The 266,443-nt window shown below is 40.2% G+C and overlaps 4 protein-coding genes and 1 non-coding gene across 11 annotated transcripts; 3 read left to right on the top strand and 2 right to left on the bottom strand.

Annotated features, from left to right (window-relative positions):
• Positions 1-23,788: 23,788 nt before the first annotated feature.
• Positions 23,789-138,699, top strand: Pisd (phosphatidylserine decarboxylase). 5 transcript variants are annotated; one of them, XM_077796037.1, is made up of 10 exons: positions 23,817-23,875; positions 25,004-25,073; positions 34,771-34,850; positions 67,709-67,973; positions 69,673-69,838; positions 78,954-79,190; positions 79,445-79,583; positions 79,815-79,961; positions 80,244-80,404; positions 81,116-82,301. In XM_077796037.1, exons 4-10 carry the CDS (start codon positions 67,921-67,923, stop codon positions 81,338-81,340), a joined length of 1,128 nt encoding a protein of 375 aa, XP_077652163.1. In that variant the 5' UTR covers positions 23,817-23,875; positions 25,004-25,073; positions 34,771-34,850; positions 67,709-67,920; the 3' UTR covers positions 81,341-82,301. The 5 variants fall into 5 exon arrangements, with proteins under 5 accessions (XP_077652164.1, XP_026264686.1, XP_077652163.1 ...); XM_077796036.1 differs by lacking the exons at positions 23,817-23,875; positions 25,004-25,073 and adding an exon at positions 63,244-63,368 and having other exon boundaries at positions 34,803-34,850; XM_077796038.1 differs by lacking the exons at positions 25,004-25,073; positions 67,709-67,973; positions 69,673-69,838; positions 81,116-82,301 and adding exons at positions 38,517-38,692; positions 138,612-138,699 and having other exon boundaries at positions 23,789-23,875.
• On the bottom strand, positions 82,439-164,030 carry Sfi1 (SFI1 centrin binding protein). Its single transcript, XM_026408899.2, has 34 exons — positions 163,893-164,030; positions 159,111-159,624; positions 153,156-153,281; positions 143,529-143,702; positions 139,728-139,799; positions 136,455-136,565; positions 134,357-134,451; positions 127,559-127,676; positions 124,872-124,974; positions 117,587-117,743; positions 116,028-116,189; positions 113,971-114,041; positions 112,930-113,022; positions 111,614-111,711; positions 109,750-109,816; positions 105,142-105,272; positions 96,320-96,401; positions 95,846-96,024; positions 94,974-95,049; positions 94,364-94,459; positions 93,851-93,927; positions 92,792-92,894; positions 91,459-91,555; positions 88,128-88,288; positions 87,632-87,706; positions 87,105-87,179; positions 86,816-86,992; positions 86,484-86,743; positions 85,606-85,710; positions 85,256-85,445; positions 83,774-83,912; positions 83,595-83,673; positions 82,692-82,803; positions 82,439-82,611 (listed from the first exon to the last, which is right to left on the bottom strand). Exons 3-34 carry the CDS (start codon positions 153,251-153,253, stop codon positions 82,507-82,509), a joined length of 3,738 nt encoding a protein of 1,245 aa, XP_026264684.2. The 5' UTR covers positions 153,254-153,281; positions 159,111-159,624; positions 163,893-164,030; the 3' UTR covers positions 82,439-82,506.
• LOC113196859 (small nucleolar RNA SNORA26) lies at positions 105,696-105,814 on the top strand. The gene has a single exon (XR_003302614.1). It is a non-coding gene; the product is annotated as a small nucleolar RNA SNORA26 (small nucleolar RNA).
• A 127-nt stretch (positions 164,031-164,157) lies between the features above and the next one.
• Eif4enif1 (eukaryotic translation initiation factor 4E nuclear import factor 1) lies at positions 164,158-214,284 on the top strand. Of its 3 annotated transcripts, none has more exons than XM_077796820.1 (19): positions 164,158-164,287; positions 165,211-165,333; positions 177,929-178,002; positions 181,062-181,189; positions 184,513-184,799; positions 185,060-185,261; positions 189,045-189,220; positions 195,763-195,898; positions 196,099-196,278; positions 197,221-197,453; positions 200,719-200,790; positions 201,239-201,422; positions 202,804-202,883; positions 203,220-203,362; positions 206,892-206,976; positions 208,694-208,826; positions 211,212-211,556; positions 212,674-212,838; positions 213,508-214,284. In XM_077796820.1, the coding sequence occupies exons 2-19, from the start codon at positions 165,238-165,240 to the stop codon at positions 213,747-213,749; spliced, it is 2,961 nt and encodes a 986-aa protein (XP_077652946.1). In that variant the 5' UTR covers positions 164,158-164,287; positions 165,211-165,237; the 3' UTR covers positions 213,750-214,284. The 3 variants fall into 3 exon arrangements, with proteins under 3 accessions (XP_077652946.1, XP_077652948.1, XP_077652947.1); XM_077796822.1 differs by having other exon boundaries at positions 164,159-164,287; positions 203,223-203,362; XM_077796821.1 differs by lacking the exon at positions 164,158-164,287 and adding an exon at positions 164,476-164,577.
• Positions 214,285-217,533: 3,249 nt separating this feature from the next.
• Drg1 (developmentally regulated GTP binding protein 1) lies at positions 217,534-244,037 on the bottom strand. Its single transcript, XM_026408916.2, has 9 exons — positions 243,888-244,037; positions 242,863-242,986; positions 240,333-240,508; positions 234,613-234,682; positions 227,397-227,566; positions 224,975-225,105; positions 221,341-221,508; positions 220,968-221,090; positions 217,534-217,902 (listed from the first exon to the last, which is right to left on the bottom strand). The coding sequence occupies exons 1-9, from the start codon at positions 243,927-243,929 to the stop codon at positions 217,803-217,805; spliced, it is 1,104 nt and encodes a 367-aa protein (XP_026264701.1). The 5' UTR covers positions 243,930-244,037; the 3' UTR covers positions 217,534-217,802.
• Between the last annotated feature and the right edge of the window lie 22,406 nt (positions 244,038-266,443).

Below are 266,443 nucleotides of genomic sequence, written 5' to 3'. Positions count from 1 at the left end.
AAATAATATTTTTGTCAAGACTGATCAATTTACATAATTGTGGCCTTGTAAGATTATAGGGAGCTGAAAAATTTGTATTGCCTGATAGGATCATGTGATGTAGCACAACACATTACTCATGGGTTTGTGTGTTGCTGGTGCAAACAAACCTGTGTTGCCAGTCATATAACATCATATACAGTTATGTACAGGACAAGTTTAATAATAAATGACTATATTGTTACTAGTTCATTTACTTTATGCTATTATTAAAGCATGCTAAAAAGAAAGCATATTATAGAATGTATGTTAACATGAACAGTAACCTCATCCATTTCATTCAATGCAATCCACATTGAGTGATTGACCTGTACCATAAAGGTTTTACATAAGTACACAACAAAGAAATCACTTGATGATATTTCTCTAACATGTCTCTGTCAGTAACCAATGCATGATTGTATGCGGTAGGGGTCCGGTAAATAATTCTGAATAATTGAATGGTTGCTGCATAGACCTGCCCAAGATCTCATTTCCCCACCAGCTCTTTGAATATTTGAAGACCATTTAATCGATTCTACCTTTCAATTATACTTCAAGGGACCTAGGTGCTGTTGGCTGCCCAGCCTGTGACTATTGAACTGAGCACTTTCTGGTATCTAGTTCCATGCAGCTTCAGGGGCACATACCCACTGCTGGCTTCCCACCATCTGATTGGCTGTAGCTCTTTGGAATTGGCATCAAGTTGTAGTCACCTACCCTCAGGTATATGTGAGAATGGTGAAGGTGGAGGCTTGCATTGGTAGGAGTCCTTTTAGGAATTTATCTCCCCCTTTTTTTTTTTTTTTTGCATTTTTAATCTCAGATTCTTGGAGATGGTGAAATGTTGTATAGGGGGGAAAATCCTAAATATTGTACTATCTCATGGATTTGATACCTTTGTGTTTTTCCTGTACTGATGGTAAAACACAATTTCACACTTGTCCAAACTACCCCTTAGATCCCTCCATGGTTTTCCTCTAACCCCTTGACAAAGAGTAGCATTTATTGAGCCCTGATCAAATGCCAAACATTTTTGTTTATTATATCCTTGAATCTTCACAAAAATTTATGCTGTAGGTGGTGGTTTTATCCCCATTCTGTAGATGTAGAAACAGGCTTATGAAAGATTCAGTAAGACACCTATGTAGTTAATTGGTAGGGCCAGAGCCTGTATTAGTCCTGAAGAGTTAGATATCTCAGCCCACCCTTCTCTCCAAGCCCCACCTCTTCTCTCCATCACTCCCAATTTCATTTTTTTTTTTAAAGAGAGAGTGAGAGAGGAGAGAGAGAGAGAGAGAAATTTTTTTTAATATTTATTTTTTAGCTCTCGGCGGACACAACATCTTTGTTGGTATGTGGTGCTGAGGATCGAACGTGGGCCGCACGCATGCCAGGCGAGTGCACTACCGCTTGAGCCACATCCCCAGCCCACTCCCAATTTCTTTTAGTTCCTCAAATCCTCTATGCTGTCTTTTTGCTGGAAGCTCTTGCACTAAAACTGTCTGTCCTCTTAGCTGGAAATATTCTTTCTCCCATACCTTCATTTCTCCAACAGACTAGATCTGTCATATTTCTCTAGTCTCTTTCCTGTGGATTCCAAACCACACTTGCTGTTAGACACCCCTCTTATGTTTTTCCTCACTCAATGAGGAAACATATATGAACTGCCCACTCAATGAACTGCCTGCTCACTTGTCAGGAAACCCCACTAACCTGTGAGCTTTGAGAGGCCATAATCTCCGCAGTCTCATCCCTGGCCACTTGCATAGCCCTGGCACATGGGTTCCCAGTCATTGAACAGATCACCTGGGTACCTCTCAGGCCAGTTCCTTGGAAAAGCATGGTCATGTTAGGGAGACACATGGGTCAAGAGCTGATGGAGCAAAGACGATTTTTATGATATGGGAGAAGTGCTATAGGTACAGGTGAAAGATTTTTTGGAAGAAATGCAAAAGTTGCAGAAAAAAGAGAACAAATAACAAGCACTCATCCACCACCTAGAATTAACAAGGGAGACATTTTTCACTGGACTCCAGCCAAGTTTAAAAGAAATCAGATTATCACCAAGTCCCAATAAACTACCAACCCCTGTAGGGTCTTCTTGCTCCCTAAGTTCAGCCTCTATTTGCCCCTCAATGCCCTATCTGTCCTTTGACTCTCTTTCCATAAACAAGTTTTTAGCCTCTTGCTTATGGTAACACTTTGGATCTTAAATGGACCAAGGCCCACACTTTGAAGGCTTATTCCCCAGCCCATGTACTATTGGGAGGTGGAGGAATCTTTAGTAAGTCAGACCTAGTGCTAGTAAATTAGATCATTGGGGCATGTCCTTGAAGGGGATATTAAAACCCTGGCATTTCCTGGCCAACATGAGGTAACAGACCTACTCTGTCACATGCTCATACCATGATGTATTATGTTGTCACAGGCTCAAAGTAACAGAATCATTTTCTCTTGCTAAATTGATTATCTCAGATCTTTTATCACAGGAAAAAGCTGAGGAAAAAGCTAAGTAACAGTTATTTGTCAATTTTATTTATTTGTGGTACCAGGGATTGAACCCAGGGTCTTTACCACTAAGTTACTTTCCTAGCCCTTTTTATTTTTAATTTCATGACAGGATCTCACTAAATAGCCCAAGCTGGCCTTGAATTTGTTATCTTCCTGCTTCAGCTTCCTGAGTTGGAATTATAGGACTGTGCCACTGTGCCCAGTTTGATTTTATTTTTGAGATTTACCCAGATTAATATACATTAATCCAGTTCCTTTCTTTTCAACACCGTAAAGTAGACCATTCTAGAAATATGATTGGAGAATTTCTTCACTGATGGGTTCAAAAAATCATGGTGCAGTTTATGGGACGAAGAGCCTGAATTGTTAGAGATTCTGTTTCAAGAAAGCAAAGGAGAGCTGGACAGGGTGTACACCTGTAATCCCAGCAGCTCAAGAGGCTGAGGCAGAAGGATCCTGAATTCAAAGCCAGCCTCAGCAATTTAGTGAAGCCCTAGGCAACTCAGCAAGCCCCTGTCTTTAAATAAAACAAAATATGGCCAGGGATGTGGGTCAGTGGTTAAGTGCCCCTGGGTTCAATCCCCAGTATCCAAAAAAAAAAAAAAAAGAAGAAGAAAGGAAGGAAGGGAAAAAAGAGAAAGAAAGCAAAAACAAAAGAGAAAATGTTCTTTCCAAGAACTGGCCATCACAAAGTGTTAATAAGATTTTTTACAGGGCTGGGGTTGTGGCACAGTGACAGATGGGGGGGCTTGGTGGTACATGCCTGTAATCATAGTGGCTCAAGAGGCTGAGGGCGAACTAAGGAGGATCCCAAGTTCAAAGACAGCCTCAGCAATGGCAAGGCACTAAGCAACTCATTGAGACCATGTCTCTAAATAAAATACAAACTAGGGATGGGGATGTGCTCCTGAGTTCAATCCCCAGTGCCCCCTCCCCCCAAAAATACAGATTCTTGACAAGACAAAAATCAAGATTGAAATAAAAATGAGCAAGATCAAAAAATGTTAAAGAATGCCTTTATAAAGAAAAACCATAAAAATATAAACTTTGATTTTTTCTTACATTATGCATACAAAATCTTAATTAGAAGTACATTCCTTATGTGTACTAGTGAGCCATTGTTGCAACACCATTGCATAATAAATTCAACAAATCCCAAATTCAGTGGAGGAGGACAATGTGCATTTATTCTCTTGCTCATGGATCTGTAGATTGACTAAGCATTGCTTCAAGTGTCTCATCTTCCTTACACCAACAGTTTTTCAGGAAAGCCAAATCACAACACCCAAACTCATTTAACGCCTCCCCTCATTCCTAAATGCTGCATTGACCCAAGCAAGTCACGCAGCCAAGCTCACTATTAACCAGGCAGGGAAAACTATTCTCCCCATCCTATCATGGAGGAACTGCAAACCTACATGGCAAAGAACAAGGATTTAATACAGATAGGACATTAAGAATTGGGACAAATGATAATAATTAAATCTACCATAAAGTGTTAAGTTTAAAAACACAATGAAAAGACAGAAGTAGCCAAAAAATCTGCTCTACCTGACATGTTATTTTAGGAGCAACACAATTCTTAGGCTATCCTTTTAAAAATCTTTGCTAATAAGTCTAGCAGTTTTTCTGGCCCCAGCCTCAAAGATACAGAAATTGAAATCTCAGCAGCATCCTTTGGGATTTCTTTCAGGAACTGATTGGTACAAATCACTCAGATGATTAAGACTTTTTATTCACTTCTTTTTTTTTTTTTGGGACTGGGAATAAAACCCAGGGGCACTCTACCACTGAGCCATATCCCCAGGCTGGTTTTGAACTCTTGATCCTCCTGCTTCAGCGTCCTAATCTGCTGGGATTAGAGGAGTGTGACACTGAGCCCAGTCTGATTCACTTTCTTGCGACATAATAAGCCAAACTTGTATGTGCCAAATGGTGTTATATGACTTTAGTATTAATACCTCCCCCATTACTTAGGATTATTATTACAGAATTTTTTTGTTATTGTGCTTTGTGATATTATGATATATATTTTTGGTTTATGTCCATGCTTCCTGGCTGTTAACTCCTTCACCAGGGCAGACCACAGAAACTAGAATTTCTCTTTCCCAAAATCTGTAATAAAAAACTAATATTTCCTGTGTTCTACCTTGAAGTTGGTCATAAAGAAATTCTATGACCAGGCATGGTGGTACTTGCCTGTAATCCCAGCAGCTTAATGGACTGAGGCAGGAGGATCACAAATTCAAGTGCAGCCTCAGCAACTTAGGCCCTGTCTCAAAATAAAAAATGCAAAGGGCTGGGAATGGGGCTGGAGTTGTAGCTCAATGGTCGAGCATTTGCCTAGATACTGGGTTTGATCCTCAGCACCACATACAAATAAATAAAAAAACAAACAAAGGTACTGTGACCATCTACAACTAAAAAAAAAAAAACTTTTTTAAAGGTGGAGGTTGGGGATGTGGCTCAGTGGCAAATAAAAATGCCACTTTTATTTGGGTTCAATTCCTGGTAACGAAGAAAGGGATCTACCTTTTTTTTTTTCTGGGAATTGAACCAGTAGTGCCATACCACTGAGCTATATCCCCAGACTTTTTTATCTTTTATTTTAAGACAGGGTCTTACTAAATTGCTGAGGCTAGTACTTTTAATTAAGATTTTTGTATGCATAATGTAAGAAAAAAATCAAAGTTTATATTTTTATGATTTTTCTTGCAATCCCACTGCCACCACCTCCCCAATACCCAGGATTACAGGCTTGTACTACTGTACCTAGCTCTGATCTTTTTCTAATAATAGAGGATAATAACCCTGTTTTAGAAGAGGTCCTGCACCATAACTGGGAAGAAGGAATGCTGAAAGATCTGGATAGGCCTTGCTGGGTGTCTCTACTCAGTCTATTAGCATGAGTTCATACCCTTTTTGTCCAATCACATTTCAATTGGACATGATTTCAATCATGTCTCTGCAATGAAGTCTCCATAAAAATCCAAAAGGAGGGCCTGGATGCAATCACAAGCACCAAAAAAAAAAAAAAAAAAAAAAAGGCAGGGTTTGGAGAGAACTTCTAGATATCTGAACATATAGAAACTTTCAGGAAGGTGAGAAAGATTCATCCATGTGCCAGGAAGGTGGCACACTTTATCTCATGTATCTCTTCATCTGGCCGACTAGTCATATTCTTTAAAATATCCTTTTTAATAAACCAGTTAATGTAAGTATAATATTTTCTCGAGTTGTATGGGCTGGCCTAATAAATCAAACCTGAGGAGGGGATCATGGGAACCCCAATTTGTTTTTCTGCTTGTTTTGAAACAGAGTCTTGCCATGTTCCCCAGACAGGCCCCCAAACTTCTGGGCTCAAGTGATCCTCTTCTCTCAGCATTCTGAGTAGCTGGGACTACTCAACTGGGAACTCTATTTGGTCGGAAGTTTCAGGGGCCCCGACTTACAACTGGATTTGATGTAGGGGCAGTCTTGGGGATTGAGTCCTCAATATGGGGAATCTGATGCTACCTCCAGGAAAATAGTGTCAGAATTGAATTAGAGGATACCTGGCTGGTGTCTGCTGCTACAGAACCAATGACTTAGTGTGTGTGTGTGTGAAAACCCACACACAATATTTTTTCAGAAGTGATTTGTGCTGTGAGCCTATAGTAGGAGAAACCAAACTTGAGTTCGTTTTTTCTACACACACTTTAATACTCCCATTGTTCCAGTATTCTTAGGAAGGCATTAGAGTCATGAAAAGTCAGCATAGAAAACTTTGGGTAACTTTAGTGTAAGAGAAGCCTGGGAATCAGATCGCCGTATCCAGTCTAGCCATTTCATAAGCAGGAACTTCAAATACAGAACTTCATTTACAGGAACTTCAAAAAGTCATGCAAACTCTCCTTATCTTTAAAATGAAAGGCTTGGACAAGAGGAATCTATGGTCTGCCCACTTCCCTTTTGCTTGCTACCAAACAAACTCTACACAGGAAACAGAATGCTTCCCCCCCAAAAAAAGCAGAGATGGAACCCAGGGCTTTATGCATAATAGGCAACTGATTTACCACTGAACTACTTCTCCAGTGCCAAAATTATATATATATATATATATATATATATATATATATATATATATATATATATATATATATATATATTTTAGAGAGAGATTTTTTTAATATTTGTTTTTCAGTCTTCTGTGGACACAACATCTTTATTTTATTTTTATGTGGTGCTGAGGATCGAACCCAGCGCCCCTCGCATGCCAGGCAAGCGTGTTACTGCTTGAGCCACATCCCCAGCCCCAAAATGATATTTTTTTAAAGATATTTTTTTTTGGTTGTAGATGGACACAATACCTTTATTTTATTTATTTATTTTTATGTGGTGCTGAGGATCAATACCAGTTCCTCACACATGGGAGGAAAGTGCTCTGCCACTGAGCCACAACCCCAGCCCCAAAATATTTAATTTTTTTTCTTTAGTTGTAGATGAACACAATATCTTTATTTATTTTTATGTGGTGCTGAGGATTGAACCCAGTGCCTCACACGTGCAAGGCAAGTGCTCTACCATTGGGCTACAGCCCCAGTCCCCAAAATGATATTTTTTAATTGAACTTTTTTTTTTTTGGAGATAATTGTAAATTCCTATGCAGTTGTAAGACCTATTACAAAGAGATCCTTGTGTACCATTTATCCAGCTTCTCACCCAGTGGGAGGATCTTGCAAAACTATACATTATCACAACCATAATACTGTATCAAAATACTGTGTCAAGTACATTCCTATCACCAGAATCTAAAAGGATTCCTTTATAATCCCTTTGTAGCCCCACCAACCTCTCTCTTACTCCTACCTCTCCTTAAACTCTGGCAACCACTAATCTTTTCTCTATTTCCACTATAATTTTGTCATTGAAAGAATGTTATACAGTTCATGTAACATATAACCTTTATGGACTGGCTTTTTTGCTCAGCATAATTCCCTGGAGATTCCCTCCAGCTTCAAGTACATTGTCTTACTCATTAGGAATATGGGTGTTTGACTTATCCAACTGCTAATTTTTTCTTTTTATTGACATAATAATTGTACATATTTATGGGGTACAGAGTGATAATTCAATATATGTACATACAATGTATAATAATCAAATGAGTAATTAACTCCCCCCCAAACTCTAACCATTTATTTATTTGTTTGTTTCTTTGTTTTTTGGTGGGGGGTTACCTGGGATTGAACTCAGGAGCACTTGACCACTGAGCCACATCCCCAGTCCTATTTCATATTTAATTTAGAGACAGAGTCTCATTGAGTTGCTTAGTATCTCACCTTTGCTGAGGCTGGCTTTGAACTCACAATGCCCCTGTTTCAGCTTCCTGAGTTGTTGGGATTACAGACATGTCCCACCGCACCTGGCTCTAACACTAATGATGTCCATGTTTTGGGAACTTTCATATTCTTTTCTAAGTTTTAGTTTTGCTTGTTTTGGTGCTAAAGATCAAACCTGTGATCTTACACGTTGTAGGCCAGTGTTCTACCACTGAGTTTCACCCCTAGTCCTTGTAATTATTTTAAAATATATCATAGGGGGCTGGGGTTGTGGCTCAGCAGTAGAACTGACAATTTGGCAATTGTGAATAGTACTGCCATAATGTGGGAGTTCAGCCAGGCATGGTGGTGTAATCCCAGTGGTTTGAGAGGCTGAAGCAGGAGGATCATGAGTTTAAAGTCAGCCTCAGCAACTTAAAAGACCCTAAACAATTTAGTGAGACTCTGTTTCAAAATAAAAGCTAAAAAGGACTGGGAATGTAGCTAAGTGGTTAAGCATCCCTGGGTTCAATCCTTGGAATTAAAAAAATAAAAATAAAAGACAGTGGAATTTACATAACAGAAAATTCACCATTTTCTGAAAGAATTAAAACTTTTTATTTTACCATATTTAAAAATAGGTTTTATTCTGATAAAATGTAATATTTTCCACTTCAATATTTTCTAAGTATACAATTTAGTAGCATTAAGTACATTTGTATGTCATGCAACCCTCACCACTACTTCCAAAATTTTTTCATCAGTCCAAAGAAAATCTCTACAACCATTAAATAATAAGCAATAACTTCCATTCACCATTCCTCCAGCCCTTGAAGTACACCATTCTATTTTCTGTCTCTATGTATTTGCTATTAGTGGAATTAGTATTTGATATTAGTGGAATCATATACTATTTGTTCTTTATGTCTGGCTTATTTCACCTGGCATGTCTGCAAAGTTCATCCTAATTGCAGCATTACATTTCTTTTAAGGCTAAGTAATATTCATATATATATATATATATATATATATATATATATACACATATACATATATATTGTAATATTCATATTATATACAGTGTGACCTTGAACAGTTGGTTCATATCTCAGAGCCTGTTTCTCCTACTGTTAAAATGGGAAACATTAGTAACTTTTTGAGAGACACAACAAAAATGTGATATATATGTGTTTGTAAATATATATAAAAGAAAAAAGATCATATATGAATGCAGCAAGAAGTTGACCATCTGCAAGTCAGGTAGAGAGACCTCAGAAGAAACCAATCCTGTTAACATTTTGACTTGGCCTTTTAGCTCCTAGAACTTCAAGAATATAAGCTTCTGTTGTTTAGCAGCTCAGTCTGTGTATTTTGTTATGCCATACCCCTTATGAAAGGCCTGGCCAAGACTTAGACACTTTCAAAACCCAGGCTTCTCTTATCCCAATTTATCGTGAGTGGTGTGTAATCCCCGTCACTCAGGCCTAACTTAACCAACAGGCACAGTAAGAAAAGTTCTGTGGGCCATGGTATCTCTAGAGGCCCACAACAATGTTTAATTTCTTAAGAAAAATAATAATTATGAAAATAATTATTTTGACCTGGGTTTAAAAATATGAATTCATAGTTATTTAGAATATAATAGGCATGGGGCTGGGGATGTGGCTCAAGCAGTAGCGCGCTCGCCTGGCATGCGTGCGGCCCGGGTTCGATCCTCAGCACCACATACAAACAAAGATGTTGTGTCTGCCGAGAACTGAAAAATAAACATTAAAAAAAAATTCTCTCTCTCTCTCTCTCTCTCTCTCTCTCTCTCTCTCTCTCTCCCTCTCTCCCTCCCTCCCTCCCTCCCTCCCTCTCCTCTTTCTTTAAAAAAAAAATGTTAAAATATAATAGGCAAAAACACAGGAGTGAGTTTAGCCTGAATGCTCACATTTGGGCTCCCTAGGCATGCATGAGTTTCAAAGTGAGTGGCAGGCCCCTCAACACCATAATCCATTATCAAAAACTGAAAGCAGCTGGTTGGATTTTTAAACTTTCTACACAAAGAAACACCTCTGGTCCCAGTTTACTGCAAAGAAATCAGTTTTCCCCAATCTAGCTACAGAAAGCACTGGGAGCAGCCTGGCTTCCAAAATAAAGGCCCAGCATGCTGGTCTCAAGGATTAATTCATGCTGAAAATTCACAGTCATTTCCACTCCTGCTGGTGCCACTTTTTTTCCCAAACCATAATGCAGCTCTTTCATCTGTCACCACCACTCAAGGTTTGCAAAAATGCTTTGAAAATTCAAAGTTGAGTCACAGGGTTGATCTCACTCTGCATCTTAAATCCTAGGACAATTCTGCCCCCTAGTGACAATAGAGAAATCTCAGAAGAAATTAATGTCCAGTAGCCATTATAATTCACCTTTTAAATTATGCTGCATCATTTCATCCTCACAATTCCATGAGGTAAGTGAAGTCTGAATGTAAAGATAAGTCATGGGGGAATCAGAGTAATTAAGTCATCTAACCAGGGTCACATAACTAGTTAGTAGAGAGCTGGTTTCAAGCCCTGGGCTGGAAATGCAAAAGTTACTATGGTTTGGATCTGAAATGTCCCCCAAAGACCTATGTATTAAAGTATTGATCCCCAGTCAAGGGCACTATTGAGAGGTGGTAAAATCATTAAGAGGTGGGGACTAGTAGAAGGAAGTTAGTTCAATGGCTGGGAAGGCCCTTGAAGTGGATATTGGGGCCCTTCCCAACCTTTCCTCTTCCTCACTTCTCTCTCTCTCTCTCTCTCTCTCTCTACCAGGAATTGAACTCAGGGGCACTCAACCACTGAGCCACATCCCTAGCCCTATTTTGTATTTTATTACAGACAGGGTCTCACTGGGTTGCTTAGCTCCTCACAGTTGCTGAAGCTGGCTTTGAAGTTGCAATCCTGCTGTCTCAGGCTCCCAAACTGCTGGGATTAGAGGTATGTGCCACTACACCCAGCCCTCTTCCTCACTTTTTGCTTCCTGGCCACCATGAGTTGAATAAGCCTCTTCTGCTATGCACTCCTGCCATGATGTGCTGTCTCCCCAGGCTCAAAAACAGGTCAACCAGCCATGGACTGAAACCTCCAAAACACAGCCAAAATAAACCTTTCATTGTAGCTGATTATCCTCAGGTATTTTGTCATGATGACACAAAGCTGAGTAACACATAGGGAATCCTGTTTACCTGGACTTTACATTCTTGAGACTGGAGGCTCAGAGGGGTGAGAATCATAACAATGTTCCTCCAGGTTTTTCCATTTAGACAAAGCAGAACTTTTGCAGAGTTTGAATAATCAGCAGCAACTTCAGGTTATCTGCATTTTAAAATTTGGTGCAGTACCGAGGATTGAGCCCTTGAGTGCTTTACCACTGAGCTACAATCCCAAATCTTTTTACTTTTTTATTTTGAGATAAGGTCTCACTAAATTGCCCAGGCTGGCCTCAAACTTGTGATCCTCTGGGCTCAACCTCCCAAGTAGGTGAGAGTATAGGCATGTACCACCTTATCCAGTCTGTCTGAACTTCTTATTAGAGCCAGAGATAGTGTTTAGACTGTGATGATTATTGTTTCTAAATTTCATTTAAGATATCACATTCCTTTAAGGAGGATACATTTTCCATGTAGAGAAATTATTTGATTTTGATGTTTCATTCATAGCTCTTTGGGATCATGTAAAATAATCTATCATATTAAATTTTCAATTAAGGGTGTATGAAGTATATTAACAACTTTGTCAGAAAGGTATGCCTGCTATTGATGATTTTTCTGCTCACTTCACTCATACACCGACAGCCTCCCTGAAAGAAACGCACTGGGGGCTAGGGTTGTGGCTCAACACTTGCCTAACATGCCCTGGGTTTGATGACCACCACTTAAAAAAAAAAAAAAGGCATTGAGTTCCTTGCCCACTTGGACATAAACATGAACACTCAGCTGGGCACAGTGGTTTACACCTGTAATTCCAACTACTACTTGGGAGGCCAAGACAGAAGGACTGCAAGTTTAAGATCCATCAGATATTTAGCAAGGCCCTCAGCAACTTAGTGAGACAGCAACCATTTCTAAAAAAATAAAAGGCTGGGGAATGTAGCTCAGTGGTAAAGCATCCCTTTCACGTTCAACCCCCAGTATCAAAACAACAGCTATAATAATTCAGTTAGCCATTTCTTTTCCTATAAGCTTGGAAAAATAGGCTTTCTTCCATCCAATCACATGACAGTAACCAGCACAGTTCGTGATGCTTGGAGGTGTTACTGATGTCAGTGGAAGGACTCAAATTTGGTTCTCGTTGTCTAGTAGTCCTCCAGGAGTTGCCTTTGGTGTAATTTTTTCACTTTGGCTGTATCATGCAAAGTGTACATATGTATTTCTGATAAATCTACTACTATGGTTTATCAGCTGCTCCTCTGTTCCTGTGCCATAAAGACAGCTTTTCCTGAGTGAATGGAGATGGCCAATTAAGATCCTGGAATACTATTCAGCCATAAGAAGGAATAAATGGCTGGAGATATAGCTTAGTTGGCAGAGTGCTTGCTAGCAATTTTTGTTGTTGTTGTTCAATCCTTAACACCACAAAAAAAAATGAAATAATGCTGAGGATGGAGATGTAATTCAGTGTACAGCAGGGCTTAGCAGGCACAAGGCCCTGGGTTTGATCCATAGAACTCCCCCTGAACAGAATGAAATCCTGTCATTTGCCATTTGCCATAACATGGGTGAAACTGGGGATCATTAAGTGAAATAAGCTGTACACAAAATGCAAGTATCCATGATCTCACACATATGCAGAATATAAAATAGTTGATCTGGTAGAAGTTGAGAGTAGAATGGTGGTTACCAGAGCTAAGGAGATTGGGGGAGAAGTTGATCAATGGGAACTAGATTATAGTTAGATAGTACTAAGAAGTTCTGGTATGTGGTTGCACTATAATAGGGTAATAATATATAATGATAATGTACTATGTATTTCAGAAAGCTAAATGTTTTTACCATGAAGAAATGATAAATGGGGGCTGTGTGGCAGCTCAGTGGTAGAGTGCTTGCCTAGCATGTGTGAGGCACTGGATTTGATCCTTATCACCACATAAAAATAAATAAGGATATTATACCTATTTACAATTAAACTTAAAAAAAGAAATGACAAATGTGTAAGGAAATAATTATATTTAACATGATTTAAACACTACATGATATATATATATATGTACCAAAATATCACATGATACCCCATAAATATGTACAATTTTCATGTTTTGATTTATCAATTAAAAGAATGTTAATGTAAAAATATTTAAAGATGCAGATAGGAAAAAAAAGATGCTGGGATGAACTCTGACCTACTGACTACAGGTTTATCTGCTCACAGATCATGCGTCGCATTTAGGTCTGCAGCTTTGAGAAAATTTGCATAACCTTCTCTATGAGGCTGGGAGCTAGAAGTGAGGTCCAGTGAATGTACTTGGTGAATGTAAACGCAGCTTACTATGGGCATGATTGTTTCTATCACTACATTTACTTTTTCTTTACTTCTTCCCTTCCCTCTGCTCTTTCTCTTAGTCCCTCTCCCTTCTGACCATTAAGTGGATACAATCTAGAATTTATTGTTTGACAATTTGATGGAACAAGATCCTCAAATCAGGGCTGGGGATGTGGCTCAAGCGGTAGCGCGCTTGCCTGGCATGCTTGCGGCCTGGGTTCGATCCTCAGCACCACATACAAACAAAGATGTTGTGTCTGCCGAGAACTAAAATAAATAAATAAATAAATATTTTTTAAAAAGATCCTCAAATCAGGCATATATTTCCTTAAAATCACCAAATTGTATAGCTGGAGGGGGGCCTTAAAGACATGAACACACAAACCCAACATATACATATACACTCTTGAATAAATAGAGACATATGTGTGTGTATTCTTTTAAGAAGGTTAGAATATATATACTGCATACATGCATATATATTTATGCATACATACATATACATGATACATATGTGTTTGCATATATATAAAACATATATAAAACATTTTAATCCTTTTACTTTTATTTATTTATTTATTTATTTATTATTGTTGGTTGTTCAAAACATTACATAGTTCTTGACATATCATATTTCACACTTTGATTCAAGTGGGTTATGAACTCCCATTTTTACCCCGTATACAGATTGCAGAATCACATCAGTTACACTTCCATTGATTTACATATTGCCATACTAGTGTCTGTTGTATTCTGCTGCCTTTCCTATCCTCTACTATCCCCCCTCCCCTCCCCTCCCCTCCCCTCTTCTCTCTCTACCCCCTCTACTGTAATTCATTTCTCCCCCTTGTATTATTTTTCCCTTTCCCCTCACTTCCTCTTGTATGTAATTTTGTATAACCCTGAGAGTCTCCTTCCATTTCCATGCAATTTCCCTTTTCTCTCCCTTTCCCTCCTACCTCATGTCTCTGTTTAATGTTAATCTTTTCTTCCTGCTCTTCCTCCCTGCTCTGTTCTTAGTTGCTCTCATTATATCAAAGAAGACATTTGGCATTTTTTTTTTTAGGGATTGGCTGGCTTCACTTAGCATAATCTGCTCTAATGCCATCCATTTCCCTCCAAATTCTATGATTTTGTCATTTTTTAATTCAGAGTAATACTCCATTGTGTATAAATGCCACATTTTTTTATCCATTCATCTATTGAAGGGCATCTAGGTTGGTTCCACAGTCTTGCTATTGTGAATTGTGCTGCTATGAACATCGATGTAGCAGTGTCCCTGTAGCATGCTCTTTTTAGGTCTTTAGGGAATTACTTTTATTTATTAATTGATTGTTTTTTATATGGTATGGGGATTGAGCTCAGGGGTACTCTACTACTGTGTGCCCAGCCCTTTTTTTATTTTATTTCGAAACAAGTTCTCTCTAAATTGCTCAAGCTGGCCTCAAACTTTCCATTTTTCTGTTCAGCCTCCCAAATAGCTGGGATTCCAGGTGATATTAATGAATTTTTTAAAAATGCAATAGATAAAGTATTTGAAGTTAAAATGCATCCCTTAAAATAACAAAATTAATAAACCACTATGAAGAATGAATGGGGGAAAGACTACAAAAAATTCACCAGTGTTGAATAAGAATACGAATACATTACTAAATATCATGCCATCTTAAATAAAAAAGAGAGAGAATATTATGAACAAGTTTGTGCCAGTTGAAATTTTTGATAAAATAGACAAATTCCTATAAAAAAACTTTTTTTTAACAGTACTGGATATTGAATCACTGATCTATATCCCTTCCCCAGCACTTTTTATTTTTATTTACTTATGTATTTTTGGTACCAGGGATTGAACTCAGAGACACTTAACACTGAGGCACATCCCTAGCCCTTTTTTTTTATATTTATTTAGAGACAGAGTCTCGTTAAGTTGCATAGAGCCTTGTTAAGTCGCTGAGGCTGGCTTTAACCTAAGGATCCTCCTGCCTCAGCCTCCCAGCTACTGGGATTACAGGCGTGTGCCACTGTGCCCAGCCAGTCCTTTTTATTTTGAGGCAGGGTCTTGCTTAGGTCCTCACTAAGTTGCTGAGGCTGGACTTAAACTTGTGATCTTCCTGCTTCAGACTCCTGAGTCACTGGGATTACAGGTGTGTGTCCTGGGCCTAGATCCAATTCATTTATGATGACAAGAACCAGATAAGGGCATGACAAAACAACAACAAACAATAATACAATCTCACAAAGTAGATGCAAAAATTCTGAATAAAAATTAGCAAATTGGGGGCTGGGGATGTGGCTCAAGCGGTAGCACGCTCGCCTGGCATGCGTGCGGCCCGGGTTCGATCCTCAGTACCACATACCAACAAAGATGTTATGTCCACCGAGAACTAAAAAATAAATATTAAAAATTCTCTCTCTCTCTCTCTCTCTCCTCTCTCACTGTCTCTTTAAAAAAAGATTAGCAAATTGAATCTAGTAATATGTATGATGAACAGTGAACGATTGATTTAACAAATAAAAATCGAGCAGTGGACACTAGATAGCCACAGGCCAAAAAAAAAAAAAAAAACTGGATCCTCACCTCACACCATATACACAAGTCAGAATGGATCCAAGACTCGCATATAAGAACTAAAACTATAAAACTTTTAGAAGAAAACATAGATGTAAATCTTCATGGCTTTGGTAAATGATTCTTAGATATGACATCAAAAGCACAAGCAACACAAGAAAAATTAGATCCACTGAACTTCATCAAAATTAAACACTTTGGTGCTTCAAAGGACACCATCATGAAGATGAAAAGACACATCACAGAAGAAAATGTTTGCAAATTTTCATCTTAAAAGGGAAAACTCAACAGAAAAAAAACAAATAACCCGATTCAAAAATGGGCAAAGGACTTTAGGATAGATATTTCTTTGAGGAAGACATGCAAATGACCAAGAAGCACATGAAAAGATGCTCAACATTATTAGTCATCAAAAAATGCAAACAGAAATCACAGATACCTGTTATGGTTTAGATGTGAGGTACCCCCCAAAAGTTCACATATGAGACAACGCAAGAAGGTTCAAAAGAGAAATGATTGGGTTGTGAGACTCTTAATCCAATCAGTGATTAATCCCCTAATAAGGATTAACTCAGTGGTAATTGAAGTGGTAGGATGTGGTTGGAGGAGGTAGGAATTGGAGGTGTGGCTTTGGGGTACATATTTGTATCTGGCAAGTGGAGACTTTTTTTCTCTGCTTTCTGATCATCATGTGAGCTGTTTCCCTCTGCCACACTCTTCTGCTGAAGTAGGACAGAAGAGGCTGGACACCTGAGGAATTTTCAGGAAACAGGTCTATTGACTGATTTCAGTCCAGAGAGGGCTTTTGCCTAAAACATTCTCTGGAGGAAGAATTTGGAAATTCTTTGAACTTTATATCTAGTAGGAGGAAGGTTTACATGACAGGTACTATTCAGATTAGACAGAGTTGTTTTTTTTTTTCCCCTGCAAACCTGGCATTTACAAAAACTACCAACTACCATGTCCTTCTGTAGAAGTTTTTGCTGATAAAAAGCTTTCTTACAGCCTAAGAAGAACTTACATGACACAGTTTTTTTAAATATCTTTATTTTTATGTGTTGCTGAGGATTGAACCTGGTGTCTCACGCATGGTAGGTAAGCGCTCTACTTCTGAGCCACAACCCCAGCCCCACATAACACAAATATGATGGGGGTTTCTGCTTAATCATGGTAAGGTTCTTCTGAATGGAGGTCTCCCTTGGCCTGCTTCACCATCATGATGTTCTGCCTCACCTCAAGCCCTGAAGAATGGAGCTGGCCTTCTACGGACAGACCTCTGAAACTGTGAGCCCTCAAATAAACTCTTCCTCCTCTACAGTTTACAGCACTGTGTCCTTTAGTCACAGTGGCTAAAAAGCTGACTAAAACAATACCACTTCACATTCATAAGAATAAATATTACTCTTTTTTTTGATACTTGGAATTGAACTCAAGGGCACTTTATCAATGACCTATACCTTTAGCTCTTTTTGTTATTTTGAGAAAGGGTCTCCTTAAATTGCCAAGGCTAACCTTGAACTTTCAATCCTCCTGTCTAACCTACCCAGGTGGCTTGGGTTTGGGTTTGGGGTTACAGATATGTGTCAACCGTGGCAACCATACCCAGCTGGATATTACTTTTTTTTTTTTTTGGTACCATGGATTGTATCCAGGGACACTTAACTGGTGAGTCACATCCCCAGCCCTTTATATATAACTTTTTTATCTTGAAGCAAGGTCTCATTAAGTTGCTTAGGGCCTTGCTAAATTGATGAGGCTGGCTTTGAACTCACAATACTCCTGCTTCAGGGTCCTAAGCCACTGGGATTATAGGCATGCACCACCACTCCCAGCTGAATATTAACTTTTTTTAAAAATTTTTTTTTTAATATTTATTTTTTAGTTTTCGGCGGACACAACATCTTTGTTTGTATGTGGTGCTGAGGATCGAACCCGGGCCGCACGCATGCCAGGCGAGCGCGATACCGCTTGAGCCACATTGCCAGCCCCGAATATTAACTTTTTTAAAACCCAGAAAATAACAAATGTTGGTCTGGAGTCACAGATCAGTGGTAGAGCACTTGCCTACCATGTGTGAGGCACTGGGTTCAATTCTCAGCACTGCATATAAATAAATAAAAAGGTCCATCAACAACTAAAAAAAATTTAAAAAATAGCAAATGTTGATAAGGACATGGTAAAAATGGAAAATTTTTGTGTGGCTGGTAGGAATGTAAAATGATGTTACCACTTTGAAAAACAATCTGGCAGTTCCTCAAACAATTAAATGTACAGTCATCCTTATACAATCCAGCAATTCCATTCCTAGAAATGAAAATACATGTTCATAAAGAACTTGTATATGAATGTTTACAGCAGCTATACTCATAATTGTTAAAAGATGGAAACAAGCCCAAACCATCAACTGATGAATGAACAAACAAAATGTCCATATCATTGAAAATTATTTGACTATAAAAAGGAATGAAGTATTGATATATAATATAACATAGATAAACCCTGAAAACATTTCACTAAGTAAAAAGCCAATTACAAGAACCCACATATTATGTGATTTCATTCATATGAAAATTTAGGGGCTAGGGTTGTGGCTCAGTGGTAGAGCATTTGCCTAGCACATATGAAGCACTGGGTTAGATCCCCAGCACCACACACAAAAAAACTAAATAAACGAATTAAAAGTATTGTGTCCATCTACAACTAAAAATATTAACAAAAGAAAATTTAGAATAGGGAAATCCATAGGGACAGAAAGTAGATAAGTAATTTCTTAGGGATTGGGAGAAGGGAATAAAAAGAGCTGGGGATATGGCTCAGTGGTAGAGTGCCCCTGGGTTCAATCTTAGTACCACAAAAAAATAAACAAACAAATAAATAAAAATAAAAATGTCTGGGAATGTAGCTTTCTAGTAAAGTACCCCTGGTTCAATCTCCAATATGAAATATATACATACAGGTTTTATTTTGGGGGTGATAAAAATGTCTAAGACGGTGTTGCTATTGCATATATCTTTGTATAAATGAAAAACTATTGAATTTACACTTAACATGGTTGAACTGTATGGTATGTGAATGGTATCTCAATAAAGCTTTTACCACATTAGCAGAATTAAAAGAAAAAATAATAAAAATATGCTTAATTGATGCCAAAAATACATTTGATAAACACTCATGATAGAAACCTTATAAAAAGAAAGAAAGATATAACATGGATAAAGAAAGAAAGAAACATTATGCATTATAGGAGCAGGAGGAAACCTTTTAATCAGAAAAAGAGAGTCTTCTATAAATATCTATACCAAAGAGCAGATTAGGGGCTGTGGTTGTGGCTCAGAGGTAGAGCACTCACCTAGCATGCGTGAGGCACCGGGTTTGATCCTCAGCACCACATAAAATGAAGATATTGTGTCTACCTAAAAGTAAATAAATAAATATTAAAAAAAACAAAGAGCAGATTAGATACAAACTCAAATACAAATATCAAGTGTATTTCTATATTCCAGCAACAAATGAATAGAAACAATAAAAAATTTCAACAGATTTACTGAGTTCACATATCATATAATTCACTTGTTTCAAAGGATTTTTACAGTATACTCACAGATTTATGCAACCATCAGCACAGTTTTAGAACATTTTTTATCTCCTCATCCAAAGAAATACCACACCCTTTAGCTATGAACTCTATCCTCTATTCCCCACCTCCAATTTAAGCAATTAACTAATCTACTTTTGTCTCTGCAGATTTCCCTATTATGGATATTTCACACACATGGAGTATTGTAGTAGTGGTCTTTTGTAAGTGGCTTTTTTACTTAGCATAATGTCTTCAAGGTTCATCATTGTTACAATATGTATCAATACTTCATTTCTTTTCTAGCCCAATAATATTCCACAGTATCAGTTGATAGCTTCTTTCTACCTTTTGGCTTTCATGAATAATGCTGCTACAAACATCTGTGTTCATGTTTTTGTTTAGGTGAATGTTTTTATTCCCTCTGGCACATATCTAGGAATGGAATTGCTGGGCTGAAACTTCATACTCTGTATCTAATCATTTAAGGAACTGCCAGATTATTTTCCAAAGTGGTTATACCATTTTACATTTCCATCAGCAATACATGAAGATTCTGATTTCTTAACATCCTTGCCAATACTTGTTATCAATCTATTAAAATCATGGTAATATGTACATATCATAAATTTGTCATTTTAACATTTTCTTTTTGGTACTGGGGGTTGAGCCCAGAGCCTCAGGCATGCTAGGCAAGCACTCTGTCACTGAGCTACATCACCAGTTCTTTTTATTTTGAGACAAAGTCTCGATAAATTGCCAAGGCTAGCCTTGAACTTGTAATCCTTCTGCTTCAGCCTCCCAAGTTGCTAGAATTATAGGTGTGCACCACAACACCTGGCTAGTATAATGTTTTTTTTTTCAGTTTTGTTCATATTGTAGCATGTATTTAGTACTTTATTCTTTTTTATAGCCAAATAATATTTCATTGTCTGAACATACCCATTTTGGTTGTCAGGGTTATTTGAGGTAGGGTTTCATTGTTACCCCAGCTTGTCTAGAACTCTCTGGGATCAAACAATCCTTCCACCTCAACCTCTCAAGTAGCTGGACTACTGGTGTGCACTGTTGAGCCTGGCTGTGATATACCACAGGTTATTCATTTGTGCATCTATTTATTCACTTTTTTGTTACTATGTAAAAGTATCCACTTAATTTCCTTCTTCTAATTCTTTTGTGCATAATAGGAATGAGACTGCCAGATCATATGGTAGATTCTGAGGAACCACCAAACTGTTTTCCACAATAACTGGATCATTTTACATTCCCACCAGCAATATACAAGGGTTTAAATTTTTCCATATTCTTGCCAATGTCTGTTATTTTCCATTTAAAAATATCCCATCCTAAGGGTGTAAGGAGCATCTCATTGTGATTTTGATTTTGCTTTGCATTTCCCTAATGACTAGTGATGTTTAGTATTTTTGTGTGTGCTTATTGACCATCTGAATATCTTTGGAGAAATATTCAAGTCATTGCCCATATTTAAATTAAGTTGTTTATTTTTTGTTATTGAGTTTTGGTAATTCTTCATATATTCTGGATATTATACCCTTACTAGATACATAATCTGCAAATATTTTCTAGTATTCTATGAGTTACCTTTTTACTCTCTGGATAGTGACTCTTGATGTACAGGGTTTTTGTTTTGTTTTGTTTTTTTCTTATTTTGGTATTGGAGACTGAACTCAGGGGCTATATCCCCAACCCTTTTTATTTTTTATTTTGTGACAGGGTCTCAATGAATTGCTTAGGGCCCCACTAAATTGCTGAGACTGGCCTCAAACTTGCAAGTCTCCTGCCTCAGCCTCACATGACACTGGGAATACAGACATGAGCCACTGAATTTGGCTGCATAAAAATTTTAAAGTTCAATTATCTTTTTGTTGTTATTGCTTGTGTTTTTGGAAATCATTGCCAAATTCAGAGTCATGAATATTTCCAGTATGTTTTCTTCTAAGAGTTTTCTACATTTTCATCTTAAGTTTAAATCTTTTACTGAATTTGAATTAATTTTAGCATATACTGTGAGGTAAAGGTCCACTTCACACTTTTCCATGTGGATATCCAGCTTTCCCAAAATCATTTCATTTTTTAAAATTTTTTAGTTGTCAATGGACCTTTATATATTTTTATTTTTATTCTAATTTGTTATATATGGCAGCAGAATGCATTACAGTTCATATTACACATATAGAGCACAATTTTTCATATCTCTGGTGGTAAACAAAGTATATTCACACTATTCGTGTCTTCATACGTGAACTTAGGGTAATGATGTCCATCTCATTCCACAGTCTTTCCTACCTCCATGCCCTATCCCTTCTCCTCCTACCCATTTGCCCTATCTAGAGTTTGTCTTATCCTCTCTTGCTCCCCCTCCCAACCCCACTATGAATCCTTTTGACCCAGCTATCCCACTCCTTGGTTTATACCCAAAGGACTTAAAAACAGCATACTACAGGGACACAGCCACATCAATGTTTATTGTAGCACAATTCACAATAGCTGAACTGTGGAACCAACCTAGATGTCCTTCAGTAGATGAATGGATAAAGAAAATGTGATACACACACACACACACACACACACACACATACATACATACATACAATGGAATATTACTCAGCAATAAAAGAGAATAAAATCATGGAATTTGCAGGTAAATGGATGGAGTTGGAGAATACAATGCTAAGTGAAGTTAGCCAATCGCAAAAAAACAAATGTCAAATGTTTTCTCTGATATATTTTATTTATTTATATGAGGTGCTGAGAAAGGAACCCAGGGCCTCACACATGCTAGGCAAGCACTCTACAACTGAGTCATAACACCAGCCCCAAGCATTTCATTTTGAAATAACTTTTCCCAACTTTTGAATTACTACTTTCAATTGGACAGTAAAACCCCTTCCTTCCTTCCTTCCTTCCTTCCTTCCTTCCTCCCTCCCTCCTTTCCTTCTTTTTGAAAACCAAAACCAAACCAAAACCTACAATACCCAAACCTAAAGCCTAATAGGTTCCCTGGTTATGAGCTAGTTGAACTTAAATAACTACAGAGAAATAACTGCAAGCACCACATAGTATCACCCTTCTCCAGTGTCAAATGTTTGGTGAAGGGGTTGCACACCTGTAATCCCAGCAATTTGGGGGGCTGAGGCAGGTGGATTGCAGGTTTGAGGCCAGCCTCACAATTTAGCGAGGCCCTAAGCAATTTAGCAAGAGATCATGTCTCAAAATATAATAATAATAATAATAATAATAATAATAACAACAACAACATAAAAAGGGATGTAATTCAGTGGCAAAGCACTCCTGGGTTCAATCCCTAGTACAAGTGAAGTACTGGTGAAGGTAAAAGTGATTAGTAACAGCAAAAGGAAATTCAGGGCTGCAGTCAGGGCAAAGGGCTTTTTTAAATTTTATTTTTATTTTGTATTGGTTGTTCACAACATTACAAAGCTCTTGACATATCATATTTCATACATTAGATTGCAGTGGGTTATGAACTCCCAATTTTATCCCAAATGCAGATTGCAGAATCACGTCGGCAAAGAATATTTAGAACACGGGTTTTGGAATCAGAGACACATTCACATTTGGCTTTTTTACTTCATAGCCTCTGAGCACGTGCCGGTTCTGTGCCCTTCAGTATGTTGCTTAACCTCCCAGGTACTTCATCAGGTACTTCATCTTATAATGGTGATACTGCCTAAGGGATAGCTGCAGATCTCTAAGTCGGTGCTTATTAAAAAGCGGCAGGTACAATTAAAAATTCGCATTTCCCTTAAAACTGAAAAGAGCAGAACAAGCATCATCACATCAAGTACCTAGATTGACGACTTGTTGCATTTCTGGGTGATCCAATACCACTTGCGTCTAGTCTCCCTGGCAGCACCACGGTGGGACGTAAGAAAGATATGACCGAATGCACCCAAAATGCTCCCAACAGTACCTGGCACTTAATGGTAGCTGAATCGTGGATGCCCGGTTTCCCTATATGTGAGTTACATCAGATGATACAACTTTTTCGGACCTTGGGTGCCTCTGATTTTCCAGAGACAAACGAAAATGCACAACAGAGGGAGGAAAGAGGTTTGAGATCAATACGCCCAGGGTCACCTCTATTGCTCACACTCGCCCTACCAGGCTCCGGAGATTCCGGAATTCGGGTGGCTGGAGGAGGTGGGGGTGTAGCCACAAGGCCGGGTTTAGTTGATTCCGCTCTAGGCCTTCGTGTTTCTCATTGGTCCTCTGAACTAGAGATCCGTGACGTCATGCGAGTGCGCCCAGGCGTGTGAAGGGGCGTGGTCTCCTGAGAAGGAGGAGAAAAGATGGCGGCGGCCGTGGGGCGGCGGTGCCTACGGTTACTGAGCGGAGTCCCGTCTTGGCGGAGCAGGTACAGTAGCGCAGGGAGAGTTCTTTGGAGCCGAGGCAGACCTGGACCAAGCGAGGGTCGGGAGAGCGGAGTCGTTTCTTTACCGTGGGTTTTCCTTGAGATGGGTTCGAGTGAAGCCGGAGCCACCTTCACATGGAGCTGGGGGCAGAAGAAATTACCACTGCATAGGGCTGTCAGGATTTAATTGGAACGCCCTCGCTTTGCCCTTCCCAGCTAGGTGGAAGTGTATAAGATTCAACAAAATAGATGGAATACGTTGCTTGCCCGTCTTCAGAATTGAGACAGAGCCTACGGCTTTTTCTTAGATGTTCATGTTCCTAGAAGGGCGGTGGGATGTGGGATGAGCACTGGACTGGGATGTGACTTTCACTTCGGATTCTTTGTCTCTGAAGCGAGAGGGTTAAATTTGGACATCTCAAAATAATTTTATGAGATTGTGGTCTTGATTATCCCGGCGACCCCTAGCTATTAGGTTTTTAGAGATGGAAGAAACCTGAAAGGTCCTATGAATCCTGCTAGTTCTTTTTGGAATTGACGAGATTGAGTTCTTGAGAAAAGGAATGATTTGCTCAAGTTCACCCAGCCAGTCAGTAGCAGACCCAGGACTCCAACCCAGGTACCTGTTTCTCAGTATTTCCCTTAGGCTGCAGGGCAGTTGTTGCATAGAAATAGCTTGGAAGTATTTGAACTCTCAGAAAATGGATTAAAATGTTGGTAACTGTGGCTCAGGAGTCAACTACTCAAGGTTTGAGAGATAGACCATATTTTTAAATTTCCAGTGAGTTAATTTTGTTAGTGTTGACCAAAGCTTATGCAGCAACAGGAAGGGACTTATTGAAGTTTGGGAGAGTAAATGTATACTAGATTTGGTTTGAGAGGGAACAGAAACCATAACTGGCCTTGCTATAAAAGTTTTTTTGTTCCACCATTAACTATTCAGAAATGATGTAGTTTTCTCAGGAGGAGGCTCTGCAACAGTGGTGGTAACTGTTAAGATTTGTACAGGAAGTTCTGTAGGTTTTTCAATAATATCACCAGGTATGCTTTTTTTTTTTTTTTTTTAAGAGAGAGAGAGAGAGAGAGAGAGAGAGAGAGAGAGAGAGAGAATTTTCAATATTTATTTTTTAGTTCTTGGCGGACACAACATCTTTGTTGGTATGTGGTGCTGAGGATCGAACCCGGGCCGCACGCATGCCAGGTGAGCGCGCTACCGCTTGAGCCACATCCCCAGCCCACCAGGTATGCTTTTTAAATGAGTCAGCCATCAATTCATCTACAGGAATTAGAAATATTTTTAAAAATCACACTCCTAAATTTAAAAAGAAAATGATAGTGGGTAGGATGCCTCACTCAACATCATTAAGAAATTAGCTATCCTTAGTACTAGTGTAGGTAGATAAGACTGATTTAGGTGCAGTGAGTGGGAAGGATGATTATTTGCCTACAATAAGAACTCTTAAATTTCAAGGATTTTATATATCCAAGATAGAAACTACATTGACATACATATACAAACTCTAAAAGATAACATTTCCTTGAGATTTTATTTTTTTCTTTTTGGTATTGGGGCTTAAACCCAGGAGCAGTTTACCACTGAGCCATGTCCCAAGCCCTTTTTATTTTGCGAGGAGATCTTGATAAGTTACTGAGGCTGGCCTTAGAGCTCATGATCCTCCCACCTCAGCTTCCTAAGTTGCTAGGATTACAGGCGTGTGCCACCAGGCCCAGCTATATCCATTAGTTTTCAGTAAAGTGGTAAGTATCTGCTTGTGAGAAACACAGATGAAAGCCTCATAGTGGAGGAAAGTTTGTCAGTAAATGGATGTGATATGATAGCACAGAGAAAGCAACATTTTGGGTGATAATTTAGGGCAATGTTTCTTAATCTCATTTGATAAAAGAATGGGTTGGATGTTTATTAGAAATAGAGTTTCCCAAATATGTTGCTGTCTTACTACCAGTTTCATATTCAGTAGGTTGGAGTGCTGTCAACTATAGTTTTTACAAGTATCTCAGGTAATTCTTAGGTTCAGGCAAGTCTGGAAAATAGTACCTAAGGAATGGTTGCTTAGTAAGACTTACATTCACAAATATTTATGGCATACCTATCACAAACCACAGTGCCAGCAACCTTGGGACAGGGAGGGGAAAGTGAGGAAATGAAGAATTAAAAGATATGTTTAAAATAGGCTTTAAGGGCTAGGATTGTGGCTCAGTGGTAGAGCGATTGCCTAGCACATGTGAGGCACTGAGTTCGATCTTCAGCACCACATAAAAATAAATAAATAAAGGCATTGTGTCCATCTACAACTAAAAAAAAAAAATTTTTTTTTTTTAAATAGGCTTTAGACCAGGCACGGTATAATCCCAGCAGCTTGGGAGGCTGAGGCAGGAGGATCGAAAGTTCAAAGCCAGCCTCAGCAATTTAGCGAGGCACTAAGCAACTCAGACCCTGTCTGTGAATAAAATATACAGACACTAAACAAATAAGTGAGTACATACAGAATTGGTCTGGGAATGTGGCTTAATGGTCAAGTGCCCCTGATTCAATCCCCAGTCCCCCCCCCCCCCAAAAAAAAAGTGTTGGGGGGCTTAGGTTCAAAGAACTTTACAATTTAGTAGATATTTACCAGATATTCTAATTGAAGATAGAATGTGGGATAAAACCCTGCTAGTTCAGTTTTATAAAAACTTTCATAGCTTTTGAAAGCAGCAGAGATAGATGTAAGAACTGTGGTTAAGGGCTGGGGATGTGGCTCAAGCGGTAGTGCGCTCGCCTGGCATGCGTGCGGCCTGGGTTCGATCCTCAGCACCACATACAAAGATGTTGTGTCCACCGAAAACTAAAAAATAAATATTAAAATTCTTTCTCTCAAAAAAAAAAAAAAAAAAGAACTGTGGTTAAAGTGTTACCACCAGGGAGGGAATGTTAAAAATATTTTACAATAATGACATGGTGGAGAGACCAGTCAGGGTGGACCCTGGTCATAAATACTTGAAATGGGCATTCCAGTATGTGCCAGCTCACTATCAACTCTTAACTCTTTTGTTAATAATTTTATTAATTTTGTGTGTGTGTGTGTTGCTGAGGATCAAACCCAGTACCTCACACATGCTAAGGAAGCTGCTCAACCCCAGCCCTCAACTCTAACTTTTCATAATAATATGTAAGTTGATAATATGTGGGGCTGGGGATGTGGCTCTAGCCGTAGCGTGCTTGCCTGGCATGCGTGCGGCCCGGGTTCGATTCTCAGCACCACATACAAAGATGTTGTGTCTGCCAAAAACTGAAAAATAAATATCAAAAATTCTCTCTTAAAAAAAAAAAAAAAAGATAATATGTAATCTGCCCCACCTGCCATCATGTAAGTAGATGGCAGTCTCTGGGCTCAGGGTTTTACATGTTTATCTTACTTCTGATGAGAGGGATCCTATTTTTATAGGTAGAGAAATTGAGGCTTAAGGCTACACAGAAAATTAGTGGCAGTGCTAGGATTTGAGCCACAGTCAGAATTGAGTGCCTCGTGATGGAGTTTAATCACCTGCTTGCAAGATGCCCTCATGAGTTTACCATGTAGAAGAGACATTAAATTGAACCTATACATTCACTTCTCTTGGGCTTAATCTCATTGCTGTGAAGTCAGGTGAGAAAACAAACACCTGCCTTTGTGAAGGGATACAGACACTAAACAAATAAGTGAGTACATAAGTAGTGAAAAGGACTATAAAAAAATAAAATAGGTTAATTAAGGGGTTAGAGAGTGCTCCAAAGGGGCAAGTCTTTGAGTGTACTGTGGTCAGGGAAAAAAGGAGGAAGCATTTAAGCAGAGAACAGATTGATAAGGAGTAAGCCACATAGGAGAGGTGTGTACCCAGTTGAATAAACAGCAAGTTCAAAGGTACACAGAAGTGCACATGTGTGTATGAAGAGTAACAAGAGTGTATGATTGTAATCCCAGGGACTCTGGAGGCTGTGGCAAGGAGTATCACAAGTTTGAGGCCAGTCTCAGCAACTTAGTGAGACCACCAGCTAAAATTAAAAAAAAAGAAAAAGGCTGGGGATGTAGCTCAGTGGTAGAGCACTCCTGGGTTCAATTCTCAGTACTGGGGAAAAAAAAAGGAGGAATGAATGAGAAGAAGGACAGGAGATCAGAAGATCTGAGAGGCTAGCAAGATGGAAAATGTAGTTAGGCATAGTGGCTCATGCTATAATCCCAGTGTCTGGGGAGGCTGAGATAGGAGGATCATGAGTTCAAAGTCAGCCTCAGTAACTGTGAGGAGCTAAGCAACCCAGTGAGACCCTGTCTCTAAATAAAATACAAAAGAGGGCTGGGGATGTGGCTCAGTGGTTGAGTGTCCCTGAGTTCAATACCCAGTACCAAAAAAAAAAAAAAGAGGAGGATGTGGTCTTATTTTCTCTTTGGAAAAGCTCTCTCTGGCTACTTTGTGGCAAATAGGATATGGAGGGCCAAGAGTAAAAGCAGGGAGATCTGGTATTACAGTCATTTAAGTGAGAGATGAGGTGGCTTGGGCTAGAGTGAGAGTGGTGGTAGGGATGAGAAATGAGAAATGGGTAGATTAAGAGATACTTTCAGGGTAGTTTTCATGCTTTGCTAGTGGATTCAATATGGATGGTGAGAAAGAACGAACTTAAAAATGTGTCTTTAGAGACTGGGGGTATAGCTCAATGGTAGAGACTTGCCTAGTATACAATGGGCTCTGGGTTTGATCCCTAGAACCTAAAAATAAAATAAGATAAAATAAAAATCTTAGGGTTTTGCTGGGTGCAGTGGTGCACACCTGTCATTCCAGCGGCTCTGGAGGCTGAGGCAGGAGGATTAAAAGTTCAAAGCCAGCCTCAGCAAAAGTGAAACCCTGTCTCTAAATAAAATGCAAAATAGGGCTGGGGATGTGGCTCAGTGGTTGAGTGCCCCTGAGTTCAATCCCTGGCACCAAAAAAAAGAAAAAAAAAAAAACTTGGGTTATTGCTGGGGCTGTGGCTCAGCGGTAGCACACTTGCCTGGCATGTGTGAGGCACTGAGTTCAATTCTCAGCACTGCATATAAATAAATAAAAAATAAATAAAGGTCTATCAACAACTGAAAGAAAAAATTAAAAAATAAAATCTTAGGGTTTTGACCTGAGCTTCTGGGTGAGTGATGATTATACCATTTTCTGAATGATAGATTAATTATAGTAATGTTAGTAGTGTAACAAAGAAACCCAATATTATCCTCAGTAGCTTAACATAGTAGACGTTTATTTTTTGCTCTTATAAATCTTGGGTGGTCCTGATTGGTGAGGCACTTGTTCTATAAGCAGCACTCCTGGGACAAAATCCCCTGCCATATTTTCTTCCTTTCTTCCCTCCCTCCCTCCCTCTCTCTCTCCTCTCTCCCCTCTCCCTTTCCTCCCTCCCTCCCTCCCTCCCTCCCTCCCTCTCTCCCTCTCTCCTCTCTCCATTCTTCTTCCTTCCTGAAGTTGAATCCAGGAGCATGTAACCACTGAGCCACATCTCCAGCCCTTTATTTTTTTTTATTTTGAGACAGATTCTAACTTAGCCTCACTAAGTTGCTGAGGCTGGCTTTGAACTTGCAGACCTCCTGCCTCAGCCACCAAGTTGTTGGGATTACAGGTGTGCACCACCATGCCTTGCTCTCCTGCCATCTTTCTTTTTTTTTTGCGCTAAGGATTGAATCCAGGGGACTTGACCACTGAGCCACATTCCAGCCCTATTTTGTATTATATTTAGAGACAGAGTCTCACTGAGTTGCTTAGCACCTCACTAAGTTGCTGAGGCTGGCTTTGTACTTTTGATCCTCCTGTCTCAGCCTCCTTACCTGCTGGGATTACAGGTGTGTGCAGCTGTGCCTGGCTTCTCCTGCCATCTTAACATGTGGCTCCCCAACATCTGTATGTTTGTCTGCAACAATCAGGATAAAAGCAGAAAGCCTAGAGGTATAGTTGTCTGTAGTCCCAGCTACTCTGGAGATAGTGGCAGGAGGATTGCTTGAGCCTGAAAATCCTAATGGTTCTCACAGTTTGCTGGAAAGGAGGCTGGGAAATGAAGAGGAAACAGATTTGATAAACATCTGGCTTGTCTCTGCCACAGAGAACTTTGGGTGAGGAGTAGGTTGAAGATTTGTTAGAGAAGGTCTGGCATTCTGTTTAGGATGAAATCAGTTTGAAATGACTCCAAGTGGGAATGTTGGGTAGCCTGTTGGAAATAACAGACCTGGAAGTCCCCGGAGGAATAGTGGGGGAAGTCATCCATGTAGGAAACCAGAGGGACCAGAAAGGTAGGAGGAAAACTCATGATCCCAGGAGTCAAATGAAGGTTGAATTTAAAGGAGAGTAAGATCAACTGTGTTATGCTTCTGAGCAATCAAGTAAGGTGAGACCCAAGATGTATGCATTGGGGCTGGGGATGTGGCTCAAGCGGTAGCATGCTCGCCTTGCATGCGCGGGGCACTAGGTTCGATCGTCAGCACCCATAGAAATAAAATGAGGATGTTGTGTCCACCGGAAACTGAAAAATAAATATTAAAAACAAAAAAGATGTATGCATTGGTATTGGCAAAATGGAGGTGTTAGGCGATTATTAGTGATTGATTGATTGATTGGTACCTGAGATTAAATCCAGAGACTCTTTACCACTGAGCTGCATCCCCACATCCTGAGCCCTTTTTAAAAAACTTTTTATTTTGAGTCGGTATCTTGCTAAGTTGCTTAGGGCCGGGCTGAATTGCTGAGGCTGGCTCTCAGGATCCTCGTGCCTCAGCCTCTGGATCCTCTGGGATTACAGGCATTGCGCCATTGTGCCTGGCTCTGTTGGTGATCTTGACAAGAGGTGAGATGATAGGAACAAAAGCCTGATTGAGTAGGATTAAGAGAAGATGGGAGGCAAGGAAGTGATACAGTGAATACAGGTAGCTCTTTCAAGAACTTGTAATGGCGAGAAGAAAAGTGAGATGGAAACTAGAGAAAGAAGCATGGTGGACAGTGTTTATGTAATTTGGAGAAATAAAGCATTTATTATATAAAATGAAAACAGGGACAATCCAGTAATAAGTAACAAGTTGATATAATGGGACATTTGCCAGACATTTGTTCCAGGAGCTAGGACTGAGCAGTGTATAAGAAAGCTGAACATTTCATTCTCAGGCAAGTTCCTGAGGGGGAAGATGCATATACAAACCACCTGAGGGCTGGGCAGCCAGTCATAGTGGATAAGTGATTCTCTGTAATTTATAGAACACAGCTATTTTCCTGTAGTCATTTTTTTTGGTACTGGGGATTGAACCCAGGAATGCTTTTTTATAGCTCCAGCTATATCTCCAGCCCTTTTTATTTTATTTTTTTATTTTGAGGCAGGGTGTCACTAAGTTGTTTAGGGCCTTGCTAAATTGCTGAGGCTGACCTCAAACTGGTGATCATCCTGTCTCAGCCTCCCAAGTCACTGAGATCATAGGCATGGGCCATGCCAGTGTTCAACAACCCTTTAGTCTGTTTTTATACTTCCAGTCTAATTCTGTTTGGAAAACAGGACTTTTAAAGTCCTTCTTTTGTAGTGAAAGTATCCATTCTAAGAGATGAGCACTGGTCAGTGCTGGGATAACTTTCATATTCTCAAATGCATCCTTTTTGGTATTAATAGCTGTTGTGTCTGGTCTTGGGGGTGGTGATTATCATGGCAAAAATCTTTTTCCCCATGCAAACCTCATTTGCCTAGAGAATGAATATAATATTTGTTACATTAGTCACAGTATCATGATGTGAGAGTGAGGGTGTTTTTTTAAAAAATATTTTTAAAATCTTCAAAGGGCCTTTATTCTGTTTGTTTATTTATTTATATGCAGTGCCAAGAATTGAACTCAGTGCCTCACTCATGCTAAGCAAATACTCTACTACTGAGCTATGACCCCAGCCCAAGGGTCTTTTCTTTCTTTTTTTTTTTTAAATATTTATTCACAATACCTTTATTTCACTCATTTATTTTTTACATGGTGCTGAGGATCGAACCTAGGGTCCCATGCGTGCGAGACGAGCGCTCTACTGCTGAGCCACAACCCCAGCCCCCAAGGGTGTTTTCAAGTGAAGAAAATTTCATGTGGAAAAAATAAAAGTACCTAAATCTGATACAGTTTATAGGATACCTATATGATATAACTAAATATCCATGAACATAAATATTATAGTATAATTGTATATTATAAATGTAGTTCTATTTTTCACAAATATCAATTTAGATATTTATAATAGAGTGAATTATTTCTACCATAAGGGCTCCAAGGAAAAAAGAAAAAGAAACATTTACTAACAAGAATATAGTTTACTTACTTTTACATTTCAGGTCAGTATTTAGAAAACTAAAGTATTACCTGAATTGAGATTTTTGATGTTTGAGCTTGGTATGGTGACATACACCTCTGATTTCAGACTACTCATCAGGCTGAGGCAAGAGGATCACAAATTCAAGGCCAGCCTTCACAACTTTGTGAGACCCTGTTTCAAAAATTAAAAGAAAGGGCTTGGGATGTAGTTCAGTGGTAGAGCACCCCTGGGTTTCTAGTATGGCAAAAAATAGATAGATAGACAGACGAAAAGATCGGGGATATAATCCAGCTTGTCTAGCACGGGTGAGAACCTGGGTTCACTTCCTCGTATTGCAAATGAAGAAGAAGAAGGAGGAGAAAGAAAGAGAGGGGGTATTTATGAAACAAAGAAGAATAAACAACTGAATAAAAATAAATTTTCTTCAATCTTAAAGCTGTGAAAATAATTGATAAGTTTTTTCTCAGTATTTTTGAAACCTAGCCACTCTGTCAATAAAACTCTTTTGGCAAAGCAGCCACAAAAGATAATTCAAAAAATTTTAAACCAGTTGAACCAGCCAGACTTGACATAGATTAGATTATTCAATGTGGTTTTCTTTTTGCCACTCTTTTTTCTCCAGTATAAACATTTAAAATCATTAAAATTTCATGGGCTAGGGTTGTGGTTTAGTGGTAGAGTGCTTTTTTAGGATGCGCTAGGCACTGGGTTTGATCCTTATCACCACATGAAAATAAGTAAATAAAATAAAGGTTGTGTCTATCTACAATTAAAAAAAATTCAGCCACCAGAAATATTAGAATCTTAGAGATTAAGGGTTCAGGTGTTTGTAGATCTATGTACAGTTCTTCTTATGTCATACAGAAACACATGGCTTTGTGTAAAAATGCTGGTATTCTTCCTTATCATGATCTTATGCTTAATTAATGGGGAAAAAGATTTTTTTATTGTGAAAGTTTCAGATTACAGAAAATTATAAAAATAATACACAGAGGGGCTGGGGATGTGGCTCAAGCGGTAGTGCGCTCGCCTGACATGCTTGCGGCCAGGGTTCGATCTTCAGCACTACATACAAACAATGATGCTGTGTCCACTGATAACTAAAAAATAAATATTAAAATTCTCTCAAAAAAAAAATAATACATAGAAATCCCAAATGTTGTCACTGTGCCTGGCAGACTTGACTGGGGTTGTGGCTCAGTGGTAGAGCACTTGCCGAGCACATGTGAGACACTGGGTTCAATCCTTAGCACCACATAAAAATAAAATAAAAGTTTTGTGTCCACCTACAACTAAAAAAATAAAAATAAATGTTAAAAAAAGAAATCCCAAATGTCCTTTATTCAAATTCTGCAAATGTTGACCATATTTGTTTTATTTTTCTTGTATGTGTATTTTTATATATATTTTCTTAAACACTTGAAAGCACCTTGCAGACTTGACAGCTCTTTTTTTTTTTTTTTTTTTTTTTTTTTTTCTGGTACCAGGGATTGAACCCAGGGGTGCTTTAACCACTAAGCAACATCCTCAACCCTTTTTATATTTTATTTTGTGTATTTGCGGGGGCAGTACCGGGGATTGAACTCAGGAGCACTCAACCACTGAGCTACATCTCCAGCCTTATTTTGTATTTTATTTAGAGACAGGGTCTAACCAAATTGCTTAGCACTTTACTCTTGCTGAGACTGGCTTTAAACCCATGATCCTCCTGCCTCAGCCTCCTGAGCTGCTAGGATTACAGGTGTGTGTCACTGTGCCTGGCAGACTTGACAGCTCTTTACCTATAAATTATGTTAGCTTTTTTCCTACAAGGGTTTTCTTTTATGTGATTATAGTGCATTTGTCAAAAACCAAGAAATTAACTGGTACAGTACTGTTATTTGGTCTGTAAACTGTATGCACATGTTGCCGCGGTTGATGTTATTACTAATTTTATTTTATTTATTTTTATTTTTTTTTAATATTTTTAAGATGTAGTTGGACACAACACCTTTATTTCACTTTTTTATTTGTATATGGTGATGAGGATTGAACCCAGGGTCGAGGCGAGCACTCTACCCCTGAGCCACAACCCCAGCCCTACTAATTTTATTTTTAATTGATTAATTGATTGATTAATTTTTGGGTACTGGGGATTGAATTCAGGGACACTCTACTATGGGATACATCCCCAGTTCTTTCCTTTGGTACTGGTAATTGAATCCAGGGGTGTTTAACCACTGAGCCACATTCCCAGCCCCCTTTTTTGTATTTTATTTAGAGACAGGGTCTCACTGAGTTTCTTATGGCCTTCCTAAGTTGCTGAGGTTGGCTTTGAATTCGAAATCCTCCTGCCTCGGTCTCTTAAATCACTAGGATTATAGCCGTGTGCCAATATGCTCATCCCTGCAGTCCTTTTTATTTTTTATTTTGAAACTGAGTCTTGCTAAGTTGTGGAGGCTAACCTTGAACTTGTGATTCTCCTGTCTCAGCCTCCTTAGTAGCTGGGGTTACAGTTGTGTGCCACAGTGCTCAGCTAATTTTAAGAAAAATATTTAATGTTAATTTTCGTTTGATTATAGCTTCTGTCACTGTGGAAACACTTCCCTGAGCCATTACCTACAGTCCTTATGGAAGTTGCCCCTTCGAGCTTTTAACACAGGTAAGGAACATTTGGAAATTGTGCCAGTCTTCTCTGTGTCTCAGTGTGCTCAAATTGGAATAAATATAGGGTTATTGTTAGCATTAAATAGTCTGTGAAGTATGTAGCATTCCTGGCACTTAGTCATCACCAAAGCATTGCCTTTTTTACTTCATTATTGTTGTTAGCAGCATAATACTCTATGACTGTACCATTTGTAATTGGACATTTGTTTCTAGTCTTTTTCTACCACAGATAATCCTATAGTAATACATCTTTGTGTATCATCAGGATAAATTTCTAGAGGTCAGATTGCTCAGTCAAGAGGTTTGTGTATTTTACATTTTGGTATTTAGGCCAATTGTTCTTCAAAGAGAGTTTTATTGTTCCTGGTTCACACTTATAAGCAAGCATTGGCACCCAGCAGAAAGCATTTAGTAGAGTATGACAAGTCAATCAAAGCTGCCAGCTCAGTGTGGAGGGTACAATAGTTTTCTTGTCCCAAGCAATTCAGAAAAAGAAAAACAGGTATTTTCTTGCTTTTTAATTTTTTTTTTTTAGTCAAAGATGGACACAATACCTTTATTTAATTTATTTATTTTTATGTGGTGCTGAGGATTAAATCCAGTGCTTTACACATGCAGGCAAGCGCTACAACCCCCCCAGTTCTTTTTTTTTTTTTTTTTTTTTGGTAGAGCTGGGGATTGAACCCAGGGTCTTGTGAGTGCTGGGCAAACACTTTACCAACTGAGCTATATCCCCAGCCCCCTATTTTTTTTTTTTTAAATATTTTTCCAAATATGTGGCTTGTAATTTCTTTTTTATTTATTTATTTATTTATTTATTTATTTTTGAGAGAGAGAGAGAGAGAGAATTTTTTTAATATTTATTTTTTAGTTCTCGGTGGACACAACATCTTTGTTTGTATGTGGTGCTGAGGATCAAACACGGGCCGCATGCATGCCAGGCGAGCGCGCTACAGCTTGAGCCACATCCCCAGCCCCGCCCCCTATTTTCTTGCTTTTTGACAAGTCTTTTCTTCAGAGGTACAATATTTAGTTGCTTTGCTTATAGGTTTATCTCTCTTACAATAGCAGATTTTCCTCCTCCTTTTTCTTTTTTTGTACCAGTGATTAAAACTAGAGGCACTTAACCGATTAGCCACATCCTCAAGTCCTTTTTATTTTTTATTTTGAGACAGGGTCATGCTAAATTGCTTAGGGCCTCTCTGTGTTGCTGAGGCCAGCTTTGAACTTAGAATCCTCCTGCCTCAGTCTCCCAAGCCACTGGGATTATAGGCATGCACCACTGTGCCTAGCTTCCTTTTTTTTTTTTTTTTTAAGACAAAATCATATTCCATTGTGTATTGAAATAAAACAGCTATTGAGACATAATTCATATATCATATGCCCTTTTAAATGTATAATTCAGTGGTATTTTCAGACTTATATGAACATCACCACTTGCCCATTTCCCCGCACCCATAAAAGACCTTTATCTGTTAAGCTGCGGTGCCCCATTTCTCCCTACTCCCAGACTTTGGTAAGCACTAGCCTACTTTATGTCTACAAATTTGCCTATTCTGGACATTTCACATAAACAGAATCATACAGATTACAGCCATTTTGTTTCATGGCACAGGGGATGCTCTTGGGTGCCCTATTATTATTGTTATGCCCTGTTACACCCAGGGGTGCTCAATTATTGAGCTACGTCCCCAATCCTTAGTTTTTTATTTTGAGACAGGGTCTAAGTTACCTAGGCTGGCCTTGAACTTGCAATCCCCTTATCTCAGCCTCCTAAATTGCTGGGATTAGAGGCATGTGCCAGATTAAAACTTGGATTCTCCTGCCTCAGCCTCCCAAGTTGTTGGGATTGTGCTCAATTTAGTATGCAGCCTTGTATGGCTGGTTTCTTTCACATGTTTTTAAGGTTCATACTGTAGCTGTATCATTACTTCATTTCTTTTTATTTGTAAATGGAATATCATTTACAATATCATGGCCATTCCACGTTTTATTTCTCTGTTCCAATCAATTGAAGGGCATTTGTTTTGTTTTTGTTTTTTCATTTTGCTATTATGAATAGTGGTGCTAAATGAACATTTATGTACAGTTTTTTTAAAAATTAGTTGTTGATGGACCTTTATTTTATTTATTTGTATGTGGTGCTGAGAATTGAACCCTCATGCATGCTAGGCAAGCGTGCTACCAGTGAGCCACAACCTCAGCCCAGGTACAAGTTTTTTTACGATTGTATTTTGTTTTCGGTTTTGTTGGGCATACATCTAAGAGTGGACTTATTGGGCCATATGGTAACTTTTTTTGTTTGTTTTTTTTTTTTTGCTGTGCTGGGGATTGAACTGGAAACTTTATGTTTAACATTTTGAGAAACTGCAAACTGGTTTTCAAAGTGGCTGTCCCTTTTTACATTCACTCCAGCAGTGTTTGAGGGTTCTAGTTTCTCCACATCTTTTCCAATATTTATCTTTTTTATCATAGCTATCTTGGTGTGAAGTGTATCTTGTGTTTTTATTTGTATTTCCCTGACTGCTAGTGATGTTATCTTGGTTTGCTAGGGCTGTTGTAGCAGAGTGCTGCAAACAGCAGAAATATATTGTCTTGCATTTGTAGAAGCTAAAAGTCTTAAGATTAAACGTCAACAGGGTTGCTTCCTTGTGGGCTGTAAGGGAGAATCCGTTCCATGCATCTCACCTAACTTATGATTTGCTGACTGTTTTCAACGTTCCTTGCTTATAGATCACTCTGATCTCTTCCTTCATCTTTATTCTCCCTGTGTACATGTCTTTTTTCAAATTTCCCCACCATGTGAGGATACCATTCATATTTGATTCAGACCTACCCTGACAACCTTACTTGTAACTTCATAACCTCTATAAAGACCCTTTCTCCAACATTACATTCTGAGCTTTTAGGGGATAAGGACTTTAGCATATAAATTTTGGTGAGTCACAATTCAACCCTAAACAGATGTTGGACATATTTTCTTGTGCTTATTGACCATTCATGAATCTTTGGTGAAATGCCTGTTTAAATCCTGTATACATTTTTAAACTGGGTTGTATTTTTTTATGTATGTGGTGCTGGGCATCAAATCCAGGACCTGGTACATGCTAGGAAAGTACTTTACACTGGGTTACTTCCCCAACCCCAGGTTATTCATTTTTTTTTTTTTTATTATTGAATTGTAAGAACTTATGAGATTTTATATTTCACAATACCAGTGCCTGATCAGAATTGGGCCTATCTTGTAAAAGGAAGCTCTAGAGCCCTGGGTAAGAGTCTTAGACCTACTGGAAGCCAGCTCAGCAACCTTGATTAGTTTCTGGATCTCTTTGAGATTCTGTGTTTTTTGTCTTAAATTCTGTGACTGTAGTGGGAGTGAAGGTGCATTGTTGTTCCACAGAAACAATGCCTGTCTTTTTCTTTTACCAATTGATATACTTTAGAGACAGAAGACTCTCAATATTGATGCAGGGTTGCACCTACCTGTCAGATATCTTATGAGTTCAGTTATCTTTACTGTGTGAGGCCTTCTGAAATGCATTGACTTTTCCTGGCTCTCTGGTGTGTGCTGGGTTTGCATGACTTTTTCCTATTCCTGTTTCCTAGTCTCAAAATTTTTTTCTGTTTCTCTCTTTTTTTTTTTTTTTTTTTGTTGTTACAGATACCAGAAAAGTTCACACTGCCACTGCCCGAACCTTATTCCGGTTGCGCCCCTTGCCTATTCTGTTAGCAACAGGAAGTGGTTATGTAGGGTACCGGCAGTATGAAAAATATAGGGAGCGAGAGCTTGAGAAGCTGGGACTGGAGATTCCACCCAAACTTGCCGGTAACTGGGAGGTAGGAATAAGGTGGGACCACCTACAGGTCTCATCCAGCACAGCTGTCTGTTGCTTTCTAAATTGCCCCAAAGTTGAAATATTTGAATAAGTCAAATTTGCTTTCTTGGAGCTCATGACTCCAGTGGGTTTTGGCCAAATATAGGAGTCATACCTTTGGTCTCATGTCCGGTTTCTCTTTAGTTTCTGCCCTACTCCTGCTGTCTTCAAGGGCCAAGTAGAAATTTTTTGCTGTTGAAATCCTCAATGTTTATGTCTTACATTGGTGCTGACATCCTGACTATTCTACTGTTTTTGCACTTCTTGGTCTGAGGAGGGTGGACTTTTGTGATGTGGATTAGTTCTCAGGAACCAGACTGAAATAATCAGATTCCATTATTATTGCTCAGAATGCTCTCCACCAATCATACTCGAATAACAGGAACAATCTGCACTGTTGTTGAACCTTGTGTCCTATATAATGAACTGTCTTATTCATCTCTGCTTTATGAACAGACACTCTAATATTGAAATTTAGCATAAAGGTGGAAGTTTAAAAACTGCCTTCTTGCCAGATGCAGTGGTGCATGCCTGTAATCCCAGTGGCTCGGGAGGCTGAGGCAGGAACTTTGCGAGTTCAAAACCAGTCTCAGCCAAAGTGAGGCATTAAGTAACTGAATGAGACACTATTTCTAAAAAAAATCAAAATAGGCCTGGGGATATAGCTCAGTGGTTGAAATGCCCCTGAGTTCAATCCTCAGTACTCCCCAACCCCACCAAAAAAATTGCCTTCTCTGCATCCTTAATTTAACAAAAGAAAAATCTAAAATATCAAAGAACCAATAATAGGTCCCAATAACGCAGACAAAAGAGGGAGTAAAAATTGAAGCTTTCTGGTATTTGAAAGGGAATAGTGCATTTGGATCTTCTCTTGAACCACTTCATATTGTTGTTCCAGCTCCATTGAATCCAGTCAAATAGGACCTACAGCAACAGGGTGTCAGAATCCTGATGCCAAGTCCCAGTCAGTATCCTTTGTAGCTATGTGAAATTGAACATGTCACTTTCTGTCTGGTTCTCTTTGTCTTTAACTATAAAAAAGCAGATTGTATTGGAACATGACTCTGAGGTGCCTTCCAGCTTCAACACAGGTTCTCTTGAAATCGTTTTTAATCAGGTATGGTGGCATATGCTTGTAATCCCAGACTTGGGAAGTTGAAGCAGGAGGATTGCAAATTTGAATCCAGCCTCAGCAATTTAGAAGACCCCCACCAACTTAGTGAAACCCTGTCTCAAAATAAAAAAAATAAAAGGTCTAGGGATTCTCAGTGGTAAAAGGCCCCTGGGTTCAAGCCCCAGTACCAACTCCCTGCCAAAAAAAATGGAAGTTTTGTTGCCATTTGTATTGCATGCTATACAGTAGACTTCCTCCCAAAATTCTCTTTTGGATTTTGGTTTTGAATATTTTTCTCCAATAGAATTCAGTATAAGAATTTTACTTGTGTTGTGTTGTGTTTTGTAGGGAAGAGATACCCATGGGCACTTAACTACTGAGCTACCTCCCAGCTTTTTATCTGAGACATGGTTTTAGCAAGTTGCTTAGTGCCTTGCTAAGTTGCTGAGGCTGATCTCAAACTTGTGATCTTCCTGCCTCAGTCTTTAAGTCACTGGGATTACAGGCATACACCACCACATCCGGCTCACTTATGTTTTGAATCCTGTGAAACTGACTTAGTCAGCTGGCCATTCAGATTCATATTGTAGCAGTTACATTAGGAGATATCTGTCTGTAGTTCTCCCCTTTGCCCATGTGCCTATACCATTGGTCTGTTCATATAACCTTGGACTTTATAATAATTACCTCAGATCAAAAAAAAAAAAGTTTTCTGGTAGTATATCACAGAAACCTTTTTATAAAGGTAATTTTGACATATGTGAGTCATACTTTCAAAATGTGCTGCTTTGTCTCCTACGATCTTGGCAGTTTCCTTCTTAAGTATATCATTCTCCATTAAACTAATAAAGTAAATGTAATGTAAACATGGGTAGTACAATACTGTGATTGTCTGACACCATGCAAATGTCAGACCCAAGCTGGTCTCTTTGACCACAGACATTTGTTATGTAGACTCTTCCTGTAATGAGCTTGTGTATTTTCAGGAAATTCCCATTCATTTCAAAGGTATTCCAAGAAAATTTAAATTTGGAAGAAATCTGCTTCCAAAAATCATAAGAGCCCAGTACCAATAGTTTTTAGCATTTACTCTTTGTATAATTGGGACTGCTGCCATACTAATTTGATATGCACAAAATGATTATTTGTAAAAAGGGCAGGGTGAATTATCTCATAAGGTCTAGGGCTGGACAGTGACAGGAGACTCTGGAGTGGAGTGGCATCATGCAGTGTGAGGTCTCAAACCCATCTATTGTTAAAGAACTGGGCTTAAGTTAGATATTGTTCCTTTGTTTGAGTAACATGGTCATAGGACCACTCCTGGATTTTTTTTTTTTTTTTTTAGAGAGAGAGAGAATTTTTAATATTTATTTTTTAGTTCTCGGCGGACACAACATCTTTGTTGGTATGTGGTGCTGAGGATCGAACCTGGGCCGCACGCATGCCAGACGAGCGCGCTACCGCCTGAGCCACATTCCCAGCCCCACTCCTGGATTTTTTAAGTAAGACTCAGGCTTTTCATTTTGGAAAGAGGAAATGGTCTGGACTCAGAGTTGACTTTATAAGATTTTAGGAGAGGCAGCAGGTTGAGAAGGAGAAACCTTAATTGGCAGTTGTGAGTTGAGTCGTAGTCCCTTCCCCACTCCATCTAATCACTGTCATTGCAAATGAAAAATAGATTTTCCAGATCTGACTGACCATCAGTCATTGGGGAATTTTAAAAATAATGAGTTCTATAATTTCACCCCTGGAGGTTTAGAAAAGGTAAACAAGCCTCTAAATCTGTGGTGTGGGGTGTGTGTGTGTGTGTGTGTGTGTGTGTGTGTTTTGTGTATGTATTGTGGTATTAGGGATTAAACCTACTGAGCTCAACCTCACCCCCCTTTTTTGAGACAGGACCTTGATAAATTGCTGAGGCTGGCCTCAAATTTGTGATTCTGCCTCAGCATCCCTAATTGCTAGGATTACAGGAGTGTGCCACTCCATCTGGCTTAATTTTTGTTTTGAATGAAATAGTTTTTAAAATTGTAAAGTACTCATATAAAAATTTAAATAGTAGAGAAGAGATTATTTACTAATGCCATTCTCATTCTCCAGAGCAAGCAAGCATTTTTAATATTTCTTACATATCTCTCTGTAAAACCTCTCCTTTTTTTAATTTAAAGTTGATTTGATTTTTAAAAAATGATCTTTACTGAGCTAGGGATGTAAAAAGTCAGTGATCCAGCACTTGCCTAGCATGATTAAGGCCCTGAGTTCAATCTCTAGCACTATAAGAAAAAGAAAAATTATGAAGACATTTTTTTAGTTTGAAACTGGGTCTTGCTAGATTGCCCAGACTGGCCTTGAATTTGCCATCATCCAGTCTTAGTATTCTGAGTGTCTGGGATTTCAGGCATGCTATCATGCTGTGCCTAAATATATCGTTTTTGATAAACGTATATAACTGTAGAGCCACTGCCACTGCCACATTCAAGATATTTGCCCCTTTTCGAAAAAATCAGTGTCTCTGCACATGGGTTCAGACAACCACTGAACCACTTTCTGTCACAATACATTTGTCTTTTAACAATTTTATATATATGAAATCATACAGTAAACTCTTTTATACATGGTTTATTTCACTGAGAATAATGTTTTGGAGATCCATGTTATTGCATGTATTGGGTTTTCATTCCTTGGTGCTGGGTAGTATGGGTGCTTCTTGACTTTTGATGAAATTGCATCTTGATAAAGTTGTCAAAAATTTTAAAAAATGCATTTATTATACCTAATCTATTGAACATCATAGTTTAGCAACACAGTACACTATAGATTATCAGTTGTTTACTTGTGATTTCATGGCTGACTGGGACATGCAATTTGATGCCACTGCCCAGCATCCTGAGAGAGTATTTTAATACATATTGTTAGGCCAGGAAAAGATGATTGTTCAAAATATGAAGTATGGGGCTGGGGTTATGGCTCAGTGGTAGAGCACTCGCCTAGCATGTGCGAGGCCCTGGGTTTGATCCTCAGCACCACATAAAAGTAAATAAATAAAATAAAGGTATTGTGTCCAGCTACAACTAAAAATTAAATATTTTAAAAAATATGAAGTATGTTTTTCAATGAATGTGTCAGTAACACTTTTGCACCATTGTAAAGTCAGAGCATCAAAATGTGGGACTGTCTGTATTCTGTTTGTCAGATACACCGTAAATTTTTTTTTTGAGACGGTCTCACTAAGTTGTGTAGCACCTCATTAAATGCTGAGGCTGGCCTTGAACTACTTGTTATCCTCCTGCATCTGCCTCCTGAATTGCTGGGATTACAGGTGTGCACTACTCTGCCTGGCTACTACAAGTTATTTTTAATCCTCCATGTTGGGGGGATACTTAGTTTAATTGCAACTTTTGCCTATTATATATACAGTAAATTTAGTGTGAACATTTGTGTATAAGTCTTGAAAATTTGTTAAATTTGTTTAGTTTCTCTTACGTTGCCTAAAGAAAAATTACTGGGTCATAATATAAGTGTGTATTTAACTTTATAAGAAATTGCCAAATTGTGGAAGTAGTTGTACCATTTTGCATTCCCATTTCAATATATTTGAATTCTGTGTTCTTGCTAGTCTAATTAACTTACTAGTTATGTTAGATTTTTAGTAGAAATTTCATTGTACATACTCTGTTTTTCATTGAAAGTCTCAAGTTGTTTTATGACTTCCGTTTTTCTATTTATGATCATGTTTTCCATTAAATTTTTGAACATATCATGGCTATTTATATAGCTCTCTCATACATCCTTTTCTCCTAATGTCACTGTCTTCTGTCATTTCTGGGTCTGTTTTTATTGCTCTCCTCCCCCCACCACCCCACCACAGTGCTGGGGATTAAGCCTAGGGCCTTGTACATGCTAGATAAGCACTCTACCACTAAGCCACATCCACCAGCCCTACTAATTTGTCACTCCCCCCACCCTTGGTTATCAGTCACATTTTCTTCTTTCTTCTAATACCTAATCATTTTGATTCAGTGATTTAAATTGTGAGGTTTTTATTTTTGTGTGCTTTTTACTGAAAGTTCGGTCCTTGTCCCTGATGCCAATCCAATAATGAGGACACAGTTTTGAGAAAAAGGGAAAAGAAGGTTTATTGCTTTCTAGCAGAGGACAATCACAGGGGACTCCTGTCCCAAAGGCTATGATTCTGCCCATCAGCAGGAACAGGGAGCTTTTATAGAGGTGATTCAAAGAAAATGAGATTAGGGAGGAGAGATCAGGGAGAAGAAGATTGGGAAAAAGAAAAAAAAAATGTAAGTTTCAAAGCCACAAGGAATATAGTCAAAGCATCCAGTAAACCCCTCTTACATTCTGAGTTTTGTTGTTTTCCTTCAGGGTGTTGGACTTTATTCTGACAGGCAGTTAATTTATTTGTGTATCATTTTGATCCTTTTAAAGCTTCATTAGGACAGATTTAGAGTAATCTTTACTTTGGTCTAGTTTGGCCCTACTACTGAGGACCCTTCTTGCATCTCTACTAAGTGAGCATTCAGTGAGGACTTTCCATTCCGATTGGTTGAAATGTAGATGTTTTCTGGTCCTGTGTGAGCTTGGGAGAGTGTAAGGTTTAGTGCTCTAAGAATTTTTTTTCAACATTGTGGAATTTAACTGTATATACACAACTTAGTTTTCATCAAGATGTTGCCAAAAGGTCAGTCCTTAACCCTGATGCCAATCCAATAACAAGGACATGATTTTGAGAAAAGTTACATTTAAAAAACCATTGTTTTGGGCTGAGGTCGTGGCTCAGTGGTAGAGCACTTGCCTAGCAAGTGCAAGGCCCTGGATTCGATCCTCAGCACCACGTATAAATAAATAAAATAAAAGTATTGTGTCCAATTTCAACTAAAAATTAAAAAAAAAAAAACATTGTTTTTCCTTTTAAATGTCCATGTAGGACTATGCTCTTAGGCTATGCTCTCCTGCCAGGTGTTAAAGACCAAGTTGGTCAAAACTGACCTTGTTCCTATCTATTCTTAAGAGTCAGCTGAGATTCCTCAGAGATCACTCATGGGCACTTGTACAAAGTCTCCTGGTTCTTTTAGCATTTTTCTATCAGTGGTGCCACTTGTCAGAATAGGTCAGGTTTGACTGACCATATGTGGCTTCTCTTGGAAGTATCAAGGACATTTCCCTCTTCAATGATCCTCCTCTTTGCAGAATGTGCTCTGGTTGGCTTCCTGTTCTCTAGGGTCCTCTCCATCTCCCTGATAAGTAGATCGGGTGACTCAACTAGAGTTGCAGGGCCGAGAGAGGACTGCCGTCATTCTTTGGGTCCTGGCTGACTGTAGAGGGCAAGGGCCAAAATGTCAGCTGCTTTTTCCTTGGTCCTTTCATTTCTTGACTTTGGTCTCCAAGTTTTTGTTTTTAAACACCCAGCAAGCCAGTTTCAACAGGCTTAAAGAGGGAATGACTTCAATATCTATAATTTTACATTATCCCTTTTATTTAATTGGGGTCAGTGTTAGTGCTGGAAGTCAGTATTGTATAGTATCATATAGTGTCTGTCCTGTAGGTGATGGCTTATTATCTCAAATTAACCAGTTTCTTTCTTTCTTTCTTTTTTTTTTTTTAAGAAGCAGTACCTTTGCAAAACACTAACAGGCAACAGTTATAAAGTTTACAAGGAAAATGCAAAATGAAGAGCAAAAACATATTCAGTTTGTGTAATAGCTATGAACAAAGAGAAAAATCTTTACTTAGTTATACATTATATCCCCTGTTTGAAATCAAAATAATCTTTACAACAAAAAAATCAGTCTTTTGAACACAACTTTAAATGAGCTGAAGTCTAGCTTATTTTGGAGCCATTCTAACATGGAGTAAGGAGGGAGGCAGAGCCTTATTTCAGGTAAGGGAGAGGGGCTTTTCACAATTAATACAATACAGCATTACACCTGAAATTTGAATTACAGACAAGCTAAGTTCAGAGAGCTTTTAACTTTTTTTTTGTGGAAAAAGTGGCAGAATGGTTCCATGTTTTACAGTGTCACCTTTAAACAGATCAGGCTTTCCTTAATACCTTCCAAAAATACATTTAAATTTCAATTCCAGTGTGAAGAGTAACACAAAATTGAATATATAACTTATTGACATCAGGTTACTTTATCCAGGTATAAAACATCAAATGACATGAACAAATACCAACCAAATTTGTTATTTTTATTGGAGACCTTTGCTACACATAATTTTAGTTTGGAGAACAGCCTGGCTCTCCTAAGTTTTACATTTATCTTAAGTTGAATTTTTAAAGTACAATTTAGAATCTGGAGTGTACAATAATAATAGTCACAGGTCTGCATGGGTTGATAAAAATCTAAGAATAGCCTTAAATCTCTTATACATTTAAGAAACAGTGTTCATCATCAGAAATTGACTTTAGGAAACAGTGTTCATCATCAGAAATTGACTTTAGGAAACAGTGTTCATCATAAGAAATTGACTTAATCAAAGCAAACAGGTATAAGACAGGTCTTCAAATGACAGTGTGGCCCTTCTATGTCAGATACAATGTAAAAAAGAGCACTTATTGGTTATCTTGCCAGTAGCATTACATAAACTTTCATTTTATAAACATTTACATAACTCTTAGACAAGGCTTAGAAAGAGAGTTCTCAGATACATACGTATACCTAGTCACCTATATTTAGAGTGTCAACTATATTGTTATAACCTAAATAACAGTTGTTTGTTTAACCAGTTACAAAGTAATCATTTAAGACTTTAAAACAGGTACAAATTCTAATTACTAACAAATGTAAGAAAATTATCTCAGTAGATAAGAGCATATCAATGTTTCAAGCTTTGCTTCATATCAGTACATTAAAGTTCAAGTAACTTTGTGCTTATTATAGCCAATTTAATCATAAACACAAATTTTTTGAGATTTACCTTCCACAAACCTTCTGTGACATACTTAGACATTCACAACTTTACATCCTTAGTTTTGTATTCTTTCATCTTGGAATTTAGCCCCAGAATATTACTTTACTCAGATAAAATACTTTCTCATCCAGAAACATTTCTTTTGCCTTCTGATTTTCCATACTAAAATATATTTTTTATACCTATAACTTTCTTTTATCTTTTCAAGTTTTGGATCCTTTCTTAAATTCACATTCTGAAACAGACCTTATGAATGTTATCTGTGCATTTAATTTACACAAGTTATTTTATCCCAGGAAAGGGTTGGACAATCCAACATATACAAAAAACAAACAAACAAACAAAAACCCTATACTTTTTTCTCCCAGGTTGCATTCAAGGTGTTGGAGCACAGGAAATTTTTGAGCCTGACCTGTCTCCATTATCATTATCACAGTGCCATCAACTTTAAGTGAGTTCCCCACTGTTATTTGTATCCAGAGGCTCCTTTGTGGCCTTTTTTCTTACACTAGGCATATTGACATGCAATGGAGGTGACTCTTTCTATCCTTTTCTTTAGATTTCCTTGAGATCTTTTTGCAGCAGCTGCCTACAAACACAGGTTGTTCTATTTTCTGTCTTTTTCTTTTCTGTGTGCAATTATTTATTCTGCCAATCTCCCCAGGCATTTAGTTTGATGGGATACTATTATAGCAAGAATTGCTTTGTCCCAGTGGTGAATATTCCCTGGCCAATTGGGGTCTCCTGTCAGATCTTAAAAAGAGAGACCATTTCTGTCCCCAGGTCATAAATTGATAGTGCTGGAACCTACTGTCACATCCTTTGTGGACAATAGCCTTCACTTCCCAGGAGCAAAAGAGGCTGGAAGGCAGGGCAGAGTCCAGGTTCTCTTTGGCCATTTTTCTACAGCCCAAGCAGCTTTTGGGTTTTTTTTTTTTTTCTTCCCCCAGTTTAGGGCTAGTGTCCTTGACACAGTGAGATGATTGCAGCTGCCTGGGGCCAGGCTGAGAAACAGTGCTGGGACTGCTAGCACTGGGTTTAAAATAGTTAATCCTTTCTTTTGGTGTCCTGCTGTCCTTGCACATCAGAGGCAGTGCCTTTTGACACCTTCAGCTTTGTTTTTGATGGTTCAGATCCCTTATCATGCAAATGCATAAATGTGGTACATACAGAATCTATTTCATATGCTTTAACCCTTACAAACCAATTTCAGAGATTGTATAATAATCCAGAGAAACCCTTTTCCTCTTAGAAAGGCTTATTTCTATAGGTGGCCCATGCAGCCAAGATCTGTCTCCTCAAGAGACTAGCAGTAAGTTCAATGCAGCATGGCCCATATCTTAAAGGGCCAGTAACTGACCAAAAAAAAAAAAAAAAAAAACAGACAAGAGGATCATCCATATCAGGGCCGACAGATGGGAACCTTTAAAACAGACAGACCTTGCACATACAAATTTCTTCCACTCACTTTACCCTTTTGCAGACCAACTACAACTGCAAGATTATATTATATTGTAGAAATCTGCTTGAAAGCCACATCATTACAGTACAACATTATCTTAGGCAGACTTACAGGTGGCCCTTTCTTCAACTCATTTTACTTCTGACAGACCAACTCCAATTGCAAGATTGTACATAAAAGAAACAGAGACAACTCCCAAACTATGGCCAACAGATGGGAACCTTTAAATTGACCAGCCAAGATCTTTCCTAAGAGACTACCCATAGAATCAGTGTAGTACTGGCCATGTCTTAAAAGGGGCAGTAGCAGATACAAACAAAACAGACAACCAGAGGGGATTCCCAAACCATGGCCAACAGACAGGAACCTTTAAAACAGACAGACCAGACAGGGGAAAATCCCAAGTTCCAAACTCTCACTTAACAGTGACTTCTACACCTGTGGCACCATGGATGTCCCCACAAAGGGGAACCAGATGTGTAGAATCAAGGGTTTCTATGTGCACACGGGGAAGCATACTCAGGGGCTAAAGTTGTCACGACTTTCCTGAGTTCAGTTTCCTTTTTCTCAAAGTCGAGCAACTGATGGAGCAACTTGTGCAGTTCAGGAAGAGAAGGTGGGAGTTCCCCGAAGCAGAAAGAGCTTTGGCAGCTGCTAGGGAACCTTTACCCTTTTGCAGAACAACTACAAGGTTGGTCCTTCAGTCCCTCCCTTTACTCACAGAAACAGCTCCTCTGGTTCTGTCCAAGGCAGACTCACACCGTTTCCAAATTTCTCCAGTGTCAGCTCTCAACAAACTCACCAGCCATCTTGTATCCTCAGCATGGAAGTGGGGTTCCATGGAGAGCCAGACCTGCCCAAGAAAGCAGGAGCAGGGGCTGCTCTCGGATACAATCTAGGTCGCCAGATTTGTTGCTGAAATCTCTGTTTTTGTTCCTGATGCCAATCCATTAACGAGGACATGATTTTGAGAAAATTGAAAAAGAAGGTTTATTGCTTTGCTAGCAATAAACATTGTTAGCAATAAATATTGCTTTGTTAGGGAACTCCTATCTTGAGAGGCTGTGATTCTGCCCGTCTGCAGGATCAGGGAGCTTTTTATAGAGGTGATTCAGAGAAAATGAGGTTGCGGAGAGAGATCAGGAAGGAGAAGATCAGGAAAAAGATCGGGTAGGAGAATGTCATGGAGATGAAGGTTGGGAACAAGAAAAAAAACTAAGTTTCAAAGTCACAAGGGATAGTCAAAGCATCAAGTGAATCCCTGTTACAAGGAGACTCAGGAACTCCCCTTGAAAATTTATGGATATTACTTTCTCCACATAACTCCCTCCTTTCTGATCTCTACATTAAATAATCTAGCTCTTTATTGGTGTGAAGTCACCTGGGTTTTATTACTGACATGCAGGAATCATTTTAGCAGGAACTCATGGGAGAACCTGTATTATGTATTGGGAATGATTGCTTATAGAAACTGTTACCACCCAGTTAAATATCATTTGCCCCCATGTCTTATAGTCATAATACACCATGTTGGCCTCCTGATCTGTGCTTTGAATTCCTGTAGGCCAAGGTTGAATTATGCATGCTTCAGGCTTCCAGAAAGTCCTTTATCAAACCTTGGTTTGTTGATGATAGTGTCTCCTTGTTTATTGGACAAAAGGCAAAAAGATGCTAGGAGGACAGGGAAGACATGCTTTGTGCCCAGAGGACACATTAACATGAAACCTGGGATTGGAAGGCCATGAAAGTGATGACTGATAATCCCTGGAGAGTAAAGTTAGAGGTGAAAAACATGGGGACCACTCTCCCTTACTTCACTTCTGTTGCCCACTGTTAGTCTTTATTACCTCTGTTTTATGAGCATAGGTGTCTCTTTGTCCATTTGTCCCTCTATTTCTTCCTTCTTCTCATTACCTTCTCCTGTCACTTTGCCATTTGTTCTGACTAATGGCATTCTCTCTTGCCCTCCATAGAAACATTTTCCAAAATATTTTGGTGAAGTATACCCATCAGAGTTTTGGGGATACTTCTTTCTCTTTGCCAGTGCCATCTCTTCATTTCAACACCCCATCCTAATCCCCTTGGTAAGATATACTGTCATAGCTCTAGCTGTTGTAGCCAAATAATACAGACTAGGTGGCTTAAACAACAGAAATTTATTTTCTTACAGTTTGGAGGCTGGCAGTTCAAGATCAGGGTGCTAGCATAGTTGTGCTCCAGTAAGAGCACCTTCCTGGCTTACAGATTGTTGCTTCCTATGTCCTCTCATGGTTGAGGGCAGGGTTTGGGGGAGGGGGCACCCTCAGTCTCTCTGGTGTCTCTCTTCTTTTAAAGGCACTTAATTCCATCTTGAGAACCCTACCCTTACAGCGTCATTAAACCCTTAGAGGCCCCATTTTTAAGTGTACAATTCAGCAACATTAAATACAGTCAGTGTTTTTGTAGCCATTACCACTACTCACTTCTAGGATTTTTTCGTCATCCTAATCAGAAATTCTGTACCCACTAAATAATACTACCCATTCTGCCCTATCCCAGTCCCTGGTAAGTATTGTTCTACTTTGAGTCACTATGAACTTGCCTATTTTAGGTACCTCATATAAGTGAATCATAAAATATTTTTCCCTTTGCTTCTGGCTTCTTTCACTTAGTATAATATTTTCAAGGTTCATCCTTGTTCATCTGTGGATAAGCTTGTATCAGAATTCCATTTCTTTTTCTGGTTGAACAGTATTCTGTTGTATGTATATACCACATTTGATTTATCTGTTCATCTGGATATTAATGAATTGGTAGTAGTTAATGGATTTGGCTTATTTCTGAGTATGGTGAATGATTCTTCTGTGAAACTGCTTAAGTCCCTGCTTTCAATTCTTTTGAGTTGGGGCTGGGGATGTGGCTCAAGCGGTAGCGCGCTCACCTGGCATGCGTGCGGCCCGGGTTCGATCCTCAGCACCACATACCAACAAGAATGTTGTGTCCGCCGAGAACTAGAAAATAAATATTGAAAATTCTCTCTCTCTCTCTCTCTCTCTCTCTCCCCTCTCTCTTTAAAAAAAAAAAAAAAAAAAAAAAAAAAATTCTTTTGAGTTAATACTAAAAGTGGAATTGCTAGATTATATGATAATTCTGTTTAACTTGTCAAGGAACTGCAGAACTTTTCCAAGCATCTGTACCATTTTACATTCCTACCAGCAATGCACAAACTTCCAGTTTTCTGTAAGCTAACCAGTTTTTGGTAATAGTTATCTTTAGAGATATGAAGTGGTATCTAATTGTTCTTTATTTTCATTTTCCTCATACTCATTGGCTATTTATTTATAGTAGCTCCCCTCTTTTTTAACTTTCTGAAATTGTACCTGCAGTCAACTGTGGTCTACAATTAAACAAACAATTCCAGAAATAAACAATTCATGTTTTTAATAACTTTCACTAGAATATATCAATATAATTGTTCTATTTTGTTATTAGTATTGCTGGTAATCTCTTTTACTTTTCCTAACTTAAAAGTTAAACTTTTATCATAGGTATGCAGGTATAAGAAAAAACATTGTCAGGGTATGTTGGTGCATACCTGTAATCACAGCTACTTGGCAGGCTGAGGCAGGAGGATCACAAGTTTGAGGCCAACTTTGGCAACTTAGAGCCTGTCTCAAATAGAATTAAAAAGGGCTGGAGGGCTGGGATTGTGGCTCAGCGGTAAAGCACTCGCCTAGCATGTGTGAGGCCCTGGGTTCAATCCTTAGCACCACATAAAAATAAATAAATAAATAAAGAGATTGTGTCCACTACAACTAAAAATAAATAAAAAGTTTAAAAAGTTGGGGGGGGTGCTGGAGATGTATCTCAGTGGTGAACTGCCCCCCAGTGTACTCCCTAGTACTGTAAGAAAGAAAACAGAACAACTTGGTATATATAAGGTTTGATACTCCCCTTGGTTTTAGACATTGTTGGGGGAGGGTCTTGGATAAAGGGGCACCTCGTAACTTCTTCAGAGAAATGTCTATTCAAGTCCTTTGCACATTTTAAAATTGGATTTTTAATGTTGAGTTATAGGAATTATTTATATGTTCTGGATGTCCATCCCTTAACAAATACATGGTTTGCAGATATTTCTTCCATTCTGTGGGTTGTCTTTCACTCTCTTGATAATATCCTTGGGTGCATGAAGGTTTTAAATTTTGTTGAAGTTCAGTTTTTGTGTCTTTTCTTTTGTTGCCTATGCTTTGGTGTCACCTATATTTTCTTCTAAGAGTTTTATAGTGTAAGATCTTATGTTTAGGACTTTGATCCATTTTGAGCTAATTTTGAATATGGTGTAAGGGAACGGCCCAACTTCTGCATGTAGATGTCCAATTTTCTCATCACCATTTGTTTTAAGATTGTCGTTTCTCCATTGACTGGTTTCAGTGCCCTTGTGGAAATCAACCTCTGTGTTAGTAAGTTTTTTTGTTGCTGTGACCAAAATACCCAACAGATACAAATTAGAGGAGGAAAAGTTTATTTTGGCATATAGTTCCAGAGGTTTAGTCCATGGTTGGCTGAGGCCATTGCTTTGAGCCCAAGATAAGGTGACTCATCATGCCGGAAGGGTGTGGTAGAGGAAAGCTGCTCAGGATGTGGCTGTTAAGAAGTCGACAGAGCAAAGTGGGAAGGAGCCATAGGGAAGATGAACCCTTCCAGGGCACATCCTCAGTGACCCACCTCCTCCAGCCATGCCCCACCTGCATACAGTTATCTAGTCAGTCCATTCAAATTAGGATAGACTGATTAGGTTACAGCTTTCATAATCTAATCATTTCACCTTAGACTATTTCTGCATGAACATAGGAGCTTTTGAGGAACACCTGATATCCAAACCATAACAACCTCATTCTCTTTTATATATATTTTGGGTGGGTACTGGGTATTGAATTTAGGGCACTCGACCACTGAGCCACATCCCCAGCCATATTTTGTATTTTTTTTAAATTTAGAGACAGTCTCACTGATCACTGAGTTGCTTACCGCCTCTCCATTGGCTGAAGCTGGCTTTGAACTCGTGATCCTCCTGCTTCATCCTCCTGAGCCACTGGGATTACAGGCATGTGCCACCACATCAGGCTCTCTTTCATATTTATTTGTTTTTGTTACCAGGGATTGAACCCAAAGGCACTTAACGCTGAACCACATCCCAGCTCTTTTTAATTTTTAGTTTGAGACAGGGTCTCTCTAAGTTTCAAGGCCCAAGTTGCTGAAGCTGGCTTTGACCTTGTGATTCTCCTGCCTCAGCCTCCATACCACTATACCTGGTTTGTTCTCTTTTAAATGAAAAAGATGTTATAACAGTGTGACAGAATGTTGAGAAAGAGAGTGCCGCAAACTGCCCGGCCCCCAAACTGCCCGGCCCCGGGGCCGGCTGAGTCCCGCTCCTGCTGCCGAGCACTGCCTGCGGCACCCCTGCTGAGCGATTCCCTGCTGAGCTGTCAGTGCACGCGGGCTTGCAATCTTGCAACCCGGTTGGGCACAAAAACACAAGCCAGTCAAACTGAGACAAAGTTTTATTTAGAGAGAGGCCGTGTGCGTCCCCTAACAGGTGGGTCCCCCACGTGTGTGTTCTACCTGAGCCGGGGGGGCTTCCACTTCCCCCGGAACACCCTCCTACCATCCTTTTCCAGCCAATGGGAACTCTCCCATTACAAGAGTGACATGAGTAACCTGAGTCCTGAAATGGGCCCAGCTAAACAGCATGAGTCCAATTACCATATGAATGTGAATTGCTGGCTGGCAGTCATTAAATCCAAAGGTGCCTATATCAATATTTTTGCTGTGGCTCCTAACAGAGAGGACAGTTTTATGATTCCCACCTCTTCTGTGATTAGTTAATCATGAATTTTATTTTTCATGTGTTAATTTCCTGTCTTTGTCTTTAATTTTAAATGGATACAGCTATTTTTAAATCTTGCCTTTTTTTCTGTATACATGTTGCACTATAGGATTATTTTACCATACTGCATAACTTGTGTGTGTGTGTGTGTGTGTGTGTGTGTGTGTGTGTGTGTGTGTGTGTGTGTAATATATATATTGTTTTTAGCCTTACTGGGGATTGAACCCAGGATGCGCTACCAGTAAGTCACATCCCCAGCTCTTTATATTTTTGATTTTAGGACAAGATCTCACAAAGTTGCCATGGCTTACCTTGAACTTGCAGGCCTCCTGCCTTAGTCTTCTGGGTTGCTGGGATAATAGGCCTGCATCACTGTAATTGGTCTGTATTTATAATACTTTAAAGTGGTTCTACCATCACAAGTCAGTTCTGTTGTACTGGTGCATTTTTCCACGATGAATAATGTTGCAGAGCACTTCTTTGTACATAAGACCTTTTCTTCATGGAGAGTGCCTAGGTACAGAATTGTCCCATGACACTTTTTTATAGTTTTCAGCATGCATTTGGCTGCTAAAGTAATGATGCTGGTCTGGATGATAACCAGTGCACGCCTATAATCCCAGCAGTTTAGGAAGCGGAGGCAGGAGGATCACGAATTCAAAGCCAGCCTCAGCAACTTAGCCGAGACCCTGCCTCTAAATAAAAGGCCTGAGGATATGGCTCAGTGGTCTGATTCCTGGTACTAAAAATAATAATAATCGTAATAATGTCTGTGTAGTTGGTATTGTTTTATACTATGTGAACCATACTGGATATTTGCAAAACACAAGTTGTCATAGATGAGCATGATTTCCTTTCTTGAATTTGCTTGTTCATTTACCACATCTTTGAGTTCCTTCCATGTATCAGACCCTGTTGAGATGTTGGGGATCCACTCATAAACAGAATCAGTGCTTTTCTTATTAGTGGGTGAGACACAAGAAACAGACTCATAGGTACGTCAAATGGTTGAAATGCCTTGAGGAAAACTTAAAACAGGTAAAGGGCACAGATTCCCCAGGCTGAGGTACGGATGATGCTACTTATTGAAGCTTTCAGGGAAGAAACACCTTGAGTGGAGAGCCAACAGTTTGCATTGATGGATTGGATGGAGAGAGAAGGAGAGAAATGGAAAATGATTCAAGCTTGAGTAGGTGGAAGAGTGGAGTAGCTAATTATTGAAAGCTGTGTAGGAAATGGAGAGCATTAAGGGTCTAGTTCCTTCATACAGTTCCTGTTTTGCTTGTCTTTAAATATGAATTCCACTTAAACATTTTTACATGTTTATTCTGTTTATATTGGCTCATTTACGAAGTGTCATTTGTAAATTTTTGCCCATATATCTGATTTATATTATAGTCTTTTTTCCCCTTAGATATCTTTGAATATTAAAGTCATTTTGAGCTTTATTTTAGTTAATGCTTTAGATCCATAATTTTTAGCTTTTGGAGTTTTGAGCATCTCTTTAAGAGTTGGACAAAAATTGTGGACTCTCTTCCTTCCAAAAAAAAAAAAAAAGTGCCCGAAGAAAATTTGGCTTATAATTTTAGGGGCCTCAGATCCCTCAAACTCATGTATATCCCAGTTAAGAATCATTAGTTTAGATGAAACTTAAATAAATGCTTTTTAAACCAAGGTTTTTGTTTTTGTTTTTTACAAATTCATGTGACTAGATGAAATCATGCTTAGAAGTTGCTCCTTGATCTTCTCAGTGTGTTAGTCAGCTTTCCATCACTGTGGCAAATGCCTGAGAAAATTTATAAGAGAAAAGGTTTATTTTGGCTCATAGTTTTAAAAGTTCCATTTTATGGTCAGTTGAATCCATTGCTTTGTGGCCTCTGATGTGGTGCCAGGTGGCAATAGCTGAGAGCACTTGGCAGAGCACTTGGCTCACCTCATGGTCATGGAGTAAAAGGAAGAGAAAAGGGCCTGGGTTCCCGCTATATCCCTTAAGGGGCATGTCCCTAAGGACGTAAAGACCTCCCACTAGTCCCCACATCTTGAAGGCTTCATCATTTCCCCGTAGCATTATACTTGGGACTAAACCTAATTTACCACATGGACCTTAGGGGGTCAGTTATTTACATTATAGCAGTCAGCGTGTTCCTTTTAGTTCCTTCTAGTTCAGTCTTTGACTTAGCCTGGTAGCATCCATCAGTGGGCAGAGGTGATTTTCTGAAGGGCATTGAGGAACCTCTTGAGAGAGGACTTCAAGGACTACTGAGAAGTTGTATAGAGGAGATTCTTCCAGGAGTTTCTTTGCAGGAATTCATGATGCCCTGAAACTATCCTGGATTCATTACTGAAGTAAACAAGTTCCTTTGGGTTACACAGGATTGACTGCCTTTTGGCCCTTGGCTCAGGTAGGAGGGCCATTGGCACAGGTGTGCTTGCAGCAGGCTGTGTTCTACATTTATGTGGTAGTTGTGATTTCAGATATACTATACCTTTGTCCCCCAAAGTCATGAAAATATCTAGCAACTAAATGGAATATTACCTGTTGCCTCTTTTTCTCAAGTTGACAAATTTGTTTTACTTTTTTTTTTTAAGATTATAGCCCAATTTGTTTTTTTTTTGTTTTGTTTTGTTTTGTTTTTGGTACTGGGAATTAAACCCAGAAGTGCTGAACCACTGAGCCATAGTCCCAGCTCTTTTTTAATTTTTTTATTTTGAGACATCTTTTTTTTAAAGCATACTTTTTTTTAACCTTTTATTTATTTATTTTTATGTGGTGCTGAGGAGCGAACCCAGTGCCTCATGTTCTAGGCAAGCACTCTGTTATTGATTCACACACAACCCCAGCCCTGAGACATCTTCTTAATAAGTTGTTTGGGCTAGCTTTGAACTTGTGATCCTCCTGCCTCACGCGGGAGCCACTGGGATTCCAGTTGTGCACCACCACACCTAGCTGTGCCCCTGCTTTTGGTTACAAAATATATAACTGAAATATCCAACTTACCTATGGGTTTGGTTCTTGTTTACATTCTGGTAGTCGGGACCTGAACTGGATTCTGAGAAAGGATAGGGCAGATACCTGTGGTGGGGAGTGAGGGAGCATGCAGGGCTTCCCTGCATCTCTTGGGGCAGCTTTATCATTTCCTAGCCATGGTCTTCATAGCTAGCCAGTGGGCATTTTTCTACTTTCCCTGTCTGTCTCCACCCTTTGCTTCCAGTGCCTCATGGCATTTGTTGGACACTTCCCCTACTTCATGCAATTATATGGGGCAAAGATGAGTTTTCCATGGGGCAGAGACTTGGCAGTAGGAGTGGCCATCCAGACTTTCCAGCAGGTGAGGGATTCTTTGAACCCACCCTACATTCTTTGGGCCTGAGCTGTGCCTAGTCAGAGGCAGCCCTGAGTTACTTTGTGTTGCCTCTGCCCTGTGAACCTCAGTGTCAGGCAAGGATGCCCCTCGCCCCCAAATTATTATTTACTATTAGGAATTGAACCCGGGGTACTTTACCATTAAGCTACATCCCAGCCCCTCATTTTTCCCCCCACATTTTAAATTGGTACATTATAGTTGCACATAATGGAATTTGTTGTCACATATTCAAACATATAGACAATATAATGAAATAATTTCATCAACTATATTCCCCAATATTTCCCCTTTATATCCCCAGCTCCTTAAGGGAGGACTCTTAATCCTTGGGTGCTGGCAGGCCGGAGGCAAGGGACTGCATTTCTGAAATACATCTCTGCCTGGGTAGTCACAGAGCAGACTCTCCTATATTACCAGTTTGGAAGACAGAGGAGCCTGGCTGCAGGCACAGACCTTGCCCAGCTTGCATCTCCTTCTGTAAAGGCAGGGTGGCCTCTTGGTCTGAATGGGGCTGAAAGCCTTGTTTCTAGAAGATTGTGAATTCTTCCTTCCTTGCCATTCAGTCTATGTGTTATTTTCACAAATACTCTGAGACAGAAATTTGAGCCAGATCTTGTAACTTGTAGGGAATGAAGACTTTTCACTGGATTAAAGATGGCAAGTGTTGGATAAGGGGAAAGGGACACTTTATCCCTCAAAAATCTTGATTGAAAACTTTACATTAGACTGAATAATAATCAAAATGGAAAAGAGAATTGTGCTTTTACCATAAAGATGATTTGTGTGTGTGTTTCTTCTTTGCTCTATAAAATGGGGGGTGGGGGAATTCTCAGGTTCTTCTGTCACCAGTTGTGGCCATGGTCATCACAGGAATAAAGTAGCAAATGCTGTGAGCCTGAATTTAAGCACTTGAATGAGGCGCTCAGGCTATCACTCCCATGGGTTTCTGCAGATAAAGTACAAAGGAGGGGCCCATTTAGAGTGTCCTGAGACCAGGGTTATATTAAGACATGACTGTTAGCGGTTTAGGGCTTGGTGTCTGCATCTGTAGTTCTAGGCTGAAGCAGGTGGATCATTTGGGCTCTGGAGTTCAGGCCAATCTGACGTAACATAGGGAGACCCCATTCCAAAAACAAAAAATGAAAGTTTAGAGTCCATGAGAAATGTTCAGTGGCAATTATGTGCTGCCTTAAAAAGGGTAAACAGAAAAACTTCCTAAGTGTTTTTTTAATTAGAAGGGTATAAGGTTTGGAGTTCTTATGTAACATTATGTGTCAGGTGTGTTGGTTGGGTGCACAGCAGTGCAATGTGGTGAGTCCTGGGATTTCCTGTTAACCTCTAGGTGACCTGAGTTCTACACAGGATAAAATCTGGTGACAAACTCCCTTTGATCCCATTTCAGAGTTGGGAGACATCCTTCTTCAGTGACTACTTGATCAAAGAACAGAAGCACCTGTGGTGGGAAAGCTGGGCTGATGGGAATGGGGTGAGGGGACTTTGGAGAAGAAAAGAGTGAGAATGCTCTCTGCCACCAGATAGAAGTCACATCCCAGTTCCATGGGTCTTTACAATCTCCAAGCCTTGCTGGCCCTGGAGATGACTTAAGAAAGATGTGAGGTACTTCATTTGCAAAGCCAGCCCCAATTGGCAACTGACCTCTCCTTTCAGCCATGAGGGGTTGGGCATTCAGGGCTTAATGAATCTGGGTTGAGTGGCTAGTAAATGAACAGTTTATAGTTTAGTCCTAAGTTCTTGTACTTATGGCAACCACAGTGGTACTGTGGGGTACATTGAGAACAGGTCCCAAGTGTCCTGCCTCCCCTCAGATCAGGAGAATTCCCATGTACACATTGTGGTCTTGGGTTTTCTGATATGTAATTTAGACTTTTTTTCTGTGGTTTAAACAAAGTCTTTCATCTTTTAAAATTATAAACACTTTTAAATGGAGTAGAAAAGTTGAGAGAATAAGTTACCTGCATATGTAACCACCTCGATTGAACAGTTGTAAATGTTTTATTAGTTTATCTCCATATGTATATATTTGATTTTTCTCTGAAGTTTCTGAAAGTACATAACAGACTTTCTGAAAAAGTAAAGTACATTGTAGACATGAACCTCACTGCTAAATACTTTTAACATGCATCTGAGTGTGCAAACGAGGCAAAAATTTTAGTTGTTCATTTTTTTGGCATGGTTGTAGGGTTTTATGGGGAAGTCCTAGGCACTGGGAAAGCAGCTATGTAGATGACAAGCCTCAGTCAGCAAATAACTTGGCTGACTGACAACACTTACTCATGCATTAGACCTACTTCCTTATTTCTAGCCTCAGTTTAGAATAATAAAAAAGGGTATGCCTGGGTGCCTATAATCCTAGCTACTCATGAGGCTAAGGCAGGAATATGGCAAGTTTGAAGTCAGCTTTGGCAATTTAGTGAGACCTTGTCTCAAAATAAAATAAAAAGAGGGGCTAGCAATAAAATTTCAGTGATAGAATAATTGCTGCACATGACCCTGGATTTAATCCCCAGTACCTCAAAAAAAAAAAAAAAAAAGAAAAGAAAAGAAAGTATGCTGCAGTATTTTAGTTTAGTTAATGAAAAGGAGTAAAGACAGATCAGCCATCCATCTTAAGTAGTAAGATAAGATGCTGGGAAGTGCCTTGAAGGTCTCAAGGACATTCAAGGTGTGGGAAAGTAAACTTGCCAGGGAATTTTTGTGTTTTTTTTTTCCCCCCAGAAATTCATTTGTTAACTATTTTTGAAATCCAGTTCTCCTTCCAGTCCCCCACCTGGATCCCTATTGGCTTGAGCACAGAATACTCCTCTGTTCCATGGTGTATGTGACCATGAACAATATTGGACACGTTCTGCACATGTTAAATTTTATATAAATATTATAGCTTTATTATTCTCATCTGCTTTTAAAAAAAGCTGCTATTAACTCCTGCATACAGTTGTTAAATGAGAATATGTTTGTAAATACCTAGTCCTGCATAGGCAGAGAGTAGAGATTTTATAGGTCCATTTTACTTCATACCTGATAAGTGTTGAGAAAACATACACATTTAAATGGGCAGATAGTCAACCCCCAGTCAAGTGGTGCTATGGAAAGCTTTCTACTAGGCTTGCTCAGCCTAAAATCACTTTTTCTTTATCCCCCCGAAGGCCCCCTGAATGGGCCCTCAAGGAACTGCTGGAGGGGTTTTGTATAGGCCAGGAGACATCCTAGATGTTGTACAGTCTAGTGGGGCTGCCAGGAAACTGGAAGAGCATTGTGAAGGACCGGGATAATATTTATTCTTGTCTGGGCTCCTACCTGGAATCTGGGAGACTGATGACCTACCTTCCTGTGGCTCCTTGTTCTAGCCTCAGATACCATCACTAGTGTTCCTGGGAGGGCCTCTCCTGGTACCCAAGGAATGAGAATTAGCTGAGAGCACCTGCCAGTCCCTCAGCCACCTTTAGCCCCTGGCACAGGGCAATGAGTACAAAAATTAATCTAGCAGGGGCCTAGCAGAGAGTATCACCCCCTACCCCTCAACCCACCTTTCTTTTTTTTTTTTTTTTAAATATTTATTTTTTAGGTGTAGTTGGACACAGTGCCTTTATTTTATTTACTTATTTTTATGTGGTGCTGAGGATCGAACCCAGGGCCTCGCACATGCTAGGTGAGTGCTCTTACCACTGAGCTACAACCCCAGCCCCTCAACCCTGCCTTTCATTTGCATGTGCTGGCAACCAAATGGCCCTGGAGTTTGCAAAGCCCTCCAGTGGCGCTAGATGGCAGTCATGCTTAGAAGAGTCCAAGAGGGTGGAAAGAGTGGAAATTAGGGACTCAGTGGTCTCAAGGACCTTCAAGGTATGGGAAAGTAAACTTGCCAGGGAATTTTTGTGTTTTTTTGCCCCCAGAAATTCAATTGTTATCTATTGTTTGAAATCCATACGTTATTTCCCTACTGAAAAGATAGGTGGTGGGGGTCTAGTTGGAAAATGGGGAGGGCTGATCTCTGAGCAGCTTGGTAGGTTGGCTTATTGGTTTTCTAAATATCTTAGAGGCATAGACTGGTTGAAAAGGTACACTCATGGATACAGTACATCCCAGTTGGCTTTTCTACAGGGGAGAGACTGCTCAGCACAAAGAGTGTCAGTCATGCTCAGAGGTTTCAATCCACAGACCTTTTCCTTGTCTGACTTGGGCTTGGTTCCATTTTGTACATAGGGAACCTGAGCTTTCTGGCCTGCAAGTACTAGAGGATTTGGGGAGTCAGAATGGTCTTGTAGGATCTTTCCAGTCCTGGAATTTGGTTGTGCTTGGATCCTGTCAGTATCTTTCTGTGCCTAATTCCTTTTTATCCCATTTCATATGATATTTGCCTGGAGCTCAGAGGTGAGAAGGGCCCTGGGTCTCAGAAAATGTTGGTATTATATAGTGGAATCTGCTGTGGGCACAGGCCAGGGAAACAGGAGAGACAGCCTGTGTGTAAGGTATTTACCAGCTCTATACCAAAACCTCAAGCTCCTTAGGGCTAGAACTGTGTTATGCTCACCCTGCCTCCCAATTCCTATTGTTGCTTTGTAGATGCAGAATATTAAGGAGGTCCTTCTGAGTTTGACCCCCTGCATGTCTTTCCTACTTCTGCTGTAGCCCAGGTCTGTAGCTTATGCAGGACTTGGTCAGGTTGAATCTAGGTGAGGAGGACAGATAGGTGGAGTTATGTCTGTACACTGTCATTGTGTCCTGTTCCAGGCACCCTTGTCCCATCCATCCCGTCTCTCCACAAACCCTGTAGGTGTTCTCACCTTGTTGTGCACCTTAGTTGTTTTAGAAATGAAATTCTCAGTGGTCAAAAGGGGCTGGCGTTGTAGCCCACAGTGAAAATACCGAGTCCTGTCAGGCCATCTAGCCATTATTGAGATAGCTGCACAGACACAAATGAGACTAGTGTGGTTGAATGGTGATCTCCACAGACTTTCCCATCCCCTAAAAATTTTTAAGCTGGTTCATTCCATCTTGTGTCAGCTAAGTTCATGCTGGGTGTCCTGTGGATATGGGGGTAGTTGGTCTGCTGACACTGTGCTCTGCACACTAGGGTCCTCAGATCCATTGGGGTAGATGAACAACATCCCACAGATATACATCCCACCAGGGAAAAGCCCTGTGGGTCTTCTGAGCTGCCAGTGGGTGGACCTTTCTCAGACATCTCTATCCCTTTTTGGATCTGGGTGTTTTGTCCAGCAGGGGTGTGCAGGCCTGAAGGACTAGAGGAGAAGTAGGGACAGCTGTGGATCTTCAGGATCAGATGTGGGAAGAAATGGACTTTTACATTTTCTGCGGAACTTCCAGGGTTAGAAAGGGTGGCTGGAAGTGGCTTTCTGGTCAGTCAAGTGAAAAAGCTGATCCTCCATGAGGTCAGTATGTAGGATCTCTGCCTAGCGAGGTTGTGAGATAAGTGGTAAGGGAAGCAGCACGTTAGGAGGCCAACCGTAGGCTTAGGACAGAGTCTTCTGGGGCTAGGAGTTATCCTCTGGGGCCACCATCCCAGTCCCACCCTCTTAGGCCAACGTGAGAGGGAGCGTGAGAGGGAGTGATGACTGACTAGACAATGACTGACCGGACTCAGCAGGGCTGTGCCTCCTGCCCGCCTCTTCCCCTTCTCCCCAGGTTGCAGCTCCTCCTCTTAAAGGGGCCCATAGAACTCCTTGGGCCCTGGCTGAAACTTGGAGGGAGTGACGCTTTAACAGTGTCTGGTGTCACTCCTCTTGTGCCCGCCCCCTGACAGGCCAAGTAGCTGGAACTTGAGCCCCGCCCGCCGTGAGGCTTCTGAGTGGAGCTGGAGCCAGTCAGAGGCCAGAGCCTGGATGCCGGAGCATTGCCCACCTGCCGGTGAGCCCACAGGAGCTACAGGTGACTGCAGGTGACCAGCCCTGGAAGCCATAAGTGACTGGCAGCAGTGAGCAGTGTCTCAGGGAATTTTCCTACCCTGTCCTGACTAACTCTGATGACTGCTTCCTACCCGGGGTGGGAGTGCCCTTCTAGCACTTTCGGGGCTGCCAGTTGGCTCTAGTTGCTGTGAAAGATGGGGCCCCGTAGGCCTGAGGACCCCGTCCAGATAGTCTTGATCAAGTTGTGGCCTTTCCTGTCCCCCAGGCAGGTCACGGGGCCCAGGCTGCATGAGCTCACTTCCTCCACATCCTGTGTTATCTCCTGCCTGTAGCTGCAGGGTGGGTAGTAAGGGAAATGCTGGGAACTGTTTTCCAGTGCCTGGTGCCCTAGCATATTTCCTCAGTTCTGCCTCCTAGGGCTGGGGCACTGGGTACCTGAGGAAGAGGGAAGCTGCCCTGTTCCTCAGAAAGGCCCATAGGTGTTGAGGCTTGTCACTGTGTCACCATCCAAGGGCTAGAGAGAGGGTGTTGTGTTGCCTTTTTTCAGAGCCTTTTTCCTTACAGGTTCCTTAGGTGTTTCTTTTCTTTGGGAAATTAAAGAAGATCCCACTTCTACTCCTTCCCCTTCCTTGATCCCCCTGGGCCACTGACACTTATAACAGGTGCCTCTGGGCCCCTCTGTTTGCCCCCTCTTCTCTTGCTCTTGGCTTTCCAAAATGTCTCACCCTTTTGTCAAGGGAGAATACATTTTCCCATCCCCTATGCTTGTGAAGTTCTGTCCACATCTAGCCCTGAAATGTGAGGGAGGAGGGCGTGGCTACCTCACTGGACACAACTGCCAGATGAACTGGGGAAGAAGTGGTACCAGGCCTCCAGAGTAAGGGAGTGTACAGAAAGTAGATGGGTAGATATATGGTAGATAGGTCATTTGGAGCACTGGAGGTTTGTCCTGAGGCTTTAGGAAGGAATGACCCTAGCCCCAGGGAGATTTCCACCAGGGAGCAGGAGCCAGTTCTCAGGATGTCTCTGGCCAGAAGGCTGAAGCTGCAAAGCCCCATGTGGTCAGGGAGAGCTTTGGGAAGGTGGTTGACTGGCATTCCCATTCCCCTCACTGCCTGCCCTTCCAACCCAGGCTTCAAATTGGAATCCACCAAGGTCTGAGCTAACCAGGTCAGGAACAGCTGTGCACACCTAAATCACCCAGGTTCACACATGTGCACATTTCCACATAATGCCTATACTCTCCCATCCATGCCCACAGTAACTGATAACTGGCCTAGGCCATTCAGCCAGCTTCGGTTGGAATGTTCCATTCCACTAGGGAGTGGGGAGGCAGTGAGGTGATAGTGCTGCTCAGGTATATGCCCTCAGGATAGTATGTCCTCCACCTACTCCCACATGGTTGTATTAATCATGCTTCCTATCCCTTTTGGGCTTCCCTTTCTGAACTGCTCTAAGCCCCTGCTTGCCCTTTATCAACGTTTGACCTCCTAGAGTGCAGATTTGCCTTTCAGGAGCTACAGTCGAACTATCAAGAAGCCTGGGAACAAGGGTAGGAGTGAGGGCTTCTGAGCAGTTGTTCTAGTCCATGGTTGCAGCTGTGCTGTGAATCTCAAGGGAAGTAGGTGAAAGATACTTTCCTTCCCATTTCTGAGATGAAGAAACTGAGACCCAGAGAGCACTTGTGACTTGTCCTGCTTTCTGCAGCTCTTGGGGTGAATTTGGGGGCAGGGGGCAGGCAGGATTACACTGACCAGATTGTGGCCTACCACAAAGCCCTCTGAGTTCTCACATTCTAGGTGACTGGCCTTTAGGCCATATAATACCTTTAAAAGTTCCACTCATCACAGTCAGAAACTCACCTCCACAGAAAAGTGCTTGACTCTCAAAAGGGAGGGAAGGTGTCAGCACTTCCCTATCTCAGGGCTCCTTCCTTGCGCAGTTCCTCATCTAGGGTCTGAGCACTCAGGGGCCAGGGAGGGTGAAATCTCTGGCTTGGGGCCCAAAGGTTGTTCCAGGTAGAGGGCAAGTGGGACTCTTAAATGGGGAGCTGGAAACACTGCTGGCCAAAAAGTTGCTCTGCTTTGGGAAGTGGGAAGGCAGTAATAATTTGGAAAGACAGTACCTGTTTGTTGGGGGACAAATAAGTTTATTCTGCTCCCTTTGGGAACTTTCAGATGAAGGAACTCTAATACCCTGGTCTGAGTGTACCATTTTAGAAGAAGAAGTAGAATAGTGATAAAGATAAGGACCTTCTGCCTGTCCCTTCCCTGGTGGTGGGCCAGTGCAGATTTGGTGTCTGGATTCTAAGGCAGCTTTTAGAGTCCCTACAGGGAAGAATGTCTCTCCTCATGCTGTTCTCCTTGAGCTTCCTCCTCTGTAGCAAGAGGAACCTGGGCCTGCCCCACTTCAGTGTGCCATCCAGCCTGACCAGACTCCTGGCTTTGTAGGTCTCCAGTCTAAAGTATCCTGGAAGGAAGGCCTGACTGGTCCTCCAGAGCTGTAGAGAATGAAATGGAAGGTTCCCACAGGAGTCAGAACTTGTGGACTTTGACCAGGTTTAATTTTCATGCTTGTGCCTTTCTGACACATTCTGTGCTGTCATGGTTAGGATACCATATGATAGGTCAGTGAGGGAAAACTTGGCAGGAGGCTGAGACTTCTGGGTCTTCTCCTTTTCTCCCATCCCACAAGATTACACTTGCCTCCCCATGAATCCTGGGTGTGCTCAGCTCCTCTGCTCCTAGTCTGTACTTTATAGAGCAGGGAAAGAGCCACCTCTGTAGATCTAGGTACCAGTCTCATGCCAACTGCCCATCCTCTCCTTGGGCCTGTTTCCCTGTCCAGTTTGAAGCCTGTGGGCCAGGGAGGATACTTGTGTGCCCAGTTCCATGGCAGAATAGTTGAAGTGACTTTACCATTGTGGATGGGAATGTTATTGGGAGGCTCACATGAGCCTGAGACAGAAACAGGATGTCCATGGAACCCTGGGCCTGGTGCTTAGGACAAGATGGGGCTCCCAGGTTTGTGTTGATCTGGTGCTAGCATCTCTCCAAGGAGGAGGCTCAGGTACACTGTTTGCTGGGTGAGGCCTGGCCCAGCCTACAGTAAGCTGTCCTTCCCACTCAAGAGTGGGTCTGGGAGAGAAAGGCACCTTTGGAGAGGGGGTGAGATTGGACCAGGCCTCGCCATTTGTTTTATCAGGAGGAGAAACCCATTCTATGTCCAGACCTTAGTTGCCTTGTTGTTCCACCTCCCAGAGGACACTAGCTTACCAGAGGCTTTTGTGGGCAGGTGTCAGGGATGGAATTTTTATGTGTCTGGCTGAGGTGGGTTTGTTAGGGCAGCACATGTTCATCCTTGTGTGGATAGGGTGACACCTGAGTTGGGGCCTTTCCTCTTTAAGTGTTACAGTGTGTTGGCCATGCCAGCTGGCCCTTGCTTGGGTCTATTCTCTGCTTTAGGCAGGAGCTCTTGAGGCCTGCATTCTTCCATTCAAAGATGGTGACAGGAGCCTGTTTCCTTCCAGGGCTGTGGTTGAGACTGGAGCTGAAAAGATGTGGGTTCCCAGTCAGCCCATGTCAGCCCATGTCAGCCCACCTCGGACTACCTCCCTGGGACTTTGAGCACCTTGATTGCCCTGAGCTGAGATGGCAACAGCTGTGGAATGTTTGTTCTTCTAGTCCTGTTATCTGTGTAGTGGGAAGGGTTTTCTCAGGTGAGGTATGTCCTGCAGATAGTCAGGGAGGGGCCTGGCCAAAGTGCTTTTCTGAAGCAAAGATGGAAAAAGCAGAGTGGTATGGGCTTCAGTCCTGGCCACTTTCCAGCCCCAGGTTGGTTTTCCCTGAAGCCCACCCAGGTACACAGTTTTTGAGGAGGCTTGGATAGGGTCACAGCCAGGTATGGGGGCTCTGAGACTAAGAAGGGTGAGGAGATAGCCAGAGCAGACTCACGCTTAGGTTGTTACCATGGTGCTTTGTCTGCTTGCCTGATCCTCTTGCTCCTCAGACGCTACTTTGTAACCTGAATCAAAAATGGGTCAGGTCCTGGTGAGGGAGGAGACTCTGCCTTGAGCTCGGGGCTCAGATTCCCACCTGTACTCTTGGGGCCTAGAAGCCCTGGCAGCCTCCGGTCCCCTGTCTGCCATGGTTCACTGGAGCATGAAGCCCCAGGGCCTTGCATACATGCTGCCCTCCTGGCAGAGCTAAGGGAGTGGGTGAGCTGGGCAGACTGGCTTAGCCCAAGGCAGGAGGGACCAGACAGGTGGCCATACCCTGTGGGACTGAGTGGGCTGAGTGCAGGGGCTTCTGCTCTGGGCAGAAGCCTGAGCAGGTGTGACAAGTGCTTGTCTGTTTGCAATAGCTCTGACCCTCTAACCTGTGCTCTGTGAGCCACCGAGACTGAACCAAGTGGCGAAGCTACACCACCAGCCAGCAGTGCCCCTGGAGCAGTGACAGCACAGGAGATTCTCTGGCGTGGGGGGAAGGGGAGGAAGGAGGAAAAACAAAGGCGAGTGAACGAGCAAGCGAGCGAGCGCGGAGAGCCTTGCACCGCCCTCCCTGTGCCTGCCCACGATGTGTCAGTCAGAGGCGCGGCGAGGACCAGAGCTCCGAGCAGCAGCGAAATGGTGAGATGCTGTCCAACGCGTCCTAACCCCACTGTTCCCCGCCACAACCTCCGGAAGGTCAGAGTTCATGTCCAACGGCCCCGAAGTGGAGGTGGCAGCAGGGGGCCCCGGGGCCAGCCCCCACAGCTGGAGGGACCCAGCGAGGGGGGCCTGAGCGCACTGAGTAAGAGAGCTCGCTTCAGGTACCTGCGGTTAGGGTTGCAAGGAGAGCTCAGAGGTGGGTGGGGTGGGGGTGGGGATCAGTCACCTGGCTTTGGAACTAGTGTCTTGGTCTTTATTCAGAGATGCCTGAGAGAAGGGGCTTTCCTGTAGCTCTTCCAGGATTGGTCTCTGCTCTTCTGCAGTGAGCAGGGCGGGGGAACCCTGTGGGAGAGCAGTGATTTGTTTGTCTTTGCTTGGCCCCTTCTACCTCCCTAGACTTTTAAAAAGCATAATGGAAAAAACTGTCCACAGTGGAATGGGAGAGAGAGAGAAAGCAGGGCATCAGGTGAGCTGTGGGGATACAGTTGCCTGCAGAGACTGGAGCCCTGCCTTCTATCATCTCTGATTGAACTAAGGGGCCTTCCCCTTGGCTTAGGTCTCCATTTGTCCTGCTCTTATTCTCAGCTGAGACACCTCTTTGTTCTTGGTTTGCTTAGCACCTGGGTGACAGAGAATGCAGCTTCTCTTGGAGAGTACACAGTCAGAGATGGCAACCTTAGATTGTCTATTGAATGCAGTCCTTTTGCAGATGAGGAAACCAAGGCCTGGGATTATTTTGAGTGGGTAGCAGTGTGGTCTCCTGATAGCTACACTGCAGCCTCAGAAGTATTTTCCGGGGCCTAGGTATGTGACAAAGGGACTTCGTTGCAACTAAGGAGATCAGGGTTCTGGTGGAAGAGCCCATTCCAGCCACTGCAACCCCTGCAAAGCTGAGCCTGTGCCAAATTTGTGCTGGTGGTACACTGGGGAGTGTGTATGTACCAGCTCAGATTTGCTGAAAGGAGGAACCTGTATCTTGTGTGTGGCTCTAGTAGGAAGGTGGCTTGAGAGCTTGGGGTGAGGTTCTCCCTATAAAGCTGTATATGGGTTTTGGAGAACCTAACCTGCTGGAGAAAGACTATGCAGGCTGATGGAGCTACAACTTTAGATCTTGGCTGGCCCAGTCCTTTCAATTTACCAGATAAGGAAACAAGAGGCCTGGAGCCATGAAGAGATTTTTCCCAGGTCCTGTAATGGGCAAAAGACTCATGAACAGTCACCTAGATGACCAGGTCAAAGCACTATGCACTGCTATGCTGATTAACTCTGTCCTTCTGGTCCTTGTGTGGGCAGAGCTGTGCCTGAGTCCCATGCTTATTGGCCATGGGAAGCTGGCAAATATGAGGCAGGCCTTGTACCTCCCTTCCCCATTTTTGCCCCAAAGGTTCTTTCTGGAGCCATTTCCAATTTCAGATACTCAATCTTCTCAGATACCCAGGAATTGGGTCTAACCCTCCTCCATCCTATAGCTTCCCAATCCTAGTCCTCAGCTAGCTGTCAGGTGGGAAAGACTGGGAAATATGTCTGTTATACGGTGGTATCCAGGTCCCCAAGGGGATACTGCAGTGCTTATTGGACTCTGGTGCTCCATGGAGAGGCAGTGATCAAGGCGGGGGGGTCGTTCCTGGGTCCCTCTGAGACCCCAGCTTCTGACTCTGCATGGACATGTGCCCTGCAGGTTGCACTTCCCCCAGCTGGCCCTGCGAAGGAGGCTAGGCCAGCTGAGCTGCATGTCCAGACCTGCTTTGAAACTGCGCTCCTGGCCCTTGACTGTTCTCTACTACCTCCTGCCCTTTGGTGCTCTCAGGCCACTCAGCCGGGTGGGATGGAGGCCTGTGAGCAGGGTAAGTGTGCACAGGCCTCTGTGGCCCAACCCCTACCCCTAGGCAGGCCTGAGGTTGGGGTACAAGAGAAAACAAGGGGACCGGTTGTCAGAAGTAGAGGCATGGCTGTACCCTTTGGGGGTATGGTATGGGAAATTTCGTAGGGAAGACAAAGGCAACTTTTGAGAAGGCCAGGTTAACCAGTGGCCATGTGTACTGTAGTAAGGTGACTGAACACTCATTGTCCACTGCCTGCTATCCTTGCTTGCCTCACTGGTGCTATTAGGGAGCTCTGGTTCTGGGCAGTCAGAAATTAGCGTCTCTGACTTTCAAGCTTATAAGCAATTTTTAGGAAGAATCCAGATAAATTTCTGGATATCAGAGGGTAGTTCAGGAAGGCTGGAGCCTGTTTGGGCCCATTAGTGGGAGGACACACTTGAAGGCTGTGCAAGTCAAGTGCCTGCCCTGCACAGGACTCTTTAATGGGTACCTGGAGGGCTCTCTTGCTTCCTGGCAGACCAGCCCCAAGGAGGAGTCCCTGTTCCTGGGCCATTGATAACTTGGGGGTGGGCATCATGAAAATTTGAGGGTGTTGCAGTACACTGGACATTAGACCAGGCTCCAACCTGTTCCTGAGAATAGCCTGGCATTACAGCAACCCAGGGTCAGGCATTACAACCATTACAACCTAGTCACTCCAGGTGGCTAGGCATCACTTGGAAGGGGAAAGAATAATGCTCAGGGAACTAGTAATTCACTACTTCATAAAGGTATTAAAAGTTGGTAAAACTGATTTTTACACCTTAGGAAGTTGCTGCCTGGTTGCATCCAGATAAGTAGTAGCAGCAGTCAGAAGCAGTTTCCCCTGGGGCAGTGGCCCCTTAGGTTTAGTGGCCCTGCAGGAGGGCTCTGGGGCCCCATTGTGTGGGACTGGCTCCAAAAAGTGATTCCCCTCTGCCTCCTGGGAGACCACAGGTAGGCAGCTCTGTGGACTTGCCGCAAACTGCCCGGCCCCGGGCCGGCTGAGTCCCGCTCCTGCTGCCGAGCACTGCCTGCGGCACCCCTGCTGAGCGATCCCCTGCTGAGCTGTCAGTGCACGCGGGCTTGCAATCTTGCAACCCGGTTGGGCACAAAAACACAAGCCAGTCAAACTGAGACAAAGTTTTATTTAGAGAGAGGCCGTGTGCGTTCCCTAACAGGTGGGTCCGCCACGTGTGTGTCTACCTGAGCCGGGGGGTTTCCACTTCCCCCGGAACACCCTCCTACCATCCTTTTCCAACCAATGGGAACTCTCCCATTACAAGAGTGACATGAGTAACCTGAGTCCTGAAATTGGGCCCAGCTGGACAGCATGAGTCCAATTACCATATGAATGTGAATTGCTGGCTAGCAGTCAATAAAATCCAAAGGTGCCTGTATCAATATTTTTGCTGTGGCTCCTAACATCTGCCCCCTACTGTTTAAATAAACAACAGGCAAATGTGGCTAGGGACCGTGCCTGTTAGGTATGTCCAATTCACATATGGTTCTTACCCGTCATGGGAAAACTGACCTTATTGCGTCAGTCTCCTGGCTTAGGTTGATACCACTGTAACCGAATCATACCCGTCACTGACTACCGGTCCAGTATATAGCCATACCTGTGTAATAGGCCTATGCACCAGTGGGGGGGTGAGGTTCTTGCCTCACCTCTGTTGGCCCCCAAATTTAACCTTGGTGCCAGTGGGGGGGTGAGGTTCTTGCCTCACCTCTGTTGGCCCCCAAATTTAGACCATCACTAGCAGAAGGGAGAAAGACGCAGAATTGCCACGACACCAAGCCAATTGAAGGCTCCTATGGAAACACTGGTGACACATCGGCTAAGATATTTAGCACTACCAGTTCGCTGTATCAACAAATAGAACACAATGCATACAGGTGATACATAGTCCAGACAAGTTGTGTAAGCAGTTCAAAGTGGAGGAGTCTATCAATATGTCCATTTCCTCCCAAGGTAAATTAAGTCCTTGATTGAGCAGTTCAAATTGGAGGAGTCTATCAATATGTCCATTTCCTCCCAAATTAAATTAAGTCCTTGATTGAGCAGTCTTATTGAGTTATTTTGATTGATGTATCAATTTATATAGTTTATAGTGATAGCTATCATAAAAGTTGTAGTTTGGTCTTAGTCTTCACCGGCACTGGGATGGAGATGGGAATTATGGCCATGTTGCTAAAGAGACATTATCCTGAACAGAATTATGAAATATAATGAAAAGGAAAGGTGAAAGTAAACAAACATATCTGTTAACCACCTTTAAAAACAAAATTTAATAACAGCTGTTTACCTAAAGTAAATTAAACCATATAAGTCACGTGACTAAATTTTTTTTTTTTTTTTTTGAATACTTGTATCTATATATACATGAGCGCTCCTTATAAATGAAATATGGACATACACACATACAACACAAAACAGCATACATAACATAGAACATATAAGACAATAGTAAATAAAGGCCTTGTAGCTATAGCTAGGTGAAATCTCCATTGCAATGTTTAAAAACTTTACAGTTAAAAAAAATAAATAAATAAATAAAACACAGTCAAAAAAATAAAACTGATCAGAAAAACATTAACCTAGGTTTGTATGAGCTTAAAAAATAAGGTAAAATAAAATAAAATAAAATAGAACTTTATGATGTGGGAAAAATGCAAATAATAAAATAGATATTGAAAAAGGCACCGTGGTAAATCACTGTCGCAGATGCAAGAATAGCCAGGCTGGAACTCTGGATATCAGCTGTTATGGATTTGAGTCAAATCATCTTCTTTTTCTGTAGAAATTGTTTTAGTTAATCTCTCTGGAATCCAAATTGGTTGCTGTTCCTCCTGTGGAAAAACACAGACGGAGCCCCGACTCCAGACTATTACTGGGTCCGGACCTTTCCATTGTCCTGTTAGAATATCTTTCCAAAGTACCTTAGGCTTATGTACATTTTTCGGATACATATGTCTTTCCGCAGCACTAAGTCCTGATGAATCCAAATTTAGAAAGTTTAGAGTAAAAAGGGTTATTTTAAGTTTATCTTTGGGGGATATATACCCCTTACTAATTCCCTCCCTTTGCTTTAATAAGTACATTTTTATAGTTTGATGAGCTCTTTCAACTATGCCTTGTCCCTGTGGGTTGTATGGGATTCCTGTTATATGAGTAATGCCAAATGATGAGCAAAATTGTTTAAAAGACTTGGAGATGTAACCAGGACCATTATCGGTTTTTAATTGTTTAGGAACACCCACAGTGGCAAAATTTTGTAAGCAATGAGCTATAACATCTTTAGTTTTTTCTCCGGGATGAAGGGAGCCCATCAAAAATCCAGAAGAAGTATCAACTGTAACATGTAAATATTTTAATTTTCCAAATTCTGGCAAGTGTGTGACGTCCATCTGCCAAATATGGTTAGGTATCAGTCCTCTAGGATTGACTCCAAGATTAACTTGTGGCAAAAATGTCACACAATTTTGACATTGTTTTATTATATGTCTGGCTTGTTCTTTAGTTATTTTAAAACGTTTTTGTAAAGTATTAGCATTGACATGGAACCTTTTATGAAAATTTATAGCTTCTTCTATTGTGGAGAAAATATGTATGTCATGTGTAGATTTATCTGCTAGTTCATTACCCAAACTAAGGGCTCCAGGCAATCCTGTATGTGCTCTGATATGTCCTATAAAGAATGGATCCTTTCTATCCCAGATTAGACTTTGTATAGCAGAGAACAAAGAGAAAACAGTAGAGGAAGGAGAAATCCTACCAGCATCTTCAAGAGATACGATAGCATTAACTACATACTGACTATCAGAAAATAAATTAAATGTAGAATCTTTGAACATCATAAAAGCTTGCAATACTGCATTGAGCTCTACCTTTTGAGCTGATTGTTTGGGTACTAAAAATGTAAAAGTTTGATCAGGAGTAACTACTGCTGCTGTACCATTATTTGACCCATCAGTGAATATATTTGGAGCATTTATGATAGGGGTTTTTCTTGTCATTTTTGGAAAAACTACAGGATGCTTAGACCAAAAGGACAACAAAGGATTAGATGGCAAGTGATTATCAAATGCAACACTAGATTTACACATGATTATTGCCCAAGTATTTAACTCATTAGCTAACTCATCAATTTGATCCATAGTATATGGAGTAATAATTTTATTGGGAGAAATCCCAAACACTCCTTTTGCTGCTTTTATTCCTTTGAGTATTAATTGCCCTACAGCCTCAGGATATCTAGTAAGAATAGTATTAGGAGAATAAGATAAATGTATCCATAATAATGGACCTTCTTGCCAAAATACCCCTGTAGGAATATTTTTTGTCGGTAATACAATAAATAATAAAGGCAAACTTATATCAATTCTATCCAAATGCATATTTTCCATATATGTTTCAATGATTTTTAATGCCTTTCTAGCTTCAGGCGTTAACATGCGGGGTGAATTTGGATCTGATGGACCTTTTAAAATATCAAATAAAGGTCCTAATTCTCCTGTTGGTATGCCTAGATAAGGCCTTATCCAATTTATATCTCCCAATAACTTTTGAAAGTCATTAAGTGATTTGAGTTGATCTACTCGTATTTGAATTTTTGGTGGACGGACCATGGTTGAGGATAATAGAACTCCTAAATAATTAATTGGAAGATTTAATTGTACTTTATCTATTGCTATTTCTAGATTATAATTTTTTAATAAGTTTGTAAGCGTGGCATAACATTCTAGCAATGTGTTTTTATCTTTATGTGCCATTAACACATCATCCATATAGTGAAATATCTGTAGTTCAGGGTTTTGATTTCTAAGTGGCTGGATTGCTTTATCAACATAAATTTGGCACAAAGTTGGGCTGTTAGCCATCCCTTGAGGGAGTACTTTCCATTCATATCTCTGATCAGGACCTTCATGATTCAGTGCAGGGATAGTAAATGCAAAATGTGGACTATCCTCGGGGTGAATTGGAATTGAGAAGAAACAATCCTTAATATCTATAGCTAGAACATGCCACGTTTTTGGTAAAGCAGACAGTTGGGGAATCCCTGATTGAGCAGGTCCCATAATAACCATCTCATTATTAATGGCTCTTAAATCTTGTAATAATCTCCATTTACCAGATTTCTTTTTAATAACAAAAATGGGAGTATTATGGGGAGATACGGAAGGTTGTATATGTCCTTCCGCTAATTGCTGTTTGACCAGATCATGGGCTACTTGTATCTTTTCTTTAGTTAGGGGCCACTGAGGAACCCACACTGGTCTTTCTGATTTCCAAGTAATTTTGATTGTCTCAGTGGCCCTTTTTGAAAACCCAATCCATGTTTATCTATCTCTTGATCTACTTGAATTGGTGCTGTTATATCTTGTTCTTGATCTCTTAATCTCTTTTCTTTTTTAAAGCCTTGTTTTGCCCTAGTAGTGGGCGCGTTAGGATTGACGTTATTTGTTAATGTCAATCCTAATTGATCTAGGACGTCTCGTCCCCATAAATTTATGGGGAGATGGTCCAATACATAGGGCTGTATAGTTCCTTCACATCCTTCAGGATCCCTCCAATCTAATACCATTGCACTTCTATGGGGATTAGTTGCCACTCCTAGGCCTCTAAGCGTTTGGGTCGCTTGCTGTAATGGCCAATGCTTAGGCCATTCCTGGCGAGATATGATGCTGAGGTCAGCGCCTGTGTCCAGCAGTCCATTAAAATCATGCCCTTGAATATTTAATTTTAGCATAGGGCGAGAATCTAAATTTAAAGATAGCATAGCCCAATCTACACCTGTGGAGCCTAATCCCTTGGAACCTCTTTCTACATTACAACTGGAAAATTTATCATGTAGGCTTGGTATTATTAATAACTGTGCTATTCTATCTCCTGATGAAATTACTGATATACCTCTTGGAGAACTAGCTATGATTTTTATTTCACCCTCATAATCGGGATCAATTACCCCAGGACTTATCATAAGTCCTTTAAGTGTAGAAGAACTGCGTCCTAATAATAAGCCTACTGTTCCCTGGGGAAGAGGTCCTTTTACTCCTGTGGGAATGATTTGAACTCCCATCTCTGGAGTTAATACTGCTCTGGCAGAGGCACAGATGTCCAACCCTGCGCTCCCTCTAGTCTGTCTGATGAGGGATCTGATGGATAATGCGTCCTGGGCACCACCTTGATGGTGCTGCTGGGTTCCTCCATTGCCCCGTATATTTGTGGTTTTGGGCCCCGGGGCATTGGGCCCTCCAATTCGTTTTTTGACAACGGGGCCTGATGCCTTTCTCCACGATATCGTGGGTAGACACTTGGTCTTTGTCCATTTTTTGATAACGGAATACCCTCTATGGTGGTTTGAGAATGGCATTCATTAGCCCAATGTCTTCCTCTATGGCATCGTGGGCAAATACCCGGGATTCTACTCTTTTGATACCTAGCTTTGTTAAACCCTCCTCCTATGGGGCAATTTCTTTTAAAATGCCCTTCTTGATTGCAATTATAGCATGTTTTTGGCTTGGTACTTAAAGCCTGTTTTACTTCAGCTGCCATGACTTGTCCTTGTTCATTAATGTCTCTACATAATTTAATATATGTGTTTAAATCTTCCTGTTTCCACGGTCTAATGACCTCTTTGCAGCAACGATTTGCTTGATCGTAAGCCAGCTGTTTTATAAATGGCATTGCCTGTTCTGTATTTTCAAATGTCTCAGAGGCTGCTTCAATAAGTCTAGCTACAAAGTCAGCGTAGGGCTCATTAACTCCTTGTATTATCTTAGATAGTTGACCTTGAAAATCCCCTTGTCCCTTCAAAGTTTTCCATGCCTTAATTGCATTTATAGCGATCTGAGCGTATACGCCAGGATCATATCTGAGCTGATGCATCTGCTCTTGAAAATCTTCTTTTCCCAGTAACATCTTCAGGTCTCGTTCAGGGTAACCTGCTTCTGCATTTCGCCTAGCTGTCTCCTTGCAAAATTCTTCATTGGCAATTTTCCATAATAAATACTGTCCTCTATTTAGCACAGAATTACACACGTTAGCCCAATCTGCTGGTGTTAAATTCCAGCCGGTAATAGATTCGACCATACTGACTGTGAAGGGAGCGGCCGGGCCGTAGGCTGCTACAGCTTCCTTTAATTGCTTTATTATTTTGAAATCTAAGGCACGGTAAACTCGTTCTTTTTCTTCTCCCTGCTCAACTACAGGGCATGCTAGTTTTTGGGGTCCTGCCTCAGGATTCCGTTCATCATCTATGGAGGCAGGTAAAGCTGTTGGTTGAACTATGCCCTCTGGTGGTGGAACGGAGTTAGTAGCAGCCTCCCTATCTGATGACCGTTTTTTCCCTGAGCTTGCCTTGTTCAAATTTTCTTCTATCTGACTAGCTTGAGAGACCTTTTGTTTTGCTTGACCTAATATGTTTTCTGCCATGGCCTGGACCTCTAACAATTTACTTAACAGTTTTTCGGTTTGTTTTTTACTAGATTCTAATCTACTATAAAGGTAACGTAACCCAATAAGATAGGATAGAAGAAAGCCAAAACAGAATGAAACAGAAACGGAGAGGAGGAAAATGATTATGTCAATTTTCTCTCTCTCAGGGCCGAATAACTTCAAACCTTGAGCTAGCCATTTATCCCAACTGGTCTGGAAAAATTGTAAGGCTAGAGAGCCTGAAATAAGAGCAGAATAAATCAAAACAGAAATACCCATTCTGTCGCCTTTCCTTAGGGGCGAGCGATATTACTCACCTTTAAGTTTTGGGCGTTCCCAGTACAGGGCCACCAAAATGCCGCAAACTGCCCGGCCCCGGGCCGGCTGAGTCCCGCTCCTGCTGCCGAGCACTGCCTGCGGCACCCCTGCTGAGCGATCCCCTGCTGAGCTGTCAGTGCACGCGGGCTTGCAATCTTGCAACCCGGTTGGGCACAAAAACACAAGCCAGTCAAACTGAGACAAAGTTTTATTTAGAGAGAGGCCGTGTGCGTTCCCTAACAGGTGGGTCCGCCACGTGTGTGTCTACCTGAGCCGGGGGGTTTCCACTTCCCCCGGAACACCCTCCTACCATCCTTTTCCAACCAATGGGAACTCTCCCATTACAAGAGTGACATGAGTAACCTGAGTCCTGAAATTGGGCCCAGCTGGACAGCATGAGTCCAATTACCATATGAATGTGAATTGCTGGCTAGCAGTCAATAAAATCCAAAGGTGCCTGTATCAATATTTTTGCTGTGGCTCCTAACATGGACTGGCTTAGGCACAGAATGCTTCTGATGCAAGGTCTGCCGTCAGGCCCAGTGGAGCCCAGCAGGACAGGCCATCTTGAGTGCTGGCTAGGCCTGAAGGGCATCTCGGGACACTATGATATTGATATAGTACATGCATCTGAAAATGTCCTCTTTTCCTTTTAAGAAAGAGGATATACACTTTGGGCTATAGATCTGTCTGTGCTTCTGGGAATCTTTTACTCCTTTCTCAAGTGGTCTGCAGTGTAGGCAATGACCCCAGCCAAAGTCAAATGCCTATTGCCTCCTGCCAGTCTTCTCCAGACTATTACCAGGATTCCTATCTCCCATTTTCTCTTCCTTTCCTGTTTTTTGGGGATGGGGTACTGGAGATTGAACCTAAGGGTGCTTAACTGCTGAGCCACGTCCCTGCCAGCCCTTTTTATTTTGAGATTGGATCTAAGTTGTTTAGGGCATCTCTTAAGTTGCTGAAGCTGGCTTCAAACTTAGGACCCTCCTGCCTCAGCATCCAGAGTTACTGGGATTATAGGCATGAGCCATCCACTCCTGGCACCACCTCTCACTTTTAAGAAGTGAGACTATGTGGACCAGTCTACTTTTCTGGGACGAAGACAGTTACTCTTTGACCTGTGCAAAGTGATTAAAGTGACCTGAGCTCTGTACATCCTGTCTTCAGTCTGTGAGAATATTTGACAAGTGCAGTCTGGTTCCTAGTGACACAGCCACATCATAACAATCAGCCCCAGGCAACTAGGCCTCCCTAGGTAGCCTCTGTTGGTTCAAGTTCTCTCCTGTGGTTGGGGGATGATGACAGTACTAGGGCTTTTTGGAGTATGGTCAACTCAGCCCCCTACCCTGTGGCCTGCAGGTGGCCCTGTACAAGTCAGTGCCAACACGTTTGCTGTCACGGGCCTGGGGTCGCCTCAACCAGGTGGAGCTGCCGCACTGGCTGCGCAGGCCTGTCTATAGCCTGTACATCTGGACCTTCGGGGTGAACATGAAGGAGGCTGCTGTGGAGGACTTGCACCACTACCGCAACCTCAGTGAATTCTTCCGGCGCAAGCTGAAGCCACAGGCCCGGCCTGTCTCTGGGCTGCACAGTGTGGTGAGGTTTAACTCATACCTCCTCCTCCTCCTTTAGGAAATGGTATCTATATCTATGGAAACCAGGTGCAGCAGCCCCCACTGGCTGTGGCCTCTGTGTGGCTTTCCCAGACTCTGTCCCACCTGCCGTATAAAGTTTATTTGTCCTGCATATCCAGAGGGTGGAGCTATGGGTGTTTGACACAAGATGAGGTGGGTGTCAACTAGGGGGAGCACTCTCCCCTTCCAGCAGCAAACCTCTCCTGGTCCCTCCAGATCAGCCCATCGGATGGGAAGATCCTCAACTTCGGGCAGGTGAAGAACTGTGAGGTGGAGCAGGTGAAGGGGGTCACTTATTCCTTGGAGTCATTCCTGGGCCCTCGCACCTACATGGAAGACCTGCCTTTCCCACCAGGTGGGTTACTGCACTGTTGGGGCTGGAGCAGACACCAGAGGCTAAGGAAAGGCTTGGGAGACTGTGGGGTGGGCATGCTGGCACATTGGATCAGGAATCCCTCTGACCAAAGCCTTGAGGCTCTTGGAGTCCATGTCCAGGCTGCACATAGGCTGTGCTGGATTCTCATGAGCTGGGTGGCACCTGGAGCTGGTATTAGAGCCTGACCCTCTTTTCTGCCCTACCCCACAGCCTCTTCATGTGACTCCTTCAGGAACCAGCTGGTTACCCGGGAAGGGAATGAACTCTACCACTGTGTCATATACCTGGCCCCTGGGGACTACCACTGCTTCCACTCCCCCACTGACTGGACTGTCTCCCATCGGCGCCACTTCCCAGGTAGACACAGGACTGGCCTTTGGGTTGGAGCTGCCTCTGTGGGCTTCATGCTGAGGTCTTCACTTTCTTAATGTTAGGGGACTAGGCTCCAGGCTGGGGTTATCTAGACCAGGGGTTAAACACTTAAGGTTGGCTGGGTATGGGCAGGGGACTTTGGAAAACCGGTCTGCATTTGGAATGACATCAGGGCAACAGGCCCATTAGTCCCTTTGGGTCTCAGGCCATCCTGGGGTAGACATACCAGGCTCTGGGGAAGGACTATCATGTTCCCTATCCCCACAGGCTCCCTGATGTCAGTGAACCCTGGCATGGCTCGATGGATCAAAGAGCTCTTCTGCCATAACGAACGGGTAGTTTTGACAGGAGACTGGAAACATGGCTTCTTCTCGCTGACAGCTGTGGGGGCCACCAACGTGGGCTCCATTCGCATCTACTTTGACAGGGTAAGCAGAGCCCAGGCCATGCCAAAGTCCACAGGCTGCACTTCTTGAATTCACTTGCTCCATCTGCTGTGCAGCCAGATCCACTGGGCCTGTAAATTTTAGGAGGGCCTTACTTGTACGAGAGCTAAAACCAGGCCTGGCTATACTGAGCATCCACTCTGAGGGGCATCCCTATCAGTTAAGACCTCCTTCTCTCCTTCCCTCCCACCCACTTTGCTGCCACTCATTCCTCTGGAAGTGGCTGGGGAGGAGAGAGGAAATTAACCTTTCTGCCTGGCCCTTTACTTTTACTGGGAACCATGGTTGAAGTGTGAGGAAGGAACAGGAATGAGTCATGCCAACTGAGGGTTGAGCATGTAGGCAGAGCTGGCCTGAATGAAGAAAGAATTTGGTGCCCACCTGCCCAGGGCTTGCCTTTTTGGGTGTGCCCGACTCCCCACCACTGGCTGCTGACCTTGTACCATTCCAACTGGGAGAAAAGTCAGATCTGATTTCTCCATGTCCCTCTTAGCCACAGTTCATAGCAGGTGCCAGGACTTTGGTGTGATCTGGTTGGACTAAGCTCCCCAACCCCGAGATATTGTCCCCATCACCCTTCTTGAACTGGGCTGGATGGTGGTGAGAATGAGCAACAGGATTCCAAACACAGGCAGGAGTGGTACCCCTTGCTTCTGGGCCCCCTTCAATCCCTGCTCCATTACTCCTCCCCAGGACCTGCACACAAACAGCCCAAGGTACAGCAAGGGGTCCTACAACGACTTCAGCTTTGTGACGCACACCAACAAAGAGGGAGTCCCCATGCGCAAGGGTGAGCATCTGGGCGAATTCAACTTGGGCTCCACCATTGTGCTCATCTTCGAGGCCCCCAAGGACTTCAATTTCAGGCTGAAAGCAGGGCAGAAGATCCGTTTTGGGGAGGCATTGGGCTCCCTCTAGGTCTTCCTTCTGCCTACAACTGCCAATGCATCTAAGGGAACTAAGGGTCTTTTATAGAAGCCCCCAGGGGTGTCTAGGCAAGGGAATCACCTCAGGTGTGTGTGGGAAGGTCGATCCAGTAGAACCTGGATGATTTGCTACTGCCTGTCCCAGAGGTGCAGACAAAAGATTCTGAATCCTCACGAGGCAGCCAGAACCAGTCATGCCTGCGACCTACACTTCAGAGAGAAAAAGTATAGGTGTGGATAACCTCACAATCACATTTGGATCTTTTTTAAATGTTGTATAAACTGGAGATTCTTCTCTCCTGGTTGGTCTTGGATATTGTTAGGCGATGCTAAGTGCGAACATGCCCTCTAACCTCCCCATAACTGGAGAGTTTTGTTGGACCCTTTGGCTTTTTCTGGTCTTGTGCCTCTTGTCCCTTTACCTCCCATAGTGCACAGAATGAGCTGCCTCTTTGGCTAGGATTGTGGACCCTCCCTCCCTCCCAGAGCAGGCCACACAGACTTCATGACAACTACTTTCTGTTCCCAAAATTGCCTCACCCAGCTTGATGGAAAAGCAAAATCTTTCTTTGCATTTGGGGCTTGACTGCATTGCTCTGGAATCTTGCCAGGATCTTCTGAGGATGGTAACTATGACACGGACCTTTGTAGGCCCTGAGGAATGACCTTCCAGAGCTTCCTTGCAGCAGGCAAGGCCAGTTACTGTCCCACCTGGTGGCTAGGCTGAATGGGGCAGGCAGGAGGGGTAGAAGCCTAGTTTGAGCTGGCATCACTGTTTCCAGATCCAGCTCTACATGAAGTATGGGAAATTGCTGTTGTTCCAAGGACTGTGTCGGAGGCTAAAAGTGTATGGTGGGTCAGTACTAGAAAACCTGTCCCAGGTGACAGGTATGTAGGCCTTGAGCAGTGGTGGGGACAGTCAGGTTACCTGTTGATCCTGTGAATTTCTCCTCCAGGGGAAGTCATTGAATTTTTTCAACTGTATCAGTAGCACAGTATTTTTGTATGAAAAGTGGGAGACTTCTGAACAGTAATTCATTTAATTGCAAGACATTTTGAAATAAAAAGCTTAAAAACTCATTGTAGCTTTGCATTGTTCCTGGAGGCGGCTTGAGGCCTCCCCTGCAGCAGGGCTCCTGTCTTCCTGGGGTGAGCCCACTAGCACAGAGCCTGCCGCAGGGCCTGGATGCGCTCAACGCAGGTATTGATGTGTTGGCGCTGGGCCTGGAGCTCCTTGTCCAGCTGCTGGATCTGTAGTTCTATCTGGGGGTAGGGAGAAAGAGGCCCAGCTGAGAGGGAGCACAGTCTGGGGGACTGTCCCTGGAGATGGTCTAGGGTCTCACCTCTTCTAGTTCTTTCTGCACTCGTTGCTCTTCATCCTGGTCCTCAGGCCTGGGCTCTTCCTGGCTCAGCTCCAGCCACCTACGCAGGCTACTTGCTTGTCGCTGGCAGGACCTGATGGGGACACCCTGCCCGCTTGGGTCTTTTTTCTCTTGGGTTCTGGAGATTGAACCCAGGGGTACTCTACCAACTGAGCTACCTTTTTTTTTTTGGAGACGGGGTCTCACTATTGGTGTGACACCGACGCTGGCCTCAAACTTGTAACCCTCCTGCCTCAGCCTCCCAAATAGCTGGGATTACAAGAGTGCACCACCACTCTTGGCTCGAGTTTGGATTCTTGGCAGTCTTCTGATGTGAGGATGGGTTGGAGGGAGAAACTTCTGGAAAGGCTCCCTTCTCTGAGCTGCAGGCCCTGGCTTGGGAGGCCAACACTTTTTTTCTCTCCCAGCCTTCTATGACCTTCCATGACCTTCTATAGCAAACAGCAACTCTTCCTATTCCTCTTTCCCAGTGATGAGCTATGAACAAGGGGACCAGTCTGTTTTCCTCACATTTCTTAAACTGCTGCATATTGACAATCCCCAAACCATTATGGGCAGATGAGACCCAGGCCTACCCGTCCTCTGATACCTTATCAGCTTTACAATCACATCCCCCTAGAGAAGAAAGCCAGAACCCAACCAGGACCTGTGTCCCACAGCAAGGCCATCTTGGGTTTTCCCAAGCAGGACTAATTGGGGGAAATGTGCTACAGCGAGACACGTTCCTGGTAACACACACTGGTTTGGCCCCTACCACACATTTGTGGGTCCTGGCATCTGGCTGGCAGGAAATGGAACCTTCTGCCTTCCCAGGCCACACCTTTTCTTAAGGACAGGTCCAAGGGTACATCCCCCAGGCCTCACCAAAGGTTCTGTTTGGTGTTCTGGTAGTGCTGTAATTGCTGCTGGATCCCTTCCAGTTCAGTCTCAAGGTTGTTGTGGCCTGTGACAACAGAATGAGCTTTCCATCTTCTCTCTGGGACCACGACAGGTGGCCACTCCAAGGTGAGTGCCCATAGCCCTGGCAGGCCCCTGGTACTCACCTGCACTTCCAGAACCAAGCCCAGGCCCAGCCTTGATGCCTGTGAAGTCCCCAGGCAGGAGCAGATGGGAATCAGGGCCACTGGCCAGAGATGGGGGACCCTGGGGCTTAAGCCCAGTGTTGGTGGGCTGTTTTAACACCTGTAAAGGAAAGGAGGATGCTGACAGTAAATCCTCTTCTCCCTGTCTCACTCACTACCTGCTGCCCACTCTACCCCACGGGAGTCAGGGTGCCTAGGCCCTGTCCCTTTCCCTGCCTGCTGGACCTGACATAATTGGTCAACCTCCACACCTTTACAGTGCCACCCCCCTGCATGAGAAGCTTCTTAGCACTATCAGCAGCAGACATTTCAAGCCTGGCTTGGCCTTCTATCCCCACCTTGCTCTGAACTTCTGACCTTGCTAAACTTGGATTTCAGTAACAACAGTGGTTACAGGCAATTGTTCTCCCTGTTTCACCCACACCTGCCTCTACTCTCTCCCATGAAGAGTAGAAGAGTAGACATGCACCTTCTATCATTGCCAGTCATGGAAGACCACCCTCTGAACCGCCCCCACCCCCAGCCACAGGGTTGTGACACACCACAGGGTTGTGACACACAAGAAGTGGCTCTATCCCCACCCTGCGCCTTTTGGGCACCAGCTTCTTGGGTGGCCTGACCCTGAGACTGTCACTTCTACTATACCCTCTGGTGCTCTCAGTCCTAGCTACTTGTGTCAAGGTTCTCTACATAAGCCTTCTGCCCCACTCTATGCTCTCTCAGTGGTTCCCAGGGTTCACCTTCAACCTCTGCTGAGGACTTCCAATCTAGATTTCAGTCCCTGACCTCTTTCCCGAAGGCCAGACAATCTAGCTTTCTCTCAAATTTGACAGGGTAAAAAGGGACTCTTGGTGCTTCACCTGAAACCAAGCCCCATCCTATTTTTCTTCTTTTAGAACTCATCCCTCCCCTAGTTAACTCAGGCCAGAAACCTATATCATCCTCCCCTCCCTTCTCACATCCACCAAAGCAGGTCCTGTCTAGACCCACATTTTCATCCCCACAGTGTTTGGCCTCAGCATCCAGGCCACTGCAACCTGGATCACATAGCTCCTAGTAGCCCAAATACATAGCACCAAAAGGAACCCAGGTTAAAAAAACTTCTTCCTCTTCCCAAATTCCAAACTTTCCAGTATGACCAGCCTGACCCATAGGATCTGTGGTCACTCTATGGGTCTGTACACAAGATTCTTTTGGTTGTCCTGTTGTGAGAACAGAAGCTTCTGAAGAATAGGGACCTTGGCAGGCTATTGGCTGCTGTATTCCTTGGATCTGAAGTACAGAGGTACCAACATTTGGTAAATAAATGGAACCTCCCCATGTCCTTCCATACCAGCGTGTTCCAAAAACAACAAATACAGCTGTAGCTATAGCACAAGGGCACCAGGAAGAGAACCAAAGACTAGACCAAAGAATGGGAGGATGGTCTGGTGGTGGACTCACCCTGGTCAATGCTTCCACCCGATAGGGCATGAAGGGGGAAGGAGGCAGTAGTTGTTCTGGACTGGGACTTGCCACAGTGGGAAGCTTTGAGCAAGGGGCACAAGGCAGGACCCCAGGAAGGAAAGGCCTCATCAGGGAAGGGTGTGCAGGCTGAGCCCCATCTTGGCACTGTTCCTGAGACTTCTCAGGCCTAAGCAGAGAGAAGACAGGAAGCTGATAAGGCCATGGAATCTTTCTTAGTTTCTCTGAAGATCAGGAAGGAGAGGGGGCTACCTAACATAGGACCTCCAAAACACAGGCCCCAGATGAAGGTGTAGCTGCTCTGAGTGGCCCATAACCACATAACGTACCCTTGCCCCCTGAGGGGGACACACCCCCAAGATCTCTGGCTCTGCATGGGCTCCAGCAAGAAGTGTGGGCGTCGGGGTTGCTTCCTCCCCAAGCGGGCAGTATGGCTGGAAAGAAACATGGGTCTGTACCTTGGGCAAATGGGGGCTGCCAGGGGTCTGAGGTCTCAGGGGGAGGGGGAACCAACCTCTCCAGTGTTACAGGGGAGACTGAAGGTTACATAAGACAAGGCTCTGGCCTGAGGTCAGTAAGTATGTGTGGTGACCCTGGGCCTGATAAAATTCTGTATTTTCTATGAATCCCCATGCTTCGTGCTTCACCTGCACTTCTTTTGGCTTGTGCAGGAATTCTGGTGTCATGGGTGCTCTTCCACATCATAGGAGGTATAGCCTCTGACACTGAGGCTGTCAGTGTGGAGCAGAGAAGAAGGCAGAGCAGAGATGCACTCCACCTACTCAAGATCAAGGCTCTTAGGTAGCACTGGTCACTCTGGGAGATGACAACTGCCTTAGGAGCAGTGTAGGTATAGGGTTTGGGGATACCATCCAGGGAAATGGCCAAGGGGCAGGTGCCAGTCACAAAAAAGGGTTTCTGATGGAACCAATTTCCCCACTATAAAAGAGGGGAGATTAGCAGGCCTGGTACCAGGGGAAGGGACACCCATTTATTGAGGGAAAAAAGAAGGGTCTAGAAGCCTCTGTTTTCTCTCCCATGCTCTGGGAGGGATGGGATCATGATGGAAGGGAGGGGAGCTCAGCTACGACAAGGTCATTACTGGCTCATCCCTTACCCTCCCAGGGCCCAGTTTCCTCCCTCCTGTACATCCCAGCTTTTGCTCAAGGTAGACATGAGAAGGAAGAGGTATGGGTAGGACACTCACAGCTCCAGGAGGTGGGGCTCCCTGACAGCCAGCGGTAGGCTGCCCAGGACTCCCTGAGGTTGAGGAGTTGGCGGCCTCTTCGTCTCCAGGAAGGTATCCCCAGCCCCAATAGCAATGTGATCAAGAGGGGAACCCTCAAAAGTCACTCTCCTGCTGGTTATGATGGGCACAGGAGGTCGAGACTCCTTGCCCGAGGCCAGGGCCTTCTGTTTCCAGAGCTCAGCACAGTGGCAGACTGCACGGTGAAGACTGTGAGCTGCCTGCAACACAGCTTCTCATTAGTTTCTACTGTCCCCTCTCCACTGTTCAGAAGAAGGGAGCCCTACACCTACCTGGACCTGCTGCTGGGCTTGCAGCTGCTGCCGGGAGGCCTTCATGCTGGCTGTGAAACGCAGGAGCCGTGTGGCACCCTCTTGGAGGAGCTGCTGGTGGTAGGCCTGTACTGCCCGCTCTAGCCGCACCTTCTTCCTCCTCCTTTCCAGCACAAAGCCCAGCCATGCAGCCCAAGTCTTCAGGGAGGGCAACAGGTGAGGACCAGGCCTCCCTCTTAGGGCTCTCCCATGACCCAGGCAACTTCCCCCCACCCATGGCAGGAATGGCAATATGAAGAACCCCAGTTACCTTTGCCTGTAGGGAGAAGGACCAGAACCATAGGGCTCGTGCTGTACTTTGCTGTTCCTGTCTCCTGGCCACCAGCTATGGTCCAGAAAAACTGGGTTATTCAAAGGGGCCACTCTGACCACATGGCCCTGCTTTCACTTTGCCTTGCTCATCACTGTGTAACCAAGGCTTCCACCAGGAAGAGCCCAACCCTGGGCCTGACTGTGAGGCACTCAACACACTCATGTTTGTAGATCAATGAATGATTCTAGGGAAGAAGGAAAGTGAAGGGCTCTCAGAGGGGAAAATGGCAGCAGCACATCTAGCTTGTGGAAGAATAGTAGAGGGAGGCACTGGGTTTGACCTTCAGCACCACAAAATAAATAAATAAGTGAAAAATAAAGGTTATTGTGTCTACCTACAACTAAAACAAGTAAGAAAAAATGCTTTTCACATTAATTTTTGGATATTACACCCATGTGTTTAATATGACAATTAGAGATGTGGACTGAGAGGGATGCAGGAAGAGGTATTGTGTTGCCTCCCACCTGCTGTCTCCACCAGCAGAAGCAGGCCTTGCTGAGTCTCTGCACCAGGAGCTGGGCGCCCTGCATCTGCAAAAACTGGGGAGAGAACAAGTATACACGGAGTCAAGTATCCCACACCCTGGGTTCTGGCCCGAGGCAACTGTCCTCCCATTGCCAGGATTCCTAGGTGATCCAAAAGGACTCCTGTATAGGCAGAGAATGTCCAGATAAATTGGTAGGGCCCTCATCGAGGACAAGCCAAGGTCAGGGTGAACCAGGCTTCTCTCCTGAGCCATATTCCTCCCAAGGGAGACCCAATTCTAAGGCTAACTACCCTGAGCCACCACTAAATGCCCAGGCAGGCTCTTGCCGTCTTATTACCACAGGATCCCAAATAACCCAGCACCCAGGCAGCTGCCTTGAGTTTTGTCCAGAGTCCCTCCTTGAGAGGTGGTCCTGCCTGGCAGCCATCCCATTGCCTGCCACATGGGGGAAACTTAGACAGCTGCTGCCTCACCTTTTTCCTGACACACCCCAGATAGTACACCTTCCACCACGCCATCCCCTTTAACAGCAGCTGCCGTTGGTGATGCTGGGCTGCTCTCTCCAGCTGGGCTCTCTGCTGGGCTGCCCTCTGACTGCAATCCCGCCATTTCTGAAACCAGGTTTGGAGATATCCTAGGGCAGATGCAAACCAGAGTTTGACTGTTTGTAGAATTTTTTAAAGTCACAATGCAGTGGGGAGGTTTGGGGACCAAAGAATGTGATATGGGATAGTCAGGATGTCCAGCCGTCTGTGAGTAAAACTACAACATGCACCATGGTCACTCTATAAGGATAATTATGACTACCTTCAGTGACTCTGAGCACTGGAATTAGACTTGTTTATTGCACCTTGCAAGGGTACACCTGCCATAGATTATACTCCACCTCAGAGAGTCACATGCAAGGTAATACCAGGTACTTGGAAGGAGACCCTTAGTCTGAAGAATAAGGGAGCCTCCTGATGGAGTGCAAGCAGACTTGTTTCATCAGATAAAACCAAGTTTCATTCAAGTCATCCTGAGCCATGACCAGATAGGTCTGCCAGCATGTCCTGACTTCCTACACTCTGGGCAAGGCCCACATCCTGCATTTTATTTTTGTCACCAGATTCTCCCTTTGGTGAAAATTTCATGAGCCCCCGAAGAAGTTTTTTTTCAAGACAACAAGAAAAGGGTTGACACTGGGGCACTGATGATACATAGGTGGTTAGCCCGTCAGGACCCACTGCAGCAAGCAGGGAAGGAAGCCATCACAAGTTGGAAGCCAACTGTACTATGCACTGATAATCTTGGGAGGATGTCTTTTATTTGCCCATGTATCCATATAATTTCAATGAATTCCCTTTAAGTGATAACCATGGAGGAAGGTTCAATATCCCCATTTTACAAAGAGCCAGGGTCATGCCTGAGATCACTGAGCCAGATTATGACTCCTAGCCTGCACCACTTCTTTTTTTAAGAGATGGAATTTTGCTGTGTTTCCCAAGCTGGCCCCAAACTCCTGAGCTTGAGCCATCATCTTGCTTCCACCTCCCAAGTAGCTGAGACTATAGACACATACCATTGCACTTGGGTAAGTCTGCCCTTATAAGGACTCCACTTAATGTGTCTTGTATCTTCTCCTTAGTCCCTCCTCCCCGGCATCCAGAAAAGATATGCATGAGACTCAGACCTTAATCTAAACCAAGAAATTGTTTCCCAAGTATTTATAGTGCACCAACCAATCACTTCTTGGCCTTGGCTAAGATCAAGTGTACTGGCACGAACTACATGCAGTGTCTTGTTGCTTAGCCTCCCAAATCCCTTGTGCCATCTGTAATGGACATGGTAAACCCAGGGCCTACTATGTGCCACCACCCCCTTCTAAAGAAAGTCCTGCAGAGAAGCAGCTTCAGGCTGTACCTGGAACCTATCTCATCTAATTTTCCAGCATGGCCAGAAATGGATACCTGACCTACAGTAGCTGACCCAAACTGCATCAGGTGTACAAACAGAAATGAAAATTAAAAAGTGGGCTTTGCATCTTCAACATACATCAGTCAGGACCCAACCAAAGTGGATAAACGTTTGTCCTGTAGCAAATTCTATTAAAGTCAAATTAATAACTTGGCTGATTTTTGCTACAGTCCAATTTAAACCATTTTTGATTGTTTTCACTTCTGTATTTTCATCTATTCTAACCACAGGTTCTCCCCTTTAGAGTGTCAGATTTCCCTCTCCACTATGGACCCAACTGTGTTAGAAGATAAGTCCCCATAGGTCTTTTCTGTGTCTGCACATCTTCTGCACAGAGGCAACGATTTCTATCCTGCACTATCAAGGGTATTTATACAGCATGAGTGGGATTTCCTGCTCAATGGGACATAGCAAGTCTCTAGTTCTTGAACATATAAGGATCCAACTACATAAGAAAGCAAGGGCTCTTACCAACACAGGGGTTGACTTGATGAGCAGCTGCACTCAGGAGGGTCTTTTCCATCAAAACACACCCCCTGCCAGTATAGTGGCTTATAATACTAGCAACTCAAGGGTTGACACAGGATTCCAAGTTTGAGGCCAGCCTCAACAATTTAGTCAGACCCTAAGCAGCATAGTGAGACTCTTTCTTTTAAAAAAAAAAAAAAAAAAAAAAAGGAAAGATGTGGGAGGCTGGAGATGTAGCTCAGTGACAAAGTATCCCTGGTTTAAATCCCCAGTACCAAAAACAAAAAACCTACACCCCCTTAGCTGGGTTCAGTGGCACATACCTGTAATTCTGGCACTCAGGAGGCTGAGTGCGGAGGATCACAAGTTCAAAATCAGCCTGAGCAAGACAGTCTCAAAAAAAAAAACAGGGATGGGATTGTGGCTCAGTGGTACAGCATTTGCGAGGCACTAGGTTTGATCCTAAGGACCACATAAAAAATAAATAAAATAAAGGTACTGTGCCCTTAATAGAAAATATTAAACGAGGGGCTGGGGCTGGGGCTCAGTGGTAGAGCGTTTGTCTAGCATGTGTGAGGCCCTGGGTTTGCATCTCAGCACCACATACAAATAAATAAATAAAGGTCCATCGATAACTAATAAAAATATTTTTTAAAAAAGAAAAGAAAATATTAAACGAACAGGGCTGGTGATATAATCCCTGGGTTCAATCCTCTGTAACATACACATACACACACACTCCCTGATATTTACCACTCTTCCATTCCAGCTTCATTTTTTAATTTCCTCATGGATCACAAGCCTTGGCCTTCCATTTTTACACAAGCTTGTGAATCCATTGGGAAGGGAATTTTATAATATACTGGATTGACTAGCACCCTCACACCTCAAAGATTCATGTCCTTCAAGGTCATGAATTAATAAAGTAATGTCACACTAGAGCAGGGTGGGTCCTAAATCCAATATGTGTGCTGGGGATGAAGCTCAGTGGTAGACCACTTGCCCAGTACGTGTAAGGCCCTGTGTTCAATCCCTAACACTGAAGAAAAAAAAATCAATATGCCTGGTGTCCTTATGAGACCCAGAGACACAGGAAGAAAACATCAAGTGAAGATGGAGGATGAGAATGAAGTGATGTATCTACATGAACACCAGGGATGGCTGGCAGCCAGCAGAAACTAGAAAACTCAAGGAAGGATCCTCTCCAGACCCTTTGAAGGGAGTAAGTCCTCCCGACATCTTGATTTCTAGCCTCCAACACTGAAAGAATACATTCTTGTGGTTGAAGCTTCCCAGTTGTAGGGAGTAAATGGAACCCAAGACAGTTCTGCATCTTTCACACTCCTTTTGATACTTCTTGCTTTCAGGATCCCCACTTACCCTTATCTAGCACCTTCCGGGCCTCTCTGAGGATATCTGCCTCCTGTTGTCGGTAATATATTTGCACTGACGCTACCTCCCGCCACTGGACCAGGATCTACAGGCAGGCAAAGAACATAGATCACTGTATGTCCTGACTTCTAAGGACTGGTGAGGTCTATGATGGTAGCTCCTGGTGAGGTGAAGCCAAATGGTTGATGTTTGGCTCTGACACACTTCTAAGAAGCACCCGCCATCCATCCATACACCATCCATATAGACCCAGGACACAGCCTCAGGCCCCTCTCAGGCCCTCAGAGGTGCTGGGACTTTTCTAGAGGGTTTAAACTATACCACGCTACAGAGAAATAAAGTAGTTACACATTACATGAGCTTTAATTATATTATTATTTGTTAATCAGATCATATACAGTATATGCACTCTTTCCTATTAGAGATACATACAAAATCACAATAACAAAATACATTGAAAAGTCAGGCAGGAGAAGCCTGAGGCCTTTTTCACATTCATGATCTCCATTTCCACCAAAATCATCTCCCTTCCAAGCTTGGAATCTTAGCTTGGATCTCGTTTCCTCCTTCCAGAGCAGGGGATGGCTTTAGAGTTTAGATGGCTTTAGTCTGAGAACAGACTGGCCCTTGACCAAATATAATTGCTTCTCTTTCACAGAAGCTTCAGTTCCAAGACTGGCCTGTATCTGCTTTATTCTAAAAAACATCTGGGGCTCAGGGATTCCATTTGTTTGAGCTCCCTCTCTTCTGTAACACGTTTTCTTCCCAATGTCCTGCCAATGTCCCCATTCCCAGAGCTTGGGACCAGCGCTACCATATGATATTTTTCCATACCCATTCCAGATCAAAGAAACAGGTGTGGTTTGGAGTCATTTCCCACTGAAAATGATCAAGGACCTTATAATCCCTGGATACTCATGCTTTCCAGAAAGCCTCTGTGGTCATAAGACCTATAAGGATGATAGGCAGAAGCCAGCATCCTTTTCTGACAGTTCAGGAGACTGACTTCCACAGTTTCTCCTAGTGGAAACTTCCATGTGTGTGGAAAACACAGATAAAAACTAGTTCACTTACTATGTGCCATGTTTTTACTGTAATGGGCATTGATTCATACTTTTAGTAAAAAAAAAACAAACAACAACAACAACAAAAAAAAAAACACCTGCAGACATGGATGTATGTCTGTGTGCTAGAGGAAGGTTATCTATTTTTTGGGTGTCTTACCCAGTGTTAATCTTCAGCACCAGTCCCTACCCAACACCCTGGCTGAAACATGGTCCCTAAGTCCCCTGGATAACCAGCTTGCCACCCTGTACCTCACCTTGGAACACATGGTCTTTCTGTAGTGTGCACTTGCTTGCAGGACTTTTCTGGCCTCATCCACACAGGCCACTGTGTTCTCTCTCCAACGACATAACACCCACCTGCAAGTACATGGCCAGGCCAGGGCAGAACCTCAGTATGGAGGGACATGGGAAGCCTCTGTGAATTGTTCCTCATTCTCTCCCCATACCTGAGTTAGTATTCTCCATGCCTCTGAGTATCTGCTTCACTGACACCCAAATTTATGCTCATGTCTACATCCAACAAACAAATGCTAGGCACCTGTTCTGTGCTAGACATAAGGTGAGTAGCCAATACCCAGTAGTGCACAACACCACATCTTTAGAAGTTTAAATGATAAGATGAATATGGAGCTCTAACTAGGTGATAACAATACAGGCAATTCTCAGGATAATAAGTTCAGAGAGATAGGGAAGATGGGGAAGGACAACTAAAATCCAGCATGTACTTGCTGTGGAGTTAGTGAAGGATTACCTAGTGTGAACCCCAGAAGAGTAATGGAGATGTTTAAAGTTCACAAGGTCCTTAGCCCACATGCCACGTAGAAAAGCATGTGCTGAACATATACAAAGGAAGGAAAAGAGAGAGGGGAATAAGAAAGGCCTAATAGAAAAGAGTGAGTTCAGAGCTTAACCAAGAAGGAATGGAGGGTGGGCCATAAGTGCCCTTCAAAGATGAGCAATGCAGATAGTCTCAGAGGGCTGGGAGGTGACTCTTCAGAGTCAACTGTGAAGGAACCATTTGGGAACTGACAGGAAAGGGGATCACTGCAGGCTCCAGGGAAATGGTGCCCTGAGAGATTTTGCAGGCATCCAGGAGAGGTCTGCTTTTCAAGGTCCTACTCTGACGATAGCAGGAGTTTAAAACACACTGAATGAAACAGTAAACACAGTGCATTGCTGTGGAAAAGCCAGAACCACAATTTGAGCAATAAGAGACAACCATCCTCTGCTTGGCCCAAGGCAGGAATCTATAGTGTCTGGCTCTGATCCTTCTTGCTGAGCCTGAGCCCCCACAAGACCCTCAGGAGACTCACCCCAGCAGCTGCCTGTTGTGCTGGCTCTCCCTGGCTGCCACCTCCTGTAGGATGCTCTGCACTCTGCCCTGGTAAGCCTGAAAGAGACAAAAAGGACTGGAGGCCACTCCTGGGCCCACACTGCCCCTTATTCCAGGTAGGCGTTAAAGGTGCATTTATAATAGGGGGCCCAGAGCACTCACAAAGGGTGAGGACAGGCTGAAGGACGCTATTCCAAGGCCAGCAGATACCCCAGACTGCCCAACTAGGCCCTGCCCTAATAGGTCAAACCCCTGGACTCCTAGAGATGAGCCTGTTTTCGTATAAGGCCATGTACTTGTTTTCACTTTGCCCAGTAAGAACTGACAGATCCTGTGGCTCTGAGACCCATTGTCTTGGGCACCTACACTGTTTGAGGCTTGTTGAATTATTCTGGGGAAGGACAGGAAAAACAAGGGGAAAAAAAAAAACAGTTTCCAGAAACATCCCCTGCCCCTACAACAAGGTGATCTGGAGGAAAGAAGTGGCTCCTACCAGCCACTTCTGCAGCGCCCTGTGCAGGGTAGCACGCCGGCCATGCAGGTCTGCTTGCATCAGCTTCTGCTGCTCAGTGGCACGAAGGGCCAGGCACTGTGGACAAAGGAAAAAGCAGCCACCTGGGCTAAGAGACGAGGTGGGGGACAGTTTCAGTTCTGCTGCCATCTTATACTCCATTTGTTTGAGCTTGCATAAAGCACATAACCTCACTAAGCCTCAGTTTCCTCATCTGTAAATATGTGCTTCGAAGGGGTTTTGTGAGGACCAAATGAGGCAGGTCCCTAACTTATAACGGTCAATCATTGTTATCTTAAACATTTTATACACCCAATAGGGTCCCGATAAAGGGTTAGATTAGGAATTTAGATTCAGGAAATTCACATGTGATCAGCCTAGTACCTAAAAGAACAAGAAGTTCCTGAGCTAATCATCGCATAAAAGTGAACTGACATTGCCTCATCTGCTGCCTGCCCTCCTCCCCTAGCTCAGAGACAGGTGGCTTCCAAGGCACTGCCAAGGAGCCCATCTGTCCACTCTGAGTCATGATGATACACAGCTCCACCTGTCCAAAAGCCACTCTTGGGTGGTACCCGTGCCAAAGCCTTACCTCCCTCCACCTGTTCCAGGCCCAACGCAAGAGCCGTACATGGTAGAACTCCACAGCCAGTGCCCTGCCCAACCTCCTGCAAGATGACAGGTGGATATCAGCCATGCAGCCCAGATCCAGGTGGGGGCCTCCTGATGGGCTCCCCTTCACAGACTCTGGCCCCTACTTAGTGGTTAAGCTTTGGGGGGAGTCAAGGCCCTCTATAAAGAGCTGCCAAAGGGACTTGGGCTCTCTTCCAGAAAAATTCACATGTAATCAAATTTTTGTACACAACTTCATGGGCCTGAAGTAGCACTAGGGCCTATTCCTTTGTAGGTATGCTAAAGCCCTGTCCACTCCTGAGAAGGTGCCTGAATGTGGCCAGAATGTGAGAGGTAATAAGATTCTTAGAACACACTAGTGGATACAGAAAGGTACCAAAGCAGGAAAACCTCTGCAGTGGACATGGGCTGCCTACACTGTCCATCCCCCACAGCTACATGGTATGGTAAAAATTACTGCCCACTAGCCTTAGCCACTAGGTTCTGGCCAGTTATCCTCAAATAGGCTATCAGTCTATTCGCTGGCCATAGTCACTTCAAATGGGCTCCATTAGTAAGCAAAATAATGAATAGGATCTCCCAGATCCACAGAACACTTCTGTTCCCCAACTGAGATCCTACCGCTGGGAACACCATGATCCTCAAGGAACACCCCAAGATCCTCTCCCTATAGTCCGAGTTTTATTTAGACTATTTCAGGTTGAATTTCTGGAACTTACAACCGGTCTAGGTTAACACAGGCCTCTAGGCAGGCACTTGGAGACAACCTTGGTGCTATGGTCCAAACTGGCCTGGGTAGAAAGGACTTCTGATACAGAACTGATCACTCACTCTTTTCTGAGCCCTTGGGCACTCTCCCTCCATGTGTGGAAAACATTCCTCAGTTGTCCATGGTGGTGGTGGGCACAGGCCATTGCTTGCCACTCTTGCTCTTGGTGACGTGCTGCTACCTGCTGGTGCCAGGTGGACCAGGACCTATGCAGAAGTTGTCGCTCTGCATGGAGGATGGCCTGAGGGACAACAGGAGGAAGAGAACAAAACAAGGCAGATAGGAGACTCCATAAGTCATGAATAATGACCAAAGGAAAAAAAATGGATTTTTAGGTGTCCTGGCCCAGAAGCTATCTATAAACTCTACTGACAACAGACACAGCTGGCCAGAACCTTCCTGGCTTATAAGTAACAGGAAGGAATGCTATAGTATAGGCCTGAGTTCTGTGCAACTTCCTGAAGAGGGAACACAGTGAGAGCAGGATTTAAAACAAGTCCTAATCCTTTAGGAACCTCCTCAAGGAGAGGTCTTACCATTCTCTCTGCCAAGCGGTTTTCTCGATGCTGAAACATCTTCTGCCACCAGACAGAAAAAACTTGCTTCTCTAATGTCTCCCTAAAAATAAAAAATGAAAACTGAATAGTAGTTAGACACATTAAAAAAAAATCCACAGGACTACAAGTTTCAAATACTCAAGATTTGCCCTTGATAGTTCTAATGAGGAAAAAAGGAAAGAAAATGGGAAGGAATGCAGACAATAATATCACCCATAAAAAAACTCCAAACTCCAACATTTCCCCAGGTATTTCTGGCATCAGAAGCAGAGATTTGAGATCCAGAATGCTAAAGAAGCTGGAATTTAGGATCAGGCTATTGGAAAAGTGGGTGTTGAGCAAAAGAAAATACCCAGAATTTTACTGAGGTACTTCCAGGTCCTCAGATGAGGGCACACTCTCTGAGGCCCAGCAGACAGTAGTTTTGCAGATCTAAGGGCCATATAAGGATACCAGAGGTTGGACAAGAATGGCCTAGCGAGAGTGGAGAGAACAAAAACAAAAGCTGAGATCGTTTCTACTTCACTTGTACAATAAATATGCTAAAGATTAAAGGGAAATGATAAAAATGAAAACTTAAATCTACATGAAGAAACAAGAACAGTAGAAATGAAAAGTATAAGGGTAAATATAAGAGAATATTTTTTTCTTAATTTTTAGAAATATTTCATGATTATTAAAAGCCAAAAAATATGGTTTTGTGGGGTAAAAACTATGCATTGTAGATGTTAAATACATGACAAAAAATATCAAGGATGGGAAGAAAATGGAACTTTACTGTTTTTATATTTTATATTTAATATAAAATGGTGTAGAACTGTAATAAGTGAAGGATGCACACTGTTATCTCTAGAACAATGATTTAAAAACTACAATGGCAACAATAATGCATCAATAAAAATGTATCAATTGAAAAAAATACAAATAAAAGTGAAAAAAAACCTACAATGATACTAAGCTAAAAAAAATCAGGAAGTAAAATGGAATACTAAAAATTTTTAAATGTCCTCTATACAAGGCAAAAAGGGGGGGAAAAATAGACTTTAGTCCACCCATACTATGGTTACATGAAATATAAATGAACTAAACATTCTAACTATAAGGCAGAGATTGTCAGACTGGATTACAAAAATTAAGAAGCAATTAGATGATCAAGAAGTACATGAAAAAATGCTCACCATCTCTAGCAGTCAGAGAAATGCAAATCAAAACCACCCTAAGATACCATCTCACTCCAGTAAGATTGGCAGCCATTATGAAGTCAAACAACAACAAGTGCTGGGGAGGATGTGGGGAAAAGGGTTCACTTGTACATTGCTGGTGGGACTGCAAATTGGTGTGGCCAATTTGGAAAGCAGTATGGAGATTCCTTAGAAAGCTGGGAATGGAACCACCATTCGACTCAGCTATTCCCCTTCTTGGACTATTCCCTAAAGACCTTAAAAGAGCATACTATAGGGATACTGCTACAACGATGTTCATAGCGGCACAATTCACAATAGCTAGACTGTGGAACCAACCTAGATGCCCTTCAATAGATGAATGGATTAAAAAATGTGGCATTTATACACAATGGAGTATTACTCTGCACTAAAAAATGACAAAATCATGGAATTCGCAGGGAAATGGATGGCACTAGAGCAGATTATGCTAAGTGAAGCTAGCCAATCCCTAAAAAACAAATGCCAAATATCATCTTCGATATAAGGAGAGCAACTAAGAACAGAATAGAGAGGAAGAGCATAAGAAGATCACCATTAAACAGGGACGAGAGGGAGGAGGGAAAGAGAGTGAGAAGGGAAATTGCATGGTAAAGGAAGGAGACCCCCATCGTTATACAAAATTACATATAAGAGGATGTGAGGGGAAAGGGGAAAAAAAAACAAGAGAGAGAAAAGAATTACAGTAGATGGGGTAGAGAGAGAAGATGGGAGGGGAGGGGGGATAGTAGAGGATAGGAAGGGCAGCAGAATACAACAGACACTAGTTTGGCAGTATGTAAAAAAGTGGATGTGTAACCGATGTGAATCTGCAATATGTATACGGGATAAAAATGGGAGTTCATAATCTGCTTGAATCAAATGTATGAAAAATGTCAAGAGCTTTGTAATGTTTTGAACAACTAATAATAAAAAAAATTAAAAAGAAGCAATTAGATGTTGTTTATAGGAGATATGCTTTATTAAATATGAAGACAGATAAACTGGAAGTACAAAAATGGAAAATCATAAAAACAGTAAACATAAAAAAGCAGGTGAGATTATATAAATATAATATAAAAGGCAGACTTTTACAAAAACAAATATTACCAAAACTAAAGAAGTTCATGTCAAAATAATAACAGGGACAATTCATCAGGAATATATAACTATCTTAAATGTACATACACAGATAACAGATTTTCCAAACACATCAAGCAAAACTGACAGTATTACTGAAAGAAACAGATAAACCTGTAAACAAATAAAATATGTAAGGGCAGAAAATTTGAAAATGAATTTTAACCTATTTGACTTAAAATATTTAAGACCATTATACCCATGAATTGGGTATAAACTTTTTTTTTTTGATACTGGGAAGTTAATCCAGAGGCACTTAACCACTGAACCATATTCCCAACCTGTGGGAGGCCAACCTTATGGGTGACTGAGTTACACTCCCCAGTGGTGCTGAGGCGCTCAGTCACAGAAATGGGTGTGTCTTGCTACAGCCCCATGGGTGAAGCTATGCTCACCTGTTCCTTTGTAATATAACCCCTTGCCTTGTTTAGGATAGAATCTTCCATGGAAGTGCCTTGTGTGTGTCCCCTTCTCTTACTGTGCCCTTGGGTGTGGCCTACCCAGGTGTCAGTCAACCTGCTGACAGTGGACATCATGAAGACAGACTCAGCCCCCTGAAACCTGACCCCTTGCCTCATTTGAATAGCTTCTCCTCAATAAAAGGGGTCAGCACGTGCTCTGGCTCCCTCTCTTTCTGCAGAACCTTAAGGTCAGAGGAGCCGTCACAGCGACCCCAAAGAAAAAGGTATTTGTGTCTCTTGTGTGGTTATTTCGTTCAGACCAATTAGCCCAGTTTAACTAGAGTGACCCCTGAGCCTTTTAGTCACGAGACCAGAAACCCGGCACCAACCCTTTTTTGTATTTTAGTTAGAGACAGGGTCTCACTCAGTTGCTTAGTCACTAAAATAGACACACACACACACACACACACACACACACACTCTGTGTCTCTCTCTCTCTCTCTCTCTCTCTCTCTCTCTCTCTCTATATATATATATATATATATATATATATATATATATATGCCATAAAATAAATGTCAATAGAGTTAAGAAATTGAAGTTATATGAGGTATAGTCTCTGGTCACAGGGAATTAAACTAGAAATTTAGAACAATAATATGTAAGGAAAATTCCCAATTATTTGGGCATTAAGCAACATACTTCAACAAAACCATGGTCAAGGAAGAAATCACAAAGGAAATGAAAATGTACTTTTAATTGAATAATAATGAAAACATAACACATTAGAATTTACGGGATGAAGCTAAAAGTAGAAGTAAATCTTTTTTTTTTTTTAAAGATTCATTTTTTTTTAAAGAGAGAGTGAGAGAGGAGAGAGAGAGATAGAGAGAATTTTTAATATTTATTTTTTAGTTCTCGGCGGACACAACATCTTTGTTGGTATGTGGTGCTGAGGATCGAACCCGGGCCGCACGCATGCCAGGCGAGCGCGCTACTGCTTGAGCCACATCCCCAGCCCCTAGAAATAAATCTTATAGTTCAGAATGGTTATATTTGAAAAGAAACATTTAAAATCAGTTGATGATCTGAACTTCTACTTAAAACAAGGTAGAAAAAGAAATGCAAATTAAACCAAAAGAGTAGAAAGAAGGAAACTATTAAAAAGCTGGGGTTGTGGCTCAGTGGTAGAGCGCTCGCCTAGCACATGCGAGGCCCTGGGTTAGATCCTTAGCACCACATAAAAATAAAGAAAGAAACACCAATTAAAAAAAAAAAGAATATTAAAAAAAAGCTAAAACTATGTAACAAAAAATAAGAAACAAAAGCCAAAAGTTGCGATTAAAAAAAAAAAACCTGATAAGTCCCTAGAAAAATTATTTAAGAAGAACAAGAAACACTAATTACAAAGATCAAGAATGACAAAGATTCTATCTACACTGAAGGACACAAAAGGCATTACTAAGAACAGCTTTATACCAATATATTTGACAACTTAGATGAAATGAAAATTATCTTGAAAAGTTTTACAAAACTGAAACAAAATGAAATAGGAACTCTTTGTGGCTCCATTTCTATTCACAAAATTAAATTTGTAATTGAAAACCTTTCTAGGGCTGGGGTGTAGCTCAGTGGTAGAGCACTTTGCCTAGCATGTGTGAAACACTGGGTTTGATTCTCAACACCGCATATAAATAAAGAAAAATAAAGGTTCACTGATAACTTAAAAAAGAAAAAAAGAGAAAACCTTTCTATAAGGAAAACTCTCAGCCCAAATAATTTAACTAGCAAATTCCATTAAAAATTTAAAGAAAAAACACTATTGATCTTACACAGTCAGAAAATAAACATTACCAAAAAATGCAAATCTCTATGTAAAAATCCTTAACAAAATAGTAGTAAGTCAAAATCATAATTATACTGGAGATCCTAGGCAGTGCAACAAGAACAGCAGCAGCAAAGAAGGCACACAGTTTAGAAAGAATTAAACAAAGTTATTTTCATCTGTATACAACATGATTGTTTATGCAATTATTAGAAAAGAGAAACTACTAAAACTAATAAGTGAATTTATAAAGGTCATAGAATAAAAGGTATCAATTATTTTTCTATACACTAGGAGCAGACAATTAGAAAATGAATTTTAAAAATAATTCCATTTACACTAGCATTTAAAACTAAGTTATTTAGGAATAAACTTAATAAAAAAAATAAAATAAAATCTCTATACAGCAGGAATGGTGGCACAGTCCTGTAATCCTAGGAGCTTGGGAGACTGAGGCAGAAGGATTCCAAGTTCAAAGCCAGCCTCAGTAACTTAGTGAGGCCCTAAAAAACTGTTCCAAAATAAAATAAAAAGGGCTGGGGATGTGGCTCAGTTGTTAAGCACCCCTGAGTTCAATCTCTGGCTTAAAAAAAAAAAAAAACCCTCTATGCATAAGTGTTGGAGAGATGTTGGGGAAAAAGGTAAACTTATACATTGCTGGTGGGACTGCAAATTGGTGCAATCACTTTGGAAAGCAGTGTGGAGATTCCTTAGAAAACTTGGAATGGAACCACCATTTGACCCAGCTATCCCACTCCTTGGTCTATACCCAAAGGACTTAAAATCAGCATACTATATTGACATAGCCATACCAATGTGTTTATAGCAGCGGAATTCACAATAGATAAACTGTGGAACCAACCTAGATGTCTATTAATAGATCAATGGATAAAAAAAACTGTGCTATACACACATAATGGAATATTACTCAGTATTAAAAGAAAAGAAAATTAAGGCATTTGCAGTTAAATGGATGGAGTTGGAGAATATTATGCTAAGTGAAGTAAGCCAATCCAAAAAAACTGAAGGCCTAATGTTTTCTCTGATTAGTGGATGCTAATCTATGATGGGGGGAGGGGCATGGGAAGAATGGAGGAACTTTGGATTGGGCAAAGGGGAGTGTGGGGAAGGTTATGGGGGTAGGAAATATGGTGGAATGAGATGGACATCATTACCCTAGGCACATGTATGATTGCACAAATGGTGTGTCTCTACATTGTGTACAGAGAATTGAAATGTTGCATTCCATTTGTGTATGATGAATTCAAATGCATTCTGCTGTCATGTACAACTAAGTAGAACAATAACAACAACAACAAACTATTGGGAATAATTAAGGAAAACTTATGTCAAAGGAGAAATGTAGGCAGATGCAGTGACTGAGGCAGGAGAACTGGAGATTCAAGGTCAGCCTCAGTAATTTAGCAAGACTCCAAACAACTCAGTGACAACCTGTCTTTAAATAAAATACAAAATAGGGTTGGGTATATGGTTCAGTGGTTGAGTGCTCTTGAGTTCATTCCCTGGTACTCCCCGGCACCACCCCCCAAGGAGAAATGTATCAGATTCAGTAAAATCACAAACAAAATCCCAAAAGGATTATTTATAGAAACTGGCAAACTGATACAATTTACATGGGAATGCATATAGACTGAGAATACACAAAACAGCCTTGAAATTTCAAGAATAAAATTGAAGGACTTGCCATGTGGTTTCAAAAAATATGAAGATACAGTAGTCAAGAGAGTATGATAATGACATAAGGATAAACAAACAGATAAGTACAACAGAAAAGAAAGTTCAGAAATAGATGAAAATTTATGTTGCAATTCAGTAGCAAAAAAAAAAACCTATAAAAATATCTTGATGGAATGCTGATTATCCACGTGCATAATTTGTGAAAATGCATCAAACCACTTGAAATCTGTGCCTTTCAGTGTATATAAATTTTGTATCAATTTTTATAAAAGGTAAGCTAGTTTTGTCTCACTCTCAGTGTACTTTACTGAAAGACTAATAGATCATAATTTTAGTTATAATTCATGAGATTCTAAATTCTATCTGTATTCCTAAGACATACCTAACAAAAGATAAATATTTTTTTGAAACTTATTTGCTAAACTTCAAACCAATGCTATAAACATTTATCTACCCTGGCAGTTACAGGTCAAACTAATTATGAGGGCTAGAGGGGTTGTTTCTATTTTGTGCTGATCACTCTGCTTGTATTTTACATATATTATTCCATTTAGTTTTCATGACAAACTATGAGACAGGGACTAGTATCAAACCATCTCCACTTTTTATTTGAGGACACTGAGACTCGAGTATGAATGACTGCCGAGGGTCACAGGTGGCAGAGCAAAGGTCTGAACTCAGGCCTGATTGACTACTTGCTAGTCAGACTCCCAAATCCTCAGCTCCCTCACAAACCAGGAAGGCAAGTACCTGAAAATTTAAGTTTTCTAAAAAGTCCAACCACCAAGAACTGTACAAAACCTAGATCAGGCCTTAACTGTCCTTCAAGTCTCCTGGCTACTCCCTGCCTCCAATTCACTCTCCAGCCTTGGTCTCCAGTAATAGCTCTAACATCACCCAAGCCTGCTCCCCAGCAAAATTCCTTTTAGAGGTTCCTCTTGACCATTTGGAAAGTACCCTAAAAAATTTGGTCCCCATAGCATGTAAAATACAAAAAAGCAAGAGAACCAAGTATAACAAATTATTAGTACTAATGCCATTTCTCAAATGGATCTTATACCATTCTGGTACCAATACAGGAACTAGGTAAAGGTGAATCCACTCTATCTACAAGATAAGGGTAGAGACAAGACTTGTCCTCTTTCAGTTTTTATTCCCATGGCCACTCCCTAAAAACATTCCTTTGGCCTTTGTACTCAGGAGCCCCATAGTTCTGGGGGATCCTTTCAAACTAGCTCCTGGAATCCACCAAACTCAAGATCACCACCCAACTTTCCCATTGAGCGTACACCCTGTCACCTCTCCATTCTAAGATGATGTACACCGTACTCAGGGTAATCTCCAAAACTGTCACCTGCCCAAATATCTGTCCATCATGTGTCTATAGGACCAGTCCAATCCACAGTTTGGCCTTTCTCATTTTGTAACTCCAGTCATTGATCTTCACCCTCCTAATTCACAGGAAGCCTTCCCGAAGTACTTTCATGTTCCCCAGTCACCTTAACACCAATTCTCAGCTCTAGAATTTGTGGTCTGACATAATTTGGACTGATCTATTCTCTTATTTTTCAATTGTTACTTATGTATCAGCCTTAAAAGCTCCTACAAAGTCATCAGAAAGACCTTTCTCTTGATCAAGTGGAAATTACCTGGACTTTGGAATACATGTGGATTTAAAACCTTATCTCTGATTGTGTCATTTATCATTCTGAACCTGTTCTTTCAGGGCTACTATGAGAAGGAAATTAATGAAAATAAGACGTCATAAGTGGAATGAGCTTATATATGTTTTTTTCTTTCTTCCATCATATAATGCCCACACAGTGGCTGACACACAGTTAGCAATTAATGATTTCTTCATTATATTCCACCAACATGCAGTGAGGACCTGCTACAGGTAACTTTGTCCCTGTGGTGCTAAAAAGATGTAGCTCTGTTCCTTGGCCATTCCAATTTTGTTGATGACTATAATGTCAGACTTCAAAAAGCCAGCTTGCAGAACAGGAACTAAATATTTCAGGGAAATTATACTCAAGAATGCCTGCCAAGCAATGCAAGGTCCCACCACACTCTGATCCAGAAAGCTAATGGGAGACTTTTTTTTTTTTTTTTTAAAGAGAGAGTGAGATAATTTTAAAATATTTATTTATTTTTTTAGTTTTCGGTGGACACATCTTTTGTTTGTATGTGGTGCTGAGGATCGAACCCGGGCCGCACACATGCCAGGCGAGCGCGCTACCGCTTGAGCCACATCCCCAGCCCTAATGGGAGACTTTAATCAAACTCTCAGCAGCATGAAAGGAGGATAGGAACATAAAACACAGGCTATTTTTTAAAGCACTTGCAAAAGTTTTCTCAGTGGAGATACTGGCTGTCTATTCCTGCTACAAAAAATCAATAAGCTCACATTACTGAAAATTCAGGAAAAACCAGTGGCTTGGGGGTTGGGAGGCTTAGAAGCAAAGCAAATGGGCTGTGTGGTCAACATAGTTAGATGTGAGTGCCCAACCTGGTGCAGAGAAGAGTTGTAGGGTATACCTGTGAAAACGTGCTGCTCTTGTGTTGAGGATACTTTCCTGCTGGTGCCGTCTCCAGAGTCTACTCCATATGTGGAAGACAGTAGGCAGAATTCTCTGTTGGAAATGACTGTCAGATCTGGCCTGCAGGAGCTAACATAAAATAATAAATGTCTTTTGCTTTGCTTTCTCTCCACCCCCACAACAAATGACCTTCTATGTCATATTCTTGAAAGATTCCTTCCTATACCATAAAATTGAGAAAAAGTTAAAAATCATGTTTGATATCTGCCAATAAGCTAGATAGAAAAGTAAAATATGACAGCTGAAATCTATTCACTTCTTTAATGACACATGGCCTGAGCATCTCTTCATATATATAAACACAAATATATATATACACACACACATATATATTTAGATAAATATGCATATATACATATACACATGTGTGCATATTCATGTATATATTTCCCCTAATGTTTAAGAGATTTTCACACCCATTACCTGTTTTATTGTCTGTCAGCATTTAACTCAAATGTGTATGGATTTTTTGAGCCTTAAAAATGTCATTAGGTGCCCTTTTAAGGTTGATGCAGTGCTATAAGAGGCTAACACTGAAGGGTAAAGGAAACCTTTATAAAACACAGAGAAGAGGCTACAAAAGTCTTTGAATACTGCCTGCAGTTACAGCTAAAAGAAAGAAAAAAGATGTCATTAGGCCAAGCATGTTGCAGGCCTATAATCCCAGTAACTCTGGAAGCTGAGACAGGATGATTGCAAGTTTGAGGCCAGCCTCAGCAAAGTGAGGCCCTAAGCAACTTAGTGAAACCATGCTTCAAAATTTAAAAAAAAAAAAAAAAAAATTAAAAAAGGGCTGAGGATATAGCTCAGTAAAGTGCCTCTGGGTTTAATACCTTAAAAAAAACAATCAACCAGGCTGGGGTTGTGGCTCAGTGGTAGAGTGCTGGCCTAGCATGCATGAGGCACTGGGTTCAATCCTCAGAACCACATGAATGTAAAATAAAGATACTATGTCCACCTAAAACTAAAAAATAAATATTAAAAAACAAACAAAAAAAATCAACCAACCAACAAAAGCCCTTTGCCATATTTGTTTTAAATATACATACTTCTTTCTAACCCTATAGTATGTCTTAACTTTTCTGTATTATATATTTGTCATACAGATTCTTTTTTTTGGGGGGGGGGAGGGGGGATTGAACCCAGTGGCACTTAACCACTGGGGCACTTTTTATATTTTATTTAGAGACAGGGTCTCATTGAGTTGCTTCTTTAACATTTCATGTAATTAGGAAAGGCTATCATTTCACTGATATATCAGTAGCAAAACAGACACTGACTTAAGAATCTGTATGTATCCAAGATCCAAAATTTTGGGGGAGAAAGACATATGAATGTAGAGGAGGCCATTAAAATATGGCTTCAAATTCTTTGATCCTCCTTCATTGAGAGAATTGGCCTATGTTCCCTCTCTTTGATTCTGGGTGGGATATTGACTGCTTTTTCCACTTTAACCACAAGAGCACAGTGAAAGTGACACCAGGTAACTCCTGGGCTACATGAAGGGCCACACATCTTCTGTCTTGTTTACTGGAACACTTAATTTTGAAGCCCTGATATCTGATAATCCTGAGACCACCATGCTGTGAGGAAGTTCATGTGTGGTCTTGCACCATGGCCATAAACAGACACTCTCTGGTTAACACTCCCAGTTGAGCCCAGTGTTTGAGTCATTTCAATCAATGAACCAGAGGCATGTGAAGAAACTTGTATATGATTCTTAACTCTTGCCATTTGAATCTTCCCAGTTGAGGCTCCAGTAATCATGGAGCAGTAACCAGCCATTCTTATTATGTCTTTTTTCAATTTATGAGCATTAGAATCCTTAAGCATAACAAAATGGTGCTTGTTATATGCCACAGAGTTTGGGGGAACTTTTTTTAGTGATAATCAGAACATTGTGCATATGTGTGTGTGTGTGTGTGTGTGTGTGTGTGTGTGTGTGAATACATGGGTACACATACTCCTACCCACACAGAGGAAAGATCAGATTTATTCACCAAATGTCATTATAACAGGCAAGCTTATGAGTTCTTTATTTTTCCTCTTTGTGCACTTTTAAAACTTTCTATTGTGTTGATACATTGCTTTTATTTTTACTTTTTATTATGATATTTTGAAACATAAACAAAAGTAGAACCAAAAGTTTAATGAATCCCCAGGAACCTGTCTTCCAACTTCAACAATTAACATTTTGCCTTTCTGTATGTACTACTTTCTAAAAAGAAAAAAAACCCACAATAAATAATATTTTTATCTTTTCCTAAAATAGAACAAATGTGCTTGTGGGATATATAAACTATGGCATTCAGATTGTTAGCTAAAGGTTTTTAAAGGCAATCAAACAGTGCTCTTACTACTTTTTGGACCTGTCTTCAAACTCTGCCTTCAAAAGCAGGGCAAGTTAGAACAGTAAGAGAGGAAAGAATGCTGACCCTTGACTTTCTACCTGTGCTTGGCCCCAGGGTCAAGGAAAGATCCTATTCTGGAAAGGAAATAAAGAGACCATTTGATTTCTACCTGGAATAAACCCAATCTTTCCACCTTGGCACTCAAGTCATTTTCTAAAAGGCCTAGAGACATTCTATTGACCTTTCATTAAATACACTTAAGAGAATAAATGGCAATGTCTTTCAGAAACAGCCACATAATCCAAAGAGATATCAAAGAGTGCAGTAACTCTAAGCATTTTCTATGTGTGGAAGGCAAGGTAACACAAAACAAAACAATCTATGTCCTGGATTAGTACCATCCAAACTCCCAGAAAAAAAGAGGATACTTAGGAAAAAGTCTTACATGATCAATGGCACTTCATGCATTATTTGTGCATTCATTTATCCACACATTAGCACATATTCTACGCAGAACACTGTGGTCAAGATGAGAGACATACTATATCTCCAAGGAGCTAACAGGCTGGCAGGAGAGAGGGGCCAGAAACAACTGTGCAATGATAAACTACACAAGTTGGTGGGGTTGGGAATGTGGAAGAGAGGGTAACACCTGACCTAGAAGGATAGTGAGGCACAGAGAACTACAGGTATAGTGAGAGGCAAGCATGTGCACAGGTCATTCGGGAATGAATGGCAACTCAATTGGCCAGAGTGCAGCTGTGAAGGAAGACTGGTAATGCAAAGGAGAGACAGAAATAGAGAAAAGCTTGTATGCCTTGCTAAAAACTGTATTCTATCCCAAAACCATGGGGAGCCAGCCAAAAACTTGAGATTCACATGTGAGACTAGCAGCAGATGGAGATGGGGGTGGGGAGGGCAATACAAAAATAACTGTGAAGAGTTTGGTTTGTGTCTTCCTCTGATTCACTGCCAAGGTCAGCCAAAGGGGTCTTTTTGAGGAGGGGGTAAGAAGCATTTAAACCCAGGGGCACTTAACCATTGAGCCACATCCAGCCCTTGATGTATTTTTTACTTTTGAGACAAGGTCTCACTACATTTTTTAGGGTCTCACTATGTTGCTGAGGCTGACCTTGAATTTGCAATCTTCCTACCTCAGCCTCCAAAAATTGGTGGGATTACAGGCAAGTGCCAGGTTGTGCCTGCCTAAGAAGGGCCCTTTTCATGCAGGTATTATTAACTAAACAAACATCCCCGAGTCTGAATGTAAACTTGAAATCCTTCTCATGAGATTCAGTATTCCAAACAGCTACTCCTAATCATTAGACCCAGCACTGAGATCACACTCACATGCCACATTGGCACTAATTTGTAAGTCTGTGAGAACAAGAATTCTGCCTCCTTTGTATCATAATTGTATCTTCAGTACTTTGCAGTGTCGGAGGCACTTTTTTTTTTCCTACAAAAAGTATTTCCTGCCAGGTGTGGTGGTACATGCCTATAATCCTAGCAACTCGGAAGGCTGAGGCAGGAGGATCTCAAGTTCAAGGACATCCTCAGGAACTTAGCAAGACCCTGTCTCAAAATAAAAAATAAAAAGGTCTGTGGATATAGCTTAGTGGGAAAACACCCCTGTATTCAATCTTCAGTACCCAGTACTGCAAAAAAAAAAAAAAGTTGCTTTTTTTTTTTTTTTTTTTTTTAGTATTAGGGATGGAATTGGTAAAGATGAAGATGTAAATGGCTCACAAGAGCTCACTGATTTTTAAGAAAAACCTGCATTTTTGTAGTAGATGAAGGAATGGAGTTATGTAACAATAATGGAGTTATGGAGCCGGGCGCGGTGGTGCACACTTGTAATCCCAGTGGCTCGGGAGGCTGAGGCACGAGGATCATGAGTTCAAAGGCAGCCTCAGCAACAGCGAGGCACTATGTAACTCAGCTTGAGACCTTGTCTCCAAATAAAATACCAAATAGGGCTGGGGATGTGGCTCTGTGATTGAGTGCCCCTGAGTTCAATTCCCAGTACCAAAAAAATAAAAAATAAAACAAAACAATGGTGGAAACTGAAGGAAATACCTTTGAGCTTTTTACATCACTTTCTCCTCCAAATCATAACAAGATTTCAAGGTGTAAGCATTTTCCAAACCCAAGAATGTAAGAGTAGAGCTATTTGCTATTAAAGTACTCCATACCTGCTTGTATCTTTTCTTCTGCATATACTGTAACCATAATTTTATATACTTGCGCAGCAATGTTACCCTGAAATCAAACACAGAATACCAAGGTACTATCAATTCATACTTTTGGATTTCAGGTTTTTAAAATTCTGTTTTATTTTTAAGTCAGGTGAATCCAGGTACAGTTAGTTCTTGGGAGGTATAAATGCACACTACAAATTTACTAGTTTCATTCCAGAAGAGAAGGACATAAGAACCAGACACCTAACATGAAACCTGTCAACTCTGATTGGATTCTTGCTTAAAAATGCTCCAAGCCTAGTGTTATAGTTTAAATGTGGTGTCCCCCAAAAGCTCATATGTGAGATAATACAAGAAGGTTTTGAGGAGAACCTTCTTCAATCTTATTTGAACTCATGATCCTCCTGCCTCAGGTCCTAAGAGTCTTAACTTAATCAGTTAATTAATCCCTGGTGGAGTTAATTGAGTGGTAATTAGAGGCAAGTAGGGTGTGGCTGGAGGAAGTGGTTCACTGGGGGTAGGGTTATGGGCTACATATCTTGTATCTGGAGAGTAGAGTTTCACTATGCTTCCTGATCACCATGATGTGAGCTGCTTCCCTCTGCTACACTCTCCCGCCATGATGTTCAGCTTCACCTCGAGCCCTGAGGAATGCAGCTGGCCTTCTATGGACTAACACCTCTGAAACCATGGGCCCTCAAACTTTTCTTCCTTTACAGTTGTTCTGGTCAGATCTTTTAGTCACAGCAGCAAAAAAGCTGACTAAAACACCTGGGAATATAGTTCAATGGCGCAGTGTCTGCTCAGCATGTATAAGGACATGAGTTTGATCCCTAGCAACAAGAATAAATAATTTAAAATGCTCCAGAACTGGACCTATAACTATGCAAATTATTGTGAGGAAGGTAGGGAGAGAAAGGGAAGAAAAAGATATTGAACATAGCAAACATTTCTGACAGTAAGAAAGTTAATAATGGCTACCTCTGAGGAATTAAGAATTAAAAGTTACAGGAAGGGGAACAAGCAACTTTTTTTGGTACTAGGGATTGAACCCAGGGGCATTTAACCACCAACCCAAATTTCCAGCCCCCCCACCTTTTTTTTTTTTTTTTTTTTTTACAGTTGTTGATGGATCTTTATTTCATTTATTTATTTGTTTTTATATGTTGTGCTGAAAATCAAACCCGGTGCCTCACACATGCTAGGCAAGTGCTCTACCACTGAGCCATAACCCCAGTCCTTTTTTTTTTTTTTTAATATTTCATTTAGAGACAGGGTCTTGCTGAGTTGCTAAGTGCCTCAATAAGTTGCTAAGGCTGGCTTTGAACTTGTGTTCCTCTTGCCTCAGCCTCCCAAACTGCTGGGAATACAGGTGTGAGCTTGTAATTTTACATTTCTATAGTTCCTTCTACACATTCTGAATTTTCCTCACAAATATGGTACTTTTATTTATTTTTATATTTATTTAACTGAATGACTAGCTCTAGAATACTGAGGACTCCCTGTACCTTCAAGACTGAGCCACAAACAGCTACTGGCCTGACTCTTTAACACTACCAGTACATAAATTCCAAGACGTGAACATCATAATGCCTGAAAGACTAAGGCAGTAAGCAACCAGGCACATACCTCAAACTATGAGGGCCAAGGCCCAGTACAAAATATCTCTATTCTACTTCTCACTTGATCAGCCAAAAGCAACATGAAAATTCAGGAATCACTGGTTTACAACATGGCCTTTGCCCTTAAAAGGTCTGTCTATAGCACTAACTTACAACAGGGTGAGTGATCACTCCTGGAAAACTGTTAAGAATCATAAGATGTCTGTGAGAGGCGGAAGTTGAAACCAGAGTCCTACCTGTAGTGACCCCAGGCTGCAAGCAGTAAGGAATGCTGCTCTTTTTCCTCCTTTTGCTCAATCTGAGACTGCCAGAGGTTCCAGAATCTGCGTAGCAGCTAAGGTAAAACAGGGGAAAAATGAAAGTTTACTACAGTGAAAAGTAAAAATGATCACTCTTTATCTATTAGTGAGTGAATCCTTACTACAATAAACCCCTGAGTTCCCCCTAAACAGGTATTACCTAAATGTGGAACAGCAAACACACATGAGCTTTCAAAATAATTATGGTTGAGCTATGGAGCTGTCCTTGACCAATGTAAAAGTCAAAGGGGTGGTTCTTTCAGTCTGTGGAAATTTGGATGAAGGAGTTTTTCCTAGTCATGGCTTCATGGAAGGTGAAACCATTTTAAAGTCACTTTAGAAATTAAAACTAATTTGGGGCAGGGAAAGTGGCTCAAATGGTAGTGCGCTCGCCTGGCATGTGTGAGGCACTGGGTTAGATCCTCAGCACCACATAAAAAAATAAAATATTGTGTCCACCTAAAACTAAAAATAAATATTTTTTAAAAAAGAAATTAAAACTAATTTATCACATATTACTACCTATAAGTAGTATTGCAAAAATGTTTTAATTTCCAATGATTCAAGCCCTTAGGCCCAACTTTTAGTTTATAGAAAGTTGTTAGAATAAAATGACTTCAAAAGGAAGCAATCAACAGCCAGGTACCATGGCACATGCCTGTAATCCCAGCAACTCAGGAGGCTGAGGCGGGAGAATCCTAAATTCAAGGCCAGCCTCAGCAATTTAGTGAAGTTCTGTCTCAAATTAAAAAATATAAAGGGCTAGGGATTGGGGATATAGCTCAGTTGGTACAGTGCTTGCCTCTCATGCACAAGGCCTAGGTTTAATCCCCAGCACCATGACACCACCACCACCAAAATAAAAGAGGGCTAGGGAAATGATCAGTTAAAATGAGAATAAGGAATGCTTTACAAAATAACTGGACAATATTTTTTAAAAGCCAGTCATTTTTAAGAAAAAGTATACATTATGCTAAGTGAAATAAGCCAGTCACAAAAGTTAATGCAGATACTGAATGATACAGACATTAAGATTTGAAGTCTAAGGGCTGGGGTTGTAGCTCAGTGATAAAGCACTTGCCTACCATGCACAAAGCCCTAGGCTTAATCCAGCACTGGGGGGAAAAAAGACTTTTGGAGTCTAAAATCTGGAAAAATCTCTTGGCACATATGTTAAAGGGGTATGGCAGGGGTGGGGGGGAGGATAAATTAACTATCAGAAGGGTTCCCTTGATATAGAAGATAACCCTCACCATGATGTCATGCTGCCGGTAAGCAAGATTCCTTCTTATTCGCTGGAGGCGGGCACAGGTCACATTGTCTTTTAAGGCTCTAAAGCAAAAATACTATGCAAAAAAGAAAGGACACAAGTGATTACACAGAATCAGTAAAGTCTTAGAAATAAGCATAGACAAAGGAAGCCAGTCCCAGAATCAGGGTGCAAAAAGCTCTGCAAGTGCTACTCAGGATTGCTCCATTTCCCTGAGAGTTTCCTTGCTTTGAAATTCAACAGACAGCCTAATACAAGCCAGCCTGCACTGCAGGAACTCAGTAGTATTGGTTAGCCCACTGCCTACTGCCTCATCTCCGACCAGGAAGATCCCCAAGACCCACATGAGAATTTCAGAGATAAAGATCAAACATCAGCTTTTCTCTCTCAAAGGAAAAAAGATATATATTTTTTTTTGTCTATGGTAGTATTTTGTTTGTTTTTATGCCACATAAGGGTCAGTTCTTACATTTATATAATTATAAATATAATTTTGCTAGAGTGGGGTAGAAGGACTCCTTGGAGAGAAGGGGGCTTGGGGTAAGGGCAGGATATCCAGTTCTTGCTCACATCACTGGCCTACACCTTGGGATTTTGTTTTCTGTGACAGAAGAGAAGTTAAGGGTTTTAATTATGTGTTCTATGAAAACTGAAGGGCTTCTTAAAGTCTCTGAAGACCACTTCATGTGGTAAGGGTGGGAGAGAGGAACTGGGTACCACAGAAACTCACTACCCAGATCTTGCTTCAAGCTCAGCATTGCATCTGTTACAGGTTAGTCTTCTGCCACTAAAGAAGGATCAGATCATATAAAAACCCCCAGGACTAGACCACTGAATCCCTCTGACCCTATACCATTACCTTCTTGATCCAAAATGCAAACAGGGATACCCACAATGAAAAAAAATGGTTTCATGACTAAAGCTAAGCTAGTGGGAAACTGGTTGCACTCGGTAAGCCAAAGTTAGTTAGGGTCCCTGGGTGGAGACTTCAGAGCAGAACCATACCAGGCTGCTTTGCTCTTACCAGCAGGCTGCGCCGGTGGTACCCTTCTGCTGCTTCACACTGAGCAGCTTCTTCTGCACACAGCAGCACGTCTGCCAAGAAGTTAAGGCCTCTAGTCTCAACAAGGCTCATACCCTACACATCCACCTAAAAGGTCATGACTGCAGGGGTAATAAGCCTACCAGGTGGGATAATATCCACCTCTGTCTTCTAATGACCCAAGAAAACAGTAGAAAAGGGGAATCATATGAGTTCTTTATCAAACAGCTGGCCTTGCTACCTTCCCCCTTGGATGCCCACTTGATAAGAGGCAAAATGTACCAGAGATAAATTACCACTGATTTTGGTAAACATTTCAAAATCACCACAGCAGAAGCAGAACCTGCTCCTTCTCTGATTTTTTTTTTTTTTTTTTTTTTTTTTTTTAGATTTAGGTGGACAGAATCTCCTTATTTTATTTTTATGTGTTGCTGAGGATCAAATCCAGTGCCCAATGCATGCTAGGCGAGCACTCTATCACTGAGCCACAACCCCAGTCCCCTCCTTCTCTGTATTCTGTTTTGGTGTAAAGATCCAGTTAGATGTTTGAGCTAAAAACCTTGGAGCTATTTTCAAAGCTTTTCTCCTCCCACTCCCCCAATCTACTCAGCTGCCGCACCCATCTGCTCTCCTCCTAGGTCTCTCCTCTCCATTCCCTGCCATTCTGCCCCAGCAGTTCATGTGACTTGTCCCTCATATAACTGGTTAAATGTGACTCTTCACAACACTGATTTCCTTGGGCTAGCTAGCATTTCTCCTCCAATCCAGAACTGTCCTTCCTAAAGCCCAATCTAACTATCACTTGTCTTCATGAAAACCTTCATAGGCTACCCATGGCCATTGGAAAAAACACAATTTCCTGGGCACTGCACACTAGAGGTCTACAGCCTGGTTCCTCAGCACTGTCCCGCTCACAACTCACTACAGATTCTTGAATGCTCTTCCTCACCTGTAAGCCATATAAATGCCATTTCCTTCCACCTGAAATGCCCTTTTCTCAACTATTCTACTAGAAGACCAAGAACTGATACAAATCTTTGACAGCACTTATCTTACCATATTGTCCAGACCCATTTTCATGTCTATTTTCCCTAATAAACAATGAACTACTGTAAGTCTTAGAGTTTTCCCATATCCAAGCACTTATGCACAAGTTTAAAACAAAGCTAGACTTTGATGAACAAACAAATGTGTGGATGAACATCCAAAGTATTGAAAATTCTCATATTGGGCACACACTATGGTGGGAATAGTGATTAAGAACATGTGCACAGGAGTAAAAATCTAGGTTCTGCCAAAGACTTACCATACTATGAAAATCACTTAGCTTCCCTGAATATGTTTCCTAACCTATAAATGGAGATGGTGATACCTACACCATAGGATTGCTAAAAGGATTGAGAAGATAATGCATAATGCTCCACAAAGCAAAAGCTAAATACATGGAAACTATGCTCATAAAAATGGTGTCATCAAGAAATACACAGCTATGGCTACTTCTACCATCTAATGGCTAGAAAAAAGCAATGAGCAAGGTGTGATGGCACATACTTGTAATCCCAGCAACTCAGGAGGCTGAGGCAGGAAGATGGCAAGCTCAAAGCCAACCTCAGCAACTTACCAAGTCCCTAAGCAACTTAGTGGGACTCCATTTCAAAATAAGAAATAAAAAGGTTAAATAGTTGGGAACGTAGCTCAGTGGTTAAGTGCCTGTGGGTTCAATTCCCAGCAACCACCATCATCATCAACTAAAGAAAAAAAGCAGTGAAATGATAACAGAAAAAAATAATAGGACAATAGGATTACCTGGGCTGGGGGGGGGTGGCTATAAAAAGGGAAGCAAACAGGATTGGTAACAATGTTCTATTTGTTTGTATGTATAGTCCCAGTTTTAAAAGTTTTTAAAAGGTCAACAGAGATAAAACTGGCTTAAATTGTTTGGTAGATACTTTCGCCTTACATGTATACACATGGTGCTGAGCTCAGGCTGGTCTGGCTGAGGTGGCAGGCAGGCAGGCCTGAGTGGCTGAAAAGGATACAGTGTTTCCAGTGTGTGAAGGCCCTTCTCAGGGCCATCCTCTTGGCCAGTTCCTCCACCAGGGCCTGGTGGGCATACAAATTCTGCCTCTGCTCCCAGGCCCACTGCCAGTCACAGAAGTATATCTGGAGCACAGTGACATGGTAGAATTGCTCTGCCATTTCTGCAACAGAGAAATAACATAGGTGCTGCTCTTCCCAGATGTGATATGAGCTGAAAGTATCTGTAAGATGAACTGAAACCTGCTACTAGCAGAAAGCAAGGATTTAAGGCTGCTCCTATAAAGAATCCTTTAAGTTTTTTTAGGCTGGAGGTATAGTTCAGTGGTTCAGCACCAAAAATAAAAAAGCTCGTTAAACACTAGGAATCTCTGAACTATCTCTGCTCTCTCCAAGGAAAGAAAAAGGTCTCTGATTTTAGGGAAGAAGAATCAATAAAATCTACTCAAGCACTGAGGCTTCTCATTAGCTACTGATGTATAGGAATGATGCTTTTAAAGAGGACTTTGTTTTACTTTTGCCACTACACAGATTCCTCCAGGATAGAAATCAGGGACCTAGTCAATGACACATAACTTTGGTCACCACGTTGGGAAAAGTTTTCAGCCAGGCTGATCCTAGTCAAACTCCTTTTACACTAATCACGCAATGGCCTAATAAGCTGAAGCCCAGGAACTGGAAAGCAGTCTGTCCCGATATTCAAGTGTCATAGTTGGAAGCAGAAAGATGGCAAGTTCAAAGCTAACCTCAGCAACTTAGCATTAGTCTGTAGCTCATCATGCTAAACACACTCCACCTTCCAGCACTAACTATTCCAGTGCTCATCTATCATTATTTTCAAATGACATGGTAAAACCTTCCCAGAGACAGGGCTGGCAGCCTACATTTTTGCAGGGAGGCTTGGGTGAAAGCAGGAGAGCCTAACCCAGTGTCCAGCACAGTGCTTGACTTACTTCTATGTAAACTCCATGAATAAGTACAAAAAGTGTACTAGTGATCACATTTCGATATGTTATTTCTTCTAAAATTAATTGGTGAAATAAACCATAAAAATAGTATCCAAAAAACTCAACATCATAACTCACACACATTTGTACAACTGAGAACATACAAAAATAATCCAAGAATCTATCAACAGAATGAATGACTAAGCAAATTAAGGTAAGTTATTCTATAATTAAAAAAAATAACATTCATGATGAATAAAGACATGGAACCATGTCAAAAAAAAGCACAATACAAAATTGTAGGTACATCATATTAATCCCAATATTAATAACACTATTTGAAATAAAATACATGTATTAATCACAATAATTAAAACCACATATGAATAAAGTATATGCACAGAAGGTCAAAAGGAAATAAATGTGAATTGAGAATGATGTATTTTTGTCCTTGATCTTCTTTCACCAAAATTTGTAGAACATAGTTATATTTCTTTTTCGTAAAGAATCAATGGCAGCAGGAAGTAGAGTGATCACATTTCGATGTATTATTACTTCTAAAACTAATTGGTGACCAGACTCTCTATTTTGAGAGCCTGGGGCTCCCTACTTACTGTTCTGCTGTCTCTTCACTCTGCGCATAAGTAGGTATTCAATCCAGGCCTTCAGTGATGTCCGTTTTTGCCAGCACTGATGGTGTCGCACTGCAGAGACCATCTTCTGACTCTCCCTCTGGCAATGAAGAAGCTGTTTCCGCCACCTTGACCAAGTCTGAAAACCAGACAAAAGAAAACAATCAAAGGAGAGACTGACCTGGGCAAGGTGATGCATGCCTATAACCTCAACAAGCTGTAGGCAGAAGAATCTCAAGTTCCAGGCCAGCTTGTGCAACTTAGCAAAATCCTGTCTCAATAAAAAAATTAAAATGGCTGGAGATACAGCTTAGTGGTAGAACACTTGCCTAGCAAGTGCAATGCCCTGAGTTCAATCCCCAGTACTGAAAGAGAGAGGGTGTTGGGGACAGTGGGGAAGTACAGATGATTTGGGGTGGGGGACACAACACAAAATAGAAACACATTGGAAAGGCTAAAATTAGAAACAAGGAAGTGACAATCCCTTAGCAGGATCATAAGTTATGGTAATTTGGGGTGAAAGGTCTTTATTTACTTATTTTTATTATTTATTTTTTTTTGGTACCAGGTGTGCTTAACAACTGAGCCACATCCCTAGCCCTTTTTTGGGGGGTGGGAGTGGGGAGAGTGTCTCACTAAGCTGCTTAGGGCCTTGCTAAGTTGCTGAGGCTAGTAAAACTTGTGATCCTCCTATCTCAGCCCCATGTATCACTAGCATTAAATGCATGAACCACCATGTCTGGCTGAAAGTGTTTAGGGGACAGACAGATGACAATGGTGGAAACACAAAGTTAAGAGAATAATTTATAAAAATGAGCCCACTGTGCTGACCCCCATATGCTTTCTTTGCCAAAAAGCAATTCACCTGCAGCCCTGCCTAGCCTAAGTGGACAGGATAAGTCAAATTCCTCAGCAAACTGAGGCAGGTACAAAGGTCAGGCAGTCAGTATAGGTAATGAAAGATGGGGGTCAAGAGAGTGACAACTAGTTATCAAACAGAAAACAGTGGGTTGTTAATGGTCAACCTTCGAGATCTTGGCACTCTGAGTTGCTAACAATTAACCTCCATGCTGCTGCTCCCAGTCACGTATACAGGGAAGAAAGAGAAGACAACAACTAAAGAGGGGGATTCTGGGGTCTATAAGAAGCAAGTCGCACCCCCTCCCACAGACACCCAGCTCTGGGGACCTTCTCTTCAGAGATATCTGTCTCTATCCCTCCCATTTCTTTTCTTCTTTTTTTTTTTTAGAGAATTTTTAATATTTATTTTTTAGTTTTTGGCGGACATAACATCTTTGTTTGTATGTGGTGCTGAGGATCGAACCCGGGCCGCACATATGCCAGGCGAGCGCGCTACTGCTTGAGCCATATCCCCAGCCCCCTCCCATTTCTTAAATAAAACTTGCTCTCTATGCTTGCTTCAGTGTCTCTCGGGTGTTGAGACAACACTGGGGTCCAAGAACCGGTTCCCAGTCTATACTGGACCAGTATCAAAAGGATCTTTCAGAAATGCATTCTGGCTGCACATGGTGGCATATACCTGTAATCCCAGTGACTCAGGAGGCTGAGGAATACTGCAAGTTTGAGGCCAACCTCAGCAACTCAGGGAGACCCTCAGTAACTTAGTATTCAGTGGTAAAAGCAATAATTTAATAAATTATTCTCTTGATCCTCAGCCACTCCCCCACCAAACATTGTTTCCAGAAAGTTACTATTTGTGAATTTAAAAAAAAAAAAAAAGTCAGGCATGGTGGCATGTATACAAAGATTGCTTGAGCCCAGGAGCTTAGACCAGCCTAGACAACATAACAAGACCCCATCTCAACACACAAAAACACCAAAAAAACAAACGAAACAGAATAATAAAAATCAACAAGCAGACAAGCAGCAGGTATAATCCAAGGGGTGATAAAATTAACTAACTTTATCTTCCCTGGTGTATTCCTCTATATGAACATAACAGCCAGCATGTTTCTGTTGTTTTTTTGCTCTGGTTATCACATCACTTAAATCTCCTATAACAATGAACTTTTTCTCTTTTATGCCACTTATCTATTAGAGAAACCAATTCATTTATCCTATAAAATGTCCCATATATTGAATTTGAATTACTCTCTCCTTAAATATCTTTTAACTTGTTCTTCTGACCCCTAGATTTCCTACAAAGTGTTAGGTTTGTGTTGGGCTTGTTTGGAGTCATGTTCAATTCTGGCACAAAAACACTTCATGAATGTGGATGGGTATTCCCAATTACACTGTATCATAAGGCACATGTTTCTAGCTGTCACCTTGTAGCAATGCTGAGGTTCTTCAGGCTTCAGAAGGTCTGAGGTCTCCATTATGTTTCCCAACATCCTTTCACCTGCAACCTAGATCTGCATCCCCATGAGGAGTGGCAAAACAGGAGTTTTCTATTTCTAATATGCCTGCTACATTTATTAAATGGAATTTTATAAAGAAGTTGTCTAACTAACCATTTAGTTTCTTGGTTAATATAGATTGTACAAGAAAGGTGGGATATATGCTTAAATCCCATGTTTTCAATATTTCAATTCAAATAGTATTTCAAAGTTGCCATAGTGGTATATTTGTTGCTCAATTTTACCTTTTGGGGGGCTGGAGGGGACCAGTGATTGAACTCAGGGGTGCTTAACCACTGAGCCACATTTCCAGCCCCCTTTTTAATATTACTTTTTTTTAGTTGCAGATGGACACAATACCTTTATTTTTATGTGGTGCTAAGGCTAAAACCCAGTGCCTCATACGTGCTAAGCAAGCACCCTACCACTGAGCAACAACCCCAGCCCCCAGCCCTTTTTTAGTTTATTTATTTATTTTTATGTGGTGCTGAGGATCAAACCTGGCGCCTCGCACGTGCTAGGTGAGTGCTCTATCACTGAGCCACAACCCCAGCCCCATTTTTTTTAAGAGAGAGAGAAAGAGAATTTTTTTTAATATTTATTTTTTAGTTTTTTGGTGGACACAACATCTTTATTTTATTTTTATGTGGTGCTGAGGATCCAACCCAGCGCCCCTTGCATGTCAGGTGAGCGCATCACCACTTGAGCCACATCCTCAGTCCCCATTTTTATTATTTTATTTAGAGACAGGGTTTCACTGAGTTGCTTAGGACCTTGCTAAGTTGCTGAGGCTGGCTTTGAACTTGTGATCTTCCTGCCTTAGCCTCCCAAGCTGCTGTGATTATAGGCATGGGCCACCACATCAATTTCACTTTTTCATAGCTGTTCCACATCTGGGATGATGGGACACAATGGGTTAATTTTGTTGCCTTCATTAACTTTCAAAGAGTTGAGTTAATGCCCTAATGACTCAAAATAACGATGAATTTTTTTAAAAAATCATTTTGAATGCATGAATTTTAGGATATATTTCTCAATCCATTGCAGGCATTTTTTTTTTTTTAATGTCCCAATTTTTCTTAAACTCATGGGCTTCAAATTGGCTCTCATTGGCTCCTGAATCCTTCCAACACAACCTTACTTAAGCTTTTGTTAATTTCCTCTTTTTTTTTTTTTTGTACCAGGGATTAACTCAAGGGCACTCAACCACTGAGCCACATCCCCAGCCCTATTTTGTATTTTATTTAGAGACAGGGTCTCACTGAGTTGCTTAGCACCTCACTTTTGCTGAGGCTGGCTTTGAACTCGCAATCTTCCTGCCTTAGCCTCTGGAGTTGCTATATTATAGGCGTGAGCCACCACGCCTAGCTGATAACATACTATATCCAAGCTTTATTTTTTCTATTTCCTGCCTGAGACTTAGAATCATCTATTTCTCAAATAGCCCTTGTGCCTTTTAGCAGGAAATAGAGGCCACAACTTGGGCACTGAAGATACTAAATGCTACACTCTTGCCACTGTTTCTAAGTCTTTTCAGTAAAAACATTTACAAATACTTTTTAAAGATAAAATAAAACCATGGGGGGGCTGGGGTTGTGGCTCCAAGGAAGAGTGCTTGTCTAGCATATATGAGGACGCACTGGGTTTGATTCTCAACACTACATATAAATAAATGAATAAAATAAAGGTCCATCAACATCTTAAAAAAATTTTAAAAAATGAAACCATGGGTCCAAACTGATATTTGTATTTCCCAATTACAGATTATAGGGCTCTTTATTTAATTTATTTTATCCCTGTATCTTTTCTTTTGCACTAAAAATTCTGAGTCCTAATGACAGTGTCATAGTTATTTGCTTCATCTCCTGATGTGGCTATAATAGTTTCAACATAACAATTCCAAGCCTGCTAATAACAATAAGAACACTGAATACATTTTCAGATTGCTTAGCAGTCTTTTTTGCTTCCTCAGAATCCATTCTAATAGGAATGAACAGGCAAACTATGTACCATGATTATTTTCTGCCACAAACTCCATGTTTGCTTTATTTTTGCTTTTCAATTATGTAAAATGTTTAAATGTTAAAACTACGTAACAAAGTTAATTCAGGAGGTACTCTTCCTTCTCCTATATGTAACTTTTTTTTTTTTTTTTTTTTTTTTTTTTTGGTACTGGGATTGAAGCCAGGGGTGCATTAACACTAAGTACTCAGCCCTTTTTAAATTTTATTTTGAGACAGTGTTTCAATAAATTGCTCAGGGCCTTGCTAAATTGCTGAGGCTGGCTTTGAACTTGCAATCTTCTGCCTTATCCTCCCAGGTCACTGGGATTACAGGAAAGTACCACCATGCCCAAGTTCTAAGTAACCATGATGACTGTCCTAGCCTAGTTTATAGAGATGTTGTTAAGGATTAAGAAAAATGATTTAAGGGTAAGTGCTTGGTAAAAACCATGTAATATTTATAGACACAAGGCAGTATTACATATAATCCACACAATGAAGTCCACTCTTAGAGACTCACCCAGTTTTTTAGTCTATGTCAACAAAGTTCCTTGATTACTCACATTTTTCACTTGCTGACTCAAAATGAGTTTTTCCCTCCAGTACTATGAACCAAACACTGGGGCACTTTACCACAAAGCTATACCCCCAGATCTTTATATATACATATGTGAGGATGTGTATAAATATATATATATATATATATATATATACATATATATATACATAATATATATATACATAATATATGTATACACATATATGTATAGTTTTTTCAAAAAATTTTTGGGTAGATGGACACAATATCTTTATTTATTTTTCTGTGGCACTCAGGGTCAAACCCAGTGCCTCATACATGTAAGGTAAGCAGTCAACCACTGGGCTACAAGCCCAGCCCATATATATTTTTTTTTCTTTTTTAATTTTGAGGCAGGGTCTTGCCAAGTTGCCCAAGCTTCCCTTGAACTTGGTATCCTCCTGCCTATGTCTCCTTAGTCATTGGGATTACAGGCACAAATCACCATGAATGACCTCAGAATGACTTTTGACAGTTTATATAAAGTTAAATTCAACCTCAAACCCAATCTTAACATCTTATCACTAAAAATATTCAATCAATTCTGTAATTGCAAACTTTGAAGACTACTGCAAATGTTCTGAACAAAGTAGGATGAGCAGACTGAGTTTATGGCCTCTCAAAGTGGGTATCTGAAAGGAACACTCAATACAGTTGCCCATCAATGACAGAAAATCAGTCTCATTATGCTCCTTTGTTTACAACAATGTTCCATTTGTCAGTTCCATCTCCCTCCTGAGATTATAGCATGATGGTTCAGAGAATGGCTTGCAATTTAATTTGGGTTAAATCCTGGTTAATTTAATTTGGGTTAAATCCTTTGTTATGTATATGACACTGATTCAAGTTATTTAATCTGCTTAGTTTTTTCAGTAATAACACAGGGTTTAAGGAAAAAGAATTTTGAAAATCAACTGAGATAATGATGTAAAGCACTCAATCCAGGGCCTTGCTCAAATAAGATCACAACAAAAGTTATTGTGGATTAGGGTTTAGATCAGTGGTAGAGTACTTGTGCATATGTGAGGACTTAGGTTCAATCCCTGGCACTCCAGGAATAAAATAAAAATAAAAAGTTATTGTTGCTGCGGCTACTATAATTATTACTGGCAAGAGCTGTATCTCTTTATTCCTTGCAATTGTCTTGAAAGATATTAGGAGGGCTGGGGTTGTGGCTCATCGGTAGAGCGCTCGCCTCGAAAGTGCGAGACTCTGGGTTCGATCCTCAGCACCACATAAAAATAAATAAGTGAAAAAAGGTATTTTGTCCAACTACAACTAAAAAATAAATATTAAAAAAAAAGATATTAGGAATTCATGGGTCAGCAAGCTTTTCCTTAAAAGGTCTTTGTAAGGTACATGGTTTCTGCTGCAATTACTCAAGTCTTGTCTGTTCTTGTAGCCTCAAAGTATACACATGATACATGAAATAATGGGTGTAGTGGCATTCCAATAAATCTTTATTTACAAAATCAGAAAGCAGGCCAAATTTGGCTTATCTAGATGACTGTATATACTACCTCCTCCCCCCCATATGCTGGGGATTGAACCAACAGCCCCCACATGCTAAGTATGTGCTCTGCCACTTAACTACACACACAGTCTTGTATATGCTATTCGGCGCGTCATCTGTATATACTTGTACAGACTATGCAATATGTTGTCAGATTAAAAAGATACTGCTCCTACATTTAGTAACAGATATATTTTTTCCCACTTCCTGTTCTATTTTCTATAACTGACTTGGCAACCTTAAAAAATACCCAGCAGATATAAAAAAGTGATAAATTCAGAGACACCAAATGTAATAAAAAGTTTTACCACACCATAGTTTAGGTACAATTCTTAGTCCTTTATAATTGACCAAAACCTAGTGACTGCCCAAAAAGAAACCCCTGAGACAAACAAAAATGAAAAGGAACATGAATTTCTTTTTGGCTTAATTTCTTTTCTGCCTGCATTACTTTCCAATTAGCTGTAGAAAAACTGTAATGAGGAAATAAGTGTACACTGCTGTTTCTTTAAATAGTTTGTAACTAATTCATAAACCCCCTTCAGTTCCATATTTACCAGAAACTCTCAAAAAAAATGGGCATCACACCTGGGACAAGCCTCTGTGTGTTTCTAAGAGCAGTACTTTTCTGTTGAAAAGCTCAGCCTTCCATACTACTTCTGCTACCCACCCTCTCCTCAGCCCCCGGAGCTGACCTCCCAGCAACGGGCGACAGCAGAATGGCTTCCTATTGGAAGTCTTACCCTGCCCTTTCTGTGTATGAGGCTTAACAACACAGAAAGAGGACACCAAAACCCAAGTTTGCTGAACTCACCTGTAGCTGGAGGCACAAGGCCCTGTGCTTTATAGCTGTGGCATGAAGAACCTGGCTCATGTAGGCCTGTCCTAGGTGCCATCTCCACTTGCTCCACCACACCCTGGAAGAGCAAATTGAAGACAGAAGTGAGAAAAAAAAAACACCCAGAAAAGAGAAAGGCCATTATAGACTAGGCCACTCACTCTCAGCTCAAGTACCTTCCCTTCGTAGTGCCATCTCTAAACTAATGCCTGCTAGATCCACTACCAAAACAAAACAAAACAAAAAAACCCACAATAACAATAATTAAGAAACATTCTAGAGTTGCCCATGTGGAAACTGATGATACCTAAAATCATATCCAACTTTAGGCACTACAGACTTCCTCTGGCCTACACAGTTTATTTTCTAAAACCTTGAATTATTGCCAACATTTTTAAAATGAGGATCCAGGTACAGTGGCACATGGCTGAAACCCCAGTGACTCAGGAGGCAGAGGAGGCAGGAGGATGGCAGTTTGAGGACAGCCTCGGCAACTTAGAGAGAACCTGATTTAAAATTAAAAAAAAGCTGGACGTGGTGGAGCACACCTAAAATCCCAGAGATTTGGGAGGCAGAGGTAGAAGGATTATAAGTATGAGGCCCACCTCAGCAACTCAGTGAGGCTATAAGCAACTTAACAAGACCCCGTCTCAAAATAAAAAGCAAAACAGGGTAGGGATGTGGATCAGTGCTTAAGCACCCCTGGGTTCAATCCCTAGCATGCATGCATGAATTAATTAATGAGCTGAGGTGTGTGGCTCAGTGGTAGAATACCCCTGGATTTAATCTATAGTACTGCAACAAATAAATGAATAAAACAAAAATTGAAAAAAATTCAGAAGATTTTACTGAATAAGTTGCACAAAAAAAATGGCGTTTAGATTTCTAGTCTTCCTGGATCCCATCCCTTCCTACTGCTCGCCAGGTTTTCATTTCAGGATTGGGTTTTTTCCTACCTTTTTTTGGTGGTCCTAGGGATTGAACACAGGGCCTCATGCATGCTAGGCCAGCACTCTACCAATTGAACACATTGCCAGCCCCTCCTTATTTTCTAATTTGCAGAAGGAAAACAGTCTTTGAGAAATTGAGAGTTTGCAACCTCTGCTTTACAGAAACAAATTGCTGGCCTGATCACTCTACCCACAAAGACCTCTCCTTTCTCCTAAACAAGATCATGCTAATGAATATTTATGACAAAATCGCTAGCTAATTCATTTTTAGGAATTTAAAAAATTATAAGGGTATGGAGAAGCAGGGAGGCATGAACCAAAATTGATTTCCATGCATGTATAAGTTTGTCTGGATGAATCAAAATACTATGCAAAGCCATAAAGCTCTAATTAAAAAAAAAATCTGGGCTGGAGCTGGCTCATCCCTTCTTTTTATCTACCTTATTCTACTTCATAATTATTACTTCAAACAGCAAGTTTTGTAGCATGATTTTTTCCTTCTGTATACATACAAATACATATTTATACATATTCCTTCTTAACTACATATAAATAAATAAAATAAAGGTCTATCAAACTATATATATAGTTATAGTTGATAGATAAATATATATATAGTTATAGTTATAGTTGATAAATAAATAAAATAAAGGTCTATCAACTATAACTGTATATATTTAAGTTATGTCAAAAAAAAAAACTTTAAGGAATTACAAGTTCCCTGAACATAGCCCCAGCACCAGTATAGTCCCAGAACATTTTAAGCCCTCAATAAATATACATTAAGTAAATAAATTGATTGTATAAAATATATTCTCCATAGATTCAAGTAGAACTGCATACTATTTCAAAATACTGAATAAATTTAAAATAAATTATGATATTATTATGTTATTTCTATTTAAATAATTTTTTTATGTCCACTGCTAACTACTTTAAAAATATTACTTTATTTATTCTCAATGGCAACCTTGAAAGACACTCAATGCCAAGTAGGCCTATTTCACAGGCAAGGAATCAGAGACTTGGAGAAGTGAAGTGACCCAATAATATATGCTGGAACAGGGTTACAAATCCAAGTCAGAGTAGTTGCAAAGCTATCCATGCTATATTTAGTGCCCAGTTTTTCTGGGCAGATGCTGAGCTTTTAGTATACTGCCATTCAGGACCCAAAGAACCATCAGAGACAATATATAGGGGAATTAGTCTCAAGATAAAGTAGCTCATTGGTACACATATCACAACTACTTCATGTTCTTCCAGTGTGTCCAAAATGCTGATGTGATGCAATGAAGAGCAGTAGTTAAAGCAAGGGTGGGTGAGCCCTAGTTTTACCAATTACAACTTATATGAGTTCGGACAAGTTACTCAACCTTCCTGAGTCTTATAGTTTATGATGAGAATTAAATGAGATACTTTACCTTAAAAAATTAACATACATACTAACTTAACACAGGGTTTCTTTAAATTATTTTTTAAGGTCATCATTAAACAACATCTGTTGAACATAGGGTTTATAACAGAGTAATATACTCAATAAGTATTTATTGTGATTATAAGGAATCATGTGATTAATCTTTATAGTTGAACAAGTTATCAATACATATTTATTAGGCATAAGCTGTATTCAAAACATTTTTTAAGGCGGGTTAAAGAAGCATGTTGAGGTAAATATAATGGCTGTTAATCTGTAGGGTAATTGAGAATACTTACCGTAAAATACTCTGCTGCCTAAACTCCAGAGCAGTGGTCTGCATCTGCAATTTGGTCCTACGAACAACCACATAGATCAACCAGGACTTCCAGGCTTGTCGCATCTTTTGCTTTGCATCTAGACACAGAGATGTTTTTTATGTTTTATTTTATTTTTGGTGCTGAGGATTGAACCCAGAGGCACTTAACCAGGGGTGAGCCATATCTTTACTCCCTTTTTTTTGAGACAGGGCCTTGCAAAATTGCTTAGGACCTCACTAAATTGCTGAGGCTGGTCTAGAACATGCAAACCTCTTGTCTCAGCCTTCCGAGTGACTGGGATTACAGGTGTGCATCACCACACTCAGCGAGAGATAGATGTTTTTTAAAGGGCTGACAGAAGATGCATTACTCTGGGTTACAATGAAAGCTCAAAGGTGCTCTGTACTCATCCAGTCTTTGAATAGTTAAATCCCTACAGCCTTCAGGTGCCCCCTGCTGGAAATGTTGTGAAGTGGTACAAAATTAAAAGGACTCGAAACAAAAACAAAGATGGCAAGTACAAAGCATTTACAGGAAAACCAACATACTGAACTGTTCAGAAATCCTTCACTCTAAAATTTCTTATTTTAAATAAATATATTTTCTATAGTATTTATAGATGTAATGATGTGAATAAACAGGCAGCAAAAAAAGGGAGCGCCACAGGGATGTGAAAAGATGGGTAGGAGTTATAATTGTTTAAGTTGGGTAATGGATACATGAAAGTTTATTATTTAAATCTTTCCTTAATATAAAGAAGGAAAAAAAATCATGCTACAAAACTTGCTATTTGAAGTAGAATAAGCTAGACAAAAAGAAGGGATGGGCCAGAGATACTAGCACAAAGCTCTAGTCCCAGTTACTAAGGAGGCTGAGCAAGAGGATTCTTTGCATCCAGGAGATTTAGGCCAGCCTAGGCAACATAGCAAGACTCCATCTTATTTAAAAGAAAGAAAAAAAAAAAAAAAACAGAAGAAGAAGGTTTTATCTGTTTGGGAAACAGAGTATAAAGGACAATTAATGATCATGAAGGAAAGACAAATTTATTACAAATAGGAGATGCAAGGGCTCACAGTTCTCCTAGTAAATTCCACTTCCATTATGAAAACCATCACTAATGAAGTAAATTTTTTTTTGCTTTATGGAACATAATGGAGAAAATAAAATTACTAGTTTTTGAACATTCTCCAAAATGTGGCCAGGAATACTAAAGATATATTGTATATTTCAAATCAAAATATGAAGGAGATTTTAACATCTCTCTTCCTTGTGCTCATCCCAGACCTCAGGATTCAGCATACTTGGGGTAATGAGGACTAGTATGGTACTGAGGTCTAGAGTCTGGGCTCAAGTAAGATAAGCAGGATTTCTTAAAATTTTATTTGGGGGGTGGTGTCCTGGGGATTGAAAGTGCCCAGTAGCACTCTACCACTGAGCTATATCCTCAGCTCTTTCTACTTTTTATTTGAGAAAGAGTCTCACTAAGTTCCTTAGGACCTTGCTAAGTTGATAAGGTGGGCCTTGAACTTTCCATCTTCCTGCAACAGATTCCCAAACTGCTGGAATACAGGTGTGCACCACTGTGCCCAACTAAAGATGGGTTTCATTACTGATTTTTTTCAATACTGATTTTTTTCATTTATAGGCTAAGTAACCTATAAATGTTCCTCATCTGTAAAATGATGTTCTCTTACAGGTATGTCTATAAATCATACATGAGATAATTCATGAAAAATGTATCTATTTTCTAGACATATAACACAGGAATCTGCATTAACTGTCTCTGCCATGATTTGGATATATGTGACAATGTGACCATAATTCTCCTTAAGGCCTGAAAGTACTTGTAAACTTTTTACACAATAGTGAATAGTACTTCAGATATCTACGGACATGGCCTGAAAGAACACATAAGTCAGAAATAATTTTTTTCTCTTAAAAATTCAAGTGACTTTTCCCTTCTGTTCCACAATACATAGATAACATTTATGAGACAGGACATATTCTGGGCCACAAATCAAACCTTAAAATTAAAAGGACTGAAATCATACTGTATCTTATTCTCTAATTCATAATGGAATAAATTAGAAATTCTTAACAAAAGGATACGATACCCAAATATTAGGAAATTAAGCATTCTTTTAAATAATCTATGGGGCCTACGCCTCTTCCCAGCAACTTGGTGGCTGAGGCAAGAGGGTTACAGATCCAGGCCAGTCTGGGCAACTCAGTGAGATTGTGTCTCAAAATAAAAACTAAAAAAGACTGGGAATATAGGACAATAGTAGAGTGCCTCTGGGATCAATCCCCAGTACAAAAAAAGGAGGAAAAAAAAAAAAAAAGGAAAAATCATAAGTGGAATTAGAATTTTTTTTAACTGAATGAAAACAGAAATATAACATTAAATTTTGCATGATGCAGTTAAAACACTTTAAGGGAACTTTATTTGTAGCACTAAATGCTTATCTTAGAAAAAAAATGTAATGTCTTAAATCAATAACCTCAATTTACATTCTAAGAAACTAGAAAAAGAAGACCAAATTAAAACCAAAGCTTACATGAGTATATGATATGTCAAAATACATTCTACTGTCACGTTTAACTAAAAAGAACAAATAAAAAAATCATAATGGTCAAAAATAAAGACTGAAGACATAAATTACCAACATCAAGAATTAAAAAAAGGGTTTGACTATAGATTCTGTAACACACTGAAGTTATTATAATGAAATATTCCATGCCCATAAATTTGATAACATATTTGAAAAACATATTCCTTGAAAACTCACTCAAAAAATAACCAAAATAACCTAACATGTATTTATAAACTTGAACTCAAAGTTTAATATCCTTCAACAAAGAAAATGCCAGGACTAGAGGATTTCATCAGATAATTTTACTGAAAATTTAAGGAACAAATAAAACCAATTCTGCAAATCTCTGTCAGAAAATAGATGAGGCTGAAATACTTTCCAAAACATTTTGTGAGGCCTGTATTACCCAGCATTAACCAAAACCAGACAAAAACATATGACAAAAGAAAACAACAGAGTAACATCCCACATGAACACAGAAGCAAAAATCTTCAAAGAAATCTGAAATAGTGGCACATTTCTATAATCCCAGCGGCCTGGGAGGCTGAGACAGGAGGATTCCTAGTTCAAAGCCAGTCTCAAGTCTCAGCAACTTAGCAAGGCCCTAAACAACTTTGTGAGATATTATTCCAAAATAAAAAATAAAAAGGGATATTGATATGGCTCAATGGTTAAGTGCCCCCTGGGTTTAATGCCTGGTACCAAAAAAAAAAAAAAAAAAAAAAATTAGAAATTGAACCCAGTAAGATATAAAGAGTAAAAGTACTCTGAGTTGATTCAAAAAATCAAAAATCACTCTAAATAATTCATCATAGTATTGAACTAAAAAAAGAATAGAACTGAGCACTACCTGTAATCACAGCTTCCTAGGGAGGCTGAAGCAAAAGGATTACTTGAGCCCAAGAGTTTAAATTCAGAAACATAGTAAGATCTGTGTCTCTAAAAAAAAGATATATTATCATGGCAATTGATACAGAAAAACTATCAAGTCAGCAAAAAATACTTAGAACAAGGGAGCTTCCTTCACCTGATGAAGAACATCTACAAAAACCTATCATAGGGCTGGGGATGTGGCTCAAGCGGTAGCGCGCTCGCCTGGCATGCGTGCGGCCCGGGTTCGATCCTCAGCACCACATACCAACGAAGATGTTGTGTCCGCCGAGAACTAAAAAATAAATATTAAAAAAAAATTCTCTCTCTCTCTCTCTCTCCTCTCTCACTCTCTCTTAAAAAAAAAAAAAAAAAAAAAAAAAACCTATCATAATACTTAATGGTTAAAGACTGAATAATTTTCCCTTAAAATCAGGAACAAGTTATCCTCCTGTCTCAAACCTCTTCCCAGTAGCTGCACTAGAGTTATGCACCACTATACCCAGACTAGAATACATACATTTTTTTAAAACCCTGAAAATTGAACAAGAACTCAAACAACCCAATTTAAAAGAACAAAAACCTGGGCATGGTAGCACATGTCTAGTACCAGAGGTTCAGGAACCTGAGCCAGGAGGATCTAAAGTTCAAAGCCAGCCTCAGCAATTTAGCAAGACCTTGTCTCAAAATACAAAAATAAAAAGGGCTAGAGATGTGGCTCAAGAGTTAAGCACTGCTGGGTTCAATCCCCAGTACCAAAGAAAAGATTTTTATTTTTTCTATTTTTTTGGAGTTGTAGATGGACAGCATGCCTTTATTTTTATGCAGTGCTAAGCGTTGAACCCAGTGCCTCACATGTTCTAGGCAAGACCTCTGATACTGAGCTACAGCCCCAGCCCAGAATAAAAGATCTTGAACAGACACTTCACCAAAAGAGAGATATTGCAAATAAGAACATAAGCAAAGGAAAAGATACTCAACATCATTACTCATTAAGGAAATTCAAACTAAAGCCACAATGTGACATCTGTACTGACCTATCAATACAGTTAAAAATTTTTTTCAGATAGCAACAGTAAGAGCTAGTGAGGATATAGAAGAAGTAGAATCTTCAAAAATTGCTGATGGAAATACAAATGGTACCATCACTTTGGTAAAATACAATTATGGCATCTGCCAGTAAATGGATGGAACTGGAGACTATCAAGCTAAGTGAAATAAGCCAATCTCAAAAAACCAAAAGTTCTGATATGGGGATGCCGATTCACAATAGGGGCAGGGAGGGAGAAGAGGAGGTTCACCAGATTGGACAGGCAGTATGGGAGGAAAGGAGGGAGGATGAGAATGAGAAAGATAGTAGAATGAAGTTATACTTCAAGTATATATAATATGTCCAAATACATTCTACTGTCATGTATAACTAAAATAATGATAAAAATAAATACATAAAAATAAATAAATAAGTAAAACAGGCCTGGAGCTGGGCATGATGTTACAAGCCTATAATTCTATCTACCTGGGAGGCCTCACAAAAGGATTAAAAATTCAAGCCTAGTCTAGACAATTTGGTGAAACCATATCTCAATTTTTTTTTTTAAAAAGGGCTAAATGTGTACATCAGTGGTATATTATTGTGAGTTCTATCTTCAGTACCACCTAAAAAAAAAGGAAAAAACAAAAACCTGATACTTTGGTTTCTCTTCAGATCACATAAATCTTTCACCTTTTGAAATGGGCTTGAAAATGGTTGGGCACAGTGGCAGATACCTGTAATCCCAGCTGGTATAAATAAGTTGCTGAGGCTGACCTCAAACTTGTGATTCTCCTGCCTCAGCCTCCTGAGTAACTAGGATTATACGAAAGTGCCAACATGCCTAGACCAAATGAACTATTATGCAAGAGAGTGATATGATATTTTCTGTGTCTTACCATGCTTTAGTTATGCACACAATGAGAAGAGGGAGAAAATAAGTGCAAGGAAATGACTGAAAAGATACACATAACATTCTGTAGAAAAGATGAGGATTACTCTCAGGCAGTGGCAAAGAAAAAAGACTACAAGTGACACCACAGAGGACTATCATACAATATTAGATAACTGATGATTTGAGGCATAAGAAATGAACAGGCTATTCCTAAAAAAGGCTTCTCACTTAGGAAAAGTAGAAAGAAAAGCAAGTCTACACGGTAAGGGAGTTGACAAGTACTTGTGACATGCAGGGTGAGTTTGAAGTACATGCAGGAGAGTCATATGGAATGCATATAAGGCAGTAGCTAATGAAGGTTACATAATCATTTTGAAACCCTGTGCCTTTTTCCCTTGGACTCTTCAGATGGGTTTCTGTGTAGAGAATCAGATGTAACTGCGTTACTATTACTGTCCTTGATGGAGTCTGCCTGCAAACGGGATATTCTGTCAAGGTATAGATAGTTAACAGCGGACATGCTTGAAAACGAGGTGTCTGCTGTCCTTGGGAGGGCCTACTTGCAAACGAGAGTCTCCTTCAAGGTTTAGATAAGGTAACAGCGGACATGCTTGAAAACGAGGTGTCTGCTGTACTTGGGAGGACTTGCCTGCAAACGGGACATTCTGCCAAGTGGGCTAGGAGGGCGCTGAGAAAAATTTTATTATCTGTTCTTAACAAAGAGCAGAGCTCAACATAGTCCGGGCCGAGAATAGATTAGCCATGAGAAGCGGGTCACTTCTGATTAGAAAGTAAAACTTCTGTATGCTATGTTTAATTAGCTGAAAGACCTGATTTATTGATGTTGGAAGGCTGCCTTCTTTGTTCACAATACTATAAAAAGATTGCTTGTACACAATAAAGGACTTTTTTTCTGCTGCTGCTTCGCTTGCTCTGCTTCTTCTTTCTTTTCCCATGCTGACCTGCAAGTGAATTACTGCAACATTTCTGGACTCTACTTATGGAGGAACCAGAAAAGAAGCAGCACTCAACTAATCACTGGATCACTAAGAAGCAACCTGGGCAAAACAGTTCAGAAATGAGCAGTATATGGCTCTTCTCAAATATCTGGCAAATTGATACATGGCAGCCAAATAGACTGCAGCCCCAAGTGCCAGGACACACAAATTCTCATTAAATGAGTCTTAAGTGTATAAACCATGCCATATGGAGAAAATCAGAGATGTGATCATATACCCCAGAGATTATGCATTCTGAAAAATGTGAAATGGAATCTTCCCTTTAATCTTGAGTTATTCTTGCTTCCAGACAATCTGTTTATCCCTCTCAAGAGCTCCTGTGAAAGTAAATGTGGGCATCTACTTTACACATGTGGTTCCTTTTCTCACCATGATCCGAGGCTCTAATGTACTTGTTCTTCATCTCCTGCTGCTGATGCACATAGATCTTCCAGTACTGGAACATTAGGTTGTACAAGTAATATCTGAGGAATCAGAAAAACAAATGATATATGGCATTGATTCTTTTTCTTTCTTTCTTTCTTTTTTGGTACTGAAACCAGAGGAGATTTAGAAGTAAGCTACATCCCCAGCCCTTTTTATTTTAATTTTAAGACAGATTGCCCAGCATTATGTAAAATTGTGGATGTGTAACCACGTGATTCTGCAATCTGCATTTGGGGTAAAATTGGGAGTTCATAACCCACTTCAATCTAATGTATGAAATATGATATGTCAAGAGCTTTGTAATGTTGTGAACAACCAATAAAAAAAAATTAAAAAAAAAAAAAAAAAAGACAGATTGCCCAGATTGGCCTTGAACTTGAGATTCCCTTGAAACAGCCTCCCAAGTTGCTGGGATCACAGGTATGAAACACTGCACTGGTATGCAACACTAATGGCTTTTTAAGACAAAACAACTCTTAATCCAACACACCCATCTGTTCTATACTCAGAACATGGAATATAGAACAAAAAACCTATCAGCACCTAAGCAAAAATTCCATTTCCTATAATCACAGAGAAATTTATCCTCCTTGAAAATAGGAGGATAAATTATATAGAGAAAGATTCAGTCTCTATACCTTAAAATGTCACTGAAGAAGAAAAGCTTGACTTCTCCGAGAATAACTTCACTTTCAACATGCACAAAGCCATGACATTTGGAAGGACACTCATATCATTCTAATCATCCACACTGAAAAACATTACTTCTCCTTGTCACTGCAATATGGTCAATGGAGCTTTTTCCTTTTTCTTCTCCTTTATATAGACATCACACATCTTAACACTTTTATCCCTCCATAATTTCACTACCCCAATTCTAAAGCTTGATTTCAAATTTAAGTGTAGGCTTTTAGAACTACTGAAAATCAATCTCTCTCTCTCTCTCTCTCTCTCTTTCTCTCTCAGTACCAGGGATTAAACACAGGGGCACTCAACCACTGAGCCACATACCCAGCCCATTTTATATTTTATTTAGTGTAGGGTATTTTTAAGTTGGCTAAGGCCTCACTAACTTGCTAAGACTGACTTTGACCTTTAAGCCTCTTGCCTCAGCTTCCCAAGCTACTGGCATTACAGGCATGCACCACCATGCCAGGACCTCAATGGATCTATTTTTAATCTGAAATAGTCAGAAGTCCTATCCCAACTAAAAGTGACTATAATGACAGTCAATATCATCTTAAAGACATAACGTATATATACTTTTTTAAAAAAGAAAAGATCTAAAAAAATGTGTATTTGATCTAATTCACAAGTTTTACTTTATCCCCTTCATCTCAGGGAATGTGAATGTGAACATCAAGGATTAAGAATGTTTACTGGCTGGGATATGGCTCAGTTGGTAGAGTGCTTTCCTTGCATGCACAAGGCCCTGTGTTCAATCCCCAACACAACAACAACAACAAAAAATGTTTACTTTCTATTTCCATTTTCCTTTTTTTTTCTTAATGTTCTATATTGGGCATATATTTTCTCCCATAATCAACATGAATTACAACAATATTTTTTAAATAACAGAATACTCTCAGAAATTATACAGAAGTGAGAATCAGTGAGAAACCCCATTCAAATCATTAGCATGACCAATATACAATGGTTATTAGGAGTGTGTATGCATATGTATATACACATGCAAGTGCACGCATACATGCTTGGGTTTAATTTAGGACTTCAAATTGCTTACTCTAAAAATGATTTGAAGAAAACCAGAAAGCAATCTAACTTTACTCCTTTTGACCAAAAACATGCCAAAAGGAATCTGACAATATGTCAAATCTATATATTAAAATGTGTAAAATTGGGGGCTGAGGTTGTGGCTCAGCAGCAGAGCACTCACTGAGCACGTGCAAGGCCCTGGGTTCAATCCTCAGCACCACATAAAAATAAATTAATCAAATGAAAGTATTGCATCCAACTACAACTAAAAATAAATTTTTAAAAAAAATGTGTAAAACTGAAGTAATGTGACACAAAATCTGACCTGTAGTGACAGTCAGCTCGAACACAGAGTTTCCATTCTCGATGCAAAACCCACCACTCTTCTTTCCATTCTTCAAAGACTTTCCGTAGTAGTCTCTGCTCATAGTAAAACCTTGGGCCATGAAAAACATGAGAGAGTTAGACAAGATGAAGTTGGAGCTAGCATGTATTCCAAAATCAGTTTCTTATTACTCTAGCCTTCTTAAAGAAGAGTAAACACCAAAATAAATTAAAAATAGACATTTAACTTTTTCAAATAAAAAACTTAAAACTACTTAAGCAAGAAATGAAGATTAAAAACTTATAGATCTTACTGATTAAAGATGCTAAAGTAAAATTAAAATCTTAATTTTAATAAATGAATTTGAGAATTATTTCAAATTAATTCATCAGACTAAAAAAATATTTTTTGTTCCCACAATGTGGTAATTACAATTCATTTATATGCTAAGGAGATTAATGTTTTAAAACAAGAAAATGCCTAATGGTATCCCCAATATTTAACAGGAACATAGGTGACAAAGTAAATGAAACCTGTTCAAGGGAGTTATAAAAACATAAGAGAGGTAAGAGAAAATGAAGAGAGGGAAAAGGTAATAAGAAAACAAATAAGGGCTGGGGATGCGGCTCAAGCGGTAGCGCGCTCGCCTGGCATGCGCGCGGCCGGGGTTCGATCCTCAGCACCACATACAAAACAAAGATGTTGTGTCCGCTGATGATTAAAAAATAAATATTAAAAAATTCTCTCTCTCTCCCCCCCCCTCACTCTCTTTAAAAAAATAATAAAGAGTCAAGATTCTTATTAAAAAAATAATAAAATAAAACTTAGGAACCACCTGCACATGGTACAATGAACACAACCATCTACCTTCTTCCCTTCCCAAAACACCACTAAAATAATAGCAAATACATTTAAAAAGGCAGATACTCACAGAAAATAGGACAGAAGATGACAGATAAGATGTCAACAAAGTTTATGTAATTAATGAAAAAGTAGGTAGGCAAGTGGCAACTGAGTTACCAAATCAGAAAAGGCAGAGAACTGAAATGTCATAGGACTAAGAGGCACCTGGAAGGAAGGAGCCAGGATTATATGAAGAGAGGATTATAACAGAAGTTGTTAGGTTCCTAGGTCTTGTTCACCCAAGTCAAGACTCAGTTTCTCTCTGGAGAGGCTGAACCAGAGAAGCACCAGATTCTAGACTACTAGGCAAAGCTCTGGAGACATTCCCTAAACTGAGAGTTGACATAATAAACAATGAAACTCTACTCCCTTTCCCTGCGTGCAGCCATGCTCCCACTTAAGTCCATCCCATATCAGCAGGAATTCAGAGGATTCATCTACTCTGGGGAAAACTGATCTTAATCTAGGAAAAAGGCCTTCAGAGATGCTGACAGTTGAAAGTTCCCCAGTGAAATCTCCTAAATTCTGCCTCCAAAGCCTGAGGAAACCCTGGATTTATAAGTACAAACACATAAAACCAATTAGCTTTTTAAAATCTCTTAAATATGAACATACTTAGAGAACAAATATTTCCATTCTCTCATTTAAGTTTCAGAAATTGAGGCCCATATCCAGGTGTGGTGGTATAGGCCTGTAATCTCATTAATTCTGAAAGCTGAGGCAAGAGGATTTCAAGTTTGAGGCCTGCATCAGCAACTTATGGAGGCCCTAAACAATTTAGCAAGACCCCATTTCAAAAAATAATAATAATAAAAATTTAAAAACACAAATTGAGGCCCAAAACTATACCTTATCCTCAGATCAGACAATGAGGGTCAGGGATGGAATCAAAACTCAGGTCTCCTAAATTCTAGTTCAATATTTTGTTCTCTATAACCCGTACCACTCAAGAGAAAAGAAACGAAAAAGAGCATGTGAACGTTTTAAAGCTATAACCATAGTATGGTAGTACTGGCTGTCACTGGCTAAACCAATATGAACCACCAAGCCCCTACATCTTCACTAGTATACCCTACAAAGGGTGGAACAATTTTCATTCCCAACCTCCTCTATAGCTAAAGATAGTCCATGACAAAGCTCTGGCCAATGAGGCAGAAACAGAATGCAGCCAGGGACTTCTGGAAGGTTTTTTTTCTTTTTTCCTGATAAAAGACAGATCAAAATGACAACACTATTTGTCCTTCCTTCCTATAGGACCCTGGAACAGTCATCCTGCAACTATGCAATGTTACCTGTGAGGACAAAGTGCCAATATGTTAAGGACAGTCAGCTACAAGTATAATAAAAGTTGAGTACTTGCATTTTTTTTTTTTTTTTTTTTGAGAGCGGGATTGAACCCATGGGCACTCGATCACTGAGCCACATCCCCGGCCCAATTTTTATTTTGAGACAGGGTTTAAGTTGCTTAGGGTATCACTAATTTGATGAGGCTGGACCTGAACTTGTGATCCTCCTGCCTTAGCCTCCCAAGTTGCTGGAATTACGGGCGTGTACCACCACGCCCAGCTAAAAGTTGAATCTTTGATGGTATCCTTGAACAGCTAAACCAATACCAGTAACTGCCAATTCCAAATTGCTTGTGAAAAAAAGCAAATCTCAATTTGCTTAATAAGACACTTTAAGTCAGACTCGCAGAGTCAAAAGCATTCTCAATGGCTGCCAATTCTCCCTCTGAAACACACCCTATATATGGGCCCCTTCTCCCCACCCCCACTGCCTTCTGCTCAGTGTTCCAGACTCTGTGATTCCTCTTATACCTCATTCTTCCCACTGCAGTTAAATTGACTGTAAGCAAAAATCGTAGCAGTGGGTGGTGGCAATTTATGCAAAGAACAGTATATGTATATTATAAACATGTGTAGTGTACATATATAATCATACACACACACACGTATGTGTATAATGTATAGCATATGACAGGAGATCACTCTTCATTAAAATTTCACTTCTCTTGCCCATGCCAGGTTTTTCCTCAGATTCTTCCCAAGATCAAGTTCATCTGTCAGTCTCACCAATGCCCTAAATGAGCTCTTCTCCTTAGCTTTTTTTTTTTTCCCAGAAAGGTAACAGCCATCCTAGTTCATTTTGTTCACCTAGTTCACTCCTTTATGCATTTATCCAGTCAACTAATATGCATGAGTTACCCTCACATCACATGCTTATATTAGGTAATATTCCAGCTCCAGGAGGCTGGGGAGGCACGGTGGAAGAATGTAGTAATATATGACATAATAAAGTATGTAGAAACTAGTATGAAGTTAAAACCTAGACTGAGTTCAACAGAAATGTGTTATTCTGAGCTAACACTACCTGGCTTTAGAGGGAAATACTCTTCCAAAAGTCATTCGAATCCACAAGTACAAGAATTTTCTGGTCACACATCTGAAAAAAGGAAAGAAAAGACATGTATATGTTATAACTGTTTGGTTAATGAGAGGAAACCTTTAAGGTCCCAGGAGAAGGGACACTAATATGACTCAAAGGGAATATCATAGCTAATCTTGCATCAAACAGAACATAGGAGACAAATTTATAAAGCTAAAGTCTAGATTTTTTTATTGGTACATAACTAATTAAACAAAATGTAGTTTCTTTGTGGCATTTTGGTATATGCATAAAACATAAATTTAATCAGTTTCACTCCCCAATACTTCCCCTTATGTCCTCCCCATTCTTGATCATCTTTTATCCTATGGGGCTCTTTTCTTTCCTGATATCCTCCTCCCTCCCCCTTCTTTTCCCACTAGCTTGTACATATGAGATACAACATAAGAGTATTTGTCTCTTCTAAGTCTGGCTTCTGACTTATTTCACCTAATATGATGCACTCCAGTTCCACCTACTTTTCTGAAAATAATTTTGTTTCTATTAAGGCTGAATAAAACTCCATTGATTATATATACCACATTTTGTTAATCCACTTGTCTGTGGATGGATACCTAAGCTGATGACATAATTTGTCTAAAGATGTTGCGCATTTGTATTATTATTGACCATTGTACTTTGTCTTTTGAAAAAAGTGTTCAGTTGTTCAGTTCATTTGCCCATTTACTGAATGTGTTTCTTGTCTCTTGGTGTTATATATATATATATTTATTTCTGGATATTAATCCTCTGTCAGAAGAGAAGCTGAAAAAGATATGCTCCATTCTATGAGTTCTCTCTTCATGCTACTGTTTCTTTTGCTGTGCAGAAGCTTTTTAATTTGATGCGTTCCCATTTATTGACACTTGCTATTATTTCCTGAGCTACAGGAGTCCTATTTAGGAAGTCACCACCTGGATCTATATATGGATGTATTTCTCCTATGTTTTCTTCTAATAGTTGCAAAGTTACTGGTCTTATGCCTAGATCTTTAATCCACTTTGAGTTGACTTTTGTACAGGGTGAGAGATAAGAATCTAGTTTCATTCTTCTAAATATGGATATCCAGTTTTCCTTGCACCGTCAAAGAGACTATTCTATGACATATCTTTTTGGCATCTTTGTAAAAAATTAAATGTCTGTGGATATGTGGGTTTGTCTTCTCTTCTATTCCATTGGTTTATGTGTCTGTTTTTATGCCAGTACCGTGCTGTTTTTGTTACTATGGCTCTATAGTATAATTTGAAACTGGGCATTGTGATGCCTCCAGCTTCTCCCTTTTTTGCACAGGATTGCTTTGGCTATTCTGGGTCTTCTGTTTTTCCATATGAATTTTAGGGTTTTCCCTAGTTCTCTGAAGAATATCATTGCTATTTTGATGGGGATTGCACTAAACCTATAGACCATTCTTGGAAATATGTCCATTTTCATAATATTAATTCTGCCTATTCATGAGCACAGGAGATGGTCCCATCTTCTAATGTCTTCTTCGATTTAATTTTTCAGTGTTGTGTAATGTTCCTTACAGAGGTCTTTCACTCCCTAGGTTAGATTTATTCCTAGGTATTTTTTTGTTGAAGCTCTTGTAAATGGAATGTTTTCCTGCTTTCTTTCTCAGTAGATTCATTATTGGAATATACAAAAGCTATCAATTTTTTTTTTTTTTTTCAAAAGCACGAGGTGGTTTATTGGGACACAGGCGCCTGCGGGTGCCCAGCAGAACCTCAGCCGGAGCTTTGGTGAACTGGCACACCGGGCTTGGGGATACAGAGATTTTTATAGGGTTTGGGACAGGTTTCGCGCGCGGGAAGCAACAGGTTTCTTATTGGTTTGTTTAAATCTAGCATATATGCCACCTAGGGGGTACAGGTCTGCATTCCAAAAACCACAGGTCTGCATTCTATTCTTTCTGTTCCTGCTTATCTGTTCCGGTTTATTCATTCAAGCCTCAGGATGCGGGTGCTCTGTTCTTCAACAGGTTGTCCGGAAAGCATGCCTGGCGCCTGAACCTGTTTATGGCCTGCCTGATATCTTGGTTTCATATCTTGGCCTTAGGTAACTGGGCTAACTGGGCTACGGTCTTTCATTCCCCCCTTTTTCTTTATCATGGATAGAATCTTATATCCATTGTCCTGTGTTTTCCCTGAGTCATTCCCAGCATGGCCTCCATTTTAGATTTCACTCAATATTAGACCCCAATTTATCTAACTACACTGACTACCTAACTTTAAATCTGGCTTCATTCCCAAAAGCTATCAATTTTTGTATGTTGATTTTGTATCCTGCCAATTTGCTGAATTTTTTTTTAATCAGCTCTAGAAGTCTTCTAATGGATATCCAGTTTTCCTTGCACCGTCAAAGAGGCTATTCTATGACATATCTTTTTGGCATCTTTGTCAAAAATGAAAAAAAAAAAAAAGTCTTCTAATGGAACCTTTAGAGTCTTCTAAATATAGGATAATAACTCAAGCAGATTATTTTTAAAAAACACTTTGATTATAATGTATTTTGCCAATGAAGAAATGAAGACTTCAAAGTTGAAGAAAAGTCATAATTGTTTTGTTCATATTATCCTTCTTCCCTAAAATGCCTAACAAATGTACACTTATCCTGGACTTTCCCTAGCTCAAACAAAGTGAGGAGCTAGGTACTCTCAGCACTCTGTTCAAATGCCTTGTGTAATATTATTCCACATCACAGCAATCAGCTCAGAGTATGTCTGTCATTCCCTCAGCAATTGGAGCCCTTGAGAGCAGGGACTGTACCTTATAGTAATCCTAGTAGCTAGTGGAATGCCTCTACAGACATAACAAAAGTTGGTCTGGAACACGCTTCCTCCTTTATCTTATTCCTTTTTGAAAAAACAATATTAATTTATATTAGTTATTGATGGACCTTTATTTATTTGTTTACATGTGGTGCTGAGAATCAAACCCAATGCCTCATATGCTAGGCAAGTGCTCTACCACTGAGCCACAGCCACAGCCCTGACATATTCTTACATTATTCTTCAAGACTCAGCTTAAACTCTGCTTCTCCAGAAAGTCTCTGCTGGCTTTACTAATGTGGTTATTCTTGCCATGTGTGCCTTCTCTGCTCATAGTTCTTATCACATTTTATTGTTATGGCTTAACCTGATTTTAAACTTTTATAAGTTCAGGTTTTGGAATATAGCATAACACCTGGCAGAGTAGGCACTTAGTAAATTTTTGTTGAATGAATAAATGATGCCTTTAATACCTAACAAAGAATAGCAGAAAATGAGCTGGGCACAGTGGTATACACCTGTAAGCCCAGGAGCTCAGGACACTGAGGCAGAAAGATTGCAGGTTTGAGGCCAGCCTCAGCTTAGCGAGACTATAAGCAACCTAGTAAGAACCTGTGTCAAAATGAAAGGGGTTGGTGATGTAGCTCAGTGGTTAAGAACCCCTGGGTTCAATCCCTGGTACCAAAAAAAAAAAAAAACCTGCAGAAAATAATCATTCTTCATGGGCCATATTTAGATTTTTTTTCTTGAAGAATCATAACATACTTTGTGGTCCACAATTGGAGAACATGACTGAAAACAATGACAGATGTTATGCTGCACATTTCTAAATATCCTTTTTACTGAACATTTCAATAGGAAGAGCAGGCATCACGTTCTCCAACTAATTGACATAGAAAAATAAAAATCATTCCCTCACTTCAGCAAAGAAGGAAGAACTAGTGAGAAGTCCCTATAGGGAAGTGACTACTCAAGCACACCTGATGTGGAGTTCTCTCAAGCGGCCCCGTCGGGTCCAAGACTGTGAGGCATGATACTGTACTGGCCGACTAGTTCCAGGCAACTCTCTCTGGATCCCAGAGAAGGCAGAAGACTTTTTGACGGATAGTGCCTTTGGAGAATAAGGCTTTTTAATTGAACCATCCCTAAGAGACCTTAAATTTGAGAAATACAGAAGAGAAAAAAATTATCACTGTACATTTTTTAAAATAGAAGCAAAATTAAATAGTAAATTCACTGAGACTAATTACAATGACTCAAGAACAATAAGCTTCCACATCTCCAACAGAAGTAACTGGAAACCAGCCAGGCACAGAACTGCATGCCTGTAATCCTAGCAACTCAGAAGGCTAAGGCAGGATTATCACAAGTTCAAGACCAACCTCAACAACTTAGCAAGACCCTGTCTTAAAATAAAAAATTAAAAAAGGGCTGGGGATATAATTGACTGGTAAAATGTCCCTGGGTTCCACCCCCAGTATAAAAAAAGAAATATTTGGCAAGCACTGGAGGTTGGTACTCCTGGTTGGGCTCTAGGCAAGAAATACAAAACATAATATTACACTAGAGTAATTAGGTCTAACACACTTTTTAGGAAAAATTTCCAGATAATATCAAATATGAAACCACATACTTTTAATAAACACTAATTTTTTTGGGGGGAGGCAGTGCTAGGAACTGAACTCAAGGTGTTTTGCCACTAAGCTACATCCTCAATACACATATATACACACATACACACATACATACTTCTGTGTGTATGTATATATATATAAATATATGTACATATACACACAAACATATACACACACATGTATTTTTTTTTGTAACAGGGATTGAACCCAGAGATGCTTTATCAATGAGCTACATTTCCAGTCCTTTTTATTTTTTGATATAAGGTTTTACTAAGTTGCTTAGGGCCTTGCTAAACTGCTAAGCTAGCTTCAAACTTGCAATACTCCTGCCTCAGTCTCCTAAGTTGCTGGAATTACAGGCTTGCATGGCGCCAAGCTATTATTTTATATTTTTGAGATAGGATCTTACTAAATTGCCAAAGATGTCCTTAAACTTGCGGATCTTCCCACCTCGGCTTCCCAAGGTATATATGCCACTGTGCCCAGTCAAATTTCTAACGTTTAATCCTGTCTGAAAAACATTAAGGAATCAAATAAGGCAGGGATTGGAATTGTGTTGTGTTTGATTGGAATTGGAGATATCGGCATGACCCTGTGATTTTAAAAAAAAAAGAAAAACATGTCAAAACTCTGCCCATAGGAAATACCTAGAAGCAATGATAATACATTAACAATGAGCATACCTAGAGACCAAATATAATTTTTTTTCCAAATTTTTTTAGTTGATATGGACACAATACCTACCTTCCTTCCTTCCTTCCTTCCTTCCTTCCTTCCTTCCTTCCTTCCTATGTGATCTAGGGATCGAACGCAGTGACTTACACATGCTAAGCAAGCACTCTACCTCTGAGCCACAACCCCAGCCCCCAAATATTATTTCTAAAATACCACTCTCTACTAGAAGGACCCCAAAGCTCCTTTGAGAAATGGCCAATTTCCAGGTCTGGAGCAAGGAAAATGAAGATGAGAATGGAATCTTATTTGGTCCAAAAATAAGGAAGTATTCAAAGAATGATGGAAAGCTGGATACAGTGGTGCACACCGGTGATCCTAGTTACTAGGAAGACTGAGGTAGGAAGATCCCAAGCTCACAGCCAGCCTCAGCAACTTAGTAAAATTCTGTCTTAAAATAAAAATAAAAAAGGAGTGGGGATGTAACTCAGTGGTAGAGCATCCCTGAGTTCAATCCCCAGTACTCCCCAAAACAAAAAACAGAAACAAGTAAACAATGATGGAAAAATATCAAAAGGACACAGGAGCCAGCCTGAAAGACCACTGGCCAAATCTGGAACAATCTGAAAAGTAACGGATTAAAAACCAATTAATAAAATTGGAATCCATAAGTTAATACTGATATAAATAAATAAATACATGGGGTAGAATAGAAAACTATGCAGACTAATAGAAGGAAGGAGATAATTAGAAAATCATCATCTTGGAACCATCATACTAATAACTGACTTACAGAAGAATCATCAATGGATGCAAAAACAAGTTGGTGGCAGTTTTATAAGGAATACAATATTAACAGTCTCAAAAAAAAAAAAACAAAAAAACCTCTAGCTGGTCTTCCTGTTGTGCACCTGTAATCCCAGCTACAAGGCAAAGGATCAAAACCAGCCTGGGCTACACAGAAAGACCTTGTCTCAAAAAAAAAAAAAAAAAAAAAAAAAGATAGATGCATAATGTGAATAATGAATAATAATGAAGAGACACTAAAGAAATCCAATTTTAAAAATACAAAGAAACTCAATATGAAAAATATCCTCAAAAGGTAAGTGGTCCAGAGCTGGACACGGTGGCACATACCTATAATCCTAGTAGCTCTGGAGGCTGAGGCAGAAGGATTGTGAGTTCAAAGCCAGCCTCAGCAACTTAGCAAGGCTCTAGCAACTTCGCAAGACCTTATCTCGAAAAAAAATATTTTAAAAAAACAGATTAAGGATGTGGCTCAGGAATTAAGTGCCCCTGGGTTCAATCCCGGGTACCAAACAAACAAATAAATAAATAAATAAAAAGTAAGTAGTCTAGGCCAGGCATGGTTGATGGCACCTGTCTAAAGTCCCAGGGATTCAGGAGCCTTGTCTTAAAAAAAAAAAAAAAAGGTAAGAGTTCCAAACTCTTCAAAAACCTCCAGATCATGAAAGATAAGGAAAAATTAAGAAAGAATTCCAAACTGAAGGAGACTCATATATTGAAGATTAATTTCACTACACATATCATTTTGGTTTTTTTCAGTCTCTCTTTCTGTTGCTGTGGTAAAATAATAGAGAAAATAAATATTAAGGATGAAAAGATTTATTTGTCTCATGGGATAATTTGGTGCCATTATCCCAGCTAATGGCACTATGAGGTGGTGAAATTTTAGGAGGTATTGCCTACGTGAAGAAAGTTAGGTCAACTTTGTACCTTTGAAGGTTACATTGCGAACCCGGCCCCTTCCTCTTATTGTCTCTTGTTGCAATGAGGTAAGCAGCTTTGCTCCCCAACATATTGCCCCACCATGATGTTCTGCTTTACCATAGACCAAAAAAGTCAATGGAGCCAACTGATTATGGCCTGAAACCATGAGCCAAAGTAAATCTTTCACCTTTAAAATTGTTTTTCTCAAGTATTTTGCTACAGCAACAGAAGCAAAGACTAAAAAATCAAAATGCCATGCGTAGTCCTGGTTTGGATCCAGAATCAGAAAGGTTTTCTCACATTTGGTTGTTTAATTTTCCATAAGTAACATGACTGGAACAACCAACCACAAGTTACTCTCAAATGAGGTATGTGTGTATTTATTTTTAATTCTCATTAGTCACAGTACTTATTGGTCTCACTTCAGAAACTAGCAATTGCTAAATAACTGCTTTTAAGAGAAATATAGAATACATAAATATAGAAATACAGAATTCCCTATATGTGCCCTGTAAATAGTATATATTTGAAAAATTACTAAGTTATAGTGGCACATACCTGTAATCCCAGCCACTTGGGAAGTTGAAGAAGATTTCAAGTTGAAGGTCACCCTCAGCAACTTAATAAAGCCCTAAGCAACTTAGCGAGACCCTGCTTCAAAAATAAAAAGGACTTGCTAGGTGTGGTGGCGCAAGCCTGTAATCCCAGCTGCTCGGGAGGCTGAAGCAGGAGGACTGTGAGTTCAAAGCTAACCTTGGCAAAAAGCAAGGTGCTTGGGGCTGGGGATGTGGCTCAAGTGGTAGCACGCTCGTCTGGCATGCGTGGGGCGCTGGGTTCGATCCTCAGCATCACATAAAAGTAAAATAAAGATGTTGTGTCCACCGAAAACTAAAGAAAATAAATAAATATTAAAAAATTCTGTCTCTCTCTCTTTAAAAAAAAAAAAAAAAGGTGTTAAGCAACTCAGTAAGACCCTGTCTCTAAATAAAATACAAAATAGGGCTTGGGGATGTGGCTCAGTGGTTGAGTGCCCCTGAGTTCAATCCCCAGTAACCAAATAAATAAATAGCTAGATAAATAAATAAATAAATAAATAAGGACTGGGGATGTGACCCAGTGTCTTCCACCCCTGGGTTCAATTCCCACTACCAAAAAATAAAAATAAAAAAAGTAAAGTAAGGTAGGCAGTCAGGCGGTGGTGAGTGCTAAGGCCAGAGGATCACTTGAGCCCAGGAGTTCAATAAGCAAGAGCCTATCTCAGAAGGAAAACAAAACAAAAGGTAGAAGCATTATTCACAATATCCAAAAAGAAGAAACCCAAATGCCCATAAACGGATAAACAAAATACAGTACAGGCACACGATGGAATATAATTCAACCATAAAAGAAGAATAAAGGGCTAGGAATGCATCTCAGTGGTAGACGCTGGCCTTAACATGTAGGAGGCCCTGGTTCAATTCCCAGGACTAGCTGGAGATATAGCTCAGTTGACAGAGTGCTTGCCTAGCATGTTCAAGGCCCCGAGTTCAATCCCCAGCACCACCAAAAAAAAAAAAAAAATCCCAGGACTAGAAAAAAATAGAATGAAAACATTGATACATATTACAGCCTCAGTGAACCCCCAGATGAGTGAAATAAGCCAGACACAAAAAGATGAATATTGCATGGATCCATCTGTATGAGGTACATAGAATAAAGAAATTCATAGAAATAGAAAGTAGAGCCAGGTATGGTGGCACACACCTGTACTCCCAGCAGCTTGGGAGGCTAAAGCAGAAGATCAAAAATTCAAAGACAGCCTCAGCAAAACAAAGTGCTAAGCAACTTAGTGAGACCCTGTCTCTAAATAAAATACAAAATAGGACTGGGGATGTGGCTCAGTGGTCAAATACTCCTGAGTTCAATCCCTGGCACCTCATCCCCCGCAAAAAAAAAAAAAAGAAACAGAAAGTAGAATAGACTGTACTGGGGCTAAGAGAAGAGAGGAATGGGGAGTTGTTATTTAAAGTATACAGGCTTTCTTTTCAGTATGAAGAAAAAGTTGTGGAAATGCATATTGGCAATGGTTATACAATATTGTGAAAAATATCAAGGCACTGTTTACTTAAAAATGATTAAAATGGCAAAATTTATGTTATACGTAGTTTATCATAAAATTTTTTTAAAAATCTCTAGAAAAAAGTGAGGTAGGAGATTTGAGAAAAAAATAAAATAGCTAGCAGTAATAAGTCAGGAAGGAAATAAAGTTAAAATGTTGTAGATTCCTATATTGTCTGAGAGGAAAGTAAGAATAATAATATTGACTTTTGAAAGGGTAAAGAGTAGGGCTGGAAATGTGGCTCAGCAGTAGAGTACTTGCCTAGCATGCATAATGCCTTTGAGGTTTTTCTATTGGTTGTGGAGATGGGGGTTATATTTTTTTTTATTTTAGTACTGGGGATTAAACCCAGCAGGACTTTATCACTGAGATATATCTCTAGTCCTTTTTATTTTGAAAGAGTTCTCACCAAGTTGCTTAGGGCCTCACAAAATTGCTGAGGCTGGCTTCAAACTTGTGATCCTCCTGCCTCAGCCTTCTGAGTCACTGGGATTAAAGGCCCATGGCACCACACCTGACAGGAGTTGTTTCAATGTCTAAAGTAGCCACTGAAAGAACAGAAAAAGAGCATGTAACTTCTACACTAATAAGAAAGTGGGAATATAAAAAAATATTTAACCCAAAAGTAGATAAGAAAGGAAATAACAAATAGAAAGTGCCAAATCAGGCTTTAAATTTAAACCCACAATTTCTTTAAACATAAATAACTTAGAAGACCCAATTAAAGATAAAGATTGCAAGAGTATATTTAAGAAGAATTTAACTATGGAATGTTTACAACAGACAATACAGAATTCTAAAACAAGCATACCTAAAAGAAATCTGGGTACAGTGGAGTGGCTCAGGAGGCTCAAACAGGAGGATTGCAAGTTCAAAGCCAGCCTCAACAATTTAGCAATGCCTTAAGGAACTCAGTGACACACTGTCTCAAAATTTTTTTAAAAAGGAGGGGTGGGGGGGAGCTGGAGATGTAGTTCAGTGGTAAAGTACCCCGAGGTTAAATTACCAGAACCAAAAAAAAGAAAAAAAAAGTTACTGGATGAAGAAAATAATCATCATTCAAATAAAGACCAAACAAGATATTTTAATATAAGAAAAAGTTTTTTTGGCAAATAGCATTACTAGAAATAAAAATAGTCTCTGCCTACTGTTGAATTCACTAGCAAATTAACAATTATATATTTACATGCATCTAACTGTACTGTCTCAAAATACAAAAAGCTAAAAATTAACTGAATTATAAAAACTAGGCAAATCATCATTCATATTGGGAGATCTTAGATTTAATAATAATTTATAAAACAAGCACACAAAAAATTATTTTAATAATAATTAACATAATTATTAAAAATCCCCTAGTCTGAGAGTACAGCAGAGATAAAGAGCTTAGCATGTATGAGGACCTGCGTTGGAGCACTAGCATCACTAACAGAAAAATAAAAAAATAAAATTTCCTGATAGTTGAACATTGATAATCATATCAGAGTTTGGTTCTGCCCTTTGCTTCTATAGTTATTCTGTGCCCTCCCCACAAGGGGGAAAAAAATTCAAATGAATCCAATTTAACCTCTACATTCAATTACCAATTTACAGAAAAATACAGAGGACACAAGTATATTAAAATATTATGTCAAAAAAGAACTCAAATATTATGTATAACTGAAATGCACTAATAAAAACAAAACTAAAAAAAAAACCTCACAATATATATATTAGAAAACTAAATCCAACAATGTATACAAGCAATATACCATATAAACACCATGAACAAGTGGGGTTTATCCCAGGAATACAAATCTGGTTTAATTTCCCCCCAAAAAAGTGTTTTTTTGGGGGGAACAGTGAGGACAAGATCTTACTCTGTTGCCCAATCCTCTTGCCTCACTATATATACCACTATGCACTCATCAGAATAGCTAAACTTAAAAAGACTGACAATATCATGTGTTGATAAGAATGTGGAATAACTGGAATTTTCCTATATTACTGGTGGAAAAATAAAATAATAAAACCATTTTATAAAAAAAATCAATAATAAAAAAAATACAAACATTTTATATACACACACACACATATACAGATATATGTGTGTATATATATATACACACACACACACACACACACACACACACATACACTGTCATATTTCTCAGTGCCTCAGAAGGCTAAGACAGGAGGAAGAAAAGTTTGAGGCCAGGGCTGGGGAATAGCTCAGTGGTAGAACACTTGCCTAGTCCTGGGTTCAATCCTTAGCACCATAAAAAAAAAAAAAAAAAAAAAAATGGTTGAGTAGGTTAAAAGTTTAAAGCCAGCCTCAGCAACTTGGTGAGACCCTGTCTCCAAAGGGAAAAAAAAATTTATACACACACACACACTCTATTTTGTATTTTATTTAGAGACAGGGTCTGAGTTGTGCCTTTGCCAAGGCTGGTTTTGAACTCTCTATCCTCCTGAACCAGCCTATATATATAGAGAGAGGGGGGGGGGGGGAGAGAGAGAGAGAGCAGGAGCACTGAAGATGTAGCTCACTGGTAAAACACCCTGGGTTCAATCCTTAGTACTGGGAAAAAAAAATACACATAGAGGAATGTAATCAGTAAAATACAAATTGTGGAAAGTGCCACAAGACAAATAATTCTCTAGTAATTCATTTCAAGGGAACCTACATATTAAAAGAAATCTACACCACTTTTCTACACACATGGTAATTGGTGGGTCTGCTTCTGCTCCACACTCTTTGCAGTTAGGGCAATTAGTCAGCCCAATTTATTTAGTTTCTTGGAAAAAATCAGCCTATGCAATCACCCTAAGTGCTGTTGATTCAAATCTGGTTACTTTTGGAAGGGCAACAAAAGCTTTGGCAGTCTGGTCTTCAAAAACAGTATTCTTCCTCACCATGTGTTACTATATGGCTTATGGTTAACAGGAAAACCACTCATATGCATAACCTATAAAGAATATTACAGTTTCCAAGTAAAGAATAGAACAACAGAAATACATCAAGATTTGGAGTAAAAAACAAAAAGAAAATCCTGATTCTATGAGACCTGTAAGGACTACAACAAATCACATTATTCTCTCTATCCAATGTTCCTCACTTGTAAGTAGAGACAAAATTGCACACATTGTGGGAATCAAAGGAGATAATGAATTCCACAATATAAAGAAGATATCTCTTTACTATTCAGATACTTGGATCTTTAAGGTGTGCTGACTGACAGGCTTGCTCCCACAGGTATAGCCTCATATACTTGTAGAACCATAATAGAATATGTTGCCAGGCACAGTAGTACATTCCTGCAATCCCAGTGACTGAAGAGACTGAGGCAGGAGGATCACAAGTTCAAGGCCAGCCTGGGAACTTAGTGAGATCCTGTCTAAAACTGAAAAGGGGCTTGAGAAGTAGTTCAGTGGTAGAGAGTCCCTAGATTCAATCCCAGTACTGGGGCATGGGGCGGGGCATGGGGCGGGGCGGGGGCTGGGAAATCCTCAAAATATATTAGAAAACTAAATCCAACAATGTATATAAGCAATATACCATATAAACACCATGAACAAGTGGGGTTTATCCCAGGAATACAAATCTGGTTTAATTTCCCCCCAAAAAAAGTGTTTTTTGGGGGGGAACAGTGAGGACAAGATCTTACTGTGTTGCCCAATCCTCTTGCCTCAGCCTCTCGGTTTGTGCCCAGCTAATGGAAGAAAGAACGGGGGACAGGAAGTGCAATAACCCCCTCAGCATGGTAAAAGGTTAATGGAAATATTCTTTATTCCTTTCTGCTGTAGGCTGGGCAGGTTGCTGTACAAGCACATTCACAAAACCTGGGAAGATGGTGCTGGTCCTAGCCACACATTACTTCAGACACAAAGCTGTCATTGTAAAGAACATTGATGATGGCACACCAGACTGTCCCTACAGTCATGCTTTGGTGGCTAGACAGCTGCCTCAGGCAAGAAGAAAACTGTCAAAAAGTCAAAGATAAAGAGAATCTTAATTTAGGCTGAAAGTGACCAAACAAAAGCAGAAGAAAGATAAAAGAGTCAGCCAATCTTGATGTAATAACTTTTAACCTCAGGAAAATCATCCTCACTTCTATTTATAATTAGATTTTCTTTTAATGTATGTGGGTATGTATATGGTGTTAGGGATTGAACCCAAGCCCTTGCACAAGCTAAGCAAGTGCTCTATCACTGAGCTATATCCCCAACCTCAAAATTATAATTTTAATTATGGATACTTCCACATGCTTAAAATATTTTTTTGACTATGACATAATGTGTGAAATGTGCATTATAGTATAGATGAAAAGCTCAAAATATCAATGAAAAAAAATTCCTTGCCCATATTTTCTATCTAATCACTCATGATTTAAGAATTTTTATTGTTTATTATTTTTACACTCAAAATGTTTACAAATCTTTATATGGAACCGTAATTTCAGTTACCTTTTTGGTCATGTTGTATCACTCACCTGGACTCAACCTTCTTCTCCATTCTCTCCTTAATTTCTTCTGATAAAAAATTCAACCAGTGGCTTGATATATACTTCTTAATTAGCAGAATACTCATGAATCAGTTTTTTATATTCCCCATCTAACTACAAAAGAAAGACCAATAAAAAGACTAAATTATCTGCAAATTCATGGGAATCAACATGTCTAAACAGCCACCTACTAGATGCTAGTCTCCCACCCCTCTCCTTAATTCAACACTAGGTGAGCATGGAAAAATCTCAGACTTAAAAACACTGTTTAAAAACACCGTTTACAAACATTAAAACACCCCTGGGTTTCAATCCCCAGTACCCTCCCCCCAAAAAAAGTCTTCAGATAGGTGTTTTGGGTTTGTTTTTGTTTTTTTAGTACCAGGAATTGAACTCAGGGGCACTTAACCACTGAGCCACATCTTCAGCCCTATTTTGTATTTTATTTAGAGACAGGGTCTCACTGAAATGCTTGGGGCCTCACTAAGTTGCTGAGGCTAGCTTTGAACTTGAGATCCTCCTGTCTCAGCCTCCAGAGGGGCTGAGATTACAGGTGTGTGCCACCATGTCTGTTCATCTTCAGGTAGGTTTTTATCAGCAGTAGATATTTAATGTGCAGTTTTCATTTTCAATTTGTAATCACTTCTACCAAAAGCATTCATTATAAACTGAATAAACAAAATGCTTTTTATTTCTTAGTACAAAGAATGGGTTATGGGTTGAATTAGGTTCCCCAAAATGCTGATATCCCAAACCCCAATATCTGTGAATGTGACTATATAACAGGGTCTTTGCAGGTGTAAGAGGTAAATTAAGCTATAAATTAGTATGAGTTCATATAAGAGTAGAGTAGGCCCTTAATGCACTATGACTGGTGTCCTTATAAAAAAAGAAGAGACATGGGCTGGGGATGTGGCTCAAGCGGTAGCGCACTCGCCTGGCATGCGTGCGGCCCGGGGTCGATCCTCAGCACCACATACAAACAAAGATGTTGGGTCCACCGAGAACTAAAAAATAAATATTAAAAAATTTTCTCTCTCTCTCTCTCTCTCTCTCTCTCTCTCTCTCTCTCTCTTAAAAAAAAAAATAAAATAAAAAAATAAATAAAAAAGAAGAGACAAGGGGAGGGGAGGGGGGATAGTAGGGGATAGGAAAGGTAGCAGAATACAACAATTACTAATTGGGCATTATGTAAAATTGTGGATGTGTAACCGACATGATTCTGCAATCTGCATTTGGGGTAAAATTGGGAGTTCATAACCCACTTCAATCTAATGTATGAAATATGATATGTCAAGAGCTTTGTAATGTTGTGAACAACCAATAAAAAAAAATGTAAAAAAAATAAAATAAAAATAAAAAAGAAGAGACAAAGAACAGATATACTTAAAAGAGGAGAATTCTATGTGATGAAGAAGGTAGAGACTGGAGTAATGTGCCTACAAGCCAGGGAAGTTACTACCAGAAGCTAAAAGAAAAACAGAAGAGATCCCCTAGGCTTCAGAAAAAGGACAACACCTTGATTTCTGATTTCTGGCCTCCAGAACTGTGAGAGAATCAACTTCTGTTTTATTTTGTTTATTTATTTATTTTTGTATGTAGTGGGAATTGACCCAGGGGTGCTCTACCACTGAGCTATATCCACAGTCTTTTTTATTTTGAGATAGGGTCTCACGGTTGCCCAGGCTAGCCTCAAACTTGCAATCATCCTGCCTCAGCCTTCTGGGTCACTGGAATTATAGGCATATGCCACCATGCCCAACAATTTCTGTTGTTTTAAACCACCCAGTTTGTCCTAGCTGGTTACAACAGCACTAGGAAACAAATGTAAGAAGTCAAGACTGAGAACTAAGATTTCAGTATATAGTGGAGGCTACCTAAAATGGTTACCATGTCTTAAACTTAGTAACTTTGATGGATTTATAGTAAGATATCAAAAATTACCCAGAAAGAAGTTTACCCATACAAGAACAGTCTTTACTGACATCAAACCTGACGTCTTCCCTTTCCCCTACAGCCTCTGCCCGGAGTAGTATCTGCTGCACAGCTCCAGACACGTGCAGAGTGGCCAGCTATGGACTTAAGGCAGATGTGACTCCAGGTGTGCATGGTCACCAGACACTGGATCTTGGAAAACCGCCATTAAAGCCTCACTTTTGTACTTCCTGTCTCTGAGGATGACTTGAAATTAGGACATTCTTCACTCTCCAGAAGAGAAGAAATAGTGAAAGGTGAACAGTGTACACGTGGAGTTTTCAGAAAACTTCACCTGAATGAGAAATCTGTCTTCATCAGGACCTCAGACGTCTGACAGCTTTGTGGCACACCAAGATAACAAATTTATATCCTGGTGTCTTAAGAAGATGAAGTAAAACATTCAAGTAGTTTTCGGTGCTTTTTTTTGTTTTTTAAATACCTTTCTCTTTTTATTCTTTTCAAATGCTTCAGTAGACACTGGAATTAGATTGGCAGGTTTATTGCTCTATGAATATCCAAGCTGCTAACTGTCATAGGTAGCAATCAACACAAGTACTGGCCAAAAAACAAAACAAAACCTATGTCCTACTGTTTCTTTCTCTCTCTCTCTCTCTCTCTCTCTCTCTCTCCCCCCCCCCCCCCAGTCTAACTAAGTTGCTTAGGTCCTCACAAAGTTGCTGAGTCTGGCTTTGAACTTGCAATTCTGCCTTAGCCTCCAAATCATTGAGATTATAGGTATGTACCACTGTGCCCAGCTGACCTAGTGTTTCTGATGCCACACTCCAAGTAACAGTGACAACCTTTAGTGACTATTTCTGAAAATTAACTAAATTGAAGTATTCAAATAGGGAATTGTGAAATATTGCTATAATAAATGGGCCACATTGCCTTAGGTTGATGTCTTAATGATTGTGTGCAATGTCCACTGTGATCAAAGGATTCTCTTTAGTTAGACCAACATTCTAACTACTTGTATGTGACTGCCTTCACACATTAAAATACAGACTCCATGAAAACAATAATTGTATCTGACAATAATCCTATCTGATCTTGTCTCCATTATATCTCCAGCATCTAAATTAATGTCTGGAATCTCACAGGTGAGATATACAAACATGGAAAAAGATTAAGGCATAAGTCTATCCTCAATAGAGACACTTATGAACTTACTCTGTAAATTGAAAAACACATAATGATAATTAGGCAGGGATTATTCCCAGTTGCACATGACCTCCTAAAATTACAGGGAAGGATAAATTTGATTCAGCAACTCAATGTCTAAGTATATGCCAAAGAGAACTAAAAATATGTCCACACAAATATAATGGAAAGATGAACAAAGTGTGGTATATCCATATGATGGAATATTATTCAGCCATGAAAAGAAATGCAATACAATAACAATGCTTAAACATGGATGAAACTTGAAAACATTGTGCCAAGTGAAAGAAGTCAGTCACAAAGGCCCACATATTTTACAATTCCATATACAAATCATCTAGAAAGGCAAACATAGTGCCTGGGGCTGAGGGACTGAGGGACTAACTGCTAATAAGCAAGGCTTTTTTTTTTTTTTTTTTTTTTTTTTTAATGGCACTGGGGATTGAAACCCAGGGCCTTGAGCATGCCAGGAAAGTGCTGGGATTAAGGCATGTGCCATCACATGCAGCAAATAAGGCTTTCGTTTTTGGGTGATGACAATATTCTAAAGCTGATCATAGCAATGGTTGTACAACTCTGTTAATGTTGAATTATACACTTTATTTTTTTTAATACTTTTTTAAGAGAGTGAGAGAGAGAGAGAGAATTTTTAATATTTATTTTTTAGTTCTCAGCAGACACAACATCTTTGTTGGTATGTGGTGCTGAGGATCGAACCCGAGCCGCACGCATGCCAGGCGAGCGCGCTACCGCTTGAGCCACATCCCCAGCCCGAATTATACACTTTAAAATGGGTGAACTATATATGAATTTTATCACAATATAACTTTTTTAAAAAGAATAAGCCAGAGGGCTGGGTTTGTGGCTAAGTGGTAGAGCACTCTCCAAGCATGTGCAAGGCCCTGGATTCAATCCTTAGCACCACATAAAAATAAATAAAATAAAGATATTGTGTCCAAATACAACTAAAAAATAAATATTAAAAAAAAAGAATAAGCCAGAACTGCATATAGAAGCACAAATCTTTAATTCCAGCTCGTCAAAAAGCTGAAGCAAGAGGATGATGGTAAATTCAAGGGCAGCTTAAGCAATTTTAGTGAGACTCTGCTCAAAATTAAAAAAAAAAGGGGGGGGGGTGGGACAAGGGATGTAACTCAAAGGTGGAGCACCACTGAGTTTGATCTCCAACACTACAAATATATATAAATGGGAAATATGCTTAAAAAAAGGCAAACTAAGAAAAAATTTACAGGGATCCAAGCTACAGAGAATAACAAAAAGAAACTCCAGAATAGATGTGAAAAGAGTACTCTGGATGAGAACTGGGTGTAGAGGGCAAAGAGTCACCAGATTAGATTAGAACCAACAAGGGAGGTATCTAGGCAAAAGATGGAACCAAAGGTTTTGAGAATAGCCAAAAAAAAACTCAATTAGTGACAGGGAAAATAATTAGTGATCTATATATGTGACACCAGGGGGGGAAAAATGATGGGATGTGCAAGAATGGAAGCGAGAGCTGGAGTTGAAGTTCAGTGGTAGAGCACTTGCCTAGCATGTGTGAGGCACTGGGTTCAAGTCTCAGCAAGCATATAATAAAATAAAGGCCCATTGACAACTAAAAAAAAAAAAAATTAAAAAAAAAGAAAGGAAGAGATATAGTACCCTACTTGATTCAGCCTCGAACATTTGTTACATAATGCAAATGTTATTACTTTGACAATAATTACAGCATAAATGATTGGTGAGATGAGAGAAAGACAACTGTGCACTAAGTACTTATTCCTATGGACAACTGTCAACAAAAAGTGTAAAATTAACAAATGGAGAAACATCACTATACTAATTTGCTCCTAATAAACAGAAAAATGGCACATGGTGCTCTGTTTTATTATGAACTTCAATATTAATTTTTAAAACCGTATGTTAATTTGGAAAAAATGTAAAAACATCTTTTAAGTGTCTACAGTATTTTGCAGTTTCAAATGATTGAGAAAGGAATGATCCTACTGAGAAAAATGAGGAAATATAGATCGTCAGCCCAGAATAAATTTCCAGTACTTCCAAAAGCCTTCCCTAACCCCAAGTCTCATACTTTCAAAAAGCACAGACTAGAATCAAGATAGCATTTATGGAGAAGGCACTCTGCGCCAGGCATAGTACTAAGTACTTTTCATAAATTACACACTTTAATACAACTACCTCGATGGGCGATTGCCATCTTCATTTCAGAGATGGAGGGCCCAACATCACTAGCTAAGGAGTGATGAAGCTAGCTAGTATTGGTACTGCAGTGCCTAACACCATCATTTAATAAATACACATCAACACGGACGTTTTCAAGACATCTGAACGGCCTCCGAAAAAAAATAAAAACCAAGCACCCACCTCTCACGGTGGAAATGGATTTATGGTTTGGATGGCACGTTAGCCCCATGGGGTTCAGAGAGGGTCCCTGAAGTCTATGTACACAAGCACCCCCGCCTTCAGATTCCTGCAAGCTAAGGAACCTCCCATGGGCTCCGGAACCAGCCCGGTGGAGAGAAAAGGGGCCCCCAGAGTCAGCAACAACACAACAAACAATTGCCAGAATCCGCGCAAGCGCAGCACACAGGAAGGCTTTTGCTCTTCTCGCAAACCAAAGCCGGTACACAGGCAGCATCATGGGCACTTCAAAAAGAGAAGGAAGCAAAGGCTCCGACAGAGTCTAACAGGGCGCAACTCAGAGGCACTTGCTTCCTGGCAGAGCTCACGGGCGGAAGCCAAGCCACTCAAAAAGCTGGGGACGATAAAGGCCTGAGCACGTACCTGAGGAAGCTGAGTTCTCGGGCCTGGAGCTTAGAAGTCACGGCAACAGCGGGCGAATTCCTGGGCTCCCTCCGCCCGCTTAACCCACGCCATTCTTTGCACTTCGCGCGCTTCTAACCTAGCGCCGGCCTCACCCAAGTTTCCACAGCTACCGCAGCGCAGGCGCTGGAAACCCGCCCCGTGCTGGAGTTCGCGCAGCCTCAGTCAGACGTTGACACGCCTCCCCAACAGCTGCTGAGACACTCCAGTAGCGCTATCTGCGCAGCCCTATGTATGTCTGTGTTCTTTGGAAACTTGCTTCTCTCTAAGCCGATTCTTATATACCCCTCTTACGGAGTGGAGGTTTGGGTCAGTAGGCTATTGCGTTGGAAAGTCCTCTTTCCCCTACCTCCAGGCTCTTGGTTCTCCTGAATTCCCAGGAGTGCAAGCTGGAATCCGTAGAGTAGGACGGTTGTAGCAACCAGGATTTAGCGGGCAAGAGTCCTTGCAGCCCGAGAATTGGAATGATTTCAGGCTTTAAAAAAAAAAAAAAAATTATCTCAAGCTGATCTCTTCTTATAACCCTTCTTTTACAAATGGAAAGCCGGGCTGGGTGGCACACATCTGTAGTCCCAGCGATTCGGAGGCTTGAGGCAGGATTGCAATTGGAGGTCAGACTTCGCAATTTATCAAGGCCCTAAGCAACTTAGCGAGAGTGTTTCAGAATTTTTTTAAGAAGGGCTGGGGTTATGGCTCAGCAGATAAGTACCCCTGGGTTTAATCCTCAGTACTAAAAAAATTAAGATGTTAGGCTGGGTAGGTAGCTCAGTGGTAGAGTGCTTGCATACACCCCTGCACCTCACATATACACCAAGTCCCAAAAGGTGTCTAAATTCTGCTAGTAATGGTCCAGTGAAAAATCCCTTACTAATTTCTTTCTCATCTTTAATCTGAGGAGATGCTTCTATAGCTGTGAAACTTTTCAAATCCTTTTTATAAAGAAAAATTGAGTAGGAATAAGCACATTTTGAAAAGCATAATTTTAATCTTTTGAGACTTCTACTAAAGTTGATGATCTAGAAAACTCTTCACAGATACTCATAATTTCTGGGTTTCTAGTATTTTCCTCCTCTACTGTTCTACAACTGCCAATTTCCTCAACTCACAACATTTGAGGTCCCTATGTCAAACTTTGAACCAATATTTGACCCTAAATTCTTATATTTCATAAAGATCTAGAATAAATCATGTTTTACTTACTCTTTCAAAGAGATTTTCCATACTAATATTTGAAAATGCATATAAGTAGCCTGGCACATTGGTGCACATTTGCAATCGTAGTGACTCATAAGGCTGAGACAAGAGGATCACAAGTTCAAGACCAGTCTCTGTAACTCAGTGAGGCCCTCAGCAATTTAGTGAGACCCTGTCTCAAAAAATAAAAAGGGGTGTTGTATTACTTGCAAAAGATGGCACTTAATAATTACAAGTTATCATTCTTCCAGAGACTAATAAGCAAAAGCTACAATGAAACAAAGATTAGCAAGCATCTAGCTTTTGCATGGCACAGAAATTTATGGGTACACTTCCTTAGTAAATTATTACTCTTATTCCTGCATAGTTATTGTCTTCTCCTTTTATGAGGACAAAGATGAGACTTTGAAAGATAAGTGAGTTAAGGCCAAAGTTCTATAAGACAATAAAGAAGGGTCTAGTGGATGAGGTAGGTCCTAACTAGGACAGATTAGGGGCCTCAAGAAATTAGTTTCAGACCACAATTTACAGCTACAATGCTTTGAACAGTGACTGCATGTATGGCTTATAGTTTTAAGACTTCCTCACAAGTTCTTTTAACATTCTTCCCATATAAAAGAGTGGAAATCTCTTTCCTTTTAATCCAAGCCAGCCTTAATGACTCCTAAGGAACAGAATGGGCATATGGCAGAACTAACCCTGTGTGACTTTAAAGCTAAGTTAGAAAAAGGCAATTCAGGGCTGGGAGTGTTGCTCAGTAGTAGAGTTCTTGCCTAGTATGCATGAGGCCCTCAAGTGGATCCCTAGCACCATAAGAGAGAAAATTTCTTTAAAAGCAATGCAGCACCTGTCTGGCCCTCTCTGGACACTCATCCTTAGAATCCAAATCTTAGATACATCAAGAGGCCACGTGTGCCAGCTGCAATGGCACACTCTTGTATCCCAGTGATTTGGGAGGCTGAGGCAGGAGGATCCCAAGTTCAAAGTCAGCCTCAGTAAAAAGCGAGGCATTAAGCAACTCAGTGAGATTCTGTCTCTAAATAAAATACAAAATACGGCTGTGAATGTGGCTCAGTGGTCGAGTGCCCCTGAGTTCAATCCCTGATACAAAAAAAAAAAAAAAAAAGAGGCCACATTTAAGTGTTCCCGATAAAGCTCCAGAGGTCCCAGCTGACAGGTACTTTCAACTATCAAACATAAGTGATCCCTCCCCACAGCCTTTAAGCTACCCCAGCTGATGTCAAATGCATCCAAGCTGGTACTAACCCAATTTACAGATTTGGAAGCAAAATAAATACTGGTTTAAGCCTCTGAGTTTTGGGGTGGTTTTTTACACAGCAAGAGGTAACCAGATCAGTTTTGGTCTTTTTGTGGTGATGAGAATCAGACCCGGGGCCTTGCTCTACCACTGGAGTATATCCCCAGCCCTCAGTTTAAAATTTTAGCCCTAATTCCTTCTACAAGCCTGAAAAATAAATCCTACTGTCCTTGTCCTACAAATGAGGATACTGATATCTAGGGTGGTGAAATGTCAAGTGGCAGAATCAGGACTTGATAGCTTCAAGAACAGCCCTTTTGACTTGGCTTGGATCCCCTATACACCATAATGACAAAGTTATTAGTCCTATTTCTCCCAACTTTAAAGATCCAAATTCCAAGGGAAGCTTGGTTTTTGTTTTGTTTGTTTGGTGATGTTGGATATGGAACCCAGGGCCTTATACATGGAGTGCTCTTCTACTAAGCTATACCCCCAGCCCAGCCACCTTGTTTTTTAAATTTTATTATTATTATTATTTATTTTGCAATACTAGGAATTGAACTCAGGTGCTCCACCATTGAGCTACATTTCCAGCCATTTTTTATTTCGAGACAAGGTATTGCTAAATTGCTGAAGCTGGCCTATATCCCAAGATCCTCCTGCCTCAGCTTTCTCAATTGATGGGGTTACAGACCACTGCACCACATTGGTTTTTATTTTATGTACTTGGGATTGAACCCAGGAGCACTTTACCACTCACTGAACTACATTTCCAGTCCTTTTTGAGACAGAAACAGGGCCTCCCAGGTGAGATTATAGGAGTCCACACAGCATTCAGCAGAATTTTGATTTAATATCAAAGATAGAACCTTAAGGTGGTTAATCACTGAGCTACTCCCTAGCCCTTATTAATCTTAGAGATAGGGTCTCACTAAGTTGCTGAGGCTGGCTTTGAATTTATGATCCTCCCCTGCCTCAGCCTTCTCCCAAACCACTGGGATTACAGGCTTTGAGCCATCACACCCAGTTGGAACTCAAATTTTTTTAAATTAAAAAATCACCTCTGATGGGCTGGGGGATGTAGCTCAATGATAAAGCACTTGCCTAGAATGTACAAGGCCCGAGGTTCAATCCCCATACCACAAAAAACAAGAACTGTTCATTTACAGTGTGTCTATATAGACTCCACCAAAACAAAACCCGAAAAGTTTTTGTTTTCTCCCCACAAAAAGACCTAGAAGCTTTGTGGAGGTTGTAGAAGGATTTTTGTCCACCTTGGCATATGTGACAACTGCCCTGTGAGTGGTTATCTTTGCAGTTTTCGGGTAAGAAAAAACAATTTATCCTTAGTTTTGGTTAACTCTCCACAGCCTGAAGGGGATTCAAAAATCAAGCCAGAATTGCAAACATTGCTTTTCTGCCTCTTGCCTGCATAGAAAAAAAAATAGTTAAATAAAAATTTAAAACACGGGTTTTATTCAGTTTTACCGACGAAAAGAAAAATGTTATCGTTTTGTCCGTTGCCAAAGCACACAGGAAACTTAGTGACCTCTCACTGCGGAAGTCCCTCATTTCACTAACGAAGTAAACAATGTTCAAATAAAGTAGACCTCTTGAAAAAGTAGCCTTCGCTGGCCTTTAAACTGTTTCCTCCGTGCCCATGTACTTCACACCAATTCTGGGCAGTTCAACCGGGCAAAAACAGTGGCTTGCGATATTCTGGCAGGCAAGGCTCACCGGTAACCTCCTTCTCAGCGCAACAGTTCTTCCCACTGCTCACATACTTGAATTTCTGTGCCTACTTGTCAGCTCGAGTTTCTGCACTATGAGCTAAGCGCTTGACATTCGCCATCTCATTTCCCCTTCCAGGACAGGTTAAGGAAAGAATCAGATTATGGGCGGGAAAGAACATGTCAACCAATTTGTGAGTCGCCTGTACCTGCATCAAAGGTATAAGTTGGCTTATAAATGCAGGAAACCGTATCCTTACCTATTCCTAATATTGATAGGGACCACTTTAGAAAGAAAAGCGAAACTCAAGATCACACGGCTAATTAAAAAAAAAAAAAAAAACGGCGGAATTTCCCTAACTCGGGTTCCCACTACTGAAACCCCAGTAGTAAGTCAAGCTGCACACCCAAGCACACTCCGCCACCACCTTCCCAGCAGAGCACGGTAGCCCAGGGTCTCGGGCCACCCGCTCCGCCTCCACATCACGCATGGGAACGAAGCTCCCTCTCAGGGACTGCCCAACGAGACCGCCTGCGCGCAAGGGGGCCAGCTTCCACTACCTCTGCCTCTATCTTCGTCCTACCGCAGTCGCCGTCTCCTTCCAGCAGGTGCCTCCCTGCCCCCAGGCTCGCGCATAGACCAGCTCCCGGGGAGGGTGCTGAAAGGTTTCATTTTTCGGCCCGGCACCTCAGCAGCCACCTCACATCCGGTCGCGCGGCGGTGAAGGCGGTGCTGGGCCCGGGTGCGTGGAGGGAGTTATAAAGGGGGAGGGGGCGGAAGGAGGGGCGGAGGGCCGGGCCGCAGTTACGGCGGCTGAAGAGAGACAGCCCGAGCGGGGTTTGGGGGGGGCCGAGAGCGAAGGCCTTGGGGAGCAGTGCTGGGACCGGAGCGGGCAGAGTGGAGGGGAGGGAAGCGGCGGCCGGACGAAAGGCCGCCAGAGCGGCGGAGGCACTGAGTAAGGGTCAAGCGGCGGGGTCTCAGGCGTCGCACGCCACGGCCTACGGTGGGAGACGGGGCGCGGGCGCGCTGCTCCTGGGGTCGCGTGCGGGAGCGCGGGCACCGGTGCGCGCGCGGGGGGGGGGGCTGGGCAGGGATTTAGGCCCGCGGGGTGGCCGGCGGGCAGCGGGCGGGCTGGCGGGGCCCGAGCCGTCGGGGCGGAGAGCGGCGGGCTTGCGCCAGCTACAGCTCAAAGCGCCCGGGCCAGGGGATTTGGCCTCCCGGGCCCCTCCGGCCCGCTTTCCCTCAGTAAGTACGGTCTCCGCCCTTACTCCGAAGAAGGCCGCTGGGCCAGGGCCTGCGCGAGGGGTGGGGGGGTTGGCCTGGGGAAGCCGAGTTTCTGAGCTGAACCTAGCGCTCGCCCTTTCCCAGCCAGGGGCGCCACTGACATGGCCACAGGTGCAGCCGGCTGGGCGAGGGGCGCTTGGGCTGGGTTCTCAGCCCTTGACCTCGAATAACAAGGGGCAGCTGGTGCCTTCCATTGGCAAGTGACAGGCTCTTTACAACACCCTGACTTTTTAAAAGCCTCATCCAGTATACCGTCCCCGACTCCGGGAAACTTCCCCTCCACTCAGTGATGGTTCCTATGGGCGGCCGCGAATCTTGGTTTCTTTTTGTATTAAAGCTGCTTAAAGGTTGTATCCTGAGTTGGGTACCTTCCACTTCTGCTTTCCTTACCCTTATTGGTATTTAGAATACTTCACCAGGAGAGATAACTAAGTTCCATGGTTCCTTTTCAAATTTGGTTCCACTTTGTATCATAACTTTTGGATAACTATTTTAAGAGATCTCTTTTTGAAAGTTTTAGTTTCTTAAGCAACAGCTAAAATTTCTGAAAATTTGCTGTTTTCTGGGACAAATTTGTGTTGATTTATTCTCCAGGTGTAAAAAATTGTAGACAAAGGAGCCATGGATAGGAGAAGTGTGGGTGAAACAGAAAATGGAGATACTTTCCTTGACCTGAAGAAGCTGCCGGCCTCCAAATCCCCTCATCGCTATACAAAAGTAGGCTTTGTTACTAATGAAATAGTGTTTCTTTATGGGTGGGGAGGTCAGTAACATTGTGTAGGTATTTTGTTGACTACCTAAAGTGGTAGTCTGGTTCTGACTCATTTCATGGACTAAATAATAACTAAATTTAGTAAAACATTGCTTTGAACATTTTTCTGGAAATTTGAATACCAAAAGTTTGCTTTCAAGTAGCTTTCCCTTTTTTTTTTTTTTTTTTTTTAGTTGTCAATGTACCTTTATTTGTGGTGCTGAGAGTAGAACCCATTGCTTCACAGTAGCTAGGCAAGCGCTCTACCACTAAGCCACAATCCCAGCCCCTTCTAAATAGCTTTTAAGTGAAGGGAATATTGTCTTGGATCCTGTATGAATATATATGTTGGCACCCAAGTTCTATAACAACTGTGTAATTGATGTTACTGATTTACTTGTTGAGGGTGAGGATTCCAGCTTTGGATGCCTCACAAAATCAGTATTCTCTGTATTGATGTTTCCTTGAGAGGCAAACTACCTACCTGTATAAATGATGTGGCCAAGGTAACTGAATTTTTTTTTTTTAACCTCCTGTTAAAAATTAGATATGGACTCACAAAAATAAGGCTTCGAATATATTTTCATTACCTTAGAATTTGTAGTAATTTTGAACTGCCCATCTGGATATCTTCTTGAGAGGGGCTCCTCAGGAATCACTCTATGGTCATGTATTTATTAGAGATTCTGCAAAGATCAATATCTTGTTTGCTATGGTATGTTTTTGAAGAGGTGACAAGATTCATTGAGCTGTATAGTACATTTCTGGGTACTTGAAATGGTCGGGGCTGGAGTGTATAAAATGTGCTTAAAGAAAGCAATTGGGAGTACTGATGAGAGAGGTTATGTTCTAGATGGGCCCATGTCTTAGTGTATACCCAGTACTATACTGGTTTATTATCCCTGATTTCCCAGGATAATGATCAAGTCAGGCCATATTTATGTACTGGTGCTACTATTACCTATTTGATAAAGTGTCAGTGTGAAGTTTTCATTTTCAACATTTAGAACTGAACCTTTCTTCCAGGCACGGTGGCATATGCCTGTAATCCCAGAGGATTGGGAGGCTGAGGCAGGAGGATCACGAGTTCAAAGACAGCCTCAGCAACTTAGTAAGGCCCTAAACTCAGTGAGACCCTCTCTCTAAATTTAAAAAAAATAATAATAATAATTTTTTTTTTTTTAAAGGCTTGGGGATGTGGCTCAGTGGTTAAGTGCCTCTGGGTTCAATCCCCAGTACAAAAACATACTGAATCCTTCTGGGGTGCAGGTAGAGTATTTGGGTATGAAAGGTGGTTAATTGCTGGTATTTTGTTTGTTTGTTTATGGTTTTTTGTTTTTCAGGACTGGGGATTAAACCCAGATTACCACTGAGCCACATTCCCAGCCCTTATATTTTATTTTGATATAGGGTCTCTAAGTTGCTGAAACTGGCCTGGAACTTTGCAGTCCTCCTGCCTCAGTCTCCCTAATCACACTAGGATCACAAGCTTGTACCACCAAACCTAACTGTGATTAATTGCTGTTTTAGCACAATCTGTTTTGGCATGAAAGAATGTGAACTGATGGGAAGCTTTTCAGTTCCGCATTCATATTTAATCTTACCAAATGTAGATGCTCTCAAATTTGAGTTTTTGAGTGGTGTTCCACAACTTGAAGACACTGCCTAAAATGTTGACAGGTGAATTCTGAGTAAGATAAGCTTATCAGGGGCAGGGGCTATAGCTCAGTGGTAGAGCGCTTGCCTAGCATGCATGAGGCACTGAGTTCAATCCTCAGCACCACATAAAAATAAACAAATAAAATAAAGGCATCTGTCCATCTACAACTACCCAAAAAAATTTTTTTTAAAAAAGCTTCAAATGGAGGTAAACTGAGTCAGACTGCTTACAAGCTTGTGATTCCTAATCAGAACTTTTTAAATTAAGGTTTTTGCATGTAGCGGTAGGGATTGAACCCAGGACTTCCAGCATGCAGGCAAGCATTCTACAACTGAGCTATCTTCCCAGCCCTGTTTGAATTAAAGTTTTAACTGGTATTCTACTTGGAGAGTCCCAGCAAAGAGAGTTTTGAATCACTCTCACACTTTGACCAGAGGGTGGCATGTGTATTTCATCATTGTGTATTTCCTTCTTTATGCTTAAGTCATTTTTAGGAAGATCTTATTGGTCTCTTTTAGGGTAATCCTTGAATTTGTTAGCAGTAAAGATTAAGAAGCTTGCCAGGCATAGTGGCACATGCCGGTAATCCCAGTGACCCCAGAGGCTGAGGCAGGAGGATTGCAAGTTTGAGGTCAGCCTCAACAACATAGTGAGGCCCTATCTCAAAATTACAAAATAAAAAGAACAAAAATAAGTGGAAAGAGAGCTCAGTGGTAAAGTTGCCTCTGGGATCAATTCCCTGTGTGTGTGTGTGTGTGTGTGTGTGTGTGTGTGTGTGTGTATACGATATATATAATATAAATTATATATATAAAGATTCAGAAGCTTGTTATAGTCAATTTTTTTATAATCCAACCTCAGAATTCTTAAGTATGCCTTACAGAACTGGTTTAATGAAGCATTTTCTTTTTTTTTTTTAAGAGAGAGTGAGAGAGGAGAGAGAGAGAGAGAGAGAGAGAGAATTTTTTAATATTTATTTTTTAGTTCTCGGCGGACACAACATCTTTGTTGGTATGTGGTGCTGAGGATCGAACCCGGGCCGCACGCATGCCAGGCGAGCGCGCTACCGCTTGAGCCACATCCCCAGCCCTAATGAAGCATTTTCTATAACTGGAATAATACATACTGAGATCAAATTATTGGAGTACATAAAGCATTTAGTGAAGTTCCTGCCACTTCATGTTCACAGGATAGAAGGTCTAGAAGCTGTAAAGGGAAACTCATCAATGATTTTTATAGGTGATACTCTGTGGAAACTGGTAAATATAGGGTGTTTCCTTACAAGAGCAGAAAAATACATAGGCTAGATGATAGGGCTCCTTAACCTTTCACCCGTCTTAGTTTAATGTTCAGCGGCTTTTTGGGATAATATTGTCTGTTGTTGAGAATTCAAACTCCCCATGCCCCAAATGAAGGTAGAAGAGTGCAGATGTTTGGTCAGTTGCTTTCTAGGGTAAACATAACAGTTTCTCTTTGTGTTAGGACATCCTTTGATCCAGCTTGCTTCTCACATGTTATGTGCTCAGGGATCATATTATAAGTCTATAAACCTTGATAAAGTTAATTCTGCATGGTCCAGAAGATTTGGCTTTTTAAGCAGCTCCCAGGAGGGAGCTCACTCATAGTAATAAGACTTTAGTCTTCCTTGGAAAACTTGATAAATGTGTTGGTGTTGTCAGGCAACTGAGATATTCACTCCTCAGGGTTCAGATGGTATCTGTTGTCCTTCCAAGAATATCTCAGGAACTCAAATTAGAGTCACACTGGGTGCTTTCACACCTATCCATAAGCCTCAGTGACAGTTAACTGGAATGGTTATAAGTGAGTTTATCATATGCATCTGTTTCCTTATGATTTTGAGCCATTAATTAATTTTTGGTACTGGGGATTGAACCTTAAGGGCACTTTCCACTGAGCTACATCCCAGTCCTTTTTTTATTTGTTTTTGAGAGACAGAGAATGTCTCACTAAATTATTAAGTTGCTTAAGCCTCAACTTTGCAATCCTCATGCCTCAGCCTAGCCATTCATTTATAAAATTGGGTCTATTTTGCTAGGCTAGTTTCCTAAGACCAAAAGCTATCTGTTGGTAGTATTTACATTTGTGTTTTTAAAGTGATTGTATTATATTGAAGGATTTGGGGAGGTTATAGAGTCGAGTCTCATCTGAAAGTTGTAGATGAAAAATGGTTTAGACAGTGATTATCAAAATGTGGCCCTCAAAGTGCAATCATTGCTAATTAAAAACTTTTCTCAAAATGCAGACAAATAAAAATCTCAAGTCCCTTTTCTGTTATATGAAGCCAGAAACTCTAGGGTTTAGATCTCAGCTGTGAGCATTTAATAAGCCCTTCAGGGGATTCTGATTCGAGTTTGCAAATCATTGATTTAGGAAACAGAGGCGGCAGTGGTGCTTATATTAGTGGAAAAATCGAGGGGAATCATTCAGCTTTTTCTTACCTCATCAGAAGCTCTCATTTACCAGTTTTTGAAGTATATTACCATCTGATCTATTAGTGATGCCATCTTCTACTTGAAATACAAAATACAAATGTTTTAGACTGTCCCATTATTCATATTCATGTTTTTCTTAAAGTGAACAGACTAATCTTAGATCAGACTGTACATTGTGTTGTTCCTCCTTTGCTCCTCCTGTATTTTGCTATCAGCTCCTTATTAAATGTTATCATCTGCCACTTGGACAGGGAACAAAAGCAGAGGATGCTCAAAAAATTCAGCTTATACCAATGTTAAGGATGCATGTTAAATTTACTAGCTAAAAAGCATGAGTTTTCTGAGTTTTAACTTAATGTGGGTTCTTTTTTTACCTTGACTAGTTATAAATGGGCACCAATTTAATTCTCAATATATGCACAGTCTTCAAAGGAGGCCAACCTAGTTTGTGGCTGGCTGGCCAGTTGCTCATTGCTGTGGTTGCAACCACATTTATATCTGCGCTTTAAAGCCATTAAGAAAATAGATGAGCAACTGAAGTGGATATATTTGAGCAATCCTCATAGCTTCCATGGAGAGAATCAGTATAAGACTTGAAATTTAGCCTCCGAGAAAAGAATAAAACTTAATTTCAGGTAGAAACAGTAATTACGTAGCCAGTTTTTCCTATACAAAGATTTTGTTTGGTAACTTCATGCATATCTTCTGTAAACTGAGTTGAGTACTAGCCTCGAACAGGTGGCTTTTCATTGACATACTTAGCTAAAAATTTCTTAAGCTAGTATAAAAATAAGGATGCCTGTTTATTTAAAGAAAGACAGTATTATGGTATAAAAGATCATTATATAATCTTAATGTGTCAGCTGTCCAGAAAACCTAGCTAGCCTGGCACAGTGGAACATGTCTATAATCCCAGCAACTCAAGAGACTGATGCAGGAGTATTGCAGGTTTGAGGCCAGCCTCAGCAACTAAGTGAGACCCTGTCTAAGAATTAAAAGGTCTGGGGATGTAGCTCAGTGGTAAAGCACTGCTGGATTCAATCTCCAGTACCAAAAACTTTGTGAAAAGTTCTCAGACTGGCTGGCAAGACTGTAGATGGCTTTTTTTTTTTTTTTCTTTTGTTGGTTCTGGGGATTGAACCAAAGGGTGTTCTACCACTGAGCTACATCCTCAGCCTTTTAAATTTTAAGACAGGTTCTCAATAAATTGCTGAGGCTGTCCTCAAACTATGATCCTTCTGCCTTAGCCTCATGAGTCATTGGAATTACATACATGTATCATCACATCCAACTAAGACCATAGATATGATAACTTTCTCTATTATTCTTGAAAAGTTGGGATTCAGGGACCTTGCCCCCATGAATGTCCTTTCCTTCTTGCTTATCATGGTGGACACTTCTAGCCAGATAAGAAGCCAGTCATTGTACAATTAGATCCTTTAATATAAAAATTTATGGTGGGACCTTTAAGAGAAGGCTGGATTAGAGGCAACCTGCCTAAGAATGTGGCTTTTTGACTTACGGTTCCCAGTAGTCCACTGGACAGTGGCAAGGCCAGCACTAAGTGGCTGAGCTGTGGGAAAGGGTGGTATACCTTCCCTTACTCCCTTGAGAGCATTGAGAGAGGATAAGGAGAGGTTGAGTCCCACTCTTGGATTAGGATCTCCACTCTACCATTTATCATTCTGTGGCCTTCAGCCATATATTTAATGTCTCTAAATTTCATCCTTTTGCTCTGTAAAATGAAAATAGAATAAGACCTATCTTGTAGGACTTTATGGAGAATACTGGAGAAAATGCATGCCAAGTGCTTAGAAAAGTGCCTGACACAGTAAATGCTAACTGCTTATGATCTATTCATCTCTAGGTCACTTCTAGATGCTTTGGCCATTAACAATGAAATTGTTTGTTTGTTTGTTTGTTTTTTTAAAGAGAGAGTGAGAGAGGAGAGAGAGAATTTTTTTTTTTTTAATATCCATTTTTTAGTTCTCGGCGGACACAACATCCTTGTTGGTATGTGGTGCTGAGGATCGAACCCGGGTTGCACGCACGCCAGGCGAGCGAGCTACTGCTTGAGCCACATCCCCAGCCCAAATTGTTTGTTTTTTAAACACCTATCTTAATTATAAAATATTGATTTTTTAAAAAGTTTCTTGTGAATTGAAATCAGTTCACAGAGGTAGAGTTCACCTTTTGTTGTCTTCTATAAATGTGACTCAGGTAAAATTCTTCTATAATGTCAGAATGCGTAGTGGGAGTAGATACTAAAAGATGTACCACCTTTAGCTATAAACTTTAGATCAAGATGCTTATTTTCTAAGTGTAATTGGTAAACCATTCCATTTTAATATGGAACCAGAAAGCCCTAAAAGATTTACATATTTAGGTTTCCTTTAGTATTTTCTGCCTGTTTACTTATTGTTTTACTTTGTTTATATCAGTTTTATAAGCACTTTTTAAAGCCAAGGTTTATTTTTATTGCATTGGCCAGATCAGTGAAAAATACATGAACCAAAAAGAAAAAAATGCTTTCCTATTTTTTCCATTCCCATTTTCTTAATTTCATATAAATTCTTCCATTAGAAGAAAATTATATCAAATCAGTCACTGATAGATGCTTGGGTGAATCCAGGTGTAAGACTTATTTGTCAACATTGTGTGATCTGATATGAATCCCAACCTCCTATAATAACTAAATGGTGCCCTTTTAGCAACTAGCTTCATGAATGGAAGATGATGGAATGAATCCCCCACACCCCACGTGTGGTTGTTCACTATTGTCCTGACTATTAATGCTGTTGTGATCTATTTTTAAAGCTTTCTAATCTCGCCCTCTTTCAGTACTTGGAATTGAACATAAGACCTCACAGATAGTAGGCAAGTGCTCTACCACTGAGCTACACTACCAGCCCTTTTTATTTTTTGAGATAGGATCTCACTAAGTTGCTGAGGCTGGCTTCAAACTTGTGATCATCCTGCCCCAGTCTCCCAAGTCACTAGGATTATAGACGTGTGCCATCGGGCCTAGCTTAAAACTTTTTTTAAATCTTTTGAGAAAGTTACTCTATAGAATGAAGTGTTTGGTCCGTTCAGCAACCATCTGCAAGCCTAATGGGCCAGGACCAACACTAGTGAGCATGTGGAGGGTAAGAACAAGGAGAGGTGGTCAAAGATGGACCTCAACCTAATTGCTACTGTCAGAATAGACACCCTCTTTTTTTTTAATATTTATTTTTTAGTTATTGGCGGACACAACATCTTTGTTTGTATGTGGTGCTGGAGGATCGAACCCGGGCTGCACGCATGCCAGGCGAGCGCGCTACTGCTTGAGCCACATCCCCAGCCCCTAGTCACCCTCTTTAGGAAGAGCTTAGGTCACTTCTAGAGTGCTTTGGCCATTAACAATGAAATAGTTTGTTTCTTAAATACCTATCTTAATTATAAAATATTGAATTTTTTAATTTTCTTGTGTATTGAAATCAGTTCACAAAAGTAGAGTTCACCTTTTGTCCTCTTCTATAAATGTGACTTGGGTAAAATTCTTTTTTATTTTTTTATTTTTTTAGTTGTAATTGGACACAATACCTTCAAACTTTTATATGTGGTGCTAAGGATCGAACCCAGGGAGGGCTTCACTCGTTCTAGGCAAGCACTCTACCTCTGAGCCACAACCCCAGCCTGGTAAAATTCTTCTATAATTTCAGAATGCATAGTTGCTTCTGTGTAGGATCCTGCAGAAAGAAATTGCTTAGGATCTTAACTATTGTTGTTTTGGACTTATATTCAGATTAATTTGCTTTCTGCTTTAATGATGACCACCAAAAGTGGGTGCCCACATTGGTAATTCACAAATAGATTGGGGAAGCTTCACAGTTACTCTTTAAGGAAGACTGCTGCAACTAAGAAAATGTGTTCATACTTCCTTGGGTATGTGACACTTGGGCAAGTAACAGATTGTTCTTTGCTGATCAAGTTTTAGTAACTTGTGCAAAAACTGAGGTCTTAGCTGGGTATTGACTCCTTTTTTTTGCCCAGGTGATAATTTTAGTGAAATTGCCCATTATCAGTAAGTTCCCATGGATTCTTACAAAAGGGTAAACTCACATTCTCTCATGAAATATTCATGAGGAGGGAGCACTCCTAGTTAAGAGTGGGCATTTTCCAAGTATTTTGCCTTTAGCCACAGTTGAGAGTTTTCTTCAAAAATATCCCCAAAAGGTCTGTTTTTCCAGAAATTACTGATGTGAAGGGCTTTTAATGAGATGGCAGTTGAAGAACACTTCTCTTAAGAGACTGGAAGAGCCATAAGGGCAAGGATAAGAATCATCTGCTGATGCTGGGCACTGAGCCTGGAACACAGGAAGAGTTCTGTAGACAGTGAAGAAAAGAGCAATTGCAATAACTTAACTCTTGGTTTCTTTCCTCACTGCTTAAGGGATGGATTCACTCAGGCATTTTAAAGGGGGATACTATCTTTTATACATTTTTAGGACCTTTTGGAATGTAACACATTTGGCTTTCTAAACCCAGCAAGGAGGTACTCTCTCTTGGACCTTAGGCCACATTTTGAGAAAAATGCTCAATTGAAAGCTTTTTTTCTTCTTTTTTTTTTTTTTTTTCTTTATGGTGCTGGGAATTGAATCTAGGGCCTTAGGCATGTCGCATGAGTACTCTACCACTAAGCTACACTATTGGCCTCAACTCAAAGTAGTAATTTTTTTTTTATACTAGGTTTTTAACCACGGGTGCTTTGCTGCTGAGCCACATCACCAGTCTTTTTGTTTTATTTTATTTTATTTTGAGGAAGGGTCTCTCTAAGTTACTTAGGACCTGGCTCAGTTGCTGAGCTGGGCTTGAATTTGCTATTCCCCTTCCTTAACCTCCCAAGTTGCTGGGATCACAGGCAGCACCACTGCATCTGTCATTAAAATATTTCTTTATCTTGACCATCAGGACCAAAATTTGGCCCTCCTAAATGTTTTGTGGAGGTATTAAAATGTTAATCTTTTCCAGTTGATTCTTTTTTTTAATATTTATTTTTTAGTTTCAGGTGGATACAATATTGTTTTTTATTTTTATGTGGTGCTGAGGATCAAACCCAGTTCCTCACACATGCTAGGCGAGCACTCTACCCCTTGATCCACAACCCCAGCCCCTCTGGTTGATTCTTAAATCATCAGCGTTTCAGCAAATAGCTAATAGTAATGAAGAACTTAGATCCTTGTTATATGTTGGCGTTAAAAGGTTTTTTTCCTCCAAACAAACCCCATTGTTTAGAAACTTCTGTATATTGAGAATACATTTATTTTTTTTAAATTGGCTCTTTTTAGTTATACTTGATGAGAATATGTACATTTAACGGTGAAGTATATCATCCTTGGATGGCAATATGCTAAGGTTCTTAGTTTGATGTTTGAATTTGAGAAGGGTAAGGCAATTTGTAATAATCTTTGAGTTACATCTTTGTTGTTGTTGTTTGTTTGGTTTTTTATGTGGTGCCCAGGAATCGAACACAGTGCCTCGTGCATGCTAGGCAAGCGCTCTACCACTGAGCCACAACCCCGGCCCCTTGAGTTACTTCTAGTAGCAGAAAATTATTTGACAGTGTTTCTTTTTTCCCTCCCCGTAGTATTATGTGTATTTCCTACGTTGCAGGGTATTTCCTGTTTCTACCTGAATATTTTTCCCCCTTCAGTGGGGAAGTGGTGGTGCTAAGGACCAAACTCAAGGCCTCATTGAATGTTAGGCAAGGGCTGTATCACTGTAAACTGGAAAACTTTTAAGCCTTTTGCACAGTGCTTTTTAGGATTTTGTACTGTGACATCTGCTATTGGTATTACTACTATTGGTCTATTTGCCCTGCCTCCCTGCCCCAATGTTGTATTTATCTCCACAGGTCTGTTTTGTGCTTCTGGGGATTGAACTAGGACCTTGAGCATGCTAGGCAAAGCTCTTTCACTAAGCTATATCCCTGTCCCATCTTCAAAGCTCTGACACTGTATCTGCCCTGCACATTTGTCTGAATTCTTGTCTTTATTGATTTATAGGTGGCATGACAGTTTTTTTAATTTATTGTGTTTTGGTTTTTGTATTGGGGGATAGAACCCAGGGGTGCTTAGCCACTGAAGTATATGCCCAGCTTTTTTTTATTTTTTATTTTGAGACAGGGTCTCATTAAATTGCTTAGTGCCTCACTGAATTGCTAAGGCTGACTTTGAACTTGAGATCCTCCCCTGCCTCAGTCTCCCAAGCCACTGGGATTACAGGTGTGTGCCTCTGTGCCCGGCCTTTGACAGTTTTTTGTTGTTGTTTTTTGGTTTTTTTTTTTTTTTTTTTTAGAATTTAGACTGCCTCTAGACATTGTCTTATATTTGAAATTCTGTTTATCTTAGGCATCTAAACTTTTTTAGGTATTTCTACCCAATAAATAAGGTAATTTATAAGTAAATCCTAAATAAATGAAAGTACTTAATTGATATCCTGGTTTTAAAACTAAAATTTCCTCTGGTTGTAGGATATTTTGCTCACCTGAAAACATTTAAAGACTTCAGCTATCTGAAGACACTGGGTGAATTTGTGCCATGTTATAGGCAGTGATTCCTATAGGCTGAGAGAGCAAATCTATCCCTCTGATACCTCAAAATATGGAAGCAGCCTGCATTCTCCTCTTGTGAGGTCTGGAATGGGAGTGTTGTAGAGGTCATGGCACAGTGCTCCACGCTTTCTTGCTAGGCAGTTGCAGCATTTTACTGCTAATGAAAGTTTGTGAATTGCTTTATTTATTTTATTATGAAAATGTTTATATATATATATCAATAAGAGGCAGTCGATTTTGTGTATATTCATATAAGTGTGCATGTATGTGTATTAGTTTGTATGTATGTTTGCATCCATATAGAAATGCATGTGTTTCCTGGGTTAGATGAAAGAGCCTATAACCAAATAAACACATACCTTGTTCCCAGATGTTGGTTTCTTATGGGACTAGAATTTCTCAGAGAAATGGCTAAATCCAGCATTAGGACAGGATAGGTACAAGCTAAATCAGTAAAGCAGTGTTTTTTTATTTGTTTTGTTTTGTTTTTACAAAAGATGGGAGCATATTGAAAGAACATGTGAGCCAGCCTGAAAAAGCTTCAGCTGACAATCTGGGATAATTTGGGCACTAAAATAATTAAGAACAATAACAAATTATAGATCATTGGAAAAACTAAGAATCATGATTCCATATCAATATAAAGAATAACTGGGGAGCTGGGATTGTGGCTCAGTGGTAGAACATTTGGCTAGTATGTGTGAGGCACTGGGTTCGATTCTCTGCACTACATATGAATAAATGAATAAAGTAAAGACATAATGTCTAAAAAAAAATTTTTTTAAATAATAACTGGGGGAGAAGGAAAGATGTGTGTTTATATATGATGCCAAGTGCTAGCAGCTGAATATCATGGCATCCAGCAGTGATACTGTTTCTCTTAAGTTAGCGTTTGGCTCCAGGAATACTTTAACCTTAAGCATAAGGAAACCTCAGACAAAGCCAAAATGAATGTTCTCTTAAAAAGTGAGAGGTAGGTATATAGTAGAGCACTTACCTAGCAAGTTCTAGGTCCTAGATTCAAACCCAATACTGCAAAAAAGGGAGAGAGACTACATTATTTAGAGATGTCAGTGTCATAGTAGATAAAAGTTGTAGAGACCCAAGTGAGATAGCAACCAGATTCTAGACTGGTTCCTGTGTTTGAAGGGAGAGAAAATAAAAATAAATGACAAAATTGGAATTGGGAGGGTAGATTAAAGTATTATTGATAACTGTAGTTATATAAATCTGACAGGCCTTTTCAACCAGGGTCTGCAGAAGTCCCTATATCTGAAGTCATCCATTGTTTGTGATGGGTTGACTTCTCTCCTCTGCTGAAGACACAGTCCTTGAGAGAATGGAAAAAGTGTCCCTGAAATAATTTCTGAGCCGGGCAAGGTGGTACATGCCTAATCTTAGCTACTCGGGGGGCTAAGGCAGAAGGATTACAATTTGAGGCCAGCCTTTGGCATCTTAGCAAGACCCTGTCTCAAAATTAAAAAGAAAAAAAAATCTGTAGGGGCAGATTCTCTCTTGGAACTAGATAAGAGATTGTAAAAGAATATTCTCATTCTTTTTTTGTTATAATTATCAACTTTAATTGTGCAACTTGATGGTTTTCACTGACATTTCTATACGTGCATAAATTGTGCTTTTATCACGATTACCATCCCGCTAAACCATTATCTCTCTTCCATTGCATAGCATTCTTGTCCAAACCTCCAGTCCTTCCTAAAATAAGTCAAAAGTACAAATAAGAATTGTGTGAAATGTTTAAGGTAGATACTCAGAATTAATCAAAGGAGAAAGAAGTTGAAAGTGTATGGCCTGAAAACTGTAATTCAAAATCCCCATTTGATTTCTCTTTTTAGGAGGAGCTCTTGGATATAAAAGAACGCCCCCATTCCAAACAGAGACCTTCATGCCTTTCCGAAAAATATGACAGGTATCACTATCATTATAAGTCATTAAGTTCTACTTGTAAATTTTTTGTTCATTTGTTTTATCACACTTGGTAAATTAAGAATAATCTTAAGGGTTATTATAAATGAAGAAAGAACTTCATGAGATAATAACATGAACTTCAGGAAACTGATCATGAAACTAAAACTAGAAAATTATTTGATCAAAGTCACATAGAAAGCAGAAAAAATAGGGCTGGAGTTATAGCTTAGTGTTAGAAAGCTTGCCTCGCATGCACAAGGACCTGGGTTCAACAGCCAGTACTACAACAACAAAATAAACAGGAAAGAAAGATGAGACTTGAACCCAAGAGTCCTCGCCAGGATCTTTTCTCCATACTTTATGGTTCTTGCTCTGTGCTTTTAGGGTACTTCTTTAAGGGCCTGCCCCAGGAGTGTTCTGAGCCCTTTACCTGTGTCCCCCTCAAACTAATAACCATTTAATCATTCACATTAGCCTTATTGCTTCTTAGCCTCTTTTAGAAAAGATAGACAGCTTTGGTTTGAAGACACTACAACTGAAAATGGTCTGAAAATCTCCTATAATAACCCTCTCTCATACTTCTTATGATCACCTTAGTCATTTCTTAAATAGCAAGGTAAGGGGCTGGATTGTGGCTCAGTGGTAGAGTGTTTTCCTCACACTGGATTTGATCCTCAGCACTACATAAAAATAAAGGTATTTTGTCCATCTACAATCTATAACTAAAATAATTAAAAAATAAATAAAATGTAAAGGTACATCAAGAACTAAAAATATATTAAAAAATCAAAGTAGATGATTCATATTTGTTCATGTTTTTAACATACAAAGTATCATATTAGGTTTCATTTCTTAGTTGAATGGGTCACTTAAATTTTGTATGTGGACTCAAGGCTGTTAAACCTAGATGCTTCACCACATTCCCCTGATGAAGATGATATTGGAATAATGACTATTTTGATTGGCTAGCATTTTTAGCATTTATCTTCAGATATGCCTGTGGTGTTGGTTTGCTTGTTTTTTTGTTTGTTTGTTTTCATTGTAAAACCTTTTTATGTCTCAGGTTGGAATTAATTGTTGCAGCTATTTCTTCTTGACATAGTTATAAGCAGGGGCTGAGGCTGTGGCGCAGCGGAAGCACACTTGCCCAGCATTTGTGAGAATTGGATTCAGTTCTCAGCACCTCAAAAAAATAAATAAAATAAAGGTCTATCAACAACTAAAAAAACATTTTAAAAAAAATAAAGTTATAAGCAGACATACTAACTTTTATTCTGAAGTAGGGACATTGTACCTAGTGATAATACCAAAAATAAGAGATGAAAAGGAAAAGAGCTTCATTCTGTTGTTTCTCTTCTCTTTGAGAATGAAGATTTGTTGGGCTCTTAAACTCCAAGTAATCCTCACAAACAGCAGAAGATAGGTAATATCTCCTTTATTGTAAAAGGTTTCAAACTGAGAGGTTGGCTCACTTTTTCAAATGAGCCACTGATAGAGCACTTGCCTACCATGTGCAAGATGTGTATTTACTCCCCCAGTACTACAAAAATAAAAAGTTATGTACCTACTACATAGTAAATACTGAGTTAAGTGCTGCCACATACTTCTGCTTCATGAAATGCAGCCCACGAAAGACATATGTATGATGTCACTATATAGTGCAGCCTGTTCTGCTTTATGGTTTAGGGTTATCCTTTTTGTGAAGACAGCCCAAAAACATGTCTAGGATGTGGTAGCAAAGCTAGAATTTGATCCCAGATTGTTGGGCTCCAGAGCTTTTGCTCTGCACAGTCTACTGCCTATCACTTCATTAAAGAGGGAAACAAAGAGCTGGTGTTGTGGCTCAGCGGTAGAATGCTCATCTACCATGTGGGAGGCACTGGGTTTGATCCTCTGCACCACATAAAAATAAATAAAATAAAGGTATTGTGTCCAACTACAAAAAAGGGGGGAGGGGATCAACACAAAAATCTAAACTACACATCCTAGGTGCTAAAGAGATGTCCTGCTTGTGGAAAAAGTGAGACTGCATAAAGTTTTAGAAAAAGTACATATTAAACATTCCAGGAAATGCTTCTGTTAAAATGCTTCTGTTTTTTGTTTTTGTTTTTATCAGCTGTTAGTACTGATGAGTAATCAAAATGTTTATGAAAATTTTTGTATAGGTCAAGTATAGTTACTATAATCCATGTGTACCCCTAAGATGTGTGCCCTACATGTTTCATTTGTATACAGACCACTGGTTGGTTATTTGTTTAGTACTAGGAATTGAACTCAGTGGTTATCTTCCCCTGAGCTACATCCCTTTCCTATTTATTTATTTATTTATGTTGCCAGAGATTGAATTCAGGGATGCTTAACCACTGAGCCACATCACTAGCCCTTTTTTGTATTTTATTTAGAGACAAGGTCTCACTGAGTTGCTTAGGGCCTTGCTAAATTGCTGAGGCTGGCCTTGAACTCGCCATCTTTCTGCCACAGCCCCACAAGCTGCTGAGATTACAGGCATCTACCATCATACCGACTTCCTCTTTATTTTTTATTGAGACAAGGTCTCAGTAAGTCACTGAGGGTCTCACTAAATTTTTCCCACCTTTAATACCAAGGATCAAACCCAGGGGCGACTTACCACTGAACCACATCCCCAGCCCTCACTAAGTCGCTAGGGTTCATTAATTTGCTGAGGCTGGATTTGAACTTGCTTCCCTTCTACCTCAGCCTCGCGAGCCACTGGGATTACAGTGTGCCACCACACCCAGCTAAATTCCTGAGACTGGCCTCAAACTTGGGATACTCCTTCCTCAGTTTCTGATTGACTGGGATTACAGGCATGCACTACATTACCCAGCAAACCATTGGTTTCAAGTTCATGTTGGTATTATTAAATTAATTGCTTGTTTTTGTTCTCATCTTAAGAGGTAACCATTCTGAAGGCAACCATGAAATTTTATATTGGAAAGGGGTTTCCTTAACTTATTACCTGAAGAGGTTAGAGATTAAACTACCCACGTTATAGTTCATGGCTGCAAATGCTAACTCTCGGTACCTTTTGACCTACAGTGATGGTGTCTGGGACCCTGAGAAGTGGCATGCCTCTCTTTACCCAGCTTCAGGGCGTAGCTCACCAGTGGAAAACCTGAAGAAAGAGTTGGATAATGACCGACCCTCCCTGGTGCGTAGGATCATAGGTGAGTGAGTACAGTTTCTTAAAAGTAGAGACAGAGGTTTGGGGGAGGCAAGCTCTTAGCTGCTAGTTTCATTGTTAGCTGTGAGTTTTATGTATGGTGGCAGGGAGCTGTTTTCAGGAAACTGATTTACTAGTTGAAATTTTCCTAATTAATAAGGTAATATTATAGTCTTCCTATATGGCAATGGCAAGTAGACTATGTTATTAGGAAATGTAGAGATGTCTTTCATTGGTGTGCATAATAACAAAGCTGTTCTGTAAATCTAATCATGCTTCATCTCATACAAGATTAGTGCTTAGGTGTAAATTGATTCTGGCAATTATTAATTTATAATGAACTGTGAGCAAAATAGAGTTTGGAAATGGTTTGAGACTGGAATAAAGTTTGATCTTATGTACCTTTTCTCTTTAAACTAGAAAAGATATTATTTAAGGGTGAAATGGGAACTTGGCAATATAAAAGTCATTTAAGGAACTCGTAAGAAATTCTTTTGAGATGAGACGACCCATCATAAAAACTTGGAACTGAGCAAAGAAGATATGGGTGGCTCTAGATTGAGTTGTAAGTTTCTCCTACACAAATTGGGCACAATAGCACATACCTATAATCGTTGGGACTTGAAAGGATGAGATAGGAGGATCACAAGTTCAAGACCAGCCTGAGCAATTTAGTACAGCCCTAAGCAACTTAGCAAGATCTCGTCTCAAAATATAAAAAGAGCTGGGGTTGTGGTTCAGTGGTAAAGTGACCCTGGGTTCAATGTCCAGTATCCAAAAAAAAGATTGTTCTATACAGTCTGTAAGTACGCTTACTGCAATAATGTCCTTCAAACAAAGAATTTAGTCTGACAGGCTGAAGATACATCTCAGTGGTAGAAGATGTGTCTGTCATGCATGAGGCCCAGGGATCAATCCCCAGTACCACCCAAAAACAAAACAAAAAATGTGTGTGTGTGTCCACACACATTCTAACAGAATTAGAGATTTTATTAAAATGGTGAAAACTCCTAGACATTGTGGCACATACATATAATCCCAGCAGCTTGGGAGGCTAAAGCAGGAGGATCTGGAGTTCAAAGCCAGCCCCAGCAACTTAGACCCTATTTCTAAATATTTTTTAAGAGGGCTGGAGGCTGGGGCTATAGCTCAGTGGTAGAGTGCTTGCCTAGCATGTGTGAAGCACTGGGTTCAATCCTCAACACCACATAGATACAATACCTTTATTTATTTTTTTAACTATAATTTTTAAAAAGTGGGGGTGCTGGGGAATGTGGCTTGGCAGTTAAGCACCCCTGGGTTCAATCCCTGCTACCAAGAAAAAAAAAAAAAAAGTGAAAATTTAGAAGGAACATGAATATCCATTAGTGGAAGTAGATTAAATAGACTTTGGTATATCCATATATAGGATTATTACATTGTTTATTCTGTCACAATGTGTTACAGGTGTGTTTATTATAAATGATATGCATGTATATTGAGTCATAATCTAGTTATACAAAACTATCTACATTGTATCCTGTTTTTGAAAAAACAGACTAGCACAGATATTCCAGAAAAGTCTATACCAAAACATCCTGGAACTAATTCTGGTGAGATGACTAAAGGAGGTTCTTCTCAATTGGACTAAACTTCAGTTTTCTGGGTTTTCTAGGAAAATATTTTTTACATGACAACATGTTTGTTTATCTTAGTTTATTAAAATTTACATACAGTAGCCTGCATATACAGAATGCCATTAGAGAAAGTTCAGACTGTTGTGTAACTTGTGAAACCATTACCACAATAAAGTAAAAATACTAAGCATTTCCATCACCCCCCCAAATTGCCAGGTATCCGAGTCCCTCCTTTTAACCTCTCCTCACCCTCCTCAACCAGGCAAGCTGTAAATTGCTTTCTATCACTGTAGACCAGTATATATTTCTTAGAATTGTATATAAATGGAATTGTTACAATGTGTACTCCTCATGTATACCTTCTTTCACTCAATTAAGATTTATCCCTGTAGTTCAATGTGTAGTTTGTTCTTTTTTATTCCATTATATGGATTCATCACATTTTATCCATTTATCAGTTGATAGACATTTGGGTTGTTTAGTTTTTGACTGATAACCAAAGCTGCTGTGAACATTAATGTACAAGTCTCTGCATGGACATGTGCTTTCTTATCTCTTGGCTAAATACCTAGGTATAAAATGCATGAGTTGTATGGTAAATGTATATTTAATGTTTTGAAAAACTGCCAAACGCTTTTACAAAGTGTTCTATTTTACATTTCCACCAGCAGAATATGAGGGTTCTGCTTGTTCCACGTTCCTGTCAGCACTTGAAATGTTCACTTTTTAATTTTAGCCATTCTAGTAGGTGTGTAGTGATATCACATGGTCTAATTTGCATTTCCCTTTTCATGTGGTGTTTTTTGTTGTTGTTTTTAGTTTTTGTTTTTTGAGACAGGGTCTCTTGAAGTTACTGAGGCTGGTCTCAAACTTGTGATTCTCTTTCCTTAGCCTCCCCAGGTGCTGGGATTATGGGTGTACACCACCATGCCCACTCTTTTTTTTTTTTTTTTTGGTCTTTTTTTACTGTTTTTAAATACTCTAAATACAGATTCTTTTTTTTCTTTTTTTTTTAGTTGTAGATAAACATAATATCATTTTTATTTTTATGTGGTGCTGGGGACCGAATTCACGGCCTCACACATACAAGGCAAGCGCTCTACCACTGAGCTACAACCCCACCCCCAAATACAGATTTTTCATAAGAAATATGCCAAAAATATTTTATCATTGTTTGCTCTGTCTTTGCATTCTCTAATTGGTGTCTTTCAAACAATGGAAATTTTACATTTTAATCAAGCCCCATTTATTGTATTTTAAAATGGATCATAATTTCTTTGTCATGGCTGAAAAAGCTTTTCTTAATCCAGTGCCACAAAGATTTTCCTCGTTAGGCTTTACATTATATGTGTGATGCATTTTATTATTTTGTGTGTATGTCTATTCAATACCATCTACTGAAGAAAGACTTTTTAAGCAGTTTTTTTTTCCAAATACTGACACCTATTAGTTTTTTAGTAGATAAAACATTTGCTTTTATTTAAATTAGTAAGGTCTTATCAGATACTAATCACAAAAATGGTATAGTGTGAAGTACTTTTAGTGCTCCAAAGAGAAAAGACAGAAGTCTTACTTAAATAATACTGTATGAGTTACTATGAATCTGTTGATAAGCCCCATTACTTTTTTTCCAACCCTCCCCCTTCTACATCACCTAAAGAAAAATATCCTTATAGCTTTGGTTACCATTCTCTTTCCCTCATCTTTCCAGATCCTCGAGAGCGTGTGAAAGAAGACGACTTAGATGTTGTTCTCATCCCACAGAGACGAAGCTTTGGTGGGGGCTGTCATGTGACAGCTGCTGTTAGCTCCCGTCGCTCAGGAAGTCCATTGGAGAAAGAGAGTGACGGGCTTCGCCTGCTTGGTGGAAGAAGAATTGGCAGTGGGAGGATAATCTCTGCCCGGACCTTTGAGAAGGATCACCGTCTTAGTGATAAGGACCTACGCGACTTGAGAGACAGAGATCGTGAGAGGGACTATAAGGACAAGCGTTTCAGGGTTTGTTTTCTAGACCCTTTGACACCTCACATGTTTGGGGACTTAATATTAGAACCTAGATGAATATAGCCCACTTTTAACTAATAAACAAGGAGGAATAGATCGGGGTGGGCAGGGGGACATGGTGATGGGCTTCAAGTCCACAGCATAGTTTATTTATTGAAGTAAGCATTAGTTAATTTGTTAAGACTTTGATTAAAGTACAAATGTTTTGACTAGAATTTTTTTTCTTTTTTTTAAATCTTTTTGTACTTTTCCAGAGGGAGTTTGGGGATAGTAAGCGTGTCTTTGGAGAACGCAGAAGAAATGATTCATACACAGAAGAAGAACCAGAATGGTTCTCAGCTGGACCCACAAGTCAGTCTGAAACAATTGAACTGACTGGCTTTGATGATAAAATACTAGAAGAAGATCACAAAGGTAGAAAAAGAACAAGGCGACGGACGGCCTCTGTGAAGGAAGGTCAGTATAAACTTTGGGAGGGAAGTTCACTTTTAAATGAGATGTGATTATCATTGGCTTAATTGCATACTTAGGAATGGGCACCTGTTGGTACAAAATGTAAAATTTATTATGTTGCAGTTTGATTTTTAAAATTGCTTCCTAAGCAAAATTTCACAATACTATCTTAACCTTTGCCTACTATACGAAACAGGTATTGTATTATCCTGTGTGCATTGTTTTTTTCATGAACACAATTCATGAAGTGTTCCTCAAGGTTGGTAAACATGGTGAAAATAAAGAGGGTTTTCAATTATGTACTAGACACAGTGGTACAGTGGTGTGTTGTTTCTGTATAATAAATCCTAACAACTCTGTGGTATGGGTTTTTTTGTTTTTGTTTTTTTTGTACTGGGGATTGAAACTAGGGATGCTTTACCACTGAGCTTAGTTGATGAGGGCCTCACTAAGTTGCTGAGGATGGCTTAGCCTTCCAAGTTGCTGGGATTACAGAGTGTGCCACTGTGCCAGGTAGTATAGGTACTTTTACGCCCATTTCACAGAATAGAACATAGAGGCTCAGAAGTCTTAAATGACAGAGACCACTTCCTCACCATGCTGATTGACCATCCCAGATCAGTCATTTGTGATTTACCTTCTCCCAAACTGTTTTATCGGCTGTTTGATAAGCTCCTTGCTAAACTGAAGGAGCCAGAGTTGATGTGTGTGAAGAGTCTGGTGCAACATAGGGGCACACTTGTTTTCAGGGCAGTGACCTGGCTGTAAGATGACCGTCCCTGTGCTGATGGTCTTGGCCTGGGGTTGTACTGGAGCTGCTGCAAAGAAAAGGATATTCCATAACATAATCTATGCTTTACTTTTTCTTTTTTAAATACCAGGGATTGAAGCCAGGAGTGCTTAACAACCAAGCCACATCCCCACCCCTTTTATTTTGAAACAGTCTCACTAGATTGCATATGGCCTCACTAAGTTGCTGGGGCTGGCTTTGAATTTAGGATAGTCCTACCTCAGCCTCCCAAGCCCCTGGGATTTCAAATGTGTGCCACCATGCCTACCTTAACATAATCTTAATGGGTAGACTTGTTTCTTTGTAAGGTGAAGACAATGTTTTGACATACCTATAAGAGTTGCTTTTAGCTGTAAAGATTAAATTTACACATCAGAGCTCAGCCTCTCCTGGACACCTATGCAGTACATTTTAATATTAAAGATTTTTTTTGTTGTTGTTTGCTTTTAATAAATGGATGAGCAAAGTACAGACTTTTTATGGCTCCCATATTACCCTTACAGTGGGAAATAAAACTGCAGCAAAATGCCTATTATTTGTCCTGAAGTTGGCAGTCAGGTTCTGGTGGATACAATGGGCCAAGGAGAAGCATACACTGATGAGGCTATTGAGTTTATTTTTGCTAGGGCTCAGTTTCTTTCTCCCCACCTCTCTCCCCTTACATTACTAGGAATTCAATCCAGAGTCTATGCATACTAGGCAAACACTCTACCAATGAGTTGTATCCTCGGCTCCTTTATCTTATTTTTAGACAGGTTCTTGCTGTGTTGCCAAGCTAGCCTCAAACTTGAGATCCTCTTGTCTCAGCCTCCCAAGTAGCTGGAATTACCGATGTGTACCACCATACCCAGCTTAAGGCTCAGTTTGTAAAGTGGAAATAATTCCTCCACCACAGCACTTGTTTTAGTTTAACTGTCAGTCTTTAAAAACTCACTGGAGAAACTGCCTATTGCTTTGTCCATGGCTTATAAAGGTGTCTCTCTCATTACCTGAGGACCCCTGAAGGATTAGGATTCTTAGCAGGCATCCCCATAGAGGAGACATGTAGCCTTATACACACAGTTTTATGTGGAAGAGTTTGGGTAGCTATCCTAGGCTTACTAGTATTGAGCAAGGCACTTATCTTTTGTGCTATTGTATTTCCCTGCTTTGCTATCTAGCTTCTTGGAGCGTTGTTGGAATTAAAACAGAAGTTAGCATTTAATTTCTGTTCTAGAATATCCAAGCTGATTAAAAATAACAAGACTACAGTATTTCTTGGGGAATTTTGAGAAGGGATAGGTCCAGGCTGTGTTTTGTTCTTTTTGTTTAATTTTTTTCCCTCGCTCTTAGAAAGATTCCTGTATGCCAGGATCTTGAAACTATAGGCAACTTTTTTAAGTGTCTTTGCAAGGGGTGAGTTCAGTTCTTAAAAGTGTTTAATGCTTGGTGTCTCTCATTGTACTTGTTCAGAGTTTGGCTTTGGTTTTTAGAGCACTTCCAAGTGACAGATTTTTGTTTGTTTTTGTTTGGTTGGTTGTTTTGTTTTGCTTTGCTTTTTGCCTATACTTTGGCAAAAATTAAGATGTGAAATTAATTAGATGTTAGTACCTGGTAGCTTTACTTACCCATGTATTGCCATCTTAAAAATATAACTGAACAGTTCTGAGGTTACTCTATAATCTGGCACTGTAGAGTAAGACAAAGCTGATTCGAGCAGATTACCTAGCCTTAGATCAGTTTCATCACAGAGTTGCTATAACATAGTGTAGTAAGCCAGTCACAGTGGCACACACCTGTAATCCCAGCAGCTTGGGAGGCTGAGGCAGAAGGATCATGAATTAAAAGCCAGCCTCAGCAACTTAGTAAGACCCTAAGCAACTCAGTGAGACCCTGTCTCTAAATAAAGTACAAAAAAGTGCTGGGAATGTGACTCAGTGGGTAAGTGCCCCTGAGTTCAATCCCTGGTATCAAATACACACACACACACACACACACACACACGCACGGTGTGATAAGTGCTCTGAGAGAGAATGCAAGGATTATAGATAAGGCAATAATTAATTTACTGCACAGAGTGCAAAAAAAGATAGAGCAGACTTACCAGAGGAGGTAACATTTAAACTTTGCCTTGAAGGACAAGCTGTCACCAATCGTAGGCAAAAGATTTACCCTAGCTGGACACAGTGACAGTTTCTATAATCTCAGAAACTGAGGCTGAGGCAGGAGGATGGCAGTTTTGTGGGCAGCCTCAGCAACTTGGCAAATCCCTAAGCAACTTAGCAAGACACTGTCTCAAAACAGTAAAAAGGGCTGGGGATGTAGATCAGTAGTAAAGCACCCCGGGTTCAATACACAGTACAAAAAAAAAAAAAATTGCTCTTGTGCAGGTTTTACATAAATACCTTAGGTTGTTGAACCCTGACTTTAGTGGTGGTATGGATGCATTGGCAGAGCCAAAATAATTTGGTTCCACTTAAGAGTAAAAGACTCGTAAAGAATCTTTAAAAAAAAAAAAAAAAAAAAGGATAGAAAAAGAATCCACTACAGTGTTAGAAAATTGAAGTACTTAAGAGGGGGACCATAATCTTTCCCCTATCATGGTGGAATTCTGGCATTTTTCCTCTTCCAACTCCCAGAGGGGTCATTTTTACTGTTGAAAGTACAGTTCTTGTGCAAAAAAATCTGCTTTTAAAGTTACTTGCAGCTCAACAGGCATGGTGCAAACACCTGTAATTCCAGTGACTCAGGAGGCTGAGGCAGGAAGATCACAAGTTTGAGGCCAGCTTCAGCAGTTTAGCAAGGCCTTGGTGAGACCCTGTCTCAAAACTTAAAAAAAAATTTTAAAAAGCTGGGGATGGACATGCCTCTGTGGTAAAGCACTTCTGGGTTCAATCTTTAGCACCAAAACAAAAGCTACTTGTGGCTCTTCTATATGTGTGAAGATGGCCAAGACCACAAAGTAAGACTGGAGTGGTTCTCTTCATCAGACTGTTTTGTCCTGGTTTTGCTTTCAGGCATAGTTGAGTGCAATGGAGGAGTAACCGAGGAGGATGAGGTGGAAGTTATCCTCACCCAGGAGCCTACTGCTGATCAGGAAGTGCCAAGGGATGCCGTCTTGCCTGAGCAGTCCCCAGGAGAATTTGACTTTAATGAATTCTTTAACCTTGATAAGGTGCCATGCTTGGCTTCGGTGAGTGTAGCAGTGCACTTGTAAATATGAATGGAGCAACAAATGGTATTTAAGATTTGTTTGTTTGTTTGTTTGTTTGTTTGTTTTTGAAATGAGATCTTGCTGCACTGCCCAAACAGGCCTCAAACTCCTGAACTCAGGTGATTCTCCTGTTAAAATGTTGTTTTGCTAGATGCTATTGAGGTTTTTGGCTTTTATTCTCAAATATTTCGATTTTTATTAGGGTTTTTTGTTTTGTTTTTAAAGGCTTAATGGAAATTATTAAAAGATGATTGTGTACCAGTTAACTTTTTCTAGGTTGTTAGCATTTTAGTAAAAACACTTCAAATGTTTAAGAATATTGCTTCCTTTAACTTTGGGGGTAAGGTGGGATGTTTTTGTTTTTTGAGCCAGGGTCTCACTGTGCTGTCCAGGCTGGCCCTAAACTACAGGGTTCAAGTAATCTTCCTCCTGTTTTAGCCTCCCAAGCAACTGGGAATACAAGCACCATGTCTGATTATCTTCTTTCTTTTCTTTTTCTTTCCCAGGGATTGAACCCAGGGGCACTTTTACCACTGAGCCACATCCTCAGCCCTTTTTTATATTTTATTTACAAACAGGGTCTCACTGAGTTACTTAGGGTCTCACTAAGTTTCTGAGGCTAGCTTTGAATTCTTAATTCTTATACCTGAGTCTTCTGAGTGGCTAGGATTTCAGGCATGTCCCACCACATAAAGCCAAATTCTTTTATTTCTAATTATTTGTCTTAAGACTTATTGTGAAGTGCCTTTTTTTAAATTACTCTTGATTTGTGTACACCAACCTGCATTCCTTGGGGGAGTCTATCTGCTTAGATGGTACCATTTGTGATATGATAATGCTAAAAATCTTTAGTAAAAAGAACCTGGGATACTGTATGCATTGCCATTAAACTCTTTTGAGTATAGTGTTTCTGGACTTCTAAAGTAGAAACTATAAGCCATCCCTAATCTTTGCTTGCTACTTACCCTTGTTCTTGTCCCTTTAACATTTATGAATTACTATAACCCCACTGAATTTTTGGAGAAGGGTTATAACTATAGACTGTGTGCATAGAAATGTTTTTTTCTGTGGGATTTTTGTTGTTGTTTTTGGTACCAGGGATTAAACCCTGGTGCTCAACCACCGAGCCACATCCCCAGCCCTTATATTTTATTTAGAGACAAGGTCTTGTTAAGTTGCTTAGGGCCTCACTAAATTGCTGAGGCTGGCTTAAACTCACGATCCTCCTGCCTTAGCCTTGAAAGCCACTTGGATTACAGGCGTGTGCCACCATGTATGGCTTTTTGTGACTCTTTTAAAAAGAGTGTGTAGAACCATGATACAGTAAATTTTTTTTTAATTTCTGTTTTTTCTTCATGTCCTATTTATAACACTAAATACATGAGTTCACTATTCCTGTAGAACTGGTCATTCACAGAATTTAACTTAAAATAATTCTACTCTTTAACTGTTGCTGCTCCTTATTTGATGACTGCATGCACAGAAAAAAATTGGGCACAACAGAGCAGACAAAATTGACCTGTCTTCTTTGTCGTTTTCTTGTTCCCCTACACTCAAAAGATGGCCACCCAGAATAAGTGAGCTGGCACTGCACAGCACTGATTAGATACAGGGCCACAGGTGAGTTCTAGGACAATACTTACTAAATTCTCTGTGGTAAAGGGCCAGGTTTTATTTCTGGAATTAGTTAGTATGAAGTATGTCACAGGGCTGGGGTTGTAGCTCAGTGGTAGAGTGCTTGCCTGGCACATTTTTTAAAATACATGTCACAGCAAATATCAAATTCTTGTAAGAGTTTCTAAGCATTTACTTTTACTTTCTGAACATATGTTAATGTAAACCAGTATGAGCAAAGAATACATTTGTCTGTAGCATTGTTCAGGAATATGTGGAATGTGTATCCAAATCAAACATGGCAAGTGTTTGCTCAGTTTTGTTCCTGAAGTTCTAGCAGCAATTTTAATTGTAAGTTTTCTACCCAGATACATCATAAAGTCTCCTAACCAATAATCCTTTGGTTCACTCCAAACACAAAGGTCTTTTCCAGATGTGAGATTTATTTGTTTGTTTGTTTTTAAAAAAATTTTTTTAGTTGTTGGGTCTTTTTTATGTTATTCATTTATTTATATGTGGTGCTGAGAATTGAACCCAGTACCTCACACATATGAGGCAAGCGCCATACCACTGAGCCACAACCCCAGCCCCGAGCTTAATTTATTTGATGTAAAATGGAGTGGTCCTTCTCTAATTCTTTAACTTCTGATGATACCGTGTTTTGGGGTTTTTTGGTTTTTTTTTTTACATCAACTGTTGAGTGACTTTTTTCTTTTTTTTTTTTTTGCATTCTCTTAGAAGACAGATGGAAATCATATTATCAAATGTTTTCACAGCAGATCAAATTTTAGAGACCTGTACTTGACTCCAAATGTGAGCACCTGCAAAATTCATGTGTGTGCCTAGGCAGAGGAAGAATTCACTTTTTCACTTAAAATGCTAAACTTAAACTTTTAATAACAACAGGTAACATGCATGCAGTGCTGATTGCTTAAGGCTTTACATATAGTAAGTCATTTAATCTTCATAGATCTCTTATAAATTAGTTAGTTGTTTCCATTTTACAGGTGAGGAAGTAAAAGTTTAAATAACTTGCACAAGGTAACCCAGCTAATAAGTGCTGGAAACTGAACCCTAACAGTTTTATTTAAGAAAGAATTTCTGCTCTTAACTCATCACAACTATACTCTCTCTGAAACATAAGAGGGAGGAATAGTCATCTTAACTTTTTGTTCTCATCCCCAGACAAAACCTTGGCTAATGGTGAGCAAATTGGTACTAGGCCAGAGTATCTGTCTTCAAATTTTTCATGGAGTAAATACTCATTAACCCACTTTGTCCCATCGTCCCAGATATGGAACACACAAAACCTTAAATATGGTACATATTATATAATATGTAACATAAGTAATGGTAATACAATAGTTTATGTTATATATATAATTTGTACATTATGATTTCCAACCTATTTTAATGAACTGTGTCAGTGTTGTTGAAATATTTGCAGAATTGAATACTTGGGACTTAATGATTGTTTCGGGTATATATTTTATAAAAGATTCACTTTAAAGCCAAACTGGGATTAATAAAAACAGATGCTCTGATTGTGCCACATAACCAGCTGAACCCTAGTATACAATACTGAGAAAATGACTAATTGGGAAAAGTATGAAAGAGTGTAAAGGATTTGAATGTCAATTGGCAAATGTATAAAGTGCTTAAAACGGTAAGCAACACACAGTAAGCTCCTCAGATATTGGATGTTAATAAATAGAAACAGAAATCAATGACCGAACCGAAAATACAGTTTTTATAACGTGACTGTATAATAAGCCACAAGAAAAATCTTAAATAATGCATTAGTTCAGAAGTATTTATCAAGCAACTGTAGTACCTGGATACTGTTCAAGGAACTGAGGTTACATGAGAACACAAAGATCCTGTCCTTACAGAACTTTTTAGCAGAGGAAACAGGTGAGAAATCAGAATATACACACACACATATATACATGTGTATATATTTGTATGCTATGTTCACTGGCATTGCAGTACCTTAGAAATTGACAAGTTGGCAGCCACAGAAATCTACACAAACTGAAAATGTGGATCACATATGCAAATAATTTGTTAAATACGTAACTGAAAGGTTTAAAATAGATGCAATACTTCCTGGCATGGTAGTGTACACCTGTAATCCCAAGTGACTTGTAAAGCTAAGATGGGAGGATCACAAGTATGAGGCCAGCCTCATAATTTATTGAGGCCTAAGCAACTTAACAATACTGTCTCAAAATAAATAAAAAGGGCTGGGGATGTGGCTAAGTGGATAAACACCCCTAGGTTCATTTGTACAAAAAATAAAATAGATGCAACTCTTAACTAATACTGTCTGACACCTAACAGGGCTTAAATATGTTGAGTGAAGAAAAAGATGACATAGAAAGATCTCGTTGATGTAATCAAAAGATGCTCAAAACAAAATGTGAAGAAATCAATAAACTAGAGTAAAACACAAAAATGTAATTTCCTTAAAGTGGAAAGCATAAAGGAAACCAAACATCAGTCAGTAGAACTGAGTAATTATCAAAGAACAAAAATATTTCATGATATATTTGCTTATCAGAATATTATGAATCCAGGGATATGACTTGTCTAAATGACCATTGTTTGAAGGACCAAACTAATAGTCACAACAGTCATGTAAAAATGCTATTGAAGCTGAGCATGGTGGCACATGCCTATAATCCCAGCAGCTGGGGAGGTTGAGGAAGGAGGATCACAAGTTCAAAGCCAGCCTCAGCAACTTGGCAAGGCTCTAAGTAACTTAGCAAGACCCTGTCTCTACAATAAAATACAAAAAAGAGCTAGGGATGTGGCTCAATAGTTAAGTGCCCATGGATTCAATCCCCAGTACCCAAAAAAAGAAAATGGTACAGAGAATTTACTAACAAGTGAAACGACCAGAATACAGAGTTCTCAGACTCCTTGATCCACTGGTGGCCGACAAGGACATAGCAGAGGATGCCCTGACCTAAGAGTTGGAGCTGTTTCCATTACTCCATTTCATTTGCCAACATATAGGAGAGAGTTTCTGTCATTAGAGTGTCCCAGCTTGCTCTATTATGAAAATTACTAAATAGATTAAACTCTTGGTTTAAATTGCTTTAGTTTCTTAGTATTTCTGCAAAATTTTTCTAAAAGTAAGTTTGTACTCTTGAACTATGCTTTAAAATTTGCTTATCCACTGAAGCAAAATTAGTGACTGATCAAAATATAGAAATGACTTTCTCTATTTCTTCAGTCTTTAGAAAATGTCCAGATACTTCTTGTCCTTTGCTTTTTCGTGTTCTTTTTGTATACCTTGTGGCTTTTTTCCTGTGTGACATAATCAGAGGAAATAAAGAAAATGCAAAGCTACCATTTTTGCTATTTGTAAAACTTCAAAATTTCTTCAACACAAACCATAATCATAGCTTTTAATTACTACTTTTACAGTTCCTGTTGTTTTGATTACAATCCTTAATTTTTCCACTGTGAAATGTCATAATGTTTATCCTACACTTTAATTAATGCAAAATTAGTGCACTCAAAAGTCATATGTAAGGCATGAGAGTCTACAAGTAGAATGTGATTGAAACTGTCTGAATAATTTCTCTGAAATAGAAGTTCCAGAAACAATCAAATTAGGGTCTTCAATTAAAATCCCTTCAAGAGAAAAATTTTATGATTTAGTTTGGATATAGATTATGAAAACATTCTTCTAGATAAGAACAAAAACTTAAATCTAACCATCCCCTGCTGCAATTCTGTCATGCATAAAAACCAGTTTGGGCTGCGCATGGTGGTGCACTCCTATAATCCCAGCAGTTCAGGAGGCTGAGGCACAAGGATCTCCGGTTCAAAGCCAGCCTCAGCAATGGAGAAGCGCTAAGCAACTCAATAAGGGACCCTGTATCTAAATAAAATACAAAATAGGGCTGGGGATGTGGCTCGGTGGTGGTGTGTTCCTGAGTTCAATCCCCAGTACCCAATAATAAATAAAGACCAATTTGGACATTTAACTGAATTTATAATAGGGTAGAATTAAAAGTTTGAATTTTAAAAATACCTTAAATCTAGCTTTTCAAAGATTGGTGATAGAGGGGCTGAGGTAGTTCAGTGGCAGAGCGCTTGCCTAGAATGTGTGAGGCCCTGGGTTGGATCCTTAGCACCACATAAACAGAATGCTTCTATTTATTTTTATCTACAACTACCAAAAAAAAAAAAAAATGGTGCTAGAAATGACTTATGAAATATGGTGGAAAAAAATTTCTGATCATAGTGCATCACTTAATTGTCTCTATTAAACCAAGTCTATGGAGATTGATTTGAAAGAAAACAAATACCTATAAATTTCCCATTAAGCTCAAACAGAAATTAGATATCAGTTAAAATACCATCTTTAAGCTCTGCTTTTACACCTTCATTCCTGAATTTGTTAGGACTGAATTTTGTGGTATTCCTTAAAACTTAAAGACCATCAAGATTGAACCAAGGATTTTCAATTCTCCATGGATTCTTGGTGTTTAGTTAAAGGTTACTTATTACTGGCAGTGGAATACTTCATTCTGGTACTGATTTTTGTTTTTCAACTAAGTCCTCTGAGAACATTTGATAGGACTTAGATTTTCTAATAAGGTAAAGGATAGAAAATCATAACACTGTGTGTGGCCTAGAGACTTCATTATATATTCTTAGAAAGTGCATAGTTGGTTATCCCCAAATTTGAGTTACTCAAAAATGACCAAGAAAGGGGAAGAAAATTGAAGATTCAAAATCCTAAGTTTAAGGGGTAGGAAGCATCAAAGGAAATTTCGAAGAAAGTGATCCTTTCTTAAAATTTGAACTTTCTTGTCTTTTTTTTTTTTTTTTTTTTTTTTTTTTTTTTTGGTCTAGAAACTATTAGCATCTTTTGTCTTTTTCTTCAGATGATAGAAGATGTTTTGGGAGAAGGGTCAGTCTCTGCCAGTCGGTTCAGTAGGTGGTTCTCTAACCCCAGCCGATCAGGAAGTCGATCCAGCAGCCTTGGGTCAACACCACATGAAGAGCTGGAGAGACTTGCTGGTAAAATAGCTTCAAATTCTGGCTTTATATATAAACTCTAGCTTTCTCTGACATGGTTCATTTTGTCTTCATTAGTTAGGGGTTCTTTAGGGTTAGAGGGTCTCTGCATGAAAAGCCTTTAATTTGTGTCCCTTTAATACTATTCTTGATGTTTCCATCCTACTAGAACCAGTTATGTATACGTTTGTTTGCAATATCAGGTCTGGAGCAAGCCATCCTCTCTCCTGGACAGAACTCGGGGAATTATTTTGCTCCTATACCATTGGAAGACCATGCTGAAAATAAAGTGGATATTTTAGAAATGCTACAGAAAGCCAAAGTGGATTTAAAACCTCTTCTTTCCAGCCTTTCTGCAAATAAAGAAAAACTTAAAGAAAGCTGTAAGTGTTTGAGAATCTGCTTTAGATATCTGAAAAAGTTTGGATTGTCTTAAGGCAATTGGTTTTAACATACTGCTATTTCATCAAGACGAATATATGGTGATTTTTTTTTTTCTTAATGATGTTCAAAAGGATTTATTTTATCATTTTTGAGAATCTGATAGTGGTTCTTGACCCTATAAGAACTTTTCATCCAAGTTATTCTTACATAGGACCCAGTTGTAACACCTCAGTGAATATTTTTAATCCTCCCAAGGCAGTTCCTCACAACTCTGCCTCAATTTGCCATGTTCATACTTATGTTAAAAGCCCTTGGCATAACAATTTGGTACTGTAATAATTACAGTGCAGGTAGCAATTTTGCTGACGTTAGGCTATCTGGATTCCTATCCCTGGTAACAAGTCTCCAAAAGATTAATATTATTCTGCAGGACACACAGCAGTATTGTGTCAAGTTTTAAAACTTAGTACCTCATGGTTATGGTCCCCCAGTTTATAGCATCTAAACATTTTAGGTTTAGTTTATATGCCATCTTTTACTGAGTACATGGTTATAACTTTATTTCCTCCTACTAAACAACTATGAGTTTTTTGTTTGTTTGTTTGTTTGTTTTTTTAAAGAGAGTGAGAGAGGAGAGAGAGAGAATTTTTATTTATTTTTTAGTTCTCGGCGGACACAACATCTTTGTTGGTATGTGGTGCTGAGGATCGAACCCGGGTCGCACGCATGCCAGGCGAGCGCGCTACCGCTTGAGCCACATCCCCAGCCCCCAACTATGAGTTTTAAGTGTTTTCAGTTTGTCTATTTTCAGTATCAGCCTTTTCTGACAGCTTCACTTCAGTTATGAAATAAATTATCTTCCCTTTAACCATCATGATAGCTAAAGAGAATTTCTCCCAAATATCCCTTCTTGGTTTAACCTGGACTTTCTTAACTTTCAGCACATTCAGGGGTTGTGCTTTCAGTGGAAGAGGTAGAAGCAGGGCTCAAGGGTTTGAAGGTGGACCAACAAGTAAAGAATTCAACTCCCTTCATGGCAGAACACTTAGAGGAAACCCTGAATGCTGTAACCAGCAATCGACAACTCAAGAAAGACGGAGATATGACTGCGTTCAACAAACTAGTGAGCACTATGAAGGCAAGTGGGACTTTGCCTTCTCAGCCCAAAGTCAGTGTAAGTATTTGGAGCAAATCTCACCAAGCTTTTTCTCCTTTTCCATCTTTGTTTTACTTCCCATAACAATAAGTGGAATTTTAAAAAGGTATTCCGAGTAAGTTGGAAATTCTTTAGTAGTTGTTTGGTCCTTGATGCTTTTGTGCATTAATTATCAATATGTTATTTGTTACTACAAAAGCAGAATTGTGGCTTGTATGTATGTATTGTGGGTGATAGTAAAAAGAGTGAAAGATCGATTCTTACACAATACCTACATAACTGTATTAAAGCCACAGCTAAAATATATTTGTATAAAAACTATCTTTTTGCATAAACTCCAGAGATGGTTTTCTGGTTATTTGGCTACTTAAGTTCACATAACTTGCTATATTTTTGTAATATAATTTTTTTTACAGTAATTATTCTCAGATACCTAGGATTACCTGCTTTCTGGATAAGGAGTTGGCAATCATACAAATTATTAAAGTATTAAGATGGATTTTTTTAATGACAGTTTTACATTCTGTTAATTTACTAATATGGCAAAGGATATGATTCCAGATTTCTTTTTAACTTTTAGGCATTAGGTTATTAATAAGGTGGATGCATTTTGGTAAATACCATACACTGGTCTTTGTCACAAAAATGTTTTTTTGAGAGTGGTTCTCTGCCATGGTCTATGTGTTAATATCACTATCTCTTGGTGATACAAAGGGGAATCTAGGTAGAACCAAATAATAAAAACATAGATTTATTCTAATTGCTTAGTTAGCAAATTTTTCAAAATTGAATTTTGCCTCTTTCTCTCCTGACCCTGTCTGAGAACTACAAGTAGTGGTATGAACAGCAATTTGAAGGCAAAGTTCCACTTGCCTTCATAGTGCACCCTAGTTTGTTCGCTAAGTCTTGTACCAGGGGAGGACAACTGATTTTTAGATTTCCTTATCTAACCAACAGTCAGTGATAGAGGCTTCAGCCTGCTCAAACAGGTGCCATTATTCGTGACCTTAATAGACTTCTTTATATCAGACTATACCATATCATTCATATATATATATATATATATATATATGTATGTATATATATATATATTATTTACATACTATACCCAATTACAGGGGAATAATTTCGCAAACTGCTCCAGTTGTTTTCATACAAATAAATCATAGATCCAAATGCTTTTATATAAGGACCTGATTAAAAACTATCCTCTACATTTGTGTCAGTGATTGGGTGCTGACTGCAGTTCTATTGGTCAGATCTTACAATTAGCTTTTTTTCTTTTAGTGTGACTAAGGAAATGGAGGCAGAGGAAGTCAGCAGTTTGTTTTAATACTATGATTCCAGAATACTGACACAGCTGACCCAGAGTTGTGAGGGCACTTGGTTTAATGTTGGAGTTTCAGTGCTCTAAAGTGTATCTGTTTTCAACTGGAGGAATCAACCTAAAATACTTGTCAAAGGGATGGATGATATAATTCAAGTGGCTAGGCAGAAAGTAATACAAATTCAGCCTAACCTCAGAAAAAAAGCAAGGAAAGTCATGAAATAAGCATGCCAGGTGTTATCTTTCGTTATATACATACATATATACACACACACACACACACACACACACACATATATTGTTGTAGATGTATACAATATCTTTATTTTATTTTTATATGGTGCTTAGTATCGAACCCTGTGCCTCACATGTACAAGGCAAGCTGAGCCACAACCCCACCCAGCCCCTGGATATTTTTATTTATTTATTTATTTAGCAGCTGAGAATCAAACCCAGTGCCTCACACATGCTAAGTAAGCACTCTGCCACTGAGTTACAACCCCAGCCCTCAGCTGTTATCTTTATTGCTTGATTCACACATGTTGTAAGGTCCTGTCTGCTTCTAAAATGAAAGTTCTTACAACTGCTATTTGTTGTGTGTACTATTTCTCATCTGCCTTCAACCAGGTTGAAGGTTCAGTCATATTGTTCATCCCCAAAGTAAGATGTTGATTCAATCTAAACTCTATTTTAAATAGAATTGTAGGCTCTATTCTATAAATATAGTAAGCCACGAAGTGTAAGGTTGCCTCTTTGTTTTAGTTAGATGTAATTAAATAACTATTGAGAATATTACTTATTATAATCATGTGCTTTTAGTCCCAGTTCCAAAACCAACAATAAAACACTTGAGTAACTTTAGGCTATTTGTTGTACCCAGGACAATACTGTGGGTTTTGACAGATCTAACTAGTGGAAAGAAAAGTATTCAGAGAAAGCACTTCAGGTTGAATGGACACTGGGATGTACTGAAGTGGAGGATTTGACTTGCCCTGTACGTGTGACCCATTTTGAACAGCTTATTTAGAAGTAATAAAATTCAAGGCTGGGGACATGGCTCAGTGGTATAGTGCTCACCTAGCTGCATGAGGCTCTGGGTTTGATCCCCAGCACCACAAAAACATTAATGTTGCAACTTCCTGAAATACAAAATCTTGAAATATAATAGTTTCAACCAAATTTGCATGTTATTTACTATAATTTAAATACCATCTGTGGTCAGTAAATCTTATTAAAGCTAATGGGTAGCAAGGATTGCCTCAAATTTAAATATGAATTATCAAAATTTCTTGTGGCTCCTTACTAAGAGGTAAATGATGGCAATCTTCAATGCCTCCATTTTATTTTCCCCTCTTTTGATTGGAAATAGTGAAATGGATCAGAATTAGCATCAAAAGGATCTCAGAGTGGATTCTGTATGTGCATGTAAATATTCTTTCCATTCCTAGATCTTTGGGGCATGTATGATGAGAGAGAATAAGTTGGTCTGAATTTTTTGTGAGTTAAACATCTTTCTCCTGTTGAGTGTCAACTCCCTTGGGAGTGTCTAATATTATCTTATGGTCCCCAATCTCTACTGTGTTGAGACACTTAAGCCAGCACACCTGTAATTCCAGCTACTCAGAGGACTGAGGCAGGAGGATCACAAGTATGAACCAGCCTGGGCAACTTAGCAAGACTCTGTTGCCAAAAAATAAATAAATTAGGGCTGAGGTTGTGACTCAGTGGTAGAGTACTCGCCTAGCATGTGTGCGGCACTGGGTTTGATCCTCAGCACCATATAAAAAAGTTAATAAATAAGCAAAAGATATTGTAGCCATCTACAACTTTAAAAAAGGCAGGAATGGGAATGTAGCTCAGTAGAGCACTTGCCTAGCTTACATGAAACTGAATTTGGTCCTCAATACCACAAAAAAAAAAAAAAAGTTAAAACCAGTGTTTCTTTGACATTTTTAGCGAAACCTTGAAAGCCATTTGATGTCCCCTGCTGAAATTCCAGGCCAGCCTGTTCCTAAGAACATCCTGCAGGTATGTTACAATCTTATACTGAGGCCTCAGAGTCTGAACAGTAGTACTCATTTTGTGTAGTGGTCACCCATCTTTGGGCCTTAGAGATGTTGTCTGGCAATCAAAGATGTAATGTTGTTTGGTAGTTCTGTGTTGCTGCTGAACTCAAAATGGGTTAAGGAGAGGAGGGAGACTTTAAAAGAAAAAAATAAGCCCTTGTTTTCTGGTTTACAAGTTTGTAATTTCTGTAGAGAAGAGTACCTAACCTGTAGTTGTAACTTAAATGTTGCTAGTTGAGCATTCAGAGGAATGTATTGCATGTACACATGCCAAGACATTCCATAGAACATGAAGGAGTTTCATCATCTAGCTTCCAGAAATTAATCCGTAATCCACAGTTTTTCACTAGAAGAAAGAACTAGGTTTATTAACAGGGATTTGTTTTTGGTGTTTGCTTGTCTTGAATTAGGAACTTCTGGGTCAACCAGTTCAGAGACCTGCTTCTTCCAATCTTCTGAGTGGCCTTATGGGGAGCTTAGAGCCTTCTGCATCTTTATTGGGCCAAAGAGCATCCTCTCCTCCCATGTCACAAGTGTTCCAAACTCGAGCAGCCTCAGCAGACTACCTTCGCCCAAGAATACCGTCACCAATTGGTAAGTAGTCTCCCCCATCCCCTCCCCCGTATGGGGGCTTGAACCCAGGGGTGTTTTGCCACCAAACTACATCTCTAGATATAGAATTTTTTATTTTGAAATATGGTCTTGCTAAATTGCCCAGGCTGACCTCAAACTTGTGATCCTTCTTCCTTACCCTCCTGAGTCATCCGGAGTACAGGCATGTGCCACTGTGCCCAATGTGACAGTCTTTTTCAGGGATATTCTTTTTTTTTTCTTTTTTAATTGTTGTAGATAGATACAATATCTTTATTTATCTTTGTATGGTGCTGAGGATGGAACTCAGTGCCTCATACATGCTAGGCAAGCTCTCTACCACTGAGCTACAACTACAGCCCATTCGTGGACATTCTTAATGAGTTTTCAAAAATTGTGTAGCCAGATAACGGTGGTGCATGCCTGTAATCCCAGCAGCTCGGGAGGCTGTGACAGGAGGATCGAGAGTTCAAAGCCAGCCTCAGCAAAATGGTGCTAGGCAACTCAGTGAGACCCTGTCTCTAAATAAAATACACAATAGGAATAGGGATGTGGCTCAGTGGTTGAGTGCCCCAAGTTCAATCCTCAGTACCAAATATACACACACATGTAAATATATTACAATTTTCGGAGGAAGGTGTGAGATTAAAAAAGTAGAAGACAGTTTGTTATCCAACTGCCTTTCTAGATAACTATAGTCATGGGATTTTTTTGTTGTTGTTGTTTTTGTTATTGTTTTTTTCTTCTCAAAATTATTAGGTATCTCAACCCAAAAAAGTAATTTTGACTTTAGACTTGTCCTTAATAAAGAAATCAGAATAGTGGCTCTCTACCAAATTATTGAAGTTGATTGATTTAATTCAACTGTGAAGTCTTGTGGCTAATTCAGAATAAAGAAGCACTTCCAGAAAGCAATTCTAGCAAAGTATGCTAGTGTTCCTGTAATTCTGGAAACAGTGTAGGCTGCTGGCCAATCATACCTTGACAGTCAAGTTTTGAAAACATTTATCTACGGTCAGGAAGATAGAACTCTATGAAAAGATTGTGACCCTAAGAGGATGCTACTTTGGTACTAGTGAGCATTGCCAAATTGATGGTTATGCTGGCTGAGTTTTCTGCCTTTGAGATATTGGCTCTGAAAGGAACAACAGTGACTGATTAATGAGAAAGATGGATATACCAGCAGTTTGGGCAATGAAGAGCTCTGGTTTGAGTTTCACATAGCCTACTGTGGTAGGATAGAGGAAGAGGCTATCAGCCTAGAAAAGTCAGTACTTCTCAAAAATTATGCTACTCAGCAAGGAGCAGCATGCATTAGGGATAATACAGCCATGATGTGTGAACATTTGCTTGACACTCATTGATTCTATAACTTTCTCATCAGGTTTCACACCAGGACCACAGCAGCTACTTGGAGATCCATTCCAAGGCATGCGCAAGCCCATGAGCCCTGTCACAGCCCAGGTCAGACTGGGCTATTTCTCAAACCCAATCTGTTGCTTTCTTTTTCAACCCTATTAATTATGGGGTGGAGAATTGAATTGCTACAATTTTCTGAAGTGATTTGGCAGCAATAGAACTTTATTGTATGTTTCATAGTGATGCTATATATTTCAAGTTCTGTGAAGGCTAGAAAATTACTGAGTAATTAAACTAATACTTATGTTTGGCAGCATAATTTAGTCACGTTTTCTCATCTGCTACGTAAAAGTACCTTTTTAAGAGGAAAGAGACCCCTGTAGAAAGTACATTGACTATCTTTTTTTATTTTGCTGACCCTCCCCTGCCATTTCTGTTCAGCAGATGAGCCAACTCGAATTGCAACAGGCAGCTTTGGAGGGGCTGGCCCTACCACATGACCTTGCAGTGCAAGCAGCAAGTTTCTATCAGCCTGGTTTTGGCAAACCACAGGTGGACAGAACCAGAGATGGATTCAGAAACAGGTAAATTACTAATCCAACCTGTGAAGATTTGGGTGATAATTTGTGAATATAGTTTTCCTGAGATTAGTAAGTTAGTTATTCACAGTACAGTTCTGTTGCACATGCTGATATGTTATAAACAAATAGAAGGAATTCCATCCCGCTGCAGATATAGGGAATATGATCGCATTCTGCTGAAGGGACATCTGGTTTTTTTCCTGCATGGCTTTTATAAATTAGTTTTTATGGTTTCATTTTGCTAATTAGTTATATAGAAGAGATATCTGCCTACCTGATTTACCTTACAATTTTGTTAAGAGTAAATACATTTAAAATCTCAATGATGTTTCTGACAGTTAAAGGATTCATTTTTATAGGTGTGAATAGCATAGCTTCTTATTTGTTTTGTTTTTGTGGGGCTGGGGATTGAACCCAGGGCCTTGTGCATGCGAAGCAAGCACTCTACCAACTGAACTATATCCCCAGCTCTATAGCTCCTTATTTGAAGTCATACTTTTGAGATGATAAAAAGCAAAACTCTACCCTACTTCACCACAGATTCCATGTTGTGTTATCACACTGTATCAATACCAGATTGTTACATCAAGAGTTTATTGGTTAGATTTGATGGGCTTGTTGACTAGAGCTGTTAACAAGTAATTATTGACTTCACTATCTTTCTCTTTTTCGTGGTGCTGAGGATTGAACCCAAGGCCTTGTGCATGCAAGTCAAGCACGCTACCAACTGAGCTATTTCCCCAGCCCATTCTTTTTGTAGTTGCAACAAGTGGTAAATGAAATGAACCATAAGTTTGGGAGGAATGGGAATGGAGTAGCAATATTCTTCTTTTTTTGCAAAATCCAAGAGATACAGAAAATTGCATAAAACAAATGTGCAGCTTATGATAAATTAAACCCCCTTGTTAATTACCCCAGAAACCTTCCATGTGCCCTATGCTAATCATACATCTTTTCTCCCTCAGAAGTGACAACTGTTTATCCTCTAAAGGTAATCACTACTTTGCTGGGTATAGTGGCACATACCTGTAAACCCAGTGACTCAGTAGCCTGAAAGAGGATTGCAAATTTAAGGCCAGCCTGTTAGCAAGGTCCTGTCTCAATAAAAAGGGTTGGGCTGTAGTTCAGTGGTAAAATACCTCTGGGATCAGAGTGGTGGGGGGTAGGGAGGGGTAATCACTACCTTAATATATTGAATTTTATCACAAAAATGTGTGTCTTTGAACATCACAGTTTAGTACTGCCCATATGATATTTAAGTATTTGTTGCTGGGTGTGGTGGCACACGCCTAGGATTGTGAGTTCAAAGCCAGCCTCAGCCACTCAGTGAGACCCTGTTAAATAAAATACAAAAAAGGGCTGGGGATGTGGCTCAGTGATTAAGTGCCCCTGAGTTCAGTCCCTGGTACCAAAAAAAATACATACACACACACACATAAAATTTGTTGTTGTTTTTGTGTTTTTGTTTTTAAAGAGAGAGAATTTTTTAATATTTATTTTTTGGTTTTCAGAGGACACAACATCTTTATTTTCTTTAATGTGGTGCTGAGGATCGAACCCAGCAACCCACGCATGCCAGGCGAGCGCGATGCCGCTTGAGCCACATCCCCAGCCCTAAAATTTGTTTTGATGTGATTTTATTTATTTATTGTAGACTAGGGATCGAACCCAGGGATACTTAACCAGTGAGCAGCACATCCCCAGCCCTTTTTATTTTTTATTTTTAGATAGTCTCATTAAGTTGCTTAGGGCCTCACTAAATTACTGAGGCTGGTTTTTAACTTAAGATCCTCCTGCCTCACTCTCCCAAGCCACTAGAATTACAGACATACACCATGCCTGGCTTTGATGTGATTCTTAGTTACCATATCAGTGCCTCAGTGTCTTGCTTCAACTAGTTTTATCTGTCTTTATCAGAAGACATTACAACCAGGAAAATACCCTGGCATAAATACATCCAATCTATAGTGCTTTTCAGTCTAAACACAGGGCCGAGGATCTGTCTGCTGAACATTCGTTGACCTGCTTTCTATTGTTAGCATAATGTGGTTCCTTGGCATTCACTAACATGATTTGAGACTTTCAAAGCACTTTTAACATACAAAATTTATTTGGTCTTTGAATCACCCCTGTGATTTAGATGAGAGTAAAAACTGCATTTTACAAATACTGAAACTTATTTGAGGGAGGGGGTGGTTTTGTTTTTGTCTGTTTCCCTGCTCTTTGTACTTTGCAGTACAAGAACGTGACCTCCATGAGACTAGACTCTTTGTTTTGTTCATACTGTATCTCTAGCACTTAGAACAAGGTCTGGTGCTCAAATCTGTTTATCAGAATAAATAACTGATAAATTGTGTAGAAACCCCAGATTTAAAGATCCCCCTTAGTCACTTAGAATACCACTGCTCTGTGTCTGCCTACATTGTGGCAGGAGGATCCTAAACCCCTGGCTTCTTTCCAAATAGTACCAGGTAAGGTAGGGTTATCCAAGCCAGTATATATTTTATTACCGGTATGGTGGCTAGGGAGGCTTTCACTCTATGGGCTGGGTGTGTTCTAGAAGTTAGGGAGCAACACTGGCATAGCACCTGACATATAACTTATGCTCTGAGACAGTGGTTCATATCAATTAAAGAGTTCCAGATATCTCAGGACCCGGTTACATGCAACATGCCCCACTGCTCCTGTTTTACACCAAGATTAATCCCAAGGACTTCCCAAATCCCCATACCTATTCTAGCAACCTGAACTACTATTCTCTATCTTTAGATTCTCCTGGGTCATACCTCGTTTAATATGAAGTAGATTTTTTTGTTTTTTGTTTGGTTGGGTTTTATACTGGGGATTGAACCTACTGAACTATGTCCCTAGTCTTTTTTTTTTTTTTTTTTTTTTTTTGAGACAATGTCTCAAGATCTTAAGTTGCTGAAGTTGGCTTCAAACTTGCAATCCTCCTGTCCCAACCTCCCAGGTCACTTGGATTACAGGTGTGTGCCACGATGCCTGGTTTAATAAACCAGTTTTCCCCCAAGAAGCAGAGTCTTCCAAGTTTTCTGTCATTCTGTTTTACAACTGTGCCTCATTGGCATCTCATAGTTTTCCCTAGGTTATTGACTTTTCCACTAGACAGTTCTTGCAAGGCCTAGGCCATGTTTCATTAAGTTTTTGTCTTTCCTTAGAATTTGGCATGTGTTTTTGCATAATTTAGATACAAATTGAATGCTTAGGAGATTAACTTGAGTTAAGGAAAGTGATGCTAAATTCCTAGGCTGGTCTTGAATGTTAAATGGTTTGGGGAGTTTGAGTGGCTCAGGGCTGGGATTGTGACTCAGTGGTATAGCACTTGCTTAATAAGTGTGAGGCACTGGGTTCGGTCCTCAGCACCACATTAAAAATAATAATAATAAAATAAAGGTTTGTATACATCTACAATTAAATTTTATATATATATATATATATATATGTAGTTTTTTTTTTTTTTTTTTAAGTTTGAGTGGCTAGGAGCTTATACTGAAAATTGATTTGTTCACAGGCAACAGCGAGTGACCAAGTCACCAGCACCTGTGCACCAAGGAAATTCCTCTTCCCCAGCCCCTGCTGCTTCCATCACAAGCATGGTCAGTGACTGTTGACTATGAATGACTTTTTAAGACTTCTCTGTTTGTGCCTATGTTGTGTGTGCCCCAAAGTGTCCTTGAATGCCTTTCCAGAAGAATACTGATCTAATAGTCTTTTATACCTGCCTGTGTGTGTGTGTGTGTGTGTGTGTGTGTGTGTAGAACAGTAGGATTTATTTGAGACAAAAGCTCCTAGAAGGTGAGAAAGGACCCAATAAGGGTTCCCCTCATACTTTTTTTTAAGGGGTGTGTGTGTAAACACAATACCTTTATTTTATTTTTATGTGGTGCTGAGGATTGAACCCAGTGCCTCACATGTGCTAGGCGAGCACTCTATCACTGAGCTACAACCCTGGCCCCTCATACTTGCCTTTTTATTAGATCTTTCCCTGGTCCATCACAGTCTAACTCAGGTTTCTAGTGAAGTCCCTATATTGGGGAAAGTATATTCCCGCAGATAGATGAGCATGAGCCAAAACACACAGATGACATAGTATATGCAGACGGACATCTCATACAGGGAGGCAGAAGGAAAAGGTGAGAAGTGAGGCAGACAGGTGGATAGGGGTAACAAGTCACATCATGGTGAGTACATTTTATATGCTGGGAGTTTGCAAACTGTTCAGGTCTCAGTTATAGGAACTAAGGCTGGGACAGAACAATTTGTTTGTAGGGGCCAATATAAGTTTTACAACTGACTGGTGGTATTCTTTTTTTAAAAAAATGTTTCATTCTCCACAGACTTTTTATCATCTAGTGAAAGCTGATAGAGACCCTTCAGGGTTCCACATGGGTCTTTTACATTTTTTATATCTTTTTTTTTTTTTTTTTTGTGTGTGTGTGTGTGTGTGTGGTACTGACGATCAAACCCAGTGCCTCACATGTGCCGGGCAAGTGCTCTAACATGAAGCCACAATCTCATCTTTCCACGTGGGTCTTTGCACCAAACACCTTGAAAGCAAGATCTAGAAGAAGCTTTTCTATTCATAAGTTATGCACTGTCTCCTTACATCAAGGATTTTGGGGTTGTTCAAGAAGAAAAGAAATATATAGGGCTAGGGCTGGAGCTCAGTGGTAGAGCGCTTGCCTAGCATGTGTGAGGCACTGGATTGGATCCTTAGCATCTCATAAAAAATAAGCAAATAAAATAAAGGCATGCTGCCCATCTACAAAAAAAAAAAAAAAAAAAAAAAGACATAGTAAAATAGTGACAAGTTCACTATTTTATTGACCCCAAGTGATGAATGACCCCAAGTGATAATTCCTACTGTCTGAGGAAACTATTTGAATAATTGTAAATTTTCTGGTAGCCAGGTGAAAAAGAGAAACATTAAGAACATGGAGTTATTTAGATTCTGACATTGTCATTGAAATGTCCTTTCCCAGATGGAAAAGTAAGCTATTACTCTAGGTTATACTTCTGCCCATGCTTTTCCTCTTCCCAGCCTAATCTTGGGCTGGGAAAATGTGTGAAACAGAGGCAGGTCCCCATCATAAAAAATTGTGAGCAAGTGTTATAAAGATCTTGGGACACCACCTATTTGCCCCTTTAGGTGTCTTTTCCTTCAGTAGCTACGGTGAACGTTGGAGTTGGTCTCTGCCACCATGTGGGCAATATCGTGTCTCTTTTTTGTTGATTATCTTGACCACTTAGGCCTGCCTTAATATTAGAGAAGGGAACTTAGAGCGTGCTGATGCCAATTGCTTTTCTCTGCAGCTTTCTCCTTCCTTCACCCCTACCTCAGTAATCCGAAAGATGTACGAGAGCAAAGAGAAAAGCAAGGAGGAGCTAGCATCGGGAAAAGCCGTTCCTATTGACAGTAAAGAAGATACTCAGAAGGCCACTGAAGGTAGTACTACAGAGTTGTTGGCTATACTATTCAACAAAGAATGTCTCAGAACATGGGCCTTAGTGCTGAACAACCTGATCTGTTTCTCTGCGAGGCCCTGGGCCCATCCCCTGGACCATAGTTCTATGTCTATGAGAAGGGTCGGACCAGCTCACAGTCACTTGCTTGTTCATATTCTGACCAACATAAGAGGGGTGTAAATGCTGATTTAAAAGAATAACTAGGGCTGGGGGATATAGCTCAGTTGGTAGAGTGCTTGCCTCGCATGCACAAGGCCCTTGGTTCAATCCCCAGCTACACCAGATATAAATAAATATATAAACAAACAATAAGCTTAAAAATAAATAACTAAGCTGGGCGCCATGGCATATTCCTATAATCCCAGTGTCTCAGGAGACTGAGGCAGGAGAATTTCACATTCAGGGCCAGCCCCAGCAACTTAGCAAGGCCCTAATTGCCGCAGCAATCTAGCAATATCCTGTCTCAAAGGCCTGGGCTTAGGTGTGGTGGTGCACGCCTGTAATCCCAGCAACTCCAGGGGCTGAGGCAGAAGGATTACAGGTTCCAGGCCAACCTCAGTAACTTAGTGAGCCCTAAGCAACTTAGGGAGACCCTGTCTCAGAATACAAAAAGGGCTGAGGATGTGGCTGAGTGGTCAAGTAAGTGCCCCTGAATTCAATCCATGGTACCCCACCCCCTCAAAAAAAGGTGGGGGGGCACTACCAGTGTGGCTCAGTGGTTGAGTGCTTCTGGGTTCCAATCCCTTGTAACAAGTACCAAACAAAAAGAATGACTTTAGTCTTCAAGATTATTCTTATTCTGCTTCTGAAAGTTTGGATACTGAAGTGTCTAATACAATCTGTGAAATGAGTGAAGCATATAGATGTAAGAGCCTTTCAAAAGTGTATAGAAAATGTGCAAGAGGGCTGGGGATGTGGCTCAAGCACACTCGCCTGGCATGCATGCGGCCCGGATTCGATCCTCAGCACCATACAAACAAAGATGTTGTGTCTGCTGAAAACTGAAAAATAAATATTAAAAAAAAATCTCTCTCTCTAAAAGAAAATGTGCAAGAGGCTTATGAGTTGCACAGTAGTGATCATGAAGGACATGGTGTCATCCATAATGACACAGATTCAAATGAGTTAAGTGTTAAGTATTGGTGTGAGAGCTTTTTGCTCGTTTGAGAAGGCTTGGTGGGGGGGTGAATATAATGGAAATCCTGTTGGTCCTATTAGGTTAATTTAGATTCTTTGAGCAGGCTGTGATTGTTGCTCTAATTTTCTGCTGTGGATTTTCATGATATTATACTTGATTGTCTCCTCAGGGTATAAAAAGCATGTTAATCACAAGCATTTGACAATGATGAAACTACATGAACCACCAGGCCTGATATATCAAGCATTTGCCAGTAGTTGTCCTTGGATTGGGAGGAGTATGAGAATATAGATGTGGGCTCCCTGCCCCAGCCTACTTCCCCCATACCTCCTTGTCCCCAATACTGGAAATTAAACCAAGGTGTACTATACCACTAAGCTATATCCCTAATCATTTTTATTTGAAGATATGGTCTTGGGGGGGCTGGGGTAGTGGCTGAGTGGTAGAGTGCTCATCTAGCATGCACGAGGTACTGGGTTCGATCCTCAGCACCACCTAAAAATAAATAAAATAAATAAATATATTGTATCCATCTTTAAAAAAAAAAAAAAAAGATATGGTCTTGCCAAGTTGCTGAAGCTGGCCTTGAATTTGCAATCCTGCTTCTGCCTCCCAAGTATATGAATTATAGGCATATACCACCATGCCACGCAAGACATGGGCTTAGAGACATTTATATAACTTTTGAGACTTTGGTTTAGGGAATTTATCAAAACTTCTTTGTAGGTTGGGGGACATAGCTTAGTGGTAGAGAGCTTGCCTAAAATACACAAGATCCTGAATTTGAACACCAGCACCAACAAAACAAAAACATAACAACAACAAAGCTTTGTTCCAGCAAGAAGTTGAAAAACTTGGGTCTAGTCCTAGTTCTATCCCTAACTACTCCTGTAACGTTGACTCACAGTTCATCTTCTTGGCCTATTTATAAGGCAAATGATGGTCCCTATTATGTAGTCTTTTTTTTTTTTTTTTTTCCTATAGCTGTAGATGGACAGAATGCCTTTATTTATTTTTATGTGGTGTTGAGGATTGAACCCAGTGCCTCACACATGCTAGGCAAGTGCTCTGCCACTGAGCTACAGCCCCAGCCCCTATCACACAGTCTTTCTAAATTTGTCAAGGTATCAATTAAGAATTGAGATATACTGGACCTTTGGGAAACCAAAGTATTTGGCCAGAGTAAAGTTTGCCAATACCAAAATATTCTCTTCTGGATCCTTACAGAGAACTTGCTGTCGTCCAACTCCATTCCAAATGCTGATCGAGACTCTTCTCCTATGACAAATCCTAAACTGTCAACGTTACAGCCGTCTTCATGTTCTACCCCACTGTCCCAGACAAACCGATACACCAAAGAACAAGATTACCGACCTAAAGCAACTGGAAGAAAAACACCTACCTTGGCATCCCCAGTTCCAGGAACACCTTTACTCCGCCCTGTCCACCAAGTTCCCCTTGTTCCCCATGTCCCCATTGTTCGGCCTGCTCATCAACTTCACCCAGGATTGGTTCAGAGGATGCTGGCCCAGGGAGTACATCCACAGCATCTTCCAAGTTTGTTGCAAGCTGGTGAGTTTCTAACCTGGCTTGGTTATCTGTAGACCTGGCATGACATTTGCTAGTATTAATTGAACTATGGAAGATTTTCATCCCTTGAAAGATGTTACTAGAGTCTAGCATGTAACTGGTGGACAATGGGAACAATCCAATCCATCTTTTTTCCTTTAAAAGCATTTTTCTTGGGGCTGGGGTTGTGGCTCAGTGGTAGAGTGCTAGCCTAACATGCTTGAGGACTGGGTTCAATCCTTAGTACCACATAAAAATAAGATATTGTGTTCACCTAAACTAAAAAATAAATATTAAAAAAGTAGTTATTTTTAAACTTTTTTGTTTTTTAGGCACAAAGAATTGAATCCAGGTGTACTTAACAACTAAGTCACATCCCCAACCTTTCTTTTTTTTTTTTTTAACTATTATTTTATTTATTTTTTTAAATATTTATTTTTTAGTTGTAGTTCGACACAATACCTTTTTTTTTTTTTTTTTTTTTAATGTGGTCCTGAGGATCGAACACCCAGGGTCGAGCATATGGTAGGCAGTTGCTCTACTGCTGAGCCACAACCCCAGTCCAACTATTATTATTTTAATACCTTTATTTTATTTATTTATTTATGTGGTGCTGAGGATTGAACACAGTGCCTCATACTTGCAAAGCAAGCACTCTACCACTGAGCCATAACCCCAGCCCTATTACTGTTATTTTGAGACAGTCTCACTAAGTTGCTTAGAGCCTTGCTAAGTTATTGAGTCTGGCTTCAAACCTGTGATCCTCCTGCCTCAACCTCCCAACTCACTGGGATTAGGGTGCATTGCCACACCCAGCCTTCTTAAATTTTTTTTTTTTAAGAGATGGACACAATACCTTTATTTTAATGTGCTGAGGATCAAACTCAGTGCCTCACACATGCCAGATGTGCTAGGCAGGCACTGTACCACTGAGCCACAACCACAGCCCCCAAAAATTGTCTTTTAAAGATAATGACAAAGAATGCTGATAGCTTAAGTGTTTTTAATTCTTTATATTTAAAAAAGAAAAAAGCTTCCAAATCAGCCAAACTATATAAACTTAAAAATTTCCAGGTACATTAAGACTACTTTTCTAAAGTTTCTTCTTTCTCCCCAACAGGTGTCCTTCCTCCAGGGATAGATCTGACTCATTTACAGGGAATATCTGGCCCAATCCTAGGTCAGCCCTTTTACCCTTTACCAGCTGCTAATCACCCGCTCCTAAACCCTCGTCCTGGGACACCTCTGCATCTGGCAATGATGCAACAGCAGCTACAGCGCTCAGGTAGGTTCAGTAGTGGGCCAGGTGAGGTTGGAATGGGCTAAGCAGGCTTGAAGCTTTTAGAACTAGTTTCCAGTGAAAGAGATGAATTAACACTGACACCATTCCTTAACTTGACCTAGCAAGACTGCAGTAAGGAGGGGCTAGGGTTGTGGCTCAGTGGTAGAGCGCCTGCCTTGCTTGTGTGAGGCATTGGGTTTGATTCTGAGCACCACATATAAACAAATAAATAAAATAAAGGTCCATCAATAACTGTAGTAAAGTATAACTCGGGAAGATGAAGTAAACCAATTTCTATGGGTTTTGGGATTATTGCTCCTGCCCAGGTTTTCTTTGTTCATTACCTCTTAGAAGGCTAGGAGTCGTTCAATAACGGTTCAGCATGGGACCTGCCCAGGGTAGATGCTCTCTCACCAGCTAATCTTTCTGTGATGTAGCTGCTTGCCTTGGAAGTGGTCTTGTCATCCAGGGTGGTTTTTCAGTATCGATGGCTTCAGTATAGCTTAGCTTTCTTTCCAAGGTACCAACTTCTAATATTGTTGCCATCTTGAAAAGTAGTTTTCTAAAGAAACTAGAATCCTCTGGTATACTTTTGTTTGGAATTTTATGGGTAGAGTTTGAATGAAACAGAGCCTAACAGAGAACTGCTTTCCCCCCTTCTTATCTCCATAGTTCTGCATCCTCCAGGCTCTGGTTCCCAGGCAGCAGCAGTCAGTGTTCAGACAACCCCTCAGAATGTGCCCAGCCGGTCAGGCCTGCCCCAAATGCACTCTCAGCTGGAGCATCGCCCCAGCCAAAGGAGCAGCTCTCCTGTGGGTCTTGCCAAATGGTTTGGCTCAGATGTGCTACAGCAGCCCCTGCCCTCCATGCCCGCCAAAGTCATCAGTGTAGATGAACTGGAATATCGACAGTGAGCAGGACAGGCAGGCTTACCTATACCTGGACCTTTGGTGGCGCCCTGCCCAGGACTCTGCTTCCTCATCTTGGTTGGTTTATGGGCTTTTACTTTGGAGCACTCTCGGTGAAGCTGTTGAGGGAACCCACGCACCTGGTGTGGTATGCATTATGACAGAAGGATCTTAACCAATCGAGTGGAGTCTACATAGTCTGAATACAGGATGCACAGTGTCGTCAATCCTGGAAACAGTCTTTCTTTTTTTGTAAGATATGTGAATGAAGTGTTGGTGTCTTCACCAAGAGGTGGCACCTAAGGGTTCTGAGGAAATAAATGTATAGGCCCTTATGTACAGACCTGTGTATAAACAACTTTTGTACATACGTATAGAATAGCTTTTTTGAACTTATACAGCTGTACATAAAAGTAGCTGGTATTAAGCCTGTGTCAACATTTGGATTTTTTTTTTTTCACTTGTACATTTGGGACATTTTTTTTTCTTTTGGTTGATTAAAGTTGCATATACTATGTGTGTGAATGAAGTGAATGACTTTGTGTTTATTTTCTCCCTGAATTCGTTGATTGTTAACAGTTTTGAGCCAAGAGACTCAGTACATTCCTTGAAGGACCTAATTTTTCTTTAAAACTCATGGAATTGAACTCTCTCAATTTAGAGGAAAGAAGCTTAATGTTTTTTCTTGATCCTAGATCCCACTGGGTCAGCTGAGACTGAGCTGACCTGTGATGATAATGGCCTTGTGGCTAATACCAGGATGTCAATATTTGGCAATTTTCAAAATTAAATTCACCTAAGATAATTTGTTTATCCGGGGAAATCATGTATATGGTGGTTTCTCCCAAACATTAACTAGGCTATCCTGTTTATTCATCTCCGCTCCCATACAATCCATTGAAGTCTAATATTTCTCCATACAGAACTTTTCTCAGAAGTTGGGGATATAAGTGGTTGACTGCTTACCTAGCACATGTGAGGCCCTGGGTTCCATCCCCAGTACCAACAACAACAACAAAAATAAAGTGGTAATAGCCAGGTGTGGTCGTGTACACCTATAAATAATCTGAGCTACTCAGGAGGCTGAGGCAAAGAGATCACAAATTCCAGTCCAGCCTTTTATAACTCAACTGACTCAAAATGGGTTTTTGTTTTAAAGGCTGAAGGTACAACTCAGTAGGTAGAACACTTGACTAGCATGAGCAAGGCTATGGTTTTAATCCCCAGTATCACAAAAAAGAAAAGTGGAAATAAATGGAGGTTGCAGCTAGGTTTTCAGAATAGATGTGTCTGGCAAACCAGGCTTTATTAAGAGGGAAGCCAGATCCACTGCCCCTTTCTTTGTTGTGAAAGATATGTTTCACAAACACAATTAGAAATACAGATAACTTACAGGGGAAAACTCTGGTTCTTAAATTTAATTCTATTCCCTTTATAAAGAACTGGTACAAAAATAAGCATGTGACCCAACTTAAAACCATGAGACACAAAAACAAACTTGGCTGGGTAACTTCTGGCAAATGGATTCCCAAAAAATAAGGTTTGACCATTTTTATTCTCTTGAGTGATGATGTTTACCTGGGACTGTGGTGGACAAATAAAGTTTTCTTCCATTTCATCTGGTTAAGTTAGGCATTCTGTTAAATTCAACTGAACCATTCTAACTAAGGGCACAGAACAATGGTTTCACTTAATTATTCTAAGATAGGTCAAGGAAAAACATCTAATATGTAATAGAACAGGAAATTCAAACCTTGCTATGAAAGCCAAACCACCAGTCTTGAAGCTCATGAGAAAACCTTTGGCTGTAGGAATGTATGTTTCTCCTCAGAAAGTATCCCTAATGCAAATACTTCTAGAGCTGCCAAGCATAAGCCCAAAAAAGAGAGGGGAAAAGTACGGTAAGCTCTTCCCTCAAGGACTGTGGAGTCACAAATCAAAGGAAGGAAAAAGTACCAAATAATATCAAAGCCTAGTCAAAGCACATCCTCTCATCTTGAACTGGATTTTGATAACCCCTCCCCAGAATCTTGGGTGTGCTAAATGCTTATAAAGTGAATCTTGGCACAAGGATTCCCCAAAATCCAATATGCTGTGGCTAGAGAACAAACCTTGCTGGAAATCCCAGTTTAGAAAGCCAATGTTTCCCTGCAGCATTGGGGTAGGCTCTGGATCACAAGCTCTATCATGACTACACCAGTGACATGAAGGTCTATATTCTGAAAAGTGACTAGCAACTGAGGCCATCAGGGATTTATGTCCTAGACAGGGACTAAGTCTCAAGCTCTAGAAAGGGGAAATAAGGGGCTGGGGATGTGGCTCAGGCGGTAGTGCGCTCACCTTGCATGCGTGCGACCCGGGTTCGATCCTCAGCACCACATACCAACAAAGATGTTGTGTCTGCCGAGAACTAAAAAATAAATATTAAAAATTCTCTCTCTCTCTCCTCTCTCACTCTCTCTTTAAAAAAAAAAGGGGGGGGGGGAAATAAGCACTGGACAAAAGCTGAGTATATAGGTAATCCCATATCCTCAGACTGTACAACCTCTTAAAATCTAGCATATCTCCTCTGAAGACAAAATCAAAATATCGTCTTCCTACAAACATGTTCCTGATTTTCTCAGGAACTATCTCCTCTTATCATCCCTATAGTCCATGCTGAAATCTTGATTTCTAGACACTAAATCACCAACTTTAAATTTCTCCTCTGGACCTATGTTCCCACCTAATCCCACCTCCATGATGAAGTGTATGCATAAAACTTGGATCATGTAGTTTGCCCACTTGCAATGTTCATCCTGCCTTCATACCTTCACCCAGGTTATGTGGTTGAGGCCAGGACTAACATGGGGTTCAAACAGAAAAGGCTGGGCTTTGAGTAAGGAGGCATTTAGTGGTCCAGCTGGCAACACAGTTCAGCTTAACAGTAGCCCAACATTGATGATATACATCTGTGCTCTGACTAGGACAGACAGGAAGCCCAGTAAAACAAAGGGCCCAATGATAACAGGTATCAACCTTCACTTGAGTATTTCTATACCAAATACAATGCTAAGCAATTTCATAAGTACTATTTTCCTTAATAACAATCACCATTAATATCCCCATGTTACATGAGAAAACAGGTTTACAAAGACTGAGCAATTTTTCCAGGGTTCCACAACTAATTAGAGGTGGAGCTGCATGACAAACCCAAATATGCCTGGTCACAGTAATTTACTCAATTGCATCTCCCAAAATTGGCCAGCATAGCAGAGAATAATCAGTTAACTTATCCCTGTCTCCAGTATCATTTGGAAACGTCTGTTAATTTTTTTTTGTACCAGGATTGAATTTGGGGGCACTCAACCACTGAGCCACATCCCCAGCTCTCCTCTGTGTTTTAGAGACAGGGTCTTGCCTCTCCATTGCTGAGGCTGGCTTTTAACTCATGCTTTTCCTGCGTAAGCTTTTGGAGTTACTGGGATTATAGTGTGTGCCACCATGCCCAGCTTGGAAAAGACTGTTTAAAAGGACTAAAAGGTTGGGGATGTGGCTCAAGCGGTAGCGCACTTGCCTGGCATGCGCGGGGCGCTGGGTTTGATCCTCAGCACCAAATAAATAATAAAATAAAGATGTTGTGTCCACCGAAAACTAAAAAATAAATATTAAAAAAATTCTCTCTCTCTAAAAAACTAAAAGGACTAAAGCCTTTATCTAGTTGGAAGGATCTCCCACCATTAACCATCAAATGTTACATGTCAAGTTTTTATCCATTTCACATTTAACACCAAGCAATGAAGTATTTCTGTAGCTACCTCATTGTACACATCCTTCCTTATTCAGTATATCCCAAACAAATCTGACAACAACACACAAACTCCACAAAGCCAACAGGGCTATGAGATCTTTTATGCAGTTCAACATAGAAGGTGACACCAAAGTTATAATTTGTGTGCCTCCATCTCCCACCCCTGTATTCTGATCCAGTGGCTGCCAAAGACAGAAGGGGTGAAGTAGGGTGCTGGTCATAGAGAAAGTTGCTGTGGTTGGCCCCCACAGATGGGAAAAGAAAAGGTTTCATTTCTTCACAATCTGAATGACATCCTCGTCCTCCAATGTATGGTCTTTACCCACTTTCTGTGGATTGTGTTTCACAGAGAGACCCCAGACCAGAGCGCTGTTTGGAAGGAAAAAAAAAAAAAAAAAACAATGGTCAGTATAAATAATAACTTAGCTTCTGCCTTATTTGCCTGGTTACTAACCTTCTCAGAGTTAGCTACAGACCTGGCTCCCAGACCACACTCAAAGCTACAGGACAGTGTGGTACACTGGAGCCTTTGCATACAAGGCAGCAAAGATTTTGGAAGTTTTATGGTTCCTCTGTTCCACAGCCAGTTTAAATGTCAAAGACAAGGGCTGGGGGTGTGGCTCAATGATAGCATACTTGCCTAGAATGCTCAAGTCATGGGGGTGGGGAGAAAATCACAAATGAAAATGTGAAGAGCCTAGCTCCAAATTTAAAGATTTAAAAATACAAAGCATGGATTGCTGTAGAAAAATATCCTGATAAATTCAGAGTAGAGGGGCTGGGGTTGTGGCTCAGAGGTAGAGTGCTCGCCTAGCGTGCGTGAGGCACTGGGTTTAATCCTTAGCACCATATAAAGTAAAATAAAGATATTGTGCCCACCTATAAGTAAAAAATAAATACTAAAAAAAAAAAAAAATTTAGACTAGAAATTGATTGCCATAGATACAATGTTATAGGTTGTTACAGCATTTATTGGATCTAATATCAGTGGGTACTAAAAGAAATAAGAGTCTCACTCCTCAGTTACCTAGGAAGATATTTCTTATCAAGAAATTATTATTTCCTCCTGATTTCCTAGAGTATATAAAGGTATTGTGTATTCATGGGTTGCTAATATTAAGAATACCTTGCTGGGCACAGTGGCACATGCCTGTAATCCCAGTGACTAGGGAGGCTGAAGCAGTAGGACTGAGAATTCATAGACAGCCTCAGCAATTTAGCAAGGCTCTAAGCAACTTGGCGAGACCTGTCTCTAAATAAAATATAAAAAGGGACTGGGACCGTAGTTCAGTGGTTAAGCACCCCAGTACCCACCCACCCCCCAAAAATACCTTATGCTAGTGATGGAAATTAATAAACCAAAAACTGCAACCATCTCACAGAAACTACAAATCAACAGGTAAAAATATAAAAAGATACACTGGTATTTTATTATCATTGCAACAAAACCTTTAAAAATCTATATTCCAAAAAGAAACCACTAAATATTAAGATACTACTTTAAAAACAGATAAATAGGCGGGCATGGTAGTGCATGCCTGTAATTCCAGCACCTCAGGAGACTGAAGCAGGAGGATTGCAAGTTCAAGGCCAGTCTCAGCAACTTGGGCCCTAAGCAATTTAGTGACCCATCTCAAAAAATAAAAAGGGGCCAGGTACAATGGCGCACACCTATAATCCCAGAAATCTTGGGAAGCTGAGGTGCTAAGCAACTCAGTGAGACACGGTCTATAAATAAAATTCAAAATAGGGCTGGGGATGTGGCTCAGTAGTTGAGTGCCTCTGAGTTCAATCCCTGGTACAAAAAAAATAAAAAATAAATAAAAAGGACTGAGGATATGGCTCAGCACCCCTGAGTTCAAACCCTAATACCAAAAAAGAAATATAGGAGAAGGCATAGCTATAACTCTCAGAATTCCAATAAATAAATATAAAATTAAAGAGGGAAATAATTACCACACTAATAAATGTTACAGATAAATGCTACATTCAGAAAGCAAAAACATGAAGAGAAAATAAATTTGCATAGTCTCAAAGTATCTACCTCAACCCAGCAGCAGCTCAGGAGGTTCACAAGTTCAAAGCCAGCCTCAGCAAAAGTGAGGTCTAAGCAACTCAGTGAGACCCTGTCTCTAAATAAAATACAAAATAGGGCTGGAAATGTAGCTCAGTGGTCTAGTGCCCCTGAGTTCAATCCCCAATACCCATCTCCCCCAAAAATTGAAGTCAAAGTATCTACCTCAAAATATTTATAAAATGCAAAAATAAAAAAACTTCTTTACACAGTAGAGAAAACCAGCCTATACCAATTTAACCAAGTGACCAAGATAATATCATCAGTAAAATATGTCAATATCATGAATCCCATGGTATGTACTCAAAAGAACACAAAGTCATTTTTGTGGTATTCCTACCAAAAATGTATAATCTCACTTCAATCATGAGAAAAAGTCAGACAAACCCAAAGTGAGGGACATTTGACAAAATAACAAGCAAACATTTTCCAAAAGTGTCAAGGTCAAAAACAATAAAAGTCTGAGGAAATATTACTGGGAGACTAGAATTGGAAAACTAAGGAGAAATAACAAGTAGATGCCATGCAATTTCCTGGAACACAAAAAGGACAATTTGTACCAAAAAAAAAAAGAAAAAGAAAAATTAAGGTCTGTAGTTCTAATTAACAACATTTTACCAATGTTTATTTCCTATTCTGTTGTTGTTGTTGTTTGGGGGCGGATACTGGGGATTGAACTCAGGGGCACTGAGCCACATCCCCAGCCCCCATTTTGTATTTTATTTAGAGACAGGGTGTCATTGAGTTGCTTAGTGCCTCGCTATTGCTGAGGCTAGCTTTGAACTTTTGATCCCCCTACTTCAACCAGGCACAATGACACACATTTGTAATCCCAGCAACTGGGGAGGGAGAGGAAGGAGGATCACAAGCTTTGGATAAGCCTCGGCAACTTAGTGACAGCCTGTCTCATGAAAGAGCTTAAGTTGTAGCTCAGTGGTTAAGCGCCCCTGGGTGTAATTCTCCAGTACCACAAAAACAAAACAAAACAAAACAAAACAGCCTATAATCAGCAGGAAAAAGTATAAGCTGGGGCTTTCACCCATGCTTAAAGTTTAAAGGGGGACTCAGTAACCTGTGATGACCAGTATGACTCTGATAGGAAAAATTAATATTTGTGTTTACCAAAAGGAAGATAAATTAATAAAGGCAAGTCAGGGCCCTTTGTATAATCAAGTCCTCCAAAGAGGCTTCTGGAGCTCTGCTAACTCTAACTAGGCCTGATGTTAAGAAACACTACAGAATTCTAACCAAACACTGTAAAGGTTCCCTGCTACCTGACTGCTTTAAGTTATATCCTAAGAGTTATTATTAGTGAATTCAGGTGCTCACAAGGAAAAGGCACCACAACCATGATACTTACTATTTAAATTCTTTGATAAGATTTTTGTGAATCTTCATGCAGAAATCCTCCACCGTGGTCCTGGAGTAAGGCAGCACCACTGGAGATGTATAATCTGGTAACTGGCCTTTGGGTTTGGTGTAACTAGAATAAAGAAGGCATAAAGATTGCCACCTTCTTAAATGGATCATGTATTGAATGCAAACCAACCTTCTATCATCTCTAAGGATAATCTCCAACCTGAGGAACAGCGTACCCTCAACATGACCCAGGAGACAACAGGAACCAATTTACTTCTACCTCCAGAAAAAACATTTTGTTACCAAACCCGAGGACATCATTTTAGGACTGGTTTCATTGCTACAGCAACATTACCCCATCCACAAAGACTTACATTCTCACTAGTTTTAAATAGTCCCAGATCTTTTCTAACAGGTCATCAAAATTCCAGCGGTGATGGGCAGAGATGGGTACACAGTGAGGCACTTTATAGATGATATCCAATTCCTCAATGGAGATTTGATCGATCTTATTTAATACATAAATACAGGGAATATAAACCCTGTAGAAGTAGAAGACAAACAAGTTATTAATCTGGAGCTGTGGACACAACTGCCAGCCTGACTGCGACATCCCAAATCAGAGACTCTTAAAGAGATCATAAGTAGCTACCAAAAAAAAAAAAAAAAGTTCCTACTAAAATAAGTAAAAAACCAAAGACTCAACCATATGTTGAGAAGTAACTCAAGCCCTAGCCCAGGCATGAAGCTAGTTGCTGGGGGATTGGTTTTCTACAAAACTATATTAAGAATTAATTATAATTTCTTTCTTCCTTTTTTTTTGGGGGGGGGGGGAGAGGTACTGGGGATTGAACCTGGGATGCTCTATCACTAAGTTACATACGCTTTTTTTTAAATATTTTTTTTGTTTTAGGTGGACACAATATCTTTATTCTACATTTATGTGGTACTGAGGATCAAACTCAGTGCCACATGCATGCTAGGCAAGCGCTCTACCACTGAGCCACAACCCTAGCCACCCCTCATATACTTTTTATATTTTGTTTTGAAACATGTTCTTGCTAAGATGCTTAAGGGCTCATTAAACTGCTGAGACTAGACTCAAACTTGTGATCTGCCTGCCACAGCCTCCCAAATTGCTAGGATTAGGTATGTGCCACCAAGCCTGGCTTAAGAATGTAAGTATAATTTCTTTTATTCTTGGCAGTAGGGATTTAACCCAGAGGTACTTAACCACAGAGCCACATCCCCAGCAATTTTTTTTTTTTTGAGACAGGGTCTCACTAAGTTGCTTAGGGTCTCAGTAAATTGCTGAGGTTGGCCTCAAACTTGTGATCCTCATGCATTAGCCTCCCAAAATCACCAGGATTACAGGCATGTGCCACTGTGACAGCAAGAATATAATTTCTAATAATATATGAGAATTTTTAAAGATCTTAAAAAATTTTAAGCACAGTGTCTAGCAATGTTATATTTCTAGTGTACAATTAATGTGGCAGCTAAGATTACTAATAGGCAAGCCATTATTTCTCAGGCTTCTGTTACCTCATAAAATGCCTAATGCCTAGTTTTTGTTTTCAAATGAAAATCAAATAAATTCATCTAACAAAAAGAAATGAAACTGAAATATTATATTTAAATACTAGGAATAACTTTTAAGAGTAAACTTTAGATAGGTAGGCTCTCAGGGAAAGGAAAAAAAAGAACTACAAGCATGACCAATCATACTGACTCTGCAGTTAGATGAGTAAAATCTACAGCTTATATGCTTGTAACAAATCAATTTGAAAATAAAAAAAGAAAAAAAAAACAGTAAATTTAAACGTCACCAGATTCAAAGACTTACACAATGATTTATGGCTTGGCTTCTTGACCAAAGAGAAATAGCTTGACTATCAAATACAAAGGATTATCATGGGACTTGATTTCCAAAGAAGCTTGCTTGAGAATCTACATATTTCTTTCTTTTTATTTTTTTTTAATTTTTTAGTTTTAGATGGATACAATACCTTTATTTTTATTTATGTTTATGTTGTGCTGAGGATAGAACCCAGTGCCTCACAAGTGCTAGGCAAGCACTCTACCAGTGAGCCACAGCCCCAGCCCCTAGAGAATCTGCATACATCTTTCAGGGAAAATTATATATATAAAATCAGAGAGCTTGATCTTGGCATGTCACTCTGAGAAGCAAAGGGTATCCACACTCTGACTTTGGGTGTGCATACCTTTACTGTCCTTAAATAAATCTTTGCTTATGGCTCACTTCTAACAGTTGGTTCTAGAATTCTTTTCAGGCAGAAGAAGTTAAGAATCCACCCAGGGACGAGTGGAGGCCCCAGTTTCCTCTTTGGAGGGACCTCCTCAGAACCCTGTCCATTGACAGTTTAAATTACTAAAGTGTTAATAATAACACTTCAAGGAACAAAGTTTCAGCTACATATTCTTGGGTTGGATAGACAAGACTGGCCTTCTCAACTTCTATAGGACAACCTATATGATTTCTCACACGGATTAATTCTGGGAGAGCAGAATTAGTTACCTACTATCTTCAACCACCACTTGACAATTTAGAGGACAGCCTATTTCACTACAAAAAAACAAAATGGGCTGGGTGCGGTGGCACACGCCTATAATCCTAGGGGCTTGGGAGGCTGAGGATTGCGAGTTCAAAGCCAGCCTCAGCAACTTGGTGAAGCACAAAGCAACTCAGTGAGACCCTGTCTCCAAATAAAAAACAAAATAGGGTTGGGGATGTGGCTCAGTGGTTAAGTGCCCTGGGTTCAATCCCCATTACAAAAAAAAAAGGCGGGGGTGGGGGCTGGGGATGTGGCTCAAGCGGTAGCGCGCTCTCCTGGCATGAGTGCAGCCCGGGGTTCGATCCTCAGCGCCACATACAAACAAAGATGTTGTCTCCACCAAGAACTAAAAAATAAATATTAAAATTCTCTCTCTTTCCCTCTCTCTCTCTCACTCTCTCTTTAAAAAAAAAAAAAAAAAAGGCGGGGGTGGGTTGTTGTTTTTTTGGGTATTGGGGATTAAACAAGGGGCACTTATCTACTGAGCCCTAAAATAGAGAATTTGATCATCATTCAATTTGGAGAACAAGTAAGAATTTACAAATTAAAACCCATCCCTCATTTTACAGCTAAAAAAACTCAAGGGCTGGGGATGTGGCTCAAGCGGTAGCGCGTTCGCCTGGCATGCATGCAGCCCAGGTTCGATCCTCAGCACCACATACAAACAAAGATGTTGTGTCCACCAAAAACTAAAAAATAAATATTAAAATTCTCTCTTTCTTTCTCTCTTAAAAAAAAAGAAAGAAAAAAAGAAAGGGCATATTAATAAATAAATAAAATAAAACCCACTATGACTTAACATAGTATCACAACTAGGGGATACATCAGTTGAGTGCTTGCTTAACATGCATAAGGCCCTGGGTTCAAATAAAAGGAAAGAGAAATCTGGGAGCAGTGGCTCAAGCCTATAATCTCAGTAACTCAGGAGGCTGAGGCAGGAGGATCACAAGTTCAAAGCCAGCCTCAGCAACATAGTGAGGCACTGTATCAAAATAAAAATTTTAAAAAGGGCTGGGATAGTGGCTTAGTTGTTAAGTGCCCCTGGGTTCAATCCCCATTAAAAAAAAAAAAAAAGGGGGAGAGAGAAAGAGAGAGAGAGAGAGAGAGAGAGAGAGAGAGAGAAAAGAAATCAAAATTTTAAAGGATAGCAGCATATATACCTGGCACATTTATATAGGCTGAGGCAGGTGAATCACAAGTTCAAGAAACAACAATTTATCAAAACACTGTCTCAATATTTAAGAAAAAAAAAAAAAAGTCTGGGAATATAACTCAGTAGTACAGCGCCCCTGGATTCAATACCCAGTATGGGTTGGAGTTGAGGGGAGACAATAGCATAACTGGAGTTAGAATTTATATCTGCCAGATTTATGATCCAGTATTTTCTTCTTCAAATTCAAAATCAAGCCCAAACTGCACATTCATTCAGTACCTGTTTCCTTCCACCACATCAATGAGGTCATCAGCTGTGGCATCACTACGCAAAGTCACATCAGCATTATGAATTTTGTATTCAGCCAGAATGCTCTTCACAGTTTCAGCATCCAGCTCACTCTGAGGGCACTGAATCAACATAGCAAACAATGACTGTTGGGGGTAGAGGAATAAGAACATCTACCCATGTGCCTAAATTATTCAACCTAAGGTACAGAGTCATTAGCGAAGACATTACCCACATAAGAGTAACTAACCTTTGATAAGTAAAAATTAAAAACTAAAAATTTTTCCAAACTCAAGGAAGGTACTAATGGGCCGAACTGTTTATTCCACAACCTTAACCTTTATCCCCTAACAGTCATATGTAGAAGTTCTATCCTTAGTATCTCAGAATGTGATTATTTGTAGATAGGGGATTTATTACCATAGCCCTAGCAAACTAATACAGAAAGAAACATGAATGCTCAAATTCAAACATTATGTAAAGATAGGGGGAAAAATCTGGGGCATGACAGCTAAAACCTATGTCAATCACCTGAATGTTAGAACTTTAAATTTAATAGAAAGGTCTCAGTCCTCAGTTCCATGACTGAAAATCAGCATGTAAAAGAATGGATCACTCCTCCTATCTGAAGTATATATTCTTTACTTGTATTTCAAGATTGTAAACTTTTCCAGCTTTTCTTTTCCCTCATTGTCTGAGAAATCTTATTTCTTGCAGGACCTCAATCCACAACTACCCCACCAATACTGGGGACTGAACCCAAGGCCACGAGCTTGCTAAGCAAGTGCTCTATCACTGTAACCCCTTTTCTATTTATACTCACTTCCTTAATCATCTCACCTAGGCTCTTGGCTTTACATAATAACCAATCTCCTGCCTAGATCATTCATATGTCTTCCCTGACAAGAAGTAGCTGGATGTCTAATTGGCATATAAAACCCAAATCCTGACCTCCAAATCTATTCTTCACACAGTCCTACCATTTTACTTTTTATTTGTTCTAATTAGGTTTTTTAAAAATATTTTTTAGTTGTCAATGGATCTTTATTTTATTTATTTATATACAGTGCTGAGAATCAAACACAATGCCTCACACATGCTAGGCAAGCACTCTACCACTGAGCCACAACCCCATCTCAAGTCCTACCATTTTAGTAATGAGTTCATTTGTCCAGCTCAGGACAAAAAACTCTTTAGTCATCTCTCTCACAATCTGTAATTGAACCCAGCTATAACTCCTACTGTGTACTTTTCAAAATCTTTCCCCTATCCATCATTCTATCTCCTCTACTATTACAAATTTGGTCTAAGAAGTCATAATTTCTTCTACTGAATCACTGTGATGACTTCTTACATGATTTCTCTGCTTTGGTTTTAACTCAATTCAGTGAATTCTCAAAACAACTGCCATTTTAATCTCATTAAACCTAAGTCAAATCAGGAGTAATTCATAGATCAGACCAAATGACAGTTACTGACTTCTTGCAAAGTAATAGCATGTATAGCCCTATCCTGTGACTGATTTTATTTCTAAATATTTCTATACTTGCTCACTCAGCTGATCTTCAGTCTTAACAAAGACATGATCTCCCTTAGAGCCTTACACTTAGCTATTTATTTTTGGGGGGCAAACCAGGGATTAAACTCAGAGGCACTTGACCACTGGGCAACATCCCCAGCCCTATTTTTTCTATTTTATTTAGAGACAGGGTCTCACTGAGTTGTTTAGTGCCTTGCTTTTACAGAGGCTCGCTTTGAACTCGCAATACTCCTGCCTCAGTCCCCCCAAGCCACTGGGACTACAGGCATGAGCCACCTCATTCAATGCACACCTAACTTATTTCTGCTATATAAAACCTTCTTCCCCAAGATAGACTTTGGTTCACACTGTCATGTCATCACAATAAAGACGATAAACTTAAAAATCCAACATTATCACCTTTCCCTACTTTACTTTCATTCCTAGATTTATCATTGTCTACTCTATTTTACTTACTAATTGTGTTTGCCACTTTACCCAAGAGAAAGGATCTTTGTCTACTTTGTTCCCGCTTCTGCTTCCCCAACCACTGCCCAGAGCTGAAGAAGATGCCTGGCCTCTGGTACATGCTCTATAAATTCATGTTAAATAAAAACAGATATTGGTAGCTAGCTACTTCATGCAAGCATAAGATTGGTCCATACTCCTATAAACTACAAACATAAAACCCAAAAGAGGAAATTAAGTTGCACAGATAAGGCATCTCATAACCTGGAAGTCTTTCTTGTCAGTTATTAATATAAGAGAATTATGTTATTTCAGTTAGTATAGGAAAAAGTTAGAAAATTTCCAAATATCAATGTCTGGGCACCTCAATCCAATTCCTGCTCCAGTCCCCTCAGTAGCCTATACCATATCTCTTTCCTCACTTACGGTAGCTGTGAGATTAATGCCTCCTTTATCTTTCTTCTTAAAGCCAATGTTGGGAGGTTTACTATTCAAGCGAATACCAAAGCCTTCCAATTCATTTTCAATTATCTTCTTATGTCCTAGTGGCTTCAGGACATCCAGAACAATCAGGATCAAATTGCATGTTCGGGCCACTGAAGATTTAAAAAACGAAAAAAAAAAAATTAGGGTATATACCCTAAGTCCAATAAAGCCTTAATTAACTCAAATACTCAAAACAGAGGTGAGTTTTGGGGGCCTACACTTAAGAGGGGATGAAAGTTTTTTTTTGTTGTTTTGTTGTTTTAGGAAGTACATAAACATACACTAAGTTCTTAAAGTTACCAAAGATATATAACAGATGTCACTTTGTAGGTATACCTTGAAGTCATTACTTATTTACCCAAATGTTCTAACTTAGAAGAACAACAATAAAAATGAAGACACAAACAATAACCTAAACTCCAGAAGAGCTAAGAAGATTAAATAAAACTCTAAAAGACAAATAAAACTCTAAAAGAACAAGATTATCTTAGCAGAACATACTGGCACATTCCTATAATCCCAGCTACTTCGGATTTTGGAGGCTATGGCAGGAAAATCCCAAGTTCAAACCAGTATCAGCAATTTAACAAGACCCTGTCTGGGGTGGGGGGCGGGGGGGACGGGCAGCAGGGAGGCTGGGGATGTATCTCAGCTGGTAGAATACCATTGGGTTCAATCCCCAGTACCACCAGAGGGGCAAAAAAAAAATCTGGTTAACATACTTTTTTTTTTAATATTTTCATTAGTTGCTGATGGACCTTTATTTATTTGTTTGTTTGTATATGGTGCTCAGATCGAACCCAGGGCCTCACACATGCTAGGCAAGTGCTCTACCACTGAGCCACAGCCCCAGCGCCTGGTTAACATACTTTCAATCAACTTTATTGAAGTACAACTTGAAAAAGATAAAATGTACTCATGTTAAGCATAAGGTTTGATGATAAATGTATATACCTATATAATCATGACAATCAAGATATCACCTCCAAAAGTTCATCTGTACCCCTTTTTAATCAATTGTCACCCTCAATTACCGGCCAACTACTGATTGTCTTTCTACCATAGATAGTTTGTATTTTCAGAATTTAATATAAATGGAATCTCATAAAATTATATTCTTCTGTGCCTGGATCTTTTATTCCAGCATGGTTTTTATATTCAACTATATTGTGCATACATCAATAATATATCTCTGCTTACAAACTGAGCAGTACTCCATTTTATATTCTATATAATACATACTGTATAATGTGTTTACCCATTATTTGCTTGTTGAGAAACATGTAGGTTGTTTTCACTTGTGAAATTGTTATCTATAAATCTACTTTAAACATTCATGTACAAGACTTTCTGTAGGCATGTGTTTTTATTTGTCTGTGATAAATACTAGTCATATCATAGGTATAGGTTATCAGAAACTGGTAAGCCATGTTCCAAATGTTTACACAATTTTGCATTCCCATCAGCAGCATGTAAAATGCTCCACACCCTCACCAACACTTGGTGTCACTCTTTTTCTGTTTTTAAAACTTTGGCCATTCTTATCAGCATTTAATGATATCCCATTGCACTTCCCAGATTACTAATGAGGCTGACCCATCTTTTCATGTCCTTATTGGCTATATATCTTGAGAGTTGATTCTTTTGCCCATTTTTAAAATTAGGTTGTCTTGCCAGCTGCAGTGCTACAAGCATGTAATCCCAGAAGCATCAGAGGCTGAGGCAGGAGGATCTCGAGTTCAAAGCCAGCCTCAGCAACTTTGTGAAGAGCTAAGCAACTCAGTGAGACTCAGTCTCTAAATAAAATACATAAAAGGGCTGGAATGAGACTTAGTGGTTAAGTGCCCTTGAGTTCATTCCCCAGTATTTAAAAAAAAAAAAAAAAAATTAGGTTGTCTTATTATTGAACAAGTTTTTTAATGTTTTGGAGTGCTTTGTCAGACATGGTGCTAACATCTTCTCTGAGTCTGTGGCTTGCTTCTTCATTTTAACTCTGCATTTCAAAGAACAAGTTTTTAATTATGATAATATATTATTTATCAACTGTTTCATTTGTGGCTTGTGGTTATAATTATAGTGACCCATCTATGAATTTTTTTATATTTATTTTTTAGTTGTAGTTAGACATAATATCTTTATTTAACTTATTTATTTTTATGTGGTGCTGAGGATCGAACCCAGGGTCTCGTATGTGCGAGGCAAGCACTCTACCGCTGAGCCACAACCCCAGTCCCTATCTATGAAATTTCTGCTCACCTCAAGGTAGCAAAGACTTGCTATCTGGTTGGCATTTAATCAGATGCTACATAAAAACAGTTAATAAAGGACTCTAATAGTTGGCTTTTTGTTTTTCTTTCCTTTTTTTTTTTTTATTATTAGGCATTGAACCCAGGGGCTCTTTAACACTGAGCTATCTCTAGTCCTCATTATTTTTTACTTTGAGACAGGTTAATACTAAGTTGCTGAAGTTATCATTAAAATGTTAAAGATAGATTAGAACTTGTGATTCTTCTGACTCAGCCTGGCAAGTCACTGGAATTACAGGTATCTGCCACAGTATCCAAGTCTGGGAGAGGTTTTTTTGGGTTTGTTTTTGTTTTTTTGTTTTTTTGTTTTTTGGTAGGAGGGTGCAGGGGATTGAATTCAGGGGCATTCAACCATTGAGCCACATTCCTAGCCCTATTTTGTATTTTGTTAGAGGCAGGGTCTCACTGAGTTGCTTAGCGCCTCACTAAATTACTGAGACTGGCTTTAATTTGTGATCCTCCTGCCTCTGCCTCCGAGACACTGGGATCACAGGTGCCAGGCCTATAGGCACCCACATGGGAGTTTTTATACTTGTTTTAACATTTATGTTTTTTCCTGATAAATACCACAAAACAATTCAAATTCAAAATAAAAATAATATTAAGAGTGCCTAAATTATCATCCAAAAAATTCTGAGAATGAGAAAAGGGCACTACCTTAAAAAACAGGTGTAAATTAGAATTTTAAGCCAGATGCAGCTGGAGGCTGAGGCAGGAAGATCCCAAGTTCAAGACAGCCTTGGCAACTAAGCAAGGTCCTGTCTCAAAATAAAAAATAAAAAGCAGTGGGAAGAGCTGGGGTTGTGGCTCAGTGGTAGAATGTTCACCTAGAATGCATGAGGCACTGGGTTTGATCCTCAACAACACTTAATAATTTAAAAAAAAAAAAAAAAAAAAAAGGATGAGGATCAGTGGTGAAGCGCCCCTGGGTTCAATATATGATACCAATAACAAAAAAAAAGGAGGGGGGGGAGCGCGCTGAGGCTGGGAGTATAAACAGTGGAATAGCACTTGCCTGGCATGAGCAAGGTGCTAGGTTCAATCCAAGTACCACACAAAACAAAACCAAAAAAAGAAAATTAAGGATTTCTACTGAATAAAGCTCATTTTGAACAAAATAACTAACATACAAGATATTTGCTATATACAAAGCTGACAAGGAATAACTAGAGCTTAATATTAACCAAAAAATTTCTGATGATAAAAGCATTCTATATCTCAATAACCATTTACATATGGCTACTGAGAACGTAAAATGTGGCTTATCTGAGGACAGGAAATTCAATTTTTTCTTACAGTACTGGGGTTTGAACCTAGGAGTGCTCTACTACTGAGCTACATCCCCAGCCCTTTTTATTTTCTACTTTCTGACGGGGTCTCGATAAGTTTGAGAGGCTGGCCTCCAAATTCATGAGCCTCCTGCCTCAGTCCCCTTCTAGTTGCAATTAAAGGTGTATACTACCACACCTGACAAATTTATATTTTTTTCTGTATTGGGGATTGAACCCAGGGGCGTTTAACTACTGAACCACATCCCAAACCCTTTTTTACATTTTATTTAGAGACAGAGTCTCACTGAGTTCCTTAGGGCCTCACTAAATTGCTGAGGCTGGCTTTGAATTCATGATCCCCCTACCTTAACCTCCCAAGGCTTGGGATTATAGGCATGTGCCACCAGGCCTGGCTTTATTTAATTTTAATTAACTTGTATTTTAGTCAGTGGCTAAAGCTACCACATTACATAACATAGATATAGAATTTAAAAGAAATTAATTCTTCAAAAACAAGAGACAACAATCCTAACAAGAAAATGGACAAAGGATATGAAAATTTCCAGAAAACTCCAATCTAATAAATATATAATCCATGCAATATATTCATTAGTGATGCCAGGCTTGGTGGCGCACACCTGTAATCCCAGCGGCTTGGGAGGCTGAGATAGGAAGATAGTGAGTTCAAAGCCAGCCTAGGGGGGCTAGGGATGTGGCTCAAGCGGTAGCGCGCTGGCCTGGCATGCGTGCGGCCCGGGTTCGATCCTCAGCACCACAAACCAACAAAGATGTTGTGTCCACCAAAAACCAAAAAAAATAAATAAATATTTAAAAAAAAAAAAAAAAAAAAAAGCCAGCCTAGGCAATTCAGTGAGACCCTGTCTCTATTTAGAGACAAAAATACAAAAAATAAAGCTGGTGATGTGGTTCAGTGGTCAAGTGCCCTGGAGTTCAATCCCCAGTACCTTCAAAAAAAATTCATTGGTGATGAGAAACATACAAGCAAAAATAATGTTACTTACCACTTCACACCTATTGTAATAGCTAAATTTATAAAGGATGGCCTCAAATTCTGTGAACTGATAAAGGGTTGCTGATAGTGTGCAGACTAAAACAGCCACACTGGAGTATAACCCAACACCATTACATGAACTTACATTTGATGTATCCCAGCAAATCTGCTTATGGGTCTCTATTCCAAAGAAATTTTCACAAAGTTCTTCCTCAAGGAAACAAATATGAAGCTGATATACAGCATTAGCTGTGGTAGTGATCACAGACTAGATGCCCATAATGACAAAAACGGACAAGTAAAATGTGATAGATACATATCACAGAGTATTAGAAAGACAGAAGCAACAAATTATAAATTAGTATGGTGGGGGGCGGGGGAGCAATTGAGATACAATAATATATCTAGACAACAATGACATTAAACACATCAGCATGGTTTTCTGTGGGGGAGAGAAAATGGGTTGTAAATATAAAACAAGCAAAACAAGAGCACTTTATACAGTGCACTTAAAAATCTGTCATGGGCTGGGGTTGTGGCTCAGTGGTAGAGTGCTTGCCTCACGTGTGTGAGGCACTGGGTTTGATCCTCAGCACCACATAAAAATAAATTAATTAATTAAATAAAGATATTGTGTCCATCAACAACTAAAACATATATTTAAAAAAAACTGTCATGAGCTGAGTATGATTAACACAATATTTTGCACTTAAGAATAAAAATAGGGGCTGGGGATGTGGCTCAAGTGGTTTTGCGCTCACCTAGCATGCTTGAGGCACTGGGTTCGATTCTCAGCACCACATAAAAATAAAGATGTTGTATCTACCTAAAACTAAAAAACAAAAGGTTAAAAATAGAGGGGAGGGGTTGGGTGTAGTGGCACACATCTGTAATCCCAGAGGTGCAGGAGGATCACGAGTTCAAAGCCAGCCTCAGTAAAAACAAGATGCTAAGCAACTCAGTGAGACCCTGTCTCTAAATACAAAAAATGGTTTGGGATGTGGCTTAGTGGTCGAGTGCCCCTGAATTCAATTCCGGGAACCAAAAAAAAAAAAGAGGACTGGGGTTATAACTCAATGGTAGAGCACTTGCCTAGCTACTAGGTTCGATCCTTAGCATCATATAAAATAAATAAAAGTATTGTGTCCATCTACAACTAAAAATATTTTTTAAAAAAATAGAAAAAGAAAGTGGCTTAATCATTCCAATTTTATTTTGAAGGTAAAACTAAAAGGAAATATGTAAGAGGAACCAAAGTAATTTTTGTTATAAAAGAAGGTTAAATGTGTCTTTAAGTGGGATGGAAAAAACTAGAGGAAGAGCAAGTTGGGGAGAAGAAATACAGAATTCAATTTCACACATTAAGTTGGAGATAATTAATTTAATATATTTTAAGTAGAAATACAATGTAGTTGGTCTAAGGTCCATAAGAGGGTAAAGTGCTACTACACATTTCACAATCATTAGAAAAAATACTCAGGAATTTGAGGCATAAGAACTAGAAGAGATTCCTATTCTGAGTGAACATAGAGAAGAAAAGAATCAATCCATTTAAAAATCTTAAAGATAGGACAAATCAAGTAAAAGAGACCAAAAAGGAACACTGGTCTTCTACTGACCAAATGACACAAATGTTTTAAGAGGGAGCGATGAACTGTCATGTTTTAAAGAAAGATGTGGATAATAAATTGGCCATTAGATTTAACATGAGGGAAGTCGTAAGTGTCCTTGATAAAAGCAGATAAGCATTTAAGAGAATCTACACAATGGCTCAGGATCACACTTTCAAGGATAGTCTGGATAACTCAGTAAGACCCTGTTCAAAATGGGTTGAGACAAGAAATCTGAATTCTACTTCTAAATCTGCCACCAACAGCATGACACTGAATCAGTATTTCTTCTATCCTTAGTTCCCCCCACACACACACACAAAATAAAAAAAGCACTTGGCGGGGGGGCCAGAAGATATAAGAGGTCCTGAAGTCCCTTCAAGTTTTTTTTTTTGTTTTTGTTTTTTTGTTTTTTGTGGTGCTGGGGATTGAACCCAGGGCCTTGGGCATGCAAGGCAAACACTCTACCAAATGAGCTATATCCCCAGCCCCCCTTCAATTTTTTTGTTTGTTTTGTTTTGTTTGGGGGGGAGGGGCATGCTGGGAATTGAACCCAGAGGCACTTAAGAACTGAACAATATCCCTAGCCCTTTTTTCATTTTTTGAGACAGAGTGTCTTTAAGTTGCTGAGGGTGACTTTCAAATTGCAATCCTCCTGTCTCAGCCTCCTGAGTTGCTGTGATTATAGGCATGTGCCACCACACCCAACTTAAATTATTTATGTATTTCTTTGCAGTACTAGGGATTGAACCCAGGGCTTTGCATATGCTAGGCAAGTGTTCTATCACTGAACTACATTCCAGCACTCCCTTCAAGTTTTGATATTCTACTCTGTTAAGATATTAGGTGAAAACTATGCCTTTTACCCTAGTATAATATCTAAGCTCAACAATTCCAGGCTGTAGAACAGGACCACATAAAGAATGATATCTTAGGATGGTAGCCCTGAACACTCACCTGCAATAACCTGACGGCCTCTACCTTTCCCATCCTTGGCACCTTCAATGATACCTGGGAGATCCAGAAGCTGCAACAAAAAGCACAGGAAGAAGGAGAGGAAAAAAACAGTTGGTTATAAATTTGAAAAAAAATAAGTGGAAGGGAGCAACTGCAAAAGGTAATATGCTAGTGCACTGATTCTTGGAACATTTTCAAACATCATTTTTCTGCATGTTTTGTGCATTTTGTTTTGCTGTTTTCATGGTATATAGAATAGACAAATGAATCCCAATGTCATAATATCTAATCTCTAAGTATTAAACAGGTTGCCAATGTAGGAAAAAATAGTAAAATTAGCACATTTTATGCACTGTAATGAAATTCATAGGAAAACATGGACTCTGTAAATGAATTTTGGATATCAATTTCTTCAACCATGTTTAAGCTTTACATATTTCTATACTTACCCACTGAACTGAACGTAGAGAGAAGGAAGTGAAAGAGAAGCTGCAACCCAAAATGGTTATATTAGAAGATATCTCAGATTATAACCATTGTTACACATGTGATTTTATTTACCAGTGCTGTGTACACAGTGTACAGTCTCATCCTTTAAGATATTTAAATGAACTTCATAGATTTAAAAAGTAGAGGGCTGGGGTTGTAGCTCAGTGGGGGCTGGAGTTGTAGTTTAGTGGTAGAGCACTTGCTTTGCATGCATAAGGCCCTGGGTTCAATCCTCAGCACCACATAAAAATAAAGATATTGTGTCCATCTACAACTAAAAAAAAATATTAAAAAAAAAAGTAGAATAAAGGGCTGGGACCTATTAGCTATTTTCCTTGAGGAAATGCCTTACATTTTTTGTACCTTATCTTTCTCATCAATAAAGTAGATATATAATAACTGAAAAAAAAAAAAGGGCTGGAGTTGTAGCTCAGTGGTAAACCATGTGCCTAGCAAGGGTGAGGCAATGGGTTCGATACTCAGCACCACATAAAAATTTTTAAAAAGTAGAATAAAAAGAAACTTCTTGTAAATAGCTTTTAAAAACTGGTAAGAGGGGCTGGGATTGTGGCTCAGTGGTAGAGCCTGGCATATGCGGGGCCCTGGGTTCGATCCTCAGCACCACATGAAAAAGAAGTAATGTGGAGATATTGTGTCCAACTACAACTAAAAAATAAATTAAAAAAAAAAAAAAAAACTGATGAGAGGCTGTGGAAGGTGGTACACACCTGTAATCCCAGCAGCTCAGGAGGCAAGTTCAAAGTTCAAAGCCAGCCTCAGCAATGGCAAGGCTCTAAGCAACTCAGTGAGACCCTGTCCCTAAAATAGGGCTGGAGATGTGGCTCAGTGGTTGAGTGCCCCTGACTTTAATCCCCAGTACAAAAAAATAAATAAATAAACTGATAAGAGGGACTGGGACTGGGGCTGGGGCTCAGCGGTAGCGCACCTGTCTGGCATGTGGGAGGCACTGTGTTCAATTCTCAGCACCATATATAAATAAATGTGATAAAGGTCTATCAACAACTAGAAACACTGTTTGGACTCAAACCACCTCTGAACAGTAACTATCAAAACTCACTCACCGAGCTGAGGTAAATGGGAGGGAAACTCTTGTCACAGTATACTAGAAAATTTCAGCTTATCCATTACCTTGTATGTTACATGTATTTCATTTAACTTTGCTGTACTATATATATAGTGATACTTGACAAAGGAGATCTAACTTTATAATATCTAGTTTCTAGATATTAAAGAGGTTGCCAAAATATGACAAAAGTAAGAGTTAGTAAACTAATACATTTGTACATTTTGTGTTAAATTTCACTGAGTTACTGAATTACAGGCGTTCACCACCACACCCAGCCAGAAAAAAAAAAAAAAATTTTAATACTAGGGATTAAACCCAGGAGTGCTTAATCACTAAGCCACATTCCCAGCCTCTTTTTATTTTTCAGAAAGGATCTCACTGAGTTGCTCAGGACCTCATTAAATTGTTGAAGATGGCTTTGAACTTCGGGTCCTCCTGCCTCAGCCTGCTGGGATTACAGGCATGCACTACCATGCCTGGACTGTTTCAAAATTTTTTTAATTTTTTAAAATGGGCAGGAGATATAGCTCAGTGATAAAATGCCACTGGATTTAATCCCTAGTACTGGTTAAAACTTTTTAAATAAAAAAAAAATTTTAATTTTTTAAAGGGTTGGATATAGCTCAGTGGTAGAATGTCCTTGGGTTCAATCCCCAGTACCAGAAAAAAATAAAAATTAAAAATAAATTGGGGCTGGGGATGTGGCTCAAGCGGTAGCGCGCTCGCCTGGTATGCGTGCGGCCTGGGTTTGATCCTCAGCACCACATACAAACAAAGATGTTGTGTCCACCGAAAACTAAAGAATAAACATTAAAAAGTTCTCTCTCTCTCTCTCTCTCTCTCTCTCAAAATAAATAAATAAATAAATAGATAGATAGATAGTTCTAGGGCAGGGGTTATAGCTCAGAGGTAGAGTGCTTGCCTAGCATGGATAAGCCCTTGGTCCAATCCCCAACACTGCAAAAAAGTAATAATAATAATTAAATAAATAAATAGTTCTAATTTTCTATACCTCCCCCACCAACTCACCAATGACAACTCACCTGCCCTAAAACAGTCTTTAAAAAGAAAAAAACAGGGGGCTGGAGATGTGGCTCAGCGGTAGCGCGCTCGCCTGGCATGGGTGCGGCCCGGGTTCGATCCTCAGCACCACATACAAACAAAGATGTTGTGTCCGCCAAGAACTAAAAAATAAATATTAAAAATTCTCTCTCTCCTCTCTCACTCTCTCTCCTCTCTCACTCTCTCTTTAAAAAAAAAAAAAAAAGAAAGAAAAAAACAGGGCTGGGATTATGGCTCAGCTGTAGAGCACTCACCTAGCTTGGGTGGGACCTGGGTTCAATCCTCAGCACCACATAAAAATAAAGGCATTGTGTTGTGTCCATCTACACCTAAAAAATAAATATTAAAAAAAAAAGAAAAGAACAAAACAACCGGGCACAATAGCACATACCTATAATCCCAGAGGCTTGGGAAGCCGAGGCAGGAAAATTGCGAATTCAACGCCAGCCTCAGCAAAAGCGAGGCACTAAGCAACTTGGTGAGACCCTGTCTCTACATAAAATACAAAATAGGGCGGGGGATGGTTGAATGCCCCCGAGTTCAATCCCTGGTAACAACAGCAACAAAAAAGATTCTATAACAAAGCAGGAATGCACCTCACAATTCACTGCGTAGTTCAACAAGGAGAAAAACAAATGCCACACCAATGTACCTGGCGAGTCTGGAGTGCCATAGTGAGCTGATAGGTACCAACAGATATCCTAAATTTCTAAGAGAAACACAGTCTATTCTTTTTTTTTTTAAGAGAGAGAGAATTTTTTTAATATTTATTTTTAGTTCTCGGCGGACACAGCATCTTTGTTTGTATGTGGTGCTGAGGATCTAACCCGGGCCTCACACATGCCAGGCGCGCGGGCTACCGCTTGAGCCACATCCCCAGCCCACAGCCGATTCTTAATTTGCATCAGACACCAAATGATACAGTAGCTCACAATTTCAACTTCAGATCCTACACTACATTGTTTTCAATTACATATGATTCAAATCTTCAAAAAGTTGGAATTTTATTAGTTGCTATGGTACAAAAAATAAGTACCAGGGCTGGGGATGTGGTTCGGAAGTACCACACTCACCTAGCATGCATAAGTCAGACCCTGGGTTTCATCCCCAGAACTGCAAAAAAATAAAAGTACTAGACAAAAAAATCAACACAGAAGACAGGCACAGTGTCACACTTCTGTTATCCCAGCGGCTTGAGAGGCTGAGGCAGGAGAATCATGAGTTCAAAGCCAGCCTCAGCAAAAAAGCAATGTGCTAAACAACTCAGAGAGACCCTGTCTCTAAATAAAATACAAAATAGGGCCAAGATGTGGCTCAGTGATTAAGTATTCCTGGGCTCAATTCCTGGTACAAAAAAATAAAAATAAAAATAAAAAGGGCTTGCTTGAGGTCTAGCTCAGTAGTGAAGAACCCCCAGATTTAATCCCTAATAGAGAAAGATAAAAGAGACAAAAAGCGAAAGAAAGAGGGCAGACAGAGGGGCAGATGGGACAGCCAAGTGGGTAGGCAAGCAAGCAAACGGAGACATTTGGGGTGCAATAGACCAGGATTCAAATGTCACGAAATTCAACTTTTCTTTTCAAACTAGAAACTGAAGCCCCTTTGTTTATTTTGAGAGGGTCTCACTAAGTTGCTAAAGCTGGTATTGAACTGTAATCTTCCTGCCTCAACCCGCCCAAGTAGTGGGATATAGTCATATGCCACCATGCCCAGTCAGAAGGCAAACATTCTTCACTATGCAGTCAATAAGAATATGCTTCACTATATTTTACATACACCTTCTTTCATATCTAAGGGAACCCCTCATTTAGGAGTGGTAAAACCATCATCTAAGAAAAATGTCTTACCTAGTATGCATGAGGTACACAACAACAACAAAAAAGAATCAAGTCATAATCAACCTCATTAGGCCTCACAACAAGAATTGCATCTCATAAGGGTCTGATCACATTACTTATTTATTAAAATTTTCTGGGCTGGAGTTGTGGCTCAGTTGTGCCCAGCATGTGTGAGGCACTGGGTTCGATTCTCAGCACCCACATAAAAATAAGTGAATAAAATAAAGGTCCATCAACACCTAAAAAAATATTTAAAAAAAAAAATTCTGTTAGCTACATACAATTTTAAAATTCAATTTCCTTCTGCCTTCTTTCTTTCTCTTTTTGTCTCTGTCTTTTATTTTTCTCTACTAGGAATTAAATCTGGGGGTGCTGCACTACTGAGCTAGACCTCAAGCAAGCCCTTTTTATTCATTCCCAACCTACCTTTGCAGATTCACCTTCCACTACTCCTGCTCTAAATTGAGTCTCATATCACAGAAAGACATTCACCAATACTGTTGCCTGGGACTTTTCCTTCAGTTTAGTGAAATCCTTTGTTTGTTTTGTTTCGTTTCAGTACTGAGCACTGAACCTAGGGATGCTTTACCATTTGATTACATCCCCACCCCTTTATATTTTTTTTATTTTGAGTTAGGGTCTCACTAAATTCCTGAGGTTGACCTCAAACTTACAATCTTCCTGCTTCAGCCTCCCAAGTCACCGATATTAGAAGCATTATTACTGAGACCTACAGTGAAATTCTATTTTAAATTCAATCCACACCTCCAATTTCACTTTCTACATGAAGCTTTTGTTTAACCAGATCATTTTTCCCCATTCTCAGGTGAAAAACTAGTCCCTTCTTTCTTTGTATTTTCACAGGCACTATTCATTGTATTACTGTATTTATATACTTATTGGTCTATCTTCCCTGCTACACAGTAAGAGCCTAGTAGATCAAAGATCAGACCAGGCATACAATGAGCTCCCAATAAAGCGCTTCTCAAATAAACATTAGATTTCTTAGCCAGGCGTGGTGGTGAATGCCTGTAATCCCAGCAACTCAAGTGGCTGAAGCAGGAGGATCATAAGTACAAAACCAACCTCAGCAATTTAGTGAGGCACTAAGCAACTAATAAAAATTAAAAAGAGCTGGGGACTTAGCTCAGTGGTAACTTAATCCTGGATTCAATCCTGAGTATGGGGGGAAAAAAAAAGGAAAAAGGATTTCTTTCCTTCCTTGGTATGCAAGCCCGACTCACCTGTATTTTGGCACCTTTGTATCTGATGACACCAGGCACAGTAGTCAGAGTAGTAAATTCATAGGCTGCCACTTCAGAATATACCCCAGCCAGGTTACTCAGTAGTGTTGACTTCCCCACAGATGGAAAACCCACAAACCCAATTCGAGCATCACCAGTCTTGGCCACATCAAAACCTAAAACAAAAATCAACAACAAAAAAGAGCTAACCCTGAGTTATTTAGACTCATCTAGGGGCTGGGGATATAGTTCAGTGATAGAGCACTTGTCTAGTATAAACATACAACACAGGGACACACATACATACCTACCTACATGCATACACACATACACACACACACACACATATACACACAAACACACACACACACACATATACACACAAACACACAAAATACTCCTTTCTCATTTTTGCTGCCAATCCCTCTAGGCCCTATTTCTTAAAATTTTTATAGTTTACCTCTAAAGTGTTACTCAAGCTCAGAAAATTCCTCTACCGCAAGTCATAACATTCAAACAGTGTTTGATATAAAAACTGTACTTTAAACTGCCATATAGCTGGGTGCAATGGCACATAACTGTAATCCTAGCAACTCAGGAGCCTGAGGTAGGAGGATAATAAGTTCAAGGCCAGCCTCAGCAACTTATCAAGGCCCTAAGCAACTTTGTGAGACCCTTTCTCAAAATAAAAAATAAAAAGGACTGAGGATATAGCTCAGTGGTAGTAGAGTGTTTGCCTAGCATGCATAAGACCCAGAGTTTGATCCCTAGTACTACAAAAAATAAAAATAAAAGGACTGGGTATATGGCTCAGTGCTAAAAGCAACCCTGGGTTCAATCCCAGATATTAATATAAATAAGTTTATACATACATATATACGTGTATGTGTGTGTGTGTGTGTATATATATATTAATGGTTTATATGTTACATAATACCTGATATAAAAAATAGGGGATTTCTTTGTCTTCTACACCCTGGGAATGGTGTGACTGACTGGGTTTTCTTTTTTACTTCTTCCTTTTTTTATTAATATTTTTAGTTGTAGATGGACACAATACCTTTATTTTATTTATTTTTATGTGGCACTGATGGTCAAATCCAGTGCCTCCCACATGCTAGGCAAGCACTCTACCACTGAACTACAACCACAGCCCCTGTTTTCCTTCTTTTTTTCTCTCTCACTCTCTCCCTCCTTCCTTCCTTCCTTCCTTCCTTCCTTTTTTATGGATGGACACAATATCTTTACAAGGATTGATCCCAGTGCTTCATGCATGCAAGGCAAGTGCTCTAACACTGAGCCACAATCCCAGCCCCCCTGTGTTTTCTTTTATTACAATGGTTGCACACAAGTTCAATTTGTGGCCCTTCTATAATGGGTATGTGTAAGATGGGCACGGTGGAGCATGCATGTAATCCCACTGGCTTGGGAGGCTGAAGCAGGAGGATCAAAAGTTCAAAGCCAGCCACAGCAAAAGCAAGGCACTAAGCAACTCAGTGAGACCCTGTCTTTAAATAAAATAGTGTGCCCCTGAGTTCAATCCCTGGTATCAAAAAAAAAAAAAAAAAAAAATTTAGTGGGTGTGTAGATTTATGGCATTCCTTTGGGTTCTAATCTTACCTCTCTTGCTTTAACCTCTTATTCTTCATTTTCCCTTTGCATCAATTTCCTTACTTACATTAATTTTGTTGATGGTATAGATTCACAGGTTTCTTTTTTCTTTTTTTGGAATTTTTTTTTTAAATTTTTTGTTGTTGTTGATGGGCCTTCATTTTATTTATTTATATGTGGTACTGAGAATCAAACCCAGTGCCCCACACATGCCAGGCAAGTGCTCTACCAATGAGCCACAACCCTAGGCCCTAGATTCATGGGTTTCTATAAATCAATATAAATCTATTTTGGATCAGTGAAGGATATAATAAAGCCATATCTCACTTAGACAATATTTATTTGCCTCTGAAACTAACAGAGTAAAACAAAGTAAAAACAATTTAAGAATTTAGAAATAGGGACTGGAGGTGTAGCTCAGTGGTAAAATTCTTGCCCATCACACACCAGGCCCTGAGTTTAACCCTCAGCACCCCCCCCCCCAAAAAAAAAAAATTCAGAGGGCTGGGGTTGTGGCTCAATGGCAGAGCACTTGCCTAGCATGTGTGAGGCACTGAGTTCAAATTCTCAGCACCACATATAAACAAATAAAACAAATGTCTATCAACAACTAAAAAAAAATTAAAAATTTTTTAATTAGAAAATTTGAATTTTGATAGAAAAACTGAATTTTTAAAAAATATTTTTATTAGTTGTTGATGAACCTTTATATTTTATTTATTTATATGCAGTGCTGAGAATCGAACCCAGTGCCTCACAGACGCTAGGCAAGTACTCTACTACTGAGCCAAAACCCCAGCCCTGAAAAATTAAATTTTTTGATAGAAAAATATTTATTACATGCGAACCACATGTATTCTTTTGTATTGTTTTGATTAGAAGTTATATCCAAAAAAATATACTGAAGAAAAACACAAACCTTCTCCTGGCCCACCACCTCCACCACCTTTTGGAGTAATGAGTTCTCTACGAAGCTTAGCAAGGCGAGCCTTAAGCAGCCCTAGGTGATGTGCTGTTGCCTTGTTCTTTTGAGTTCGAGCCATCTATAAAGGAAAAAAATCACAGCCATAAATCAGAAGCAGATCCCATGGGGTAAAATATCTAGAATGCTCCTCCAGCACTGAGACAAAATTTTATTTTGTTTTCTAAGTCCTACTAATGTCTGTATAACAATTTTAACTACTTAAAAAGAGTAAACTCTCATTCTCTCCATCATCCAGCTCAATTCCTTTCTACAGAATAAATAAATGAGGTCCAAAGAGGAAACAAGATCAAAGTCCCTCCTATTAGAGTCCACAAACTAAAACCCATCTGCTGGGGCTGGGGTAGACAGTGGTAGACAGCGCTTGCCTAAAGTGTGTGAGGCACAGGGTTCGATTCTCTGCATCACATATAAATAAATGTCCGTTGACAGCTAAAAAAAAAAAAATATATTAAAATAAATAAATAAGACCTATTGCTGATTTTTTTTTTTTTACTGCTTGTCCCTGGTATGTCCCATGCGAAACAGCATCACCACTTTCCTGGCTTTAAAAAGCTCTGTGCGCCTCAATCAAATAACCAGGAAAAATCAACTACTACCAAATAGATACCAATTTACTTTCAGATCCTATTGCCAGAAGCAATGCACTGAAAAAGGGAATCATTGGGGAGAGTGAATTGCACAGCAAATAATAATGAGGGAAGATCCTGAAATATGTGACTGGGTCAAGACCGAAGTATGGGAAAGGACTCAGTTTTGCTCAGAGAAAAGAAATTAAAATTGAGAAAAACAACGTCATAGCAGAAGGTGAACCAAGGGATAAAGGTGCCAAACGTGGGCCCGGCAGACTGGAGTCCGGGAACCGGGGCCTGTTCCTAACGTGGCTGAAGGGAGAACAGCAAAGTGCAATGTCGGGGAACAGATTCTCAGAATGAGAACGAAGCCCCAGCTGCAACCATTACCTCGGCTTCGATCTCCGCGATCTTTGCTAAGGTGCTGCTCATGGTGGCGACTCTCGGGGGGTACAACGCAATCTCCACAGAGTCACCCCTCACACACCAACCAGTGAACGCTCCTCCACCGCCAAAGCGCCACTGCAGTGCGCAGGCGCAGTACTTCGTAATTATCGCGAGAGTTACGGGACCTGCTGACTACAAGATGTACAGTGTAGAATGGTCTTTTTCCCTTCAGCCGACCCCTTCCTGTCCCGCGAGCCAGTGCGGTGTCATAGAGCCCTCGGGAGTCGGGGCCAGAGAGGCTACCCCCAGTTTAGGCCTCCCAGTGCGCGCGGAGGGTCGCGCGCAGCTCTGCCCTGCCCCGCCCCGCCTGACCTGCAATCTGCGAATGGCTTTGCGCGGAGGGGGAGTTATAGCGAGTCTGTGGGTGCTAAAGACTCCGGAGCCTGGACCGGGTTAAAAAGCGCACCTTCCGTCCCCATCCCTTTTCCTCACCCACCCCTCCTGGTCCAGGGCCCCTTTTTTTTAATCGCTGGGTACTGAGTTGGCTTAAAGACCGATCTTCAGCCCATCTCACCATCTTGGAAAAAGAAAATGCCATCACTCTGAACTATTTTTGAAGCATGTTTTGTTTACCCGGAACCCTGAGTAGAGTGTGTGGCACATAGTGAAACACAGTGCACAATTGAATGAATGATTCCCAGAGAACCGGTATTCGCAAAAGCTTGTAATACTAAAAAGAAAGTACGTTAACACTCATTAGTATAGGGGAAAATAGTACCTCTGTCTTGTGAAAGTAAATCTATGATCTGATTGGAACGATATCCGAGATATGTTAAATGGACGAGTTACAACTACAGAACTGCACCTATGTAGTAAAATTACTCTATTTTTTAGAAGTGTATTTGCAGAGGCATAAGTGTATAAAAGTGCATCGGGTTTTAGTTTGTAGTTTTAGGATCTGGAGTGCTGGGCAATTTTCTACTACTAAGCTACACTGCCAATCCTGAAAGTACATTGTTAAAAGGACTAAATAAAGGGACATTCCGAAATCGGGCATGCACCTGTACTCCCAGCCACTTGGGAGGCAAACAGAAAGATTTTTTTTTTTTTTTGAGAACTCATTCAAGTACTTTATTGCAAGATAGCCAAGGAACCCCTCTGTCCTTCAGAAGATTTTTTTAATCGATTTTACTTTTTAAATACATGTCAGCGGAATGCATTACAATTCTTATTACACATATAGAGCACAATTTTTCATATCTCTGTATATAAAGTATGTTCACAGCAATTCATGTCTTCATACATGTACTTTGGATAATAATGTCCATCACATTCCACCATCATTTCTAATCCCCTGCCCCTTCTCTTCCCCTCCCACCCTTCTGCCCTATCTAGAGTAGTCTATTTCTCACATGCTCCCCCTTCCTAGCCCACTATGAGCCAGTCACCTTATATCAGAGAAAACATTAGGCATTTGTCTTTGGGGGAGCTAATCCCAAGCTTTTAGCAGTAGAATGAGTTGGAAGGAAGGGGTAAGAAACTTTATTCTACATGTTCTCTGTATTTGAATTTTTTACAAGATGAATGCAACTACACACTATTTGTATAATAATAAAATTTAAAATATCAGAAGACACCTCTTTCCCAAGTGTCTTGTAAAGAAGCAGCCAGCACACCCAGGAGCTGTGTGCTGTTTTGAAAGCTGCTTATTTCTGCATCATTGAGTTCTTGTTGATAGATTGATTAATCCATCGGGAGTGGATAGGCTAGGCTTAAACCTTACAGCTGGTCTCCACCCAGTCCTGGGAGGGACGTTTATTTATTTAAATTTGTAAATAAGAAGTATTCCAACTTGGAATACAAAGAAGGAAAAGGGGAGGTTTATTGGGCATAAGGGAGGGGAAAGGGAAAGGAAAGCTTTTACAGAAGGTCCCCAAAGGGCTCAGGAGTTTCCTTTTTTTTCTTTACCCTCAGCCTTTTCATAAATAAATTAAGGGGTAATGAGGTAATTAGATCGTGCACCATTAGTAATGGAGGAGGAAAGAAGAGGAAAGGAAGTCCAGCTGGAATGAGGCAAGATCAAAGATCAGTCTTAAAAGACAGATAAAATCAAATCAGCAGCCCTTCCCTAACTTAGAGTGCTTAAGGAATTAATTACCTCAAGATATCAAGGCATCACTGCTCTGGAGGAAGGTACTCCTTAGCAAATCTGTCATAGGAGGCCTGCCAGTAAGTTAACCATTTAATTGCTCAAAGATACCCCAGGACCCACCTTGGGGGCCCCAAGTTGTCAATAGTGTGCCAAAGGATATAACTCATCTCCCTCAGAGTCCTGGCCAGCCATCCTATTCATTCAACAATTATTTACTGAGCTCTGACTGCCACCTCGCAGTGAGGCAGGACTAGAAACAGAGCAAAAAGTGAATTAGATATTGTCCCTGTGCTTAAGAAGTATCCATGTTGGGAGGCCAAGACCAGGCTCTTCAGCTAAGCTCTTAAGAGCTATAACTAGGCCAGGTCTACTCAATACTAGCTGCAACAAAAAAGGCCTCTTTTTCCATGTGGCTAAACAACTACAATCTGAGCATTGTATTCCTTAAAAAAAAAAATAATAATAAGTAAAACAGTGGAAAAAAAGACAAGCTTCATTTTTTTAATACCTTTATTATTTATACATGATTCTGAGGATCGAAACTAATGCCTCACACATGCTAGGCAAGTGCTCTACCACTGAGCTACAACCCCAGCCCCAAGCTTCATCTCCAACCACTCCAACCATTCTGAAATAACTGCACTTCTTCAAAATGGGCAGGCTTTCTCTAGCGTTTGTTTTTCATGTTCAACATCCTTTTCTCCCACAGTGACCCTCCATAACCCCCATAAAGGATAACTCTTCCTCCTCTTGGTAAGTAAGGATAGGGAGGGGCCTTGCCTCTGGCTTTCCCCAATTGCAGGTTCTCACCCCATCTGAGCGCAATTATTCTGTTTATTTATCTGACTTCCATTAAACCTTGAACCCTTGAAGAAGAAGCCGTATGTATCTCCAGTCTCAGCACAGGGGCAGCTATAGCAAGTGCTTAAAAGATTTATTAAACAAATGGTGATTTAAAAAAGGAATCATAAAAGCCTTTCTAGCTCTCTGGCCATCTTGAAGGCTGCTCTTGGTTTGTGGCTGGGCCTCATCTAAGGCACTAAGATGGTGGCCGTAAAACAGACGAAAAAGTTTCTGGAGTCGATCAACTCCAGCTTGTTATGAAAAGTGGAAAGTATGTACTGGGATACAAGCAGATTCTGAAGACAATCAGACAGGGCAAAGTGAAATTGGTCATCCTCGCTGAAAGTAAATCGAGAAACTGAAGACACCAGACAGAGATTAAACACAAGAGCTTATTTGTCAGAGCTGACAAATAAAGGTACATTCTCCATAGATGGAGAGAGGCAAAACAGGCTTGGGGTTTGGGACTTTTATGGGGGAGGCTCAGGAATCAGAGCTGGGCGGTGAAGGGTCGGATTGGTATGAGGGACTGGTGAGCTTTTCTCAGAAAGGCCCTTGGGTGGGAAAGCAGACTTTTTCTTAAGATGTTAGCTGTCACTTAAGATGGCCGGCCAGATGCTAAGCAAGGACCTTACAAATACTATATACATTTTTCCCATTGAAAAAGGAGTGAAATGAAAGTATGAAAATAACTAACTTAAGTAACACAAGATCCAATGGGGCAATTATCAAAAAATAAATAACAATGTGCCTGTTAACAGGAAAAAGTGCTGGTTTCAGGCAGAAGAGGGTTCAGAAAGACATGAGCCTGGGAAGATGGGGATGGAAACTGATAAAAGAAAACATTCCTCTTGGGGCATGGTGGCGCATGCCTGTAATTCCAGCAAACTGGAAGGCTGAAGCAGAAGGATCACAAGTTCCAGGCCAACTTCATCCCTAAAACATTTAACAAGCCCCTGTGTCAAAATAGAAAATAAAAAGGGGCTGGAGATGTGGCTCAGTGGCTAAGCACATCTGAGTTCAATCCCTGGTACCAAAAAGGAGAAGGGGAAACATTCCAGCATTTCCAGCATACAGATGGGAAAAAAAAAAAAAAACAAGGGAGATAAGGGTATAGCTCAGTGGTAGAGCACTTGTGTAGCATGCAGTGAGGCCCTGGGTTTGATCCCCAGCACTGCAAAAAGAATAAAATATGTGTATGTACATGTGTATGTGTGTGTGTGTGTGTGTGTGTGTGTGTGAGAGAGAGAGAGAGAGAGAGAGAGAGAGAGAGAGAGAGAGAGAGAGAGAGAATATATATGCAAAGCCAGGACAGGGAAAGTACATACTTGCAAAGTCCCCCATAGAGACTAAAGAAAGAATATAGGGTAAGGAAGTCCCAAAATAGAAAATTATTTCTGAATATCAACATCATGCACACTTGAGATCATGAATATGGTTGACACTGACAGTTTTTTGGATAAAAAGCAAAATAGTACCATCTAAATGATATAATTCACTTTCTTTCCTTTGCACTTTCTCCTTGAGAAAGTTGTAAATAAGTCCAAAAAAATTGTAATAATTGTTCTAATTAAGTATTCTTGAAACAGAAGAAATGAACTAAAGAGAAAACTAATTAAAACCCTAAACTGAAGCTGGACATGGGTGGGACACAACTATAATCTCAGCTACTTGGGAGGCTGAGGTAGGAGGATCAGAAATTTCAAGTCAGCCTGGGCAATTTAATAAGACCCTGCCTCCCCCCCAAAATAATAAAAATAAAAAATAAAGCTTATCAAAACAGAAGCATTAAAAATACAGAAAATAGGGCTGGGACTGGGGCTCAGCTGTAGCGCCTTTGCCTGGCATGTATGAGGCACTGGGTTCGATTCTCAGCACCGCATATGAATAAATAAAAATAAAGTTCTATCAATAACTAAAAATATATTTTAAAAAAAATACAGAAAATAGGAAAATGTGAAAATTAATGTGACCTAATGGCCTAGTCATTTCTTAATTGTGAAAAGTCAGTAGTTTTTGGTACTGGGGATTGAACCCAGGAGTAATTAACAACTGAACCACATCCCCAGCCCTTTTTTTTTTTTTTTTTTTTTTTTTGTGTGTGTGTGTGTGTGTGTGTGTGGTGCTGGGGATTGAACTCAGGGCCTTGTGAGGAGGGAAGCACTCTACCAACTGAATTATAGCCCCAGTCCCCCAGCTCTTTTTATATTTTATTTAGAGGCAAGGTCTCACTGAGTTACTTAAAGCCTTGCTGAGTTGTTGAGACTATGAATCCAAGATAACTCCTGTCTCAGCCTCCTGAGCCTCTGGAATTACAGGCGTGCACCACCACATCAGACAGGAGCATCAAAAGTTTGAGGGCAGCCTCAGTAACTTAGTGAGACCCTGACTCAAAATAAAAAATTAAAAAAAAAAAAAAAAAGACTAGGGAGCTGGGGTTGTGGCTCAGTGGTAGAGCTTTCACCGAGAGGTCCTGAGTTCAATCCTCAGCACCACATTAAAAATAAATAAAATAAAGGTGTTGTGTCCAACTACAACTAAAAAATAAATATTTAAAAAAATTACTAGTGATGTAGCTCAGTGGTAAAGTGCCCCTGGGTTCAATCCCAGTACCAATAAAAGAAAAAAGAAAAAAAGATAAAGAAAAATGGGTGGGGGAGAGTTACAAAAAACTGTTGTATATAACTTTCTGTAAAATAATTAGAGAATCTAAGGAATTTTTTCCTAGCCAAAGAGAAAAAAATATATATATTTCTAAAAAAAAGGAGATAAGGCATAAATAAACCAATAAGTATAAAACAAATTGGTTGTGTAGCCAATAAAATTCCTTGAATTTGAAAAGAAAAAAAAAAACAAATTGGAAGACAGACAATGTGACACATGCCTGTACTCTCAGCAACTTGAGAGGCTGAAGCAAGAGGACTATCGGGCTGGGGATATAGCTCAATTGGTAGAGTGTTTGCCTCGCATGCACAAGGCCTTGGGTTCAATCCCCAGCACCACACACACACACACACAAAAAGAGGACTATCAAGTTAGAGATCAACCTGGGCGACTCAGAAAGACCCTGTCTCAAAATAAGAAATAAAACAAAGGCTAGGGTTGTGGCTCAGTTGGCAGAATGCTTGGCTGGCACATGTGAGGCAATGGGTTCAATCCTTAGCACCACATAAAAATAAAATAAAGGCATTGTGTCCATCTACTAGAAAAAATATTAAAACAAAAAAGAAAGAAATGAGCTTGGGGGGCAACCCCTGTAGAGTTCCCTCTTGCCCGTATAAGAGCTCTGTCTATTTTCTTCTCACTTAAATAAATCATACTCCTTTCAAAAAAAAAAAAATGTTGAGGGACTGGGGATTGTTGTGATGGTCAAAAGTTGTGACTTATGCATTGAGGGGGAGAAATAAAGAATGTCCATGCACTCTGCCCTTTCCAATGCTTTATTCACTCAAGTCACTCAACACTATTTCACTCTATAGGTTCTTTTTTTTTTTTTTTTAATTTTTTTAATATTTATTGTTTAGTTTTCGGCGGACACAACATCTTTGTTTGTATGTGGGGCTGAGGATCGAACCTGGGTCGCACGCATGCCAGGCAAGCGCGCAACCGCTTGAGCCACATCCCCAGCCCCACTCTGTAGGTTCTTAATTAAGAAAATGACAAGCCTTAATGCTAGGCACTGCAATAGACATAATCAATTCACAGCAAACAATTCTAGGTTAATTCTAAGCACTGCAAAGCAAACACACTTAATCATGACAGGCTCATGATAGACATTCCCTCTGCATGCTAAGCTCACATGTCAGATCAAAAGTCTTAGCCTAAGACTTTAAGTCCAGCAGATGCACACTCACTCAGACCATGCTACCTACCAGGAACCAAGGTAGGCTACTCCTGAGATAGAGCTGAGGGCTGGCTGAGGAGGCAGTCATAGGGAGAAGTCCTTTTCTCACCATAGTCAAGATGCTGCTATAAAGTTTGAGAGCAGTGAGAACAACGCAGAGGATCCGGGCAGATGAGGAGAGTTGGGATGTCAGTCTAGGTCCTCATCAGGCTCTCAGGCTTGTGTGCATCAATGTTGGCTGGCTGAAGATCTGTTCATTTGCTCCATCATTTATACTAAATTTGGGGGCTTCTGACCACCCTTTCAATCCCTATCAGTTGCTACCAGATTTTTCAGTGATATCATTCGTCCTGAGGTTAAAGCATATGGTTTTGAAGCCAGAATTAGACAGACAGTCAGTGTAGATAGGTAAATCAAGTCTGGTCGAATTTAGGAGGCCAATTTTGAGTCTGGGAGTTAGAGACTGTCCCCTGAGGGATCTTATCCAGAACCTGTCCCTGCTCCAACCTGTTGCCAAGGTTACCTGTCCCAGGAATTTCCCCTCCCTAGAGGGAGCTATAAGGTTGTTAATATGTCCTTGTCTACTCCATCCTGCCCTTCCCCCTTCAGCGCACCAGTCTCCCAACTTTTGGCCCTCCCACAGAGCATTCCTGGGCCTAGTCACATATGCAGAAAGGACAAAGATAAGGGGAAATAGGCAGGAGAACAAAGGAAGCCTAGGACATACAAAAAGGGCAGAACACCTGGCCTCTTGGTATCATAGCATGATACCAGCTATGGCCCCCTTCTCCCTTGCAGGAGAAATCTGTGCTACCCCTTTTTAAATAAACCCTGCTTCATATGCTTTCCTCAGCGTGCTTCTCTAATGTTGAAACTTCAACATGTGGGGAAGCAGGACTCATCACCAATAACTGTCGGTATCAGTCTGATGGTCCCACCGTGATTTTCTTGCTTTTTGCTCTTATTGGGGCAAGAGCAACACAACATGCCACCAGAGACTACACTCTGAGTTTCTCAGGGTGGGGAGAAGTGACTTGTTTGTGTCTGAGGGCCATACTGGAGGGCTCAGTAGGTGTGCCTGGTGAGACTGCAGGTTTCAAACTGGAGTTTTAAAATGGAGTTGCTTAGGCTAAGGCCTAAGGCCATCCTTACAGTGATGTAGCTCAGTGGTAGAGCACCCTAGGTTTCAATTCCCAGTACTGCCAAAAAAAAAAAAAAAAAAGGCAGTGACAGCAGGGGTGGGGTGGGAAGTGGGGGAGCTGAAACAGAAAAAGAATCAATCTAAAATGTTCTCCAGGGAAAACCCTCTTCAAAAATAAGAAATAAGGCTGGGTGTGATAGCACAGGCCTATAATCCTAGTGGCTCAGGAGGCTGAGACGAAGATCGCTAGTTCAAAGTCTGCCTCAGCAAGGCGCTAAGCAAGTCAGTGAGACCCTGTCTCTACATAAAATACAAAATAGGTTTGGGGATTTGAGTTTCCCTGAGTTCATTCCCTGGTACCAAAAAAAAAAAAAAAAAAGGAATAAGAGGCACTAGGGATGTAGCTCAATTAGTAGAGTGCTTTCCTAGCATTTATGAGGTCCTGGGTTTTATACCGAACACCATAAAAAAAATAAATAAATAAAAGGGTAAGGGCTGGAGATGTAGTTCTGTGGTACAGTGTTTACCTAGCATGTGCAAGGCCTTGGGTTCTGTCACCAGCTCCACTAAATAAATAAATGACATTTTCAGATAAAGTTGAGGGAGTTCCTTGCCAACTATAAGAAATATTAAAGGAAATTTTCCAGGCTAAATATATAAAGTGGTCTTATATATTTTCTTTTTTTTATTATTTTTTAGTTGTCAATGGACCTTTATTTTTTTAATTTATTTATATGCAGTGCTAAGAATTGAACCCAGTACCTCACACATGCTAGGCAAGTGCTCTACACTGAGTTACAACCCCAACCCATATATTTTCTCGATTTCTTTAAAAAAAAATATTTAAAGCAAAAGCACCAATATCATATTATGAAGTTTGCATATATGAAATATAAAATTATAATAGCACAAAGAACAATATTGGTAATATAAATGGAATAATGTTGTAACGGTCTTACATTTTACAAAAAATGGTACCAAAAATTGTACAAAATTAAATCTTTTAAATTTTCTAATATTCATTAGCATAGTAGGATAATGAAGGTTGACAATAATTATTCTTTTTTAAAAAATTATTTTTTAGGTGTAGATGGACACAACACAATATCTTTATTTATTCTTTTTATGGCGCTGAGGATCAAACCCAGGCCCCGCCCTTGCCAGACAGCGCTCTACCTCTACCGCTGAGCCACAATCCCAGCCCCAACAATTATTCTTTTTAACAATTAATTATTGAATATTTCAAAACAGTGTGTAGAGAAGATTTTCAGTGTTGCCAACACAAACAAATGATAAATGTCTAATGTGACATGCCAATTACTCTGAGTTGGTCATTACACATTCTATATATGCATTGAAATAATACAATGTACTGGGTGGGATGGTGCACACCTGTGATTCCAGCTACTCAGGAGGCTGAGCAGGAGTACCACACGTTAAAGGCCAGCCTCAGTAACTTAATGAAGCCCTAAGCAACTTAGTCAGATCCTGTCTCAAAATAATAAAAGGACTGGGATGTAGCTCAGTGGTAAAATGCCTCTGGATTTAATCCCTAGTACCAAAAATTAAAATTTAAAAAAGAAATACTACACTGTACCCCATAAATATATACACATACTATGTGTCAATTTAAAATATATATCCATACATATATGCCAAAATTAAATATTAGAAGGGTATATACATTGAAAATTCCTGACAGCAATTATTTTTTTGTACTGAGGATTTAATCTAGGGGTGCTTTATCATTGAGCTACATCCCCACCTTTTTTATCTTTCATTTTGAGACAGAGTCTCATCAAGTTGCTGAGAATCTCACTCAATTAATGAAGCTGGCCTCCAATTTGCAATGCTCCTTTCTTAGCCTCCTGAGCCACTGGGATTACTGGAGTGCACTACTGTTCCTGGCTGAAACAGCAGATGTTAAGTGTTCTCAGCATAAAAAAAAATTAAAATAAAGTAAATAAGTATGTGAGGTAATTCGTATTTAATTAACTCGATTTAGCCATTCCACAATACACAGATATTTCAAAACATAATGTTTTTGTTTGCTTGCTTACTTTCTCCTTTTTTTTTTCCTTCAGTGCTAGAGACCTAGCACATGGTAGGCAAGTGTTGTACAGCTGAGGTACATCCCTAGTCCTTCAAAGCATCATATTGTTCACCATAAATATATGAAATTTCTATCAATTAAAAATAAAAGTACTAGAAGAAATTTTAGGAAAATTTTCTTTTTGTGTATGTGTGCATTCCTGGAAATTGAACTGGGGAAAGGAATACTCTACCACTGAGATACATATCCAACCCTTTTTCTCTGTTTTTTTTTTTTTTTTTTTTTTTTTTTTTGGTATAGGAGATGTATCCCAGGGGCACTTAACCACTAAGCCACATCCCCAGCCCCAGTACCCCCACCCCCATTTTAAAAAGTAGCTTTTAGTTGTAAATAATACCTTTATTTTATTTATTTTTACATGGTACTAAGAATTGAACCCAGTGCCTCACAAGTGCTAGGCAAGCACTTTACCACTGAGCTACAAGCCCATCCCCATCCCCAGCCCTTTTTATTTTTTATTTTGAGACAGGATCTTGCTGAATTGCTTAGGGCTTTGCTCAATTGCTGAGACTGGTTTTGAACTTGCAATCTTCCTGTTTCAGCCTCCCAAATTGCTGGGATTACAGGTGTGAACCCTTACACCTAGTTAAAAGCCAGCCCTTTTAAAATTTTTTATTTACTTTTTATTTTTACTTTTTTTGGTACCAGGGATTAAACTCAGGAGAGCTCAACCACTGAGCCACATCCTCAGCCCTATTAGCCCTATTTTGTATTTTATTAGAGACAAGGTCTCACTGAGTTGCTTAGTGCCTCACTTTTGCTGAGGCTGGCTTTGAACTAGTGATCCTCCTGTCTCAGCCTCCTGAGTCTCTGGGATTACAGGCTGCACCAAGGTGCCGGCTCCTCTTTTTCTTTTTGAGACTGGGTCTCACTAAATTGATGAGGATCTCATTAAATTGTTGGGACTTGGGGCTGGGGTTGTAGCTTAGCAGTAGAGTGCTCGCCTAGCACTTGCGAGGCCCTGGGTTCGATCCTCAGCACCACATAAAAATAAGTAAATAAAATAAAGACATTGTGTCCAACTACACCTAAAAAATAAATTAAAAAAAAAAAAAATGCTGTGACTGACCTCAAACTTGAAATCCTACTTCTTTAGCTTCCTGAGTCACTGGGATTGTATGTATGCACCACCACACCTGGTTTAGGAAAGCATTTCTGAAATCTTGAGTGAGAGAAACCTTCCAAAACATGGCAAATCTTTGAAAGAAATGATGAGTAAATTTAACAATAAAATTATATTGTCAACCAGGCATGGTGGGACATGCCTGTAATCTCAGCAGCCCTATGTGGCTGAGGCTGGAGGATCCCGAGTTCAAAGGCAATCTGAGCAAAACTGAGGTGCTAAGCAACTCAGTGAGACTTTGTCTCTAAATAAAATATGAAACAGGGTTGGGGCTAAGGCTCAGTGGTCGAGTGCCCCTAAATTCAATCCCTAAGCAATTTAGTCAGATCCTGTCTCAAAATTTAAAAAGTACCCCAAATAAATAAATAAATGATTACCCAAAAAAATTACAATATATATATATATATATATATAAAACCAAAGTTTTACTATACTTACCATACAAAAAAGCCGCTATAAACTGCTGTGAAAAAAGATAATCCAAGAGAGAAGGGAGCAAGGGAAATGAATGGGCAATTCCAAAAACAGGAAATCCAAATGGTCAATCAACATGGAAAACTGCTTTCAAGTTTACTACCCAGTAAAATTCCAATTAGAGAAATAACAAAGTAGCATTTTATTCCCATCATACAAAGAATGATAACTGATGTTAATAAGAATCATCAGGGCTGGATATGTGGCTCAAGCGGTAGCGCGCTCGCCTGGCATGTGGCCCGGGTTCGATCCTCAGCATCACATACCAACAAAGATGTTGTGTCCGCCGAAAACTAGAAAATAAATATTAAAAAAAATAAATAATAAGAATCATCATAGAGAAAGTATAATATAAGAATCATCATAGAGAAAGTATAATTATAAAGTATAATCAGTATTAAGAAAAATATGGGAAAATGGGCACTCTCATTCCTTGGTATTAGAAGGGTAAATTATTAATAATCCTTTTAGAAAAGACTGATAATATTAACTAAAACTTAAAACATATGGACCTTTTGACTCTACATTCACATTCTGAGAAATCTATCCTACAATCCCTGAATTAGTGAAAGAATGGTTATGGAAGTATCCTTTGTATTTTAAAAAAAAAAAAAGCACAAACAAGCTAAAGACCCTCAGTACAGAATATATGTATGAATCATTTGGAATTCTTCCACACAGAAGATTTGTCTCTTTTCTCTCATTTACTTGTTCAATTATTTATAGAATCCATTATGTATATGAAAATATGAAATAATACATAGCTTGTAGACAAAGTAAAGTATTTTGTTATTAGGAGTGGTATATACATTATTTTATTTTAGGTGAAAAAACAATTTATATGTACAGTTTTGATTAATACTTGTAAAAACACAAACACACATAAAATCCTGTATTCAAACTCTCAAGAGCTAAAGCTGGAACATTTTCATCAACAAGATAAATAAGTACTGGGGGCTGCAGTTATGGCTCAGTGATAGAGTGCTTGCCAGCATGTGTGAGGCACTGGGTTCAATCTTCAGCACCACATAAAAATAAATAAATTAAATAAAGGTATTTTTTTAAAGTTTTAAAAAACTATAAATAAGTATTGGATTATAACCCACAGTATAGGTAATAAAAATCCATGAGTCCACACTGATTAAAATAAAAAATTGAGGCTATAGCTTAGTTGGTAGAGTGCTTGCCTTGCATGCACAAGGCCCTGGGTTCTATCCCCAGCACCAAAAATAAATTAAAATTAAAATTAAAAATTAAATGGCCTGGCATGGTTGCACACACCTATAATCCCAGCTACTCAGGAGGCTGAGGCAGGAGAATGGAAAATTCAAGGCTAGCCTAGACAGTTTAAGGAGATCCTCACTCAAACCATAATCAGAAGATGCTGCAGTCTGGCTAGGCACAAAATCACGAGCCACTCAAGCAGGAACAAACTTTATTTCCAAAACTCCCACAAATGCCCCTGAATTTAGTCTCCAGTACACCCCCAAAAAAGGTTGAAAGAAATCCGACAATGCCTTTACCACAAACCACATCTATGGGAGCTTTATATTGAACTTCTTGGCCTCCAGAATTGCAAGAAATAAAATTCTGTTTTTTTATGAATTACCAAGTCTTAAGTTTGTTGTTTTTTGTTGTTGTTGTTTTGTGCTGGGGCCTTGTGCATACAAGGCAAGTACTCTACCAAATGAGCTATAGCCCTATCCCTTGAGCATTTTCTTATGGTAGCATGAATAGACTAGAATAATGTGTCACTCTAAAACTGAGAAGGAGGGGGCATTGGCAGCCCCAGAAAGATTAAGTCTTCCATTTGAATCAGAACTTGGTTTGAATATAGAAAGAAGGCAATGGCTTCTAAGAAACACAAATGCCCACCAAGCATGGTGGCAGAGATCTATAATTTCAGCTACTCAAGAGGCTGAGTCAAGAGGATGAAAGGCTCAGTTGGGCAACTTAATGAGTCTAAAAAAAACAAACAACAACAACAACAAAAAACCTACTCTATAACTCAGTGGCAGATGCTTACTGAGCATGTGTGAGGTTCTAAGTTTGATCCCCCCCCCCAAATAAGAGAAAAAGAAAACAAAAGAAAAAAAAAAAACACTCAAATGACCAAGGAATCCTATCATAATCTTTTCTATTCTTGTGTCTTCCCTGTAGCAGCCATTTAAACTGAAAATGATGATAGAAAGAAAAAATTGCATAACCCATAGCTCTTTTTCTTTTCAGTCCTTCCTTACTCATGAGTGAACTGGGTTGGGGATATAGCTCAGTGGCAGTATGTGTGAATGTGCATGCATCAAGACATAAAATTAGCTGGGCGCTGTGGTGCATGCCTGTAATCCTAACAGCTCTGGAAGCTGAGGCAGGATTGTGAGTTCAAAGTCAGCTTCAGCAATGGCGGGACACTAGGCAACTCAGTGAGACCCTGCCTATAAATAAAATACAAACTAGGTCTGGGGATGTGGTTCAATGGCCAAGTGCCCCCTGAGTTAAATTGCCAGTACCCCCAATAAATAAATAAATAAAATTTAAAAAGCACTTGTTTTGTGCAGCATTTTCATTGTTCTAAAAAAAAAAACAAAATACAAAATACAAATTAACAAACACAAATTTGGTGATACCACATATAAGTTAGATTCTCTAATATTTGCACTCAATACTAGGTGAATAAACATGAATAGAGCCAGGTGTGGTAGCACATGCCTATCATTCCAGTGACTCAGAGGCTGAGGCAGGAGGATCAGAAGTTCAAAGCCAGCCTCAGTAATTTAGGGAGGCCCTAAGCAACTTAGCAAGATCCTATCTCAAAATAAAAAATAAAAAGGGTTGGGGATGTGGTTCAATGGTTAAGTGCCCCTGAGTTCAGTCCCCAGTATTAGTTAAAAAAAAAAAAAAAAAAAGAATGGAAATATTTATACTAATAATTTTACTTTTCTTTAATCAGAATGACATTAATTAGCAAATTAAAATGTCATGAGAAGTTCAGAGAGAGACTACAGAAGAAAGTAAAAATGGGGCTGGAGTTGTGGCTCAGTGGTAGAGTGCTAGCCTAACATGTGTGAGGCACTGGGTTCAATTCTCAGCACCACATATAAATAAATAAAATAAAGGTCCATCAACAACTAAAAAATATTAAAAAAAGAAAAAATGTTTATATGTTATTATTTTAAGCAGCACTTTTTCCCCCTCTGCTTTTCATAAAAGGGGCCTTGAATTTTCATTTTACACTGGGTCATGTAAATGATACAGCCAGGCCTGAGTGCCAAAAGGAAAATCCCAGAATCTCTGTTGCTGATTGTAAAAAAAAATTTAGCTGAGACAGAGGTAACATTTGCTTAGCTTTAGTACAAGATAATATTAAATGACAACATGCTAAAAGCTGATGATCAAATTTCTTAATTTTGCCTTTGTCCATTCTAGTTTGTGTTTTTAAAAAAATTATAACAGAGGGGCTGGGGTGTACTCAGTGTTACCTAGAATATGTGCTTATTATGGACAAGGCCCTGGGTTCAAACACTAGCATCAAAACAAACAAAATCCCATAAGACAAACTCTCTGTAGTTAACTCAAACAATACCTAATGAGGTAATAAACAAAAATTTCCTTTTGCTGCTCAGTGAAATCTTCCACTCTCCCCAGAAGTTAACAGGAATCAATCTGTGGTTATGTGCCTTTTTCTAGGGAGGCAATAACTGAGCTCAGAGAAGGGAAGTAAGTGCCCCACAGTGGCCCAGCTAGTAAAAGGAAGAATTGAGACTTGCTCCCAAATAGACTGGAGCATTCACAGATGAAGCTTATTTCTCTCATACTTTCAACAGGACCATAATAACAAACATCGCAAGTGTTTCTTGCCGCAGTCTGGCTGGGCACAAAATAACGGAGCTGCCACAAACCCTTGTAGGTTCAAACAGCAACTCTTTATTCCCAAACTCTCACCGGCACTCTACACACACTTCCGATGAACACACTCCCTCCATCGGGCTCCATGCGCCAATTCTCCCGGAACCCCGAGAGAACTCAACGGGAACCCCAAAGTAGCAGGCTACTACTCAGCAATGGCAAGGTGCGCTAAGCAATTCAGTGAGATCCTGTCTCTAAATAAAATATAAAAAGTAGGGCTGGGGATGTGGCTTAGTGGTTGAGTGTCCCTGAGTTCAATCCCCTGTACAAAGGAAAAAAAAATTTTGCTGATTTATTATGAAGGATATTATTACAGAGGATATAGTTGAAGAGGTACATAGGGCAAGGCAAGTGAGAAGAAACTGGGAGCTTCCATGCCCTCTGGGTGCCACACCCTCCATGAACCTCCTTGTGTTCAGCTGTTTGGAACCTGTTCCCAATCTCCTGTCTTGGAGCTTGTGAGAAACTGAAGTGACTCTATTTTTAAAAATAAATAAATAAATAAATAACAGCAGCTTCTACCTCAAGGCCTGTCCAAAGGAAGGGGGCGTGACCCTTGTCCTTGGAAAAACCCACAGAGCACTTCTATGCTTATAGCCACCCTGCAGAGTTGTTTGTCAGTAAATAACAGGAGAGATCTCCAGCGCCAGGTGTCCCTGACTCAGTTAGGCTAGGTGAGGACCCTTAGAAATCCCCTAGCAACCACCAATCAGCAAGAGACAGGGAAAATACCTGAGATGCCATATGACCCCCAGTAGTCTCGGTGGGTGGTTGATAACATGATAGGAAACCATGTAGTTTAGCACGTACACCCCTCACAGATTAAACCAATCAGTTCAAACGAATCCCCCTCTTGGACTAGCCAATCACCCCTACCCAACTTGTTCCCACCATTGAAATGTGCTAATCAATGTTAAGAGTTGTTGTTTGATTTTCCCGCGGTATGAAATGATTTGCTGTGTGATGTTGTGATGCATAGAGTATCCTCAAAAACCTGTAAATCCTCACTGAGCAGGGACTCACTCTTCAGGACTGCTGCGTCAGAAACGGTTGTGAGTCCAGGCTGGAGCTTGCAATAAAGACTCTTGTGTGATTGCATCGGATTCGGCTCCTGGAGATCTATTGGGGTCCCACGAATCTGATATTACAGTTGCATGCTTGATTAAATCACCAGCCATTGTGATCAATTTACCTTCAGCTTCTTTTCTTTTCCAAGAAGTAAGGCTGAAAGATCCTGCCTTGATCTTTCCAGTGACCAGCCCCCATTCAGAAGCAAACTAAGAACTAGCAGCCAACAGTCAACTCATTAACATACAAAAAGACCACTTATCACTTTGAAGATTCCAAGGATTTTAGAAATTGTAGGACTGGAAACAGGACAGTCTCTTGCTGATTGGTGGTTGCTAGGGGATTTTTAGGGGTCCTCACCTAGCCAAATGTGGTCATCCCTAGGTATCCTGACAAGATTATTTCCAGGAATAACCTCTACCCCAAGCCCAGGATACCAAATCTATGGATGTTCATGTCCCTTATATAAAATGTCCTGGTATTTGCATGTAACATGCACACAGGATCCCATATATTTTATTTTTATTTTTAACCACTGAGCCACATACCCAGCGCTTTTTATTTTTCATTTTGAGACAGGGTCTCATTAAATTGCTTAGAGCCTTGTTAAAATGCTGAGGCTGGCTTTGAACTTATGGTTCTCCTGCCTCAGCCTTCCAAGTCTTAGGCGTACACCACTATGTCCTGCTCATTCCATATACTTTAAATCATATCTGGATTATTTATACCTAATACAATGCAAATGCTATGTTAATAGTTATTGCATTGTTTATGGAATAATGACCAAAAAAAAGGGTCTGTAACATGTTCAAAATAGAGGCAAATTTTTTTGCAAACTCAAAATCGGTTGAATTCAAGGATATGAAATAGAAAAATACAGAGGACTGACTGTACATTTCACAATATCATAGAGATGGAGTACATTATTAATTCCTGTGTTCTCCACTCTCAGCTGAATTCATGCAATTTAGTGCTTCCTATAAGGTCCTTGCTTAGCATCTGGATGGTCATCTTAAGTGATAGCCACCATTTTAAGGAAAAAGTTTTGCTTTCCTGCCCAAAGGCGTTTCTGAGAAAGGTTCACCATTCCCTCATACCAACCCAACCCTTAACTGCCCACATTAGGAACTGTCTGGCTCTGATTCTTGAACCTGTCCCATAAAAGTCACAGAACTCAAGCCTGTTTTGCCTCTCTCTCCTATAGAGAAATGGCCTTTATCTGTCAGCTCTGACAAATAAACTCTCATATGTATCTCTGCCTGGTCTCTGTCTTTCATTTTTCTCTTACCCTTCTCTCATCCCTCGCTTTCCCTTCATTTTTGTGCTGAAACCCAGGATGGGGTTCCCATGTTTGCTTGCTCCCCTCTTTGAGGGTCACTGAGCGTCCCTGGGCCCAGATCTGGATTCCATCATGGGACTAGGTCCTCCATTCTTCTGAACGCCCTCTCTGCACCCACCACCGGACATTTCAGGTAAGACCCCTGTCTCTGGTCAACCTAAACAACCTACAGGTCCCGGGAAGTGACTGTCAATCATCTGACACTCTCAGGGTTACCCTTCTGGGGGCACCCCCAGATAGCTTTCACAGCTACAGCTGATCCCTACTGTCAACCAAGTCTATAGGTGGTCTTTTATTTAGGCCCTGGGTTTTGAGGGAAAAAAAAACACCAAGGATGATTGGGAGTTGTTCCTGGTGAGACTACCTCTCGGCCTTGGGTTAGTCTATAGGCTTTTGCCCCTTCTACGGGTTTCTGCCCCCTCTACGGGTTCTCTGCCCCTACATAGTCCCAGATGGCTGCCCAAGTACCTCTACAGGCTCCTGCCCCAATGCTTACCCAGCTGTGGTGACGACCCCCTGAGCATAACTGTCTTCTCCACTAGGTGATACTAGAGACTGGGGACGCCCCACCTCTAAACTCACCTCCTATGTCTCACCATGGGTGGCTCCTTATCCATTCCCTCCCATAGTCCCCTAGGCTACCTCCTGGCTAATCTAGGGTCTCTCTCTCTCTCATCCCAGACCCAAACCCCCCCAAAAAACTTATCCGCTTGTGCAATCATATCTCATATCAGGCCTTAATATTCTTTGGATAACGACTCTACATGACTGCTTAAAGGCACTCTAGATACCAATATTATCAGGGATCTTTTCAACTACTGTGAGCGCTTGGGAAAATGGAAAAAGCTCTCTCTCTCTCTGCAACTCTTGCTCTCCTGTACAAGTCCTCTTAGCTCTCACATCCCCTATGCCTGCTTCCAAAGGGACAGAAGATCCTACAGGACTCCTTCTCCTTCTACCCAGCAGATGAGCCCCCACCATACCACAATTCTCTTTCTAATGAAGCCTCTGCAGCAACTATCCCCTCAGCCCCTCCATACTTCTCTTCTCCTGCCACATGCTCATGGGCTGTTGTTGCCCAACACATATCTCCGTGTCCTCTGCACAAAGTGGCTGGGGTAGATGGTGTAATTTGGGTTCATGTGCCTTCCTCTTTGTCATATCTTTCACAGATAGAAAAGTGGCTTGGGTCTTATACTTCAAGTCCCATTATATATATCAAAGAGTTTCAATATCTGATTTTCCATGATGTCCATATGATCTTGTCTAACATCCTCCTGCCCAAGGAGCACAGGTGAGTTTGAGAGCAAGCTAGAAATTATGCTGCTGAAGAGGCCAGATTTAAAGATAAGTAGTTAATGTAATGAGGTAAATCCGGTCTAAATGAGAATGAAGGCCATATTGAGAATGGCGTCCAGGGAAATGGGAATTGAAAATGTCCCCAAGGCCCAGAGCCCATCCCAAGGAAATGTTAATGAAGCAGCTCCCAGCAAAAGTGGAGATGCTAATCCAAAGGTCCTTCCTGCCCAGATTACTCCTCCAGCCCATCTGTCCCTCTCCTTTGGACCTTCCCCACTAATACTGCAAGATAACAGAACAAAGGACAGGAACACCATCAGGAATGCAGGAAAGCTGAAAGAAGATCTTAGCTATAAAAGAGGGAAGACCTCCCCCTTCCATGGGTTCCACCTCTTGGGTCCCCTTCTTCCTCCAGGGAGAAGTCTTTTCTGCTGTCCTTTAACAAAGCTTTTACTTTCCACTCTAAACTTGCCTCTGCTTGCTTCTATGGTGTTATACTTCAGCATCAGGGAAGAAAGGACTCCTCACCAGTAAATAGCAGTAACAATGAGATACATCAGACCTCTGCTGTCCATCCGATTGGCACTGAAGCAATCCCTGATTGGGAATCCAATTGGGATTATGATTTGCCTAGTTCTCTGGTAACTAGTAAAAAACAATTCATTACTTGCCTCATGACAGAATTTAGAAAGGCAACCCATAAGACTATCAATTATGAAAGGCTCCAGGAAATCTTCCAAGATAAGAAAGAAAACCCTTCAACATTTTAGACAAACTGACCAAGGCATTATTACAATATACTAATCTGGACCCTGAAACTCCAGATGGGAGACAACTATTAATGACCTACTTTTTCTCCCAGAGTTTCCTAGATATTAAGGCCAAACTAAGGTGCCTTGAGAGGGGGCCCTTAACTCCCCAAGATGAGGTTCTGGAACTGGCCTTTAAGGTGTATAACGATTGAGATGAGGAGGCCTGGAAGCAGAAATATCAGATGCTCGCTCAAGCCGTTCATCCAGCCTTAGCATCTGTCCCTGGTTTGACTGGCCCATGGAAGGGCCCCTCAGGACCACTTGGACCCTGTTTTAAATGTGGTCAGATGGGTCACTGGGCTTGTACAAGTCCTAAGCCTCGCAAGTCTCCAGTTTCTTGTTCTAAATGACATCAGAAGGGACACTGGCCATTGACTGTCTCCGAGCCTATAGCGGCCCCTGGACATCCGGCCCTTCTGGTTCCCCTTTCCAACTCTTAGGACTGGCTGCAGAGGACTAACAAGGCCTAGGCCCACTACCATCACTCTGCAGGAACCCAGGGTATCTCTGTGTATTTCAGATAGGCCTGTCTCCCTCCTCCTAGACACTGAGGCTACATATTCAGTCCTCAAGGAGTTCTGGGGGCCTGCTGCTCATTCTATTACCTCTATTGTCAAGGTAGAGGATAAACCTTACCAACCCTTACAGAGACCTAGTCTTGTTTGCACTTTAGGCTCTCTAATTTTTTTTTTTTTTAAAGATAGAGTGAGAGGGAGAGAGAGAGAGAGAGAGAATTTTAACATTTATTTTTTAGTTTTTTTTTTTTGGCGGACACAACATCTTTGTTTGTATGTGGTGCTGAGGATCGAACCCGGGCCGCACGCATGCCAGGCGAGCGCGCTACCGCTTGAGCCACATCCCCAGCCCCAAGGCTCTCTAATTTTCACTCCTTTTTGGTCACTCCGCAGTGCCCTGTTCCCCTTATGGGAAGGGACATCCTCACAAAGTTGGGGGCCATGCTTTCCTTCTTCCCTCATATACGCTTCCATCCAGACTCACCTGCCGCTCTCCCCTGATCCTCACCCTTACTTAGGACCAACCCCTATTCCATCTGCCAGTGCCTTCCCATTACTCCCTTCTGAGGTGAACCCTACTCTCTGGGATGTTTCAAGTCCTTCTATTGCCTCACACAAGGAGCCCATTCATAACTATTGCAAAGACCCCCTCCATTTTCTGGCCCAATCAAAACACCCACTCTCCCAACAAAAACTCTTAGGCTTATAGCCTATCATTCAAGACCTCTTGCAAAAGTGATTCCTTAGACCTACTCATTCCCCTTATAACATCCCCATCTTGGCACTAAAAAAGCCTAATGGTTTCTAACACTTGGTCTAAGACCTCTGTTCCATCAACTCTGCAGTCATCCCAATTCTTCCCGTAGTAACCAATCTTTCTCTTCACCATTTCTTCAGGACCTCTTACTTCTCAGTACTTGACCTGAAAGATGCCTTCTTCTCTATTCCCCTCCATTCTGACTCTCAAGACATTTTTGCCTTTACATGGACAGACCCTGAGTCTTTTTTTTTTTTTTTTTTTTTAGAGTGAGAGAGGAGAGAGAGAGAGAGAGAATTTTTAATATTTATTTATTTTTTAGTTCTCGGCGGACACAACATCTTTGTTGGTATGTGGTGCTGAGGATCGAACCCGGGCCGCACGCATGCTAGGCGAGCGCGCTACCGCTTGAGCCACATCCCCAGCCCCTGACCCTGAGTCTTATAATTCCACTCAGCTGATGTGGACAGTTCTCCCTTAAGAGTTCTGAGACAGCCCTCATCTTCAGACAGACCTTTGCTAAGGACCTAGCATCCATACATCTCACTCAGTCTATGGTGCTACAGTATGTTGATGATCTCCTTCTTTGCCATCCCTACTTTGAGGTCAGTCAACAGGACACCTGTAAACTTCCTTTCTGCCCAGTAGGTCCTGGGCAGAGACTATATTGGATACTGGATCATATTTGGACCTTCCAGACCTAGCACAGTATCTCAACAAGGTGGTTGTTCAATATGTTAGCCAGATTAAATTAGTTAGTCTGTACAATGATTTCTAATCCTGATGTTCTTAAAAAAAAATAAAGACATCCCAGTATTTCCAGGCCTTTAGTGATAGACCATAAGGGCCTTTATTTATTTATTTATTTGGTACTGGGTGTTGAGAGCCACAGCCAAGTCAGAATGATGCCTGGCATATTGCCAGAGGGAATGGTTGAAAGGTGCCGCCAGTGAAACATTGAGATGATTATTTGAGTTAAGGCTGTATATAATTGCTGTGATGCTGGATTGATTGAGTTGTATATGGACCCTGCTCGGAATAGGGCAGCTCTGGAATCTGCCTCGGGGGAAGAGTTCCCGTGGAGTTCTCCCAGGGGTTTGGACAGATTGGGCATGTGAGCCAGGTGGAGGGTGTGTGTTCCCGAGAAGTGTGTGTGCAGTGCCAGTGAGAGTTGGG

Source organism: Urocitellus parryii, chromosome 3, assembly GCF_045843805.1.
Source record: "Urocitellus parryii isolate mUroPar1 chromosome 3, mUroPar1.hap1, whole genome shotgun sequence".
NCBI classification, from domain to species: Eukaryota; Metazoa; Chordata; class Mammalia; order Rodentia; family Sciuridae; genus Urocitellus; species Urocitellus parryii.
Note: the sequence above shows the minus strand (reverse complement) of the source record. Positions and strands in the feature narration are given on the sequence as shown.

What these genes read in the sequence shown, in the direction of transcription:
- Pisd (XM_026408901.2), top strand. Translation starts at nt 23,811, where the DNA reads ATGGCGGCGGCCGTGGGGCGGCGGTGCCTACGGTTACTGAGCGGAGTC. An exon ending in AACTTGCCGGTAACTGGGAG is followed by an intron (nt 38,693 to 78,953) that starts GTAGGAATAAGG and finishes TGTGGCCTGCAG; the next exon opens with GTGGCCCTGTACAAGTCAGT. An exon ending in CCATCGGCGCCACTTCCCAG is followed by an intron (nt 79,962 to 80,243) that starts GTAGACACAGGA and finishes CTATCCCCACAG; the next exon opens with GCTCCCTGATGTCAGTGAAC.
- Sfi1 (XM_026408899.2), bottom strand. Translation starts at nt 153,253, where the DNA reads ATGAGTATTCTGCTAATTAAGAAGTATATATCAAGCCACTGGTTGAAT. An exon ending in AAGCCCAGCAGCAGGTCCAG is followed by an intron (nt 86,744 to 86,815) that starts GTAGGTGTAGGG and finishes GCTGTGTTGCAG; the next exon opens with GCAGCTCACAGTCTTCACCG. An exon ending in GAGCCCCACCTCCTGGAGCT is followed by an intron (nt 85,711 to 86,483) that starts GTGAGTGTCCTA and finishes GTTTCTTTCCAG; the next exon opens with CCATACTGCCCGCTTGGGGA.
- Eif4enif1 (XM_077796820.1), top strand. Translation starts at nt 165,238, where the DNA reads ATGGATAGGAGAAGTGTGGGTGAAACAGAAAATGGAGATACTTTCCTT. An exon ending in CCTGGTGCGTAGGATCATAG is followed by an intron (nt 181,190 to 184,512) that starts GTGAGTGAGTAC and finishes TCATCTTTCCAG; the next exon opens with ATCCTCGAGAGCGTGTGAAA. An exon ending in AGAGCTGGAGAGACTTGCTG is followed by an intron (nt 195,899 to 196,098) that starts GTAAAATAGCTT and finishes TTGCAATATCAG; the next exon opens with GTCTGGAGCAAGCCATCCTC.
- Drg1 (XM_026408916.2), bottom strand. Translation starts at nt 243,929, where the DNA reads ATGAGCAGCACCTTAGCAAAGATCGCGGAGATCGAAGCCGAG. An exon ending in AGGCCGTCAGGTTATTGCAG is followed by an intron (nt 227,567 to 234,612) that starts GTGAGTGTTCAG and finishes TTAAATCTTCAG; the next exon opens with TGGCCCGAACATGCAATTTG. An exon ending in GCATTAATCTCACAGCTACC is followed by an intron (nt 225,106 to 227,396) that starts GTAAGTGAGGAA and finishes ATGTTGATTCAG; the next exon opens with TGCCCTCAGAGTGAGCTGGA.